The sequence below is a fragment of the Asterias rubens genome, chromosome 5, assembly GCF_902459465.1.
Source record: "Asterias rubens chromosome 5, eAstRub1.3, whole genome shotgun sequence".
NCBI classification, from domain to species: Eukaryota; Metazoa; Echinodermata; class Asteroidea; order Forcipulatida; family Asteriidae; genus Asterias; species Asterias rubens.
In genome coordinates this window covers 8,308,235-8,521,522 of record NC_047066.1, presented here as the reverse complement: position 1 = coordinate 8,521,522, position 213,288 = coordinate 8,308,235, and the positions used below count along the sequence as shown (strand labels likewise).

At 38.5% G+C, this 213,288-nt stretch overlaps 6 protein-coding genes across 12 annotated transcripts; 1 reads left to right on the top strand and 5 right to left on the bottom strand.

Moving 5' to 3' along the window:
- Positions 1-2,063: 2,063 nt before the first annotated feature.
- Positions 2,064-32,382, bottom strand: LOC117290443 (NADPH--cytochrome P450 reductase-like). The gene is made up of 15 exons (XM_033771855.1): positions 32,167-32,382; positions 21,223-21,403; positions 20,373-20,427; positions 17,685-17,813; positions 15,159-15,308; positions 13,467-13,591; positions 12,746-12,835; positions 11,032-11,130; positions 9,230-9,346; positions 8,893-9,014; positions 8,289-8,470; positions 5,829-5,978; positions 5,239-5,506; positions 3,479-3,707; positions 2,064-2,974 (listed from the first exon to the last, which is right to left on the bottom strand). The coding sequence occupies exons 2-15, from the start codon at positions 21,396-21,398 to the stop codon at positions 2,830-2,832; spliced, it is 2,037 nt and encodes a 678-aa protein (XP_033627746.1). The 5' UTR covers positions 21,399-21,403; positions 32,167-32,382; the 3' UTR covers positions 2,064-2,829.
- An 11,094-nt stretch (positions 32,383-43,476) lies between these two features.
- On the bottom strand, positions 43,477-122,706 carry LOC117290234 (membrane-associated phosphatidylinositol transfer protein 1-like). 7 transcript variants are annotated; one of them, XM_033771504.1, is made up of 24 exons: positions 122,638-122,706; positions 105,931-106,399; positions 100,494-100,714; positions 79,981-80,113; positions 78,212-78,415; positions 75,833-76,081; positions 75,197-75,595; positions 65,576-65,671; positions 62,447-62,524; positions 61,503-61,770; positions 60,473-60,674; positions 59,419-60,001; positions 58,739-58,909; positions 58,068-58,229; positions 57,255-57,415; positions 56,571-56,687; positions 55,677-55,796; positions 55,091-55,239; positions 53,610-53,759; positions 52,244-52,427; positions 50,715-50,843; positions 49,845-49,895; positions 48,307-48,366; positions 43,477-43,851 (listed from the first exon to the last, which is right to left on the bottom strand). In XM_033771504.1, exons 3-24 carry the CDS (start codon positions 100,569-100,571, stop codon positions 43,540-43,542), a joined length of 4,056 nt encoding a protein of 1,351 aa, XP_033627395.1. In that variant the 5' UTR covers positions 100,572-100,714; positions 105,931-106,399; positions 122,638-122,706; the 3' UTR covers positions 43,477-43,539. The 7 variants fall into 7 exon arrangements, with proteins under 7 accessions (XP_033627395.1, XP_033627394.1, XP_033627396.1 ...); XM_033771503.1 differs by lacking the exon at positions 122,638-122,706 and adding an exon at positions 110,883-111,231; XM_033771505.1 differs by lacking the exon at positions 122,638-122,706 and adding an exon at positions 111,083-111,231.
- Positions 122,707-124,233: 1,527 nt separating this feature from the next.
- Positions 124,234-136,539, bottom strand: LOC117290391 (T-complex protein 1 subunit zeta-like). Its single transcript, XM_033771767.1, has 12 exons — positions 136,331-136,539; positions 135,661-135,724; positions 135,186-135,320; positions 134,318-134,491; positions 133,329-133,543; positions 131,927-132,086; positions 131,282-131,364; positions 130,634-130,730; positions 129,319-129,466; positions 128,285-128,521; positions 127,066-127,138; positions 124,234-126,226 (listed from the first exon to the last, which is right to left on the bottom strand). The coding sequence occupies exons 1-12, from the start codon at positions 136,465-136,467 to the stop codon at positions 126,151-126,153; spliced, it is 1,599 nt and encodes a 532-aa protein (XP_033627658.1). The 5' UTR covers positions 136,468-136,539; the 3' UTR covers positions 124,234-126,150.
- Positions 136,540-137,426: 887 nt separating this feature from the next.
- LOC117289965 (pre-mRNA-processing-splicing factor 8) lies at positions 137,427-181,299 on the bottom strand. Its single transcript, XM_033771173.1, has 43 exons — positions 181,229-181,299; positions 179,139-179,275; positions 178,134-178,302; positions 176,942-177,106; positions 174,705-174,920; positions 174,044-174,256; positions 173,374-173,499; positions 172,801-172,906; positions 171,810-172,000; positions 171,224-171,343; positions 170,365-170,554; positions 169,691-169,810; positions 168,491-168,625; positions 167,734-167,943; positions 166,604-166,720; positions 166,020-166,226; positions 165,231-165,394; positions 164,300-164,426; positions 163,670-163,862; positions 162,685-162,872; positions 162,164-162,328; positions 161,641-161,714; positions 161,073-161,219; positions 159,849-160,059; positions 158,753-158,869; positions 157,979-158,226; positions 156,404-156,583; positions 155,945-156,080; positions 155,162-155,331; positions 154,456-154,585; positions 153,555-153,701; positions 152,993-153,153; positions 152,313-152,504; positions 150,081-150,318; positions 149,028-149,270; positions 148,330-148,503; positions 146,724-146,917; positions 145,505-145,668; positions 144,828-145,045; positions 142,788-142,928; positions 141,476-141,615; positions 140,389-140,591; positions 137,427-139,270 (listed from the first exon to the last, which is right to left on the bottom strand). The coding sequence occupies exons 2-43, from the start codon at positions 179,254-179,256 to the stop codon at positions 139,113-139,115; spliced, it is 7,026 nt and encodes a 2,341-aa protein (XP_033627064.1). The 5' UTR covers positions 179,257-179,275; positions 181,229-181,299; the 3' UTR covers positions 137,427-139,112.
- Positions 181,300-181,727: 428 nt separating this feature from the next.
- LOC117289903 (coiled-coil domain-containing protein 92-like) lies at positions 181,728-188,095 on the top strand. The gene is made up of 3 exons (XM_033771105.1): positions 181,728-181,870; positions 183,350-183,564; positions 186,300-188,095. Exons 2-3 carry the CDS (start codon positions 183,393-183,395, stop codon positions 187,109-187,111), a joined length of 984 nt encoding a protein of 327 aa, XP_033626996.1. The 5' UTR covers positions 181,728-181,870; positions 183,350-183,392; the 3' UTR covers positions 187,112-188,095.
- A 12,229-nt stretch (positions 188,096-200,324) lies between these two features.
- On the bottom strand, positions 200,325-206,259 carry LOC117290734 (fibrinogen-like protein 1). The gene is made up of 5 exons (XM_033772278.1): positions 206,088-206,259; positions 204,311-204,538; positions 202,741-202,874; positions 201,707-201,986; positions 200,325-201,175 (listed from the first exon to the last, which is right to left on the bottom strand). The coding sequence occupies exons 1-5, from the start codon at positions 206,128-206,130 to the stop codon at positions 200,880-200,882; spliced, it is 981 nt and encodes a 326-aa protein (XP_033628169.1). The 5' UTR covers positions 206,131-206,259; the 3' UTR covers positions 200,325-200,879.
- Between the last annotated feature and the right edge of the window lie 7,029 nt (positions 206,260-213,288).

Sequence of the window (213,288 nt, the reverse complement as noted above, 5' to 3'; positions counted from 1 at the left end):
ATTTATGGGAGTCAAATCTTTGACTCGCATAAATGGCCGACTGTGTTACATGTAGTTCCTAAAGTAAAAGGAAAACCACGCAATTTCGAGGCAAATTTGTGTGGATCATGGTATTCTACTTTTAAAACATCTTTCCAACCATATGCATTTCATAACAAACGGTTTCAAACGCTTTTTATAGACCAACTCGTCCGATCCAAGGCAATGTGTTCCTTTAATAACATTACCGTCACTAACACCCCCCCCCCTAATCAACGTCATTGATAGAGACTGACTGGTCTAGTCTCCAATCCCTCTGTTACTGTAGCACACACATAGAGTTATAAAACATAACCAGGGAGAAACACCTAACCTGCGCTGGCCCACCATGGGTTCAATTCCCTACAGGTTAAATAATAATACCTGGCTACTCATATAGCACTCAGGGCTGTGACGCTCATGGCACTTCAACATTTTTACTCCTGATCACTGGGCCTTAATTTATTCCTTAAACCATCTCAGCTCCCTGGGAGTATACAGCCTGTGCCGCCAAATATGTAGCGCACTAAGCTGATCAATCACAAGAACCAACTCTGCCCTCACAGGTACCCATTTACCCCTGGGTGGAGAGAAGCTTATGGTTAAGTGTCTTGCTCAATGACACAAGTGTCACGACCGGGATTCGAACCCACACTCTGCAAAACAGAAACACCACAGCTTGACTTCTGTCCTCGTATCCGCTCGACCACGACACCCCCATGTAAATTGCATATAAATTTCACCTTACAAAATCTTGTGTTACTCAATGGGTCTGCAGAATTTTCTCATTGGCCAAAAATAGACCTATTAGTTGTGTATCAAAATACCGCGCTGGTTGGCACGGCCGAATATTAGCAAAACATGAAACCCTGTTAAAAGATGTTGTGTCCATATTCAACATTTCTGCAAACTTTCAAAAAACAAAAAATAGGACCTATGATTGGTTGCTTCGTCTCCAACAAGATTAACACTAATTTTAAATATTTGTGTAACATTGTTACAAGTTGTTGTATCTGTTTTTGCTTTGCATTTACGGCTTCCCATAGTTTTCCAACCTTGGTAGACACAAAACTTGGGCTGTGATGTTAAAATAGAAAGGTATATGCTTCTTGTTCCATGTCACATGGTTTGGTGCGCCCTCTAGTTCTATTATATGTGTATAGCTTTATAATTTTCAGGGCCACACACTACACAAAAATACCTTTCTTTTGTCCAGTGACACTAACCTCCATATTGAGCGGTCCTTAGCAACACAAATGTAAAACTGGAACCACAAAAAAAATGCCAGTTAAAACAAAATTGGGGGGAAAAAAAACCTCTGAATTTTATGGAAAAAAAATGTGTACTTTTTGTTTCAGGTAGCAAAATTGATTAATCATTGTGTGGGTAATTTGACAACATTATTGTACTAAAACATTTTCCACCCATAAGATTGCAACTCAACCCAGGTATTACTCAAACTTTCAAGTATATTGGCTTAAAGAAAGAGATGATGTCAATTTTCTTGGTTTATATACATATTTAAAATGGCCATTAAAATTTACATCAATCAAAACCAGGCTGAGAGAGCAAGAACTTTTTTCCGCCAGTACAAAGTTGATAAATATTTTAGCCAAAGATAATTTTAAAAAACATTAACAAAGCCATTATCATAGTTATAGCATTTTGGATAGTCTTCCCTGTATACTTGTATGATCAATCATTGATATGATTACAAAGAACCAGACTAATGTATATCCCAGATTCCCAGTAAGCCTCAATTTCACCACATCCCAGTAGCCGGAAGGGGGGGGATACTTCTTGACCATCTTCAGACAGCAATTGGTGTAATTTATGCTACATGATATTGTGTTGAATTCCGTGCAATGTTTTTGCTGCGACTGAATCTACCACCAAACTAGACGACACTTTGATGGCCTGGAAAAGACTTGTTAAGTCCGGCCGTCGATTTCACCAAACTCTTCCTAACTAAGGATTAATCTTAGGACTTGGGACGGGTTCAGTTTCGTATCCAAAGACGTATGACGCATTGAACCCATCCTAAGTTAGGACGGGTTACTCGTTCTTACTCGAGTTAGGATTAATCCATAGCGTTTCGTGAAATCGGCTGCAGGATCACTGGTTCATTCCACGACCAAGCCCTTCGATTTACCGACATTGCTGTCCAAACTTTAGTTCAGTACTCAATCTCTCCCCCTAAAACAACTCGAGCAACTCTTCCATTCTTACCAACGCGGCGTTATTTTTTCATGAGAGATCGCCTAACATCACAAGGCTGGGAGGCCACTTCAAACTGAGAACTAGAATAAATTGATATGTGCTATCAACCCTATCAATCGCAATCAACTGTCACCAGGGGCACGTTGCTGACTACACCTTGGCAGGCTGAATCAGGGTTACCCCCTTCACACAGTCCGGAAAAGATGTATCCACTAGAAGCCTGGCTGATTAAGCAGAATGCAGTACCTTCCCAACTTGTTACGAAGCAATCATGGTCAAGTGCCTTGCTCAAGGGCACAAGTGTCATGACCGAGGATCGGGCCCACACTCTGCTACTGACAAGAATGGAGCTTGGGTTCGGTGACCTAGCCTGCTCAGCCATGACACGCCACAATGGGGTAAACATTGGCTCTCACTTCCCAGTAAATCAACACTAGGCCCACGTCAACACATAATGAAATGGCAACACATGGCGTCAAAACATTACCACTTTTCAACCCCCCTAGAAAAGAAACATGTTTTTAGTGGGAAGTATGAGCCGGCACCGATTACAACAAGCTACTCTCAAGGTCTAAAAAGGAGTCTATTCTTTTAACTCCAGACGTCACAAGCGTACCGTCCTTTGGACTGTAACTTCTTGATGTAGTCGTCAGCCTCTTGCTGGGTCTTGCCACCCTGCTCGCTGATTATCGTTCGGATGACCTTCTGAACGTCGGGTGCCATGTAGCGAGCGTCTCTGTCGAGAGAGAAAACGTGTAAAAGTTGAGGTCAGTTCAAATTATTTCCTGTTCTGGAAAGATTACCGGTGCAATTCAAGGTATTGATCAGTGCGGTCTTAATCATGACATCACTTTTTGGGGGAGGGGGCAGGTTGGGCTAGAGTAATAATTGTGGGGGGTGGAGCTTTATACTTTAAAAAGAGAGAAAAACATTTACAAAAAGTGCAAGATATAAATAAATACTTGTATATTTGTTAACATTCTTTCAGGTACGACTTTTCCAAACAGGTAAGATTTGCATGGTGGAAGTATTATAGCTTAGAGAGGTTTGCGAACACACTTGGAGAAAGACGATCAGAGCATACTGATTGAAAAGTCATTGACCATCAGTTCTTTTCAGAACCAACACTACCTTAAAACGAGATATTCACATGGTGTTACCGCAAACCTCTCTTAGTCTTCCGAACAGACACTCAAAAATGTTTTGGCAACATATCTCCCCAACAGGATTAGTTACTCACCCACACACGTATATATGTCCGCCCTCTTCCAGCAGCTTCCATATTCTCTCCTTCTCCCTGGACATGATATGTTGTACGTACTCCTTAGCCCCGGTCTCTCTGGAAAAGGCCGTGAAGACCGCTGCCAACGTCTTGTCCTCCAGATAGCCGTTGATCTCATTCTCGTAGATGTAGTCGTGGTTGCGATTGCGACAGCCGAAGAACAAAATGGTTTCCCCCAGAACTTTTCCTGTGCAAATGTAAATGAAGCAAGTTGTTTTACTAGAATGAATGCATTTCAATTTGAGACTTTGTTTCTAATACAAAGTGATGTTTAAATCAAGTATTAACTGTTTTACAAAAAAAAAAAAATACCTAACTTCAACTAACAGTAATCACCTTTGGTAATAAGACAGGTAAACAAGTATTAACAATTTAAGTAAAAACATATCCTATTCTACTTCAACAATACAAATCTTAATTTACAGGAAGCGCCTTTGGTAATTAGTCCGGTTACAAGTTAATGTTTAAGATATAAACAAATCATAGCCTTCTCTTATAGGTCAAATCTTACTTTTGGAACAGTTGGAACTTTCAGTAACTAGTCTGCCGTCGATTTCACCAAACTCTTCCTAACTTAGGATTAATCTTAGGACTTAGGACGAGTTCAGTTCCGTATCCGACGACGCTAGGACGCATTGAACCCATCCTAGGTTACTCGTCCTAACTCGAGATAGGATTAATCCTAGCGTTTCGTGAAATCGGCTGCTGGTAACATGTTTACCAGTATTAACTGAAAAGTTAACAAGTTAACCAGTATATTAATTAGGCCTAATATTAACCATTTTAGACAAAAACAACTTCCGATTCAGTTAGAACCCTAGGGAATGAATTTAGCCTAATCGCAGTTGATGCTGTGTTTTCAAAAGTTGAACTAAAGGTGAGCAAAGGTACACATATTATACCTGTCAAATTACAATAATTCAACAATTAAAACTCACATCAATTTTGTTTCAGACCATATTATTACAAAATCAAAATAAAATCATAATAATAACAGAACTGATAAAGCGCAATTCCAGAGATGATCATTGCGCTTTACAAACATAGTACGCAATAGATATGATAAACAACATCAAGTCAAATATTATAAATATAAGAACAACAACAACAACACAAGCAAAGTGACACAATAGAACATTATGGTTTGATATATAAAAGTAGGAATGACTGAACTGATACATTTTGCACATAAATTATTGTATCAACCTATAGGATTGATTTGGGTTGAACAAAGAAAAACTGACAAGAGCGGGATTTCAACCAATGTCCTCTGGGTTAACGTGCCGCTGCTCTACCAATTGCGCTACTTAGCCTTTTGTTGGCGGTCTCCCTATTTTGTCAATATCTTCGTTCGGGATGCCAGTCAGAAGCCATGCAACTTGTAACTGCCATGTAGCCCATGATCACACCCAAGATTGCAATACAAGCTGGGAAGCAGCAACCATAGGATCACCAAGGTTTGACTTCCAATAAAGAGGTCAAAGTAAATGTCACGTGGGGAAATAAAATTTTCCAATGTAGTATGTTATTACAGAGTATCCCAATTTCTTAACATAAGACTACATTTTCTGTTTCAAGTTATTTTTCTGTTCACACTTTTAATGTCAAAATTGATAACAAAAATGAGCTATAAAAGAAATAATTTTGTTTTGTTATGATTATACTGAAGTGAATGGTTAAGGGTCAAGGACGTAACAAATCAGGTTTCATTTCCCTACCTTCACTCTTGGCAAAATGTCTCTCTTGGATAAACCCACGGAATGGGGCGAATCCGGTCCCGGGCCCCACCATGATCACTGGGGTAGCCAGCTTGAACGGCAGACGGAACTGTGACTTTCTGACGTAGATGGGCACGGTCGGCGTGCTCTGAGGGCCGTTGGGTACCTTCAGCTTGAGCCAGGAGGTGGCCACGCCGTTGACCTGGCGACCGATGCGCGTTGAGTACTTGGTGAGAACTGCTGTGATATGGATACTCGTTGGGTATTCCTGTTGAGTAGTTGGGAAAATGAGTCGAGTGATAAACAATTTCTCTTGTCGAGCAAACTGCTACAAAAATTACTCAAACAATCAACTGCTACTCAGAACTCGCATTCAGTGTGCAAACTATAGTCTTTAATTTGTTGCTAAGCTGGGTGAAATAATGCAACGAATAAGGCGTAAAATGATTTAGAGAAGTAACCGTCAACGCATTTTTTACAATCTTTAAATCCTAAAAAATATGTGTTACATTTTTTTACTATTTAGCACTGGCTGATAAGAGGACCTTATGCAAAGATAAAATGCTATTGATATTCCAGTGGGGCCTTACCTTGGGTGATGAGGAGATGGAGTAGTAGCGTGCATGCAGGCGTGGTAAGAGCTCACAGAGATGATCTAGAGGAGGTTTGAGTGATGGAAGATCCTCTAGGATAGCTACGATGCTACGGTGATCTTGGATCACCCACTCGCTGTACTCTTTCTACAATAAAAAATCAACGCAAAATAATTATATATTTATTTATTTTATTTCTTGTATCAACCGAGTCCACTGGTCTCTGATTGGTCACAGCTTAAACAAAAATACGATAAGAATTTAACATACAATAAAGAATTAAGTACCGAGCATACAGTGCTAAAACACATTTGTGTATATGGGTAAAAACCAAAATTTATATTCTTTATCCCCGATGCAAATTTACCATCTACAAAAGAATGAAACAGAAAATAAGAGCACAAACAGCTTTACAAACTATAATCACAAACAAGAACAAGTAATAGTCCAGCCGAGAAACAGACTGGGTTAACTTTAATTTGATGTTTGGGGTGAACAATGAAGAAAAAGTAACTCTGTGAACATGGACAAATTGAAAACTTACGGGCTCGAAATCTAACGTGATGGAGCACATAGAGCTATATATATTGACTAGAGCGCTAACACCCCGTTATACACGCATAAGGTTTTGAAGCCGTGTGGGCGCATCCATGTTTATGTACAAACCAATACAAAAGCTTGAAATTTTGTACGGCAATTGTACGGCTATTTGCATGACAGTGCGTTTGTTCTTTTCTATGTGTCATCGAACCAAACAATGCAGCAAATGTGAACGCACAATCTGCTCATGAGCGTACAAACTGCGAGCGTCACGTGCGTCATGTTTAAACTGCGCGTATGCTTTTTTTAGTACATCAATCAAGTCGAACTTACGGTTTTCGTAGCGCGGCGTAGACGAATGAGCAGTCACGTACGTAAGCGCACACGCCGAATGTAAAAACAATCGCGGCAATGTGTGTTCTCTTAAACTTAAAATCGTTCCGTAGTCACGCACAACACATCAAACATGTCTGCGCCCAGGGTGGCTTCAAAACGCAGAGCAAGTTAGCGCTCTAGTCAATATATATAGCTCTATGGTGAAGCACCAGCATGTTAATCCAGATGTCCTAGTCACAAACCCTCCGCTAGTTCTAGTGTCCACCCCAAAATGAGGAACAAGTAATACAAATAGTAATACATTACAAACAGTTGTAATGGTAATAAAAATACAGAAGTTATAATGAGCAGGGGTTCTCCCCAGGTTTTTTGCAAAACTGTGGGGCATTGTGGACCAAAATATTTGGAGGTTTGGCCAAAGTTCGCTGAATTGAAATGAAGTTTTATAATTCTTACTATGCAATCTGGAGCATTCCATATAAATTTCACTTGATGTTTTTTTGTGAAATTATTATTATTTAAAGGATTCAAGTACTTTTTCAAAATGTCCACAGATTTACATTAAACTTACAGGGTTCGAAGATAATGATAGTGGAAAGCTTCCCTTCAAATATTACTGAGGTTGTGTAGTTTTTGAGAAATGAGTAAAACATGTCACAAAATAATTTTGTCTCAGAAAGACAAAAATTATTTTAGTAGTAAAATCCCATTAACCAGTTATGATATTATACCAATACGTTTCAATATGTTTTTTTACATGCTAAAACTGAGACAAAAATTCTTTGTTTTACTCATTTCTCACAAATTACAGCACCTCAGTAAGTGAAATTTCAAGGGACGCTTTCTACTATCATAATCTTCAAACTGTGTAAGTTTAATGTAAATCTGTTGACATTGGTTTTTTTGGTTAGGAAAAAGTACATAATATACCCTTTAAAAGAAATGTAACGGCCAAAAGTTGCACGTATCGCTAAGCATGCTAACCACCAGCATGCACATGGGTGAAAACCCTGATTTGCACATATCCACCCTTAGAGCGTTAAAGGTGACAACAAGCTTACAGTATGACCAAAAACTAATACAAATACATACATGCAAAATGCTAATGAAAATGCATTCAGGCATGCAACTGCCCGTTGAAAAAAAAAAAGAAGGAAAATCTTCAAAGGCTCAACGCAAGTGCGGAGCGAGGCAGCCGAAATGCCACGGGACATGATACCCACAATGGTACCCTAGAAATGATGAGGTTGTATGCTCTAAGGTGCAATGATAGCATGCGGAATCCCGCGGAAACGCGGTAGAGTTGCATGCCTGTGCATTACAATGAACATGAAAAGGCTTTCAATACTACATAAAACGATCATAAATGACATAAAGTAATAAGCAAAGACACAGAAGAAATTTGAACATTGGTACACATGTAAAGCATAAATAAATTCAATACTACTGTATCCTGTTTGTCAGTGGTGTAATTCCAACTGTAAAACACGACAACTTATACAAGTTTTTAAAACAATCATGACAATAGAAATAAGCAACAAACGGAATAACAGGAACTGCTCTTGCTTTGCGCAGATTTACCTTTCCTTCGGGTGTCGATGATGACAACAATAGGAGGAAGTCCTTATCCTTCTGGTCGGTAGCGTACTCAGCGATGTCTTTGATGACGTTGGTACGAGGTATTGAAGTGATGTCTAGGTAGTGAGAGAGGGCAGTGCGGTAGGTGCAGGGGCAGGGGAACGGGTGCTTCTTGCTGGCATCCTCTGTCAAGGGAAAAAAACCCAAGTAATTTCAGAATTTTAATGAGAAAGACTTTTGACTTTTCAATTGAATCTTTACTGTCCAAACAATGATAAATCCATACACACAACTTAAAAACACAATTTTGATTGAATAATGCAGCAATAACAAGACAATGCACATTAAAAGAAATACATATGATACACGTACAACATAAATATACTAATTTCTGAGACGAAAATTGTTTCTGAGACATTGTTTCCAAATTCTCAAAAACTACAGCACCTCAGGAAGTAATATTTTTAAGGGAAGTTTTCACCCATCTTTATCTTCAAACTGTGTAAGTTTAATGTAAATCTGTTGACATTGTGGGCATTGTGTCGTACCCAAGTACCAAAAAGTACCCAAACCTTCCAAGCAAGTAGAGTGTAAAGCTGTTTCTTACCATCTACATTGTTTAGACTCATGACTGTATCCATATCTTTTCCACCAAGCAGCTCTGCTATTCTGTCCACTAAGACAGGATCGTTAGTTGGGAATACAGCAACGTGGTCGCCAGCCTCATATCTACAAAGGGGGAAAAAAGGGGGGAAAAAGTTGGGCCTTACAATTTGGTGCATGAGGTGCATGCGTTAATTTGTACGTTTGGTACAATATATAATGCCAACATTTTTATGAACATTAATGAGATTGGGAAAACCGTAGGTCGACATTTTGTGTGCCGCCATCTTTTTCAAGTGTACGTAAGCTAGAGCAATGTTCACGCATGTGGCACTACTGACCTGATTTTGGAGTCGCTGATGTCAAACTCGATGTGCATGCATGACCTTTCACCTCCCTTGTGTAGTTCCCTGTTGACGATGACGGGCGACAAGTATGGATTCTTGGCATCGAACGGACTGGAAAAAGACAAAACATCAATTGTCAAATGATTTTAAAATCAGAAACACCAATATTTTGTTTTACTATGTAGGGTATGAAATGTGATACAGGCGTTCAGGATGGCTCAGTGGTTTCTTTCCACCTTTCACCTCTGTGGACCCCGGTTCAAATAATAATACAAGGTTCTTATTGACTCCTTGCATGCACGTCACACGCGATGACTGTGCCTTGCTCACCATTTTGGTGGTCAATAGGTTTACGCATGAACATCGTGTCACCTAAAATGCGCACTGAATAACGCACAGTGACATTGACCACCAAAATGGCGCATCAAAGATTATTCTGATGATGACGTTGAGTGAATTGGGTCAATATAGCGCTTTATCACACCCCTAGGGGTGTATCAAAGTGCTCAGTATTTTGTCCTGCAAGGTATGTGGAGCTACGTTTTGAAGTATGAGACCTATTCCTTTACAGCGCAAATAGTGGACACTACAGTGGACACTATTGGTAATTACTCAAAATAATTATTAGCATAAAACCTTCCTTGGCAATGAGTAATGGGGAGCTGTTGATAGTATTAAAAATTGTGAGAAACGGCTCCCTCTGAAGTTACATAGTTTTCGCGAAAGAAGTATTTTTTCACGAGTTTGATTTCGAGAACTCAGAATTAGATTTTGAAGTCTCGAGATCAAGCATCTGGAAGCACACAACTTCGTGTGACAAGGTGTTTTTTCTTTCATTATTATCACGCAACTTCGACGACCAATTGAAGTCAAATTTTCACAGGTTTGTTATTTTATACATAGGTTGAGATACACCAAGTGAGGAGACTGGTCTTTGACAATTACTAAAGGTGTCCAGTGTCTTTATCAGAGCCTTGCATAAGGATTAGGTTTAAGTCCCTACCAGATGGTTTAGGTTTTTCCCCCTTTGAGGTTTTCTTCCCACACCAAAAACTGAACATTTCTTCTTGCTTCCTATTCATCCTGTTATTGGCGCTAATTATTCTGTTGGATGTGTAATCAAATAACTAAAAACGTAAAAACTTGACACTTTACTGAGGGAATCAATGTGTGGTGAAGAGGTTTTCAACTAGTGGTTTAATCCAAACGAAGCCTGGTTCTTGATAACTTTACCGAGACGAAGTCGAGGTTAATTATCAAGAACCAGGCCTTGGCTGGTTTAAACCACTCGTTGAAAACTGATTCAACACACTTTGATTCGCATTCATAAATACCTTTTCGGTCAAAAACATCATCACTTTTTGGTCAAAAAGTAAAATAAATGCAAAAATTATAATTGTTAAATGACTTCTTTCAACACAACACCCCTCCAGCTATGAAATGGTAAAGCCCTCCGCCGCCCCCGGGTTAACAACTCCTTATAAGGGAATGCTGTGCGCGTCGCGCGTATCGCGTGATGTGGCACAACTGTTTCAGCCGTTGCTCTCGACCAATAGGAATGAAGAAACTGTCTTATAAGAACCGGTGCAAGGTCACGTGTCACGCCCATGAATTAACACTTTTTACCAGTCATAAACAAAGGTTTATACACACCCACGTGACGCACTCTCCACCAATAGGAATAGCGAAACTGTCCGAGGTATTTATGAATAAACAATTCAAAAGGAGCTCAAGGGCATGAGGACTACCTTAAAAAATGACAAAGTTTTTTTTGTTAATTGTTTATTATCACTCACCGTTTCTGTGTCCTGAACGATCCTAGCCTAGCCACTTCCCCGGAGAACACCTTCTCAGAAGGCAGCTCATCGTGTAACTGGAGGCTGTACTGACGGATACTGTGGATGTAACGTGGGTACAAGGTTGTCAATTTCTTTCATTTTCTAATCTACACAATAAATTTATGTCAAATGAAACAGGCTTTCGTTCGGAACAGTAATTTAGCTAGCTAAGCCTTTCAAGGCTTACTTTACTGTAAACAATTTTAAAATAGACCATGTCATTCAGGGGCGCAATTTCATAGAGCTGCTTATGCACAAAAAGTAGCTCTTCACAACAAAATTATATTTTGTTGATGCAATAATCAGTGTGCTGTTTTTCCAATTGTGACGCAAGAAAATTTGCCGTCAACAAAACATTCGCATGAAGTACGAACCGGGCTTTACAACAACTGCTATCCCTACACTAGGGGTCCTGTAAATAAACAGTAACTAACATATTATAATAGTTGAATACAGAGTATTAAGAAAAGCCGTGCATCAAAACAGAAAACGGAGTGTAAAAACAAGACAAAAATCTTATAAGGTTAGATGAGAAGTTACACAAATCAAAACCAAATATCACACAAGATGATAATAAAACCTGAACAAGTAAATTAAAACAATACATGCACTAAGGATTGCAGCATCGCACTGCAAATAAAGCAAACGAGAGGCTAATAAAGCTTAGATAACTTTCTAAACAAAACAGAAAATACAGAAGCCAGTAACCATCAAAACAGCAAGATTAAGGCTAACCAATACACACATTAAAAATTTGAACAACTTTTAATACATCTTCTAATTGCAGTAAATAACCAAGAAAGTAAAAAAAGTTAAACACATAAGAGACAAGAGATGTGCCCCCGATAAAAGAATCAAACAGTAAAACACCAATACCAGACAAGTCTGGGGGCATATGGTATTAATTCAACACAAATACATGGTCTCTGAAGGGTTAATCAGTGGCCTTAACCAACTTGAAAAACACTTTCTCAAAACGGATAACTGGATAATTGTGTTATTTCCAGAATATACATCAAGCCCAGCCACATAACCACAATCTGAGCCCAACAAAAACCTCAGAACCGACAAACCACAAATCGTGGTGATCAAAATGACTGGAAAAAACAGTCCCAAGGTGGGAAGAGGTCATTTCCTTAAAAACCTCGACAACAAGAGGGGAAAAATTACAGGTTCAGGAGAATACTGTCTTGCATTTGTTTTTACAAATTGATTCTGTAGAAATTGCTATACTAATTTAAAAACTGCATGCAATAACTAGTTGTACATTTTTCTCCACTGAACAAAATATTGGTTGCTATATATACATTATATGTACACTTATTCTCATTCAGTAAGTATCATTGTTATTATTTTACTGGTAAACTAAAGGGACCAGTGGTGAATTTCACAAAGAGTTAAGACTAGTCTTATCTCAGGTTAAGATGAGTTACTCATCCTAACTTAGGACAAGCCATAAGTTTTAAATATTTCCTAGGACTAGTCCTAAGTTAGGACTAGTCCTAACGCTTCGTGAAATCGACCCCCAGGGCCTGTATAAGCCTTGGATTTTTCCCTCCATGGTCACCATTTTGTACCAAATTCTTGTATTGACAGATTGTCTAGTTGCGATGTATGGCAATTAACAAAAAACAAAACAAACAATAAACAAACAAACAATCAACAAACAAACCTTGATTCGTCACCGGTGGCTTGAACGCCAAATCTTTGGCAGACTGCCGGCCAGAACTGCTCTCTCCATGTGACAAAGTCCTCTTCCATACTGCAAGACAGGATAAAAAAATAAGCTCGTAAAAACACCTCATCTAGCTTGCATTATTTATACAAAGTTCAGGGGTGAGATTCACTACTGATGAACAAGTTTTAAGCGGGGAAATGGTTCTTAAGAGCTACATTGAAATGATGACAGGTCCACCTTTTGATCCCAACTTAAGTTATCAGGTGTGGTTCACGCATTTACACTAGTCCAATTTGGGCACCCCATTAATCCGTGAACTAGGCTTATCTCACATTCTTATAGCTGTACATTATTGTTGCCAATCTTATATAAGACATGCAAAGCTTATATATAAGGGGAAAAAGCAAAAAAAAAATGAAAAAAATACACACAAAAACATAAAACATTTATAGAAAAAACTCAAAAAAACAAAACAATACAAATTGGCCTGATCAATAAAAAAATTGATATCTGCTTTAAAGGAACGTTACAGAATTGGTAAGAAACAAAAAAATTGGGATTTCACAAAAATCGAGATTTCACAGGCCTGAGTTATAGATTCAAGGAGCTTTTGAGTACAGTATGGTCAGCACTAGAGAAGAAATCTCTGGACATTGTGTTTTGTGTCGTACAAAAAGTACCCAAAACCCTTTAAAACCCTTTGAATGCTCCTTACTTTCCATCATCATCGCCGAGTCCGCACTCATAGATTCTCTCTCCCCCTAACTCCTCTAGTCGAGTGTCCACGTATGTACCCATGGCATTGTAGTGCTCATAGGTCTTGTTACCCAAACCAAATACCTGTAAAAAACAAACACAAATGAGTCTTTTATTCATCTTACCAATTAGATGTTTCATTTCATTTATTTTCATTTATTCTGGTTGTGAAGCCAAGTACTGTCAGAAAAGCGAACGTAATCACTGTACAAGGCAAGAACTCCATGGAGAGAAGACAAGGAACGAAGTTTATTTTGTTTTATTTTTTCAGCCACATCCAACCGCTTAAAGACCCTGGACACTATTGGTAATTGTCAAAGACCAGTCTTCTCACTTACTGTATTTCAATGTAATGCATAAAATAACAAACCTGTGAACATTTGAGCTGTATTGGTCGTCGGAGTTGCGAGATAATAATGAAAGAAAAAACACCCTTGTCACACGAAGTTGTGTGCTTTTAGATGCTTGATTTCAAGACCTCAAATTCTAAATCTGAGGTCTCAAAATCAAATTTGGTGAAAATTTCTTCTTTCTTGAAAACTATGTCACTTCAGAGGGAGCCATTTCTCACAATGTTTTAATACTACCAACCTCTCCCAATTGCTTGTTACCAAGTAAGTTTTTATGTTAAAGGATTCGGGTACTTTTTCAAAATGTCCACAGATTTACATTAAACTTACAGGGTTTGAAGATAATGATAGTGGAAAGCTTCCCTTCAAATATTACTAACTAAGGTTGTGTAGTTTTTGACAAATAAGTAAAACAAGTCACAAAATAGTTTTGGTCTCATGAGACCAAAACTATTTTAGCATGTAAAATGCCCTTAACCAGTTATGATATTATACCAAAACTATAGCATAACTGGTTAATACGTTTTTACATGCTAAAACTGAGACATTGAGTCATTTCTCAAAAACTTCAGCACCTCAGTAAGTAAAATTTCAAGGGAAGCTTTCTACTATCATAATCTTCAATTTGTGTAAGTTTAATGTATATCTGTTGACATTGTGTTTTTTGTTAGGAAAAAGTACATATACCCTTTAATAATTATTTTGAGTAACTACCGATAGTGTCCACTCCCTTCAGCGTCAATAACAGGATGGATAAAAACAGTTCCAGTTTCGTATGTGGGAGGAAAACCCCATAGAATTATTTCAGGGGAAAGCCATGTGCAGTCAGGTAGGGACTGAAAACCCAAACAACGTAGAGCCCCCGACCAGTTTTGAACCAGGGTCCTAGTGGTGGAAAGCTAAGAATGATACCACTAAACCAACGGCCCAATTTGATGTGGTAGGGTTGTGCCTGCTACTTGGAACTGTAGGATTTGAAACTTTGCATGGTGGAAATACGATATAGAAAGGTTTGCGGTAACACCATGTAATGACTATCTCTAATGAGTTGGGGGTGGTTCTGAAAAGAACCGTTGGTTTCAACTCGACGTTTCGATCAGTATGCTCTGATTGTCTTCTGGAGAAAGAAGAAGACGATCAGAGCATACTGATCGAAACGTCGAGTTGAAACCACTGGTTCTTTTCAGAACCATCCCAACTCATTAGAGATACATGTAGTCATTACATGGTGTTACCGCAAACCTTTCTATACTTTGAACTGGTTGAATGGAACTTGCGACTTCCGGTTAACTGGTACTTACTGCGTATCGGAGGCCACTCATGTCAACCGAGCCCTCATGTAGCCAGTCAAAGAATTCTTGAGCGTTGTCGGTGGGGTCACCTTCCCCGTACGTGGCTAAACAGAAAATAGCCATGGAGTTTTCAATTTCACTTAACCTCGGCAGGTCCTCCTACAGACAGAAGAGAGAAAAAATGTTTAGGAGTCGCTTTTTAAATTAACCAGTGTTTGAAAATTTACACTTAAAGGATTTGGGTACCTTTTCAAAATGTCCATAGATTTACATTAAACTTACAGGGTTTGAAGATAATGATAGTGGAAAGCTTCCCTTCAAATATTACTTACTGAGGTGCTGTAGTTTTTGAGGAATGAGCAAAACAATGTCATGAAAATACGTTTGTAAATGATTATAATAATTTTCGTCTCATGACGAAAATTATTTTCATGACATTGTTTTACTCATTTCCCAAAAACTACAGCACCTCAACACGTAATATTTTCAGGGAAGCTTTCTACTATCATTATCTTCAAACTGTGTAAGTTTAGTGTAAATCTGTGGACATTGTGTTTTTTGTCCTACAAAAGTTACAGAGACCCTTTAAAAAACAAAAATAATAATTGTTCGAATCACAAGGCCAGACAGCCACTTTAAGGTGAGGACTACACTAAACTGATTTAGGCTTTTTACCTAAGATTGTAAAAGCTTGCTAGAGTGAAAGCGTGCGGGTACGAAGCCTGCTTACATAGCTTATCGTTTTGAAAGCCCTATTCTGCAATCTTGGGTGTGCCATATGGTTAGTCTTCTCTTTCTTATGAATTTGATTTAAGTTTTAAAAATATGATTTAACAAAATGAGAAAATCTTTTTAATAAAATCTTCTTCTTTTTTTGGTATTTTTTTTTTTTTTTGCTTTTTTTTTGGGGGGGGGGGGGACTAAAAAAAAAAAGATTTCCGGTTTAAAATGGAAAAATCACATCCCTGTAACTACTTTAACATCTGCTTCATCTGCGCTGTACAGTGTAAATCACACATTAGTATGCAGGAACAATTAAAATTGATTCTAGGCACAGACATGCCCCCACAAAAAACAACTGAACTGTAACGCGATAGTTACTGGTACATGTTTCTTGATAAATGCTGGTAGAAGAATAGTCTGAAAAATACGTAACTATGATAGTGTGGTTAAAAAAACATCTCAGGTCAAACAACTTTGATTTGAGCAACACGTGTCGTCAGCATGATCAGGACTAAAACCAGCATGTTTCCTAATGTCTTTCATTCAGTTCATGTCATTTCATTTATAAATTCTGGTCGTGAAGCCAAGTACTATGAGGAAAGCGAACTTAATCACTGTACTAGCCAAGAACCCAAATGAGAGAAGACAAGGAAGGAAGTTTTATTTTTAGACGTAGGAGGAAATCCCAAGGGGAATTATTCCAGGGAAACCCACGCTGTGGAAGTATTGTGGCCAAGCGGTTGTTAAGAGCAACTAATTCAAACTCCTGATCGACAGAGTGTGGGTTTTTATCCCCCAGCCGTGACACTTGTGTCCTTAAAGCCATTGGACACTTCCGGTAAACAGTGTTGTCCAAAGGCCCACACTTTGTGTATCACAACTGATATAAAAAAATTACAAACCTGTGAAAATTTAGGCTCAATCGGTCATCGGAGTCGGGAGAAAATAACGAGGAAAACCAACACTTGTTTCCGCACGTTTCGCCGTGTCATGACGTGTGTTTAAAATAAAACCGTTGATAATTGTTTTAATTAATAATGTTTTCTCAAAAAGTAAAGCATTTCATTGAATAATATTTCAAGTCTTTCAGTTTTTTCATCATTACATTCTGTAAACCCTGTAAGTTATTTGTACATCTGTGAACCGTTTTTTTTTTTTTTTTCTGTGCCGAAAGTGTATAATGGCGTTAAGTAAGACACTTTACCTTTGCTTTGTCCTTCGGATGGGACGTAAAGCCGTTGGTCCCATATGTATGTTGTGTAACGCATGTGAAGGCCGGTTTATAGTTTGTCGTGCGATGGTCACACCATGGAAATCTTAACACACGACCATCAAAAACACAGTTTTCAGTCAGCCAAGAGGCTGTGTTTTTTACGATCATGCGTCAAGATTTACATCGCGCGATCGACTTTAAGCCGGCCTTGAAGGAGCCCAGTGCACTTATCGATAAGAGAAGGGGTTCGCCCCGGTGTTCCTGGCTGTGGCTGCTGAATGCGCTGTTGTAGCACCTTGTAAACCCTTATAAGATGCTTCATAAATGGGTCTCAGTATTCATCACTTCAACAACCTATCTCTCTGTATAAATGTAGACACTAAGCGCCTTGAGTACCTTGTTGGTAGATACGTTCGCTATATAAGACTTTGATATTATAATATTATTATTAAGTATTTGGGAAACTTTTGAAGGGGACACCTACATGTAGGCCAAGACCAGGGGCATCAAAGGCCATGGCCCTTTGTGGACTTTTTGTGATTCCAGGCCTGCGCTCTTTAAAGTTGTTGGACCATCAATTATACATAAATGAAACTCACCATTTCACATTCCTCTGGATCGGCAATCATCCCCTTCATGCCGTAACGCTGGGAATCTTTTGATAACCGCGTTGCAAATTCTTCTGCGGTGCCCGTCTGCGAACCGTAAAACACTACTACATTTTTCCCCTGTTCAAAAACAACAGATAATAGTTAGCTATCACGTTTCATTGGATTCTATTTTGAAAAGCTTAAAGGAGGGTCTCCATGGTCACATACAGTTTTGTAATGCACTCATTTTTCAAAAGAGAGTCCATAATGAAAGAAGGGGGAATATAACCTTACTTAAAATGGTGTTAAACGTCATTAGTTTGGGTCTGTATATGCTATCAAACGCAGAATTTTTGCATCAGCCAAAAGTAGAGACATCACTGTAGTAACAATGTGAAGATTGCACCAGTTTTCAAAACCGTCCGCTTGAGCTGCCATACTGCTCAAACAACGTCAGCAGCATGCTTTCTGGCTACAAAAATTAACAATCACGCGCACTCGGACAACAAAAAAGTTGCTGTAAGTTTTTCCAGTCTAGTAATAAATGGACGACCTGGAAAAAATGAAAGTTTTTTTTTAAATTTTGTTTAAGTGCCATCTCTGCAAAAGGGTCAGCGGTAAAGTACACACAGTACAATCAATTCATAGAGAGTCTACAAATGTACACTTTACCCTTAACATATAACCAAGTATGAATGAATGTACACGTATTACTTATTTGAGTTGGTTGTTTAAACAGCGGCTACAGAATGTTCACTAATATATAGTTGCTACATTTTTGTTATAGATGCAGTTCACGGGAAACAGAGAAAACAAATAACGAGTCTCGTACCCCACAAAGGAATTGTGATTTCATTGGGGGCTGTTTGATATGAAAAATAGCGCCCTCAGTTTGCCAAAGCTGGAGAACTGTGTTCAAACCCAATAAAGGGGAAAATCGCCACTGACGTCAAGGGGTCATTATAATAGATAAGCCTTTTTTGACTCTCGGCTGAAAAAGCCGCGCAGAGAGGTGCATTTTTGACTTGAATTATTTATTAAAAAATGCAAATTTTAAGCTAAATCTGTATCTACGATATGTCTGTTTGGCCAAAAAAGGGTATTAGTTAAAATATTGAGATTATCCTGTAGCCGCTGTTTAAGTACTGCCAAAATAAAAAAAGAAGAATAGTAAACATCAGGGCACACAGATCAATTTTTTCAACCATATATAGGGAAGTTCGAGTACTCTAGTTACTTATAAATAAAAGTTATCTTGTAAATCGGTTCAAAGTCAACTGAGTTGAAATATAATGCTGAGTCACTAAAAATAAGAGATTCTACCAGCAATTATTCACAGGCCTGTACACTTTGCTTTTGAAAGGGCAATGACAAAAAGGCATTTTCTCCATGTTAAAGGGCACCCTAAGGGAAAATTGTAAAAACTTTAACTGGAGCATTTCAAGGGGCATAGAGGAAATCGCCTCTGTGAAGTATCAGGTCTGAATTGACGAGAAGTGCAACCCCTCAAAAAGAGGTCAACAAAAAGTACTTTTTGTAGGACAAAAAAACACAAGTCCACAGATTCACAATAAACTTACACAGTTTGAATATAATGATAGTTAAAATCATTTTAATAATTTTATCAGTCGTGCCGCCGACTGAAATTTTACCACGAGTTGCCTATACTGGGGCGGTCAAACAAAACAAGGTTGAGCGGGCGAGACGGGCCATCAATCGTAATGTGGGTGGTTTGTTTAGGTCCTCGCCCGGTGGTTTGATTAACCACCCCCAAATAGTGTGGTCGAATCGTTAATTATTTATCCACGACGGCATCCACCTTTCTAACGCAGCTTGTCATTTCTTGATTGCTAATTTTAATGATGCGCTTCGCACTTTATTTCCATAAAAGTTATACCCAACTGAATTAATCTTGAGGCTATTTTATGGGGCGGTCATCGTGATGACCGTTTGGCGGTATTTCATTGTTTACACCTCAATAGTCCTCAGGTATATTCATTCAGCTGTTATAATTTGCTACTTTGGGGTCTTTGTTAAATGTATTCTCATTATTATAACTATGGTATTCTGCGTTGACGGGATGAACCATATTTTAGGCGCTTTGGCTTAGTTTGCCAACAACTGGGGAATATGTGCTGTTTATTTAACTGTGCTATATTTGCTTTAATTCCAAGTTCCTTTGTAAACCTTTTATTTTAACGCTTTTGGTTTCGCGGTACAGCCTCGTCCGGAAACCTGTATGCAGTAGTAGTTTTGGCAACCTCGCGAATTTAGCTACGGCCGGAGGTCAGTTTTGCTATTGGTTGATTTACTGTTGTTGATTTTGCGGATTTATGCAACTGCCGGAAATCAGTTTGGCTTTAATTGCTTTATTTATTACTTTTGATTTCGCGGGTGATGCGACTACCGGGAATCAGTTCAGCTTATTGGTTTGCATTAAACACATTTTAGACGATCTTGCGGATGGCAGGCAACTGCCGGAGATCTGGTTAAGTTTGATAAAATACAAGCATTTTGTTATGGCTTAGCTCATTGCAGCATAAACAAATAAAAGGCTGCTCAGGCCACTCTGTTGATCAAACCAAAGTGTTTCTGTGTCGTATGTGGCAATAAATACTCATTATTATTGTTATTATTATTACTATTATGATTATTATTATACAAAAAAGTATTGATGATTTTTTTAAAATAACTTACCGATGACTTCAATTTATCAATGAATCCCATATTACTTCCCCTTGTTAATGTTGGACTGTGAAACAATGAGAGAGAAAGAGAGTGAATGAGAAAATTTGTTATTGATGTCACATTAACATGTTACATGTTAGCCTGCAGTTTTGAATGGGCTCCAAGACCCAAACACGAAGTTGTGTTCTTTCAGATGCTTGATTCCAAGACCTCAAATTCTAAACTTGAGGTCTCGAAATCAAATTCCTGGAAAACTACTTCTTTCTCGAAAACTACGTCACTTCAGAGGAAGCTGTTTCTCACAAGGTTTTATTCTATCAACCTCTCCCCATTACTCGTTACCAAGTGAGGTTTTATGCTGATAATTATTTTGAGTAATTACCAATAGTGTCCACTTTCTTTAAGCAAAAAAAATAAGTCGAGCAAAACAAAATTTTGCTAACCAAAATAAGGTTACCAGCCGAACTACATGAACACTGTCCCATATCACCATTCAATTTGTGACTGGTATCCTGCTCATTTCTGCTTAGCAGTCAATTGTAACAGCAACATTTTTTAAACTTAAAAGCAACTGTTTAAAATTACGCCCTAGTCTGAAACAAATTTATGCTAAAATCGAACTCTTTCAATTTCTGGCTGTGCTCTGTGGTCATAATGGGTTGATGTGGCTTGCTGCCAAAGGCGTCCTTGCATGCTGCTTCTCGCACACGTTGTAGCCGCGTCCTTCGCAAATCAGCTCTTAACATGCGAATAAGGATCTTGATCTGGTTGTTACTGTACAATATCTTCCGGAGGGGCTATCACCTACGATTAGCCTCCCAAATTATTAATACTATTATTATTATTATAGTAGACTTACGCTACTGTAAGTTTCTTGATGGCGGTGAACTGTTGATCGGCTGGCTTCTTTCCCCTGAAGAAGAACCAGTAGACTCCTATTCCTAGACTGACTGTCATCAGAAGGATGTCGAGCATCCCAAACATTGGCTCCGACACTACCTTACTGGCAGCCTCTGCCATTTCTGGTGTTGCCATTCTACCTGGATAAAAAATAAATAAAAAAAATAAAAAATAATTTTGAGAAAGGAGTTCTGTTTTTGTGTCTTCAATTTGTCATTCAGCAACCATGTAACATTATCAGGATCATAGTTGATGATCATTGTGCATCTTAGTTAAAAACGAATAGATTTCATGTAGGTTCAAATCTCTAATTAAGATGACGTCGTGTGCACAGAAGAAGGGCGTTACACCCGCTTCAGACGGGCAAGCCAGAGTCACGCTGGAACCAAATAGATAAGGAGCAACTCTAGGTCGACCCAAATAACTTTTGGTTTCAGACAGGACAGGAGAAATCATACATGTAGGTTTGACTCGTGACAACAAGATCGATGTCTGATACAAAGGCGCTGTTTCGAACGATTGCAACAGTCAATCTTTCGACTTCTAGTGAGTCCAGTCACTCCTAACTGTTTCAATCAAGTACTTGAAATCGGAATTTGGTTTGGCGCGACTCTGGAGCGCCTGTCTGAAACGGGTGATACATGTTAACTCTCCCTCCTTCATACAAGCATACTAGTACTTTGTTTTCCAGCAAAAGAAGGCTGTAGTTAAAGCAACCAATGGCTCCCCAAAAAAATGTTAGAGTTACCCCCAAAGATTTGATTTCCTATTCCCATGCAGAATTTTTAAATTTCTAAAACCTTCCTATGATGACTATGTATGGCAGAAAACAGATCAAACTTTCACTTTCAGTTCTCTTGAAACACAATTTTGCATAGTAATTGATAAAGCTTTCTCTGGTAAGCTACAGTTCTGCAATGTCCGTCTTCCTCGCACACCAACGATGTATTGATTTGTTTGACAACTTGCATTAGTGAATAGTACCTGCAAATTTATACAAAGAGGAATGCTTTAAACTTCATACAAAAATAAACACTATAAATAGCATTTACATGTACATAATAGATTTTCAACCTCTCTTTTTTCCTTTCTTTTTCAGTTTTTGGTGGAATTTTGACTGTGTGTAGAAGACTGAAATACCTGTTTTTATCTTTTCTTGTCTTCTTGCTCTTGTTCATAAGACCATAAGGACCCGTCAGTGATGTGCAGTGATGTGCAGTAAAGTCTATTTTTATACTACTATTAAAGGGACACATTGCCTTGGATCTGGTGAGTTTGTCTCTGAAAAGTGTTTGAAACTTTTTCTTATAAAATGCAAATGGTTTGAAAGACGTATAATGATCCACACAAATATGCCTCAAAATTGTTGACTCTACAAAATGGCCGACAATGTTAGTTCCTATAGTCAAGTGAAAACCACACAATTTCAAGGCATATAGAGTATTAAAGCCAATCCCTTGATGTCAAGAAATATGTTCTCAATTTATGTAGGCAAACGAAGTTATCTTTCAAACATACGCATCTTATAACAAATGGTTGGAAACGCTTTTCATAGACCAACTCTCCCAATCCAAGGCAACGTGTCCCTTTAATTGCCATGTTTTGGAAGGCTTATTTAAATACAACCTTCCCAGACAAAGGTAAGGGCACCCCCCAGCGGAAGTGTTTCTAAGGGTAGTCAATGCCACACTACCAAACGTGTAGTACGTTATGAGATTAAATTTAAGAGCAATTTTTTTTGTTTTTCTTTCATTCATCATACAAAAATCAAAGCTGATCACTCAACTTTTTCACTAAGTCCATATTTTATATTATGGGAATGATTTCCTTTCACTAGAATGGTACCCTTGTGAACAGGTTTTTGTCTGGTCTATGGGGGTTTCAACTCATCAGCTATCCCTTTAACTCTAGTAGCCTGACGTAGTTGCTAATTCGAAACTGTTACACGGTCTAGTAGCAAGTACCACTTATAAACTTGCCATGTGGGCTACTAAAATCTGTGTCCTTTTCTGGTTCGTCATTGCTCTGATTTCTTCCCTTTCAGATGTGAGTAACTAATAAAAAATTAAAACATTAATTTTTTTTATGTGTGAATGTGGGTTGGAATCCCCAGCCGTGACACTTGTGTCCTTAAAGGGTCTACATAACTTTTGTAGGACAAAAAGCACAATGTCCACAGAATTACACTAAACTTACACAGTTTGAAGATAATGATAGTAGAAAGCTTCCCTGAAAATACTACGTGCTGAGGTGCTGTAGTTTGTGAGAAATGAGTAAACCAATGTCATGAAAATAATTTTCGTCTCAGTGATTAGGCCTATAAGACGAAAATTATTTTAGCATGTATGTAAAAACGTATTTTCATGACCCTGTTGCCTTTATGCCCATGAAATACCGAAGTAGAAATTTACACTTTATTAGCAAGAAGAAAATGCTTTCCAAAAATGAAGCAATTTTTACCTTGTAATGAATCCATACACTAGAAAGACACAACCCTACTATCAGTCCCCTACCAGCCACTGTAGTTTACAATCCCAAAGAGATCACGCAAAAGTACACAATCCCTAATAGCGAGCACACGATGGGTCATGACTCTAAATAGATAGAGTTTGAACCCTGTTGCCTTTGTGCCCATGAAATACCGAAGAAGAAATTTACAATTCTTTAGCAAGAAGAAAATGCTTTTCAAAAACGAAGCAATTTTTACCTTGTAATGAATCCATACACTAGAAAGACACGACCCTACTGTCAGTCCCCTACCAGCCACTGTAGTTTACAATCCAAAAGAGATCATGCAAAAGTACACAAGGGAGCACATGATAACCCATGAATCCAAATAGATAGAGTTTGAACCCTCACCTACATTTGTACCCTGACTCTGCATGAACTCTTCAACTCCGCTCTTGAAAGCACAAAATACCCACACAAAAATCTCTTTCTGAATAGCCGTCCGTGCAGGTCGTCTTTGCCTTTGTATTTTAAAGGCACTGGACTCTATTGGTAATTACTCAAAAATTATTAGCATAAAACTGACTCGGTAATTACGAGTAATAGAACGCTGTAGATGGTATAAAACATGGTGAACAAAAGTGAGAAATGGCTCCCTCTGAAGTAATCCAGTTTTTTGAGAAAGAGGTAAATTCTCACTCAAATGATAAAAGATTTCAGCTGAAGGCTTTGATTATGCATAAATCAAACAAGGTAATGCAACATGGGCAGTTTTTTCTTGCATTATTCTCTTGCAAATTCGATGACCAATTGAGTTCAAATTTTCACAGGTTTGATATTTTATGATTGAGATGACTGGTCTTTGAAACAGAAATTGTTAAAAAGTACAAATACTACAGGGGACAGGTGATTGTCCTTTTTTAGTGAGAGATGTACTTTTTCCACACAAAACGAATAACACCATGAGGGCCAACACCAAGAACAATACATTAACAAATTGAAAGAAAGATTTATACCCAAGTTTCCACACACTGTGTATAGCTAATGTACCTTGTTCAGACAAAAAATTGTAAGAAAAAGCTATTTGAAAGTTTTTTAACATGCACGTAAACTGTAAATAGAGACTACAGTGAAGTTTGAAAGGGCAAGGTCACCAAGGCATTTTCTATTTGGTAAAGCGCACCCTATGAGGACCAGGGGGCATGGAGGTAATTGCCTTTGTTGCCTGTGTGAAGTATCTACCCTGTGTCTCCTACAATGGTGTTTAAGTCGACACTTTTATTTGAAACCGTTGTGTCTTTTATGTATGTTTTGCAATAAACAGTCTGCTCAGAATGGACAACCACGCTTTGTATTTTTTACTTTGGCCCTAAAGTTTTGGGGCATCAAAGATGATATAAATAATTTTAATATCTATTGGTCATTCTAAGGCGTGATTCTTACTTGCTAGTACATCTGAGGGCATAATCATGATTTTTTTCTTCTGTGCCTCGAAGCAGTGACACATTACTCTGTGATTCCAAAATAAAATCTAACAGGGGTCAATGACAAGGGGTTCGTGACGAGAGGTATTTTCACTTACAGACTGCCTAAACATACTTTTGTCAACCACTGGTTTGAAAAGACTCATGCCCCTTACATCGCCATGGAGGTTTTAAATGGCAGAAATCCCACAATAATTCTTAGGTAGAACCTAAAAATATGTAAGATATTGTACAATTAACAAAAAAAACTAACTGTTTGATCTCCAAATGGTTAAAAGAAACAAGCATAAACAACTGCACACACCAATTATGTAGGTAAAAATGAACACACGTACATGTCTGTGTACACAAATGTAGTACTGTGTTCTATGGATATTTTTAATGTTAAAACTCACAGAGTTCAGTACAAATACAAATACTGGACATGTGGCCTTGTTCAAACTTACATAACCGTATACCAGACATTTGGTGGTTGCATAAACCTTGTTATGCACAAGGGCATTCAAAAATGGTAACTCATGCTCGCCCCACATACATGCAGTACATTGTATACACAACCATGGAGGTAGAAATATCGTATCAACTACGCATTTTCCATTGTTGCATCATCGTTACATGTACCTCTTAAAGTCTCGAACATGTTTGCCTGATGACGTCAATGCATTAAGGTCTATTATGGAAGCTATTTTCTCACACCAGATTTACAATACATTGTATCCTACATTGTGAACAACCTGTCACCATGGTAACTGTCCCATTGTACACAAAAACTAAAAACTAAATTTGTTGTTAATTTTTGTTTATACAAACTTGTTACCAATCAATGTACTTGTCTTTGTCATTGAAACCAAAGGGGCCATAATTACCCATAAGGCCACGACTAATTACCCCACGGCCACAACTGTAATTAACCCAGTCTCCCCAAAATTGCTCCACGGTCTCCTCAACATAAATATCCTGTTGGGATAAGTGCCCTCTTTTCCCCGTTAGGGAAAGTGGTCTGGCTTTTGTCAAAACTTAATCCCTGACCTGACAGAACTATTCGCCAAAGGTATGCACTTCATCAAAAATAGGTCAACTATGACATCCCATGCCAAAACCAGACAATTCCTGGCCCAAATGGGTTCATGAGCTTTTCAAGATTAGAATATAAAAGGGAGCTCTTTCAAATTAACACCTTGCCCTAGTTAAATAGGGATACAAAAGCAGCAAATATATGTATTTCTTTAAAACAAATTTCCGCTTACATACACATGACATACTGCAGCCTAGTACATGTGATGTAGCAAAAACTACACAATGTGTGGGCTTTATTTTTTCTACTATTTACACCATTTTTAGGTTATGCTGCAAGAGCAAGGAAATTATTTCAGTCAGATTTTGTTTATATTGTTGTTGTTGCTGTTGTTATTTTTTTTGCAGGGTTGATAATTTAAGTCAAAATAGTTTGATGAAGACGCAATGTTTCTTATCACGGTCGTGAAAACCATATTTTTGAGGTGGCAAGAGGAGGAGTAGATTGCAACAGCCCCCTGAAAAAAATTTAATGTAGCCCACACCATCAATCAATTGGCCTTCAGGCCTTGTGTGTATGGCCAACTGGCATAAAAATAAAAAAATTAAACTAAAACTCTTAAACTTGGTTACAACAGGTACACAAGGTGCAACCCACCATTATAAAAACAGTTACTGAGTGTCCTAGCCATAGCCGTAGTCGTAGCTGTAGCCGCCAATTCGGTTTTGGCTATACCTGACTACAGGTGAAAGGGAATCACAAATAATAGACAGGCACTTATGTTAATAACCGTACCCCAAAGCAAGCACTGACAAGCATTCTGCAAACAAAACTTAATAATTCTATTGGCACTTCTTGTAAGCATCCTAAAAAAAATCAAATAAACAATTTTTTCCCTCACAGAACTATGACCTCGTCCTCCCCTACTTTTTTAACAACCGACCCCCCAAAAAGATCTCACGTTTTCTCCGGAACATGGTGTGCAAGGTACACTCCTGTGCCCACACGTATTTTGGGATCAAAGGTACCCTTGAAGAGAGCCAACACACAACAGCACAAGGTCCAACAGTTTAGTTCACAACAATGAATTCTTACTGCCAAACGAACTCAGGGGTGACTATCGCTCCAGAGTTGTCACTGTGAACTTTTTTTTAAGTTCACTGGAGTGTCGTCATTCCTCACATCAGTTCAAAATACTTGTTTTCGAGCGAGAGAGAGCATGGACATTGTACTCCATGCTGTAGCTATGATGAGGTGTATCTTTCACTGTACAGCAACACCCACTGACTGATCAAACCTGAACACAGGCTAAGAACATTGCTGAACATGCCACGCATGTGAACAAGTACATTATGTAGATTGCACCAGCAAAGCTTCTATACATTTGTGTGGTGCATGTGTACACTGTCTAATCCATTTTTTCCATATTTAGAAACACTTGTTTGACATAGGATTAGCGGAAGATATTACAGATTGTGATGTGGTGTAATAGTGTGGTGAACATGGTGAACCGAGTTTTTTGTTGTTAACAGTGGCCTTTTGAGCTACATGTATTTGTGTTTGACCAAGGAGGAAGGAGCTATCGTAATTTCCTGCGGATAAGACGCATCTTATCTAACTTTAAGAGCCCAAAACATTATTGCGTCTTATTTTTCGGAGCGCCTTGTCTGAAGTCTTATGATTATAGAGTAAAGTAATACCTTTATTTCGTCCAGGGTAATTCTACTTGTTATAATTTTTCTTCAAATAAAACCTGCAGCGTACATGTTGTGTAGTTTTTAACAAAATACAATCCCTTTACGTTGTGGTAAGTGTTCTTACATGTATATCATCACAGTGACCCCCGTTAGTGTTGATGTACAAGCAGTGAATGGGATCCTTCTAGCCGACATTACAATTTGCGATACAGACAGATTTAGCATAACAAAATTATGCATAACAAAACTATGCTTGCCAAAATAAGATTACCAGCTAAGCTACAATGTCACATGTACAATTTGTGACTGGTAACCTGCTCATTTCTGCTTGAGCAGCTCTACAAAATTGGGCCAAGGTTACAGACAACAGATGGCTCATACTGGTATGTGAGCTTACTTCAAAAATCAGCAACTTCAACAGTACAGTCACTGGTAACATGGTCTTCCGATCTGATGAAAATGAACCTCGTTTAAAACAATGCACACACTGTTGCACAACTGGCTGAAAATTTGCAAAATTTGCATTTTAGGCCCATTACTATCAGTCAATGTTTTATTGTCACAGGATGTATACAGTGCACTGCATTTTGGTTTTGCGAGTCTAAAAACTAAAATTTACCATAAATGCCAAGTAAAAAAATATGTTTAAAAAAAACCAAGTTGATCTCCCAGGTTTTTCCAAAAGAGGAGGATGAATACATGTATGGCTTACTATAGCTAATATGCGCCCTGTAAGCAAATGAAGTGTACGCTTACGTGTAATGCCAAAATTTAAAAATTTGTCCTTTGACCAGGGCCCAATTTCATAGAGCTGCTAAGCACAAAAATTTGCTTAGCATGACATTTCTTCCTTGATGAAAAAAGGATTACCAACCAAGTTTCCATTTCTTGCATATAGGCCATTGCTTGTTAGTGGTATTTAGCTGTTGTTTGCTTTAATCCTGAAAATCACGTGGAAATTTGGTTGGTCCTCCTGTTTTTATCAAGGAAGAAATTTCATGCTGAGCAAATTTTTGTGCTTAGCTCAGCTCTATGAAATTGGGCCCAGCACTGCTCCTCATTTGGCTAAGCGCACAATAATGTATGCAAAGTTATCCATGAAGCTTTTACCCCTCCAGTATAAAGTTGACATAAGAATGTTACGCTTCAATACCAAAAAAAAATAGGCATTGTGTACACACTTTAATTTAAATCAAACCTGTGAGACCAGAGGGATCCAGTACTTTAAAGACACGTCACTGGACACTATTGGTAATATTGTCAAAGACCAGTCTTCTCACTTTGTGTATCTCAACATAATACATGTATATGCATAAAATAACAAACCTTTGAAAATTTGAACTCAATTGGTCGTCGAAGTTGCCTTCCCGGACGCTAAACATGTTTCCCGGACGCTAAACATGTTTCTTTTTTTACTTGGCCTAGCATTGTTTCATTGCAGACACAGTGGCATGACCCGACTAGTCTTTTTTTCAGTCACTGTAGGCTACAGTGACTGGAAAAAAGTCTAGCCGGGTCATGCTTTTGTTTCTGCAATGCAACAACAGTAATTGTTATACCTCTGTACCAATTGTGAAGTCTGATTGGTCGAGAACCAATCATGTGACGCGCAACAAAAACGCATGTTACATGGCTCGACGGGCCGGGTAACATTAAAAGTGATGTACACACCTTGATCGTTCCCAGCGTTGGTCGATTTCCAGCGCCATGTACGAAACAACCGCGGGTTCGAGGGACTTGTTTCTTGTTCGTCTGCTTATTAAACAATGAATAGTCCGTCGTAATAATGTTTGAAGATGACAACAGAACTTTGAGAAGAGGAATAACAATTTTACAAAGGTATAACAAAACAATTGTTGCACGCTGAGACTGGGGTCCATGGGTTTTGTACACTCTCGAGGGTAAATGGCACCCTCAGCTTCGCCTCGGGTTCCATTTCCCCCCCTCGGGTGTACAAAACGCCATGGACCCCGTCACAGCGTGCAACAATTGTATACTGTAGCTAAGCTTGGGCGAAATCGATTTATTTTATTCACGATATATCGCGATATTCGATATAATCACGATTAATAAATTTGACATCATCAGTCTTCAAACTCCAAATGAAAGTTGTAGAAGAGACAGTCATAGCATAAGATAGTTGTTCTAATGACCTATTCTTCTGGTTTTACTCCAAACCTATGGGGTGCAAGATGTCTCAGCTAGGAAATACATCGTGATATTGCGATATTTAATCAATATCGCGATATATCGTGATATATCGCGATATATCGCGATATATCGATATTTCGATTAAAACCAAATCGTTCCGATATCGAAATCGTTTCCAAATTAATATCGCGATATTCGATAATATCGTGATATCGCCCAAGCTTAACTGTAGCGCTTCATCCCGGGATGCCAGTAACTCTTTCCTTTAGAGCCTGACAAATTTTTTTAAGGAAAGGGGGTCACCCCCTTCCCCCTCTCACACCCCCTAAACAATAAAAAACGTAACAGCAATTTCTTTATAAAACATAATGAAAAAGAAAATTCTGACAGTCCTGTGTAAACTTTTTGCCCGACGGCCGATCAACAATCTGTGCTGGCTCGTTGGTTTGACTGCGCACGTGATGTTCAGGGCGTGCAATGTCTCGTTACGCCACATTAAACTTCAGATTTTGCTTGTAAACAATTTACCATGACTGAGTTACCATGTTTCGTTAGTGTATTTATACGTTATTTGTCATCACACCTTCATGTAGTTTTCTGGTAATAATTTTTTTTAAATAATTATTCATAATTTTTAATAGGCCTATTTCTAATAACTTGAAAAATCACCAACAACAGTCTGAAACGGCCTGTTTTTGATAAAGACAGTGAGGCAGAAGCATTTGTATTTAGGGCCTACGTGCTTTTTATATTATTGTAATGTGCCGAGCTTGTGGGTTCCGAATTTGTGGGTTCCGAATTTGTGGGTGGCGAGTTTGCAAGGTGCCGAAGTCATGAAGTGACCAGCAGGGTTGTCAGGGCATGGCATCCAAGGGTACCGGTCACTTCGGCACCTTGCAAACTCGGCACCTGCAAACCCGGCACCTCGCTAACTCGTTACCTAAAGACAAACTCGGCACCCACAAACTCGGCACATGTACAAATACAAACTTGGCACCAAGTTAAAAAAGTTCGATTTTCACAGTTGTATGGTAGGCTTCATTTTTATGTAAAAGTTCAGTGTCGAAGTGTCCCATTAAAAGCTTGATCCTGTTATAAAGTTATTAGTAATAATTACAAATATTATTGGAATATACTTATTGTAAAAATTACCAGAAAATCGAAGCGACGTTATATAGCACGGGACGGAAACAAAATAACACTGAAAGGAGTGTGAGTGTGCAAACGATCTTTGGTGTGTGCACGCCATGTGAGGTCACGCACAGGACTGTCGCGGAACTGACGGGAAGTTAGTCCCCTGATCATGGCCGGCGCCTTTCGGCAAATCACGCTCTGTTAAAAAGCAAAAATCCATTGAAAACCATCAAACTTAACAAACCCTTATTGAAATTGTTCAAAGCCCAAAACATAAAAAATGGCGCCGCACTTCACCGACATGGACGCATCAGCTAGCCTAAACAACATTTTAAAACTTGTTGACTACGGTGCGGGCGCGGGCCCAAATTTTCTCAAGAGTTCGTAATTCTTATCAACTCCCAAAACTAGTGATTTTGCCATTAACACTAACAGCGTTTACATTTACAAAGCTATACTAACTCTCAAACCATTTTTTATTGTGTAAGTAGGCTACACGTATGTTACTTCATTTTAACCACTTGACTCTTCAAGAATCAAAGTGATATTGCTTGGTACCGAGTTTGTTAGTCAGTGAGTAAAAGGCCGGTGCCGAGTTTGTATGGTGCTGACACACTTGTTGACGAGTGGGTGCCGAGTTTGGAAGGTGCCGAGTTTGCAAGGTGCCGAGTTTGCAGGAGGTGCCGAAGTGTCCGGCATTCGCATCCAACAACACCTCAAATCCAAAGCAAAGCAAGGATATGCAGACGTCAGTTCAGTACTAACTGCTCAATGGAAAAAAGAGAAATGCGAAATTAAATTGCCATCACTCCCCTCAGGGAGGAATGCTCCCATCATAAGTGTTTGACAATCAATGATTATCAGTCTCAGAACAGAACCCGTACACACTCATGACAAATAAAAGTCCTATACATTGGTACACCTTTTTAGTTCAGACTTCAGTCGTCTATAAAAATGAAATTCATAATACTTACTTATTACTTAGCGGACTACGTAGCTAGAGCCCTGCGCCAATTCCTCTGCCAGTACACGACAAAGACAGCTCGCCCAATAATCTTCTTTAGTCGCGAAGTTGTGTAAATTTTCAAAACCAATCCAGCACCAAGGACGAGGTGCTCCGTCGATCAGCTGTGTAGGTTGACTACGGTGCTGGCTGTTCGATCCGTTGATTGATTTATCATCAATCGATAAAGGTGGTGGTCGTGCCAGTTGTGTGTATAGAGCCCAAAACTACGCATGTAGCCCAAGCCACGCATCTCGGAGATACCTGTAGCGCCGTATTGGGCGGGTTTTGGGATGTGTATGATGACATTACGTCATTAACAAAATAAGTTTCATCATTGACCACCTCTCGCATGGTGGCGCAGAACACGTGGCAGGAGTATTCAGTCATAATTCAATTTCGGCCCAGCTTGGTCATGCTTGTCATTGTCCGTTTCTGGGAACTGAGGTTATGTCATCATTTGTGAACGAGCAGCAGACGATGAGATAATCTCTAGCGCTCTCTATAAATAACGATGCAGTATATATTATTATAAATAACTCCACTCGAATATAATTATAACTAAAAGCACTCGAAAATAATTTATAACTGTGTTCCACTAAATAAATCTCGAAAATAAAACAAAGATGGCATGATTATCGTAATAATAGATTTATATTAATAGAAAACCTGGCGTTCTCCCTTTATGGTAAACTTCGCTTCATTGGCCTACTTTGCTGTGAGACTATAATTTCAAAATGAAGGGGGAAATAAATTGTAGCACTTTACAAGGTGAGTTGTATTTGAAATACCTGCGTGATATTACAAAGTCATTTACATAGGTTTACAGTGGTAATAATTTTCTTCCTCCATGGTATGGCCTCCATTTTTTCGATTTAAATTTGAAATTTAATTGTTCAGTATTTATTTTTAAATTTTAAAACTACTTTGTCAAAAATCACAACCCATTGGATCCTTCCTTGCTCTATGCATTTAGTGTGTTCCCTGTAAAGCTGTTGCCGTTATTCATCTGTCAGCAGTGAAACCAATTGGGGACCAGTAACATATAAAGTTTCAACTAATTTTCTTTGTGACCACTGTATTTCCCTTAATTGCAAACAATAAATCACTTTACACACACTTTCTTCTTTTAAGCATACAATAATATCATTTATTCTTGCACTTTCAAAATAGTATATCCACAAAACACATTTTCATAAATTATAATGCAAATTGTAAAAAGACAGATGCAATAATATCAAGTATTTTCTTTCTATTTGAGAACAGTCAGACCCTATGCTGAAAGACCAAAAAATGAAAAACAAAAAAACACAAATTTCTTTATTATTTGAGATGTTAAAATATTAATAATGCTCGGTCTGGTGGTCTTTACAAACCACACCACCCTCCGAATCATCCTCCAATGTCTTGTCCACTTTTGTAATCCATTAATTTTCCATGAGAGTAGAATAGAGAAAATGGTGGAACAGCTTTTAGAAGTCTCCAAACTCATATTGAAGTTGTGTAAAATACCACTGTCTTTGATGCCCTTCAAATGGTTAGTGCAGTCCAAACACATTCTATACGTCACATTGTGGTCTGTTGTGCTGGTACATTTTTGTACAGAGAATTTTCCATTCCTTAAGATATTCAATCAAAACAGCATTGAATTTGACTTTTTCTGGCATAATTTTTTTTGTCTTTTTACAGACCATTTGTTTTTGGATTTTCGATGAAGTCAGATTTTGCTGTGAAAGAGTAGGCTAGCAACTAATGAGACACTTTTCACTGTTTAACAGTGAGGTTAGAGACTTTAAAAGACTATCTTTCACTAAACATCACATTACCAACATGGTGAACAAATTATGTGAAGTAAAAGCAGACATTGTTATGAAGCTTTATGAATTTTTTCCCTGACTGTTACATTGATATAGATCAATGAACACAAAATATCATTTGTCAATGACATCCCCTTCTCTTCATTCGAGTTGCTGATTTGAAAACACATGGTTTAGAAAAAAAGTTGCCGATAAATATTAGTTTAAAACTTTTTGGCAGTAGTGATTTACAGTTGTGCGATGAAGACAAACCCCCGCTGACACCTGTGAACAAGTTAAACTTTTACACAGTTGGACTTGACACCAAAACCCTTCAGTCTCTTAACTCTAAGTTAACTGTAAGTGTTAATGACATCAAAGCTTATGGATGGGTTGCTTACTTTGCATCAGAACTCACTTTAAACATGGCGGTGCATTGAGCTTGACCAAACAAGGTTATTGTGACTAGATTGTACACAATGGTAACTTTCATAAAGAAATATCAGAAATGTTGGTATCCAACGGGTCATGGTTAAACCTTGTCTTGCTCGCAAACCATAAATGCACCAGCCATAACAGTACTCATGCAGGTTCACTCTGAATCCACCAAGCAATAATCTTTTTTGTACAGACAATGATGGGAGCGACCCAAGCCCCAACAACTACTTGGTCCACTCCACGCTAAAGACTTTTAAAATTGGGCCTTAGAAATTTGAACGAACCACCAAGCGTTGAAAAGAAGATTGGAAAGCATCTGAATGAGTGTGATAAACTAATGCTGATAAAAACAGCGGAACAGTCAAGTTACAACAACACCATTGACATTCCCAGTTTGTGTGGACCTTTAAAAACAGCTTCAACAGACAAGGTGAGCATGGACATTTGTAATCTGTAAACACTTGTCTATAGACCATTATGCATTGATGTCACCTCCCCCCCCCATCTTAAAGGTATAACAATAATAAAACCATGGTATTGATTGGTCGATGGGCAACTTTCTTTTCACCTCTAATAACAGAGGGCGCCCTTCTCAAATGATGTCATGGGGCAAAATTCCTGTTCATGTATCTACAGTGAAAAAGACTAGGAGGTAATAATACTGGAAAGTAACTTATAACATTTTTGGTTTCAGTTTACACGAATTTTTGCTGAGATGAGTGAGTCATTTTGGAAAAGAGTGTATTTTTAACTACAAAATGTTGACTGAATTTAGTTGACTGAAATCAATGTTACTCATTTTAGATTTAAAAAGAGTGATAATTTCAAAAAGTTAAACATTTCAGAGATGGAATTGCAAACCATTAATTTAATGTGGGTTGAGGTCATGATTTTATTTTTTAAAGTTGTTGTAGTTTTTGTTAACGTTCCAATGGGAATACAGTATATTTTGACAAATATCTGAACCCAACAACTGGTGACCCGCATCATCAATTAGCATTTAACAATACAACACTTCCAGCTGGTCCCCTACATGTCTGCATAGCAAATAAATATTTCCTAAGTGATTGAAAATCTCATAATAGACGTATGATTAACACAGGATTGTTTGAGGACTGAATAAGCCATACTTTCTTTAGATATCAAGTTAATTAACATTACAGAAAGAAAATGAATGTTTAAAAAAACCTCACCTGGTCCTCACATCATTAGCATAATTGCAATAACCCATATTATTTTTGCAATGATAAATACATACTTCATGCAAGTGAAAAAAAAAAAAAAAAATTGGTGCCCAATGATGAATATCGGTGTATGCATAAAAATGATTACGTCCATGCATCATAATGTAGACATCATGCCCTTCTCACAGGAGTTTAACATGCAGAACCAATTTAGAGGTAAAACAATATTTAAACACCAACTGAGAAAAGCCTCAGTCTATGAAACCAAAGGATTAATTTCTTGGTCAAATTTCAATAACAATTTAATCCCGATGTGTGTTAGCACTGTCAGTACTTATCCAAGCTCTGTGAAAAAAAATCACAGGCATGTTACTGGGTTGGGATTCGAACCCACAATCTTTGCAATTCTATACGCCTTTCTGAATATTTATGCATGAGGTACGTCACAATGCTAATCCAAAACGAGGCGATGGGCGCAGCCACTGCAAGTGATGGGGGACGTGCGCCCATAGCCTCATTTTGGGTAAGAATTATGACGTCGTGCATAAATATTAAGAGAGGCGTATAGAGAAGTGTCTTACCAACTAGACCACCAAAATTTTTTTTGTTGACAGAGCTTGGGGAAGTACCAAGTTTACAGTGCTAGCACACATTGGCGTATATGGGTAAAAACCAAAATTAATACTCTTTATCCCTGATGCAAATTTTCATCTATTAAAAATGTATAATACAACACTGTGGAGATGTTGAACTAAGATATTTGAATTGTCCAGAGAGACTGCCGACGTACTTGTTGGAAAAAAGTTCTGATGTATAAGAACAGCTAATATAATATGTTTATGATCCAGCAGATAATTGATATAGCAGGTCAATTAACACCACTACAGTGACAACCCCTACCCCGAAAGAAAGAAAAAAGAAAAACATACATTGGCACAACATTTTTAAAAGCATCAACAACGATATCATCAAAGAAAATTACACACAAAAAAGAAATTAACCATACAAAAATAAAGTGCAAAATCTAGCCAAACATTAATATCTATAATAATAGTCAGAGATGAAATGAGGTGCACTGGATCAAGATGAGGTTTGACACCATGGTGGGTAACAAATAATTGCACATCAATTAAGAAAAGAAATCAACAAAGAAACTGGTTTCACTGAAGAAAGAAAAAAACAAGTTCCCTCAAATTTGTCTGATGATAAAATCAGTTATCTGTTTAGGTGAGGTCATTTGAATTCTTGCGCATGTCATTAATTTAATATTTACCATCTGTTAAGTAACAGCAAAACAGTGAAAGTATTTTTGTATTGAATCACACTAGGTTGAATATTGAAACCCTTGTGAAATTATCCACACTGAAACATTTCACCTGGTGGGAAATGGTTTGCATCATGGTACATCCCTGTAAAATATTTCACTCTGAAAGTTCACCTGGGTGAAAATTCACCCCTTGTGAAAATTTACACTCAAATTTTTCACCTGGTCAAACATCTGGTGAACTACTTTGAAAGTGTGAAATAGTTCCAACCAAAGTAAAAAATATTTTGTCGCCATACAGTTGATCAAAACAGTAATCCTGCCGTCGATTTCACCAAACTCTTCCTAACTTAGGATAGGACGGGTTCAGTTCCGTATTCAGTTCCGTAGGACGCATTGAACCCATCCTAGCTAACTCGAGTTGGGATTAATCCTAGAGTTTCCGTGAAATCGGCTGCAGAAGTGATATTTTCTTGCCAACTTAAAAACCAAAACAAAGGGGCAACATCAGAGGGTCATGAACCCAAGACCCCCTTACCTCCACTCAGATTTATAATTTCATGCCACAATTGTTTCTTTGAGGCCTAAATGTTCATGATCAAATTAAATCAATGTGGATTTAGAAACAAAACCTTTAATAACAACTTCAACACCACTTCACAAGTGGCGTACATTGCCATGTGTCTAAGGCAATCGGATACGACATTTCAGAATTTCCACTTCTTGAAACTTTAGTTATATTATTACCGCAAATTTGTTGAAAACCAAAATATACATAAACATATTCCAGCCAAAGAATCTCATCATCGAACCTAAAAGTAAAAAAAAAAAAAATACTCAACAAATATCTCATATTGAGTCGCATCTTCCATCAATGAGCAATCTCTTTGAGTGTACCTACTCGCCACTAAAAAAAAAGAAAGCAAAATAAAAATACAAAACACAAATCTGTTGCATGCAAAGGCGGACATACAACAATGACAATACCGTAGTATCATCACAAATATATGTAATAATAACACCAATGAATATTAATTAGTAGTACTATGGTAATATACTTTACATAAACACATAGAAACTTATATCAGAATAGTAGTTCATTTTTGCAATGCTTGAATATTTTTACAATTTGTTTTTTCTTCATCTTTTACAAGACATAACCTTTTGTATATTCATACGTTTTTTTTTAAATCACCTTCGATCATTTACATACTCAACTGCAATGTTGGAGGGGAAGGAGGGGGGGGGGGAGGTTAGGAAGAGGGTTAGGACAGGTATGGGTTGTTCCAAAATAGCAGTTTATTAAAAAGTTGTCATTTTTTTCTCTGTTTTGTTTTTGGTATCAGAGCGGTCATATTGGAATCACAGCCTCTTTCAGTTAGTGTCGGCAAGTTAAATCTTTCTCGTCACATCGTTAAAGCGTGATTTTGTTATTCTGGTCAAATCAGTTTATCATTTTTGTATACACTTTTCTTTTTTTTCAGTTTTAAGCACGTCACATGGTCACGGTATATATATATACATAGTCACAGTACTCATAAAACATGTACAATTGTCTATTTTTTTTTCATTTTGTATAATAAATACGTTAAAATACATTTAAAATTACATTAAAATACGTTTTTGCTGTCGAAGAGCACAAATGGCACTAAAGAACAAGTCAAATTACGATCAAATGTTAGTCTTACGTCAGTTAATAACAGGCAAAGACAAATTCAGTGAAAAAGAAAATGTTTCTCAAATATGGCTCGCCAATTCTTCAAAATGCACTTATTCTTTTAAGGTGCATGAAGTTTGTATTTTATTGTCTTCAAAGGTAACGTATGTTTGCACCCAAACATGTTTCAAAAAAATGTCATTTGATCTGAAAGTTTCATATCGTCGTCTTACAACTGGCCAGCCATTTTTTGTATGTATATATTTTTTTCTTTTGAGAAACATTTCTTGCATTTTTAAAAGACCTCTTCAAGTACATGCAAGCAGTGGCGTACCCAAGTTAAGAAGGAGTGCTAGGCAAGGCTTACAGGGCAGCTTCAGGTGCTTGGTGGCTCCTTCCCCAAAGACCTGGGGTCGATTTAACAAAGAACTTAGGACTAGTCCTACAACTTAGGACTAGTCCTAGGAGATATTAAAAACTTAAGGCTATTCCTAAGTTAGGACGAGCAACTTTTCTTAACTCAAGATAAGACTAGCCTTAACTCATTGTGAAATCCACCCATGAATTCTCAAGTCTGCATAGGCCTACACTTTCTTCAACTGTAGGAGTTAACTGTAGCAAGGATGAGAAGTTTCTGACTCTTATCTGCATTCAGACTTTTTTTATTTTCTGCGCAGCGAAAAAAGTTGCTGTTATTTTTTTAAAGCTATAATGGACTTATGCTCTCTGATCTACTTCTCTAGCCATGAGGATACCTTTCCAAGAAGATCCCTTAAATCGATAAACCCAGGATGTTATACGAAAAGGTGGGAGCACCATCCTTTCAACATTATAACATACCAATCAAAATATCTTTCTCAAATTTGGATCTGGTTTCAAATTTTGTTTCCAGCAATGACTCTCACCTCTGCCAAAGCCAACTTCCAGTAAAGGTCAAAGCTCAAAGGAACTTGACATTTATCACTGCAGAGTTCTCTCTTAACAGTGGTCTGATGCTGGCCAAATGCTACTAAAAACACCACTGGATCAGTCAGAATTCTGTTCAACTAGTCTGGCTGCCAAGTTTAGTGCTTCCAATAGCTACACATACACCACTGATCATTCATACTGCTCCAAATCACATAGTCCAGTGCTAAAGACAATGTTGAAAGGAAACAAAAAACATAAACCAGTGAAAGATATGGGGTACCAGTGAAATGACAAGCTAACTCAGGCCTGATACTTCACACAACAACGGGGGCGATTGCCTCCATGCCCCTGGTCAATTGCCTTGGTGCCCTTGAAATGATCAAGTAGAATTTACAATTTCCTCGTCGGGTGCCCTTTACTGAGAAGAAAATGTCTTGGTGCCATTGCCCTCTCAAAAACAAAGCATCTGGTCCTGCTGACTAGTGACTGATAAAGTAAAAGGGCAAACCCTGCATTGGTTGAGAGTTGTGCAAGGTGTGCAAGTGTTTTCACCAATTGACCTCAGCAATGGCGGCCAATGCAAGGGATCTATTGACCATATTGAATAACCCCTTTGTTTCTATGAAAGTCGCCATCTTGTAGGGGCAAACCATATGCGCACCTCATCATTTACATCAATGAAGCATGCAGCGTTCCCGATTTAATTTCTATGGCACACACCTCACAGACGCCATGTTGTAGGGCAGGTTTTTGAATGGTGATGTCATATTCAATCTGGTCTATAGGCAACTTGTGTTCCTGCACCCCTCTTTTATACACAGCAAAAGTATTCCAATATGCAAACGACCATCCACTGATTTGCAGCCATCTATTGCCAAGAAATTCCCATCCTCCATTCTTGATCAAAATCTTGTGTGCACCACTGAGTGAAAGTCAGAGAAAAACGATTTTTGCATACCACTGTAAGCACTATATATGGTCTATATACAAACGTACTTGTCACTCGATAAAATACTTCATTACAATAAAATATAAAGTTTGACTATCATGTTGGATAGTGTCTCAATATATTCAATGTGCGCACTTTGGTTATTGTGCTAATAATATATAATCAATAATTTGGTCTTCTTCTTTTTGTTTATACCCACATCAAGGTGTTTTGATTGAAATACTTAAAAACACAGTTTACATTCATCTCAATTTTTTTAGTTTTAGGGTTCATCAGTTTTGCTCTTAATTACTTTTTTTTTAAAGCCATTATACATAGTTGAATACTAATATTTATTAAAATATATTTTCATTTTGTTTTACTTAATCAATATTTTTTGCTGACTCTGAAGAGCAGGCCTGCAAGTTAAGTGTTGATGGATAGAGAAACATACATATTAGTTCGTGTACTCATCGGTTTTTGACCAGTTCTAACTGGTTTCCACTACCTTCTTGCTGTATCAAGCCTTCTATCAAAGAAAACCAGTTATGGCTAGTTATGACTGGTACTATAAGCCAATTCATTCAGAATGATGCTGGTAGGTGTTTTTCAGGCCTTTGATCAAACTGGTTTAGACTGGTTCAGTTTGGTTTAAGCTGGATTATCTGACTCAACTGCCACAAGCAGCTGGTCCCAACATAGACATCCTTTTGTTTTACTGTTGTCAACAATAAGTTCTAACTGGAGCCAAAATAGCTCCAACTGGTTTAAGCTAGTTGTAAGCACATATTAATGGCTGTGATTAGTTCTGTATTCATGACTGCTCTTTGGCACATTGATTAAAAACTTCTTCTCACTAGATCTAGCTAGCTGTTTTCACCTCTTCTGATTCTTTCACCACTGATGTCAACAATAAGCACATTTGACTGGTTGTCTTTTTTCGAAATACAAATATTGACAATTTTCAATCAATTTCTGTTTTACACACTTGGTTGGCAATTTAAGTTTTCTACATCGAGAGAAGAGTGTTTTTTCCCTTTTTTTTTTTTTTCAAAGTTTACTTTAATGAACTGAGCAACTGTCAACAAAGAAACGAAACGGTTGGGTGGTTTTTTTTAAAGATTATTTTCTCAACATTCCAAAACAGGGGCCTCAAAAATTCCCTCCAAACAAGGTTAGAATAGAAAACAGGACAGGTACAATCTTGATAATGAAAACAATAGGAGACTTTCCAACGCTAGGTGGCAGCAGACATACCGGGTAAATTTCCATTGTTTACGTAGTTCTTAACATGCGCATAATTCTGAGAACAATGGATTTACCCGGTAAGTCTGCTGCCCTCCATCGTCCCAGAAAGTCTCCCATTTGGTAAATCACCAAATTCAATAAAGTGCTTGCACAAAACATGTTCATGGAACCATCTCTAAAAATGTTATTTGAATTTGAATTTTATTTGAGGGACTCAGGGTGTAAGGTTCCGATTTCTTGCCAATTTGACCAAACAAATTTAGATTAAAAAAAAAATAATAATAATAAAAATAATTTATTATTGGAATGCGGACTTAATCTCACGTCCATCAACCATGAACAAACAATTTTGCATAAATTATAACATGTATTTTTGTGCATTGTCCGTGTCATATGCAAAATTTGATCAGAGGGGAAAAACAAATTCATAAAAACTGGGCGATACAACTTTAATGGGGACTTTGGAACTTTAAGTTTAATCATGCAGGTTCACCATGTAACGATTGCTAAGTTTTTTTTAACAATTGGTGACTCTGAAATAAGCTAGTTGGTTTATTCTCAATAGTTATTTTCCTCCATGGTTCGACCAGTGATTTTTCTGAGCATATTCCATCTACCGACAATGGCCATTGTCAGTAGATTGGGTACGCTAAGAATTAACACTGTCAAGTAATTCTTGGTTGAATGTTTAAGAGCTGAGAAAACCTGCTGTATTTCTCAGACTAATAAAAAATCCTTTTGACATAAGTGAACTTCTCTAGTAAACCAAGTATGACAGAGAATTCAAATGGATGTATAGATCTAAAGTTTTCTTTTTTTTATATAGGCTGATTTTAGCCTTCGAAAAAGACTCTGCTAGGGTCGAAACGTCAGGCCATTTTTTGCATTTTATACAATTGATCCTTTTGGTTTGCAATAACTTCTTCTGTTTTTTTTTGTTTTTTTTTTACATTTTACGAAAGTCTATGCAGTACATTCCCTTTCACATGGATGAAGTTTATGGGACAAAAATAAAACGCGAACAAACTTACAAAACAGGTATTTAGAATTCTTTCAGAGATCCTTTAGCCAAGTGTTTCAGTTGCTGACAGTTGAAAAGTTCTTAAAGAGCTCGGAGAAACTTTTTTTTAACTACACCATATTTTTTTATGGTTTTGGTTTATTTCCCAAGCCTAGGAAGCAATTAAATCTACCATGCTTTATAGTTATATTTATTTACATCAATACATCACTCTGAAAATGTTTCTATTTTTGAATCATTTTGTTTTTCTCTATCCGCCTGCTTCTCAGCATCAACAATACATCCGTTACTATGGCAACGTGATATGTGTATACACACCTGGGCTGTATAATAAATTCCCCAATCAGATTGAATCTTCGTATTGATCCCTTGCACCAAAAAACACGGTTACCATCTAATTAACTATTTAGCAATAATCACTGAACATCGACCTTAAAATTTTCATTCTTTGTTCGTCTGTCCCTGCGTCAAATGTTTTTAGGCGAAGTAAACTGAGACGCGATGTTTTTGTTTAGCCTTTGTTCATCCCTGTATAATGATGACCTATTTCTCTCTTTGGATTAGTGCTTCTTCTTCTTTTTCTTTTTCTTTTTTTACGGACATTCATCCAGAAAAATTTTCGCCTAGGATTTGACGAACATGTTATTGTCTTTCACCAATCTACTCAGAGAATAACAAATGTACGGTGAGTGCATAATGATGTGCAATGCTAACATCCGAGTTTGTCTTCGACGATTCCATGATTCGAAATTCACATATCAAGATTTTTTGTTTTCTGATCCTCAACTTCTCAGATCAAACCTACGGTTTCTCCGAAGCTGATTGTGAATGCTTCATTCCTGGAAAATACATGCGACTCTTGTCGAGCCGTGTTTCCATTAAAAAAAAAAAAACTTCCCTCATATCTCAAACTTGACGCTGGACTGAGGCTTGTTCATTTTGAAGCTGCCTCCCGAGAAGCATGGGTTGGCCGCCTTGGAGTTTCCCGACGTACTGCTGCTTCGGAAGCTTCCCCCAGTCACGCCCTGGCGTATCCCGCTGCCCCCGTACGACATGGTTCTCGACGCAGTCTGCTTGCCGCTGCGTTGGATACGGGACTGGCCCGGTAGACTAAAGCAACCTTTGCGCAGGATCAGACGGGAGTTTCCGACGGCCGGACGGGACTGCCTGGCGAGAGTGTCCAGATGCGCTGAGTAACCTCCGCTTAAGATCTACGAAAAAGATATAAAAATGCATTTGAAATAATAATACAAAAAATCAGGTTCATATCACACTAATCATCCAGATTTATACTTTTGGTTTTAAAAACCCTCTAGTTCCTCCAGCGTTACTAAAAGATTTAATCACACCTGCAAGTGAAAGAAACCAAGTTTGTTTAGTACCGAAAGAAAAGAAGTGGAAAAAATGGTTAATTCTTGAAAGAAGATTTGAAGTTAGAAGCCATGTTGCATGGTATGGTGGTGCATGACTGGGCATAGTGTAGCAGAGCATTGTGTTACCTTTAAACTCCTCTACATTAATTTATACCTTAGGGCCCTGTCACACGAGGCAACTTTTACAGGCAACTTGGAGGCAACCACATTCACTGCACCCTACAGGATCACTTTAGAAGCACATGAACAATTATTCAAACGGTGTCTTACCATATCCAAGAAAGATATGAGAATGCTCCTTCTCCTTGGAGATTGCCTGGAGCTGGTTGCCTGTAACTTGCCTTGTGTGACATGGGCCTTACACTTTACCATCAAACTCTTAAAAGTTAGTAGTAACTCAACTACCACTTAACCAGACTCTTTCTCTTTCTGGAATCAGTTATGCCATGTCCCATGCACAACCCCACTGGCTAAACTATGCACTGCACACCTAATTTAACAGGGATGTCAGAAAACTTGTCCATCGAAAAACGTGACCGTTTGGACAACTCGACAGTTAAGACAACTTGACGGTTCGGACAACTCACCAGATTGTCTATTCAACAGTCAGACAACTCGACGAGACCCAAGAGAACAAAAAACTTGTTTGAGGTTTGCAGAAGATATACAGAAATGCAGGATTTATACAGGAAATTTGTGTAAACATGTCCACAGCCGAAGGACGTGTTGTCTGGGAACACGTCCAACAGAATACCTCACAGCTGTGGTTTGGCTGTGGAGTAGTTTTAACCCATCAACCTGCTGTTGAATCGTGATAACTTTCCTGAAGAAAGGCAACAAGGGATTAGTCAACAACTACCCACTAAGTTCCCATAAAGTACCCAACAAACACCCACCAAGTACCTATCAAGTACCCAACTAGAACCCAACATGCCTCCTTTGAGTTTACCTCACTTATCCATTAACATCACCATCTACCTTCACATTATCACCACTTCCCCCATGCCAAGCTATTTTATCAAACTTTTCCTAGCCACAATAATGAGCCGCCAGTAGTTACTACAAACAGCCTTTGTTTGCAAAAGTATAACCGACATCTCGGACCAAAGCACAACTACATGACACTCCAGCGTGTTAAAGCTACTACCTACGCGCACATAGGCGTAAATATGTTCCAGTATAATGGTATATGACATATGACATTGACCTTAAATAGTGTACACCGTTAAGTACATTGAGCATTTTGAAAGTTTGAAACTGCTATGTTGTGCGATGTGTGCAATATAAAAAACAGCTGCAAAGAATTCCAAGAAAATCTTTTTGATTTTCTTTTGATACAGTCTAAAAAGTTTTGGGACGACTGCTTTGAGTAAAAGAAAATAAAGTGATGTACAGGCAGCTCTAATTCCTGATCTAGAAGTGTGAACAATACAGGGACACATTGCCTTGGATCGGACGAGTTTGTCTGTAAAAAAATGTTTGAAACTGTTTGTTATAAAAAGCATATGGTTAGAAAGATGTTGTAAAAGTAGAATACAATGATATGCACAAATATGCCTCAAACGTGCATGATCGTCGACTAAGACGGTCAGCCATTTATGAGTCAAATTTTTGACTCCCATAAATGGACGACCGTGTTAGTTCGCAAAGTAAAAGGAAAACCACACACTTCCGAGGCATATTTGTGTGTATCATTGTATTCTACTTCTACAACATCTTTCTAACAATATGCATTTTTTACAAACGCTTTTCAAAGACCAACTCGTCCGATCCAAGGCAATGTGTTCCTTTAATTGTAATCTTTGAATGATTATTTCATATTTGATTCTCAATTGCATTCTACCAAAAATGTATGGTGTGGGAGTTGTGTAAATGATGAAATGTTTGAAGAGAAAATGAAATGGAAAAACTATAAACTAAGTTTCATTTTAAATCTTTCTGCAGTCCCGAATAAAATTTTAAGAGATTGTAAGGTTTTTTCCTCTATAATTCTTTTCTCATTTGGCCTTTAGATATTAATTTTTCCAGAAATCATTTATTAAGACATGTAAAATATTGTGTGTAAAATATGAACTTCTCTTTTTTTCTTTTTTTGTAATATTTATGAATTATTATGACCTAACATTTACTTTGTTAAAGTACAGTTAGTTCTTTGAAAAGTTACACAAAAATGTTAATTGAGTGTCTACAAAAGGTTGCCTACATACTACATGAGCCCTTATCAAAACCAGAGAGCTTGAGCTCCAGCATTTATTTAGAAAATGTGTGCGTTCCTTACGGACCTTCAAATAGGAGGTTGAGCCCAGGCGAATCCCAGGGGAGCCCAGGTGGAGCCCAGGTGGATCCCAGGGGAGCCCAGGTGGAGCCCGGGGGAGCCCAGGTGGAACCCAGGGGTAGCCCAGGTGTAACCCAGGAAAAGCCCATTAGTTGCCAAGGAGGAACCCAGGTGGAGCCCAGGTGGAGCCCATGAGTAGCCCAGGCGGAGCCACTAGGAATCCAAGGTGGAACCCAGGGGGAGCCCAGGGGGAGCCCAGGTGGAGCCCAGGGGGAGCCAAGGTGGAACCCAGGGGGCCCAGGGGAGCCCAGGTGGATCCCAGGTGGAGCCCAGGTGGATCCCAGGTGGATCCCAGGTGGAGCCACTAGGAATCCAAGGTGGAACCCAGGGGGAGCCCAGGGGGAGCCCAGGGGGAGCCCAGGTGGAGCCCAGGTGGAGCCCAGGTCGAGCCCAGGTGGAGCCCAGGTGGAGCCCAGGGGGACGTTAGCTGGAGCCTTAGCCGAAGTCATGGTTTCAAAAAGGGCCCTAAGAATGACTTGATGAATAACGTTTATAATGAGCTTTTCTTAGGTTTGTGTCACTTTTTAAAATCAATTTGTTGTTGGTTTGCTGCAATACTCGATAACAAAGCTACCAATCAGTGAGGACAGAAGTAGGGTCCATTGGAAGATTTTTGAAAACAAAATTTAAATAATGAATTTATTCTGATGAAGCAAAGCGATGTTTTTAAATTTTGACATAGTAATAAAAACTAATGAATGTTGATAATTTGAACATAATGCGATATTGATGTTTTTTGGGCACATCGTGTGACTTCAAATCTTCTGATTATAAAGTGATTTTAAAGTCTGTATGATTATATCAGTTAAATTTCAATAGCAATGAAAAATGCTTCTTTGAACTCTACTAGCTACTAAAAAATGTGACCCACTCTGTGAAAATGATTCAGATGACGCCCATTGCATTATTATGTAATGGATTAAAAAAAACAAAAAAACATCAATTTACTTGTAATTCGTTTTTAACAAAAAATTATATATAGGCTAATTTCAAACTACAGCAGGTGTAAATCAGCAGCGCAATACACCCCAAAGCTTAAACATATACCAAATTACTGCTGCTGCTGTGTTCTTTCCAGCCATGCATATAACTCAATTCTTTAAATTGCCAACAACTGACTCATTTTCACAGAGCGGGTCACAATTGGTTCTTTCATGTAAGAGCAATCACTTCTTAGAAGTTACTAATTACACGATGCCCCACCTTGGAGTGGGGGGTAGGAGCAATGTGTCCAAAATAATTTAATACAGTTTCTGGTATGCTTGCTTTGATTTATTTAACATAAGGCATAGCAGTGAGAATGGCGACTAATCAGATGCTACAGATTTACCCTTTGAATCAAGATAAGGTACAGCATCGGTAGTGCCAAACCTCCGCTAGACAGTGTTAGTAATATGCATAGAGTTTTATATAAGAACTAGAGGGCGCACTGGCATATATACACAGCCCGGCATGCACAAAGGCGCTCATTTTCTAAGTATCACTCATCCTATCAACCAATGTCGCAGGTTGCACTTTTCTCATAGACCTTATGCATTGTTCGCGTGATGCGCAAGATGGGTCAATAAAGACCTTCTTTTAACCTCTAGGCCAGTGCGCTCTACATCATGTACATAAGGTCTATACACAAAAGTTTGACAATCTGTAAACCAATGCTGTGCCATATCTTGATTAACGATTCCTCTTTTATTAATTTTGGTTTTACCCATACACACCGATGTTTGTTAGCACCGGATACTCAGTACTCTCCCAAGCTCTGTGAACAAAAATCACAGGCATATTTTTTCTCAGAGCTCGGGGAAAGTACACAGTGTTAACACACAATGGTGTAAGGGAAAAACCAAAACTAATATTCTTCATCCCCGGTGGAAATTTCCATCTTTTAGATTCATATTTTATTTTATTTTTCGTTTATTAATTGTTAATTATTCCAAGCAATCCCAAATAATCTGTCTCACCATGCAGTCCACATCTCGGACATCACCGAGACCATACTGTTCACCGACATTCAAATAATTCTACAACAATGGAGGAGGGAGAGAAAAAGCCAATGGAGTGACAGTTACTAAAACATGATCGGTTCAGTGAGGTTAACGACATGGATTAACGACATTACAGTTTACATCACCTGCCTTGACCTACAAACCACAATTAAGGAATAACCAGCTAAGAAACCTGGGCTCAATTTCATGGCTCGGCTGATACTGTAAGCAAAGAATTGGTGCTTGCAGAAGCAGGGAATATTGCGCTTACATCAAGCGTGATTCCCGGATTAGCCGGGAATTTTGGCTTGTGCGCGAGTGTAGTCCATGCTACTAGGCATTCTATGCCTACACAGCTAGCGCAGAAGTTCGGCGCTTGCACGTAAGCGGAGAATGGCGATCGTAAGCGCATAATCTGGCAGTTAAGCAGAGCCATAAAATTGTGCCCTGATTGTTTGGTGTACTCTGGTCAAGAACTCACCACACATCCCTCAAAAAAGCGTGTTTACAAAAACATCTTTAGTTGTGATTTGACTACACACATCCACTGAGTGCAGAAGGTTTTTTTTTCTCTTGCGGAAACGGGTTACGACAGGTAACCAGCCAAAATGATATTTGCTTTTGTTTTTAGGTTGAAACTTAGTTCCCTTCACTTTTTTGTTAAATAGAAAGCAAGTCCAGTAAAATGTTTTACAGGCTAAATGCAGCAATGATTCCAAGGAAATTTGCTTTATGTTCTGTCTTTGTTCAAATAACTTCCTTCAGATCTTTAACCAGGTTGTAGAAGGAAGCAAAACTATGTAATTTATTTATTTTTTCCATCAACGTTTTCCGAACACAGATCCACATTTTATGTTAAGACCAACTTTAAAGGTATTCAAACACCAAGGTACTCAAATAACGATCCACACCCCCCTCTTAAAAATGGAAATAATAACACAAACCAGTCAGTGTTTAAAATGTTAGATTTCTCAATCCACAACCCTGCCCCCCCCCCCCCCCCCCGAAAAATATACATGCCGTTTAATGTTGTCCTCCCGCAACCCCTCCTAAACAGGGGCCTTTCTCAAACCTCGGCTAAGGCTCAGGCTCTGTCTGCTGATGTTCGAACCATCCCTTGCAAAACACACGCTGTCCAAAAATGTATGAGCCCGAAGCTTAGGGCAGTCCGTTCACGCTGCGATTCCACTGCGTAATGCACCGCGCGGAGCCCAAGCCAGAGCCCAAGCTGGAGACGGAGCCCGAGCCAAGATTTGAGAAAGGCCCAAGATATCTAGAAGAGTGTTATTACACAAAAACGGCACCCACGTTGCTCACAAAAACACTGCAGCATACGAGGAGATTACACCATCTAAGTGCATGAGGGACATCATATATAAGGAAGACAGAGGAGGTAGGTGAGCTAATGTGACAACTACCGTCTAATCTTGGAGAAAGAGAGAGAGGGGGATGGAGGTTAGGGGGTTAGGGGGGAGGGAAAGGGGGAGGGTTAAATCGTTTTGGGGGACGCTCACCGTTGCCTCCTTTTCTGCTATGTCACCTAGGCTGTGCCTTTGTCGTGTACTCTGAGAAATCAAAGATTTGAAATGGGATGTAAAGAGAACAAGACGCAAATGGGCTCCCTATAGGTTAACTTGGAAAATTCCATTCGGGGAAAGGTTGTGGAGACTGTTACGAGTTTCAACGACAACCGGGGCAACTGTTAAGAGCTGTTCAAAAATCAACAACAACAAAATTGTGCAGTAGTCAGAAAGTTTCCTCTAGAAAACATTTGGTCCCATCAACAAGTTGATCAGTAAGTTCATTATGTTCACCTGACCCCTTTACATGAAGAAGGTGCACTGTTCAAACTGGAGGACTGGACTTCCATACTCTAGCTATCTTGATAAATGTACATTGAGCTAAGACGATCATTTAACAAGCAGTTGTGCCCTGGGCCCAATTTCATAGCGCTGCTTAGCGGCCGATTTTGTGCTTACTGTGCAATTTCATAGCCCTGCTAACAGTAAGCACACGAAAAGGCATGCTAACCTTCCGGTACTTATCGCACAAAAATAAATGACGTCACAATGCAAATCCACGGTAAACACGCAATATGGCCGCCCAATTTTTCTGGTAACCTGTGAAATACGCTAAGGCTTAAGCAAATGTTTCTGCTACAGTAAGCACGCAAATTTGGTTATTGTAAAGCTGTGCTATAAAATTGGGCCCTGGTTACCAGCCAAAAAGTAATTTCTATTGTTGTCAGAAGAGTCATACAGTCTTATAACAGCTGAGCGACATTTTTATGCTTAACAGCTACATGAAAATTGGCCCTCAATCCTTCAATAGAAAAATGTAAGACGCAGACACACACACAAGAAGAATGTGATTCTTAGACCTACCTGGGCATGACTTTGGTATTTTTTGGAGACCTTCCCGACGATGTAGATCTGGGAGGGTTGTAAACCGACCGTGGAGTACACCCAGATGTCCTTACTGGAACCATACGCTGCATGGATTACCATCTTGGCCTGTTAGGGTCATAGAGGAAAGGATAAGTTAACTTCTCTCAGTACTTTGCAGTCCTCGGGGAGGCCTCGTGTGCGGGCCTTCCATAGCAAAACAGCCTCACTCCAAAAATGTTGTTTCTTAAAGGCAGTGGACACTATTGGTAATTACTCAAAGTAATTATTAGCATAAAACCTTACTTGGTAACGAGTAATGGTGAGCTGTTGATGGAACACAACATTGTGAGAAACGGCTCCCTCTGAAATAGCATAGTTTTCGAGAAAGAAGTAATTTTCCATGAATTTGATTTTGAGACCTCAGATTTAGAATTTGAGGTCTCAAAACACGCTTTTTTGAGGGGTGTGTGGTGAGTTGTTGACCAGAATTCTGAAAGCACACAACTTCGTGTGACAAGGGTGTTTTTTCTTTCATTATTATCTCGCAACTTCGAGATACACCAAGTGAGAAGACTGATCTTTGACAACTACCAATAGTGTCCAGTAACTTTAAAACTATCATCTCCTTTTTATAGCAAAACAACTTATCTCTGTACTTTCTTTTCTCAAAATGAAATTTGTCAAGTTGGGCTGTTTTTCCATCTCAAGCAAGGGTTGTGCTCTGGCCCTCCTGCCAACCCCACTGCCCCATGTCTGGCATGCCTACCCTGCCGGTCTCGTCACTTCATCAGTAACAGATTTCCGTCGGGTCCCACCAGGAGCAATGCTTATGACAAGGATCATGTTTATGATTTAGAAAATAATGACATCAACTACTTCAACAAGCGTCTAGAAAATCTCTCTGTGACCAGAGATCATAAATGCAAGGGGGTAGTATTTTTTAAGCTTAAAGTTCTGCCAAGTTTGCGAAATGCCAGTCACAGGTGGCCAACATTTTTCCCCAGGTTGAAACAGTTCTCCCAGACTATTTATCAAAATGAAAGAGATGGTGTCGTGGCCGAGTGGATAAGAGCACCGAACTCAAGCTCTGATGCTTCTGTTCAGCAGAGTGTGGGTTCGAATCCAGGTCGTGACACTTGTGTCCCTGAGCAAGACACTAAACTATAATTGCTTCTCTCCACCCAGGGGTAAATGGGTACATGTGAGGGCAGAGATGGTTCTTGTGATTGGTTTAGCCATGTAGCGCATACAATTGTCGCACAGGTTGTATACTCCCCAGGGAGCTGAGATGGTTTAAGGAATGATTTAAGGCCCAGTGACCAGGGGTAATAATGTCGGAAGCGCTTTGAGACACCCCGTGAAAAAGCGCTATATAAAAACCGTGTATTATTATTATTATTATTATTATTATTATTATTATTATTATTATTATTATTATTATTATTATTATTATTATTATTATTATTATTATTATTATTATTATTATTATTATTATTATTATTATTATTATTATTATTATTACAAACCTGTTCCGTCAAGCTCCTAAGATAGTTGGCCTTTTGTCTGAGTGGGTCCGTGGATAAACCATCGATGAAGTACACTATGCCGTGAGGGAAGTTATGCTGGGCCAGCCACGCTACTACCTTCTGTTTCTGCATGCTAGGCCGGGCTGTGATGTAGATGATTAGGTAGTTCAAATCTTGCCAATGTCTGGAAAATAATGAGAGATTCTGATTTATAGATCAGTCTGCAAACTAAATACAAAGTCCAACATTTGAAGGACAAGAACATCTGTGCATTATGGTTTTCTTTTAATTATGGCGCATTGTGGCATTAAAGAGAAAATAAATAATAATAACATGCATTTATATAGCGCTTAATACCAGTTTTTTCCCCGCTGAAACAAGAAGTGAAAGATAACAACAAAAATTACAATTTAAAGTGGGATGAAATAGCACAAACTGAACAGCTTAGATGGATTTAAATAAGTGTGTTTTGAGAGAGGTTTTAAATGAGTCCAGTGAAGTGGAGTCATGGATGTGGACAGGAAGATTGTTCCAGGTGCGTTTTCCATAGGAACACTCAAAGCCCTGGTGTTTCTGATTAGCAGAGTGTGGGTTCAAGTCCCGGTTGTGAGACTTGTGTCCTTTAGCAAGACACTTAACCTTTATTGCCGCGTCCTTTGGATGGGACCTAAAGAAGAAGGTCTGGAGTGTAGCTGTGTGAACTAGTCATGACCTGTGTTATATATATATTTAATGCCCTTTTAGTCATTAGGGAAGTGAAATTTTAAAATTAACAACCTTGTAGCACTGAACCAACAAAATAATGTGGGCCACAATTTTTGCTTCTAAAAAAGAAAATCTATTAAGGGGGATGCTTTTATTTATTTTTATTTCATGTTTTCTATTTTTTTTAATGTTGTTATTACTTATTGTTGTAAAAAACCTGCAGGCGATCCCAAATTTTGTTGATTGCCCGGCAGGTACTGATTTGGAGGGAAAAATCGAGGGAAACCCCTGTGTTTTCATTATTATTGTTGCTGTTGTTGTTGTTGTTGTTGTGGACGGGATGAGAGGGGTAATTACATGTAGTTATTATATAAGATTATAAGAACTACATGTAGAGGGCGCACTGGTGCCGCTTCTTGCACAATTGCGACGGGACTGCAAGGAGACACGTGCGCGCCGTTCTGTAAGCGCGTTGGAGTTTGTGTTTATTGAACACTACGCGATGTTGGTTTTTTTTTCAACTTACACAAGCTAAGCAATGCCTATTTGTCAACTTAGAAAATGGCCGCCTGCGCGCATACCAGGTCGCGTATATAGACCAGTGCGCCCTCTAGTTCTTTTGTATAACTCTATGGGTAATTATAACAATCTGCAGGCTCACCTGACTACATCCACAGCCCCTGCTCTGACCTTGGGATCCCTCCCCATGATGGACACACTGGCAGTAAAGGAACCATCAATGCTGAAGACTACACATTCACATTTAGGTGGCACTATGGCTAGATAGCCCTCGGCTGATGTGTGGTCCCCTCTAAACAAAGAACAAAACCACAGAGAGGAAGACAGTTTATAAATGATCAAGAACAAAAACACAGAGAGGAAGACAGTTTATAAATGATCACCTTGACTAGGACCAAATTTCATAGAGCTGCTAAGCACAAACATTTGCTTAGCATGAAATTTATTCCTTGATAAAAATCAGGATTACCAACCAATTTTCCATTTGTTGCATATTGCTTGTTACTAGTTAACAGCTGTTAACTGCTCATCTTGAAAATCATGTGGAAATTTGGTTGGTAATGCTGTTTTTATCAAGGACGAAATTGCATGCTAAGCAAATGTTTGTGCTTAGCAGCTCTATGAAATTGGGCACTGGTTACTGCTGTCTTTGTAATCAAATACAGCTTAGGTATATTGTGTCACATGTGTAGACTGTGTAATCTGTAACATTAAATGTTTGTAAAAGACCCACAGAGCCTGGAATTCCTGCAGTCACGGTTTGCACGCAGTTCAACAGAAAACAAAATAATAAAAATAACTTTCAATTTTGATTTATTTCTTTTTAAGATATTGCCAAACAATCACAAGGCCGGATGGCCACTTCAAGGTGAGAGCTACAGTTAGTTGATTTGGGCTGTAGACCAAAATTAACTGTCCTGAGGGGCATATTGCCACCTACTCCTGGGACTGAAACAGGAATAAAATCCGGTTCAAACTTCTTGCGAATGTGAAGGTGATACGAATTTTGTCCGTCCCAAATTCGCAACAGTTGAACTGTGATGTTCAACTCCTGCGAAACATTCACTGCGAAAACAGCCAAATGACGTAAAAATTTGCTTCGCATTTGCATTCGCAGGAAGTATGAACCGGCCTTTGCCCTTTCACAGTAAATGAAGCTATAAAGGATTATGTCTCATACTTAAAAAAAAAAAGAAGCTCCACATATAGTGCGGGACAAAGTATTGTAAGAGCGCTCTTCTCAAAATAATTATTAGCATAAAACCTTACTTGGTAACGAGTAATGGGGAGCTGTTGATAGTATAAAACATTGTGAGAAACAGATCCCTCTGAAGTAATGTAGTTTTCAAGAAAGAAGTAATTGTCCACGAATTTGATTTCGAGACCTCAAATTTAGAATTTGAGGTCTCGAAATCAAGCATCTGAAAGCACACAACTTCTTGTGACAAGGTTTTTTTTATTTTTCATTATTATCTCGCAACTTCGACGACCAATTGAACTCAAATTTTCACAGGTTTGTTATTTTATGCATATGTTGAGATACACCAAGTGAGAAGACTGGTCTTTGACAATTACCAATAGTGTCTAGTGTCTTTAAGAAATGGCTAAATGAAGGACACCTACCTGACAACCATCTTGACTGGGTAGATACCCTGGCTGAGTCTACGAGTCTCTGGAATGGTGTAAGTGAGACGGCCGTGGCCGTTGGTGATTTCAGTTGCAAAGTGAACCCACTCTCCAGACGGGGGCTGGGTGACAATGTGGATGTCCACCTAGTGCAGGAAAACAAATAATCACATCATACAAACTACACAAACAAGAGTGGGAAACTTTTGTAAAACGTCCTTTCTAGTGTAACATCACAGCCCAAGTTTTTGCCATTGAGGTTGGAAAACTAAAGATCTTAGAAAACTATAGATCTTAGAGCATGCACCTAATTCAACAGTTAGGACTTGTGCAATGGGTATATGCGAAAAAGGTCAGTGGAACACCATAAATGCGAAAAACCCAGAAAGCTACTGTTTCAAACAATGTTACACCAATATATATATAAAACATAGTGTTGGAAACATAACAACCAATCATGGGGGGTAATTTATTGTTGAAAAGTTTGCAGAAAATGTTGAAAATGTTGAATTTGGTTATACCATCTTTTAACTCGATTAAGAATTTGTTGTTTTTTTCTTCTTCATGACAAGATGTCTCTTACCTTTTCTCCTGTTAATGTCACCATGTCCAAGGAGCTGTACATGAATCTGCCCGGTATCATCTGGGGTGCTCCCTCTAGACAAACCGTGTCTGTACATCTGTGATTGGGATTCACATTTTGCTATGGGTAGAAATCATACATAGTAGCGTTTAAGACATAGTGTTTAAATAGGCAGGCCTCCCTGCTTTACCCCTCAATGGCTCTGTTTTGTCTGCATTTATTTTCTGAGAAAGCTAAATTGTGACCATCCACCACCAATGGGCTGTAAAGTTGACACTTTTACTGTTATGGGCTCAATGCATTTTTGGAGAGAGTGTGTAATCAGCTTCAAAATGATACCATCCACATTTAAATCAGACTTTTCTTGACGAAGTTATGATTTCTCAAAGCCACCTACTTTTTTGTTCAGATTTCTCAAAGATTTCTTGAAAACCCAAACAATTTAATAGGCTCTGCAATGTACAAGTGCGACTTTACAGCCTATTGGTGGTGGATGGTCACAATTTACATCAAACACAAAGAGGTTTCATTTAAGTGTATTTGTTCGTTCTAATTGAGATGCCAATGACTCGCAGAAAAGCGACCTAAATCTCTGTACCAAGAAACCAATAGAGAAAACACAAGGAAGGTAGAAAATTTCAGTTTTAGATGTGACAGGGAAACCTCAGAGAATTATTCCAGGGAAAACCCTTGCATTCAAGTAGGGACTGAAAACCCAATGTATAGTGTCCCCGGCGTGATTCGAACCAGGGTCCTAGAGGTGGAAGGTGAGGAAAGATATCTCTACACCAACCTGACCAATCTGGTATTCCATATAACAGAAATATCACTATTCTATGAGAAAACTCTTCCAGACAATCAAACAATTCAGAAGCTCAGTACAGAATCCTGTACCTTCATTTTGACACTCGTTCTCTTGCGCTGCCATTTCTCCCTGGGATTTGTAGGAACGAATGATGTAGTAGAAGTACCATCTCCTGTGTGTACACTAACGCAGTCATTCTTGAAAATCTGCAAGGGGGTGGGTTTGAAGAATCAATCAAAATGGATTTGTAAATCAGGTCTGGAAATTTGTAGAAGCCTATATCGGTATGAGCCTCAGTCAAAAATGTTGCAAAAGATTTTCTGGTGGGAAGGCTCTTTTGGGAAACTATCCTTCAAAGGTTACATTCAAACTCTTGTGATTTTCACCAAGATGTTGCACTTATCCCCGAGAGTAGGGGGTTTGTCCCAGTGATTCTGGCAGTAGCTGATGATTGCGCAGCACCTTTTTAAACCCTTATAAGGTGGTACATACACGTACATGTAAATGGGTCTCATAATTCAAAACATAAACGTCAAGATACCAATAACCTGCTGTTGCTATTGGTTAAGTACATCGGTTGCCATGGGATAGTACCTTGTTTGCTGCGTGTATAACGTGTCGCATTTGCGCAGCCTTCTAGTAAAAAAATAAGACATATCATGTGAGGCGCTGTCAACCATTTAAAAGGCAGAATCTTTGCAATGGGTGTTATAATAGAACCTTTAGCCGTGTAGTGCAATACATAATCTCTGAGCAATAAAGTCAAGTTTTACCTGTCGGAGAATAAACGCCACCACGTCGGTACTCTCCCAGTAGCTGGTGTGGAATAGATGGGGCAGGGCACCGGTTGGGAATGCCTGGAGTGCCTCGGGACAGTAGAGGGCGTAGTCAAGCCGACTGGCACCCCACCACTTAACACCGATGGACTGTACGACTGTAATGTAGAACAGGGGGGGTCGGGTAAATACAATGAACAGGGGTGACCAGTTTCATTCAAGTTCTTAACTGAGATCACTCATTTCTGTATGATCATTACCATATTCCCAGAAATTGCTACTGCTTGTTTTTACCCAATTTTTGTTGCAGTAAAAGTGGTACTGACACCCCTTACCCTAGCCCTTACCTTAACCCTGGGCGTAGCCCTAGCCCTAACTCTAGCATGTAGGTCACTGGGTGTTACCTGGGAAGATTCTTGGTATTCCATATGCCATGAATATTCATTGAAAAACTAGTTATTTGTGCCTTTGAATGAGGCACTTGACCATAATTGCTCCCAACATGTTGGGGTTCTGCTCTACCAACCAGGCTCCTGGATAGCCCTGCCTATATTCTTACGGACTATGAACGGGGGTAACCCTCATTCAGCCCCAGGAGTAGGTGACAACGTGCCCCTGGTGACAGTTGATTTGTATTGACAGCTGAAATCAGAGGCCGTCTCGCCTCGTGAGTTGGGCGGTACCTCATAAAAACACATACAAAAATAACTTCATTAATTAATCCGGAGGTCGTTGGTTCGAATCCCACTCTAGTCAATTCTTTGTTAAACCCCAAAAATCAAAAATAACTACATGAACACTTTGAAATACCATTTGTAAGAGCAGGGGACATCCCGCACGTCTCCTCGTCCACAATCTCGCTGCAAGTACTGGCGGAGCTCGGCAATCTCCGATGACTCGGGGTGAAGTTACTTGCCGCACAGGCTGACTGAGCCTCCAGGAATAAGATGGTATTGGAGGCTATGGTGTCGACTGTCAATGAAGAAAGGTACATTACAATTACCGATACTCAAAAATATGACAACAGGGTACAAAGTGTGGCAAATTTGATTTAAATGACACTTTTGGTAATTACTCAAAATATATATTAGCATAAAAAACATACTTGGAGCAAAGGAGAGCTGTTGACAGAATAAAACATTGCGAGAAACAATTACTCCCTCTGAAGTAACAAAGATTTTGAGAAAGATGTAATTTCTCATCCAAAATATTTGAATCTAAAAAAGACTCCAGGGTTACCCACTAGGAGCCTGGCTGGTAGAGCAGAATGCTTTATCTGCCTAACTTTTACAAAGCAATTTCAGTCAATAAACGGTCTTGCTCAGGGACATAAGTGTCACCAGCAGGACTCAAATCCACACTCTGCTGAACAGAAACACCAGAGCTTGAGTTGGGTGCTCTTGTCCGCTCGGCCATGACACCCTGATACAGAGAGGGTAACCCTAGGGGGGCGAAAAATAAAAAGTGACAAATCTACTTACCGAGGGCGTTAGAGTGGCCGTCACCGAGGGGGTACTTCTGGTACCTTTCTATGGCCGACGGTGGTAAGAGAGCAAACTTGTGGTTGAGAAGAGGCTCTATCCTCGATGCTGACGGGTCCGTCCGATGGAACAAGTTGAAGAACTGACGGCAGGCTGGTTTGGGCGGTGATACTGGACAAACAAAGAAAATATCTTAGTCAACTGATAAAGTAAAAAAATAATTTACTAACATCTATTAAAGTGTTGCAGTAACCGCTGCAAACACATAGGATTTCGAACTGCCTCTAGCCACTGGGCTAGCTTAATGGTTTAGCAATGCAAAGGTAGTGGGTTCCTATTCTACCAAGGGGATTTGCCTGTGGATTTTGTTCAAAGAACTCAGGAAAGTACAGTGCTAAATACACACCAGTGTAAGGGTAAAAAAATCAAATTGGTTTCTAATTCCCTAGTCAGTTTCCCCTTGTGGTCTATTTTCTTGATAAAAACAAAGTATCAACATAAAAATGCATCAATGTAGAGATGTGAGAACTTTCCACAAATCTAAAATTTACAAAAATTTAGTGCCACCAAATTCCTTACATATTGTATTCCGTTGAGTTGTGGAAACTAAGTGCACGCAGGAGGTCCAGTTGCTGTGAGTCTAAAGTAAAAAAAGGAAACCTGCATCGTACCCTACTTACCCGCTTTACCATCCAGTAAAAGTTTTCTGTGAGCAAGGACAATCCCAAGTGGCGATCCAAAAGTGAAAAACTGCATCACTTCAAAATCCAGCCGGCTAGCCGGGGCGTGTATATAGTCCGATATCATGCTGCTCGCCTGGCTACAAGAGCTTGTCCTTCGCCAGTCGTATCCAGACGCCTGACCCATGGCCGACATCGGCTCATTGGTCAGCGACACCTCCTTGTTGAAGAACACATGGCTGGAGAATTGTTTGAGTCGCTCCGCCTGGCTGGGCGACGGCGTGGTCTCACTGCGGCTGCGTACCACCACGTCATCCTGCATGGCCTGCAGGTCGCTGCTACTCAGGCTGAGACGCTTGGAGGAGGAGTCCAGGCTCTCAGAGCCGAGACGCTCCATGCACCTGGAGCTTGAGGCACATCTGTGTGGAGGCTGAGGGTGGTAGGTTTCCACAGAGCTTGACGGGGAGGAGAGGGCGTCGGAGAGGTTGGCGGGGCTGCTGGTGTTGCTGTTACAGACGGTGCCGCCGCGGCACAGTGCGTCGTAGCCGAGGATGGCTCCCATACAATCAGCAACAACACAAACCTGTGTCAGATACAAATAAAGGAGTTAAATAAAGTTGTGGTTTTAAAAATACAAATCCTGATAGACTCTGGTAGCAAACTTTGGAACTTCTAAAAGCCTGAACCTACTGTAAACCAAATTCAATAGATAAAACTCTTTGCACATCAAATGAAGAAAAACAATTAAAAGAAGATTTGAAACAATATGTTTTTTTTCTTGTAACCCAAAGATTAATAAAACGTATGGTTTTTTTTGGGGGGGTGGGGGGGGGGTAAAGGTGATTAATGGCAATAATGGTGAGAGGAGCTGTTTTTTACTGCGTGATTATGACCTTGGTTGGTGGATGGCCGCCATTGGCAAGGCCCTTTAGCACCAGCCAGCCACCAACCAAGATCATTACCATACACTGCTAGCTATTGTCTAAGAAAATTACCAAGGTTAAAAACAAAAACTCTGAGAACAAGCACTGTGTGAAAAATGATTACTACTGACCTGTCCATCAAAGCCGTGGCCAGCCTCTGACCTGAGAAACTCTGTGTACACCTTGTTCATGTTGTTGATAGTCATCGAAACCAGATCAGGATAATCTGGGGACGATGCTGCGAGTATTGGAAGCGCCCCCAGTGGTATGAATTCACCATTGCTGGAAGGCGGTTTGATTTCGGGGGAGATGTCGTTGCCGTACGGACTAAGGCTGTTGGTCGAATTTGTTTTAAGCAATGATTAATGATAAACACTTATCAAGCATGATATTTAGCCCTTTGAAATAAAAGTAGGAAAATTTACAAGGGCTGATCTACATGTAAACATGGTTTAGGCTTTAACATACTTTTTTACAATGACTGTATCAATGCGCTTTACACTAGTGCCCTGGTCATTGGGCCAGCACCATTCCTTTAATCTTTTTCAGCTTCCTGGGAGTATGCAACTCCGAGCAACCGAAGTCCTCCAGAGAGCTTTTTTATAAACAATATCAACCTCTACCCTCGCAGGTACCTATCCATACCCATGGTTGAACAGAAGCAACTATAGTAGATTATCTTGCTCAACTCGGACCTGAACACACGCTCCGATGACTTATAACCGCCAGAACTTGAATTCGATGCTCTAAACCCCTTGACCATGACACCCTATGGTTAAATACCATAAAGTTCCAATCCTTTAGACCACTGGACTGTACCGTCCCCCAAACTAATCTATAGCCTCTTTAAAGCAGTTCCCATTCCCTCAGATATCTGTAGGGATTTAATGGGTCATAGGTGGCTATAAGGACATAGAAACCAACCTCGTTCCCAGGGGAGATTGATCTCACCGCGCCATTTTTTCCCAGCATGCGTTGCTTGCTCATAACCCTGGGAATTAAAATGTGCTAGAATGAGGCCTGTGGACGATCCACACTACGTACACGCTTAAGTATGGTAACGCGTTGTCTCTCGTCTCAGTACATTCTTACCATGGGTTATTGACAAGAGGCATAGTGACAGTGCACTGCCCATCGCAGCGAGGCTACATAGAAACATACCTTGTCATAAGTGCCATGGCTTCAAAACACGTCGAGGGGCACGGCACCAGTCTAATCACTGTCCTCCCCAGCGCGATGGGGAAGTGCGCCCTCACCACAGCATCGAAGGCTATTTTGAAGGTATTAACGTCACTGGTCTTGGCCCCTAACTCCTGCATGCCATCCAGTATGTTACCACCATGCAGGATAAGAATGAGAACGCTGACGTCACTGATAAGAGGGGTTGTGGTTGCCGGGGCAGAGAGAGGCGGTTGAGGAATCGAGTCCCCTGAAAGAAAGATGTACAGTAGTGGAGACGTTCAGTTATTTGGTAATACGGTAACAAAAGTTTTGTTAGCGGATTATCTGCACGGCAATTGTAAGACAAGGTCCCAATTTCATAGAGCTGCACAAGCACAAAAAGTAGCTAAGCAAACCAAAATTATGCTTACCAGAATAAGGTTACCAGCCAAAATACCATGTCACATGTAACATTTGTGACTCGCAACCTGCACATTTTTACTGAGCAGAAAATCTTTAAGCAAAATTGTCTGCTATGAAGTTTTGCCTGGGTGTAATTTCTTAAAGCTGCTTAAGCACAAAACTTTGTCACAGAACTCGGGTAAGTACTGAGTATACAGTGCTAACACACAACGGTGTGGGTAAAAACCAAAATGGATATTCTTTATCCCCGATGCAAATTTAACATCTTGCTAATTAATTGCTAAGCACAGTTCAATTATGTTTACCAGTAAAGTGTTACCGGCCAAAATACAATGTCATATGAACTGTTTTGCGACTGGTATCCTGCTTAACATTGCTAAGCAGACACTTTTGAAGCATGATTGTCTGCTTTCAGCATCTCAAACGAAATTGGCAAATTCCCAATGGAGCTAATTTGCTAAGCACAGTGCTTAGTAATCATTTAGGCACGTCATGAGTTTTTATTATAAAAAAGCCCGTACCTTCTGCTAGTACTGCGTGGTTGAGGGCTTCTAATGAGCTCCATTGGGAGAGTGCCCTCGGCTCCTCTTCTGTCATATCTACAGGACAATCAAATAAAATCAGGGAAAAAAACAATGTTTGTCATCAACCAAATTCAAGAAACTCAGAAACACTACATTTTTTTTTAGGGCCAAATCCCCAGCATCTCCATCCTTATTCTGTTATAAACAAAATAAATGATTGACAAATGTTTGATGCCATGATGAGGAGTGTAGTTTGTTCACTGAATAATTAAGTTGTCACACTGGTGTACCAATTGTCCAAAATATATAAATTGTGGAAATTATTCCTTGTATTTGAATAATTTTTGAGTAAAATTAATTCAATTTCAATGTGCAATTCTCAATGTGTAAATTTAAGGGAGTGGCTTAACTATTCCACATACTTTTTATATTTCTTTTATTACCAATTTGCCTTCTATTTAATTTCACATTTTTAATTTATGTAAAATTGTTGTAATTCAGCCTTTGTGCTGCGCGGACAGTTTTTTAATAAACCATTTTATCTATCTATCTATCTATCTAATTCGGAATCGTTCGTTGCGAACTTGTGACTTCAAAATTCGCATTGCATTAGCAGGGAGTATGAACTGAACTTTGGACTATAGTTTCTGAAATTGACTGCTCACAAATTTAATGTTTTAAAGCAATGAGGTTTGTTTTCAGAGAGAAGTTACATTAATAATTAAAGCAAATTTGTATACAAATCTGACAAAGCGGCGAAGGTTTCAGCGGATGGTCGAAACCCACCAAAACACAAAGCGTATCTACCACTTCAAGATCGCTATTTGATAGGCAATTAGAAAATAATCTCGAGTAATATTGCTCCAGCAATCCCAAGCAATCTTCCACAAAGGTAATTATGTGCACTCACACGTAATAAATCTGAACAATAATTGTGTTCTATTAAAGGATTTGTGTACTTTTTGTAACACAAAAAAATGTCCACAGATTTACATTAAACTTACACCGTTTGTTAGATAAAGATAATGATAGTAGAAAGCATACCTTAAAATGTTAGTTGCTGAGGTGCTGTAGTTTTTGAGAAATGAGTAAAACGATGTCATGAAAAGACGTTTTCACATGCTAAAATAATTTTCGTCTCATGATCACTGAGACGAAAATTATTTTCATGACATTGTTTTACTCATTGCTCAAAAACTACAGCACCTCAGCAAGTAAAATTTTCAGGGAAGCTTTCTACTATCGTTATCTTCTACCCCTGTGTAAGTTTAGTGTAAATCTGTGGACATTTTGTTTTTTGTCCTACAAAAAGTACATAGACCCTTTAAAGCCATTGATATTGTCAGCCTAGCTGAGGACAGTCTGCAGCAATGTGTATTAATGGTTTTTAAACCATTAATACACATTACTGTATAAGCAGCACTCACACAGTATAGATTTTTTTTCTGTGAGCTTTAAAATTTCATTTTCATTATTTAGTAATAGTATCTTGTTGGTTTTGATTTTTTGAACAGAGTTGGAGGCTAAAAAAAAATAAACCTAAACGAATAAAACCCCAAACTGCAATAACATCACATTCTAAATATAATTTCTAATTGCTATATTTTGTTTCTAAACAACAATCTGAATGTTTAACTAACGCACTAATGGGAGTTTTGGACGGCCCTTTTTCACAGTTCTCGCCAGTAGTGCGCGTGCTCAGGGAGGCTTTTGGATGGTCCTTTTGGATGTTTGTGCGCATTCAGATCCAGTAGTGCAATACCGAGCATTTTTCCTGCTGCCATCATCTCAAAAGTCTCCCATCGCAGTTTCTCTGGTTTGAAATTTCCCCGCACAGTGCAGACGTTATAGTCAGTCAATACTTCACATTTTGTAAGACAAGGTCACTCCGTCGACGTATGAAAGATTGATCCAATGTTATTTAGAGCATTGTATTGATCTTAGGCCAGTCTCTCAGAGCTAAAATGTAACCACATTTCGCTTCCCCCCTCTATCAACAGCAAGCTTCTAGCTACAGATCTAGGCCCAATTTCATAAAGCCTTTTAGCACAAAAATTTGCTTAGCATGAAATTTCTTCCTTGATAAAAACAAGATTATCGACCAAATTTTTGTTTGTTGCATATTTCTTGTTACTGGCATTCAGCTATTGTTTGCTTATCCTGAAAATCACATGGAAATTTGGTTGGTAATCCTGTTTTTATTAAGGAAGAAATTTCATGCTAAGCAAATTTTTGTGCTTACAGGCTTTATGAAATTGAGCCCTAGTAGCCAATTATTGGTTTTCTTCTCTTGGTACAGTCTGTATTTGTCTACGAACTGCCTTCCTTTTTGTCAATGTTTCTCAGAAAATTCATTAAAAAAAATCTCAGCCAGTCTATCACTGCCGAAATGTAACCACATTCGGTTTGGGTTTTATCAACAGCAAGCTTTCAGCTACAGATTTATTTGCTAATTACTGTTTTTTTCTCTCTCTTGTTTTATGTTTTTATAGTTTGTATTTGTCTATAAAATGCAAGCTCTTTTTTCAATGTTTCTTAGAAATTACTGGGTGTTTTTTTTCTCTCTCTTGTTTTCTGTTTTTATAGTTTGTATTTGTCTATAAAATGCAAGCTCTTTTTCAATGTTTCTTAGAAATTACTAGGTTTTTTTTGTTTCTCTTGTTTTATGTTTTTATAGTTTGTATTTGTCTGTAAAATGCAAGCCTATTTTTTCCAAAGTTTCTTAGAAAATTCATAAAAACAATTGATCTCAACCAGTACCTCTCACTGCTAAAATGTTACCAAATTCATCTTGGGTTCTGTTAAAACAAGTTTCTAGCTACAGATTTATTATCCAATAACTGTTTTTTCTTCTCTTAAAAAAAAATGTTTTCTAGTCAAAGTTTCTCAGAAAGTGTTTTGTTTTTTTACATTGAGTAACCACGCGATAAGCTCCCGCGTCACGCATTTAAACTATGTTTAAACACTTTTTACTGTGTTTATATCAACCATGTTTATAACACCCAATCAGAATGGATAAACTGTCTGAGGTATCTATGAATGATCAATTAAACTCTGACCACATAAAATCTCCGTGCATTTGAGGGACACCTATTGGTAAAACTAAAATGTGAGATTTCTTCTTACCCTGGGCATCGAAGAATTCATCTTCGGAGCTATCGGAATCCTGCTGTATGCTGTTCATTCGCCACTGTGCAAACATCTCACTGTTATTATTTGATCCTGTGAACAGACAAGAAGACAGTTTAATAATAATAACAATAGTAACAAAAATAACAATAATAATAATTTAGTTATGATTCTGACCACTGTTGGGACAAGAGCACCGAATTCAAACTCGGTGTTGTTTCTGATCAGCAGAGTGTGGGTTCGAATCCCCCAGTCGTGACACTTGTGTCCATTGCTTTGTCCTTCGGATGGGACGTAAAGCCATTGGTCCTATGTGTTGTGTAACGCATGTAAAAGAACCCCAGTGCACTTATCGAAAAGAGAAAAGGTTCTCCCTGTTATCCTGGTTTGATCGGCAGCATATTGCACCACAGCACCTTGTAAACCATTAAGCTTTAAAGCCATTGGACACTTTCAGTAAACAGTATTGTCCAAGGCTGACACTTTGTGTATCACAACTTCTATATAAAATAACAAACCTGTGAAAGTTTAGGCTCAATCGGTCATCGGAGTCAGGAGAAAATAACGGGAAAACCCAACCTTGTTTCCGCACATTTCGCCGTGTCATGACATGTGTTTAAAATAAATCCGTAATTCTCGATATCGAGAATTGATATTGTTTTAATGTTTTCTCAAAAAGTACAGCATTTTATGGGATAAAATTTCAAGAGAAGTCTTTCACAATTACCTTCTGTAAACCCGGTAAGTTATTTGTAAATCTGTGAACTTTTAATTTTTTTTCTGTACTGAAAGTGTCCAATGGCTTTAAAGGAAAAAGTCTCATACTTCAAAAACATAGCCCACAAACATGTACCTTGCAGGAAAAAATACTGGGCGCTTTGATATGCCCCTAGGGGTGTGATGTTGCACGGTACAAGAACCTAGTATTATTATTATTATTATAACTTCATTTCACACTTTAGTAGACTTAAAGACACTGGACACCTTTGGAAATTACCAAAGACCCGTCTTGATCTCAACATACGCATAAAATAACAAACCTGTGAGAATTTGAACTCAATTGGTCGTTGAAGTTGCAAGATAATAATGGAAGAAAAAACACCCTTGTCACACAAAGTGCTTTCAGATGCTTGATTTTGGGACCTCAAAATCTAACTCTGAGATCTTGAAATTAAATTCAAATATTTTAGTGGAAAATTACTTCTTTCTCGAAAACTACATTACCTCAGAGGGAGCCGTTTCTCACAATGTTTTATAGTACCAACAGCTCTCCATTGCCTGTTACCAAGTAAGTTTTTAAGCTAACAATTATTTTGAGTAATTACCAAAAGTGTCCACTGCCTTTAACAAAAATGAAAATATCTACTGGCTATATAATTTAGATTCAGAAATAAACCTGCATGCTCCCTTTAAAGTGTCGGTATTAGTGGCATCTTTAAATTACTGATGAAGAGATTGCACCTGAAATGCCAGTGGCAGATTTGGCCAAACAACAACAGCCAATTCCAATGGTATCTGGAAATCTGCCACATTAACATCAGAAGGTTTTTGACCTTGAGTAAACAATCAAAGTATCAGGGGCCGATATTATAGCGTTATAGCGATATTATTGGACACTATTGGTCATTACTCAAAATAGTTATAGCATAAAACCTTTCTTGATTACGAGTAATGGAGAGAGGTTGATAGTATGAAACAGTGTGAGAAACAGCTCCCTCTGAAGTGATTCCACGAATTTGATTTCGAGACCTCAGATTTAGCAGTTGAGGTCCCGAAATCAAGCATCTGAAAGCACACAACTTCGTGTGACTATGGTGCGACAAGGGTGTTTTTTTTTCTTTCCTATATTAATATCTCGCAACTTCGAAGACCGATTGAGCTCAAATTTTCACAGGTTTGTTATTTTATGCATATGTTGAGATACACCAACTGTGAAGACTAGTCTTTGACAATTACCAATAGTTATATTGTCCAGTGTAACGGTAAGCACATTTTGAGCTTTCTATAGCAGAAAAATTCACGTATTTCACAGGTTAGCAAGAAAAATTAAGCGGCAGGCTTACGCATTCATCATAAAGTAAGCACCAAAAGGTTAGCATGCTTTTCGGTTAGCAGCGCTTAATGTAATAAAATAAAACAAAATAAAATAAATAAATAAATTAATTAATTATTGAATTAAAACAACTTAATTTTTTATTATTATTTTTTTATCAAAAAGAAAAACTTGATTTCAGAGAAAAAAAAATCACAGACGCCATAATGTAGGCACTCAAGGTGCTGGATTTGAATACTGAAGTCAAAACTACGTCTGCAAGTGTTCACTTATTTCTACCGAAAACTGAAACTAGGAATCAACGATGAAGCTTCACAGAACTTAACCACACAAATGAAAACAAAATGTTATAGGATCTGTGTATATTTTTGGTGGACTGGGGTAAGCTATCGCCAAGTAACCCGGCACCCTGATCACTTTCTTCCCTCTTCTATTTATCTCCCTCTCTCTCATATATACCTCTCGTCTGCTCTTTGCTTTCTCAGAAAAACCCACCCCGAGTTCCGAGTTGAAAAGTGTAATTAGATTGCAATGAAAAGATTGCCTGTAATTTACGATGAGCATGTCTAGGCATTCGTGTAGCTCTCTTTTCTGCTGTGTGTGTGTGTATCTCGATTGGTAGATGGGCACGTGCGGCTCGTGCATGCACAGTTGGTGCGAGAGAAATTGATAACAATGTAGTGAGACGAATATGAGGCTGACTTTGGAATTTCATTTGTCTCGTCTGCTTCTGCCAAGAAAATTTAATTAGGCATTGTGGGTAAATTGTCTGGTCGGAGGAACAGAGGACATCTCAGGCCCTTTTTCTAGGATTTCAGAAAACTTCCTGTGAAAATGTAAATGTCTGTGATAATAAGACATGCAAAATAAAATTACATGTATATGTATTTTTTATTATTATTTTTTTTGCGCAAAATATTTGTCTGTGAAAGCAGTCCTGATATTTCAATTCAAAGGTTATAATGGACAAAGTTCCTGTTACTTTTTGGGAGCCTTTTAAACATGGAATTTCATTAGACTTATTGTTGTCATTCATTTTTGTTATGAGAAAATTTTACACAAAGTGTTGATGATTATTAATGTCACCATAATAGCCAGTTATTAATTCATTTATTTATTAATCGATCGGCTGGGAGAATTATACTCAGTAACTTGGTAACGAGTAATGGAGAGAGAGGTTGATAGTATAAAACATTGTGAGAAACGTCTCTCTCTAAAGTAACATAGTTTTCGAGAAAGAAATAATTTTCCACAAATTTGATTTCGATACCTCAGATTTAGAACTTGAGGTCTCGAAATCAACCATCTAAACGCACACAACTTCATGTGACAAGGGTGTTTTTCTTTCATTATTATCTCGCAAGTTAGATGACCGAATGAGCTCAAATTTTCACAGGTTTGTTATTTTATGCATATGTTGAGATACACCAACTGTGAAGGCTAGTCTTTGACAATTACCAATAGTGTCCACTGCCTTTAATATTTGAATGCGAAATTACTTCTTTATAAAAAAGTATGTCACTTCAGGAGGGAGCCGTTTCTCACAATATTTTACACAATCAACAGCTCTCCATTGCTCGTTACCAGGTAAGTTTTTTTTGCTAACAATTATCTTGATCAATTGCCAATAGTGTCCATTGCCCTTAATGAAGTGACTGGACTGAATGATTGGTGACAGATTGTGTTAATTAAATTGGTGGGTCTCTGGACCATCCCAGTCAACAGAGATATCACACAGTTAAAAAGATCTCACACTAAGTATATATAGCATGGTTTGCTCTTGGCTTCCTCAGTGACTGGCCAGTTGAACCATTTAGCTTGTTTTTTTCAAAGGGGTTAAGTATAGACGATGTGACCTGTGACATCACATGTTTACAAAAGAGCCACCAAGCCTGGACTTCCTGCAGGCACTATTTGTACACAGCCTAATGGAAGAAAACATAAAATCTTAACTGGAGATTGCACTGTCCAATTCTTATCAACTTTTGATATGATGAAAGGGGGCATCTCAAAACTTGTCCAGCTTTTACTTTCATAACTCTTGGATTTAAGTGGAAATTATAACACAAAATGTAAACTTTCCCATAGGACCAGTGCAGTAGCTTGCCTGCCATAATAGTCAAAGCATGTACAAGGTCACACTTATTGTAAACAAAGTTCACATGGTCTATACCTTTGATTAATGCATAGAGCAAGGTCCTTATTCTTTGGTTTTATGGAACCATTCAATAACCAAGTCTGAACATTATCAATTTGATCCTTGACAAGTAACATATAGGTAGGGGACTTATCAGCAAAGTCACTTACATGTACACAAATATCAATATCTTTCAACTCCTTGATTATTGGGCCAATTATTGGAAAAATTAACCCTAAGGTTAAAATAAATGGGTGACACAAGGCCAATTAGTGATGCACTCCTGAGGCTGTTTCGATTAGACCTTCCTCAATGGATAGACCTTCCTCCATAGATAGACCTGGGCCCAATTTCATAGAGCTGCTAAGCACACAAATTATGCTTAGCATGACATTTTTGCCTTGATAAAAACATGATTACCAACCAAATTTCCTCGTGATTTTCAGGATAAGCAAACAACAGCTGAATATCAAAAACAACCAATAATGAAAAAAATGAAAATTTTGTTGAAAACCTGTTTTAATCAAGGCAGAAATGTCATGCTAAGCAAATTTTTGTGCTTAGCAGTTCTATGAAATTGGGCCCAGGACACACCATGCAGACCTGAAGAAACCAGTTCCATTTTTTCTTCAGAAACCACATTGGCGATTATTGTATTCATGATTGATTTTGTTTATGTTTTAACTTATTTATTTTTAATTTATTTACTTATTCATTTTTATTTAATTTTCAATGGGAAGCCTTGGGGCATCCGATTGTATTAACAATCGATTTCACAAAAATAAACCAGATTGCAGATTAGGGCTTAAAGCAAAGATGAACACCAAGTAGAAAATATTCGGAAAACTTCAGAAACATTTTGCCCCACAGTTTTGAAAAATCCTGGGGAGGGGACCTCTTTGACTGCTATGATTCAAACATATTTGAAGATTTCAGAGGGTTCGACGCCATATCTGCAGAGAGTTGGTGTCACCACACTGAGCGACAGACATTCATGATCCACTTTCCCATCACCGGTAGAAATTTATCACATTTTGTTAAAAAGACGACACCATTCCACACCTACTAATTGTTTTTGTTCTAAACACGTACATGTGTTGTACATACATGTATGAACATTATTTACTGTCCACTCATGCAATGCAATTTTCAAGCAGAAGTGAAATAGAAACCAGTTAAGCTGGTAGAGAAAAAAACACACAATATATTCATGGAGCTGCTTCAAAGCACAAAAAGTGGCTCACTAGAAAAAGGTTACCTGGCAAACTACCTTGTCATTAGCTACCATATTTGTGAATGTAAAAGATGTTAAATTCTCATCGGGGATAAAGAATACTAACTTTGGTTTTACCCTAACACCGATGTGTGAAAGCACTGTATACTAAGTCCCGAGTCCTGTGAACAAAATTTCACAAATATTACTCGGTTGGGATTCGAACCAACGACCCTTGCAATTCTAGAGCACTGCCTTACCAAACTATGTTTTGACAGCGAGATTTTATTTGCATTTATTTCTTTTGAACTGGTCACCCACAACTTTGAGGGGGAAAACAATTGCTATTTTTAACATTGACTTTTTATGAATTGCCCCTTCCCGGTAAATGAGATAAGTGAAACAAAAATAAATGTTGTTGAATTTAAAGACCGTACTCTTTCCATCAAAACCTAATGATGTACAAATGTAATAAGCGTTTAATATTTGTCTACCAGACTTTGATTGTCACACTTTTAACAGCCGGCAGACTGATCTATTGATCAAGTGTGCAAACAATCCATCAACAATAAAGCCAAAACTGAAATAATCATTGCGGGAGGACAGAAACTGAACACCAATTTGTGTACAGATTAGCGAAGGTATAATGGACTTTCACCGAAACACAAACTTCAACAGATCAAAAAGGCAGACAATTAGCACAACACGTCCACACTTGCTAGGTCACAGATGCACTGACACTGACAGACTGAACAACAGTGTCAACATGTCAGCTGAGAATGAGCTCCATTTTGAGATGCTACACTTTTACTCGGACTTGCAATTTTTTAATTGCTAACATTGAAGGAAAATTAAAGAATGGTTTGGACGAGCACAGAAATCTGTATGGCGATTTCTATGGCACAATTTAAAGGAACACGTTGCCTTGGATCGGTTGAGTTGGTCTTTGAAAAGCGTTCTGCAACCATTTGTTGTAAAATGTATATGGTTAGAAAGATATTGTAAAAGTAAAATACAATGATCTACACAAATATGCCTCGAAATTGTGTGGTTTTCTTTTTACCCTGTCGACTAACACGGTCGGCCATTTATGGGAGTCAAAATTTTGACTCCCATAAATGGCCGACCGTGATAGTTCGCGACGTAAAATGAAAATCATGCAGTTTTTAAGTGATACTTGTGTGGATGATTATATTCTACTTTTAAAACATCTTTCTAACCATATACATTTCATAACAAACGGTTACGAACGCTTTTAATAGACCAACTCGTCCGATCCAAGGCAACGTGTTCCTTTAAGACAATAACAAATTAAGTAGAAAGAATCAGCTGATCAGCTGAAGGGTTTCATGCCTATACAGGCATGATAGTTGGTCCGTGGAGAAAACATTTGGAATATTTTATCGAGTACAATGGCCGACCTATGGCTGACCATGTACACCTGGTGCAGGCTTTAATAGGCATTTCAGGCTATTTAATCACAATTTATTACATTTTGAAATCACATTAAAGCCATCGGACACTTTCGGTAAACAGTATTGTCCAAGGCCCACACTTCGTGTATCACAACTTCTATATAAAATAACAAACCTGTGAATATTTAGGCTCAATCGGTCATCGTAGTCGGGAGAAAATAACGGGAAAACCCACCCTTGTTTCCGCACGTTTGCCGTGTCATGACATGTACATGTGTTGTGTGTGTAGTGTTCAAAATAGATCCTGTTTCTCGATAACGCGAATTGATATTCTTTTAATGTTTTCTAAAAAAAATAAGGCATTTCATGGAATAATATTTTAAGGGAAGTCTTTCACAAATACCTTCTGTAAACCCTCTAAGTTATTTGTAAATCTTTGAACTTTTTTGTTTTCTGTACCTAGTGAAAGTGTCCAATGGCTTTAAAGTATGATGAATATCATGCCTGCCTATACTAGATACAATTGTGTAAATTGTTTTTGAGGGTCATTACCAATGGATGACCTTACCTTTAAGGAAACAAAATAAATAAAATCACTGATTTAGTTCTTCTCCGAAGAGGTACACAACTTTTTAAAGGCAGTGGACACTATCGGTAATTACTCAAAATAATTGCTAGCTTAAAAACTAACTTGGTAACGAGCCATGGAGAGCTGTTGATAGTATAAAACATTGTGAAAAACGGCTCCCTCTGAAGTAACATAGTTTAATTTTGAAAAAGAAGTACATGTAGTTTCTCACTCAACTATTAAAAGACAGTGTCTTTTTAGGCATCTGAAAGCACACTTGTGCAAAAAGGGTGGGTTTTTTTTCTTGCAGTATATTCTCTGGCAAATTCGATGACCAATTGAGTCAAAAATTTTCACAGGTTTGTTATTTTATGCAAATGATGGGATACACCAAGTGAGAATACTGGCCTTCCGCGATTACAAATCATGTCCAGTGCCTTGAAGGGGAAGACAGGCTCTCACTGTAGGTGTACAGCCCAAACCCATCAAACCCTTCAGGTCTTACTAAACCTGTTCATCAACGCGCTGTCATGTCAGGCCGGGCACGGATTCCAGGAATTTCCCAATCCCGATCATCCCCCAGCGGTAATCTAAGGGGGGTTGGCTCGCTCGGATAATAAACCTTGATGACTGACACATTGACATGTGCACGCTGTAATTTGTCACTGGCAGCTGACGGCGCTCAATTGATGTTATTATATAATTAAGAAGAGTCAAGCGATGCTAATCTTCAGGAACTCCCCCCACCCTCCCTACACTCATCTTAAAATTGATTGATAATTATACAGCTTTGTGGAATTAAGCATACAATGTCTGATTTCTTAACCAGGGTTACCCCTTTCACAACCTACATCCATATGTACTGTAAAAGGGGTAACCCTGTTTCAGTCCTAGGAGTAGGTGGCAACGGCCTCTGGAAAAAAATAATTGTAGCCCACACCTTGAAGTGGCCTTCAGGCCTTGTGTGTCTGGCGAATTGCATATTTTTTTTTTTTTTAAAGATAGGGAGAAGAAAAAAAACATGCAAACTCATTGTCATTTACAACTTTAAAAAAAAGAGATAATATTACACATGGTTGTACCCGCAAGTTGACTATTATACAAATATTGAGTGGCTCAGAGTGGAATGGGAGGAATATTATCGCAAGGTAAAATTTTGACTGTTCAATTTCACGAGGCGAAGCGATTATATTCCTTCTATTCCACGAATTAAAGCCACTCAATATTTGTTTTATATAACTGACATATAGATCCTTGTTATTTGATGTATTTTGAAATTTTACTATTATTAAAAAACCCACAAATAACTGACAACCAAAAATCATACAGCGCGGAGTAGCGGCAACAATGCACAACCCAGATCACAACCCTTTGCACAGGTGCTCCTTTGTTTTAGCAGCGGCGCGGCGGCGCTGTACTGCTCAAAAACATTGGGAACAAGGATGATCCTAACTGTTGAATGGGAAATGCTATTCCCCATGGGCGAATAGGTCTTTTTGATCGCCGGTGCGGATGGGAGTAATAGTGAATGTCACGTGAAGTAAGTTCCACCAATCAAATAACAAGGATCTGTATGTCAGTTATATAATTATTTATAGTTTCTTCCTAATAAAATTTCCATGATAATTGTTTTATTATGGGCAACATCTGTGAATCCTTCTAAGCTTTTCTATGGATGCAACAGATATTCAGATATTTAGACACATCAAATGAAAGGTATAGTTCAATGCATCATGTTTGGGTTAACATAGACTTTTTTTTAAAAGGTTTTTACCTAAGTTGAGGAATTTTTTTTTAAAATAAAATGGGTGTAACAAAAAAAGGAACTTTGATATCATGTTTTTGGGGTCATTATGTAACTCGCATACTTTTCTGCTGTAAGAGTAAGCCCAAAGTGTTGCCTACTTCCGGCTCAAAAACTGGCATAAATTTGTGATAAATTTTACAAGAAATCACCAACTTTGTTCATTAAAAAATAGTGTCAGAATTGTTGGAAACAAAGAAACCAATCATGGGAGGTATTTCTTTAATTTTTTTGCAGAAAAGGTTGAATTTGTTCACAACATATGTTAGCACAACTGAATGTTTTGGTAACGTTCGGCCATCCATGCCAACCAGCGCCGGTTTGTTTATTTTAAACAATGGAAAGGTCTGTAGGCCACCCCTTGCAATATTGCCACCATAGCTGACGAATCATTATTACAATGAGAAATAAAACAAACTCAGCCTCACCTCTGCTCTCGATGGATAGTTTCTTGGATAACCTCCGGTTGCTCAAATTCATCGTCCCCACAGCATTCTCTGTCTCTTCTAAACTACTCGGCACGTCTTCCGTCATGAAATCGCTGCACACCGAGTCCATCTGCGCTTCCCTGAGCCGGTTCCCGGCCATGGTCGAGGCCAGCGAACGCGACAGATTGGGCGTGTCCTGGTACTCCAGCCCCCGGATCTCGTTGTTCTTGGTCGTGGCAAAGTCGCGGTCCTCCTCCATGTGGGCGTCGGCCATTTTCTCCATGAGCTCCTTGGCCGCTTCCTTCTCTAGCTGTCGGATGTCGTCGATGGTCAGGTCTACCCACTCATCCTGCCAGCACCATGCCTGGCGGTGAGCGTGCAGCATAGTTTTGTTCAAGGCTGATGGAGAGAAAGGTTGGAGGTCTCGATGGTGAGTGTGCATTTATCATAAAGGTAGTATTCAGAGGTCATTATGCATGTTATGGTGTACTTATAATCAGAGAAATTTTCAAACTTGTTCATCAGAACGTTGAAAAATTGGTTTATTTTCAGGGAACCAACTTTTGACAGACTCAGGGAGAGTTGACAGCTCTGCTAGCATAGTATTATTTCACCATCTAACCCCAAAGAACTTACCTACATCGTGAATGAATTTTTCTATCCTACTTTGCATTCCCCAGTATCTAAACTCCACTCGGCACAGCTTGTAAGCGCACATTATGTTTGTGCAACCTCCGATGGGGACCAGTCGGCCGTCGGTGTCCATTGTAATCCAGTCGTTGGTCAGAGGGCCTCGGCCCGTCTTCTTAGAAATGTATATTTTGGGGTCCTCGTCCTTTTTGTAATCGCTGCTTGAAATAGGGTCTTTGACCATGTCGATAAATTCTGCCAGGGATAGAAAGGATTTTAAAAAGAAACAATTCATAATTTTACAGGAGGGGATGGTTAAAGGCAGTGGACACTATTAGTAATTACTCAAATTAATTATCAGCATAAAACCTCACTTGGTAATGCGTAATGGGGAGAGGTTGAAAGTATAAAACATTGTGAGAAACGGCTCCATCTGAAGTGACATACTTTTCGAGAAAGAAGTCATTTTCCACGAATTTGATTTCGAGACCTCAGATTTAGCCATGACTAACACTGTTTTGTTCCTTTTTTTTTACTTTCAGTAAAAATGTCTGGGGAAAATAATACAAACAAAATTAACTTTTGTCTTAGAAATTAATAAAGTATACACATGAGTGCTTGCCAGAGTAAGGTTTCAAGCTAAACTATCATGTTACATTTACAATTTGTGACTGGTATCCTGCTCATTTCTGCTTAGCAAACAATTGTCAAGCAATATTTTCTGCTTAAGCAGCTCTATGAAATTGGGCCCTGGTTTCAATACACATTGAGGCCGCTGTGGTCACTGAGGGCTCAAGTACATGTATACTGTGCATTTTTACCCAAGGTAATCAAACCCACTCCAGCTACATACATCACACCATGCGAGGCATAATCGTCGGATACGCAGACAGACTCAAATCTGACATTTAAGGCCGGGAAACATTAGCCCAATTTAATCAAATGAAATTGTTCCCTCCAAGTGTGAACAGTTATGGATCACTGACACTCCCGGAAACCATGGGGATCCGGAACAGTGATGGAAGACGAAGACATTCATCAAGGGAAGGGAAAAGAAGAATAAGAAACAAAAACCTTAGGAAAACGGGGTGATTTTTCCTCACCTACTTGTACTTAATTGGGGTCAAGCTAATTTCCTTTTGGCTTGTACGTCTACAATAATATAAAAAAAAAGCTAACCGGTTGGATAAATTTGTTCTAGCGCATCCCCTAAGGCTTTTCATGAAATTGACTCAACAACATTTTGTCACCTCGCTAGGGATTTTACCAGAGGATTTAAATAAGTTGTTAAGTTGTCTCCACCTCCTAATTTGCCAAATTTATTGTATGGGCCTATTTCCTTCTAATATAAAACCAAAGTGCCTGTCAATCTGAGAAGACAAGTGTTGCCTAACTCATGCATGATATTTGGTTGTTGCAACAAAAGTAGAAACGTTGTTCTGCGTACAAGGGCTGACCTAATATTGTGTATGTCTTTGTAGACTTTTCGGTTCATTTGGTTGATATTTTGCTGATTTTTTTAGGATTAAAAATAATTGGAAAACCACGAAAGTAGGAAAATTATCATACCTGCTAATTCTAAGAGAAAATGCATTACTGCATAATCACAAGCATCTCCCCATTTCTTATACTTCTTGTTGGAACAATTAAAGACACTGGACACCTTTGGAAATTGTCAAAGACAAGTCGTCTCACTTGGTGTATCTCAACATATGCACAAAATGACAAACCTGAGAAAATTTGAACTCAATTGAAAGAAGTTGCGAGATAATAATGGAAGAAAAAACACCCATGTCACACGAATTTGTGTGCTTTCAGATGCTTGATTTCGGGTCCTCAAAATCTAATTCTCAGGTCTCGAAATTAAATTCAAATATTTGAGTGGAAAATTACTTCTTTCTCGAAAACTCCGTTACTTTAGCGCGAACAATTTCTCACAATGTGTTTTTACTATCAACAGCTCTACATTGCTCCTTACCAAGTACGTTTTTATGCTAACAATTATTTTGAGTAATTACCAATAGTGTCCAGTGCCTTTAAACGCCTTAAAGAAATCCCTTTTGGGGGACTGTTGTATCAGAGTGATTCATTTGACTAATATTGCTGATATTTTCTGAAAAATAAGCCGGAGACCACTACTCAGGTTCACTCTTCGTATGTAATGCTTACCCGTTTTTTTTTTTTTTTTAAGTGTTCAAGAATAAGATTTTCCTAAAGTGTCAGAACAAAAGACTGTCCACATAGTGACTGCAAAACAGAGCTGTGTGTGTGTGCTTTGTTTAAAAAAGCAATGAAGCAATGATTTTAGAAACAAATCTTTAAAAGGAAAATTGAAAGTCAGACAAAGCGCTTTGCACAAATGAGATGATTATGATGCCAACTTACCTATTAATCTACTTTTAGACTCGGCTGACGGCAAGTTGAAGACGTTTTCCTGATGGCCAGCATCAGGGAAGTACTTTGTCTCAACTTCCACGGAGAACTTCTCCACGAAGGGGCAGGTGTAACGAGTCTTGGTGTAGGGGTAGGCGTTCCAAGATTCCTCCTCCACTCTCAGGGCGGTCTTAGGTAATATTGCACGGAACCATCCTAAAGATGGGTCACAAAGAGTTTTGGTCACTGTTTGGTTTAAGTTTAAAGCCATTATACACTTTCGGTACAGAAAAAAAAAAAAAAAAGTTCACAGATTTACAAATAATTTACAGGGTTTACAGAAGGTAATGGTGAAAGACTTCTTTTGAAATATTGTTCCATGAAATGCTTTACTTTTTGAGAAAACATTAAAAGAATATAAATTCTCGTTAGGGAGAATTATGGATTTATTTTAAACACATGTCATGACACGGCGAAATGCGCGGAAACAAGAGTGGGTTTTCCCGTTATTTTCTCCCGACTCCGATGACCGATTGAACCTAAATTTTCACAGGTTTGTTATTTTATATACAAGTTGTTGGACAATACTGTTTACCGAAAGTGTATAATGGCTTTTAATTTACTCAATATTGTAATTTGTTTGCTTAGAAATGCTTCTGGCTGGTCCGGGTTTTGGGGATGGTACATTTTTAGACTTTTTAGTGTGTTTTCAGAATTGTATTGCTGTTTTTGAATTTCTTAGGTTTGTTAATTAACTACCTAGTTTAGTGTTTTTTGGCTTTTGCTTTTTAAATTGTCTCTCTGTGATGCGCCTTGAGCGTCTTTTAGGCGAAACTTTGGCGCTATATATACTTTTTATTATTATTATTATAATTGATTTGCGGTAGCACCATGTGTGTATTATAATCATCTACTTGCCAGGTAGATTATTGTCTTTTGAGAACTTGTCTTGCTTTATATTCTACTATACCCGGAGTAGACTTTTCGGAATTCGGGAGACTTCTTAGTTCTGAAAAGAACTTTCCCCGCTTTTTAGCTACTACCAGGGCGGCAGGTAGAAAATCGGACAGGATTGCCACTTCTGCTTTAGTGGATCGAGGGGACTTCACTACCGTGTAGTGAGTTCTAAATTGGGCTCCAGTTGGCCTGTTACAAAAGAGTCCTCAATAGCAACTAGTGTGAAAGACTTAGTGGGTATACTGACCTGTTACAAAGGAGCAGATTAATGGCTTTTTAATGAAACACATTGTTTTGTGGTACATTGGCCATCACGAAAGGGGCATTATTGGCCTCCATTTTGATACACTGATGCGGCTTCCTTTGAGATGCATTTTGTGGGTATATTATGTTAGCCTGTTACATAAGGACCATTAGTGGTTTCACATGTAACACACTTTCTGGTTATATTGACCTGCTACAACAGGGCCATCAGTAGCTTCAAATGTAATACATTTTGTTTTGGGTATATTGACCTGTCCTTTGGGCCATTATTTACCTAGTATACAGTAAGTAGCTTCCAGTCTGATAAATTTTGTGGGTATATTATATTAGCCTGTTACAAAAGGGCAGTTAGTGGCTTCACATGTAATACATTTTGTTTGGTATAAACATATATTGACCTTTCCACATCAGGGCCATTATTTTACCTGGTAAGTGGCTTCCAATATGATACACTTTGTGGGTATATTGACTTGCTATAACAGGGCCGTTAGTGGCTTCAAATGTAATACATTTTGTTTTGGGCATATATTGACCTGTCCACATCAGGGCCATTATTTTACCTGGTAAGTGGCTTCCAATATGATACACTTTGTGGGTATATTGACCCGTTCCTCCAGGGCCATCTTCATACGGTCTGTTGATCAGAATCTCCACTCCACTCCCTGCACCACTGCTCTCTTGCCTGCTCTTTTTCTGCAGAGAGAAAGAACAAAATAATGTAGAACCATCATAAGTCAGGCATTCACAGTGACTTAGTAGAGTCCTGGCTGCCCATAGATATAGAACATAAAACCTAGATCGGCTGCGCGTACATACGCGCCATAAGCCGTACACAAACATTTCTATTTTTTTTCATGGACGCGCTAAAAAGTCAGGTGCTGGTGGTAACGCACGAAAAATGAACATGGGAGATAGGCCTTTAACCACTATGGACGCGCCGCTAAAAGTCAAGTGCTGGTAGAAGATGAACGTTAAAGATAGGCTAATGGCTGCCCCCATGCCAGAACCCGCGTATGTACGCGTGGCCGATCTAGGTGTTATATTCTAGATCTATGGGTCTTGCCCTGCTTTTCACCCTATTGGACCCTGATTTGATTCCTGCTTTGACTCCTGTGGAACACGTTTTTAGGCACGTTTTTAGGCACTAAAGGAATGTTACATAATTCATTGGTAAGAAAAAAAAATCATGAAGATCACAGATTTACATACAACATACACAGTCTAATGATGATGATAGTAGAAAACATCCCTTGAAATATTTCTCTCTGAAATTTCATATTTGATGAGAAAAAAATAATCAAATTTTGCGTTTGGAGTTTATCGCTCAGTGAGCGTTTCATTCATTTTTGTTTTGGCATCGATGCAATGCAAAATTTGTAATCCGTTTTCTACTATTCTCTCGTGACCAAGATGGCCGAACGATCTCGAACTTCTACAGGTTTGTCAGTTTATATGGTGGATTACATAAAGTGCTTACACTGCCAGCAACTATTTCGCTAGCAAAACCAATTCTGTAATGTTCCTGTAAGCATTTAGCAGAATTGTTCTGACCAGAATAATGTTCAAGCAGACTACCATGTCACGTGTACAATTTGTGACTGGTATCCTCCTCCTTTCTGCTTAGCAGAAAATTGTTAAGCAGCTTAAGAAATCAGGCCCTGGAGGTTGCTATACAAAGCATGCCCCAGTCCAGATGATGCAGCAACACTGTCTTTACTATGGGAATTCCAATTTGAGTGTTCCCTTTGACCGGTAAAAGTACCACACATCAAACTCTGAACTCACAAACCATGGCTTATTATAATAATATTAATAATATTAATAGCCCTGTTAACTTAAAGTTCAGGGCAAAACCTGATGATGATTCATTCCTAATTGTTATTGCTCTAGAATAATAATGTGCAGGTACCATGTTTCAGGTAGACAAAAACATCAATCGGACATTGTAACGTATGTATAATGTTACTACAACTTAAGGGCACTAGACACTTAAAGGCAGTGGACACTATTGGTAATTACTCAAAATAATTATTGGCATAAAACCTTTCTTGGTGACGAGTAATGGGGAGAGGTTGATGATATAAAACATTGAGAAACGGCTCCCTCTGAAGTGCAATAGTTTTCGAGAAAGAAGTAATTTTCCATGAATTTGATTTCGAGACCTCAAGTTAAGAACTTGAGGTCTCTAAATCAACCATCTAAACGCACACAACTTCGTGTTGCAAGGGTTGTTTTTCTTTCATTATTATCTCGCAACTTCGATGACCGATTGAGCTCAAATTTTCACAGGTTTGTTATTTTATGCATATGTTGAGATACACCAAGTGAGAAAACTGGTCTTTAACAATAGTATCCACTGCCTTTAAAGGGTGTATCCCAACATATGCATAAAATAACAAATCTATGAAACTTTGGACTCATTCAGTCATCGAAGTTGCAAGAGAATAATGCAAGAAAATTTGTGTGTGCTTTCAGATGTATAAATAAAAAGTGTCAGGCCTGAAGTATTCTAATATTTGATGACAAGTTAATACCTCTTTCTCAAAAACTTTTGTTACTTCACAGGGAGCCATTTCTCATAATGTTTTTTACTGTCAACAGCTCTCCATTGCTCGTTACCAAGTAAGTTTATATGCTAACAGATATTTTGAGTAATTACCAATAGTGTCCAGTGCCTTTAAAAGGAAGGATGATACTTTGGTAATGACCCAGAAAATGGTTTGTATTAATTTCTCTCCAAAAGCTTACTGGTAAACACAGATGGTTACAGCAGTATTGTCCTCAATTTTGGATGTACATACACAAACCAAAATCAGCTGTTTTTTTTTTTTTTTTCTTTTTCTTTCTTTAGGTTTTCAGATAAAAGTTTTCTTGATGCGATTTTATTTGTAAGGGAAATTGTTCACCGAAAAAAATAACTCCGTAGAATGAACTTCAAAATCAGTATGATTTCAGACTAAAATTAAACAAATTTTATGTATTGTTTTTTATCATTACCTATTCTGTACGAATACCTTTTACTAGGTACGTTTTCCGAAATAGATTAATGAAAAATTATGTCAAGCTTAGGCTAACATCATACAGCTGTTAAATTAATTATTAGCAAAGAAAATATCTTCCTGAAACCCCCACGCACTTGAAATTGTTGTGCTTGGTACTCTACTGGGTTTTTGGCAGGCATAAGGGTCTTTAGTTTTGTTTTTTAGTAATATATGCAGACCAGGTGCCAAGCTATTGTAATCCTACTACAAGTTATTATTAGTCTCCTGATGATGACTAGAGCAATAAGACCAATTTAAGAACTTATTTCGCGGCAGTGCAGCTAATAAAAATCCTAAAAGCTTAAGTAGTAGTCCCAGCCAATTTTCAATACCTAATAATAGTTAAAAAGCACGACAGTTCTTTTAAGAACTGAGAAGCGTCCCGGACAGTCCGATAAATCTTCTCCGCTACAGTAGAATAGTTCTCTAAAGACCAAACTCTACCCGGCAAGTAGATACACACTACCGCAAACCAAATATTTATTATTATTAGGGCCTAGTTATTTTTAATGTTTTATTGTCACATGTAAAATATACAGTGAAATGCATTTTGGTTTTGCGTGTCTAAAAACATGTTTTTACTTAAAGGGTCTAGGTTATTTTTGCAGGACACAAAACACTATGTCCACAAACTTACATTAAACTTACACAGTTTGAAGATAATGATGGTAGAAAGCTTCCCTTAAAATAGTACCTACTGATGAGGTGCTATAGTTTTTAAGAAATGAGTAAAAAAAGTCACACAAATTATTTTAGCATGAATGAATTTTCATGACAACGTTTTACTCATTTCTCAAAAACTACAGCACCTCAGCAAGAAATATTTTCATGGAAGCTTTCTACTATCATTATCTTCAAATGGTGTAAGTTTAATGTAAATTTGTGGACATAGTGTTTTGTGTTACAAAAAGTACCTCAAACCTTTAAATATACACTTCAAATTACACACTTTAATATGTCACCTAAACTTAAATTTTCTTAAGTTTTGGGTTGAACACAGACAAATTTAGTAAAGTGTGATTTGAACCTGCGCCCTCCCCTTTAGTGCCAGAGTCCTACCCACCAAGCTATCTACAAGTAGGCCTAATTTTGGCAGTCTCCCTTTTGTATCACACAAAGTTTTATTCTGAAGAACTATCCACAATTTTTTCTTTTTAATTGTGAAGTGTATGTAGGTCGTGAATGAACTTTACATGTGTCAGCTAAGTAAGCAAAGTTAAAAATGTGATTTTATTTGATATTTTCAACTGAAATATTTGGTTATGTTTGCCATAAATGTGATAATGGGAAGGGGGGGGAGGTGCATGTCAAATAATCAATGCTTATTTGATCATTAGCATGCATAACACTATGGAGGCAACAAGGCAATTGCCTCCATGCTTCATGCCCCTGGTCATTGCCTTGGTGCCCTGTGACATATTCAAGTAGAAATGTCTATTTTCGTCACAGGAGTGCCTTTTACCAAAAAGAAACTGCCTTTTGCTAACAAGAAATAAGAGTCTGGATTGAACAAGAGCCATTTCTTCAACATTACCCAACGACATTCAACACTCTGCATCAAATTGAAACATTCCTATCGCCTTCAAACTCGACCAAATAATCTTCAACATAACTCATCAGAATGAAACGCCTTTCTCGTTCAGTCAGGAATTTAAAGCGATTCCACAAACTTCTGAAAAATTCTGAAAACAACAGCGGCATAAATCATTTTCGCTGATAAAACGCACGATATGTATTTTTGTCACGGCCGCCATACAGAAATCCAATCAATCAGATTCTTTAACGTCTGGGGGAAAAAAATACACAATTCATAAACATCAACTCTGCATAGCTGAAAGTTTACACCAACTGTCACTTTTTAAAAGCAATATTTTTTGTTTTATTGCCTGGCGATTTCTATGAATATCGGATGTCCAACAAAGAGGGTAAATGATTTTAAATCATTTGCGTTTCTCGCATGCTCGCAACTGGATGTTGACTGGCTCGTCGGGTGTGTTGAAAGTCGAGGAAATGAGCATTCTTCCTGAAAAGGAGGTGCAACCTTTGGAAAAGACCTTCCAATCTATAGCCAAGTTCACATTGGACTTTTGTGGGGTAAACTGTTGAGCACATGGTTAAAGGAACACGTTGCCTTGGATCGGTCGAGTTGGTCTTTGAAAAGCGCGTGTAACCGTTTGTTATAAAATGCATATGGTGGTTAGAAAGATGTTTAAAAAGTAGAATACAATGATCCACACACATTTGCCTCGAAATTGCGTTGCGAACTACTTTGCGAACTACTTTGCGAACTAACACGGTCGGCCATTTATGAGAGTCAAAAATTTGACTCCCATAAATGGCCGACCGTGTTTGTCAACGAGGTAAAAGGAAAACCACGCAGTTTCGAGTGATACTTGTTTGGATCATTATATTCTACTTTTAAAATATCTTTCTAATCATATGCATTCTATAACAAACGGTTACATACGCTTTTCAAAGACCAACTCGACCGACCGAAGGCAACGTGTTCCTTTAAGAGTAGGAACATTTGTATCAGGCATGATACTTCAGAGGAAATTAAACCTCAATGCCCCCTGGTCATTGCCTTGGTGCACTTTAAATGCTACAGTAGAATTTTACAATTTCCCCGTAGGGTGTCCTTTACCAAGGAGAAAATGCCTTGGTGCCCTTGCCCTTCCAAAAACGAACCATACAGGGCTGCTACAGCAATTCCTCGGCAAGTAAGGGAAGCTTTCTACCATTATTATCTTTAAACCGTGTAAGTTTAATGTAAATTCGAAAAAGTACCCAAACCCTTTAAAAAACACTCAGGAGCATCATACAGGGGAAAGATGCCAACAACCGCCTTCCCAGTCAGCGCCACTGTGATGTGTTTTTTTCTCTCTGTGTGTTTGGTTAAAATTTGATTGATCGCAGGATGAATTTGTAAACAAAGGCACCTCAGAATCTGGGAACCTTAACCGGATTGCTTAATCATTTACAGACAACCATTTTAAAGAATCATTACAGAATTGTTGAGAATTTTTTTTTTTTTTTTTAAGAGCACAGCTTTACATAAAACTTACACGGTCTAATGATGATGATGATAGTAGAAAACATCCCTTGAAATATTTCTGTCTGAAATGTCATATTTTACGAGAATAAACAACACTAATTTCCCGTTTGGAGTTTATCGCTCAGTGAACAATTTACTTATTTTATTATTTTAAAATTGATCTGTCATGCAAAATGTGTATCGGTTTTTCACTTTTTTTTCTTGTGATCAAGATGGGCGCTCGATCTCAAACTTCTACAGGTTTGTCAGTTTATGCAAGCAACTGTTTTGTTATCAAAAACCAAATCCGTTAGGGTTCCTTTGAAACAGAAACATAGGGGTAGCTGGGTGGTTGGAGGAGGGAGGGGCAGGAAACGGGCACATTATGTACACTACTATTTAAAAATGTACACCAGCCCCTTACGGGTAGTACACTCTATGGTTATAATAATAACAATTGTGGCTTCTTATATAGCGCACATGTCCGTCACTCAGTGACGCTCCTGGCGCTGTAACACACAGTATTTCCAAGACGATATGGGACTTTGTTTGAATTACGAGACCTAATTCTGATAGCACCATGTCATGTTTTACAAGGTGCAGTTGGTGCAATTTGCTGCTGATTGGACCAGGAACACCGGGGCGAACCCCTTCTCTTTTTGATAAGTGCACTGGGTTATTTTATATGCGTTACATAACACATGGGACCAACGGCTTAACATCCCATCCGAAGGACGAAGCAATGGTGACAGTGTCTTACTTCGATGGACTCTACAGTGGATTTAAAGATGTTTAGTTTGCTCTTTTTACACAACGCTACAGAGATTATCACACGGTAGCAACCCCCTGATGCTCAAAGAATTTCTTGCATCTGACATGCTGTCACTTTGGTGAAAACATGAAATATTTAAATGGATCACATTCACTGATCTTTAAATCAAATCAACCCATATCTGTTCAACTACCACTATAGGATTTCCTGTTAAAAACATGAATGCTATATAAAATATGTAGTGTAATTTATAAACTGTACAATGTATGAACAACAGCCGATTTCACGAAATGCTATCTCAAGTAAGGACGAGTTATAGGACGAATAACTTGTCCTAACTTAGGATGGGTTCAATGCGTCCTAACTGCTATGGTTAAGGAACTTAACTTTTCCTAAGACCTAAGATTAATCCTAAGTTAGGAAGAGTTTGGTGAATTCGACGGCTGTCATACCAGTGGTTACCACTGCAGGGCCTGAATTTTACATTGGACTGCAGGCCATGGTCAGTGTTTTTAGCATCAGGCCAGTAAACTCACCACCAAACAAGTCAGACTGTCATGTGTTTTTCAACTGAATACAAAATACCTCACTGTTTAATAACATTTCTTTTTAATTTGCTCAAATATTGACTTTGGGTCTGATCTGTTCCTTGCTCTATGGTCGAAAAATACCTTTCATACTGTAGAGTTACTAGAATATACTTAAAGACCTGCTTGAATGAAAATGTCAAGTCATGAACTTTGCTGAATTCCATTTAAAATGTTTTCAATGAATAAGGAAATCGAGTCATATGATTATAAATAGATTTTGATTGTGTAACAAAACAATCATTTCGAATACCCTTATCCAGCGCTTTTCTGAGAGATTTGCGAAAAGCCCCGTTACGTAATCACTCTTAAAACGTCATAGTTGGGAGCTCCAATTTGTAAAGCCGCTTTGTTGCAGCGTGGAGTTATAACAAAGCAAACTCCCACAAATGACGTCAGCGGCATTGTCCTTTGGAGCGCGCTCTCAACGGCAGAAGTGTTTGTAGTTTTTCAAAACCTTTAGGTTGGTGCCTGATTTTTTAATCGATAATTACCAAAAACTCAGAAGTGTACACATATCAAAATTACATTAAAATGGTCAACAAGTTCATTATAAACAAGTCTAAATACCATTTCCGTTAAAAACATTCCGCTCAGGTAGCTGTTTAAAATATGAAATACAAAAGACAAATCGTCTCCTGACGATGACTAGAGCAAGTTAGTCGAAACGTTGTGACCAATTTCAAAAACTGACTCCGCAGTAGTACAGTTAATTACGATCCTAAAAGCTAAAGTTACCAGCTGTTCGTACTTGGATTTAATATCGGTAAGTTAACTTATTTAGGCAGTAAGTAAACCATTTTAAAGACACTGGACACCTTTGTTAAATGTTAAAGAACAGTATTCACACTTTGTGTATCTCAACATACGCACAAAATAACAAACCTGATGAATATTTGAACTCAATTGGTCGTCAAAGTTGTGAGATAATAATGGAAGAAAAAACACCCTTGTCACACAAAATGATTTCTTTTTAAAAAACTACGTTACTTCAGAGGGAGCCGTTTCTCAAACAGCTCTCCATTTTTTATGCTAACAGTTGTTTTGAGTAATTACTAATAGTGTCCATTCATTTAAAGGCAGTGGACACTATTGGTAATTACTCAAAATAATTATTGGCATAAAACCTTACTTTGTAACGAGTAATGGGGAGAGGTTGATGGTATAAAACTTTGTGAGAAACAGCTCCCTCTGAAGTAACCTAGTTTTGGAGAAAGGAGTAATTTTCCACGAGTTTGATTTTGAGACCTCAAGTTTAGAAGTTGAGGTCTCGAAATCAACCATCTTAACGCACACAACTTCGTGTGACAAGGGCGTTTTTTTTTCTTTCATAGTTATCTTGCCACTCCGACGACCGATCGAGCTCAAATTTTCACAGGTTTGATATTTTATGCATATGTTGAGAGAAGACTGGTCTTTGACAATTACCAATAGTGTACACTGTCTTTAAGTTTAATGGGAATGCAGCTTTATATAGATGACACATAAAATAATAGAGTTCACTTCACTTGAAAAAAAAACATAGCAATCAAAAATGCATTCTGGCTGAATAACAGCTAAATCAAGCTGGTTATCCAATCTAACAAGGTGATACAAATAACACTCAAACTGTCCACTTAAAGAGTTCAATCATTACCTTTCACACTTTAAGAAAAATCACTCATAGGGCCTAATATTGTTTGTGTTTTGCCCTTAGACCTATGTTAAAGGCACTGGACATCTTTGGTAATTGTCAAAGACTAGTATTGGGGTAAAATAAGACTAGTATTCTCATTTGGACAACATGTCCCTTTAAAAGTACCAGAACAATTCATGTTCATGGCGGCTTTATAGCTGTGATGCCAGAGCCAGTTTGATAAATTTCGAGACGGAAATCAGAAAAATAGAATTGATAATATTACATTATATAGTTGGATGGCCGGACGGAACAACAGAGCGGCAGAAGCAAAAGGCCGCTTCCGAAGGAAAACAAAGGAATTCAAAGGAAAGGACAGGGGGAAATATTACACAACAGAAGTTGTTTTTCAAAAGGAAATTTCTTGTTTTTCAAAAGTAATTACATTAGAGTGAAGTGCTCAGGTTGTAAGAAAAATCAAGATGAGAAAAAAAAAAGGGAAAATTATTCAAGCTCAAGTTGTCCAATCGTTTAAACAACAGCCACTCCAATAACTGTTCATACATACACTACATGTCAGTGAAAGATTATTTAATAATAATAATAATAATAATAATAATTACAAAAATTATGGAGCGTTAAAGGCAGTGGACACTATTGGTAATTACTCAAAATAATTATTAGCATAAAACCTTTCTTGGTGACAAGTAATGGGGAGAGGTTGATGGTATGAAACATTGTGGGAAACAGCTCCCTCTGAAGTGCCATAGTTTTCGAGAAAGAAGTAATTTTCCACGAATTTGATTTCGAGACCTCAGATTTAGAACTTGAGGTCTCAAAATCAACCATCTAATCGCACACAACTTCGTGTGACAAGGGTATTTTCTTTTCTTCATTATTATCTCGCAAGTTTGATGACCGATTGAGCTCAAATGTTCACAGGTTTGTTATTTTATGCATATGCTTAGATACACCAACTATGAAGGCTAGTCTTTGGCAATTACCAATAGTGTCCAGTGTCTTTAAATACAGATGTTTCTAAGCACTATAACCAGATTGACAAAACAGATGGGTTTTCAGTTGAGATTTAAAAAAGATGACCATTCATCAATCACTCCAAATTCCCCTCAGACAGTCCAAGCCAGCCCCCAACATTCCCTTAAAGGAACACGTTGCCTTTGATCGGTCGAGTTGGTCTTTGAAAAGCGTTTGTAATCATTCGTTATAAAATGCGTATAAAATTGTAATGTCCCCACAGCCTGTGCAAAATCTGGCTACTTTGCTAATGAGAAGGGAGGAATTTTAGAGGACTTTTCAAGCATTTCTTTTGTATTAACCCCCAAAATGTTGCTTAACAAACACAAGACACAATTTCATGTAACCGTACTGAATAAGCACAAAACATGCTTAGCACAAAAAAATCTTGCTAAGCAGAAACAGGTTTAGCATTTAAACATACCATGTGTATTGATTTACTGTGACTGGTTTCCAGCTAATATCCCCTTGACAGAAAAAATCTTCTAAGCACCATTTTTTTTTTTTTTTGCTTAACAGCTTCACGATATTGGATTCCTGGATCACTGGCCCAAATGACATGTGTTCAGTGAAGCACCTCAATGCACATAATATGAAATTGGACTCATGAGAGACATTTGTGCATACAAAAATAATTTTGGGTTGGCAATAAATCAGCAAGAAGACCTCCACTGAACCCGTGGCATTCTCTTCTCCTACTTATGTAGTTCCTTTTTGCTACAGAAAAAAAAAATAATTGCACAGCCCCTTTGGGACAAGAAGCCTGTGTCATCTGCTTTAACTATGCCCTCTTAACATGTTATAAACAAATGTTCTGATGAACAATTTGTTGATATTTTCAAATTTTCCTTCTTTTTTCATTTTTCAGGCATTTCAAAATAAACCTTTCTGGCTTCTGTAAATGCCCCCATATTGGTACTCTCCGTATTTTGTTGTCATTTCATTTTCATTAACTATTTTCTTGACCTATTTTTGACTGTCTTTGACTTAAATAATTGTACTTAATTTTTGTATTATTCTCCCTTTTTCACCACTATGGAAATAAATTGATTGAATTGAATTGATTGAATGGAAAGGTCATCGTTTCCTCAAGGAGAGAGACTTTATGCTTTTCTCCTGAAGACGAGCAGAGTAAACTGTTTGAAAAAGTCAAGACCAAACCAGCTCTTTTTAGAGCTAACTCTCCCTCAAAGAGATTCTAAACATGGTTGTACATGCTGTATGCTTTGTTTTAGAAGGGCAGTTGAAATTAAGGCAAGGCAATAACCAGTGGGCACAGGGGCAATCACAGGCAAGTATAAGGACTGTACATGGATATACCTGCAAATTTTTCTATTTCTTAAATTCTTATCTTTACACCACGCATTATTAATGTTATTGTGTACCCCAGATGTGGAGCAACAGATCTACGGATCATAGTATGTATTTGCTTTTGTTGTCCCTTGCCCATCTTGGGGTATAATGTTGTCAATGTATTTGTTTTGTACTGTTATGGCGAATAAAATAATAATAATAATAATAACCCTTCAAACACTTCATCCCTGTAGGTGTGAATTCACATCCAGGCACTGGACACTTTTGGTAATTTGTCAAAGACCAGTCGTCTCACTTGGTGTAACTCAACCAGCATAACATTACAAACCTGTAAAAATTTGAACTCAATTGGTCGTCGAAATTGCGAAAGAATAATGGAAGAAAAAAACACCCTTGTCGCACAAGTTGTGTGCTTTCAGATGCTTGATTTCGAGACCTTAGCAGAGGTCTTGAAATCCAATTCAAATATTTTAGTGCCAAAATTACTTCTTTCTCAAAACTACATTTTTTCAGAGGGAGCCGTTTCTCACAATGTTTTATACTATCAACAGCTATCCATTGCTCATTACCAAGTAAGTTTTTATGCTAACAATTGTTTTGAGTAATTACCAATAGTGTCCAGTGCCTTTAAACATACCCGAACCCACTCCTTCCCCACCGCACAACACACCTCTCCATCACAACATGTCAAAACCAAAGCGATAAATCAACCTCCTGATGAGCCAACATCTAGCATAATTGAAAATATGTAACTCATACACACTGTAATATTTCTGTCATACGTGCACGCTGTACAAAACCACTTCCCTTTCGGCTCATTTATAATGCCAACCCGTCCCCCCGTCCATTTCGGTTTCCCGAAAAGAGTATCGTGCAGTAAACCTCCGCTGCAACATCTGTAATAATCTGTCGTCCAAACTAAATTGCCATGAGAGGAACTGTTAATAATAACGCAGAGATTCCAGGGATTACTAACGGGCCTCGTGAGAAGGGGAAGGTAGACGAGGGAGGGGGGTGGGGGTGGGGGGGGGGGGGATAATGATCAAAATAGAGAGAAATGCTCCCATGAAAGATTCAAGAATATTCATAAAATATAAAACAAAACTGGACAGCACCGATTTGCTCCATGGAAAAATGCTAAACAAGGCTCCTACATCACAAATATTATGTATCTGTCCCTCTCTACACACAGTCTTCCTAATTTATTCAACCTTTACTAGCCAATGAGACAGACCCCGAGCATTTATGCTAGTGATACATAATGGGGTTTTTCTCCCCATCTCTCTTTCTCTCACTCGCTAGCTCTCACGATCTCGATGCTCCTGTATTTTTAAATTCCCTGAATACAAAAGTGTACACAGTGTGGAGGGACCGAGTGCATGACTTTTTTTTTTTTTTTTTTTTTTTTTTTTTTTTTTAAGAAGGTGTGTGTTCAGGGACCATGTAGGGGTTTTTCATTCCGCACGTTCTATAAATTATGTCTAATTTGGCTGAAACAGTATGGATATGGTTTTGTACACATGTGGTACCCACCCCCACACATTTTCTTTTTTGCCCTTTTTTCGGTAGAAGGTGTGTGTTCAGGGACCATGTTGGAAAGCAGTAGGGGTTTTCATGGCGCACGCTCGATAAATTATGTGTAATTTGGGCTAAAACAGTATAGAAACAGTTTCGTACACATGTGGTTTTTCCCCCACCCCACTTTTTTATGAAATGAAAATTACTCAACCACATGATATTACTGGCAACATTTTTTTAAATGACGCCGAGTATGCCCTGGGCTCAATCATAGAGCTGCTTAAGTAAAAAAAAGTAGCTTAGCACAAAATAACTATGATTACTAGAATAAGGTGGCAAGCCAAAATACCACATGTCACATGCACAATATATGACTGGTATTCCGCTCCTTTTTGCTAATTAATTTTCCAAAGGCTGGCAGGACTAGTGAGCAATGATCGTTTTATCTAGTCTCTTGCAGAAGGTAATGTTGTCATTTTTAAACAATTTTTCTGCCAATGACGTCTGTCTTTTTATCTACACTTATTTACTGATTTGAGCTGTTTTGGGATAATCACTGCACTTTATAGTTTTTTTTTATATAATTATTATTATTAAAGACACTGGACACTATTGGTAATAGTCAAAAACCAGTCTTTTCACTTGGTGAATCTCAACATATATGCATAAAGTAACAAACCTGTGAAAATTTGTGCTCAATTGGTCATCAAAGTTGCGAGATAACTATGAAAGAAAAACACCCTTGTCACACGAAGTTGTGTGCTTTCAGATGCTTGATTTCGAGACCTCAAAATATAATTCTGAGGTCTCTAAATAAAATTTGTGGAAAAATTACTTCTTTCTCCAAAACTACGTCACTTCAGCAGGCGCCGTTTCTCACAATGTTTTATACTATCAGCCTCTCCCCATTACTCATTACCAAGTAAGGTTCTATGCTAATAATTATTTTGAGTAATTACCAATAGTGTCCACTGCCTTTAACACAACACATGCTGTACATGTACATGTCAAGTACTGATTTCTCCTGCAAGTTGTTTCTCTTCATCTTAATGAATACAAAGAATATTTTGCTTTGTGTGTTTTTTTGGCCCTCTTTCTTAACTCCCCAGCGAGTATAAAATATCAGTGTTCATCTGCAAATCTTTTCACAAATAGAATATGGAATACATGTGATTTGGAAATTTGCATAATAGAGTAATTGATATGGCTTCAGTTTGCAGTTAGAGTACATGTAAGACCGGGGTACATTATCTACTTTCTCTATGTCGGCCTAATTCCCATCTCATGGTACATATGGTCATAATAACACACTACACATTATCAACATTTCCCAGCATGTGCAAACGCATTCAAGGTCTCGTCTATCAAACCAAACTATATATATAAAAAAAAGCGCTACACTGACGACAAACATGTGCCTCAACAAAGACGAGTCAAAGACATGCAGAAAACTCTACACGGTCTCCATATGGATTGCATGAGAGATCACACAAAAGCCAGCCCCTTATAGACCTAAATGAATGACTATAAAGAGATTCTCTCGTTCAGCAACACAATATACATGTAATATCATTACTGTACTCAAATAACAGTCCGTACGGTAAACGTTGAAAGCACGGCACACGGTAACTTAAGACCGCGTCCGTTTCGCGCAGAGTCGGTGGGTGACTCTGTGGAATATAATAACAGGGTTTTATGGGCATAGGACAATTTGATTTTGTGTGTGTGGTTTGTTCATTCGGATTGTTAACAACAAAAATGGTTGATATTCAAGAGTGTGTTGACTGCTGACTAAAGTACAAAAGGAGGAAGAATCTTCTTGCGGGGTTACTCTGTTACAAATCTAGCCTCTATACATGTATGTGTCTGATTTTTACAGAGCTCATGTTTATCGGGGCATGTGTCAATTTTTTTTATGGATGAAACATGCAGCACATCTGACAGAATTCACTGATAAATATTTTGATTATCACAATGCATCACTAAATTGATTTTGCACAATTGTACACATCATGTACATGATGCATTTAATTAAATTTTTAATGAGAAAATAGAATTAGCTGTTGCAAACAACTTACCAACCAAATGGACCGAGAGTATAAATGCAAAAAATAGTTAATGGCCTGACGTTCCGACCCTAGCAGAGTCTTTCTCGAAGGCTAAATGACAACATGTTCAGAAGACGATCAGAACGTCTTTCTCCAGAAGACAATCAGAGCATACTGATCGAAACGTCGAGTTGAAACCAACGGTTCTTTTCAGAACCACCCCCAACTCATTTCAATGTTTATTTTGAGAAACAACCTAATCTTCTGGGTTTGGATTCAATCACGAGTCATCAAGTTAAAGCCATTGGACACTTTCGTACATAAAAATAAAAGTTCACAGATTTACAAATAATTTACAGGGTTTAGAGAAGGTAATGGTGAAAGACTTCTCTTGAAATATTATTCCATGAAATGCTTTACTTTTTGAGAAAACATTAAAAACACACGTATGTCATGACACGGCGAAACGTGCGGAAACCAAGGGTGGGTTTTCCCGTTATTTTCTCCTGACTCCGAAGACCGATTGAGCATAAATTTTCATAGGTTTGTTATTTTATATATCAGTTGTGATACACGAGTGTGGGACTTGGACAATACTGTTTACCGAAAGGGTCCAATGGCTTTAAAAAGTACAGTACAAAGCAAAATTACAGCAATTAATGAGAAGAGGTAACTTCATAAAACTACTGACAAATTTAACATTATTTTAAAAGCACAGTACAATACTATCAAACTATCAGTTGCTGCGGTGCCCTCTGCAAGGTTCCAAAACAAACTTACATTTTTCTCATAGAAGTGCCCCCACCAGAGAATAATATACCTTTATCATGGTGCAGCCATCTTGAGTTTCTCCCATTGATATCAATGTAACCAAACCGAGGCTGAAAGACTTGGTGGGACTTGGACAATACTGTTTACCGAAAGTGTCCAATGGCTTTAAGGGGGCTATTCCAGGAAGTCCAAGGATGTACCGGGTATTAGGTGTGTAAAACAAAGGGGGTGTGGGGATAGTCTCTTTTACCAATGTGAATCAACATGATTGAGTATTAATGAAGTTATTAGAAGAATGGGCCAGGGACTGAGGCCAGGGTAATTCCAGGAATTTCTCCTCAAAATAGCTTTTAACGCTTGCTAAAGTGGAAACACACTAAAGCAGGGATTTAGACAACTGCAGACCGTGTTCACCTTATTGAGTAGATTGAAGCTTTTTATGCATGATGGGTCAGGAACCAAGCAGAGTTGTTCCAGGAATTTGTCACATTGTTTTTGTGAAAGAAAATGCCTTTAGGAGAGTTTAAATAGAAGCGTAAAAGCCTCAGTGTCAGCCGCTTGGAAAATGGGTCAAGGGCCTGGGCAGTTGTTCCAGGGCCGGGGCTAAAATTTAACACTGGACAATAGTAAACTCAAGACGGGACAAGCCCAGTGGTCCAGTGGTCCTGTGGTTTTTTTTTTTCAATTGAATAATAATATTCCACTGTGAGATATCTTTAACAGAAAGAAATGATTTTCAAATGTTGACTTCGAGTTGAGTCTGTTGAAAATGAAAGCATAAGTCATACCTACATTTAACACAAATGAGATAAATCTTCTCTATAGTGCTTGTTCAAACGAAAACCGTTTACAATACATGTAAAACTCTGCAAAACAAAGTTCTTTCTCGTTAAGTTTTTGGTCTGATAAAATATATATTTTGGTCCACAATTTTTTAAGCAAGCAGCCCTAAGGTCTTGATGTAATTTACACCAAATTCAAGCCCAGAGGACACTCCCCTCGCATTGATTTTAAAAGAGTTCCTGTAAAGATATAAAAAGCCAGGAACAATGCTCTGAAACTTACAGTAGATCAATGCTTTGACATGTTTGAATGCGTTGATGGATTCAGAAAGACTGGAGCTATTAAGCGTGGGTCAGAGGTGTCAGATAAAAGGGGAAGCACATGTAGTTCCAGGCATTTCACCCCTTGAAAATTACTCAGAAAGAGCTCAATTAGAAACATACAGAGCCAAAGTATGCTGCGTTGAGCACGCAATGAAACTCGGAATCATGTTCACAGATTCAGGTTGGCTTAAACGAGCAGTTCCAGGAATTCACCCTCAAGATGATTTTTACAAAAAAGTCAAACATTACAAGTCGCAGAAACACAAAGAGTAGAATGCTTTGACATGTTTGATTGCGTCAACGGATCTTCAGGAAGACTGGAGCAATTAAGCTTGGGTCAGAGGGTCAGAGGAAAAGCTCCCCCACATGAAATGACTCAAGTACAAATCAATCTTTTAAATATGGGTCACAGACAGGTGAAGCAGTTCCAGGAATTCACCCTAAAAATGACTTTTATAAAAGAGTTCATGTCGAAACATTACAAGCCACATAAAGAAGAGTAGATCAATGCTTTGACATGTTTGAATGGGTTGATGGATTCGGGAAGACTGGAGCTATTAAGTTTGGGTCAGAGGTGTCAGATAAAAGGGGAAGCACATGAAGTTCCAGGAATTCCCCCCCATGATATGACTCAGAAAGAGCTCAAGTAGAAACATACATACAGAGCCAGAGTATGCTGCATTAAACACAAAATACTTTGAGCTCAGTGTTCACAGATTCAGGTCGGGTCAAACTATGAAGCACGGGTTTAGGAAGAGGTGAAGCAGTTCCAGGAATTCACACTCAAAACAAATTCAACAAAAGAGTCTCCTGACGATGACTAAAGAGCAAGCTAGTCGAAGCGTTGAGACCAATTAAGAACTCACTCCGCAGTAATGATGTTTAAAAAAGAGAAGTCCCCTCGATCCACTAAAAGCAAGAGTAACAGTACCCGAGATTTTCTACGTTCCACCCAGATAGTAGCAAAAAAGCAGAACAGTTCTTTTCAGAACTGAGAAGTCTCCCGAAATTCAGAAAATCTACTCTGCGGTAGTATTATATGCAAGACAAGTTCTCAAAAGAACATGGTCTACCTCGCAAGTAGATACCAGATGGAGTTACCACAAATCAAATATATAAAAGAATTCAAACTGAAACATAACAAGCCACAGAAAGACAAGTTTGAGCATACATGTAGATCAATGCTTTTAACCGCATGGATTTGAGTAGACTGAAGCTATTAAGCACGGGTCATGGACAGGTGAAGTACCAGGAAATTCCAGGAATTTACTGTCAAAATCACTTCGAAAGAGTTCAAGTAGAAATATCAAATACTCAGGGAAAGATGGTCTGAACATAGATCAATGCTCTGAACCGTGTTCATAGATCCAGGTATGACTAGAGCTAATTAGGTGAGGTTTGCAGAATACCACGTGAAAATCTTATTTGAGTAGTATTTGTTCTGAAAAGAACCAGTGGTTGACAACCCAACATTTCGACCAATATATGCTCTGATCATTTCGACCAATATATGCTCTGATCATCTTCAGGAGAAAAACAAATTTTCACATGGTATTGCCGCAAACCTCAACTCATTATACTTCCACTATGCAAACTTTTAACTTAGACTGGAGCTGTTTAACTTGGGTCTTCAAGAAATGTACCCCAATTACTCAGAAAGACTAAGTAGAAAAAAAATAAATATTTGCTTCATGCGTAAAGCCATTCTGAGATTCAAATTATGAGGTGACAAACTTTCTGCCTCTCTAAAACTACATTAATTCAAAGGGTGTCGTTTCCAACAATGTTTTCATATATATCAACAGCTCTCCAGTGCTCTTTACCAAGCAATTTTGTATCCTGGTCATATTGTTGAGTAATTACCAAAAGTACACCCTGCCTTTAAAAAAAGACAAAACAAAACTTCACTGCACCATGTTCCATGATTGATTGGGTCTATTATGGATGGGCCGGGAAAGCTGACTGCTGACTGCAATAATTCTGTGAATTTCACTCTTGTGTTTTTTTTCTCCTCTTAGAAACTCTTTTAGAGACCATAGCAACTGCTGTGTTGAAAGCGATTTGGCGTCGATACACATTTGTCCGTAGCTCCACAAATAATGTTTGCCTCTGAGTTGGACCTTGTCCCACTCAGACGCATCAAGTCACGCCAAAACTAATGTCTTGAATTCTCCATATTTCACATGTATAGACGCCAATCCTGTATGCTTAGTTTTTGAAAGGGCAAGGGCACCAAGGCATTTTCTCCTTGGTAAAGGGCACCCTATGAGGAAATTGTAAATTTCTACTGGAGCATTTCAAGGGCACCATGAGGCAATTACCACCACATTGATTTCGGACATTCTTTTCTCTTACACTCTCTACGGTAGCTCTTGAAACACCTACATGTATTCTACATGTATCAAGCGTTTTTGAAAGGGCAAGGGCACCAAGGCATATTTTCCCCATTGATAATGGGCATCCTATGAGGATATTGTAAATTTCCTGAGGTTTAGACTTCACATAGCTTTTTAAAAACAGTGTCCTCAGCACTAGAGAAGTAGATTTCAAACCAACCAGCATTGAGTAATTAATCATTAACCAACGAAAGGGTACTTGTAAATATGTCCTCGTAGTTCTAGGAATTGAACCAGGATGTCCGGGGAAAAAATCACGACATTCGCCAAAATTAATCCACTCCCATTTAATTTGAAGTCATTTATTACACAACATTGGTAATTTTTTTCTTGACGGAAATTGTTGAAAGGAATTATTTGAAGTCAAGGGACAACGTTTTGGCTGACGTTGTCCAAGGGGGAATTTTGCCCCCTCAAAATGACCTAAAGCTAACGCTTGACACTACATAACAGTACCCGAATGTACTAGAGGGACAGGCACAGGTAGGTTTGCAAGGGACAACGCTTTGTCCTAAACTGGCTGACGTTGTCCAAGGGGGAAATCCTCTCAAAATGACCTAAAGCTAACGCTTGACACTACATAACAGTACCCGAATGTACTAGAGGGACAGGCACAGGTAGGTTTGCAAGGGACAACGCTTTGTCCTAAACTGGCTGACGTTGTCCAAGGGGAAATCCTCTCAAAATGACCTAAAGCTAACGCTTGACACTACATAACAGTACCCGAATGTACTAGAGGGACAGGCACAGGGAGGTTTGCAAGGATAGAGTGTAATTTTGCATTTCTTTGAAAATGTCTACAAAATGACCTAAAGCTGACGCAAGTCGAGGGAAATTGTCAAACCCTCTGCAGTGTACCCAGATGTACCAAGGAGTGGTACATGTATGGGGAGGTTTGCATCAACACAGTAGGTTTTTTTTTTCTTTCTAAAAACCACGATGGCCAGGAGCCAGCTACATGTACATTGCACGAGTCGAGGAAAACAGTAACACTTCTGAAGGAAATCGTTGAAAGATAATCTTTAAAGTCGACGTTAGAGGGACAACGCTTTGTCCTAAACTGGACAACGCTTTGTCCTAAACTGGCTGACGTTGTCCAAGGGGGAAATCCTCTCAAAATGACCTAAAGCTAACGCTTGACACTACATAACAGTACCCGAATGTACTAGAGGGACAGGCACAGGTAGGTTTGCAAGGGACAACGCTTTGTCCTAAACTGGCTGACGTTGTCCAAGGGGGAAATCCTCTCAAAATGACCTAAAGCTAACGCTTGACACTACATAACAGTACCCGAATGTACTAGAGGGACAGGCACAGGGAGGTTTGCAAGGATAGACTGTAATATTACATTTCTGCGAAATTGTCAGCAAAATGACCTAAAGCTAACACATAACGAGGGAAAGTGCTGAACCCTCTGCGTTGTACCCAGATGTAAAATTGCATTTCTGCGAACATGTCTACAAAATGACCTAAAGCTGACGCAAGTCGAGGGAAAATGCTGAACCCTCTGCACTGCACACAGATAAACTCAAATATGGCCAAGGAGGTTTGAATCACCACTAGACTTTAGTTTTCTATTTCTGAGAACTTTTCCACAATGACCTGAAGCCAGCTTTATTGCAAGAGTCAGGGGAAAATATCTTACCTTGATCCTCTGTATGAACAAGTTGAGAAGGACTCAAGATTGGATTTCAGAGGAATACACATCCATAGACGTAAAACTCAGTTGGTAGAGCACCGGTACGTTAATCCGGAGGTCGTTGGTTCGAATCCCACTCTAGTCAATATTCTTTGTTCAACCCCAAAAATAAAAATAATAAAACAACAAAAACTCACCTGAATCATGTAGAGCTGGGCTATCCTATATTCCTCCACGCTCAGTGGCAAGGGGATGCGATATTCCTTGGTCAACATGGCCGCCGGCTACCGAACGAACGGCACGCACTCTCGTTCTCTCTCTCTCTCTTTTGCTACCTTGATCCCCCCTCGGTATTTCAAATTCTGTCAATGCAACATCTACAACAGTGATGATGGTTGTTATGGACTGATGATCTACCCTGAGAAGAGAGAAGAAAAATGAGGCGAGGTTTTATGAAAGGAAGAATGAAACGGTTTAGGTATGCTAATTGCCAATAAATCCCGGTTGACCCTCACAACGGTAATTGGGTCGTGAAAAAATACAGTCTCTTAGATTTCATGGATTAGAGTGCTATCATTAGGCCCCTATGTATCTGTTAAGATGCTTCTGGTAGCACTGATCATGTAAAATACATAACAGGCCAGGGATCAATTTCATAAAGCCTGTAAGCACAAAATTGGCTTAGTATGAAATTTCTTCCTTAATAAAAACAGGATTACCAACCAAATTTCCACGTGATTTTCAGGATTTATCAAACAGAAGCTGAATACCAGTATAAAGCAATATGCAACAAATGGAAATTTGGTTGGTAATCCTGTTTTTATTAAGGAAGAAAAATTTCATGCTAAGCAAATGTTTGTGCTTACAGGCTTTATGAAATTGGGCCCTGATATTTTGGCAATTGCCTCCATGCCCCCTGGTCATTGCCCTGGTGCCCTTAAAAATTGATAAAATTAGGAATTTGTACTTAAAGGCAGTGGACACTATTGGTAATTACTCAACATAATTATTAGCATAAAACCTTACTTGGTGACATGTAATGGGGAGAGGTTGATGGTATAAAACATTGTGAGAAACGGCTCCTTCTGAAGTGACATAGTTTTCAAGAAAGAAGTTATTTTCCACGAATAAGATTTTGAGACATCGGATTTAGCATTTGCGAGGTCTCGAAATCAACCATCAAAACGCACACAACTTCGCGTGACAAGGGTGTTTTTTCTTTCATTATTATCTTGCAACTTCAACAACCAATTGAGCTCAAATTTTTCACAGGTTTGTTATTTTATGCATATGTTGAGATAAACCAAGTGAGAAGACTGGTCTTTGACAATAACCAATAGTGTCCAGTGTCTTTAAAACTCTCAAGTAGACATTAACAATTACCTCATAGGGTGCCCTTTACCAAGGAGAAAATGCCTTGGTGCCCTTGCCCCTTTCAAAAACGAAGCATACAGGCTTTGATATCAGTACTTTGTAAGTGAAGATGTATACAATGAAAAGAAAATGTAAAAATGCTTGCATTGTCGTTAATTTTAAGAGTGATTACCAAACACATCCCTTTAAATTTGTTATTGTCATTAATTTAAAGAGTGATTAACAACATACACCTACCCTTTGAAGCAGTTATTGTCATTAATTTAAAGGGTGATTACCAAACATACACCTACCCTTTAAAGCTGTTGTTGTCATTAATTTTAAGACTGATTACCAACACCCTTTAAAGCTGTTAATGTCATTAATTTGAAGAGTGATTACCAAACATCCCTTTAAAGTTATTATTGTCAATAATTTCAAGACTGATTACCAAACATACACCTACCTTTTAAAGTTGTTAATGTCATTAATTTGAAGAGTGATTACCAAACATCCCTTTAAAGTTATTATTGTCAATAATTTAAAGACTGATTACCAAACATACACCTACCCTTTAAAGGTGTTATTGTCAATAATTTTAAGAGTGATTACCAAACAAATACACCTTCCCTTTAACAGGCCTGCATGCTTCGTTTTTGAAAGGGTATGGGCACCAAAGCATTTTTTCCTTGGTAAAGGGCACCTTACATGTATGAGGAAATAAATAGGTGTTAAATTTGAGGAAATTGTAAATTAAAATTTCTACCGGAGCATTTCGAGGGCACCAGGAAATAAAAAGGGAGCATGGGGGCAATCATCTGTTGTCCTTTCTCTATGGTTGTACCAATGAAGTATTTTTTACCTGCTTTAAAGACAATGGACACTATTGGGAATTGTCAAAAACCAGTCTTCTCACTTGGTGTATCTCAACATATGCATACAATAACAAACCTGTGAAGATTTGAGCTCAATTGGTCATCAAAGTTGTGAGACAATAATGTTGCACAAGTTGTGTGCTCTCAGATGCCAAATATTTTACTGAGAAATTACTTCTTTCTCAAAAGCTAAGTTACTTCAGAGGAAGCCGTTTCTCACAATGTTTTATACTATCAACAGCTCCCCATTAACTCGTTACCAAGTAAGGTTTTATGCCAATAATTATGTTGAGTAATTACCAATAGTGTCCAGTGCCTTTAAAGATGCTATGTCAGATTTTTGGCCGATTTGACCCACAAATTTTGATTTAAAATTCAAGCGGTATTTTGATGGGTCGAGAAAGTTCCAAGCTTGCATTTGAGCCATTGCTCGAAAAAGTCTGCCAATAATGGGTAGCAGTGAAATAAAGTGCTCAAAATTAGTTTTTGTCGGATCCCGACAACACAATGTATCACGTGACCAATTCTTATGTGTTTCATAAGAAACGTTTTAAATTTTTGTCATGGTTCCTGACCATTAAAAGTAAAAGTTTAACTTTTTTTTTCGTTAGAGCTGGTGATACTCTTTGAAATACCCTTCACTCAAAAAAAATCAATTTTTTAATGTTTGGGGCCAAAAATCTGACATAGCATCTTTAAAGTACAATTAAAGGCAACTCATTATGTATATGTGGAACTGGATTGATAAGAAGACCATATAGGTCTCTCCTGCCCCTAGGCCATGTGGGCCCCATTTCATAGATCGGACACTGTACTTAGGAACACAAATTACCTCTCAGTACAAAAACAAATTTGATTACCAGAATAATGTTACCAGCCAAAGTGCCGCATGTCACACATGTGAACTGGTTTCCTGCTCATTTTAGCTAAGCAGAAATCTGTTATTTTAATTTAAAGGCAGTGGACACTATTATATGTTATTACTCAAAATAATTATTAGCATAAAAACTTACTTGGTAACGAGTAATGGGGAGAGGTTGATAGTATACAACATTGTGAGAAACGGCTCCCTCGGAAGTAACATAGTTTTTGAGAGAAGAAGTCATTTTCTACAAATTTGATTTTGAGACCTCAGAATTAGTGTTTGAGCTTGAAATCAAGCATCTGAAAGCACACAACTTCGTGTGACAAGGGTGTTTTTTCTTTCATTATTATCTCGCAACTTCAACGACCAATTGAGCTCAAATTTTCACAGGTTTGTTATTTTATGTTGAGATACACCAAGTGAGAAGACTGGTCTTTGACAATTACCAATCGTGTCCAGTGTCTTTAAGCAATACTTTTTGCTTGAGCAGCTATTTGAAATTAAGCCTTGATCTTGGTGTTGGTGCCAGAGATGTAAAGCACATAGTAGTAAAAAAGTATGACTTAAAATAATCAACAAACAATCTAATGATTCCACACCAACCATCCTAACAAATTTAAAATTATACTATAGATTTTTCTGGTAAAATCCCCCTTGAATCACTGATAATGTAGCATCTTTAAGTACCTAAAACTCAGTTCTGTATCAAGGCTATCGAGAGGATTACTTCTCATTTTCTGTTTCAGCCATTTTCCATTTGCAAACCAATCCTACATGTACCCCCAGCAGATACGCATTTTCCGAAGGTCGACTGACACAAATTAAAGTCCAAGGATTCAGTTATTAAATTTCTATGTCCAAGTCAAATTCTATGATTAAAAAAAAAAGAAAAAACCAAAAAGAAAAAAAAAATTACTGATGATGAATCCAAGGTATCAAGGACGGGAAAATTGGGTCATCGACTTCTAATTAGGCCAATCAATAATTGACCTAATTCATGTTCTGGAATTGGAGACAGACGTGTGTAGTGACGATGTCCAAATGACGCGCGTGTTGGAACTTACAATTTCACTTCAACAAAAAACTCTGAACAATAATATTCATAAGCATGCTAGATGAAGACTACTAGCCCGGGTTGTACTCGGACGGAAGCACTGCCACTGACGTCCTACCAGGGCTACATCAAGACCAATATTTCAGCATGGCAGCTGGTCCCCTGGCCAGATGCTAGTTCAAAGACCCGAGAACTAGTCAACAATTCTACCCAAGTGGTCCAGCTGGCTAGTTCAATGTTGAAAAGCATCCATATCTAAAATGAATCTGTGGAAAAGGTCGCAGGCCAGTGACATGAAAAGCTAAAAATGGTCTTTTGTTGGCTAGTAAGTGAAACAGCTACGGACAAACCATGAATGGCATTATGTCGTACACATTATAATGAGCTACAGTATGTAATAAACTTGGGAAAGCTACAAGTTTCAAGACCCGAGTGGAACATAATATTGCCGAAAATCTTCAGCAGTTGCTTAAAGCCATTGGACACTTTCGGTAAACAGTATTGTCCAAGGCCCACACTTTGTGTATCACAACTTCAATATAAAATAACAAACTTGTGAAAATTTAGGCTCAATCGGTCATCGGAGTCTGGAGAAAATAACGGAAAAACCCACCCTTGTTTACGCACGTTTCGCCGTGTCATGACATGTGTTTAAAATAAATCCGTAATTCTCGATATCGAGAATTGATATTGTTTTAATGTTTTCTCAAAAAGTAAAGCATTTCATGGAATAATATTTCAAGAGAAGTCTTTCACCATTACCTTCTGTAAACCCTGTAGGTTATTTGTAAATCTGTCAACTTTTTTTTCTGTGCTGAAAGCACGAAGAATGCAGGAAGAATGAACTGTAATTGGAATATACAATCTGAGAAACGATTCATCTCTAAGACATTATTCCTCGGAAGGAATCAGTTCTCACAGTTATATGTTATCAACAGCTACAGTGCTTCTTACCAATTAAGTTTTTTTATGATCATTATTTGTTCAGAGTAATTACCAAAGCAAAGATGTACCCTCCCTCTAATTAAGGTACATGAAACCAACCAAAACATGGTTGAACAGGTTCACAGAAAACACCCAATTAATGTTTTTGTTGTGCATTTGTGTTCAGAAAAAAAAGGTTTTGCTTTGTTTTATTTGAATAATAAAAAAGTAAATAGAATAATCAGTTTCCAGGTGGTGTGAATTTTTTTTTTTTTACAAGCTCGGCAAGTTCCAGACAAATATTTTGTTCAGACAAATATTTTTTTCAGACAAATTATGAGAAGTAGTCCTTAGTTTTCAAATTCAAAGTTGTCACTGTATGGTTTAAAATTCAACCAGTAGTATATTCCACAATTACAGTAACAATCTTAAACGATAAAATTATTCTAATTGAAAATACCAGACACACAAAAAAAAATAAACAACTACAAATGTTAATAGAAAATTAAAAAATACAACCGATGTAATTTTTGAGAAAACAAACAAAAACAAATTTCACTCACCAGCTTCTCAAATAAAAGCCACATCATGACCACCAGCAAGGCAGAAAACTAAAGATGCCACGATAAATGACAATCAAGCCAGAAACACAATTGTCACTCAACAGTAGCTTCCGTCATCGTCAAAACTAAACAAGATCCTCCATCCCGTCTTCCTTATATAGACAAAACTGCCAAGATGGTGGGACGTTTTTTTCTTTCTTCTTCTTTTCCTTCACCCCCTTTCTCTTTCTTTATTACACGAATACACTTGTGAGAAAGTCTGTCATCTGTGAAAGGTTCCTGCTTTTTTTTTCTTCTTCTTCTCTCCGTTATATTCTTGAGGCTTGCCAAATTTGGTAGTGCAGATTACAGAAACTACCTTGGGAGATCGCTCCTCCAGGAGGTTGGGTTGCTATGGCGATAACACACGTTTGAACGTCTCACCTGGCGACCACGAGAATTGTGATACTAACCGTGGCAGGACTGGGCTCTGGAAAAATTGAGGGCAAAAAGAGAGATAGTGAGAAAGAATTATCATTTATGAGACCGTTTGACATTTTGGATTTCTGGGAACATTTTTTGTGTTGTCGTTCGAATGGTTTAGGGATAGATTTCTGCCTTTTTTCCCCCTATCTCTGAACTGCAGAATAATTGCAAGTTTATTATAAACAGGTTCATGTACATGTACAATGTAAGGACTACTAGTTTTGAAATGCTCAGTGCATGGCTGTTCATTAGATGCACATGTATTCCAAGTAAGATGCACACACACAGTAAGAGACTAGTCTACTACTTAAAAATCATGATTGATTGATTGTTTCCCCCAATTACATTTAGGATACAATTCTTGTTCAAGTCTGAGACATTCAGTTTTGAGCTAATACATTAATGCACTGTACTTGTATATACAAGTACAGTGCATGGTTGTTCATAAGATGCACATACACATAGGGTATGTGTACATGTAGTGCACAGATCAGACTAGAACTTAAACATCATGATTGTTTGATTGAATTATTTAATGTTTCCCCAATTTACATTGTTACAATTCCTGTTCTCTATGTACATAAAGTTTTGAGCTAAATAATGTACAGTGCATGGTTGTTCAATAGATGCACATCCAATACACTATGGAAACAATGCACATGGTATACAGTGTACAGAAAACTACAACTTAAGATACAAATTACGATACAAATTTTGACGTCATAAATTCACAAACGAATAATTCGCAACGGTTGAACTGTGTTCAACTCCTGCGAAATATTGGCTGCAAACACAGCCATGTGACGAAGTATGAACCGGGCATGAAAAACCATGATTGTTTGATTGATTTATTTATTGTTTCCCCAATTATATTGTTACAATTCTTGTTGTCCAAGTACATCCAGTTTTAAGCTAAATACACGCCCAGGCAATCCATTCACCTGTTCGCCCACTGGGTAGTAATCTGTGCTTATTAAAGAGAAAGGTCAGGTTCAGATGTGAGATGCACCCATTTTCAAATAGAGTCCTTATAAAAAAATGGAAATCTCTAACCTCGCCCTAAAATGGTGTGACATGCCACTGTGTTTGATATCCTTTTAATCAAGTATACAAAGATATTGACAAAATAGGGAGACCGCAAACATAGGGCTACATGTATATAGCTCCGTTTAGTCCATTTTTATTTTGATCAACCCCAAACTATTGTAAACAATTTGTTAGTGGCCTGCATCAAAGGGCAAGAGAAAGACTCTGCTATCATCGAAACGTAAGGCCACTAACCAGCTAACAGATTTTACCATTTGTATCATTTAGGTCCCTTTGGTTGGTTAGCAATTTGCAAAAGCTAATTATTTGGGGTTTTTTCCACTGTAATAGTGTAAAAATACGCCACAAGGGAAATTAAATAACAGGGTAAATTTTAATCCAATTTTGGGGTGACAACAAGTTTTTGTCATATTGGGACAGATTTGACTGTATAAAGGCTGTGGATGTAAAATTCAACAGCATCTAGTATTGAATTTGTGCTGTTTTCAAGTTCCAGTCCACCCTGTTCGTGAACATTACATTTTATAATTTTCCCTAAAATAAAATGTTTCGTTTTCTGAATATTTTGTTTTCTTTTTTCCTTTTTTGGCAGGGTGGGGAGGGGTACAAAAGGAAACACTAACAATATTGGAAATTGGGGAAAAAAAATTCCCTGAGATGAAATATTGTGCCGTTGTCTAGATTGATTAAGTAGATATAGTTGAAACATTTATTACACACTAAAAACAACATGCAATATTAATTTTGTGGTACAGCGAAACTCAACATTATTCATACAATAAAGCAATAAGGAACTAAGCTCAGGGCATGTGTGCACATTAAAATATTAAAGGCAAGCATGTAGGAAAATGGTGATGCAAAAAGGTTTAGTACGTTTCCCTCCTGGGCAGACGAAAAACAAAGAATGATAAACAAGGGACAGGTTGGCAGCTTAGAATCACTCAATCAATGTGATCATTACTTACCGAACAAGTTGCTAATAAAAGATCATATTTAAAGGAATTGGTAAGAACAAAAATTGTGAAGATCGCAGATTCACATAAAACTTACACGGTCTAATGATGATGATAGTAGAAAACATCCCTTGAAATGTTTCTGTCTGAAATGTCATATTTGATGAGAAATAACTTATCTAATTTCGCATATGGAGTTTATCGCTCAGTGAGCGGGTTTTTTAAATTAATTTTTTTGCATCGATGTCCTGCAAAATGAGTGATCGGTTTTTCACGATTTTTTTGTGACAGATGGTCGATCGATTTCAAACTACTACAGGTTTGTCAGTTTATGTATGGTGGATTGAATAAAGTGACTACACTGCCAGCAACTGTTTTGTTACCAAAACCAATTTTGTAATGTTCCTTAGTTTTTTCCAAAAAAATTCAAATTTACCTCAGATCCATACGAAGGCTATTCCAATAAAAGCTAACAACACATTGAGTATCATTCCAATGCAATGCTATCACTTGTACCCATTAGTATAGACAGACCCATTAACATAGTTTATCAACTGACCTATATCTAAAGAAAGAATGAAACTGCGACTCCAATGGCCACTTGAGATCTTGAAGAATCGTATGAATATACAAATGTTATTATGAAACGTTTGATAATCGGCGTACTTTGTCCTCAAATTTAAAACTACCTGTATGAACTTTACACCCGTTACTATTTTACTACCTTTGCAACAAAGGTGATTGCCTCCATGCCACCTGGCACCTGGTCAATGCCTTTGTGCCCTTGAAATGCTCTACAGTAGATATTTACAATTTCCTCATAGGGTGCCCTTTACCAAGGAGAAAATGCCTTGGTGCCCTTGCCCTTTCAAAACCGAAGCATACAGGCCTGCTAAGAACATTAAAGTATTGCTTAGTAGAAACAGTTTAGTTTACCAGCCAAAATTAAGCCATTAAGTGTGCCTTGGGGTACTGATGCCCCACTCGATATTTGCTTAGAATAGAAAAGAAATTTGTCAAGCAGTATTTATTGTTTAACAGCTTTATGAAATTGAGTCCAGGACCTACAACAAGTGGACTTATGACATTCAAACACCATTGAATATTATAATGTACATCTTATTATGCATTACGTTATACAATGTAAATTGACGGTCTATTCAGTTACATGTATAACAGCAGCTTGTACCAAAATGATAAGGACGCAACATTTGCCAAACATTCGCTGCAACATTTGCCCAACCTCCATTTACATTTTAACCATCGAAGTAAATGGGTTTCCCTTTTTAATTAAAAATTTGTTGTTATGAATGCAAGTAACCCCCACCCCCGCCCAAAAAAAACATGGCTGAAAAGCCACTCTTCAAAAGGTTCTAAAGAAGAAACTAAATGTCCCTGCGCGGACATTTACAAATATTTAACAAAAATGTACTCTCTTCATTTCAGTACCAATATGATTTAAAGCCATTATACACTTTCGGTACAAAAAACAAAACAAAAGTTCACAGATTTACAAATAACTTACAGGGTTTACAGAAGGTAATGGTGAAAGACTTCTCTTGAAATATTATCCCATGAAATGCTTTACTTTTTGAGAAAACATTAAAACAATATCAATTCTCGATAGCGAGAATTACAATTTTATTTTGAACACATGTCATGACACGAGGAAACATGCGGAAACAAGGGTGGGTTTTCCCGTTATTTTCTCCCGACTCCGGTGGCCGATTGAGCCTAAATTTTCACAGGTTTGTTATTTTATATAGAAGTTGTGATACACGAAATGTGGGCCTTGGACAATACTGTTTACAGAAAGTGTCCAATGGCTTTAAAATTTGTTTTTCTTTTTTGGAAACATGTCAAAAAATATAAAGCCTTAACTGGGAAAATGGTGATAAATAATTACACAGAAATTAATTAAGTACGCTTAATTTTTGTTTTGTGATTTACTCTTTTTTTTTTTTTACAAAAGAGTCATTGTGAAAATGGAAAAAGAATCAGTGTCTTACCTCACATTAAAATGCTTTGTTTGACACTCTTTTTAGTGCAATTTTTTGCACAAAAAAACAAAAAAATCTGTGATGATGTAAATTTTCAAATACATGGTCTAAGTACATTTTGTACAAATAATTTTTAATTCATTCCTGAATTTGGATGACATTCAATTGAAACGGCATTAAATTTAAGCTTTTATGATTGATGCATTAATTCCTCATTGGAATGCACAGACCCATTTGTTTTTATAAAATGGCGAACGTTGTATTTTAAAATTCTGCACTGAAATAACATAAAATAAAATGACATTTTACACACGAGGTTTAGAGATATATAATTGTTCCCCACTTTCTCGAGGACTCAATCGTTTGGAAAGTGAATGCATCCCACAACAGAATTTAACCTTGTAAGCCTGCTTTAAACCGACAGTTTCCATCTACAAAATTCACCGACACAGATGTTACAAAAGACTTTCTATTTAGGAATACTCACTGTTTGGACAAACAGCCCCTCGCGTGTGCAGCGATAATAAATACATCCACGGGCATGCAACGTCACTTATATATATCCCACAGACAGACTAAGACATTAGACAAATTAAAAGACCAGAAGTGGTGAGATGCAGCGCTGGTGAGATGACATCGGTATCCAACACCACACTCGGACACACTGACATAAATGATTTCATTCACCAATTATTGTGTTTGAAAAAAAAAACCTGACCGGCCGCCACCACGATGGGATTCACACTGTTGTAATAAATAAAGAAATGTTCACGAGGAGAGTGAAGCAGCTTTTGTAATATACGGACCATATCCTGCTGGTGTTGTATACACGTTCATGTACGACGTATACACACACACACACACATCCCAGAACCCACACGTAACTCTGCCTTAATGTAATTTTGCACGCCAGTTATGCAGTCAATATACAACGTTGACCTCAAGAGGCGACCTCTGGCATTTAGGAGAGAATGAGACGGGGACGGGAGATGAAGAGCGAGAGAGACGGAGAGAGAGAGAAGAAGGGGAGACTGAGGAGCGAGTAAGAACGTGAAGACTTACAAAAGCTGTAAGCATCCTGTTATTATGGACACTCAACTTGACTAAGTCAGTTCGGCGTGCTACATCCCGCTATCTTATAAGATACAGTGAAGATGATTCCTTATGACAGAATTATTATATATTTTTAGAGAAAATTAGCTATAAAAATAAGTGAATTAAAAAGGCTTGACTTGTCAGTTTGGCGTGCTACATGCATCTCTGCCAGATGGAGTGTAGATGATTTCTTATGACAGAATGTTTATATTTAAGGAAATTAGCCATAAAAAAGGTGAATTGAAAAGACTTGACTTAGTCAGTTCGGCGTTCTACATCCCACTGCCAGATCTTATAAAATACAAGTGTACATGATTTCTAAAGACAGAATGTTTATGTTTTTACAGGAAATTGGCAATAAAAATGGGTTTATTAAAACAACTTGACTTGTTTTAGTCAGTTTGGCGTGCTACAATACATTCCGCTGCCAGATCTCATAAGATACATTGTACATGATTTCTTACAACAGAATGTTTAAGTTTTAAGGAAATTGGTAATAAAAATGGGTGGATTAAAATGACTTGACTTGATACAGTATACTTATACATGATTTCTTACAACAGAATGTTTAAGTTTTAAGGAAATTAGCCAGAAAAATAGGTGAATTAGAAAGACTTGACTTAGTCAGTTCGGCGTGCTACATCCCGCTGCCAGATCTTATAAGATAGAGTGTAGATGATTTCTTATGACAGAATTGTAGTAGATTTTTAAGGAAATTAGCCATAAAAATAAGTGAATTAAAAAGACCTGACCTAGTCAGTTCAGCATGCTACATGTACATCTCGCTGCCAGATCTGTTAAGATACGGTGTAGATTATGTTTCAGTGTACATTTGTACATGTAGATGATTTCTTTTGGGCAGAATAAACACTTTTAAGGAAATTATTAGCCATTAAAATATGTGAATAGAGAGACTTGACTTAGTCACTTCGCAGGCTACATCCCGCTGCCAGATCTGATAAGATACAGTGTACAGTGTAGATGATTTCTTACGACAGAATGTTTATATTTTCTAAGGAAATTAGTCATAAAAGTAGGTGAATTAAAAAGACTTGACTTAGTCAGTTTGGCGTGCTACATGTACATCCCGCTGCCAGAGCTTAAAGTATACAGTGTAGATAATTTCTGATAAAAACTTATAATTTATATTATAGGAAATTATCCAGAAAAAATGGATGCATTAAAGCCATTGGACACTTTCGGTAAAACAGTATTGTCCAAGGCCAACACTTCGTGTATCACAACTTATAAAATAACAAACCTGTGAAAATTTAGGCTCAATTCGTCATCGAAGTCGGGAGAAAATAACAGGAAAACCCACCCGTGTATCCGCACGTTTCGCCGTGTCATGACATAAATAAAAATAAATGTTAAAAATAAATCAGTAATTCTCGATATCGAGAATTTATATTGTTTTCTCGAAAAGTAAAGCATTTCATGGAATAATATTTCAAGAGAAGTCTTTCACCATTACCTTGTGTAAACCCTGTACATGTAAGTTATTTGTAAATCTGTGAACTTTTAATTTTTCTGTTCCGAAAGTGTCCAATGGCTTTTTAAAATGAGATCAGGGGTGCGTTCCACTCGCGCAAACGACTCGCAACTGTTCGCGCAAACGTTTTTTTATCGTTTGAACGATTGGTGCGTATATGCGATGTCAATATGGCGGCGCCCTGAAATGAAGATGGCGCGCACCATACGTAGGTTTTTTTTTAACTTCGTTTTTGCTGCAATAGTCCTCTTTTTGACATCATTACATCAACTAATTAACTTTGTTATTCCAAATCTGCATTATCATCCACCAAAAATACAATGTAATTATGTTTGTGACAAAGAAATAATACCGTATGCTTGTCCGCCATTTTAAAAATCACTCGCCAACACCTCCGAAGTACGTTCGCCTAAAGTTGCCAACGTTCGCGAACGGTGGCGGCAAACAACTCGTTCCACTTGAAATTGTTGACAACGTTTGCGCGAGTGGAACGCACCCCAGGGCTCAAAATTGACACAACATTTGGACTGCAGGCCCAAGGCCAGTGATTGTAGCATCAGGGACCAATTTCATAGAGCTGCTAAGCACAAAAATTTGCTTAGCATGAAATTTCTTCCTTAATAAAAACAGGATTACCAACCAAATTTCCATGTGATTAACAGGATATATATAAGCAAACAACAGCTGAATGCCAGTAACAAGCAATATATGCAACAATTTAAAATTTGGTTGGTAATCTTGTTTTTATCAAGGAAGAAATTTCATGCTAAGCAAATTGTTGTGCTTACAGGCATTATGAAATAGGGCCCTGGCAAGTAAACTCATGACTGTCATCTGTACTTGCTACAATGTACGGTGATCTGGTGTTTCTGCTCAAATGTTGATTTACAGTCAGCTATAAGGCCAAGTAAATTAAATAACATGTTGCTCGTCCAGACTTTTTGAAAAAGTTGGTGAGGGAGGTCCTTGTTATTTGTTATTTTTTAATTTTTTGTTATTTTTGTCAAGATGGCCACCATGTCTAAGATGGTCGCCATATCGTATTTGAAGATGGTTTTATGAGTATGTTCAGTATGTCCTCAAATTCTGTGTGTGTTTCTGTGTCTATTTTTGATACATTGTAATTATTTCTAAAGAGTCATTCTTGCTTCTGCTCAAAAGTTATTCTGTGTGCGTGGCAGCGCCCATTGTGCAAAGTACTGTGGCATGCAAACCTAAAAGAAAGGGCAAAACGTTTCAAAGTAAAGAGTTTCTCATTATGCGTTGCAATAGCTATTCTTGTAGGAATACATGTGAGAAAGATGATGAAACTGCTCAATAATTTTTTATTTTTTTTATTTTTTAATAACAAATAACACAAAAATTGGTGCGGCCGCCAAAACCGAGGCGGGCAGGGACGAGCAACATGTTATTTATTTTACTTGGCCTAATCTATTCTAGTTCTGTTGAGTATTGAAGAATTATTACCCGCATGACAAACGAGACCAATCTTCTCTGGTGCTCTTTGAAATTAAAACAGTTCACATGTTTAACGATTTAGTTGTTTTTTGACAAAACCAGAATTGAAAAACCCTAAATTGAATATCTTTTTTAAATGGTGTTTATGTGTCACTTAAGAAAAGCCTTCTGTGCAATCTGGAAGATTTTTAAAAGGTTTAAAGCGTAATGTAATTTAAACACATCATAAATCTACATATAAAACCAAATTTATAAAAATATTAAATTTAAATATCTAAATATAAAACATAAATCTAAATATATGTAGCTGAACTATAAAAAAAAATAAAATCAGGGGTCAATTTTACAAAGAGTTAGGTTAGGACTAGTCCTAGGAGATGTTAAATACGTATGGCTAGTCCTAAGTTAGGACAAAAACTCGCCCCAACTCGAGATAAGACTCGTCTTAACTCTTTGAGAAATCCATCCCAAGCACTTTCCCTAATGTGTAATTTACCTGAGACAGTCAGCCTGCTACAGATCAAAACAGTTGTAGTATTGTAACTTTGGTTTAACATTAAACAAGATAATTTAATATAGGATTTGAGGCATTGCATGGTGAGATATCAATGTATATTTGGTTTGCGGTAACACCATGTGTGTATCTACTTGCCGGGTAGAGTTTGTTCTTAGTGAACTGTCTTGCTTTATTCTACTGCCGCGGAGTAGATAATCGGAGGTTCGGGAGACTTCTCAGTTCTGAAAAGAACTGTCCTGCTTTTTGACGATGACTAGAGCAAGCTAGTCGAAACATTGAGACCAATTCAGAATTGACTCCGCGGCACTACAGTTAATTACGATCCTATAAGCTAAAGTAGTAGTCCAGTCTCTTTTCTATACCATCCGCTCTGGTAAATAGTTATAAAGCAGGACAGTTCTTTTCAGAACTGAGAAGTCTCCCGAACCTCCGATTATCTACTCCGCGGCAGTAGAATAAAGCAAGACAGTTCTCTAAGAACAAACTCTACCTGGCAAGTAGATACACACAAGATAATTTAGCAACCCTCCTCCCCCCTTTAAATGTTGTCACCTTTTAATCACATTGGCTAGAAACAGCTCAGAATATTTAGACATCAAAATGGGCTCAATACCTCTTTTAATGGTCAGCTGCGGTGGACACTAACTAAATTTTGTTCCCCCATGATATTCCCCCGCATCCCTCCTCCACAGATCATTGTTTATTCAAATTATCATCTTTCCCATGGACCAGCAGTAGACCCAATGGGTAGAGGAAACACAGAGTTATTAATTGAGTGATAATTTTCAGACGCGAGATGCCTTGCAATTGGGTGCATTACGGACGTCATCGTGCGGCATTCACAATGAATCAAGACACTTTTGTTTGGGTGGATAATGGACAGTGCAAGTAACAATCTGTAATTAAAGGTGGCTCTTGTTGTTTCTACATGTAATTTAATTGCCTTCGTTAATGCAGGAATTTTTCTAATTTCGGACAGATCAATGGAAATTTTTACATCTTGTTTTCTGTGCTGTGGCAGGTATGTGATACGGTCCAGCAAAATGTGGCTAGGAGTTTGTCAACCCATTTCATTTATAAAAAAAAAATACATTAGAAAAGAGCATTTTATATATTCTGATTTAAAGCTGTTAAAACTCCGTGTTAAAAGCACCTTTGGTTCAAAACTGGTTTGAATTTTAAATAAAAAAGCTGTTATCAAAGGAGATGGTGCAGCTTTATCTTTCAAAATTGTTTTTGCTTATTTAAACAATACATTGATATTTGTTACACCAATATTAAATTTTAATTCTTGGAGGATAAACATTTAAAATATGTACAAAATGTACAAATAACATAAACAGTTTTGTATGTACAACAACAATGAGATTAATGTGTGTATGCCTGGTACTTATAATTACATTTTTTACATGGCCTTGCGCAGTGACAAGTTTTTAATGTATTTGACGGTGCCATTTGTGTTTATAAGAAGCATTCCAGAGACTGTTGGTCGTTAACATTACTGATGTCAATAAATAATGACAAAACAAATCTGTCATCAATTTAGAAGCCTTGTACAGTGTTTTAATTAAAAACTTTGGGGTATTTTAATAATACATGTTGCAAAGAATTTCCAATGAATTTTTGGGCGAGTAACAAATTTACCACCAGGAATCTAACACTATTACTATGTCTTCTCATCTGGTGTCTTAACATAAATGCATACAATAAGTTGAAATTTTTAACTCAATTGGTCGTCGAAGTTGCGAGAGAATAATGAAAGAAAAAAGTTGCGTGCTTTTTCAGGCTCTCGAATTCAATTTTATTTCAGTGAGAAATTACTTCTTTCCCAAAACTACGTTTTTTCAGAGGGAGTCGTTTCTCACAATGTTTTATACTATCAGCAGCTCTCCATTGCTCGTTACCAAGTAAAGTAAGTTTTTATGCTAACAATTATTTTGAGTAATTACCAAGTGTCCAGAGTCTTTAAAAGGTGATCCCTGTCTAATAACTTCCTAGGCTGTATCATAGGCCCTTTTCAAAACCACGGCTTCGGCTTTAGATTCGGCTTCAGGCTCCATTCTCTTGTCTGAAGCACTGAGCACGTACGCAAAGCATGCACAATATTGTCAAAGCAATTGGAGGCCAAGCTAGCCTGAAAGCCGAATCCAAAGCCGAAGATTCGAAAAGGGCCATAGTTAAATGTGATCCCTGGCTATATATTATTGAATGGCTTCCGACTGGCAAGCACCTTGTGATTAGTACCTAAACCACCAACTAAATTTAAAGCCAGTTTCCTTTACACCAGCACATTTAAAACCAGTAGAATTTTTATGTTTCTAAAAACATTTAACGACTTCAACTTGAAGGTAATAAAATGACTCTACAATATATAGATACTTTTAAAGAGATGCTTGTGCTGTTGTGCATGAATGATTTCTCAATGCCAAATAGGAAGTCAAGAACACTTTTGTGTAATGTTGTAATTCCCTAAAGAACTGTATTTAAAGGCACACATTGCTTTGAATTGGGCACTTTCGGTTTTGTTCATTTCCTGTTCAGAGCTTTGATCTCCCTGTTGAAGCACTTTATTTACTAATTGGCAGAACAGGCTGTACATTTCTAAGGGAGCTGACATAGTGTTTTTTTAAATAAGTGCCAAGGAGTAATAATGTTGAAGAGCCATGAACGTCACTGAGTGACATATTTTGGAGTGACATATAAAGAAGCCACAGCTTTTATCATTATATGAATGGTTGAAAAGATGTTATTAAAGTAGAATACTTAGTGAAGAAATCCACACAAATAAACCTAAAAATTGTGTGGTTCTTCTTTTACTTCGTGTACTAACACACGGTCCGCCGTTTTTAGGAGTCAAACATTTGTTTTTACAAAGGGGCAGACTACATGTTCGTTCACAAAGTAAAAGGAAAACTACACAACTTCAAGGAATATTTGTGTAAATCATTATGTTCTACTTTTAGACCCTCTTACCAACCATTTCAATAAACGCTTAACAAGCCTAAAGTGCCAAATCCAAGGCAAAATATCCCTTCAAAATCTGTGATAAATTTGTGGTTCATGTATAATACACTGCATTTCTCTTCCTAACGTGACTACTTATATTGCAAATAATGTTGCAATATGGAGCGTCAAGACTGAGTGGTCTAGTGCGGCAGACTCAAAATAGTTAGATTGGTGTGTTGGGTTCCAACCCAGTAATGGAGCGTGTGTCCTTGAGCAAGACACAAAATGTAACTGTAGCCTAACTGCTTCATCCTTTGGATGGGATGGTAGACCTATGCTGAAGCATAGAGCAAGGAACAGGTTCCAATGTGTTTGTGTAATGCATGAAAAGAGCTCATTTTGTTACTTTAAGAAAAATGGTTTTCCAAGGTGTTCTGGCATGGTTGGATGCAGATTCTGCCAAATCACCTTGCAAACCACTTTAAAAGGTGCTACATAATTCCTTTTACTTTAAACACTACCAGTACTCAACTGCCTCTTACATTGAGATTATTTCTTTATTTTTAACGGGAAAATGTAGAACTATACCACTAGATCTGATTGCACAGAGCTACATTTTATTGGTTTCCTTGGAATGATGAATCTGTGTCGTCAAATTTGCATCGCGGGGCTTTACACTTAAATGAACAATATAGTACAACCATGGAGAAAGGCAACAACACGGTGTATTGTTGTTTTATAGTGTTATCCTATTTTTAACTTTTAAAGCCATTGGACACTTTCGGTAAACAGTATTGTCCAAAGGCCCACACTTCGTGTATCACAACTTCTATATAAAATAACAAACCTGTGAAAATTTAGGCTCAATCGGTCATCGGAGTCGGGAGAAAACAACGGGAAAACCCACTCTTGTTTTCGCACGTTTCGCCGTGTCATGACATGTGTTTACCATAAATCTGTAATTCTCGATGTCGAGAATTGATAATTGTTTCAATGTTTTTTCAAAAAGTAAAGCATTTCATGGAATAATATTTCAAGAGAAGTCTTTTACCATTACCTTCTTTAAACCCTGTAAGTTATTTGTAAATCTGTGAACTTTTTTTTTTTTTTCTGTTCCGAAAGTGCATAATGGCATTAAAAGACATTTTCAGCCGCCCTTATAAATATCTCTTGCTAAAAAAGCTGGTCTCTACATGTAGGTACATTTAAGGGTACAAGAACTAAGTTAGAAAGGAAATTGCTGAATTTTCCCTCTATGATGTGTTTATATTGTACCCATGGAATAATATACGTATGATAATTGTCTACACCTTCGAGGACTCTGCGATATTCAATCCTTTCACAACGTCAACTTCTCCAACGATGAAAAACCACAGACATTCTCTCTGTTTTGTCCTTTTGAGATCTTGACAATTCATACATTTTGATAAATTGTGTAGCCACAAGAAATGACACCACGTGGTACCCTGTACCACGGACAGAGAATTGGATTAAATGTCACTGCCAATATTACTCGTATACATTGATCTTTCTTTCTTTCTTTTTTTCTATGGTGAGAGTGGGTGGTATCCCCTGGTTGATATTTCATTTCCAAGGACAGGAAGTGCACAGCAGCCAAAGGCAGTTTAACCACAAGATCGCAGCCTGTCTGTGATTCAATGGTTCAAGTAGGCGGGAAAAGAGGATGTGACCCAAACTTGTTGACATGAGGGAACAATGTGAAGTGAAGGCCACGCATTGTTGTGGTTTGGCAAGGTGTGCCAAGTTAAACCCCTCTGGAGGAGGCAAGTTAGCGATGAGAGCATGAAGGAAAGATATATTTTGCTGACTAAATCAATGACGATGAAGAAGATGCAGAAGATGATAAATGATGCATGGCTCTGTTATTATGTGTAACATTGCAGTCCTTGAATTACCCCATGGCACCTACAGCAATACTATAGCCGTGGTGCCCTGTGCTTTTGCTGTGGTGCCCTCTGCAACATTCCAATACAAACTTACATTTCCCTGTATATAAGTGCACCTTACCAGAGGAAAACTGCCGTGGCGCTTCAAGAGCAAAGTTCAAGTCCTGTTAGTGTGAGATGTATGGAAAGATATTTTGCTGACTAAATTAATCGAAGATGAAGAAGATGAGAATGAGGCAACAGAATAGACCCCTTGCATGTGACGTCACACGCTCAAAAAGCCCCCTCACTGGGTTTGAAAAGCGCCCTCATTGGGGTCAAAGGAGGCAAATGATTGGACGGTAGCTGTTCTTTGTGCGTGAAAACGTGCGCGTCAGTGTAGCGTTTCGTGTTATGCAAAGAGTCTATTGAAAGATAGATTTATCATACTCAAAGTCAGCATTTGAACATCACTTTCATTTAATTTTAAAAAGATATAAGGCCCTTTGCACAGCAGAGTTATAATTTTTTGAAAAACACTTGTCTAGTACAGGTAGAGTCTTGTAGACCAGACTCGTAACTATTATTTCTATTTTTATTTAAAAAGAGTACATAGCAGCAGCAACTACCATCAATGTTTTACCCAATTGATTCAAGGGCAGTGAACATGGCAGCAGCAGTTGTTCATCACTGCCGGTGATGCACTGTACGGTACCTTGTAACTTGATTTAATAAGGTTTTGTACAGAATTGAAAAGCTGTTGACATCCGTACTTTTAATAAGGGAATAAAAGGGTGGCGACAAGTTCTTTAAAACGGCCGTTTAAAACCACCAGGGTCGATGCCATGTGATAAAGGCATGAGCCGAAGGCAAGGGGCTTTTATCGCACGGCACCGACCCTGCAAGGTTTTAAAGGGACGTTTAAGAACGAGTCAACTAACTCTTTTATTCCCATTCATAAATGCCCTTTTGTTAAAAAAACGTTAAACAAATACAATTATAGACACTTTGACAATTGAAAATTTGAGGTTTGAAATATTTTTTTAAATAACTTTTTGTAGAATCTGTTTGTTGCGCGTGGGTTGTGTGTACGAGCACGTGCTTAGAAATAGATTACGCGCTGTTACAAATAGCTATGAATTCCGTTCCGCGTGATAATCTTGCGTGCCCGACACGCAGAAGCCAGCCGATTATAAACAGCTCCAGCTGGTCATTATCATCCGTTTAAACACCCCCATGTGATGCGCTCAAAATCCACCAATAGGAGTAGCGAAACTGTCTGGGGTATTTATGAATGATCTTTTCACGACTCGAAGGCTGTTAATAATTACAGTTCAAGTTTGTCAATAAAACTGTACTGTACAACCTGGTTTTAAAACAGTAGGCCTACAGAAAGTGTAAATTTGTATGGACAAACATACAGCATAAAAGAAAGTCGTTGTTGTTTTGGTAAAATCAACTGACTTGAAATGTGTAAAATGCATTCTCTCTGTAAGGCCGCATTTGGAATATGTATTGCGTTCAATCCTGGAATCCTGGATTCAAAAATGACAAACAGGTTCTTGAAAATGTACAGAGAAGAGCTACCAAGTTGGTGCCACAACACAGTTGAAAAGCCACCCCTACACAAAAAGACTTCAAGCCCTGAACTTGTACACACAAGAACAAAGGCAACTATAGAAATGACCTGATCGAAACCTTTAAGCTGGTCAAGGGATTGGAAAAAGTTGACAGCAAGAAATTCTTCAAGACGGCCAGGAATATCAGTACGGGGGGCCATTCCCTTCAGCTGCATAATAAGCCTACTCTAAACAAGAACATTTGGTGTAGACGAAACTTAATAATAGAGAGGGAATGAAAAATTATGATATATTTAATAAATGCAAACAAGTTTATATGCCTCAAGTTTCGACCTTAGCCTAAGGCTAGCTAGAGCAGAGTTTTCTGTCAACCTAACAAAATACTTTAAGTGACAAAAGCAGGTATATGAAGTATATGTACATGGATAGAAGAAAGAGACAGGCAGAATGCAGTCAGAACTAACACTAAACAGAGCTAAGCAAGGTATGAACAATGAAAAAGGAGACAATGATTTTATTTTTACTGGTCTGAGTGTGTAAGTGACCTGGGGTCGATTTCACAAAGAGATAGGACTAGTTTCTTAGTCCTAACTTAGGATTAGTCCTACTCCTAGGAGATATACAATTGGATAGTCCTAAGTTAGGCCGAGTAACTGTTGACGAGTAACTGGTCCTAACTCAAGATAAGACTAGTCGGTAGTCCTAACTCTTTGTGAAATCCACCCCATATTTCCCAAAATTTTACCGGAAAAGTTTCCGTATGGCGCCACCACTTTTTCATTCGATATGAAATAATATAGTATCTTATTTACCTCAATGAGATATCCCTTTTTGTAAAAATGAGTGAAAAAGTGGTGGCGCCATACGGAAAGTTATCCATTTTATCACTTCCAAAAATCATAACACAAATTCTAACAAAAAGGGCCTTGATTGATCTGCGGTGCGATGTCGACAGTCGGGAGGATGGGAGGGTAACGATCATTGCAAACTACAACAAAAATTTTAATATGACCCTTCACTCAGTTTGTCGCTTTATTTTGTCCTGTTTTTACATCAACATTGTTGTGATTTGTGTGTTGACAACACCCTCTCCATCTGTCCATACGTCCACTGCACAGAATCATACTGAGTGACATGCAAAGAGCGCTCTATATACAGGAAAACACGTTTCGGCTTTTAAAACACCCAGCAGTCTACCACATCTTCTGTGTTGAAATGTATCAAGGACAGTGACTACGTAGAAAGTACAATTTTAATACATAACTTACCACTTTTTAAGACGAAATCATTACCCTCAAACGGCAGTATTTCAATCTGAGCACTTGACACAGAGACAGCCAAAACAAATCTGCAGAAATTTATCTGAAGTAAGTCTGGTAACTGTATCAATAGGAATTCAAACAGTTTCAATGAATACCTATGACACAAGGAACACGACCACGGGCTGAAAATTGATAACTTCCTAGAGAGTAGACTTGCAAAGGTCTCTTCAGTGTTTCAACGGACGGGTTTTAATTTTATGAACGCGCATGGGTCCTCCAAAAGTGTAACATTGGAGTGGATTTCACAAAGGTATTCCTAACTTAAAACTAGTCCTAAGCAATGCTAAGAGATAGGACTGGTCCTAAGTTAGGACCAGTAACTCATCCTAACTTAGGACTGGTCCTATCTCTTAGCATTGCCTAGGACTAGTCCTAAGTTAGTACTACCTTTGTGAAATCCACCCAGCTCGTGCATAATGTTCTGGACTTCCTTGTGGTGTGGCCAGCTGGTAGAAATTGGAACACGAGTGGTGACATTGACATGTCACAAGATCTTGACAGATTTAATTGTTGGTCTCGAGAAAAGTGTATGCTGGAAAAGTATAAATTGTAATGTGTATGCGCAAGTTTTAGTTAATGAATGGTCCAAAATGAAGGAGTACAAAACATCATTATTGGTTTGTTTTTAGTTGATATAAAAAACATTACAATATTATGTTCTAAAAATAAGAAGTTTGCAAAGCAATACTTATTTCAAAAGCGTGTAACTTAGGAACAATGTCCTTTATTAAAATCACAGATTCCAATTTATTTTAAAGAACTTGGCAGCTAGTACGTGTGTTTAAAAAAAAAAAAAAAAAGGTAAATGATTGAGAATCCAGGCTGAATTTCATCGATCCGCATGATAATTTACACAAACTAGTAGGAAACCAGTCTGAAACAATCACATAAATATTGCAACTGGTAACCCCTTTCTTCTCAAAAATGTCATTTTACTAAGCAGTTTCGCTATTAAGCATTAAAACAAAATTGTGTGTGCCATCCCTGTTTTTTTAATTTTTAACTAAGGTGTTTTGAAGTCAGCTCCGGCGACGGGCCTGCCCGGCTACATCTATGGCTGCTCTTTGAAAATAAAAGTGTAGACCAATCTGACCAAAAGGCCCAAGATGTTGAGTTTAGGGCTGCAATTGTACACTGGAATGCAGGTCTCAGGCCAGTGATTTTAGCTTTGGGCCACAACTGGACTAGTCTGGCCTTCTTCTATTTTTCATTTGAATAATACCACACTGTGTAATATAAAAATTTATAATTTGACCATCGACTCTAAAAACATTTTTCAATTCTTTTGGGTATCAAGGCCAACTTTCCTACAACAGAAGTGAGATAAATTGTCTCTTTTTCTCTTAACAATTTTCATATTTAACTGCAGAGAATTCTTTCTAGTTCAGATTCTCAGTCTGGTCTAGTAAAAGTCCCGCAATCTGGTGGAATTTTATCCCCCAATTTGAACCCTGTTTCTAAAAAATATTAAAACTTCATCTCATAGTATCTCCAAATGAATGAAAGGGAACAAAAACAAATCAGGCACAAACTACACTCAAAATTTGTTCACACATTTGTAAGTTTTTATTCATGCTTAAATCAGCCAGACAAACACATACAACATGAATTGCAAATCATGGGGGGGGGAGGGAGATTTTTCATTTATATTCAGAATTCAGAGAGTTTCATGCGTCACTATTCCTACACAGCTGCACATTAACCATAAACAACATGTCCGACATATGGAAAGACAAGTTGGTTTATGTAAATTGGCAAATGTATAGTTGCAGACAATTTTAAAACAGTGCACCAGTAGTTGGCGATATAAGATGGTTCAACAATTGTTGGTGACATTATTCTAAAATTGTCAGGCACGTTTCACAGGAGGCTCAAACCACAAGACTCATTATTTGAGCAAAATCTTTCTGTTTTTTTAACTGAACAAAAGACTGCTTAAACCAGGCTCATTTCAGCATATTAGAAACTGACATCATCAAGGTGACATACTAAAGATGAAAACAATGGTAACATTTATGGACAAGCGCAATCTTTTGCGCACAAGAGATGGACCAATGAGCTTCCTTCGTTTGGCCCCTAGCCAAGACGTTATGTGCATAAAGGTCTATAGCGGGTGGACAAAGGATGGGAGATGTAAGGCCTGGCATACAACAGCTAAACCGATCCTTCCCTGATGAATTCAGGAGAAGTAACAATAACACAAATCAACTCTCAGATTTGAATCATGAAAAAAATTCTCCTGCACAAGAATCCATTAATTTTCAATGGACCATCAACTTCACAAGAATTTGTAGCAAAAAATACAAAAAAATGAAAATAGTGCACTTTCTTAAAAAATGAATTTGCTGGACCGAACACCACATTATGCTACTGCTACATTCACATTGAGGGCGTCTCTTAACACTGTGACCTCCAAATATTTCCTGCACTTTTTACCGCTAACGAAGCCTCTGGGGAAATTATCGTTAGATTATTTCATGGCCGTGCGTGTCGATGGGCAACTTCAAGACACAAGAGGGCAGCAGACATACCAGGTACGTAGTTCTTAGCATGCGTACATTTCTGAGAACAATTCTGCAGCCAACTTAAGCTTGGTTCATACTTCCTGTGGATGCAAATGCAAAGCGAATTTGAACATCACAAGTTCGCAACGAACAATTTACAACAATTGAGCTGCGCTCTACTCCTGCAAAATATTCGCAGTGGCAACAGAGCTGTGACATCAAATTTACTTTGCCTGAAGCTTTTGCAGGAAGTATGAACTGGGCATAACGTGCCCCAAAACATCTCCTTTGGTTTTTAGTGAGAGTATTTAACTCCATTGTACTAAATAAATTTTGTTTAAAGGTGTTTGATTTGCCTTGTGTGTAGGGAGCGTCTCAAAAGTCTAATAATTGGACCAGTGACACGTTCAAAATAATAATGAACAAATTCACTCAAGTAGGACTACTCCCACAATGATGCGGTCTAGTAGTGGAATGTCCCAACAGTCCAGTCCATTGCAGACAGGAACCCACAGAAACATTCCTTTGTACCTAGCAAATGCCTGATTTTTGAGACGCTCCCTTAACCTAATTACTTCAGTGGATAAAGTTCTTAACTAATAAGAACTGCTCTAGAAATTAACAGTACAGAATTAAACTACGTGATGCCCCATCCTATAAAACTGTAGACATTCAGAACTTGGTTCTGAGTACAAGTCAATAAATGGTATCCAATCATGTCATGGGACAAACTAAAAGGTTTGAACGAGAGCTTCTTTAAGATGAGCATTTGCGTCCCAACAAGTCAAGGCCGGGTTATTACATACTGAAGTACAAGTCACATTTAATCTTTAAATACTGCCAAAGTTGAGAAGATATTTTTTTCCTGTTTTTCACTTGTTTTTTTTTAAGTTTGACAGGATTGCCATCTCGTTTATCAGTTGAGACTATTATCTACCCTAGAGATCTACAACAATCAGGATCCTTTGAGTGAAGACAGACCGGCTCTCATGATTTCATCGACTAGAAGAAGATTACCCGCAATCACGGTGCTGTAGGGGGAGGGGAAATAACAACCGTCTAAAATTAAAATTTGGGATTATTTAAATTGTTGATGAGCAAAAATGTTATCAGATATACTCAAGCCAATATTTTCATTTATGATTGATTCCAAACAGGCAAATAACAGCTGTGACTAATACATATCAGTTGTCAAAGAAGAAAAAAAATTATTGGGATTAAAAAAGCATTTAAAAAATGTTGTACAGCGCAACAACTACTTGTGGATAATTTAACAGCCAATAAGCACAATGCATTTACATGCTAAAAATTGTGCATGGTTTTTCAACATTTTCCCCAGACTCAAAAGCCAACCGACTAAGCTCAAATTTTCAAACAAAGCATGACTGCTGTCTGCGACTATCTTGCCAGCTCTACCAATCCTGTATTATACTCTTAAAGGCACTGGACTCTATTGGTAATTACTCAAAATAATTGTTGGCATAAAAACTTACAAGCAATGGAGAGCTGTTGATAGTATAAAACATTGTGAGAAACGGCTCCCTCTGAGGTTACATAGTTTTCCACAAAAAAAAGTGATTTTCCACTAAAATATTTGAATTTGATTTTGAGACCGCAGAATTAGATTTTGAGATGCTTTCAAGCATCTGAAAGCACACACCTGTCATGTGACAACGGTGTTTTTTCTTCCATTATTATCTTGCAACTTCGACGACCAATTGAGCTCAAATTTTCACAGGTTTGTTATTTTGTGCATATGTTGAGATACACCAAAAGAGAAGACTGGTCTTTGACAAGTACCAATAGTGTCGCTGTCCAGTGTCTTTAAATAGGTGAGAAGTAACTTTAATGGTTGTGAAATCACACTTACCACGAATGGAGTATCTGTTTCTTGACACAGTAGTTGTCCCAAATCCCTGCATCAGCCGCTACGATAGCTTCACCTGAACAGACAAAACAATTACCGGTGAGAAATTATTTGGAGACAGGGGAGAAAAAAAGTATAACAATCAGCATTAAAGAAACATTACAGAATTGGATTTGCTTGCAAAAATGTTGCTGGCAGTGTAAGCACTTTATGTAAATCCACCTTATATATACACTGACAAACCTGTAGAAGTTTAAGATCGAGCGGCCATCTGGGTCATGAGAGAATAGTGATAAACCGATTACAAATTTTGCATTGCATCGATGCCAAAACAAAAATGGATAAAACGCTCCCTGAGCGATAGACTCCAAACGCGAAATTAGACTATTTGTTTCCGTCAAATATGACATTTCAGACATAAATATTTCAAGGGATGTTTTCTACTATCATCATCATTAGACCGTGTAAGTATTATGTAAATCTATGATCTTCACAATTTTTGTTTCTTACAAATCCTGTAACATTCCTTTAAGGGGTTGAGGAGAGAAACGGATCAAATTTTGAAAAGCTGTTCTTTTTATTATGAGAGATCGCCTTAACATCACAGGACCAGAAGGCCACTTTAATGCGAGGGATACACAAAACTGATGTGGGCTGTTAACCACAATCAACTGCCACCAGGGGCATGTTGCCACCTCCCCCTTGGGCTGAAACGGGGTTACCCCCTTCATAGTCTGCAAGGTTGTAGGTATGGATATCAGCCTGGCTGGTAAAGCAGAATGTACTACCTTCCAAACGTCTTAAGAAGCAATTAAGGTCAGGTGCCTTGCTCTAGGGCACAAGTGTCATGAATGGGATTCCAACCCACACTCTGCTGCTGACAACACCAGGGCCCAATTTCATAGAGCTGCTAAGCACAAAAATTTGTTTAGCATGAGATTTCTTCCTTGATAAAAACAGGATTGCCAACCAAATTTCCACGCGATTTTCAAGACAAGCAAACAACAGCTGAATACCAGTAAAGAGCAACATGCAACAAATGGAAATTTGGTTGGTAATCCTGTTTTTATCAAGGAAGAAATTTCATGCTAAGCAAATTTTGTGCTAAGCAAATTTGTGTGCTTAGCAGCTCTATGAAATTGGGCCCAGAGCTTAGGTCCAGTGAACTTGACTGCTCAGCCACGACATGACATTAACTGTTCTCTGAGTAAACCCAACTTACCGGTTGATATATCCACACCAACAAGCTGCTTGCTTTCGGCAAACTCTTCCTGTAGCTTGACGATGGTCTCCTGGGGGTCCAGGCCAGAGTTCTGGGCCAGCACTTTGGGAATGATGAGAAGGGCATCAGCAAAGGCCTGGACACCAAGGCGAGCTCGCCCCTTGACTGTATCCTTGTATTTCATCAGGCCTGTGTGGATGGCGATCTCGAGGGCGCCTGCTCCTGGGACCACGGCAGCTGATTGGTGGAGAGAGAAAGAAAGGGCATCAAAGTCGTTCATATGGAACTTTGATTTTACAACTACACCCCGATTCTAACTAAAATGTTGTATCTAGTTTTAGAACATAAAGCAAATGCACCCTTTAGGATAGGATAGGGTTGGGGTGGGGTGGGGGGGGGGGGGGTAAACCGTTGAACTGTGAAAACAAATGATATTGACCCATTTTAATTGTTTCTCAGATTACTCAACGTAGGAACTTGATACTCAGCTCAGCAATGGGAAATAGTATAACTTTAAGGAAGTTCTAGTAACTTAGGTAGTTTTTACATCATTGTTAAAATGCAAGTCATTTTACTGCTAACAATTTCTACTGGGACAAATGCAGTGCAAGGCATGATAGTTGGTCCTTTGGGAAAAAAATCAGAATATTTTATCAAGTACAAGGGCCGACCTGCATGTACACAAGGTGTTAGGCTCTAACATACTTTTTTTAGGGCTTGTTAATAATCATAAAATGTTGATTTGCCTAACGGCCACAAAATCGGAAATCAGACTGAAGTCAGGTCTGGAATTTCATCTTTGAACATGTTGAAAGGGCAAGGCCACTTTCATTTTGCAAAGGGCACTTCCATTAGAAAGTCAATGGGAAACTTTTGAAGGGCACCAAGGCCAGAACCAGGGGCAACGGAGGCCATGGCCTGCATGTAATTCCAGACCTGTAAAGTAGGAAGCATATCATGCCCGAGTAAATGTATTCCCGGCAGAAAAGAAATGCTCAAATGCCGAGCTTCAGAATTTGTCCTACTACACCTACAATCATCAATGGCGTTCTTGACTGCACGTAGACCATCGTGGATGGCATCTTTAATCTGGGATAGTGTATGCTTGTTGGGTCCCTTGATCAAGATGGTGACAGAGCGTGGATTGGCGCACTCCTCAACAAACGTGAACTTCTCCTCTCCCTGACAAACAAAAAACAGAAGATAGTTTTAACCAGTTAACGCTGGAAGATGTGTATACAGGCCGATATTTGCAGTGCCAAAAATCGGATGAGGTGTGCACCTCCTTTTGTATCAACTCGGAACCGAAACGCTAACACACTCAGACAATACGTAGCAATGCTTTGTTTCCTCCAGACAAAAAGAGGGACAAAAGGTGTGGGAACTCATGCTCCAAATCTCCCTTTTTCTTTCTGGGGGTTATTGTGTAATCCCCATTTCCAGACCTCCGTCCTTTTGTTGTACTAACCAGGGGTGGATTTCACAAAGGTAGTCCTAACTTAGGACTAGTCCTAGGCAATGCTTAGAGATAGGACCAGTCCTAAGTTAGGATGGGTTACTGGTCCTAACTTAGGACCAGTCCTATCTCTTAGCATTGCCTAGTATTAACTAGTCCTAAGTTAGGACTACCTTTGTGAAATCCACCCCAGGATTATCAAAAATTGATAAGCTTCTACCATTGTTTATTGTTACATGCAGCTCAATAGCAGTGAATCCGAGTGGTCTGAAATTCCAACACACCACAGCTGATTATTGGCATTGGCTACGGCCAAGGTTTTGCCGTTCATGGTGAATGCATTTCATAGTTACTCATAAGAAAAAAGAACGTCAGTTTTATGAGGACCTTTTTTATCTTTTTTGTGTGCAGCGAGTGTTTCATTGTAATATTGATATTCTCAAAAACAAATTAGTCCGCTAGTTCTTTAAAAAATAATCCCATCCCATGGCACGGAAAATTATTCTAAACCCCAGCGCTAAGGCAATATAGACAAGGCAATAGCGCTAAGGCAATATAGACAAGGCAATAGCGCTAAGGCAATATAGACAAGGCAATAGCGCTAAGGCAATATAGACAAGGCAATAGCGCTAAGGCAATATAGACAAGGCAATAGCGCTAAGGCAATATAGACAAAGTATTGGACTTATACTTATCTAAGAATTAAACAAAAAGGTTTCAATGTGAAAGTTCACTGATTTATAAAGTTCACGCCACAACCAATCCTGCAGAAAAACACTTCAGTCTGAAATATCGTTCAAGTCAAGAAATAGCATTTGCAGACCCTCCAATCATTATTATTTCAATCACTTGCAATCAAACCACGATGATATCCTGAAGAGAATTCTACTCACCAGGACATGCTCGTAGACAAGTCCAGCGTATCCAAGGTTTTCAGGTGCCAGATCATCCACAGAGTTCATTGCTATACCACCACAAGCAAGACTCAATCTACAAAGCAAAATCAAATATTTCAAATTTACCCCTTCGACATGGGCCTGAAACCTTAACGGTGGAGGTATTATGAAGGTCAAATACAGCTTTTTTTTTCACACTGCCAGGGTTTGAAACAGCAGCTATGATTTATCTCTCATAACACTATGCCAGGATGTACAAACACACCAAATGAAGGGAGACACACTACATGGAGCCTTTCTTCCTTTTTATCTGTACAAAATTGAGTACTGTTTTAGCACTGACACAATGAACAAATCAGACGAGTAACTTTGTAATTGTCAAAGAATTGGTCAAGCACTCTAAACTTTTTTCTGAAAGCCTAAAAAATTGCATGCTTCAGCATTCTTCAAATATCTTCCCTGACGAATAAATAAATGTTAGGAAGTTGAACTTCGATTGCATGAATCACAATGATAGAGTTTATAACACTCAAACTGTGGTTAATAACATGTACTTCTCATTGTTTAACCAAAATGAATCAACAGAGCAAGGCCACGAGAGCAAAATTCTAAATCTGTACTGCTTCCAAACTTATCGAAATGTACCTTTCCATGTTTCTTCTCTTAGCTCTTCGTAGAGCAACGATTCCCTCCTTGGCCAGCATGTCCAGTGACAGGGGATCAATGCCCTGTACAAGAGAGAAAAAATTTAAACATCATTTAAAGGTTGGGACATAGATTGGTTTTTTGTCAATGTAATGCTGATTTATTGCAATTATCAAGAACGATGCAATAAAAGTGAACGTTTCTGCTGAATACAGGGTCTACCTTTTTGAGAAAACAGAGAAAAACAGTCACGGTATTTTCATAAGAATGTCCAATCCATCCTCGATAAGCGACGTGACAGAGGGATCTAACTCCAAGTAATGAGAATTATCTGAGTTGGCAATCAAAACCTCACTCACCAAGACATCACAACCATATGACTGTATTTTGTCTTTTCTTAATGTAGTAAAATCAATTCTACAATGAATGTTGTACCTCTTATTTGACAATTTGGAACTTCTAAGAAAAAGTCTCTGCAAATATTTGGCTGTACAATGCACTCAGACACGTAAATGAAATGGAACTAACTTTGTACCGTGTCTTTTTCAAGGTCTCCCAAAAAGGCTAGTAGATAAGTAAAGTCAGCATCTTGTAAACATTCTATTGTTAAGCAATCAACGTTTTCTGTAACAACAAACATCTGACCTTTTGGTTGATGACGATGAACCCTTTCTCGTTGCCCTCGCAGACCTTTCTCTTGAGTTCAATGACCCTCTTGACCTTCTCGTCTGTGAAGGCGCGCTCGGCCTGCACAAGTTTCTCCCGATCCTCGGCAGACTTGTAGAAGAATCCTGCATTGACCTCACTGGAGAAGAGAGAAATAAGGAAAATTAAGTCCAGTTTCAGCATCACGAGATGTTAAAAAAATCACACAAAATGCACTCCAGCAAAATTAGGGAAGTAACTAGACATAAATGAAAAACAAATTCTGGTAATTATAATTAAATTAGTTTACTTTTCTTTCGTACAAGGCATCCCGGCCTACAAGCTTTTGCTTGTATGTGTTATGCCTCTAACTTACAGGCATGTGAGCGAGTCATGGAAAAAACGCGGAAATTATTTGTTTGTTTATAGGCCAGTGCTACGAGTCTGAATAACAGGCTTTGTACTCCAGCGTAGACAAAACATTAACAGAAACATAGGCCACAATCGTACCTGGTAATAATGTGTTGTTCGTCCTCATTTTTAAGATGTTTTTTATGACAAGCGCGATGCGTCCTCGACTACATTATTCAGTTTCCAACTTGTCTTGGCTCAACGTGTTAGCTTTTTAATACAGTTTTTAGTAAAGCGCCCTCTCTTGGTGGAATGGGACAAGGACATGGGCAAAAGTATCCATCGTGCTTAACGAAAAACGAACAACGGCTTTAGTCAAAGACTATCGCGAAGATGACAGGTTCCCTTTCTCTGCTCTGTGTGAGTGTTGTGCAGTCAAATTACTTGCTGCTTGATGACAAAAAATGAAAAAATTAAAAACGCGGACCGGCCATTCATGGCAGAGTCGGGAAAAACGCGGAGCCCGCAAGAAAAACATGTGTAGAAATTGGCTACCTCCACATAGAAACTGTCAGATCAATTTAAGACACACCAACAAATATGACCCACCCAGATGTAAAACAGTTCGCTACAAACAAAGTGCAATTCCTCAAATCGTCAGTTTGTTAAATGCCTTTTAATATAATTTTGTGTGTATCGATAATAATTGTGCCAACTGGGTTTTGACCAATGTATTTTTGACAATGTATATATAGTAATAATTTCTTGTATAATATCCTTATTGTTAATTTCTATTTGATGTATTTTTTAAACATATTTGATGTTGACATGTGCAATTCAGTTTTTAACTGCGAGACATGTTTTAATAAACCATTTTTGAATTGAATTTAATTGAATTTGAGACTGGTACTCTGCTCATTTCTGCTAGGCAGGAAAAACCTTTTAAACAGTTAAAAGGTAACAGGAGATTTGTGATGACAAAATCAGGGACTCTGAACCCTGACAAATCACTGGCCAACCAAACTTTTCTCTCCAAGTCCGTAACTCTTACCTCTTCTCGTATTCCATGGATACGTTACAGGTCAGGATGTAGGCATCAGTGACGCGCTTCTTCATGTCAGGGTGGCGGGCTCCGTGGTCCATGACCAGCCCTCGGACCAGCTTGGTGTCCAGGTCGGTCTTGTGTTGCATCTGCATGATCTCTACCATGTGCAGATCAATCTGCTCGTTGGGCTGACGGATGGCTAGGACGGCATCAACGATGGCCTGGGATCAAGCACAACAAATCAGGAAGCAAAGTTACTGTAAAGCAAATCTGACTGATTAACCTTAACCCTTTCATTGTTCGGACGTAACCAACTGCTGGTGGCCGCATTGCTTGACCACTCTAAGTGTGAAGCACATATTCTTACACAACAAAAAGCTGTCGTTCAAAGGCCATTTTTACAAACTCCATTATCTCCTTGAAGATATTATTAATTAGTAGAAAAGTTCTATCTTATTTAGTTCTATTTAATACAATCCGAAATCCGAAGTTTATTGTCTTTCTTTTTTCATTGTGATCTGTAATCTGTATGAGTGCAGTCAACTTAAAGACACTGTACACTATTGGTAATTGTCAAAGACCAGTCTTCTCACTTGCTGTATCTCAACATATGCATAAAATAATAAACCTGTGAAAATTTGAGCTCAATTGGTCGTCGAAGTTGCCAAGATAATAATGAAAGAAAAAAACACCCTTGACACACGAAGTTGTGTGCTTTTAGATAGTTGATTTTGAGACCTCAAATTCTAAATCTGAGGTCTCAAAATCAAATTCGTGGAAAATTACTTCCTTCTCGAAAACTACTCCACTTCAGAGGGAGCCGTTTCTCACAATGTTTTATACTATCAACCTCTTCCCATTACTCGTTACCAATAAGTTTTTATGCTAATAAATATTTTGAGTAATTACCAATGGTGTCCACTGCCTTTAAAACGCCAATGGAAATAAGGAAAGGATCAACCTTCCCAACACTACCTTCCAAACGTCAAGCTTACCTCTGTCAATAAATCTGCCATTTCAGAGTGGACTTTGGTACGTAGAGAGGTGCGAGCGACACTGATGAGAAGCTCTCTGTCCATCTCTTGAGACACTTTTACCTCTTCCAGGATCTCAAGGGCCTTGGCCTTGGCGAGTTCAAACCCTTCTGTGACGATGCGGGGATGAAGGCCCTGTGCGATACAAAGTGCAAAGACTCAAGTGATTAGGTATTTCGGCAATGAAAAAAACTAATGTACAATATACAATACAACATGGACCACTGTGGTGATCAACCTCTGGGGAACAGCTAAGCAAATATGATAAGCAGCATTTAGAAACTGGTACTAGGAAGCTTTTATTAAATGTAATGTCTACAGTATCAGCGTTAAAAGAATCTGTAAGGAAAAACTTTTTACCAAAACTGGTAGTTCTGAGCTCATTCATAAAAAAATAATGCCACATTTAGATTCCTTATGACACAGACACGCACTTAAATCAAATTCAAGTAACTGGTTTGGTAGCAAGGTTACTTGAAAGCGAGTGTTCATGCTCATTTAGGCAAAAATCTACAAACAACATGACTGGCCATAGTTTTTATTTCGTCTTTTATCCTTAACTATCCTATCCACCAGATATGAGCAAATTCAAAGTGGGTTGGGTTTAACCCATTTGGTAATACAAGAGTGAATGACTTCTCCCTCTTTCTTATCAGACTGTAAGTCAACATTTGTAACAAAAACACAAGACAACTGTTTTTTTTTTTTCAATCCCAAGTTCATTGGGCTGCTGCTGACCTTAGGCCTGCAGTCCAGTATAAATTTTGATCCCAAACTCCTGACCATGATTTCTCTACAGTTTTAAAACTTTCTCTAGGAGATGCATTACCTCTGATATGTAGAGGTCCGCTTGTTTGAGGAGTTCTCCAATGATGAGCACGTTTGATGTTGTCCCATCGCCTGTGATGTCATCTTGGGCGGTGGCCACTTTAGCGATCATGGACGCCGTAGGATGTTGGATTTGCTGAACAGGTTACCAAAAATAAAACAAAACATGAATATGATAAAATTGCAAATTGTACTTAACCACTTTAAGTTGTTCCTTCAGGCGGATAACATCTTTATCTGCAGTCTTTAGGGGGACAGATTTACAGTAGATATTTGTTAACACTTGGAACTTTGGATTATCGTCTGACGTTTATATCCACCTCTGGACTTTCCAGTGTGTAGCATGTTGAGGCAGGCTCCTAATGCGATAGACTTGGTTTCACCATTAGGGGTTCATCCTTCAGCACACTATGAACTTGTAATTAAAAGAGTAACATTGGAGACGGTGCCTAAGATGTTGTTGGTAGATTTCTTACCATTTCATGAAGGAGAACATTACCGTCTTTGGTTAGTTTGATTTCTCCACTTCCAGACACCAACCTGAAGGGAAAGTTAAACAATAATGAATTTAGAATTCGAAAAAAAAAACTATTTAGGATTCAGACTACTTAAATATGGAGGTACGAATGTGTCAGATGTATGTCAAAAATATATAAATTTTCGACTAAATTGATATCCAAAATCCTCAACTCACAAATTCAGTTGAGTCCACAATTGTGAAGCCCATTCAATGGATTTGTTTCAGGAAATGGGACAAACTTGTGCGCAATCTACAGTTTGCGCTCTGCAGATGACAGCTGACTGAGTATGCTGAGTCTGCTGACCAAATAAATGAATGCGCAATCTGCAGATTTTTATTTTTAAAAAATATGAGATTGGGACGAATATATTTTTTCAATTTCGTTTTTTTTGGTTATAATTTCATATAAAAAGGGCCTAAACAAGTTGTTTTTTAAATCACACCTCGGTATAGGTATCAGAAAAATGTGTTGTTTCAAAACTTCCACTTCTAGATTTTCTAAATTCTTCTGAAATTAAATTCAACATTGGGCCTGCAAACAGCGCCCTCAACACAACTTCCATTGTAACCAACATGACACGAAAGGACATGACAAACAAAAATAAAGCAACGATGAGGAAACTTACATTTTGATGGTGCCTTTCGGTCCAAGATTTGTCCGTAATACATCTTGAAGTCCTTTAGCGGCGCTGGTGTTAATTGCGAGGGCTTGGGCTGCTCTCGCAATTTCAGCTTTTGGATTCAACGCCTTGATAGCTGCCATGTTTTTCTGTGGTGAATTTTCAGAGCATGGTTTCACGCTGGTAACCCAAGTAGCTGCTATATCGAAGTGGACGTTTAATTTATTTGCTGGGAACCAGTGACATTTGCGGCTTCGAGAAAGTTCTCAAGATTTGTACAGTAGAGGGCGGTAGACCGTTTCAGACTCCACACTTTGTGTACAAAAGATAAGCTTCCCCGCGCAGCTGGCAAAATTATTTAAATATACTCCAAAATATTTGCAAAAAACTTAAAAGCCTACCCTTCTCTTGACATTTATCAATTCCGACTTAACTTCAGATGTTAACATTTTTGGCAGGTTTGAAATTTTTCTAATTACCCCAGAAAGTAACACCTCTACAAATGTACCCTTTTCCCCCAAATGTTGCTTCACCGAATGTGAGGGGGGTGGGGGAGTTGAATGCTTTGAAAGAATGATTGTTTGTGGCAAGGAAGGGTGGATAGGGTGATTATTGACTGTGGGAGAGCATTGATATACAAATATGGTGTTGAAACAACTGGGGAATCCTTGTTATTATAGATGGTGAGGTTTTGCAGTGTAAAGGCAGCTGAATTATTATTTTTTTTCATTTTTGAGGGGTAAACGATCTCTACAACTCTGGAGAGGTAATAAGCTTTTGATAAAAGTATGAAATCAATCCCATTATACTACAGCCTGCACATATACATTATAATAACAGCAAATGGCATGGCATTAGAGTGTTGTATGTGTAGACCTAGCCCTGGGGCCTTACACTTTCGTATTACTGTGTGTACAGAGGAAGAGTCCTATATAGGGCTAGTGTAGACCAACCAATTTCACAAATTTTACACAACTGTGAAAAGTCCACTTAAATGCAACATTTGGGGTTCTCACGTTTAAGTTCTCACCACTTTCTTGAAATCAGCTGAAGTATTGAAAAAAAAAAAGGCAAAATGTATACAACATGATTTGGTGACAAATTGACTGTTTTATTCCAACCGACACCATGATGTCATCTACAACATATTTACAGAAAATACCTAAACTGTTGACAAAGAAACAAAAATAAGTAACACAAGTATGAACATAAATCACATACAAAAACAAAAAAGGACTTGTGTTTTTACCGGTGATAAGCGAAAAGATCAAAGTGAAATTAATAGTTTAACATCAACAAAATTTATAGCAAATTTCGGGAACATTTCATACCAAAGAAATCTGGTCAAAAAATAGTATAAGTGCAAATCAAAGAGTGTGAAACAATTAACCAGTCTTGTTAGATATTGAGCAATTTGAGAATAATTTTGTCTCACAAAACTTGAAACTAAATTCCCTCAATATTCCTTTTCTCTTCGGATTTAAATAACGACAAATGCTGGTAAACTTAATTCAAATGGAATTTTAAACCTACTAAAAAATCAACTGAATAAATCTAAGTAAAGATAATGCCTTACAAAATCGGCTATTTATAGTTCTTGTTTGTGGCGAATGTCTTAAAACATGATTTATAAAACTTGAAGTATCATACAATTTTCCCGGTGTTAAAGGTGCACATCTTGTTAACCACTGCATCGGAACAACACTGTTCGTAATTCTTGGGGCTTTAAGTTCAAAATAATTCCCACTGGTTTGTAGAACAGAAATTGGATAAGTCAAAAAGATAAAAGAAAAGTTGCTGCGAACTTGTCCTAAAGTATGCTAAAAATTTGAGGTATACTGAAATGGCATTTCCCCCTTTTGGTAACCCCCAAGGTTTAGATTCTAATGAGCTTTTAGGAACAGTATCCTCAGCACTTAATAATAGATCAAAGGGCAGGATTTCTTTTAATGGGAAAAATGCAACAATTGATTTTCTTCACCAAGCCGACTTCATAAAAGTCTGAAGTTCTCATCCCTGTTTGTCACTCTGTATTGGCTGAATCTTTGGGAATGTTGGAATCGAGAAGTTAACCAAATCGATTTGGCCTTACTTGCTCAAATTGTGTACAAATTCAGTACTCAGTCAGACCTGTGGCCAGGTGGGTATTTTGAGCCCTGCTTTCTCTTCTTTTTTTCCCTCCAGCTACCATTTTAAATGGCTGGCTTCTATGTACAAATTGTTTATTAAACCGTTTTGGGTAAGTTTTAATGTTTTTAAACTTCAAATGTTTGTTTTAAAAATGTGATTTAATAGCAATCTCCTTGCCATAATAACCAAAACAATTATCCACCAACCATCTATTTTTCGCAACAGAGTAATCTTGTATCTTGTCCCACAAGTTAAGTTTATTTCACCTAAAAAAGAAAGGCATTTTAACATCATATTTTCTCAAAGTTTCACAAAGTTCATTCAATACAACAATTATCTCCCACTGTCTTCAAACACAGATACTCAGCCCCCTTGAAAAATAGGGAGAGTCAAGAAAACATACCATCTGCCAACATACCCTAAATAATCTTCAACGGATAATTTGTATTCAGATAAAAAGAAAGCCTTCACTTGTTCCCCAAATAAGTTCAAAACTTGACAATTCATCCATTTTAACTTCTTCACCTCTTACTTGCACCCAATTAACAGCGCAACAAAAACCATCTCATAATTTAAAAAAACAAAAACCCTAACCCCTCCCCACCCTGTCCCATATAAAAAATTCCCCCTCCCTCCTCCTCGAAGTTGTTGCTCCTCTCTACTTGTACATGTCTTCCCTGTCACTCCCCATCAAGTCACTGGTTTCCTCCAAGGCGCTGAAGTTGAGGAAGTGAGACGGTCGATGGACCTCATGGTAGAACTCCTTGGGGTTAGCTAGCTGCAGGTCATAACGCATACCTGGATCATGACGAACACCTATCGAGAGAAAACAAAAACATAAAACAGTAACTTCCTGTCCCCGATGCAAATTTTCATCTATTAAATCACTGCTAAAACATAGGATTGGAACTGCCTATAGCTACCGGGCGATCTCGGTGGTCTAGTTGGTAAGACACTGCCCTAGAATGCAAAGGTTGTGGCAATTTTCATCTTTTAAATCATTGCGGTTCCCGCTACTAAAATATAGTATTCAAACTGCCTCTAGCCACCGGGCAGTCTAGGCTGAAATCTCGGTGGTCTAGTTGGTAAGACACTGCTCTAGAACTGCAAAGGTCGTGGGTAAAAATCCCACCCGAGTAATATATGCCTGTGAAATCATTCAGAAAGTTGATTCAGCTTTAGTTAAAATAAAACCTCAACGTTATTCCAAATTTGTCTTTTTGTGAAAACAGGTATTTGTAAACTCTTGTATCAGGTTTATTCCAGGGTGGCAAGTCACTATGAAACACACAGCCATCGAACGACCAAAGCCGCACTGATCAATTTACTGTAGCATTGATAAACGAACAGACAAGTCATAAAACATCTGCCTGCTGATACTATACAATGCATAATAAATTGCAAAAACATGCCTTCCAACACGTACAAAAAAAAATTCTGAATTCTGTATCAGGTTGATTCCAGGATGGCAAGTCACTGTGACAGACACAGCCATCCAACGATGCAAAGCACTGATCAATTACTGTAGCATTAATTACACGAACAGACAAGTCATGTACAAAACACCTGCCTGCAGATACCATACAATGCATAATATATTGGGGGGAAAAATAATAATAATCTTCCATCACACCAAAAACATTTTTTTTAGTTCTCTCATATTACTACAATCCCTACCAAAATGCTTGGGCCACCCATTCCTAACGTTACAAAAAACCATTCCCTCTACACTTCCAACTGACAATAATCATTGGGACTAACAAGGCTGATACTGCACGGAGACACAGAGGCGATTGCCTCGATGCCCCCTGGTCATTGCCTTTGTGTCTTTAAAATGCTCCAGTAGAAATTTCCTCATAGAATGCCTTTTACTGCCTTGGTGCCCTTTCAAAAACAAAGCATACAGGCCTGGGTTAAAATCCGAGATGACTCACCCATGAAGTTGTAGTTCCAGGAGCCCTGAGCCGGGACCATGAAGAATCCCAAGAAGCGATCGGAGAGCAACATCTGCACCCTCTCGTAGTGGGATGGCAGGTACCCCTTGGGGTTGTTACCCTTGTCCGTGTTGGATCGACCCCACTCAAACCCACTGGGCGTCAGCTTGTAGGCGGTTAGGGAACAGGAGCCTGGGGTGAAACTGGGTGGAAAGAGGGAGAAAGAGATCTGGGTTAATACTTGGCATTCATAAATTTAAAACTTCTGGACGTTCACGTATTGACTGAAATCCACTTGGCACCTTGTCGTTCATTTTGGGAGTCAATTGTGCACATTTTAGAGGATGTGGGATTATCACGATTACCATAATCTCAAATATTTGGTTTGCAGTAACACCATGTGTGTATCTAGTTGCCAGGTAGAGTTTGTTCTTAGAGAACTGTCTTTCTTTATTTTACTTCCGCGGAGTAGATTTATCGTATGTTTGGGAGACTTCGCAGTTCTGAAAAGAACTGTCCTGCTTGTTAACTACTACCTAGGTTAAAGGTAGAAAATTGGCTGGGACTACTACTTTAGCTTATAGGATAGCAATTAGCTGCACTATCGCAGAGTCAGTTCTTGAATTGGTCTCAACGTTTCGACTAGCTTGCTCTAGTCATCATCAGGAGCGAGACACTTTATGTGCAATTTGACTCCAAAAATAGCGAGCATGGACAGCAGTCTCCTGTTTGGTGAACCCTCTGCTGCCATTTCCCCGAGTTGTATCTCAAGTTGTATAGTTGCTAGCTATATAGCTATTCAAGGTTGTGAAGCTTCTTACTGGCACTCACAAGCAAAGATATTGACAAAATAGAAAGACCACCAATATAGTGCTTGATAGCGCAGTTGGTGGAGCGTCGGCATGCTAATCCGGAGGCTGTATATTGAAATCTTTCTCTAGCCAATTTATCTTTGTTCAAACCTAAGTTAAGTATGAGAAATTGCAAAATAATACTGATGATTCTTGTTCTGATAACTCATTTCTGCTTAGCATGAGTTTTCCGTGCTTAGCAAAGTTAATACCCGTCACTGATCCGCGTCTCTTACCTGCATGTGATGACGATGGTCTTCTCCCCATCCCATGAGGGGTTGTCAGCCATGACCTTAGCGTGGGTCGTTACGTCTTGAGGAGACAGCTGAGGCTGCTCATTGGGCTGTGTGTGAACCCATCCAAGGGGCTCCATCTCCTAAAGAAAGCAAAAAGTTCAACGACAATTAGAACAGTCATCATAGAGTGGGTTCGAATCTCAGTCCCGGCACTTGCCTCCTTGAGCAAGACACTTTACTTTAAGGGCAGTGGACACTATTGGTATTTACTCAAAATAATTATTAGCATAAAGCCTTTCTTGGTAACGAGTAATGGGGAGAGGTTGATAAAACATTGTGAAAAACAGCTCCTTCTGAAGTAATGTAGTTTTCGAGAAAGAAGTAACTTTCCACGAATTTGATTTTGAGACCTCAGATTTAGAATTTGAGGTCTCAAAATTAACAGGTGAGTTTTTCTTTCATTATTATCTCGCAATTGACGACCGATTGAGCTCAAATTTTCACAGGTTTGTTATTGTATGCATATGTTGATATACACCAAGTGAGAAGACTGGTCTTTGACAATTACCAATAGTGTCCGGTGTCTTTGAGTCAGGCATGATATTTGGCCCGAGGAACAAGTAGGAAACTTCATTGAGTATGCAAGGGCTGACCTACATGCACACATGGTAGAGGCTTTAATACATGCTCGGAATTCAGACTTAATAGGAAGAAAATCTGGCCCGTTCCTTGACGTTTATGTCCTTACTTGGATTGTTTTCTAAGAGCAAAGGAATTTTTTAACTGCGCTGTCCACTAAAGACACTGGACACTATTGGTAATTGTCAAAGACCAGTCTTCTCACTTGGTGTATCTCAACATATGCATAAAATAACAAACCTGTGAAAATTTGAGCTCAATTGGTTGTTGAAGTTGCGTGTTAATAATGACAGAAAAACACCCTTGTCACACAAAGTTGTGTGCTTTCAGATGCTTGATTTCGAGACCTAAAAATCAAATCCTGAGGTCTCCAAATCAAATTGTTTGAAAATTACTTCTTTCTCGTAAACTACATTAACTCAGAGGGAGCCGTTTCTCACTATGTTTTAAACTATCAACCTCTCCCCATTACTCATTACCAAGTAAGGTTTTATGCTAATATTATTTTGAGTAATTACCAATAGTGTCCACTGCCTTTAAACATTCAAATATGCAAGAGAATTGCAGAGTCTACTTTGATTTCAAACAAAAAAATCACACATCCACTCCAAATGTTCACAGCACAATTTGATTACATTCAACGAGTCGGCTTTCTGTGGGCCAATGACATTACCTTGAGGAACTCATGATCAGGAAGCTGATTGGGCAGATGAACAGTCTGGTGAGTACCCCATTGAGGGACCATAACAATACATCGGATCTCCTTGACTTGAGGGTTGTCTGGCGGACTGACACCATACAGGTAGCCAGAGATCTAAAACAAAGAGAGAGGAAAAAAGTTTCTTTATAATTGAATGCCGACAATTGTGGGTAAAATTCTTGTCAATGCTATCACAAGAATTCTTGTATCAGGTTGATTCCAGGATGGCAAGTCACTGTGACAGACACAGCCATCCAACGATGCAAAGCACTGATCAATTACTGTAGCATTGATTATACGAACAGACACGTCATGTACAAAACACCTGCCTGCAGATACCATACAATGCAGTTCAGATCCTAAACTTTAGCAGCTGTACAAAATGCAAAGCAAAACTGCCTTGTCTGGCTGGTCCTAAATATCCAAACAGCGGCCTTAAAGCCATTGGACACTTTTGGTAAGCAGTATTGTCCAAAGACCCACACTTCGTGTATCACAACGTATATATAAAATAACAAACCTGAGAAAATGTAGGCTCAATCGGTCATCGGAGTCTGGAGAAAATAATGGGAAAACCCACCCTTGTTTCCGCACGTTTCGCCATGTCATGACATGTGTTTTAAATAAATCCATAATTCTCGATATCGAGAATTGATAATTGTTTTAATGTTTTCTCAAAAAGTAAAGCATTTCATGGAATAATATTTCAAGAAAAGTCTTTCACCATCACCTTCTGTAAACCCTGTAAGTTATTTGTAAATCTGTGAACTTTCATTTTTTTTTTCTGTTCCGAAAGTGTATAATGGCTTTAAGCGCACAGCTTCACCATAAGAAGTGTCAAAAAAGTTGGAAAACGATTTTGATGTTTAAACGGTTAAGCGTCCTAACCATAGTGCAAAGAAAATTTTGTAAGAATCGTTTCCAATCACCGATCATCTGGTCACTGTGGTACAGTGGTTAGACTGCAGGACTTGCAATCACAGGGTTGGGGTTCGAATCCTACCAAGCTAACCGTGGTCTGGTGGTTAGACTGCAGGACTTGCAATCACAGGGTTGGGGTTCGAATCCTACCAAGCTAACCGTGGTCTGGTGGTTAGACTGCAGGACTTGCAATCACAGGGTTGGGGTTCGAATCCTACCAAGCTAACCGTGGTCTGGTGGTTAGACTGCAGGACTTGCAATCACAGGGTTGGGGTTCGAATCCTACCAAGCTAACCGTGGTCTGGTGGTTAGACTGCAGGACTTGCAATCACAGGGTTGGGGTTCGAATCCTACCAAGCTAACCGTGGTCTGGTGGTTAGACTGCAGGACTTGCAATCACAGGGTTGGGGTTCGAATCCTACCAAGCTAACCGTGGTCTGGTGGTTAGACTGCAGGACTTGCAATCACAGGGTTGGGGTTCGAATCCTACCAAGCTAACCGTGGTCTGGTGGTTAGACTGCAGGACTTGCAATCACAGGGTTGGGGTTCGAATCCTACCAAGCTAACCGTGGTCTGGTGGTTAGACTGCAGGACTTGCAATCACAGGGTTGGGGTTCGAATCCTACCAAGCTTTCCACCGATTTCACAATGACTAGAATAAGTATTTCTCGTCTAGATACTGAAAGACATCATCATCATCATCATCATCATCCTTCATCCTTAGACGGAATAGTAGAAGCAGCTTTGATGAAGGGTGCCAGGTTGAATGACAATTTCTTGATTTGTGCAATTCATTAAACCAATGTTTGTCTGAGAGAGATCGGATGTTGCCAGCTTGGTGTTTGAATACCCCCCTTGTGGGAGTTTGCAGAGTTCTCTTAATGGGAAGAGCATATTGTGCCACAACACCTTCTGGACCATTACACGGTGCTATATAAAAACGATTAGGTCTCATAATTCAAACATAGTTCCACATACCTTGCATGAATGTTACAGTGCCAGGAGCGTCACTGATTGACGGATTTGCACGCTATAAAAGAAGCCACTACTATTATTACTATTAAGATCATTTAAACAAACAAATAAACAAACCTGGGCTCTGAGATCGGAGATGGTGATGAACTTCTTGAGGACATTCTTGGGGAGGATGTAAGTGTACCCCGTCTCCTTGATGTCATCTGATGATACGTAGATGTGATTGGTCCTAAGATGGAGGTTGGTGGCTGAGATGGCCCGCACTCGCCACTCTGTCTTAGATGAGAAAGTCGCTGTCTCGTAGTTACTGGTGGTAGATGTGATGATCTCATCACCTGTGGGCGGGGACAAGAAGGAACGTGAGGAGCGTTTCTCAAAGTGACTAGAAAATGTACGCGCCCGTTGTAAGATCTCTCTGATTATAGTCAAAAGTTGCGCATTCAATTGTAATGTTTTAAAACAGAAATAAGCAGAGGATCACCAACTTCCACATAATCCACAAAAATAATTAGTTTTTAAGTTTTTTAAATCATGGCACTTGAAATCAAAAGGGTCCTGTGATGAAGGGGACAATTTCATAAAACAAATTATGAATCTTGACGACAACATTTTTAGGGAGAAATTACTTGAGGTTATGCCCCCCAAAAACGTTTTCTTTTCTTCAGTCTTAGATGTGGGAGGAAAAAAAGGCAAGGTGGAAGGCGAGGAAAGATGCCTCTACGCCGACCTGACCAAAGGTAAGATCACAATTCTGTTTGGACTGTTTGTGTGATGCGGATGCCTTGGACCCTCACCGTGTTTGTTGACTGTCTTGGTTGTCGTGGCCGTTAGCTGCGACTGCTCCTTGGTCTGTTTCTCAATCTCAGCGATCTGTTGACGTTGCTGAGACGGAGCGGAGATCTCCATACCGAGAATGATATCTCTGATCTCAGACTGAGTCAGGGAGGCTACGTTCACACTGAATAATAAAGAGAGAGAGAAGAAATATAACATGGAAGGCTGGAGAAACGTTAGCAGGATTTGAATCTTAGCTTGCTAGAAGTACAACATGTGGACATCTTTTTTTTTAGAAGTAGTTGTTTATATTTGTGTTTTTGTCTCTATTGTTTTAGATCAAATTCATTCATGATCCTCTTATTTTCGTGACATTGTTTTACTCCTTTCTCAAAAACTACAGCACCTCAGCAAGTAATATTTTAAAGTCACCTGGAAGTGGTATTTTTTCAAAATAAAGCTTTTGCAACCAATATGTGTTTTGATGAGTGGAATGTGAATAAACAGTTAAATAAGGTTTTAAAAATCAGTTCTTATGTTATTTACAAATTTAAGAGTAGACCCCGACCCGAGAGGGCGCTGTTCGTGACATCAATCGAGGCAGACTTTGCCTGTAATGCGTAGAGTAAACACAATTGCAAAGTACATGTACGGACCAAGTCGTGAGGTTTTTTTTGTTTTTTATCTGGCAATGCCGACCAGGTGTATTGCTGCTGAATGCAGAAAAACACTTTTTGAAATGTACCAACTCACGACTTGGACGTACATGTACTTTGCACGTGTGTTTACTATACGCATTGCAGGCAAAGTCTGCCTCGATTGACGTCACAAAAGGGGTAGGCGGAGTCAGCCCCCCCAAACAACTTTATATATTTTTTAAACATATAAATCGTGACAAACAATTACTAAAAAAATTGTTTTATTGTTCGTAAGCATATACTCTTATGTTTGAAAGAAAAACAATTCTACTTCCAGGTGACTTTAAAGGAAGCTTTCTACTATCATTATCTTCAAACTGTGTAAGTTTAATGTAAATCTGTGGACATTTGTGTTTTGTGTTACAAAAAGTACCCAGCTCCTTTAACTGGGAATTGATATCACATCGCAGGCTGGAAGAGTACATCTACTATTCAGAGGTTGATATTAAATGGTCAAACAGTGGGAGGGTTAAACAAGATTTTGACATTAAAAATTAACAAAATTAAATAAAATATCAGAAAGTTCCAGCCTGAGCCGTACTTGTTTTTCTTTCCATAGTCGCCAAGGATGAGATCTTTCATGGTCACTTCAACCTTGATCCATTCTTCGTCGGTCAGCGTGGGCCAGATGTGATGAGGCTCAGTGATTGTTGTCTTGTCTGGCTTGAGGATGACCTTAGTGCGGTCGTTGTTGACGTGGAGCGCCCTCAGGATGAGAATCAGACGCGAGAATGCCTAATAAAATGAAGACAAAGGTAGATTAAAATTAGGGTATTTATTTGAGCTACTAAATCATCTTGGCTGAAACAAATGGATGATGGAGCTTCAGAAAAAAATAATTGAACCAGGAGAATTTTGTTGCTGAATTTATTTATTAATTGAATAACTAAATCATCTTGGCTGATTTATTCGAGCTGCTAAAGTGTGTTCAAACCAGAAACATTTTGTTGTTAAATTTATTTATCGACACCCAGACAGATTTTGATTTCTGTAAAACCTTAGCAGTGGCCTCTGCTGTCTTAAGATTGTGTCTTGATGCTCCCTAAAAATGTCAACATTGAGTTTAAATTCTTGCCTGGCAGTATATATGCGGGAATTACAAGGTCACTATGATTGAATGACAAGAGGACCTTGCCTCTTTAATGCTAAAATTCAAAGAGCAGGCCTGATAATACAAAGAGGCAACAAAGGCGATGGCCTCCATGCCCCTGTTCATTGCCTTGGTGCCTTTAAAATGCTACAGTAAAAATTTAGTTTCATCATATGTCATAGGGTTCCTTTTACCAAGGAGAAAATGCTTTGTTGCCCCTGCCCTTTCAATAACGAAGCGTAAAGGCCCGAAAGAGTAATAATTTGTTGCCAAAGAATACAAATTATGATTTTTTGTTGTAATGTTTGATGTATTTCTTGTATCAGGTTGATTCCAGGATGGCAAGTCACTGTGACAGACACAGCCATCCAACGATGCAAAGCACTGATCAATTACTGTAGCATTGATTATACGAACAGACAAGTCATGTACAAAACACCTGCCTGCAGATACCATACAATGCATAATAAATGTACGGCTTTAACGTAAACCACTGGATCTTCTAATCAGGGAAAGTGGGGGGGGGGGGGGGGTTTGAAACTCCCAAAACGGGATATACCAAGCTTGCTACAGCAAATCTCTCACATAAAAAAATTGATTTTATGTCTGAGATTAAGAATTGCACAAATCAAGAAATATATTGAGTTCTCACAAGGTTCTGATTAGAACTTGTTCCACTGTTTATCTGCCAGCTGTGATTCAGTAACTAGACGACAATATCTACTCAATCAGCGGTTAGCTTGGTAAGAATAGAACAAGGCATGATATTTGGCCCTTGGAAAAAGGTAGGAAAGGGCTGACCTCCATGTATATTATCTTTCGTATACTTTTCAAAATATTTAGTGATTTTTCTGAGAACCCCCAAAATTGGTAAATAGACTTAGGTAGGAAGAATATCATCCCTGTTGAACGAGCCTTGTGATTGCAAGTCCCGCAGTCTAACAACTGAACTAAGGTGGGGGTTGAGGGGGGGGGGGGGATTGTACCAAAAGTCTGCATAGCATCAGTCCCCAACGATTTACCCCGAAAAGTGCGTGGATTCATAATCACTACTTACTGTGTAGGATGAGATGGTCTTGAGCCAGTCGTCATACAGATTGAATAATACCATCTGGGGCTCGGTAGCCTTCAAGATCAAATCCCCAAACTTCTCTACCTTCAGACAGGCCTGGAACGGCAGCTGCAACTCACTGCCCTTGATCACGATGTTAGGGAAATCCAACAAATGCACCTAGAGAAAACAGGGGTAGTCATTTTGGTTAGGGAAATCCAACAAATGCACCTAGAGAAAACAGGGGGAGTGATTTTGGTTAGGGAAATCCAACAAATGCACCCAGGGCAGCGAAGGGGAAGTGATTTTGATTGATAGGAAAACAGAACATTGCTTTATACATCTGGACTCCAATTGACTCATTATTCCAATGCGCTCAAGACATTTTTACACAAGTTTTTGAAATTTACGAACTTCCCAAAAATCACTTAAGGTTTTTGTCACAGATTGTCTATAATAGTGAAATTGTCAATTTTTTTTCACAAAACGGCATTTATAAATGGGGATGGGGTTAAATGAGTATTGACTCGATCTTAAATGACCGTTTAAAACCTTGCAGGGCCGTGGCCGTAAAATAAAGGCCCTCGTATTCGGCTTGGGCCTTTATTGCACGGCCACCACACTGCCAGTTTTAACGGCCGTTTAAGAACTCGCCCCTTACTCTTTTATTCCCTTATTAAAACAAATACATAATAAATAAATACCTCAAGTGGATCCAACATGCCCTTCCTTGTGACGATGATCTGCTTGGGTTGTTCCTCCACCGGGAGGGATCGAATCAAAGCAGCGACCTCCTCGGCTGTCTTCCACTTGGCCAGCTGACCGAGACGTTTCTGTCCGGCCCAGACGGAGGTGTGGATGATCTTCAAGAAGAGCTGACCGGTGCGAGGGTTGAAGATGAAGATGGCTCCGTTGATCGGCTTGGTGGTCAAGTTACCCTCAAAGGTCTGCATCAAAAAAAAAAATTGTTTATATTTAAAGGCACTGGACACTATTGGTAATTCCTCAAAATCATTTTTAGCATAACAGTTATTTTGGAGTAATGGAGAGCTGTTGATAGTATTAAACATTGTGAGAAACGGCTCCCTCTAAGGTAATGTAGTTTTTGAGAAAGAGGTAATTTCTCATCCAAATATTAAAAGACTCAGGCCTGAAGACTTTTGAATGAAAGCACACATAATTGTGCAACAAGAGTGTTTTTGCGTGCATTATTTTCTTGCAACTTCGATGACCAATTGAGTCAAAATTTTCACAGATTTGTTATTTTGTAATTTTAACAGCAGAAAGTTATGGAGACAGAGACCAAGCCTGTGGTCAAAGCATGTATCAGGTTGATTCCAGGACGGCAAGTCACTGTGACAGACACAGCCATCCAACGATGCAAAGCACTGATCAATTACTGTAGCATTGATTATACGAACAGACAAGTCATGTACAAAACACCTGCCTGCAGATACCATACAATGCATAAAAAACTTCCACTATGGTGACAAATTTTTTCTGAATTCTCTTTAAATGTTACTAAATACTTTTCTTGCATAAAACGTCAAAAGAAAACCTATGGGCTTCTGGTAAGCAGTGTGCATAGATTCCAAGGGTGTCGTCTTAATCTCAAGCTACTATTTTTGGAAACAGTATCCAATACGATATGCACAAAATCGCCATCTTCAAAGATATACAGTTCTTTTAAGCTCCTTCTTCAGTTATGTCCGCACCAGTTTGAATAACTCCCCAGCTAGGCTTCATGAAACACACACCTTATGGATGGTGACTCTGTAGACGTTGGTATCGTCCACAAACCAGATGATCTGATTGGAGAAGAGCTCTCCGTAGTTCTGAGATGACAGGTACGGCTCAGTGGGCTCAGAGGAGTACAGCTGGAGACCCTTGCGGATTCTCTCTCGGAGGACGTACAACGCCGGGTTGGCCTTCATGATCTTGGCCATGGCTTGCTGGATCAAGGGCTTGCATCCTGGGAACCAATTACCAAAGGCACTGAAAAAAAGAAAGAAACAGAATTGTTAGAGGCAAAGTGACCTTTGATTTTTGAAACCATTTCATTGTTGTAATCCTATGAAAATGTAAATATATATACAATAAAACTAGCCTGTGAAAATTTCATTTCTTAAGGTGTTTTCAATATATATTTGGTTTGTGGTAACACCATGTGTGTATCTACTTGCCAGGTAGAGTTTGTTCTTAGAGAACTGTCTTGCTTAATTCTACTACCGCGGAGTAGATTGTTTGGGTGTTCGGGAGACTTCTCCGTTCTGAAAAGAACTGTCCTGCTTGTTAACTATTACCTGGGTGGATGGTAAAGAAATAGGCTGGGACTACTACTTTAGGGACCATGGATAAATTATGTCACGGGAACGACCGCGTCGCGACGCGTTCCTTCGCGTGACAAAACGAACAAAAGAAAAACTACGAAGTGGAACGCGTTCTCCTCAACCACCGGGTCTCGAGGAAGAGCCACTGTATAACAAAGGAACAATGGTGTTGGCCGAAAACCACTGTGTAGTTATAATCGGCTTATCTGGGTAGATAAACCCAAGTTGTAGCCCTTTTCACACAATAAGTCAAAACACAACCGCAGATTAAAAAATAAAAAATACTACGTCTTTGCACGACCGCCATGCAAAATAATCCCCCAAAGTAAAACAAAGTCAATAGGAAAAACATCTAACATTAAACAGTCAAACTATACTCTTTTTTGTACATCCAAGGTGTCCAAAATGTTTCATGTTTGAACAATGAAGCCAACACGTTATGAAGTTTTTCTTAAACACGCTTAATATTTCCCAAGGAACTGCTGAAAATTCACCACGTTGCCCAAGGTACCAGCGACGGCGCCAATGTTGTATGAGTTTAGCTCGGGCACCAACGCTGGTTAGTATTGCAATTTTCGGACACCAGATTCTCCCGAAAGTCTTAATCTCAAGGCGGTTGAAACTAATTCCGTAAGCTGTTGCGCAATTTTTCCAACGGAGGGCGGCTCTCCCGCTATCACATTGTTTAGGAAAGCCCTCTAGCGTTCAATGTTTCTTGCATTTTAGTTTGTTGCACGCAAAATAACAAGACTACTAGGCCTGAATATTGAAAACACTGTGTGTGAGTGTGTAGCTAGATGGAGTGTGTGTGTACTACGATGTAATTTTGCGTTGTGTTTTGTGTGATTGCGAGCCGGTCAGCATGATTTCGCGGTACCTTTATGAACGAATCTTGTAAGTGTAATCATCTCTGTAAACACGGGTCCTAATGTTACAATTAGATGTAGATACAAAATAAGTTGGCGATGATTTCAAATTTAAGAATAATAGTCACCACTTCAACTTGTTATGGCAGTAGCATATTATTGTATTGACTTTGGCAAACTTGAGGGTTGGCTGTACATGGACATCTCCAACCCATTGTCTGGTGTATACCTGAGCTAGACCGCAAATACTAATCCTTCACCCCTTCCTGGCTTACTTGCAAGCTGCCTTGTCCATGTAATCTGAACAACAAAAGGCACCAACAATAGAGTTCGATAATGAGGGACCTTAAAAATCAGTGAAGCGCTTAATCAATCTTGGGACGGGCGCATGACAATTTTGGGACGGACTCGTTCTAGAACGAGTCTGACCGCGGGCGGCCACGTTCTTAATTTATCCATGGTCCCTTAGCTTATAGGATCATAAAGGTGTTTTCATTTCTAAAGGTGTTTTGGAGATATTGCTGAAAGTATGGAGCAGTCATGTCCATGCAGAAAGAAAACACCATCTGAGAAACGTTTCTCAGATTGAAATAAATTTGATTCACTCTCTGTAAAAACCACGTTCCTTTGAAGGGCATTGTTTCTCAAAATGTTATGCATTATCAACAGCTGCAGAATTTGTTTTTGCAGTTTTTTTTGCTTGAGGCAGAAATTCCTTTTGGCCACATTTTCTGCTTAAAGCACCTCTATGAAAATAGAAGCAGTGCAATCACCAAACAGTCAGAAATCTCACCTGTGTAGGTTATAAGCCAAGTCGATGGCCACCAATAGTCCAGTTGGTGATGGGTAGATACTCATGTTGTCTGTGGTGTAGTCCAGGAATTTAGCTCTGGAGTATCGTTCAATGTCGTGTGAGTCGTAGTCACCCCATCTGAGCTGGACATCCAGCCAGTACTTCTGGGTGGTGCTGCTGTCCATTGTATCTCTGCACGGGGAAACAAAGGAGTTTTTGTGAAGGCATATGTTGTTTTCCGTATTATTAATTTATTAAAGGTTTTATACAGGATTGTAATAGAGTGTCATGGCTGAATCGTAAGAGCATCAAATTCAAGTTCTGGTGGTTAATTCATCGGAATGTGGGTTTGGGTCCCAGTCATGACACTTGTGTCATTGAGCAAGATACTTTACTATAATTGCTCCTCTTCACCGAGGGGTAGGGTAGCGGTTGATATTGTGTGTGAAAAGCCCTTGAAGCATACGGTTGTCCAGGTTGTATACTCCCCAGGGAGCCGAGAAGGATTAAAGGAATGTCAAGCGCATTGAAACTGTGAAAATTTGGGCTATATCTGTTTTGTGAGCGAGGAGCAAATTGTGAAAACACATTGTCCTTAACTTTCGTTTTTAAAACCGAAATCAGATTTTGCGTCTGAATTCAGAAAACAGTATGGACATTCTGATCCTTGAGATACGTACTTGGAATCTGCGAGCAGCGACGGGCGAGACACGTTCCACTTGTAGGAGGCAAAGAGGAGGATGTCGGCGCAGGAGCTGTTCATCTTGTAAGACTTCCTGGGATGAATCGTCTCCTTCTGGACCGTCTCAATCTCTAGAGCATCAAGCTCTTGATCAAACACCTGGGGCGAGGAAGACGAGAGGATGCTTTAAAGGCACTGGACATAACTACTCAAAATAATTGTTGCCATAAAAACTTACTTGGTATTACTTGGTAAACGGCTCCCTCTGAGGTAACGTAGTTTTTGAGAAAGAAGTATTTTCTCCCTCAAATATTAAAAGACTTACCGTGCAAGCGCTTAACTCCAGCCCTAGCTGTGTAAGCGAAGATCACCTAGTAACATGGAATGCCTGGAATTCCCTTTCAGCACAAGTGCCGATTCTTTGCTTACAGTAAGCAGAATAATGAAATTGAGCCCAGGCCTCCCCGAACAGACTACCAGACATTCTGCATACTATAGCGGCACAAAATAACAGGGTTTACTTTTAATGTTGTGAAATATTTGATCTAGGTGTGCCTTACCTGACACAAGTCCATGACGATGCTCTCGTGAATCTTCTGCCATAAATGAGCTCGGAATATCTGGATGAGTGAGATCTTGAGGGTTGGGATCTTGCCGTGCATGAAGATACCGGTCAGATCAAGCTGCACCTGGAAACCAACGTATACCTGCAGGATACCAAAATCAATTTCAAAATCAATTTCAAAACTATTTATTTTCATGATTAGGGATGAGATTGAGCGGATGTGAACATTCCTGAGAAAGGCTTCTGGGGGTCTGGGTTTCCCCCTTGGTCTTAGACCCGGAACCACCCAGATGATACAATGGGAGACTTTCCAACGCTAGGTGGCAGCAGACATACCGGGTAAATTTCCATTGTTTACGTAGTTCTGAACATGCGCATAATTCTGAGAACAATGGATTTACCCGGTAAGTCTGCTGCCCTCTATCGTCCCAGAAAGTCTCCCATTCTGAAGGTTTACAGACTCTGTGCATCACTAGCAAGTTTGGACACAGACATCTTCTTTCTCCCTTTGGTGATTGCTTTACTTCTTACAAGAAATTTTGAATGCTCAAGGAGGTTTGAAGAAAATCATGAAATCAGGAAAACAAAACTTTAAAAACATACACCTGCTTATTTTCTATTTCCATATGTACATCAAATAAGATTTCACGGAATTCAAGAAAGTTCTAATTTTAATGTCCAAAATCAAAATTGTGGAAATGGAATGACAATACAATAATCCATGAGACATGTTTTTGAAAACCATTATGGATTTGAATTTAATTTAACACATAGCATGATCACTATTTAAACTGTGTAGACTCTCTTCTCTCTCTCTCATAAATAAAAAAAAATTCATCGAGTTTTAGCAATTCAGAATTGTTTGTTTTTGAATAACAGATTTGCCAAAAACTTACGTTGGCCCTGTTGATGGTTGGTGACCACCAGAGTGTGAAGCGTCGATTGGGGATCTGATTCAGACCGGACCGCTGGGCGTTGGTCAGCTTCTTGTACTTCATGGATTCCTCAAATCCACTCGCCTTCTCCCTGTAAAAATAAAACCAATCACGATGTCAACAAAGAAAAGAAAACAACAATAACCATACGATTGAATAACCCTGAGCAGTATAGACCATACCGGCTAAAATGTACCTTTTCATCCCTTTTTTCAGACTCCCCTGTGTCTCTATGAGATAACTCTGCAGTTTTTAACAGAGTGAATTCCTGGAGATTACATTTTTGAAAGTTCTCCACAAAAACGTCACTAAAAACTTGAGTAATTACAAGTAAAACTTGGAGTTTTTACGTAACAAAGTTGTCTTTCAACCACAATTCTCACCACATGTTGCGAGTGAAACATGCTGTATGAGAGTCCTTTTAACCAGGGGCAATTTCGAAGTAGCGATCTGCTGGATCTTAACTTCTGTCTGAAGTCATAGTTCTGTTCAAATTATTGAGAAGAATGTCCACAAACAGGTTTGCTAACTAACTGTAAGTTATGCATTTCTTTTTCTTGGGTGCAATTACTAAAGGTGTACTCTCCCTGTATATACCCTCCCTGAATTCATATAAAAGTTTCATCCCTGACTGACGCGACAAAATATTCTGTTTCCTAAACCTTACCAGAAGAGACCCTCCCATGTAGGGAAGTACGTCCCCTTGAATAGAGTATGCTCCAGGATACCCTCCACACCACCCAGGGCTTGGATCATGTCAGTACGGTAATTATTCAGATTCCATAGCTTGCCGTCATGACGCTGGTGAGTCCACCAGAAGGGATTCTGCTTCAGGACCTAGGATTTAAAAAAAAAAGTTGAGGATTGTTTGAACCTTCAGTAATACCCTCTAAATCTATGCACATGCTCACACCATCATGAAGATTTTTTTTGTTTAAAGTTTATTTCTTAAGAGAGATCACCTAACATCACAATGTTCAATGACCACTTCAAGGCGAGGGCTACACTTCATCAATTTGGGCCATTGACCCAAATCTATTATCACAAGGGCACACAGAGTTATCCCCTTCACAGCTGGTAAGTATGTATGGTAGAGCAGAATGCACTACCTTCCCCACGTTTTTACAAAGCAATTATGTTTAAGAACCTTGCTCAAGGGCACAAGTGTCATGAACTGGTAAGCGAACAAACACTATGCTGCTGACAACACCAGAGCTTGGATCTGGTGAACTAGACTGTCCAAATTTCATACTATTGCTTAAAATGGAACATTGCTTAGCAAATTCTTAGTTTGCTAAATACAATTTTGCAGGGGACAGGTCTGTTAAAAAACTATATAATATCCTCAGGCTTTTCGGTCAGTTGTTCCTTATTAAAATCCTTAACTTGTGGACAAATAAGATGGGAGTACAACTACATCCCAAAGAGTTGAAGCAGTTTAGAAACTTACCTGGTACTGTTTGAAGTCTGTGCGCACCCTCCAGCCCTTGTCATAGGCCAGGGTGTGTCTGTCCTTCTGGAAGAGGGTGTTGATGCGAGGGATACCACGATCCCACGAATCCTCAAGATCTTCTAGGGTCAACCGTCTGAAGGTGAAGAAAGTAAACAAGAATGAGAATAAGAAAAGTGAACGTCTGTTTGTCTGTCTCTTCAGAGTGAACTCTGCCCATACAATTTTGAATTCAATCTACAATGTATGTTTGTTCACTCAAAGGTTGTGTTTGTCTGTCTTCTCTTATCTATTATGTGCATTTGCCTCTTGTCTCTTCAGTGCCCATACAATCTGTGAGTCCATCAATTCAATATGCAATGTCTGTTTGTCCACTCACATATTGTTTGTGTGTTTGTCTATCTTCTCTTACCTATTCTGTGCATTTGTCTGTCTGTTTGTATGTCTTTCTTCTCTTACCTATTCTGTGCATTTGCCTCTTGTCTCTTCAGTGCGTACTCTGCCCACACTCTCTGCGAATCGATAAACTCACTCTCCCACGGCTGGATGTAACGATACAAGTTTGGAATCAGCTGGTCCTCGTCGTGGCTCATGCCGGAACGGAAATGAGTGATGCCGACGTCTGTCTGCTTAGACCACCTAGTCAAGAATACAAATTTACGATTTAGTTTCTAAGTGTACAAAGTCAAGACCCCAACATTATCAATTCCGGTTCTTCTCAGAACCAATATTTCTTACAAGAAACTCATGTGCATGATTTGTACCTGGTTGTTATTCCTACACGGAATTTAGGTTTGGTCTTGTATCAGGTTGATTCCAGGATGGCAAGTCACTGTGACAGACACAGCCATCCAACGATGCAAAGCACTGATCAATTACTGTAGCATTGATTATACGAACAGACAAGTCATGAACAAAACACCTGCCTGCAGATACCATAAAATGCATAATGAACTATCTATGTCCATCATTAAAATACACATCGAGAAATTAAAACATACACAAGGCCTTCAGCAGCTGGACCCAGATGCTGGAACTCCCTACCTCGCACACTCGTGCTTGCAACCCCATTCATCAATTTAACTGAAACTCAAGACAAACCTAAATTTATTTTCATCTTAAGGTTCCTGTCCACAACAATGTTCCTCTCAAAATAAATTTGACTATGGAGCCCCTCTTTAAAGACACTGGACACTATTGGTAATTGTCAAAGACCAGTCTTCTCACTTGGTGTATCTCAACGCATGCTTAAAATAACAAACCTGTGAAAATTTGAACTCAATTGGTCATCAAAGTTGCGAGATAATAATGGGAAGAAAAAAAAACTCTGTCACACAAAGTTGTGTGCTTTCAGATGCTTGATTTCGAGATCTCAAAATCTAATTCTGAGGTCTCGAAATCAAATTAAAATATTTTACCGGAAAATTACTTCTCTCTCGAAACCTATGTTTACTTCAAACGGAGCAGTTTCATACAATGTTTTATACTATCAACAGCTCTCCATTGCTCGTTACCAAGTAAGTTTTTATGCTAACAATTATTATGAGTAATTGCCAATAGAGTCTAGTGCCTTTAAAAGGTAAAGTATACACCTTTGGCTTTTGGAAATGTTCAATTGTTTAAATCCTATATTCCATTTCAAAAGGTGGTCTCGTTTTGTTTTGAGATATTGCTGAAAATCCAGAGAGGTAAAGTCCACGCAAGAAGGATATTCCCCAATAGGAATACACAATTTGAGAAAACGTTACGTGGCAACGCTTCTCAGATTCAAATTTCGGGGCATAAAAACTTAAAACCTGTTGACATGACCACATTACCTCAAAGTGAAATGTTTCTCAAAATGCTTTAAACTATCAAAAGCTGCTGTAGGCTTCTAACAAAGTAAGTTTTCATTTGCCATTAATATTTAGAGCGATTACCAAACGTATACCTTCCCTTAGAACATTCATTGTGAATGTCATCACTCTTAAAAACATTCTTTGTGAATTCTAAAACTTAACACTCTGGCGGGAAAAGAAGCTAATTGCCAATTACCTGAGATCTGACTGAGGAATGAGGACGTGTCCCATCGACAGCATACCCAGTCCACCCAGCTCCTTAGGGGTGTAGAAGACGACCGGCGGGAACCGACTGGGCATCTTGGAGTTCAACCCAATCTTGATTCTAGTCTGGATCTTATTTTCACACTTGACCAGGAGATCCAAGAGCTCCTGGGTGTTGACGACCGCCTCGCGGTAGTACGTCATCAGGCCAATGAGGGCAGTGTTCCACTTGTTGACGATCTGGAAAGTGTTACAACAAATGTTGGATTTCATTTGCTTTGGCATTACTCTTCGTATGATTAATGAAGTAATTTGGGTTGAGCAAAGAAAGATAACTAGAGTAGGATTTGAACCAACTTTCTCCAGATTAACGTGCCGGTGTCATAGGGAAATCTGTTCCCCTGAGATTCTGTCACTATCTTTATACCACGCGTGCGTGGAATTTATGCTGCCAGATGTGACAAAAGTAAGCAGAAATATCAAAATACAGCTGTTTCAAATAATATATTCTTTTTTATTCCACTTTTTATCAACACATTAAATTTGAAATCAATTAAAAAAATTAAAAATGGAACTCATATTTCTTTAAATAAGACAGGTAAAAAGACGGAAAGTCGGAAGGTCGGAACTGGAAAAAAAATTAAAAGGTCGGAGTTCCGACAAAGGTCGGAAGAATCTCATCCCTGGGGGTCTTAAGTTTGGATAGATCAGTTTAAGACTTTTTATTTCTTATCAGGGATCTGCATAAACCCTGCTAACTGCTTACCTTTGTGAAGGTGGTAGAGCCCGATGCCATTAGGATCTGTCTGACTCTGTTATGGAATCTCTGCATGGATTCCTCATCTACCCTCAAGAAGCACTGGGCAGTACGCTCCTTGGTCACCTGGAGGTTACAAAGGACAAAGGTTAAAACACAGAACACTAACCTAGCCATATTTATCAACTGGGCCTAGTTTCACAGCTCTGCTTAATGAAGAATTCTGGGCTCTACTTAATTTCGCAGTAAACAGATTCGAAACACTAGGCCCCGATCTCTTGCATACACAGCCTGAGCAAAAAATGGCAAGAAACCAGCAAAGATGATACCAAGTGGCATGGTATTCTGGCTGGCAATTTTATTCTGGTAAGCATATTTTGTTGTTGTGCTTAATAGCTAATATTCATTCTTTTAAAGCAGCTTCATGAAACTCATAGCTGGGAGCTGAACCTTAATTGATTAAATTCTTGTATCAGGTTGATTCCAGGATGGCAAGTCACTGTGATAGACACAGCCATCCAACGATGCAAAGCACTGATCAATTACTGTAGCATTGATTATACGAACAGACAAGTCATGTACAAAACACTAGCCTGCAGATACCATACAATGCATAATAAACCATTCACGTCGATCATTACTGTTTTTGTTTTTTAAATAACAAGATTTACTTCAATTAAGTGAGGAGTTGTTTAAGGTTTGAAAACGAAAATTCCTCAAGGAAAAAGATTTTGCACATAAGGTCAAATAGCCAGTACTTTAACCAACAAAGTCATGGAAAATCAAACTGGCTTTTCTCTTCCAGAGCTTCACCTCTGTGAATCCCAAGCCCCAAGGTCTTGCAAACGGGTTTGGTTTCCACAGTTTTTAAACATTTTCTTGATCATACAAAGGGTATGTTGGGGAGGGGGTCACAGACCACGAATGACTTTAAAAGGTTTGTAAAATGTTGATATGTACATTAATTTTGAAATGAAAAATGTTGATAAATTCCACTTTGTGAGAAGGGTCCTCAAAAGTAGTACTCTCTTTTTTACGACATGAAAAATCATGAAAACTTTAGAGAGTCCTGAATAAATAAACAACACTTTCGCTTCTCCCTCACCTCATTCTGCAAGTTCCAGATCCCATCCTTGTGGGTGAATTCCTCCGATGTGGTTCGACACTTGGGGAGGATGCGACACTCAAATCCAGACATATTGAAGAGGAGGTTGGGGTTGTCCTTGCTGTAGACAGAGACGAAGCTCTGCTCCCACTGGAAGGTGGTGATCGAACGAGGCAGACGGTTCTTCATGTCCCAGAAGACTGCTCGGCCACTGGGAAGATGAAGAAATCGAGAAAATATGAAGGTTAGGAATATTTTCAGAGAAGAGGAAGGTGCAGACTTGATAACAAATATTGTTATATTCGGTTTGGTCTTGTATCAGGTTGATTCCAGGATGGCAAGTCACTGTGACAGACACAGCCATCCAACGATGCAAAGCACTGATCAATTACTGTAGCATTGATTATACGAACAGACAAGTCATGTACAAAACACCTGCCTGCAGATACCATACAATGCACTAAACATTTCTTTCATTATGTTGGAAAAATTCCTGAATTCTCTGAATGTCGCAATTTTTCACTTACTATTGAGTCACTGTGTACATAACCGGAAGATATACTCAGAAAAGTGAAGTTATCACTATCAAAATAAGAAAGTTTTCCGTTTTAGATGCGTGTGGAAAAACCTCAGAGAATTATTCTAGAAAAAATCTATGCAGTCAGGTAGAGACTGAAAACCCAAGCCACATAGTGCCCCCAGTGGGATTTGAACCTGGGTCCAAGAGGTGGAAGGGCAAGGAAAGATACCACTACACGCCAACCTGACAGCCCAAGTTAAAACTTCCCTAAAGACGATCAGAGCATACGACATTGAGTCGTTAACCAGTGGTTCTTTTCAGAACCAACAGACCAGGTCTAAGGTCTATTAACAATACCCTCCAAGTTCCTCGAACTCGCCTGGCCAGTTCTGGGGACAGGGCTTACTCCAACATCAGTACTCCAACATAGCACCTAGACTCTGGAACTCACTTCCGGAACACCTCAGACAAAAACACAACATCACTCTCTTCCAGCAGAAATTTAAAACACACATGTTCTTGCTTGCTTGCCAACATCTTGACAAAACTTGACCAGCGCCTTTGAATGTTTTTTTTTTCAGTAAAGTGCGCCTCATAAATGCTGTAGTTTATTATTATATTCACATGGTGTTACCGCAAACCTTCCTTAGTTAAAATTGTCCCTGTGTGCCAAGGCCCTTTAAGTACCACGGTTAACTACTCACAGATTGACATCGTGTTTCATGAGTCTCATGCGTGCATCTCTCGGCCAGCATTTCTTGTTGTTATAACCCACGATGTTCTCATTGTTGGGGTCGGGGTGCTCTGTCAGGTAACGCTGGATCAGATCACGAGCCTCTTCAGCTGTGAACCTATTCAAAAAAACATCATCAAGTTATAAGAATCCAGTGTAACTGAATGAGTGAATTTAAAATAACTTAGGGTCAAACAGGAGTTCACAGAGGTTGAAGACAAGGGAAGAAATCACTGAGCCAACCTCTCTTTATTTAGGGGGGGGGAGGGTAAATTTGATGAAGTTTGTCTAGGATCGATTGTCAGAAAGTTTTTGTTGCTTATGGAATGATCGAGGGGTTGAAACAGATTTCAGCGCTTCTGACAATATTGGTGCCCCACTGGAATTTTGCCACAGACCATAGTCCATGGAATACATTGCATTAAAAGACAAAACTTGAAGAACTGGTCAACTAAAATTCAAATTCTTTCATTTAGGAAAAACTAAAAACAAGATAAGAATTGTCAATTTCGAATTGATGAGATGATGCCATTACTTACCTGAAGAATATGTGAACTCTGTCAATGTATCTGGAATACAGTCTGATTGGATGGCTGGTTTCCGTGGCAACATCCTATAGACACAAGCCAACATCAATTACAAGTTTAGTTGGAACAAAGCTAAAAGCTTTTATAAATAAAATGTGGGATTATTCATTTGAAGAAGAAATATTACAGACAATCACAAATAATGAATGCTTTTGTTTAAACTAAATAAAACTTTTCAAAACAGAGGCCAAATTGTGGCCGAAATTACAAAAGCTTAATACAAAAATAATTTATAAAACTAAAAGAACAACCAACCTTTGTTTTTGTTTCATTTGTTGCTTCATAATATATTTTTGTTGTAAATGAACTTTAAAAAGCTTTAAAGACTATCATCTGTTGCTTGAAAATTGTTGCTCACTGTTGAAGTTTTATTTATTTATTTATTATTATTATTTTGTATTATTATTTTTTATTTCATTTTTTTTTTGAGGGAAAGGGGTTGTGATTCTTTATAAAAAAAAAAGTTTCATCTCACCTGGAATTGCAAGAAGTCATTTGGCATCTGTGGGGCACCGACCATCTCACTGGCTCTATGCAGACCCAATCCTAAGAGGTCAAGTACCAGACCGTAGTACTGTACAATGAAGGAAGCAAACTGCAGTCCTCTGATGATGCCATAGGAGTTGGTGTGATTCATGTCCTATAGAGTAGGGGGGAAGACAAAAATGTATTAAACAAAAATTAACACAAACCTTCAAAACAGATGAAACAATAGGGCCACGTTCCTAGGAAATAATGTCCCTCAAATCTTAGCCATCCGTCAGTGGTTTCTTTCCCTGCCCTCTACCTCCTGCTTTCTACATACCCCCCCCCAAAAAAAAAAAAACCACCTTGGCACAGAACCTTGCATGTGGACTTGGTTTTCAGTCCCTACTTTACTGTTTGGGTTTTCCCTATTCAGGTTCTCCTCTCACATCTAAAACTAAACAGATCTTGTTTCATAAAAATTCATCCTCTAAAAAAATTTTCCAAAAATTTGGACATTCCAATATGTACCTTGTAGTTGATGACGACGTTGTTCTTTGCCGTCATGTAATCAGCAATGTTATGATCAACGATAAGACGCAAGAGTCGATTGAGCAACGTCAGATCAATCTTCTCGTACATCTTCTCAAAGCGTGATTCCATCATGACGTTACATTCTCCTTCGGATGTGTCCCATACGTCCTGCAGATTGTTGATGCCTAAAGACAAAAGTTTGACGATGTTTGAATCAGAAAACAATTGCTGAATTTGCCAAACGAAAATAAAAGCCAATGGTCCATTCCAAAATCCTCAACAATTATAATCATTCGGGTGGGATTCGAACCTATGACCTTTTACATTGCTAGAGTTTGATCTAATTCTTGTATCAGGTTGATTCCAGGATGACAAGTCATTATGACAGACACAGCCATCCAACGATGCAAAGCACTGATCAATTACTGTAGCATTGATTATACGAACAGACGAGTCATGTACAAAACACCTGCCTGCAGATACCATACAATGCATTTATAGTAAAATCTTTAAAAAAACTAAGTATTTTGAAGTTCTGAGATTCAGTAAAAATGTCTTTTCAACTTTATAGATCTTCTGTTTAGGCTTGTTAATCCGTTCTTTTCGTTCAGATATCTTCGGCCATCAAATGAAGACTATTAATTTTGCACAATATATCAAACAACAGCCTTGGGGCTGAGGGTGGGCTCTCCATTTTTTGGTAAAATATTTACGGAAGTTTGGCAACAGATTTCAGTGCTTATTTACAGTTTAACTGATAACCGGTTAAACGTCCTGCCGTCGATTCCACCAAACTCTTCCTTAGGACTCGGAACAAGTAAAGTACCATATCCGTAGACGTTAGGACGCATTGAACCCATCTTAAGTTAGGACGAGTGCCTTGCCGTAACTCGAGACTGGATTTATCCTAGAGTTTGTTGAAATAGGCTGCTGACCCTTTAGGAAGGTCCCCTAACTTTGACTAACAATCTTAATGACCCACCTTGACACCACTTGTAGACCAGCAGAGGAGGGGGCTCGGTATCGGCTGGCTTGATCCATGGAGGGAACAGCCTCCTCTTGTCTGCCTCATACCACAGGTACTGATCCAGGTAAGCATCAGTGATCTTCTCTAGAGGTTCCACATCGTACACTGGGATGAGGTGACTGTAGAGGTCCATGAACTCAATGCCGACCTGTTGGGATCAAGGGTAGGAATTGTTTAAAATATTACCAGGGTGTGATCATTGCTGGCCAGAAAGTATGAAACTAGGACCAACATTTAAGAAAGGGTGTGATGAAATCATGGCAAAAGATTACAGGAATGTTGTTGGCCCAATGACCAGGGCACTAAAATGTAAAGCACATTGGGCTATATAAGTCTATATAATTTTTGTTATAATGCATGATATTTGGTCCTTGGCAAAAGCGGGAACATTTTTATCAAGTTTAAGGACTGACCTACATGTACGCATAGTGTAGGCTCTTATAGACATTTCAGGCTATTCAATCATAATTTTCCAGATTGTTGTAAGGGCAAAAAAACAAAACGGAAAACAGACTAGGAAGGAAGAATATCATGCCTGTATTATATTATTATGAGGGAAACGGGGAGGTGAGGGAGTAAGTTTACCTCTTTGAAGGCTCTCTGTGTGAGTAGATGACGCTTGATACGACTGAGTGCCTCATGAGGGTTATCATACGCCTGTTCAATCAAGCCTAACTCCTCCCTCTGGGACTGGTTCAACCGACTCTTCACACTGTTAAGAATAAAAGAAAACCCCTTAGAAAGTCTTCAGTTTAAAATGGATACATGCAGAAAACGTAGTTAAGTCAGAGTGCCTTGTGAAGGTTTGTATATAAATGTCTGTTCAATCAAACCAAACTACTCCCTCTGGGACTGGTTCAACCGACTCTTTACACTGTTAAGAATAAAAACACAACTCATAAGTCCTCATTAAAAAAAAAAATTCATGCAGAAATACAGTTAAGTCCAGGTGGCTTATAAAGGTTTTTATACAAAAGGCTGTTCAATCAAACCGAACTACTCCCTCTGGGACTGGTTCAACCGACTCTCAACACTGTCAACAATAAAAACACAATTCAAAATTGCTTAAATTCTTGTATCAGGTTGATTCCAGGATGGCAAGTCACTGTGACAGACACAGCCATCCAACGATGCAAAGCACTGATCAATTACTCTAGCATTGATTACACGAACAGACAAGTCATGTACAAAACACCTGCCTGCAGATACCATACAATGCATAATAAACTCTTTAAGATATAAACCTACATAATTTGAGTACACATTTCTTTTCCACTTTTAGATGTTCGGTTCAGAGGTCGTTGGTTCAAATCCCTCTCTAGCAAACGTTTCTTTGTTCAACCCCAATTTTTTTTAAATATACCGAGTCAGTTTCCTCTATAGTTTATTGATATTTGAAATAATGACTGCTGCTACCCAGGTTGAATCGCAAACTGAGGTGTGAGAACCAACAAACTTCCCCGAGAATGTATCCTACACAAATTTTGGGTTGAAGAGATTTTTGTTTTCTTCTGACCTGTATGCCTCCTTGAGTCTCTCCAGAGCCAGGATGAGCAGCTTGGTGTCGTGCTTGTAAGACAGAGGCGGGAACGGGATCGGGGAGAAACGACGACTCTCCAACCAATGGACAGTGGTAGTGTAGATGGCGACGGCCTCCTCTGCTGTGATGTACGGACCATCCTGTGGGCATGAAATACAAGTTATTTATTTGAGTTTGCAGGTTCTTCAAGTAATGTCAGGAAAGTCAGTGTTGTGATAGTTCCAAATGGATTTTCTTTTGAAACTGAAGAGCTACATCTGGCCACTGGTTCGGTAATTAAACCTACGGGCAGTATACCTTGAGTTTTTTTAACCACGACTTTGTCTCAGTCAAATTAGAACACAGCGTGTTTAAACAACTAGTTTAAAACCTTGTCACCGAACTTTGATTCTCTTATTCAAAACCATGTTGATGATAATTGTAGGGTGTCATGGCCTAGTGGTTAAGAGTGGGTTTTTATCCTGATCATGACACTTGTGTCCTTGAGCAAGATGCTCTACTATAATTGCTTCTCTTCACCCAGGGGAGTAATAGTTACTGTAAGGTATGAGGTTGATATTGTGTATGAAACGGAGCGGCACAGCAGGTCAGGGTTGTACACTACCAATGGAGCTGAGAAAGATTAAAGGGATGTTATTGGCCCAATGACCATGGCATTACTGTCAAGCGCATTGATATGTAATTGAGTAATGTGCTATATAAGAACTATTTTTTTTTAGTATTATTATATTGAATTGGTCAACGAGATGGCAGAATCAACATTACCTTCAAGTAGTTATGCTGTCTCTCCTGTTCTGCCTTGAGGTACAGACGAGTCAGCCTACCAAGATTCTTCTTACAAACCGTCTTGTCGACGGTGGCACCTCGTCGGATACGCTCTCTGTTGTAGTGGGCAGTGTTGGTCCACCAATCGGCTTTGGACTTGACGTAGCGAAGGATCATGTTCTCGATGGGCGTGGGCAGACCGGGTACCTGCGGAGGTCAGTTTGGACGAGTCATTTTGGGGCTTTGGAAATTTGGGTGATTAACTTTAGGTTAGATGGTAAATCTGATAAATGTTGAACCCACTGATTATTCAATTTAACATGTTTTATAAATCATGTCATCAAGAAAAATGTAATAAATTTAAGCATGAACAGATTCCATTTTAATAAAGAGCTTAGTTATACTTTTTCCTCATTTTTTATTTAACAGTACAATTTTTTTTTTAAAGCAACTCTTTCTTTTCAAAACTATTCACTAGTAAAAAAAAAAAAAAAAAAAAGGACTCGAAGCTCAGAATTTTTAGGTCTGAAAACGTCTGAAATTTCTCATCCCTGTATCAATCTTAGTTTTCGGAGCTAACTTACCTTCCATGGAATGTTGGCCTTCCAGCAGCGCCATGCTTCACTAAGATGCTGTAGGATGGTACGAGCCTTGTTCTGTTTGATTCCCTCAGGCATCATGTCCAGGATGTCGTGCATCACCTTGACAACAAAAATAAACAATTCAATATCTCAAGAATTGGCTGTTCTTCCACTGACCAAATTGTTTTCTTTATGGTGAACCCAAACAAAGATATAGAAATAGGGAGACCACTAATATAGGGCTAGATAGATAGCTCACTTGGTAAGAGCGCTGGCATGTTAATCTTCAGGCTGCAGGTTCAAATACTCTATAGTAAATTTGTCTTTGATCAACCCAAAGATATTAATTTTGTTAGTACATATCTTACAGTGCAATAGATTTAAATAATAGAAAGAATAGGAAACAAAAAAGGAATGGCCTCGGTTTTGTTACATCGATTTGAATGGAAGAAAACCGAGATAGCCACACCAAAATAAAGGTCTAATATGACACAAAGTTACTTTAGCGAATGGATCCAATTGCATTATGCAGAGGGTTACGCTATTAATTTGGATTTTTAATTTGATTATGAACAGGGAAAGACAACAAACCTAAGTTTCTGAATGAACCTCGCTTCATACTTCATGGAAATTGCGAAAGTGAATCTAAAGAAAATAGCCCGCCAAGATCAGTTGTCACATAATAAACTTTGCATTCGCTTTCGTGTTAAGTATGAACCGGGCTTAGAGCATGTATCAGGTTGATTCCAGGATGGCAAGTCACTGTGATAGACACAGCCATCCAACGATGCAAAGCACTGATCAATTACTGTAGCATTGATTATACGAACAGACAAGTCATGTACAAAACACCTGCCTGCAGATACCATACAATGCACAAAATTAATTCAAAGCTGTTAAGCATAAAATACCGCTTGACAAATTTCTTTGCTTATCAAAAATTATGTGGAAAACCAGTCACAACGATGTCAAATTAGTTTAATTTTTTTGGCTAGTAAACAGTTTCAGCAATGCAATATTTTTCTGGGCTTAGCAAGTTTTTTTTTTGCTTACAGGCTTTATAAAATTGGGCCCATGCGGCAGATGCATGCTGTTTGTAAGGCACCACCCTTCAGGATCCTGCGCAAACTTACCGAAGCCCTGAGTTCAAGATCGTAGTGACTCTCCACACGCTGTTTGGTGACCGTCTTAGTGACGCCCTTGGAGTGTCGACCTTCAAACTGTCTGGACAGTAGATTGCCCAACCATCTCTCCAGGAGAGGGGTGATCCCACGCAGGAAGAACACCCAGACGCGCCACCCTGGAGCCCAGAACCCACAGCCCGGCCCCTTGCCCACTGGACCCTGGAAGGTTAGAGAGAGAGAAGTTACGACTTGCAGTTGTATGTAAACATGGGGTTTCAAAATTGGCTATTTTATGGGGCCCGAAGGCAATAGGAGCCAAAGGTCTCCACAGGGGAAATTCAAAAGAGAGGAAAGTTCCACTACGCATTTTGCATACAAAGTCTGTGGGGATGTTCAGGGAGAAAAAGCAAAATTCAACAACTGCCACAATAACTGCAACTGCTTTCAAAAAAATATGTCTATCAAAAAATAAACCACACATTTTCATTTTCTTATATGCAAACTGTAGGGTTTAAGCTTGAGGTTCACTGCTCCATTTGTTGGGGTTTGGGTCTGGGTGAATACTATGAATAATGACCCTATGACCTTATGACCCTATACAACCATGGACAGTCATTTCATGAATATTTACACCAAGTTAAAAAGAACTTCAACATCTAAAGGAAAGGAATGAATATTCATATTATAGTCATGCGTTTCCGAGTGGTGAGAACGACCTCCTTTACCCCAACCCGAACATCGGTCAAGCCCCGACATCACCACTCACCGTGTTGAAGCGATAATAAATGATGTGCTTGATGTCTTTACACATCCTGATCTGTCTCATCAGCTTGTATTTGTAGCGGTACATACCGGTCAGCTGACCCACGTGGGCAAAGATGTACTGCAGACCGTCAGACAGCTAGGAGAGTAACAACAAGCAAACATTATACCAGAGTTGAAAGTAACCAAGCCAAAATGGCTGTCTAATAATTACAAATTATTCCCACCTTTCATTTATTGTACACAAAAAATGCTAATATTGATGAAATATTCTTAGGATTTGTGTACTTTCAAATATTTTCCCAAAATATTGATGTTGAGACACGGTTTTTACATTTTTTAATGTTACACCTATAAAGGTTTACAAGGTGCTGTGGCATTCAGCAGCCACTGCCAGAAACACAAGCCCCTTCTCTTAGCGCAACCGGATTCTTTTACGTGCACTAAACAACGAAAAGGACCAATGGTTTCATTTCCCATCCGTTATGAAGCAATAATGGTTAAAGTGTCACGACCTGGACTCAAACCCACACTCTGACGACCGGAAACACAAGGGCACAGTTTCATAGAGCTGCTTCAGCAAAAAAAAGTAGCTAAGTACAACAAAATTATGCTTACCAAAATAAGGTTACCAGCCAAACTACCCAGTCACACCATGTACAATTTGTGATTGGTATCCTGCTCATTTCTGCTTAGCAGACAATTTTTAAGAAATATATTTTCTGCTTAAGCACCTCTATGAAATTGGGCCCAGAGCTTGAGTTTAGTGCTCTTAACCTCTCAGCCACGACCACCACAAGGGTTTAAAGGATTTGGGTACTTTTTCAAAATGTCCATAGATCTATATTAAACTTACAGGGTTTGAAGATAATGATAGTGGAAAGCTTCCCTTCAAATATTACTAACTGAGGTGCAGTAGTTTTTGAGAAATGAGTAAAATACGTTTGTAAATGCTTAAAATAATTTTGGTCTCATGAGACGAAAATTATTTTCATGACATTGTTTTACTCATCACCCAAAAACTACAGCACCTCAGCACGTAATATTTTCAGGGAAGCTTTCTCCTATCATTATCTTCAAACTGTGTAAGTTTAGTGTAAATCTGTGGACATTGTGTTTTTTGTCCTACAAAAAGTACATACACCCTTTAAAGTGTAGAAGAGTTTATAAAGTGTAACATACAAGTGTGTCATTGAGGACCTACCTGGAATGCGTCTACATTGCCCAGTCTGTATTGTACATGGCTATCAATGATGAGCTTGGTTAGACGTAGGATCTCACGACACAGATGGAACGCATTGCCGAAACGCGATTTCTTACGCTCCTACAGGTCAAACAAAAAACACAATATCAAACCAAATACCATATTGAAACAATTGACAGTCATTATATATATTTTATTGGCATTACACAACAGTGGTTATCTTAATCCAGTGATGCCCCAAAATAAATTAACAGAGAAGAAAAGAAAAAGCTTTTGGCTGACTTTGGAAAACTGTATCAGAGAGTTTGTTGGGATGCAGAGCTACAATACCAGCTATATCTCATTGGGCCCTCGCACCAAAACAATTTTTGTATTTCCTTTGTTACACCCAACTCTGTAAGCAATGAATGTCAATTGTGTGGACACATTATTATCTTGTTAAAAGCCTTCTTTTTTTATGTTATATTATTTTTATACATTTTTTCATGCTCATTTCAGACAATCCCAGCCCTATCTCATTTCGCCCCCCCCCCGACCTGCGTTCAATGTTGGCTCTCAATGCACGGTCTCCCTCCAGCTGAGGTTTACAACATTGAGCAAGGACGAGGGAGGGTTTGTTTAATTTCACATGACCCAAGCTATTTCGCCAGGAAGGTAGCCTGTGGTAACCGTACCTTTGTTGTGAGTGTCTTGACTGGCTTGAGGTTGAAGTTGTAGTCCAGATGGAGATAGTTGAGATTCTTACGATGAATCAAGAGATTGAGCATGTTGTAGCCCTGACGGCAGACCTGAAGACCAACCTCCACCCAGTCAAGGGTTGTCGACTGGAAGAACTTAGTGGACTTGAAGGAACGGAATAAGTATCTTGGGAGAGCGAAGGTTAAGATTGAGTTAGGAACAGGAAGACAATTGAAAATATGGTATAGTCTACGAAGGTGGTATCATAAACTTGGGTGTGATTCCTGCCTGGCTAAATGGCAGCTACGGTTATATGGCTTATGACTGGCACCTTTGATCAAAGGTATTGACAAAATAAGGAGACCGCCAACATAGGACTGGAAAGCTCAGTTGGTAGAGCATCGGTACATTAACATTACATTATTATGGTTTATTTATTAACTGCACTGGCGGCCAAGTACATTTACAAGTAAAAATAGTTCCTTTAAATATGTAATTGTTTTAAAAAATAATTGCAAGAACAACCAAAAAGCACATTTAAAAGCTTGAATTAACACTGGTGGTCAGGCAGTCCAAAAAGAACGTACTATATGGAGGTCATTGGTTCAAGTCCTGCTCTGGTCACTTTTTTTTCCTTCAAACCCAAACCATTTAAAAATTACCCAGTCAGTTTTCCTTAAGGTTTATTACTTGTTACAAAAATAAAATCTGAACAAAAGTTATCTAACGATTTCCTAAGTACAGTAGTATATCATGTCACTTTCCATGCCGCATTCCAGGAGTCCATTACTTATGCATGAGTGGTAAGCAAATAATGAAAACAAATCATCTTAAAAGTTAACAGAAAGTCCTCACCTCTTTTTCTGTGACTTTGGTGGTCTGTGTTTGAGGGCGTTGAGGACGTAGATCTTGAGCAGCTTCTGGTATGATACGCGTACCTTAACAGGCTGACCGCTAGGACAGTGTTCACGGTACCTGGAACAAATGGGACACAAGAAAATCACGTTAGAAAAATAATCAAACAAGGAATCTGCTTGAGAAGTTATCAACTTTGTGATTCATTGAGCTCATGTGAAAGCTGCCTGCCATATTGGAAACCTGTAACCATGTCATACAGCCTCTAAGCACAAAACTTGCTCAAGCACAGAACAATCTTGCTTTACCAGCCAAAATTTCATAGAGTTTACATTATCACCACTGGTTCCGAACTTGTTTTTTGCTCAGCCAAGAAATTTGCTAGGCATATGTTCTGCTTTACAGCTTTATAAAATTTAGCCATGATAATAATAATATTTAACATTTCTAGTGCGCTATGTCCGTCAATGACGGCACTCCTGATGCAGTGATAACTCACTAAGTATTGTTTCTGGTTATAAAACTAACAAAAAAACTGCAAAATACAAATGACCTTGCTCTAAAACGAAATTCCATCTACCCTCACCATGTTTTAGTAAGTGGTATGTCCACTGCCCGTCTGTGCCTGCCAGAGCGAAGATGGAATGGCCTTGGTGCCCACAGTAGGGCAATACCGTTAGCTGTGTTATCAGTGTACAGGGGTCTGTCTTGTAGGAATGGCTGTACGTAGTCTGGTAGCTCAAACTCTTCATCGTCATCAGGCAGTGGCTCTGTAACCTGGAGATTCATTGAGGGTATTAAACAATATTAATAACAAGATTACTAGGTTCTTATATAGCACTTTATCACAAATAAATCTTTACAGCACCACAATTCATGGAAGTTATTATACAGAATTGGCGAGGATACAAAATAAAATTTGTTTAACTTTAGCAGCAGGTACCGCAACAATTTAATGATTGTTAAATTTGTATCTGGGATAAAGAACATCGTTTGGTTTTACCCTTAAACCAATGTGCACTGTAAACCCTTGAAAAGTGTGTTGACATCTGCTCCTTTTACAGATGGGCTCATAGTTTTTATTGGAATCAGTGGAAACATTTAAGGGATTAAACGAAAGTCACAAGTTCTGTTTAAAGGCAGTGGACATTATTGATATTTACTCAAAATAATTATTGGCATAAAACCTTACTTGGTAAAGAGTAATGGGGAGAGGTTGATAGTATAAAACATTGTGAGAAAAGGCTCCCTCTGAAGTGACGTAGTTTTGGAGAAAGAAGTAATTTTCCACGAATTTGATTTTGAGACCTCAAGTTTAGAACTTGAGGTCTCGAAATCAAGCATCTGAAAGCACACAACTTCATGTGACAAGGGTGTTTTTTTGTCTTTCTTTAATATCTCGCAACTTCGACGACCAATCGGGCTCAAATTTTCACAGGTTTGTTATTTTATGCATATGTTGAGATACACCAAGTGAGAAAACTGGTCTTTGACAATTACCAATAGTGTCCACTACCTTCAACCATTTTGGAAAATAAACTGTAGACGCCTTTGCCTAACCAACCATGTGTTCTTACCTTGCCGCTGTGTCTGTGTGAGATTGGGTTGATAAGAGGATCAAAGTAGAACGCTGGGAGATCTGGATCTTCAGTCTTTATGAACACTACGCTGGGAGTGTGATACCTTAACACACAAAACAGATATTGTATAAGTAACATCAGATTTGCGGTTGAACAAACAAAATATGACTAGAAACTGAACAAACATGGTGTTTATAAAGCAGACCAATTCACACCGATGTGTATAAAGCACTGTATACTTTCCCCCGAGTTCAGTGAAAAAGGACTCAGGAAAGTACAGTGCACATCAGTGTTAGGGTATAAACCAAATTAATTTCTTTATCTCTGATGCCAAAATGTACTCTAAAAGCTAAATATACAGTGCTACCTCACCATGCAATGCCTCATCACCTATACATCATATAGTTGTGTAACGAACCCAGTGCACTTACGGGAAAAGAGAAGAGGTCCGCCCGGTGTCAACGTAGTCGCACATACCTTTCAGGAAATACTGCATGTTAAGTGACAGATATGTGAGCTATATAAGAAGCCACTATTTTTATCATTTAGCTTTACACCTGTGGCACTTACCATGTGAGCTGTACGAAGTACGGCAGGTTGTTGTACAGATAGGGAAAGGCAATCTTGTACTCTGTGCGAATCTGTTGCCTGATGATGATCTTGTTCACATCGTTAAACTCATTCCAGTCTTCATCTCTGTCAAATCAAAAAACAATTTTCAAACCAAAAATATGAAAACCAAACAGTAAAGTAAGTATTCTTTGAAGCTTTGCATGGTTTGGACAGGAAGAAACTATAAATAAATCAGCTTGCGGGTACAACCATGTGTAAATTTCTTTTGTGGGAGTGTTGGCTCTAAAAAGAGCCGGTGTGGTCACAACATTTCTAACAGTATACTCTGCTTGTCTTCCGGAGAATGCTAGACTACTAGTGGTGTAAAGTGGTGTAACAGCAAAGTATTTCTAAAACTCAGGCCCCAAAATCGTGGAGCTGCTTAAGCAGAAAAAGTAGCCAAGCACAATTCATCACAATAAGGTTACCTGCAACAATACCATTTCCCATGCACTTTTTCTTACTGGTAATCTGCTAATTTTGTTCGCAAAATTAGCTGCTTAAGAAGCTCTATGAAATTGGGCCCAGCTCCAAATCCTTTCTGTACGACCATATAAAATGATGAAAATTTTGAACGAGCCCTGACAAGGAATGAGACATATAGCAACAACAAAATGGTTCGACTTACAGGAGGGTTGCATCCCGCACCAAAGGCTCAAACTTTGGCCCTCCCGGGATGGCCATGTTGAGGGCCTTGGAGGTAAAGAATGACTTGAGATCAAAGAGATAAAAGTAGTTCTCATCGACAAGGTCTGTAAGAAGCTGGTTGGCAAGACGATACACTGTGGACATCATGGGAAGGGTCAGACGCCAGCTCTTGTAACTGGTCCCGTTGACGTTCCTGAAATCAAATAGAACCAAAAATAGGTGGTTTAGATTTGAAATGTAAACGGTGAAAAAAAAAAAAACCCAAAAACGGACTGATAATAAGAAATGCATTTCTGCTGTCTGACTGTTTAATGTCATCCACTCTGGTTTTGAATGATAGACAAGCTCCTGCAGACATTTATAATCGTATTAGACCTGTTTGAATGTTGAACTAATTTGGGGTTGAACAAAGAAAAAAACAAAAATCAACAAAATAGGGATAGAAAGTATAGTTGGTAGTGCACTAGCACATTCAACCGGAGGTTATTGGTTCAAATCTCGCTCTAGTAAATTTGTCATGGTTCACCCCAAACTATTTAAAATTCACACAATTTAGCCCTTATGGTTTATAACTTGATATTTGAATATTAAACTGTTGAAAAGCGCCAAACCACCCAAGCCTAGCATCCCCTGTTACTTACACTGAGTCAATCAGTGGCTTGTGATCGTAGAACCATTCATACACCGGTCCGTCTTCCTCAGGGTCAAGCTCCATGTTGATTGGCTCAAGCGGCTCAACGTCCAGGATGTTGTCAGCGTAATCCAGAGGGGGCTCTTCATCATCAAAGGGAGGGAAGCGCATACGCTTGAAGTGACGACGGTCACGCTTCTCACGTCTCATCATAATCCACATGGTTCTAGGGTAAACAAGATAAATGAAATTGAAAATAAATTAAAACAGCAGCCACAGCAAGTGTGACTCAAAATAAAAAGTAAAGAAATGTAGCCTCTTTAGGCAAAAGCACTATTTGCCAAGCAAGATTCACGGTAGATATTTACCAAGTAGTTTATTTTCTCCACATAATAGAAATTGGGACAATTGTTTTTATGTCTTTATGTCACAGCTTTTTTGTTTATATCCTATTGATCCAAAATTCACCTGGAACCATCATCACAAGAGTCTTGGTTGCGCCATTTTGGCAGTCAATGTCCTGATGTTCCAAACGGTGTAGTGAAAATTCTAGACGACATGACGTTGACACGCTTGGTGTTGACTCCAAAGATACTTGGTTTTGGCAGCAGTAGCAGCGTGTGATGCTGGCTCAATTTATACCAATGTGATCAAACTAAGACCATATTGAAATATAGTTTGGTTCCTCTTTTACAGAATTAGACAAGGATATACAGTCGACTCCCGTTATTACGAGCTCGCATGTAACGAGGTTCCGGTTATAACGAGGTTTTTTGCCGGTCCCGAACTGCCCCGTGCGTGTTTCAATGCATTAAAATATGGATAATACGAGCACGGAAGTAGCGAGAACACGGTTATAACGAGGTAATTTTGCGGTCCCTTGGAGACAAAATGTATTGTTTTCAGACGTTTGTAGCGAGGGCCTGGAATAAGTGTGTAAAAAAAGCTTACCTTCGTCAAGGTTGAGAAATGACATGAAGCCCTTAAACCCCATGATCAATACAATAGAGGTGATAATTGCATGGTGCTCGTAGAGTGCCACCAGTCTATTCAACGGACTGGTTTACCCAAGCAGACAATAGAATGGCTTAAATCACGCGCGTGGCTCAAAACCACCAACGGTTTAGTCACTGACGACAATCCTTCTCAATTTCAAAAACATGCCGCTTACTTAATAAATTCATGTCGGCGAACGCACTCGGCAGTATTTGGGGGTTCTAATGATTATTCCTTGCTCGTATCATCCATGCAAAACTTCAAAAACGTCACCGCTGTTCGAGTTTTTTTTTTTAGTAGAGCCCCTTTTTCAATTAAAAATATTATTATTAATTCAATAATAACAATTCAATGAATGAAGATTCCCCCGTTTCCAAAAATGTTTTTTTTTAAGAAAAGAAAGAAAAAAACAAAGGTTGCCCGTCCGGAATATTTAATTCAATCACATCAAAAGATAGAGATGGTTTAAAAGACACAGATACGCAAAGATTTTATTAAATCAATAATATAAATCAAATAGAAAATTATTTTAAAAGACACAGATACACAAAGATTTAATGAATTAAATACTGTTATAAGAATTAAAAGGAGAAATTGAAAAATGAAACAAAACAACTGGATCGGAACAGCCAAAAAAGGAAACGGCAAACAACTGAAACAAGCTCCTTTATACAATCATCACTCCCTTCAGTCCATGTGCAACGGAACTCCAGAAACATCTCGCTGGTGTCCCACGCTTGACATGCTGTTATCATGATACTCCATGTCGATCACCAACGAAAATGAACGTTCAGTGCATGCATCATGTTCATACCATGCGCTACGCGGCAGAATCCACTCGCTCTGAACGGCAAGTTGACATCTCTTTGCTATATTGTTATCATAAATTGTACAAAATATTACATTTCCCTGATTAATCACTCAATAAAAGACATTTAGCAATGATATTCTTGTGTACAAGATGCTCGTAATAGCTGTTCTGATAAGCAAACAGCTCCGTGCAGGCTAACACAAGTGTATATGCACGTACACGTGTTGTGTACAATGTGTATGCACGTACACGTGTTGTGTGCATGCACAATGATGACGTGTGTATCTATATTTAGCGCGCTGCGTTTATAACGAGGTTCGGATAATACGAGGAAAATGGGCCAGTCCGGCGGACCTCGTTATAACGGGAGTCGACTGTAGTATCATCAGCTAGTGTACAGAGAATACGACAACGGTGGCAATGCAAGTCTTACTACTCACCCCCACTGTGCTATGTAGACGGGTTCGATGACCCTCGCGACCTCGTTGACAAAAGAGATGGCACCGGTGATGTGATATAGAACGTTGACGTCACGAATCTGCTCCCAGGGCATGGGCATGTTCTCAATGAGCTTCAGCACGGCATGGGGCATGTACTTAAGCGCTCTGAACAAAATAAAACAAAATGCACACATTTTGAAAACTTGAAAAGGCCAGTGATTCCAGTGTTGGGCCAGTAAACTCAAGATAAGACGAGTCTGGCGGTCTTGGGTTCCTTTACAATTCAACATCTTTGCCTCAAAAGAATGATGTTCAAATGTTGAAGTCGAGTCTCACAAATATCTTTCAATCCTGCTGAGTATCGACCATAAAACAGAAGAGTTGGTGTTTTGTTTGAACAAAACAGTTCAGATGATAAAACCTTTTTCTCATTTTGATTTGTAGTCTCTTCACATTTTTATTTAGGTCCGGTAAATAAAAACCCAATTCAGTATTGATTCTGAGCTCCAAGTCTTGAGACCTTTTGGATTTTCCCCAAAAATTTAAGCTCTGGATGATGGGTGTTTGTTGTCGAGGTACCACAGTGTGGAGTATTGTTCAGAAAGCAGGACCCAATTTCATAAAGCTATTTAGCAGAAAATACTGCTTGACAAATTTCTTTGCTAATAAAGTTTGTGTGGGGCACCAGTCACGACAATGAAACTTAAGGTTGTTAACCTGTTTCTGTTAAGCAATGTTTTTCTTTGCTTGGTAAGTTTTTGTGACTTCAGGCTTTATGAATTTGGGCCCAGGAGGGTTTCTAGCCAATAGACCATGTGATCTTTGTTTACATTAAGTGTGACCTTGTACATTCTTTAAGTATTCTGGCAGGCACTGTACTACACTGGTTCTATGGGAAAGTTGACATTTTGTGTCATAATTTCCACATCAAACCAAGAGTTATGAAAGTAAAAGCTGGACAAGTTTTGAGATGTGTGCCCCCTTTCATCATATCAAAAGTTGATAAGAATTAGACAGTGCAATCTCCATAAAATATAAGATTTTATATTTTCTTCCATTGAGCTGTGTACAAATCATGCCTGCAGGAAGTCCAGGCTCTGTGGCTCTTTTGTAAACATGTGATGTCACAGGTCACATCGTCTAAGGGGTTAAGGGTGCTGTTAAACATAATATCTATCAAAAGTTGACTCACCCAAGATACACTCTCTTGTCGTGTCTGAATTTCCTGTTGGTCATGTCTCCATGGTCGCGGATGATCTTGCGGACATGCTCAGGGGGCATGTCCTCCTTCTGAGCATCCACGAAGCCAAACTTCCGCTTCTCGGCGTAACGTTTGGACTGTAGCTGCTGCCATTTTCGAGCTGGTGGAGAAAAAAAATAATGTTTTGAATCTGAAAGAAATGCTTTCATAAAAAAAAGTATTCTAAAAAGCAAGAAGGACCTACGCCCTTTTTCTCAAAAATGCTTTATATAAATTTAGAAATGAAGTAACCAATCCTTAATCAATTTTGTGCAACTGAATTCATTGCTAACAGCACCCTCTAAGGCACATAAGTCTATGGGGAGTAAGTGCCCAATTCTGGAACTCTCTACCACTTAACCTTAGATCTTGTCTTTGTACCACAAAATTCAAATCTCTTCTCAAAACTTATCTTATGTCACAGGTTTTCAAGGACTAATTTTGTTGTGACTATTTTTCTTTGTTTTTATTTTGTTTTTGGTTGTACTGCGCCGTGAACACCCACCCAGCAGGGTGGATATGTGCGCATTACAAGTCTCATCATTATTATTAATTCCGAATGAAGTAGGTCCATGAAATTAGGCCTAGTCCTTTTCCACTGTTCAAAGTGACTAGAGCAATAGAAAAGAAGTGGTGAGTGGGACGCCCTCTATCGTCAAAAAGTATCCCGTTGATTTAGTTTGTCACTACCCAAAACAGCATCACTGAAGCTTTTGATCTCATCTATGGAGGAGCAACAAATGGTTCCACAAACTTTGCATTGAGACAATGTGCAGGCCTGATACTTCATGGAGCATCAATGGGGATTGCCTCTATGCCCCACGATCATTGCCTTGGTACCCTTTAAATGCTACAGTAGAAATTTAAGATTTCCTCGTATATTGCCCTTTACCAAGGAGAAAATGCCTTGGTGGTCTTGTCCTTTAAAAAACGAAGCTAACAGACATGAAAGTGTACCTTTTTCTTGTAATTTTTCCTCCGTCATATAGCTTGGAATCTGCTGAGGAGGCACATTTGGCTGGACGTAGGTACCTGGTGGAGGGGGTATGCCGTAGCCCCCAAGCAGGGCCGCCATCTCTGAGTCTGGCAGTTAGCTAATAAGTACAAACAAATAAATACATCCAAAAATAGAAGTATTTACTCTGATTGAATCATAAGCGTTTATCTCTCTTTTTTTACAGACAAACATCCTTAAAACTCCTCCCTCCTCCCGACGGCAAAGCCGGAGGGTTACAAGGTGTGGCAGTCATATGCGCTGTCCGTTTACAATGCCCGCCGTTCACCCATATAACGCGCACGCACTGCCTTGTAACACCCCTTTCACAGAATGGTTCCGTCCAACTCGGCCGCGGCTTGGCAGTTCGTCAATCCAATAGGCTCAGTGCTTGGTGACAGAAAAATAAAGCATTTGCAAAAAACGTGAGATGCGACAGGCTCAAAATATGAACCTGGAAATTCGCTCCGGGATCTGGTTTTTGTCCTTTTTCTTCAAACTATTTTGTCAATGGTGTTTTGAATGGAGCAAATCTATTGACTAGCTGTCGAAATTGTATGTGTTGGACCAAATTCCCGTTTTTCGTTCAAGAATACCTCATGACCCTCCGGCTTCGCCCTCGTGAAGGAGGGTTACATTATCGCAACTAGCCATCTTATTGAAATTTGTTCACTCTTTTTGAAAAGAATGTCAGACAACTCGTCCGCTCGGACAACTCGACGGTTCAGACAACTCGACTTTGAGACAACTCGACGGATGGCCAAGACAAGTCGACGGTTGAGCCGCCGATCTCCGTTACTGTCATGTTTACACATACTCTCCTGTATAATTCCTGCGATTCTATAGTTATTGATCATTTCTATTTATCAATAATATTTGATAGAAGTGTGGTGTTCCAGTGAAGCCATACCTGCAGAAACATCTGTTAGTGACTATCTCGAGACTATGTGTAAAAAACAAACTATATGAGTACGACTCTATGTGCAGCCAGCTAGCAGTTGTCTTCAATTTATTCAAAATAAAAGGTTAAAAAAAAACAATTAAAACATTAAATAATTAAAACATTATACAGATCTATTATTAGAAGATTTTCTTTTATTTACTTTATTACCAACAACAAGAAAAACTTGATCATTGCTCTATGGTACAACAATGGAAATGCCGCGGCTGTGTGCAAAAAGTGTACATACTGGTACCCTGTACGAGCTTCATGGTTCCGTGTATGTTTTGTACACAAATCACGGATCGTACCGGTCCTCTCGTGACGCACTCTCGCAAAATGAGGTCGGGTAATTTTCAATTATTGTTGGCAGAGGAATATAAACACGTACAGTAGATAGGGAATCCGAAAATTACGGTAAGAATTTATCATTTTTAACAATTTTTGAGATTGCGGGGTGGATTCTCTGGTCGCCACCGCGCACATTGATATATCAAAGGACATATAGAGCCTAATTTTGACAAGATTAAAAAAAAAAAATAGGGAGATTTCTGATTCCAAAATTCATTTAACCATGGGTCGTTAAGCGCGTGAGAGATGTTCGTCTATGAGGTTAAGGGAGACGATAGCCGGACGAAACAGAAATAGTTCTAGGAGTAAAGTAAACCCACCCACCATGATATACCCCCTCGCCCCAGGGAACGCCCTTGCATCATTGCCAAGTCGCTATAGTCAGTACATCCCCAACCCCAGGCCACTAGTACCCCTCCCGCCTCCCGCCCCTGCTTGCTTCTCCATTATCTTTTTTGAGTTGCAAGGTATTCTGAATTTAGGCTGCAACTGCAGAAAAAGCAAGGCCAACTGCCATGCAACCTTCACTGTCGGAAATACACGACTTGTCCATACACTTTTGTTGAAAAGTTTGAACATTTTTGTCGTCTTGTGATAAAACGAAGAGGGAACGTCAGAACATTAAGTACGTTCATTGTTTTTAAACATGCAAAAAATACCTCATATGTAAAACATGATTAATTATCAATGCAGGTTATCATAACATTTTTGAAAATGCCATTTGTATTTTGAAGAAAAAATCCTTTAAAAACTTGGATTTACCTGTTCTGTGGTTGTGCGTGCAGCTTCCCCACGTTTGATAACTTACGTCTGATTTCCGCCGCCTACTTGCGCATTACTTTAAATGCGATGCTAGCTGCGGAACACAATGAACAAAATATACACGCTTCATCTGAAGCCAGACTATTGTGTCACGTGACTTTTCAAGCACTAGTCTCTTTTCAAGATTCCATGCAGCGAGGAAAGCAAACAGTAATGCTGTTTAGCTAAAGAACGTTACACTATCCTTTTCCCCTTTCCCTCAAAAAAATAGAAATTCAAAATTAAGAAATAATGCTTTATACATCAAAATCACCAAGAACTTACGTTTTTTCGTCCCTGCCCAACATGCCACAGGAAAATGTGCACGAAGAAAGACTAGCAGCCTTTATTTACTCAGACGTGTTGTTGTGTTGGAGATGAGCACTGGTTCCATGCTCACACTTTACCTCAATACATTATTGGCAGAGTACCAGTTGTTACATTATAAATACATTTTTGCTACATAACTACATATACTGGAGGACAGGGGGCATTATTGTATTAATGTCTGCTACGATGTGAATGTGCCAGCCATTTCAAGGATCATACTGTAATTTGGAATGGGAAATTAATCACGAATTCACCCAAATCAAGATGATACCGGTTTGTTGATTTATTTAATATTTCATTTGTGTGCAATGTTTTTTTGTAAAGATATTTATTAAAAACATGATTTGTTTGTGTTGATAAATTTTCATAATAATTTCAATTCAACCATCCAATCCAATTCCAATCTGCCTGCATGATTCGTCTCATAAAATTATGTCTACCATGGAAAGGAAAGGCGGTAGCTAGCTATATTGTTTTAAATTTGAAAATTGTTTCAGTGGTGGTGTCATTGTTTTCAATATTTTACTAGTATAGTATTGTCATCACATAAATGATAAACAAATTTTTCGAATATTGTTGAATTGTAAAGTTTTGTAGTGGTAAATATTTTTTGACATGCTTGCCTTGACAATTATTTTTAATCTAAACTAAACAAATGATTTTGGCTTACATTCCAATTTCCGAGAACTAAATTTTAATGTTAAAAAAACAATTTTCCTAACCACGTAATATTATACTGTATACATGGAAGCTGCTTTTTTTTTGAGGGTCTCAATAGCAATATTATGTAAAATGCTGGTTTCAGCTTCTCTTGCTCGAAAATGTTTTTCTTTGTCAAATTGCTATGATTTTTTGGTGTGATTGCCTTCATAATTTACCTTTATTAAAAATTATTTTTCGATGAAGGGGGTTATTTGTCACTGCCATAAATTCAAGGTAATTTGTTTTTAATCAAAACATTTATGAGACAGTTAGACAAGCCTGGATTAAAACGGAGGCCATGGCCTCAGCCCTCTGTTATTGCTCTGTTTTTTTTTCCTTGGGTTTTTGCCTCGGTGACTCTTCATTATTACCCACAAAATGAAAATGGCCTTGCGCTCTAAAAGATAAAATTTGAGGCCTGAAGTTGTTGGTAGACATAGCCTTGAGCACTTTTTAGTTTTGTTTTTGAAGAGGCCTTGTATTTGTCAGCATAAAGGAAGAACACCTAAATCTCCAGTTAAAGTCCCACTGTCATCGTGACCATTTCTAGTTGCGATACTTGTAACCCTCCATTCTCCTGATGGCGATTATTGCAACTAGACCATTTTCAGGCCTTTGGCTTTACACGATACATATACTTGACTCTAGCCCAGCTACTGCACATGTACGCGCTGGTCATCTCATCACAATAGAATAACACTGTGAATTGTTTGGATGTGAATTCTGTAAAAAAATTGTGGATATACATGTATGATATTAGTAGGGATGTCCCTAAGCCTACCATTATCAAATTCAAGTGAGCCACCTTACCATTTTTGTAGAGAAATCACATCCAGGCGCCTCCCTTTGTGCTGTGGCGGCCAGCACGCATCATGCAGTAACTGGGTCAGAGTTCATAATTACAAGTACAGCCACACGCCTGTTACAATCATGACGTCCGTGCCCCTTTAACGCTTCATGTTTATTGTTTTATGTTTTGGAAATAGCATCAAATTTTTTGTTTGACTTTATAGAAAAATAATAAGTGCCCTCTGTGTTTTTTGCCAACAGATATGAGCCAGCGAGAGTGACGGAAAAAAAACACTTTTCCAAGATGGCCGCACCTCTCACCGTGCAGCTGCGCAATGCGGAGAGCTCGGTCCTGTTTATGCAACAGGAGCACGCCAAGACGCTGCAGGGACTGCACCAGGAGCTGCAGAAACTGCAGAAGAAATGCGCAGAGTTGACCTTTGAACTTGCCATGAAGAGTGGCTCACCTGATGAAGGTCAGTAGTATGAATATTCTTTTTTTTTTTTTTGGGGGGGGGGGGATTGGATGGGGTAGGGGGAGTTCTGATAACTCCTCGCAACCCCCAACTCAATAAGTCATTTACAAGTTACAAGGATTTGAATAATGTCAGGTAGAATTACTTGCTTAGTCACAATGTACTACTTAAATTTGTATTCCTTAGACCATTGCTATTTCGAAAGGTTCGGGGCAAGGTTTTGCATAGAGCAACCTCTGGATGAGCAAACCCAGGTACCTTTGTGTCATACGCATCCATTCAGAATTGTGTCCTTATGTTAACTATGTGAAAGCTTGCTCCTAATCATAAATGACAAAGCAACTGTCTCAATAGTCTGAGAAATTCAAATTTAACTTGTGATCAAGCATATCATTGTACCAGACAATTTCTAAATCAAACATGCAAATGGCTTTGTAAAAAATGCACACATTGTGTTCTGCATAATTTTGTGCATAATTTGTAATAATATATCAGATAACATTTATTTAGATAACATTTATTTAGGGGTCTGTACTCTGTTGTCATCCTAGGTATAGTCTATTGTTTTCTGCGTCCTGAGTAGTATTGGTTTCAAGACCATGGTGTTTGTGAACAAAAGTGAGAAAAAGTTAAGACCCATCTTTACAAAATGTCCCTGGGTCACAAAAGTACACAGCGCCCTCTATGTTTATTCACTGCCAGTTTGTACAGTGTGCAGGGTACTTGCATGTTAACCTTAATGTCATATTTGTGTGCAACATGGTCTTGGATCCAAGACTACGTCCTGAGGGAAATTAATTCCACAGGCCACATGAGTGGGATTCAAACCCAACACTCCTGATTTCGAGATCAGAAATCTCAAGCTGTGTCTCAACATCTTTTGGTACCTGTCAAAATCACAATTTAATTTTTGCCTGTTGAAAGTTGTGTGTACTGCTAAATAATTTGCAAAATTTGAATAAATGCAATCCTCAAAATTAACAAAATACAAAATCACTAGATGATTTTTCATCTCTCATCTTCTTGGTCTTCATTTATTCACCCCAACCCCTTAAAAAGTGAGTACACCCAGCATCGTGCTTAATGCCCCCCCCCCCCCTTCCAGCCAGCCACACACACATCTCTGTGTTGCAGCTATGAATAATTAATTTTCCACCTCAAGATGCGCAAGCAAGAAAATGTTCAGCAGGCCTGGAATTACATGCCTTTATGCCCCTTCAGAAGCCCCCCCCCAAACCCTAGTAGATTATCTAAGTGCCTTTTGCAATATAAAAATGGCAATGGCCCTCAGATGAAATTCCAGGATTGGGCCTATTTTCATAAAGCTGTCCCTGTTAATATAAAAATACTGCTTAGCAAATTTGTATGCTAAGCAACAAAAATATGGGAGTGGCAACAATCACAACAACAACCTTTATGGACTTTTGGCTGGTAAGCAGTTTCTGCTAAGCAATATTTTTCTGTGCTAAGCAAGTTTTTGTGCTTACAGGCTGGTTGAAATTGAGCCCTGGAGCTGGCTCCATATGATGCATATTGAGACAAGTGCCTGTTGTTTTAGGTTGTCAAGCACCATCCAAGTTGCGTCATTGCATGCGTCATCTTTTTGGATGATCAGTTTATTGGACCACATTTCACCCGTCCCCTGACAAATGTAAATGACTGTCACTAATTAGTTTGACAATACAACAACCTCATATTACAAGGGAGGCTGAGTAAACAATAAACTCTCTGTCAAACGTTGCCATGGCAATCACAACGCAGGTTTCCACATCACGGGTTATTACAATGAAGTCAATAAGATTAACATTACTGTCAGGATGCAGCACAAATACATCTTGTTGAGCCATTGTTCATTAATTGACAAAGAACTAAAACCTCATGGACATTTTTTATGACCTTTCTTTCAAACTGTGGGCAACAAATGCTCAAATGAAGTGTTTTGGGAAAAAAAAAAAATTCTATCAAACAATCCAAGCAGATGAATGTTTCTGACTTCACATAGATTTTGTGTAAACACTTCTCAACTAAATTTTTATGTTTTTTGGTTTCATGAGAATTTTAACCTGGAGTTTTATAGAAAGGGGGCTGATAAAGGCTTCATGTGCACTAAAAAATTTCGGCGTACAGAGAAATACGACTCATTAAAGATTTCGCTTTTACTTATTTTATTTTATTACAAACTTGAGATTTCTGGCGGACAGTTCCCTTTTTGGGGATAAAATACGGCTTTGTCTGAACTAGCACCTGTGTGTCTTCTCACTTGATGTATCTCAACATATGCATAAATCAACAAACCTGTGAAAATTTGAGCTCAATTGGTAGTTGGAGTTGGGAGATAATAATGAAAGAAAAAACACCCTTGTCAAACAAAGTTGTGTGCTTGCAGATGCTTGATTTGGGGACCTCAAAATCTAAATCTGAGGTCTCAAAATCAAATTCGTGGAAAATTACTTCTTTCTCAAAAACTACGTTAATTCAGAGGGAGCCGTTTCTCACAATGTTTTACACCATCAACTTCTCCCCATTACTCGTTACAAAGTAAGGTTTTATGCTACTGAACACCATAGCTGACAGCCGCCAATGTGGACACTATCCAGATATTTTTGAAGTGATTGGTGGATGTCATTTAAGTCAATGCTATTATATTCACCTTCATTGTACTAATAAATTTATAAAGATAAAAGTCTACCAAACAGTCACCCTGAAATTAAGATGTTTTTGTTTTAATTCCACAGAATTTTATGAGAAACAGCAAAAACTTTTGGAGGCTCAGCTGCGAGAAAAGACCAAAGACTATTTAGAGGCGGAGATGCAAGTCCAGAAACGTGATTCCAAGATCATCATCCTTGAGCAGCAGGCTAAGATACAGGATCGACGACACCAGGATGAAATCAAACAGTACCAGAGCAAAATATCAGGGATGACCAGTGAGCTTGAGCAGCGCTCCAACAGTTTAGCTTACATGACAACCCAGTTACATCAACTGAAGCTAAGACATCAGGCAAGGGACGATACCAGTCCGGCTGAAAGAATTGGAAGTCCCGTACCACCGAAAGATAAACCGCATCATGTCCGCCGACATAAAGTGCGATCCAGCTCCATCGGGTTGCTACCCGGGGAGAACTTAAGGGGACACTTGCGCGCCGTCCACCCAGCGAGTATTGAGAACGCAGACGTACTGGAGTGTACGGCCGACGCCGCGACAAAACAGTTCATTGTCACGACGAGACACTCGGGTTCGGCCAGTCCCCACCGACCGATCGCACGCTCACGGACGGAAATCATGGACCTTCGACCGTTTCTCGCCAATGCAGCTGGCCGCGATCAAGACATTAACGCCAAACCGGCTCCACCCATCTTGCCACCTATCGCTCCGCACCTCGAGGACGGGAGACACAGACCAGAGAAACATCCGATGTTTGCTAAGAGGACCCTTCACAGGTCCAGCTCTGAGTTTGAGATTTCCTCGAAGGAGACCCTTGCCGTGGAGAAAGTATGTTCAGTTGAGAATGACTTGCGACAGATTGAACAGTCCAAAACTGACTGATACACCGCTATTTATCCAAAAAAGTATATATATTTAAGTGTGTGCCTTTTAATGCATCTGTGGATTTTTTTTAAATTATGTCACATGTTACATTTTTAGCACATGTTGCAGTTTTGTTGATTTTAATAATATTGCAAAATTTTAACAAATTATCAAATATCATAAATTAAAACCCAGCGATTAGAGTTGTCACTCACCCAAGATGGTTAGGAAAACAAATGCACTAATGGAGACTTTAGAATATTACAAATAATAATATGTGTTTTGTTGATCGCAAAGTGCTTGATTAAAAAAACAGTGTGTCATGTAAAGCAATGTAAGCTTTTCCCATTGTGTTATTCTCACTGGTGCTCAATCATGCTCTAGTAATTCTATCACTAATCATAATTTGTAGGAGAAGTGTTCCCCGCCCATTGATATCATAGAAGATGACGTATTACCTTCAATTTTGAAAGGACATCAGTCATGCGCAACTTTGCATAATTTAGTGACTCTATTGATATGGTGTGCTACACCAAAACCTGCTACTGGGAGCGGGAGACAAATTGGTTACTTATCATATAGTGGAATTGGTAATAATAATATCGCATAAAAAAGCAATTTTTTTTGCTTTTAACACAGACTCTCAAAACACAAATTCTTGTTACGAAACAAACTGGAAAGTCAAATGTGCCACAAACATTATAGGAGCTTTAATAGAGGTTTTTAAAAAAAAACAGCCTAAATTATGAAAAATCATTGGTTTTTAGTTAATACACCATACAATCAATCATGAACATTGTATGTTTGTTTTCTTCAACGATTTCATACACAATGATTTACTTATTTCAGTTTTGCAAGGCACATTAAAAGAAACTGTTATAGAACAACTTTAATGCTTCAGCTGTTTTTTCAACTATTTCTAAGGTATTGGCAAAAAAAAAAACGGACCATTGCCAAGACCTTGGCCCAATCTCATAAGCTGTTAAGAAAAGAAAATAGTGGGGCAGTAGTTGGATCGATGTAATTTTGGCTGGTAACCAGTTTCTGTTGGGCAAGATTTGTCTATTTTAATAGCAAGTTTTTATGCTTACAGGCTTTATGAAATTGGGCACATGGCAGCATGGCTTCCATGTAATTCCAAACACGAGTTTGATATATTTTGTGGTTAGGACAAACTCTGACACTGTCGGGCCTGGAATTTTATTTTGTATTGAGAGGGACAGTCCACACTGCTTAAAATGATGTTCTTAAAATAATAGAAATATTTATTTCAGCACGAATTCTAAGAAATAAATTATTGTGTTACTCCCTAAAAATATATTTATTTCTTATTTAAGAATTCCTTTTTGAAAATGTGCACACTTGCCATGGAAGACTTTCAAAAAGTAAATGAAAAGATATCGAAGGATCATTACATAATAGACTAACAATACTGGGTTCTTAAAGGCTCTGGACACTATTGGTAACTACCCAAAATAATTTTTAGCGTACAAACGTTCTTGGTAACGAGCAACAGAGAGCTGTTGATGGTATAAAACATTGTGTGAAATGGCTCCTCTATAAGTAACGTAGTGTTTGAGAAAAACAAATAATTTCTTACTAAAATGTTAAAGGCACTGAAAGCAATTGGCAACTACTCAAAACATTTGTTAGAATACAAAACTACATGGTAACGATCGAGCAATGGAGAGCCGTTGATAGTATAAAACATTGTGAGAAACGGCTCCCTCTATATAAGTAACGTAGTTTTTGAGAGAAAAAAAGATAATTTCTCACTCAAATGTTAAAGGCACTGAAAATTACTCAATTATGCATCTGAAAGCACTTAGACCATTCCTTAAACTTTCTCAACCCCCTTCACCGCGTTTACACTTGATCCTCCTACAAGGATCCAAGGAGGATCAGATCCCGAAAGCGAGATCAAGCACTTCTGTGCCGCGTTCACACTTGATTTCGATCTCGCATCGATCTCGCATCGATCTCGCATAGTTAAACGGAAAGTTCAGTTCAGCTGACGGCAAACGTCATTGAATGTGGCCGGCCACGGACGATGACTGGTAGGCAAAGCATTGTTTACATCTTCTTGATTTGCGGGTATTTGTTTATGATAATGAATCATGTTTGTATAGTGCATATCACAATCACAGAAAAGTCTCTATGCGCTTTGAGATGAAAACAAAAGAGAAGTAAAAGTTAATAGAGATGTGAAGTAAATACAAAAGCAAAATTTAGTTGATACAGAGAGAAGTACTGAAGGCAATTGCAAAAATAAATGTGTTTTTAACTTAGTCTTAAATAAATTCACCGTTTGAGCTTGTTTTTGACCTGACACAATGTGCGCAGCTTAAATTGCAAGATCTGATCTCGATCTGATTCACACTTGTTTTTTTGATCGCCTTTGCGGGTTCTGATCTCCCTTTGATCTCGCAATAAGGGAGGTCCGAAAGTAGGATCTGATCCTGTTCCTGATCGCGTTCACACTAGCCGGTGATCTCCATTTGATCGCCCTTTCGAGATCAGATCCTCCTTTGATCCTCCTATAGCAGGATCAAGTGTGAACGCGGTGCTTGTGAGTACAATCTAAGGCCGCTTCATTTGGCGCAATGTCTCAATAAGTAAAGAGCATTAATTATGGGTATAAGTGCCTTGTTCAATAACGTCACAGTGCAAACGGCAACATGTTACGGCCTTGTGTTTTACCAGCACTCGCTATTAATGTCATTAAAAGGGAATGTAAGCGTTAGGTAAGTACTCTTGCAATTAAAGGCAGTGGACACTATTGGTAATTGTCAAAGACCAGTACTCTCACTTGGTGTATCTCAACATATGCATAAAATAACAAACCTTTGAAAATTTGAGCTCAATCGGCCAGCGAACTTGCGAGATAATAATGAAAGACAAAACACCCTTGTCACACGAAGTTGTGTGCGTTTAGATGGTTGATTTCGAGACCTCAAGTTCTAAATCTGAGGTCTCGACATCAAATTCGTGGAAAATTACTTCTTTCTCAAAAACTATGGCACTTCAGAGGGAGCCGTTTCTCACAATGTTTTATACCATCAACCTCTCCCTATTACTCGTCACCAAGAAGAGTTTTATGCTAATAAATATTTTGAGTTGTTACCAATAGTGTCCACTGCCTTTAAAAGGGAATGTAAGCACTCTTGCAATTAATGGCAATATTATAATCTTTTGTTTAGAAGCCTACAGCAGCTTTCGATAGCATTTTGAGAAAACGTTCTCTTCGAAGTACTGCGGTTATGAAAACATATATTTTTTCTTTTATCCCCTAAAAATTTGAATCTGAGAAGCGGTTACGTTTCTCAAGACCGTTATCATGGTACAGCCATCTTGACTTTCTCCCGTTGGTAACAATGTTACCAAACCGAGGCTGGGAGAACGAAATAGTCTGGTTCCAATTTTCAAAATGATTCTAGCATTCATTATTGTTATTCGATACGAGGAACATGACCAAGATGGAGGCAGCATGATAAATGTCTATAGATTATTCTTCCTGCGTGGCCATAACCGCTAAAGATTTCCGGCTATATCTCAAAAACGCTACCTCCTTTTTAAAGGGAAGGTACACTTTTGGTAATTGTCAAAGACCAGCCCTCTCACTTGGTGTATCTCAACATATGCATAAAATAACAAACCCCTGTGAAAATTTGAGCTCAATTGGTCGTCGAAGTTGGGAGAAAATGATGAAAGAAAAAACACCCTTGTTGGACGAATTTGTGTGCTTTCAGATAGGAATAGAATACTTCTAGCTAGAAGTCTTTTATTATTTTAGTGAGAAATTACCTCTATTTCAAAATCTTTGACACTCCATCATGTTTTCAATAAAGAAGTGAACACCGAATCTGATGAAATCGCCATTGCGTATTTCAATTGTCATAACTGAACTGTACACGGTTTCTGAACATAAACGTGCACCCTGATAAAACCAGCACCGTTATATCCATCACTAAAAACGTTTTTTTTTTTTTTTTTACACACATGTATAACAATTATACAACATAAAAACAAAGAGGGGAAAAAACAGACAATCCGGTAACCTGGCATCTTATTTAAAAAAGGTCATTTCTAAGAGCAGTCCACTAAAAACATTTGTTATTTAGGTATAGCCTCCATGGGTATAGAGAATGGGTTCGAAATGAACAAAATCCAATGATGTGGGCCTATTTTTCCTTTAGCATCACATCTTACATCGAAGAGATGATATTTTGGAACCAGTAGATAGGCCCTAGGCCAAATAATGAAATTTTGTTTATGTGGTAAATTTAAAATCTTGAATTCGCCTATGGCATACCCGCCTTTAATGTCCACTCTATACCGCTTGCATCGGGTAGAGCTTTTAGGACCAACCCTGATTAAATATTGAAAAGATACTAAGTGCTGATAACATTTATAATTCCGCTTCTCACCATCGGTTGTATACACGGGTTTACGGGAGTGTTAACTCTACCATGTTCACCTTTACCGTCCATGTTGCCCCCTCCTCCTACCCGCTACAAAAACCTGTATAGTCTGCCCATGGAGGAAGACAATTCCACCATGGTCTGCTCATCCATACTGTGTTAGGGTATAAAATATCTCCATCATGTTTTTTTGTGTTTTATGTTGAGAATGGAAATGATAGGGTTTTTCTTTCGTTAATGAGGCCCTCAGTGGTTTCTTCCTCCACTTTTCACCTCTGGACTCAGGTTCGAATCCCACCTCAGACCGAAGCCTTGCACGTGGATTTGATTTTTAGTTCGTAATACTCGATTGCCTGGGTTTTCCCCAACAGGGTTGGTTTCTCTTCAAAACAATTGTTCTTCATATTATTTCCTTTTTATTCTGTTATCAAAGCTAATTGAACTGCTGGATGCAAAACTAAACAAGATCAAACGATGAGAGTATTTAACAGGTGCATACTGTTCGGACTGCTTTTTACACAAGACATGTAGCTGGGACATTTGATGGGGGAGCTTTTCAGCGGGGGGGGGGGGGTTAAGTACTCGTAGTGGGGGTCAACTACAATCGAATATTCTTTTTTAACCTGTACCACACAAGCTTAACAAGGATAGGCATTTTTCTATTTAAAAAAAAATCAAAGAGAAACACTACCATACACGGTGAATGAGAAGCACAAAGTAAAAGAGAAACAATGACAAGTGAGAAAGAAAAATTTCCATGTGAAACAGAAGCGCAAGGTGGCACTAATGGGCTTCCGTATATCTACAAGCAGTTTATAATTGAGACAATGTTGATTGTATTGACTCTAAAAAAAATAATAAAAAAAATAATAAAAATAAAAGTACAATGACATAGTCCCTCTGCTGAGCCGATCACCAAAAAAACAAACAAAACAAAAGTGACATTGCAAACCTGACCTACATTCGTTCATATACACAGCAATTAGTCATTCTTTATAACAATGGCAACCAATTCTTGTAAAACTCTTTGCTGGAGGTAGAAAACAAACTCAATTAAGTCTTTGATCAATTAATTTATCAGATGAAATTTTATTCAAGCAAGCATGAATTTTAGACAAAGGGGAGTGCTGTACCGGTAGCAGGGACCCAGGTTTAAAAACTTAAGTTGGATATAAACTATAACTCTACTCAATGCACGCTGACGCTTTACCAACCAAAATTACCTTCGATTAAAGGCAGTGGACACTGTTGGTAATATGTAACTAAAAATAATTGTAAGCATAAAAACTTACTTGGTATCGAGCAACGGAGAGGTGTCGATAGTACAAAACGTTGTGAGAAACAGCTCGCTCTCTCTGAAGTAACGCACTTTTTGAGACAAGGGTCATTTCTAACTCAAAATATAATACAATACTTCAGTTGAAGCCTTTTATTATATGCATCTGAAAGCACACACAGTTCTGAAACAATTTGGTTTTTCTTTCATAATCTCTTGCAACTTCAATGCCCAATTTGTGAGGATATGTTGGGATACACCAAGTGAAAATGTTGACAACATTATCAAACGTGTCCAGTCCCTTTACGTGCCGAAAAAGCTAATTTAGATTGCCTGCGTTCCCAACCTATATATCCGGAGGATAGAGGGGTTGCACACGGTAAGCACAGCTTTTGGCAACAAGTTTCTCCACATTTTCCCGCCATTTCGTTCTCGATCACTTTTCATTTTGTACAATAAAATGCAAAATAGTTTACGTCAATAAACAAAGAGCACAAGAGAGCTGTTGATATTATAAAACATTGTTTGAAACCTTTGAAGTCATGTAACTTTAGAGAAATATATTATTTTAGTCACCCAATTGCATATGAGAAAGGCTTCAGGCATGAAGCATTTCTTATCTCTATGCAAAAATGTGCGGGTTTTTTTCGTGTTTTTTTTTCGTGAAACTTCGAAAACTAATAGAGCCCAAAATGTACACAGGCTTATTGTTTTTTTGTTTTTTTTTTGCATATTATAATATAATGTTGGGTACACCAAGTGAGCATACTGGTATACGCATGCCATTAAGACTAATAATAACAACTTGCAGATAAAAGTGCATGGTTTAAAATAATGCTTCGTACCTTTAATTTATAGTAAGCGGTTTCCAATAGCAAAGAAAGCAATAAGACCACTTCAAATAACTATATATATTGTTTTGATCATTGACTAGTGAAAATTTTAGTTTTGAATAGTGTGTCCGTGCATTTAAAACATTCCAAAAAACTGCCATTATAATTCACAAATTTAAACGTGAAGTCAAAGTGAAAATATTTATGAATTGTAACAGTATATATATAAGCTATAAGCATAAAACAATGTTAAAAGTCCTAATCTTAAACTGTGTGGCTGTTTCATGTTAATAACACCGGGGCCGGTTGGGGTGGATGGGCGGGGGGTACACACTCATAAAAGCACGAGGTCTGAATTTTTGACTCGTTTCTAGGTAATCTTTTACAGATTCCGGAACACATTGACCGAGAAGTTCAGAGCTGAGTCAGGTCGGGCCCGGAACCGGGTCAATTCGGACCATGTGTTTTAAGGGCTTTCACACCGAAAAGACAAATATGAGTGCGTATAAGTAGAATTATTTGGTTTTTATAAACTACGATATTTAAAGGAACATTACAGAATTGCTATAACAAAATGCTCATTTGTACCGTATGCATGACTCAGGATTATATGAAAGATGGTAAAAAATTACATAAGCAAAATAGCATATAGTCCTTGGCAAAAAGGGTTTAGACAATAGTATGAGTGCTTTTAAGCACTTAAGTAGAATTTAGGGGTTTTAAACTATATTTAAAACCCAAACATATATAAGGCAATATATAACAGGCAAAATCGGTTTTAATAAAAATAATAAAAATGTTGTTGTTGTTGTTGCTGTTGTTGCTGTTGTTGTTTATAGGTGGTTTTATTTAGATGTGAAAATTGCATAGGGGATAAGGAATATTATTTTTGTTGCTACCCAGGTATGATATACGTCACTACGTTATTCTATGAATCCTCTATGGGCAAAATCTACAGGCATTATTCGTGCGGGATTCGAACCCACGACCTCGCCAGTCCCACTAGACCACTGGGAGTGGGCATACATAAAGGCCGTAACAATTTTGTTGTGTCATTCAGACTCTTAAATTTATCAAACCAAATAAAAAAGGTCTCGATGAAGAGGAGGGCAGGCAGTGCACGTGCAATACTCACACCACGCAAACACTTCGTAAACGGAAAATATATCACCCAAAGTAGAATTATAACTAAACAGTGAAAACCTCGTGTGAAATAAACGATACAAGGAAAATAGGGGGGTCAGGGAATGGGCGTGGAAGATGCCAAATCAACCACCACATGTTCACTCATTATGACAAAGTATAACAAAAGAAAATAGAGGGATCTGGAACATACCTTGAGGGCCACACCTCTACCTTCTTTCTGTAACGAGAAGTGGATGTGGCATGGTAGCCCAGACGTCAGTAGTAGGCCTCCCAGCCGCGTTATATGCAACGGACGGAGGAGTCCATCAAACCTGGGCTAGCGGCATGGTTGTTAGCCCACACTCAGAACCAAGTTGCGTGGACTCAGCTAAAAAGCATGCAGGGGAATATGGGGGATGATGACACTCTCTGATAAGTTTCAGCTCCCCATAGCTCTTTTACACATTTGAGTAGCAATTGAATCTCAAGTCAACCTGAAACTGTCTCACGACTCTCTTAAAACATTTGTCCCGATTGGGTTCATCCAATTTGTACTGGCTCTTGCAGTCCAATGGCCCAATATGCACCTTGCACACACAGCCGTGTCGGAACTGTTGGGCAAAAGGCTACGGCTGTTGTTAAGGCTGTTGATATGGACCTCAACACATGTTGGCGTTGCGGTCGAGCCTTAGCCACTAGTTCAGACACGGTCTAAATCACTATACAAAAGAAACTATTTGGCCTTTTGTGAACCAACTTTTAAAACGACACCAAAGTAGACAAGAAGCTATGTGGGCTCTTTAGAAGACTGCACAACCAGGGAGCACGTGCGGTTTACTTGTATAGTTTCCATTTTGTTTGTCTGATATAATGTTTTTCGAGGCATATCCACCACATTCCCCCTGGCCGAGACTAACTACCCCTCGTAGTCCAGCCGATTCGCCGGGTAACGGAGCTCCACCGGGCCCCACAAGAGTCCGCCTTCTACTGCCCTCCAACTCCGAACTTTGCCTCGCTAGGCCAGAGTCCATACGGGGCCCTCGAAGTGCTTTTCATTAAGGACATTATTTTTTCTAAATCGATTTAAAAAAGGGAAGCCTTCAAAACAAAAGAAGGACAATTTTGAGGATGGACACCAAACTCATTTTTTAGACACACTGCATTATAGCGACACCTACTTGTTCTGTTTTGTCCATACAATCTAAAACACGACCCCAGTTATAAATGAAACGGAGAAGACAACAGAATTTCATTGGTAAAAAAATAATTAAATATTTTGATTTTAAGATGGGATGTTGACAAATAGAATGGCATTCCCAGAGCTCTGTATATAAGCAGTAGTAAAACATTATTTCTGCTGTTTTTAAATTATAGATTGGGTTCTGGCTAGTTTAGACGCGAGATTTTGGTTCAGCTGTAAACCTAAAGCTTTTATGAGGCACATTCTATAATATCACTGATGTTTTTCTGAGAAATTTGTTTAGAAATGACAAGTTTAACAAACATTAACGGTTACGTGACCATTTAATATTAATAAATTCAGAATAAATCTTCTTATTTCAGAATTGTCAAAGACAAGTATCCTCATTTGGTTTATCCCAACAATGCATAAAATAACGAATCTGTATAAATTTGCACTCAACTGTCATCAAAGTTGTACGATAGAAGAACACCTTTGATGCACAATTAATGTGTGTGCTTTCAGACGCATAACAAACAAACCTCAGCTGAGGTATTGAGTTAGAAATTACTTCTTTCTCAAAATCTACGCTACTTCAGAGGGAGCCGTTTCTCACAATGTTTATACTATCAAAAGCTTTCCATTGCTTGTTACCAGTTAAGGTTTTATGCTAATAATTATTTTGAGCAATTACCAATAGTGTCCACTGCCTTTAAAGAAACGATGAAAGAGAAACACTACTATAAGCACGGTGAATGAGAAGCACCACTTAAAAAAAAAGAGAACTAATTCCACGTGAAAAAGGGAAAACTTCCAAGAGAAACAGAAGCACAACGTGGCACTAATGGGCTTCCGTATATCTACAAGCAGTTTATAATTAACACCATGTTGTATTGACTCTAAAAAAGTACACTGGCATAAGCGCCCCTGGTCATCTGAGCCGATCACAAAAAACACAAACCTGACCTACATTCGTTCATGCATACACAGCAATTAGTCATTCTGGGGTTAGAAAACAAACTCAATTAAGTCTTTGATCAATTAATTTATCAGATGAAATTTTTATTCAGCAAGTATGCATTTTATACAAAGGGGAGCGCTGTACCGGTAGCGGGTACCAAGTTAAAAATTGAAGTTGGATATAAACTATTTTTCTACTCAATGCACACTGACGCTTTACCAACCCAAATTACCTTTGATTAAAGGCAGTGGCCACTATTGGTATTTACTCAAAATAACGGTAACACAACAACTTACGTAGTTTTTGAGAAAGAGGTAATTTCTCACTCAAATTCGTGGAAAATTACTTCTTTCCCGAATACTATGGCACTTCAGAGGGAGCCGTTTCTCACAATGTTTTACACCATCAACCTCTCCCCATTACTCGTCACCAAGAAAGGTTTAATGCTCATAATTATTTTGAGTAATTACCAATAGTGTCCACTGCCTTTAAGACTAAAATTAACAACAACTTGCAGATAAAAGTACATGATTTAAAATATTGCTTCGTACAATAGCAAGCGGTTTGCAATAGCAAAGATAGCAAAAAGACCACTTCAAATAATGACATAGGCCTAGATTGCTATGGCCTATGGTTAAAAATTACATGAGCAAATTGTCCTAGACAACAATGGATAAGACAAGTATGCGTGCGCAAGTAAAACTAATGGGTTTTAAACTACGATATTCAAAGGAACATTACAGAATTGTTTTTTTGCTATAACAAAATGCTCTTCAATGCTCCACTCATGATTTTAAAAAAGATTGTCACAAAACACACTAGCAATTAAGACAAGTATGAGTGCGGAAGTAAATTTAATGGGTTTTAAACTACTATATTATTCAAAACCATTAAGGCAATAGAATCAACATAAAAATGTTGTGTTTGTTGCCGCTGCTCGGTTGATGGTTTTGTTGTTGTTTTAAGTCTTTTTTGTTGGGGTGGGTTAATGTGAAAATTTCATACAACAGTGTAGGGGATATAAGGAATATGATTTTAAAGGCAGTAGACACTATTGGTAATTACTCAAAATACGTATTAGCATAAATCTTTCTTGGTGACGAGTTATGGGGAGAGCTTGATGGTTTAAAACATTGTGAGAAACGGCTTCCTCTGAAGTGCCATAGTTTTCGAGAAAGAAGTAATGTTCCACGAATTTGATTTCGAGACCTCAGATTTAGAACTTAAGGTCTCGAAATCAACCATCTAAACGCACACAACTTTGTGTGACAAGGGTGTTTTTTTTTTTCTTTCATTATTATCTCGCAACTTCGATGACCGATTGAGCTCAAATTTTCACAGGTTATTTATTTTATGCATATGTTGAGATACACCAACTGTGAAGGCTAGTCTTTGACAATTACCAATAGTGTCCACTGCTTTAAACAAAAAACAAGGGGAAAAAATGGTGCAACAAACGTGAAAAACCAATCGATTCCAAATGTTTTCATGCCACTGTTGGGACGAGTACCAAGAGAAAAAACCGGTCTCTGATAACTGCCAAAGGTGTCTAAAGTGCCTTTAATACCTTCACTTGAACAAAAACGTCAACATGCGATCTTTGCTCAAGTCATTTTAAATGTTTTAATAATCAGTAAGGAAACTGACTTCACATTGGAGATGGATTGAGATTAATTAAATTGATTTGGTTGTGCAAAGAACACAAATCACTTTGAATACCCTTTTCATGTGCTTTTAAGAAAGATTCGCGTAAAGCCCCAGGGCCAATTTCATAGAGCTGCTCAAGCACAAAATGTGCTTAAGCATGAAAATAGTTTGTTTATTTTAGACGTGTATACATTGTTTGTGACTGGTTTTCAGCTGCTGTTTACTTGGCATAACAATGTGTGGAGTCTTGGCCGGTAATCTGCTTTTACTAAGCAAGAATTTTTTTTGCTTAAGCGAGATTTTGTGCTTAAGCAGCTATGAAATTGGCCCCTGTTACTTCACCAGTCATGTTACTACATGGGGAGCTTCATTTAGCACAGAGGCATTTAGCAAAGTATGCATCCCACACATGACGTCAAAATACATTTACATGTTTTGTCATTTTGACGCATGCCGTCAACGACAGAAGTTTTTCTAGTCTCCCCCCCCCCCCCACCCATACCAAAAATAAATAAACTAAACTAAAAATTAAATACAAAAATATAAGTTTGGACTTATCGTGTACGTACACGATAAAATAATTTTTTGTATTGATGTGGCGGCAAAACGCTTCTGTAAAAATAAATGAACTAAACTAAAAATTAAATACAAAAATATAAGTTTGGACTTATCGTGTACGTACACGATAAAAGAGAATTTTTTTTATTGATCTGGCGGCAAAACGCTTCTGTAAAAATAATACAAAACTAAAGCAAACATTATTATTATAATTATTCCATTTCTACGCTACGGTCCCGGATCTGATTAACATTTATGGTTTTATATCACGTGACCAAACATGAAGGCATTAGTAGCTTAATTATTTAAATCCAAAACAAACAAGCTGCCACAGGACTAAATTATTTTAGACAGGCGCGTGAGATCTTTTTAACATTCAGAATTTGGAAAAAGTAACATCGACTGTTCGTTAAATGCTACAATTTGAAGGCAATGTACGCTATTACTAAAAAACTTACATGGTAAAGAGAGAGCTATTGATAGTATAAAACATTGTGAGAAACAGCTCCCTCTGAAGTAACGTACAGTTTTTGAGAAAGAAGTAATGTCTCGCTCAAAATGATAAAAGATTCACATGAAGCCTTTTGTTATGCATCTGAAAGCACACTTAAGTACAACGCAACAGGGGTTGTTTTTTCTTTCATTATTCTCTTGCAACTTCGATGACCAATTGAGCCCAAATTTTCATAGGTTTGTTATTTTATGCATATGTTGGGATACACAAAGTGAGAATACTGGTTTTTGACAATTACCCCAAACGTGTCCAGTGCCTTTAAACAGCTACCTGAGCGGAATGTTTTCAACAGAAATGGTATTGTTACTTGTTTATAATGCACTTGTTCACCATTTTAATGTAATTTTGATATGTGTACACTTCTGAACTTTTAGTAATTATCGATTAAAAAATCAGGCCCCTACCTAGAGGTTTTTAGAAAAACTAAAAGCACTTCTGCCGTTGAGAGCGGGCGTCAAAGGACAATGCCGCTGATGTCATATGTGGGAGTTTGCTTTGTTATACATCCACGCTGCAACAAAGCGGCTTTATCTACTTATGACGTTTTGAGAGTGATTACGTAACGGGGCTTTTCGCAAATCTCGCACAAAAGCTCTGGATAAGGGCATACAAAATGATTGTTTTTTTACACAATTGAAACCTATTTATGATCATATGAATCGATTTCCTTATTCATCGAAAACATTTTAAGTGGAATTCAGCAAAGTTCACGACTTGACATTTTCGTTCAAGCAGGTCTTTAAACGATAAATATTTTGTTACGTCGCATTTTCATTTTAGTGCGCGTTATTTGCTGGTAGATGAGGCTCCACACGATGCCGCGGTCGTACTCATCTTCGGGAGGTATCTGGGAAGATAACTAGAGTCCAATATTTGATCAAAATAACTATATTCGATTTATTTTCAATATTGTATCCTGGTTTTTTTCTTCTGCTGGGTGAGAATGAGATAATGAAATTGCAAGACGGGCAATCTGGAGTCCAGAAACCTACTCTTATAAAGATTCATTGTAAATTATAAATTTAAGTATAATTTTAGTTAAAAAGTCCAACATCGATTTTTATTCTTGTAGAGTCCAATATTCGATCAAAATAACTATTCGAGTTATTTTCTGAATCGTATCTTGTTTTTCTTTTGATGAGTGAGGATGATATAATGAGATTTTAAGGCGAGTCCAGAAACGTCTTTTTTATAAGATTTCTTTGATTTAATAGATTAAAATATAGTTTGATTTTTAAATCTGGGTAATATTCCAAAATTTGTATTTCCTTTCAACCATCACGACGACGTATTTTCATTACAGTGCGCGTTATTTGATGGTAGATGGTGCTCCACACGATGCCGCGGCCGTACTTATCGGCTGGGGGTATCTGAGAATACTCGCCGTTCAGGTTACTGTGCCGCCCGACACCCCAGCCTGTCTCTGTGCATCGATTGAACCACCAACCTCCCTTCAACTCATCGGCGCAGTTCAGATCGGGTTCGGCATCGTTGTCCTGATCGTACGTCGTGAAGGGCTGTCCGTTGGATGGTGGTTCACCGCCGGGAGGAGGGGACAGACAGTCAGCTGGTGGCAGATATAAAGAAACAAAGTTAACATTATTTTACCTGTAGGCCCCTTTGTTGCAGTATGTGCTGTTGATTCTCTGTTCTCTTTTGTTGCCCATAGCCGCAGTGTCTTTAATAAGCACGTTGCCTTATTCGGACGAGTTGGTATTTGAAAACCGTTTGAAACTGTTTGTTATGAAATGCATATGGTTAGAAAGATGTTTTTAAAGTATAAAAAAAAATGATCCACACAAGTATCACTCGAAATTGCACTGTTTTCCTTTTACGTCTCGAACTAAACGGTCGGCCATTTTATAGAGTCAAAATTTTGACTACACAAAATGGCCGACCGTGTTTCTTCGCGACGTAACAGGAAAAAACGAGCAATTTCGAGGCATGTTTGTGTGGATCATTATATTATACTTTTAAATCATCTATCTAACCATTTGCATTTCGTAACAAACGGTTTCAAACTCTTTTCAAAGACCAACTCGACCGATGAAGGGCAACGTGTTCCTTTTGGGTGTTGCTTTTCTGACACCACACTTACCCAAAGGGTTATCGGGATCAGCTTGAAATTCACCAACATGAAGAGTGTAGTTCTCTCCATCGACACGAAAATCATTATACACCCCATACTGTTGGCGTCCATCATTGGTTGTTAGCCTCACACTCATCTGCCATCCCTGCTCCCCAGCTACAGGTTCAGTGAGACGACGGAGGATCTCGTTCCCCAGCCAGAACGACCCTTCCTTGTCACCGAAACCATCCCTATACTCGGCCCAGCTGCGGGTGAAACTCACCGTTCCGTCCACGCGTCTCTGGAAAACCTGTTTAAAGGAAATTGAGGGTTAAAACCATGTTTCAGATGATTTGTTTGTACTCAAACCTAGACGAATAGTGCGTTCAATCACGTCGAACGTTCTCATCGCGTCCCAACACTCGTTCCGTCCAAACTTGACAACCACACCAACTTTAACACGGGTTAGGTGATGGGACTGAAAATAAAAGGACTCTCACGGGATTGGGACTTGAAACAAGTCTAAAAGGCCTGCTCTATGGGCCTGCTTAGATCATGACGATAATGGCCCTTTGTTTTGCAATATTTATGTTTAAAGACACTGGACACTATTGATAATTGTCAAAGACAAGTCTTCTCACTTTAGTGTACAAACATGCACAAAATAACAAACGTGTGAAAATTTGAGCATAATTGGTCGTCGGGGTTGCGAGATAATAATGAAAGAAAAAAAACACCCTCGACACACGAAGTTGATTGCTATCATTCAGATGCTTGATTTCGAAACTTTAAAATCTAATTCTGAGGTCTTGAAATCAAATTAGTGGAAAATTAATTCTCGAAAAGTACGTTACTTCAGATGGAGCTGTTTCTCACAATGTTTTATACTTTCCATTGCTCGTTACCAAGTATGTTTTTATGCTAATCAATATTTTGAGTAATTACCAATACAGGGTGTTTAAAAAAAAGTATACATTTAGGAAAGTGTATCCCAATTGGATTTTTCAAAATGTATACTTTTTTTTTAAACACCCTGTAGTGTCCGAAAACAGCCATCAACTTACCATCCATCCATTGTTGCAATAAACATCGATACCATTTGAATACTGGCTTGGATAGATGGTGTACATGTCACTCATGCCTTGACCACTTTCCTTTATGGCCTGACAGTCAGCGGGGTTGGTCGGTTGTGTAACGTCTGCATGGAAGTCAGTGAAAAGAAGAAAAACATATGAGTTGTTGTAAATATGCCTCTGATATCAACAAAACACATTGGTGATGTGCTCCAATTTTATGAGTCGTTTTTTGAAAATATCTGCATGGAGAAACAAACCTAAACGGGCAAACAGTGGCGATTCTCCCCCCCCCCCCCCCATTAAATGCCAAAGTGTAGGCCGAGTTATAGTCGGTCGCGCGATGGTCGGGCGATGGAAATCTTGACGCGCGATCATAAAAAGACACGGTTTCTAGGCCTCAGTCTTAGGATTGCGTGCAAGATTTCCATCGCGCGACCATCGCGCGACCGACTATAAACCGGCCTTTAGTAGGATCCAGTTTGGTAGGATCCAGTTTGCCCATCCATGCATCACCGAGCTCCAGTTCCCACCTTCGTCACCAAGCTAAGCCGCATCATCAGTATTAAGTAGCAGGGGCTACAGGAAAATGTCAATATTTTAACTTTTGTCATGAACATACCGTCACGAGTCCTTTGTCGCGCGGGTTTGCTTGACCTCGCGTTTTTACAGAATTTTGGCTGGGAGTGTTTACAAAAACCATTTTTACCAAAATATCAAATATTTTAGTGAGAAATTACCTCTTTCTCAAAAACTATTTTACTTCAGAGGGAGCTGTTACTCACAATGTGTTATACTATCAACAGCTCTCCATTGCTCGTTACCAAGTAAGATTTTATGCTAACAATTGTTTAGATTATTACCAATAGTGTCCAGTAACTCTGTATGAAAGCACATTCATGGGAATCGTTTCACAACATCTTACACATTCTCAAATGCAATTAAAAAAAAAAAAAAAATGATACATCGAAGTAAAATGTTTCTCAAAGTGGTCTCTACCATCGAAAGCTACTGTACTTGTGTTGTTGTTGTCATTAGTTTAAGGGGTGGTTATACCGGAAGACATCCTTTTAACAAGAAACGATTTTTAAAATGCCATTTAGCTTTTGTTTCAAAGAGCCAAATCCCAAGTTAAATTGTCAAATTTAAACAAATTTGAATTCTGAAACTTCGGTTTACCTTTGCTTTTATTGTGTAAATAATATTTTTAAAAAAATCATTCCTGTAAAGAACCGGCTTCCAACACAAAGACCCCAAAATAATGCGCTTTACTAGCATGCATTAATTAAAAGAACATAAACAATTCTAAAACACACATTAGTTAATACAAAAATGATGAATAGAATTTTACAAGATGAAGTGAAACCACTGGCAAGAGAAATGTTTGAAAGGCCACATGTTTGGCAGGTTTGAAGTGAACTATTGAACGGATGGTGTATTCGCATGTGTTGGAAGCCGGTTCCAGAGTTCCAGCGTTACATGTAAAGATAAGAGTCCTACATTGGTTTTATTACGTATTTTTCAAAGTCTTCCCCAAATATCGCCCCTTTTTGTAACTTACCGCTACAGTTGAACTTCTTGCGTATTTCAGTAACATCCTTGGTGGTGAAAGGTTGATCCTCGTACTTTGGTTGAAACGCTCGTTTCGGAGTCACCGAGTTCATTCCACCGATGCGGATGACGGTGCATCGGCAGGGGTCGCGGACCGGCAGCACCCATCGGAGTTTGTTGCCGTGGCTGGGGTCGGGCTCGTTCCCGTAGTAACACACCTCACTCGAGACCAGGGGAACTTTCGTGAGAGATCAAGAAAGAGGAAAACATAACAATTTCCTAATTTTTCCAACGGTGATTCGAACGAGGAATGCTCTCTTATTGTCAACTGAATGTTGTGTGTCTTTGTTGTCCCGGTCTTTGTTAGTCTTGTGCTTTGTGCCTTGTCTGCTCTGTTCTATTGTATGTGTATTGGATCTTTTCTTTATATGGGCACTCCCTAATACCAAGCTGTGCTTGGTTGTTGCCCCAAATTTCCTGCATTTCTGTGTATCACTTTGTAGACATTGCATTTATATTGATTGAGGAATTGGAAATAAATGTTGTACTGAACTGGACTGAACTGAACTGCTATACAGGCCTGTAATTAAACAAAGGCAACGGAAGCCATGGCCTCTGTTGCAGTTTGGCAAGACGTTCCCAATATACTTTAAGATTTTCAAAAGGAAGTGCCCTTTGAAAAAATGATGAAATCCCAGGCCTGGTTATAGTTGACAAATATTGATTAACTGTATAGGCAAAGTATACCATTTTTTTTGTTTGTAATTAATCCTATATACATGTAAATGTATAGAATACTAACATGTGAAAATGTCATTTCGAAAGGTGGTCTTGTTTTTAATTTAAGATATCGCCGAAAAACCGGAGATAATAATAGGCCTATATTATGTCCACGAAGGAAGAATAATCACACTCAATCGGAGACGTTAGGGCATAAAAAAAAAATCAATATCTTTTTAACATAACCGATCGAAATTAAATGTTTGTTTAAACGCTTTAAACTATATCGAAAGCTGCTGTGGTTTCTAAAAACAAAATGAATTGCAATCAATTTTAACAGTGATTATGTAATCTGAGTATAGACTCAACTAAATATAGGCCTTGCTTATTTCGAACAATGTATTGATTAGATTTGCAATAATTCAACTCGTGAAGGAAATTATGCGGTATGCAAAACAAAACGCATTATGCGATGATTTTGTGACAATTTTGATTTTTCATCTTATGGAATAAATCCGTCATTTAAACTAGTCATTGAAACTAAGTCATATAAACTCTCCAATTCCTTTCAGATAGCATTCTCTGAAAGGTTTATTTAACCCAGTCGAAAACAATTCATGGCAGAGAAGCCAGCGTCCAAAGGCAAACGTATGTTGTTTTCCCCCACACAAACATTAGTATACTTCATAATTATATGCAATTATTTCAACAAGTTTTGTCATGTTTGGTACAAAATGTAAGATGATCGAGATGTCTTCTCTTAATAAAAAAAAGGTACTGAACACTATTGGTAATTACTCAAAATAATTGTTAACAATGAGCAAAGGAGAGCTGCTGATTTTTTTGATTTTTTTAGAAACGGCTCCCTCCTGAAATTTTTTTTTTTAGCTGAGAAATATGTAAATTTTCACTCAAAATGTCAAAAGACTTCGTGCCTGAAGCCGACCAAGTCAAAATATGTTTGTTATTTTTTGCACAATGTTTGGGATACACCAAGTGAGAATACTGGTCTGTGAAAATTACCAAAGGTGTCCAGTGCCTTTAAAGGGATATTTAAGTCAACTTACCGACCACGAGGGCCACCAATCCAAGAATCGTCTCTACTGCCATTGAAGCAACATACACAAAAACAAGACACAAAATGCGCTCCCAGAAAAGGGTACCAAACAATTGGTACTTCAAACGTATGCTAAATTAACGACACGTATCCACTGCGAGCCTTAAACGTTAAACACGAAGTGCGTGCATGCCGACGCGTTGTGGTATACATAAATAAAATAGAAAATACATCAAAATTGAGTGCTGTGTCAGAATTTCAGAGAGCACAAAAGTGGTGCTTTTACTTGCTGCATTATTCAACAGATATATATATCCATGGTTACAGGTATGGTTCACATTCACTTATTGGAGGGAAAAGTCATTCAAAAGCCATCAGTTTCCATTAGACACGCTTTGCAGACGACATGAAATTTGTATTTTCAGTTAAAGGGCCGGTCTATGTAACTTTTGTAGGACATAAAACACAATGTCCACGGATTTACACTAAACTTACACAGTTTGAAGATAATGAGAGCAGAAAGCTCCCTGAAAATATTACGTGCTGAGGTGCTGTAGTTTTGGGGAAATGAGTAAAACAATGTCATGAAAATAATTTGCGTCTCATGAGACAAACATTATTTTAATCATTTACAAACGTATTTTAATGACATTGTTTTACTCATTTCGCAAAAACTACAGCACCCCAGTAAGTAATATTTAAAGGGAAGCTTTCCACTATCATTATATTCAAACCCTGTAAGTTTAATGTAAATCTAGGGACACTTTGAAAAGGTACCCAAATCCTTTAAGGCGCGGTTAACTTTGTGTGGATGAGAAACAACGAATATGTTTTCATGTTTCCATAATGTTACGACTGTAGTTTGTCATAACAAACATGATATGTATGTCATTGTGTAATTAAACAACCATCAGTGATTGAGTTTTTGAAAATGTTTTTTTATGATTTTGTAAGTTATATACAAACATTTTTATTAAATTTACACCCCCCGGAAAATGATACGGCATTATAAGAGAGCAATGAGATATTAAAGTAATAGCGTATGGATCATCATCATCCTTCGTCCTTGGGCGGAATTGTAGAGGCAGCTTCGATGAAATGGTGTCAGGTTGCTTTATCCCCCATGAGTTGTTGGGTCTCGTTTAGATTAAGGTTTGTGTTAAGGTAACGCATGTAAAATAACCCAGTGCACTTTTCGAAAAGAGAAGGGGTTCGCCCCGATGTTCCTGGCTGTGGCTGCTGTATGCGCCGTAGCACCTTGTAAACCCTTATAAGATGCTAAAAAATTGGGTCTCAAAATTCATCACTGCAATTACCTATCTTTCTGAAAGATTGTATATACTCAGCGCCTTGAGTACCTTGTTTGGTAGATACGTGCGCTATATAAGACTTCGATATTATTATGTTATTGTTATTATTTGGTGACCTGGGTACCACATCTACCTCTGTCGTTTTTTGCAGCGGTGAGATATCGTGGATACGGCCGGGGAGACATGTAAGATGGCATTATTGCTGCGTCCTTCGGATGGGACGCAAAGCCGCTGGTCCCGTATACTGCACGTAAAACCCAATTGCGCCTATTGAGAAGACAAGGGTTTGCCCCGGTGTTTCTTGCAGTGGCTGCTGACGGCACCTTGTAAATCATTAAAACTTAGGTGCTACATACATGGGTCTCATAATTAAACAATCATAGCTCTCGTTAGCGAGAATTACGGATTTGTTATAAACACATGTCATGACACGGCAAAACGCGCGAAAACAGGAGTGGGTTTTCCCGTTATTTTATCCCGACTCCGATGTCCGATTGAGCCTGCATTTCCACAGGATTGTTATTTTATGTATAAGTTGTGATACACGAAGTGTGGGACTTGGACAATACTGTTTTTCCGAAAGTGTATAATGGCTTTAAAGTCATCGGTGGATTCGAATCTCGTTCATGACGATTGTGTCCTTGGGCAATATGGTTGACTAAAATTAATCTCTTCCCCGGGGATATAAATGGGTACCTGCGAGGGTGGGTTGATATTGAACAGCCACTGGAGCGCCACTGCAGCTCAGGGCTGCCAACAATAGGTGAATACGGCCTTAGTTTAAGGCTTTCATTTCAGAACACGTGATCCCATCCCTGGTTCGTTTGTCACCGCCATCTTTTATCCTAACACTGGATGTATTGTGCGTTGCGTAGCAACCCTTGAAGCGTCACTGATCTACGTTCAGATGTATCGATTCGAGTGAAATATCAAACAGGTTGGGGATTCAAGAGTTAAATAGAATAATAGTTTCCTTGTCTAAATGAACAGAATTTAATTTACGCAAAAAATACACTCCACCCTTTGTGATGAGCGCTGAGCAATGATTACTCCAATTTAAGAACATGGGCACCTTTGGTAATAATTGTCATAGACCAGTCTTCTCACTTGGTGTTTCTCAACTTATGCATAAAAAAACAACCCTGTGAAAATTTGAGCTCAATTGGTCGTCGAAGTTGCGAGATAATAATGAAAGAAAAATACCATTGTCACACGAAGTTGTGTGCTTTCAGATGCTTGATTTCGAGACCTCAAAATCTAATGTTGAGGTGTCGAAATAAAATTCGTGGAAAATTACTTCTTTCTCAAAAACAAAGTCATTTCAGAGGGAGCCGTTTCTCACAATGTTTTATACTATCAACCTCTCCCCATTAGTCATTACCGAATAAGGTTTTATGCTAATAATTATTTTAAGTAATTTGCATAGTGTCCACTGCCTTTAACTGACTGTCAATTATTATGCCCAAGTATTTGTAATTTTGCACAATGTCATTATCCTGTCCAATGAGGTTAACATTATTAGCCGAAGGGTAACCTCTTTTAATCAGTGTTATATAGGTCTCGAGGAAGAGGGGGGGGGGAGGAGACGTTTAATTACTCACACCACGCAAACACTGCGTTTACATTAGCCCTGGCGGCCTTATACTTTCGTATTATACTACAGTGACAATTTCGAGGCATTTTTGTGTGGATCATTATATTTTACCTTTACAACATCTTTCTAACCACATGCATTTTATTAAAAAAACTGTTTTCAAACGCTTTTCATAGATCAACTCGCCCGATCAAAGGCAGGGTACGTGTCCAGCCACTGGACACCTTTGTCAATTGTCAAAGACCAGTCTTCTCACTTGGTGTACCCACCTAGCTCAACATATGCAAACATGTCAATCACCTGCTTATTTATCTGAACTTGTTCATCATTATTCCCCTACTCGGACTTTACGATCATCTCAACAGTCATTGCTTTCTGCTACTAGAGCTTCTTCCATTTTTTATGGCCGCTGATCTTTTTCTTATACGCCGCACCGTTTATTTGGAATAGTCCCTGTGCATATTCGCCAAGCTAATTCTTTACAATGTTTTAAGTCCCTGTTGAAAACTGATTTGTTTAAAGCTGCTTTTCTTGTAATTTTCTTATTTGTATCTGTATCTTTCTCTCATTGTTTATTTTATTGTTTTTCTTTATGCGCTTAGAGGCATTAGGCGCTTTACAAATGTATTTTTATTATTATTATTATTATTATAAAGAAGAAGAAACAACTTGTGAAAATTTGGGCTTAATTGGTCACCGAAGTTGCGAGAGAAGAAAAAACACCCTTGTTGCACAAGTTGTGTGCGTTCTGGTGCTTGATTTCGAGACCTCAAAATCAAAATCTGAGGTCTCTAAATTCAAATATTTTAGTGAGAAATTACTTCTTTCTCGAACACGACGTTCAGAGGGAGCCGTTTCTCACAATGTTTTATACCATCAACAGCTCTTCATTACTCGTTATCAAGTAAGGCTTTATGCTAAATTATTTTGAGTAATTACCAATAGTGTCCAGTGCCTTTAATAGGCGCAACAACAATAGCTGACCCATAATTATTTACATGCATTGATATCCATACACAAAAAGACGCGCTTTAGACTCCACGATGAGCCCATGTGTGACGTAAGCTTGATGAATGATAAATAATGCATTGTAATTCGGGACAACCTTTTGATGAATATGAACATCGCCTTATTAGGCATAAATGACGATTTTTATAATATTATTACAAGATGTGTAATATGAAAAATGATAATGTTAAAAAAGAACCTATTTTACAGAATTCAATCAATTGAAGTAGATTATGGGCTATTTTTGGTATAGTTCTGAAAATGGGAAAATAATGCACCCAAAGTAGAATTATAACTAAATATTGAAAACCTCGTGTGAAATAAACGATACAGGGAAAATAGGGGGGTCGGGGAATGGGCGTGGAAGATGCCAAATCCACAGCCACATGTTCACTCATTATGGCAAAGTATAACCAGTGAAAAATAGAGGGATCTTGAACATACCTTAAAGGCCACACCTCTACCTTCTTTCTGTGGTGACGAGAAGTGCCATTGGCATGGTAGCCGTAGCGTCCGTAGGCCCACGTCCGAGTTGTCCGAACGGTCGAGCTGTCTTAACCGTCGAGTTGTCCGAACGGTCGAGTTGTCCGAACGGTCGAGTTATCCGACGGACGAGTTCTGTGAAATTCCTCTGAACACATATATGCAACAAACGGATGGGTCCAACCTGGGCTAGCGGCAGGGTTGCTTGCCCACACTCAGAACCAAAGGCATCGACTCAGCTAAAAAGCAGGGGAGTGTGAAGGATTGATTGACACTCTCTGGTAATTTCCAGCTTCCCATAACTCGTTTACACATTTGAGTAGCGATTGAATCTCAAGTCATTTTTAAACCATGGAGGTAGAAATACTCCATGTCGAAACTGTCCCTCGACTCTCTCAAAACACGTGTTCCGGATAAGTTTGTATTGGCTCGTACAGTGCAATTGCCAGACACAAGATGGCCCGACACGTGCTTGGAAACGTACTACGGCCGTGTCTGAACTGTTGGCTATGGCTACTGCTGTTGTTAAGGCTGTTGCTATGGGCCTTCAATGTTTAACACATGTTGACTTTGCGGTCAAGCCGTAGCCACTAGGTCAGACACGGTCTAAATCACTATACAAAAGAAACTATTTGGCCTTTTGTGAAACCATTTTGGACCTTTGAGTCAAGTTTTAAAACGACACCAAGTAGACAAGAAACTATGTTGGCTCTTGAGCAACTGGGAATGTCTTATTTTCTTTTTAATGGGCTGATGTAATGTTTTTCGAGGCTCACCCTCCACATTACCCCGGCCGGGACTGACCCCTCCACTTCGCGGGTAACGGAGCTCTTCCGGGCCCCATAAGAGTCCGCCTGCTACTGCCCTCCAACTCCGTGCTCAAAATTGCCAATGTAGTGGTGCTTTTCAAGGGGGAAATTATTTTTTCTAAATCGATTTAAAAGAGGGAGTCCTAAAAAAAAAATTAAGGACAATTTTGAGGGTTGCAATTCTATACCACAGAATACGAAATAATTTTAAATTTTAAATTTCCAAAACTCATTTTTGAGACACACTGCATTCAAGCGACATCTACTTGTTCTGTTTTGCCCTTACAATCTAACCCGAGTTATAATTGGAACGGAGAAGACAATAGAGTTTGATCGGTAAACAAATATATTAAACATCTTGATTTTAAGATGGGATGTTGACAAATAGAATGGCATTTCCAGAGCTCCGTAGATAAGGAGTAGGTAACATTATTTCTGCTGTTTTTAAATTATAGATTGGGTTCTGGCTAGGGTTAGACGCGATATTTCGGTTCGGCTGTAAATCTATATCTTCGATGAGGCACATACTATAATATCACTGATACTTTTCGGAGAAATCTGTTTAGAAATGACAAGTTTAACAAACACTAACAGTTGCGTGACCATTTATTATTAATAAATTCAAATTGCAATCTTCATATTTCAGAAACAATAACTTAGTCACGCTACATTTTTTGATAAAGGGTGAGTATACGTTTGGTAATCACTCTTACCAATTAATGGCTATACAAACTTAGTTGGTACAACCGCTTTCAATATCATTTTGAGAATAATTTCACCTCTAATTATAAAGGGTTATGAAAAAACATCTAAGTTTTAATCCCAAACATTTTGAAACTGAGAAACGTTACTGTCGGATACGTTTATCACATTATGTATTCCAATTACGGTTTATTCTTCATGTGTGATCATAACCGCTCTGGATTTTTGGCGTTATGTCAAATATTATCTACATTTGTATAGGATTAAAACAACCAAACGGTTCCTTTACAACCAAATGTATACTTTCCCTTTAAAATACACGTTGCGTTTGGATTGGGTGCTTAAATAATCGATTGCACTGAAATGATGGTTGGGAAGAAGTTTTAGAGGTAGAGCCTCACAAATAAACCTCATTGTATACAGTTTTCCTTTTACCTCGTGAATGTATACATGGCCCACCATTGTGAACTTTGGAAAACCACACCCTTTCGAGCCACTTTTGTGTCTATCATTAAATTTTATTTTTGAATCATCTTTTTAGCCAAAATATTTTGTTTACAACAAACGCTCTTTTGTAGCCCAAAGTGCCTGATCCAAAAGCAACATGTTTATTATAGAATGAACAATAAACTCTGTGTATATTACAATTTTGCAATTTTATGTAGTGTCATACTTCGGTAATTATCTCTGTTTTTCTTCTGTTTTTTTTTTTTTTTTTTTTTTTTTTGGGGGGGGGATTTCCATCCGATTCTTTCTAAGTCGTACTTATTTGAATCCTCGTTGAGCAAAATTGATTGCCTCTTTACGAAATTGAAAATGATTAAATCAGCAAAAAATCTAGTCGAACGAGCTTTGCTAAATTGAATGATAATTGTGTGTCATGAAAAGAATGAGTGTGGTAGTAACTTGAATGCCTCAAAACGAAGTTGAATGATCGAATTCTGAATTTGAAACGCAGTAAAAACCGGAGAGGCAAAATAGTTTTAATTCGAACGCATAAAATTAAATTTGCTGCTCATTTTCCAAAATTTACCGAGAAAACCTATATATTTGTTTATATACAGCACAAATCCTCTAGATTATTCAAGGCACTTTGTTCCATTTTTTATCCCTGTTCATTGGGTATATTTCTGGAGCATTCCTCTTAAACTTTATCAACACCCTGGCGAACAATAGCGTTAGGGGTTTATTATACACGTAGCATAAAACACAATGTCCACAGATTTACATTAAACTTACACTGTTTGAAGATAATGATAGTAGAAAGCGTACCTCAAAGTATTAGTTGCTGAGGTGTAGTTTTTG

Bases quoted from the DNA above. Each gene is read 5' to 3' on its own strand.
- LOC117290734 (XM_033772278.1), bottom strand. From the start codon at position 206,130: ATGGCAGTAGAGACGATTCTTGGATTGGTGGCCCTCGTGGTCG. The intron at 204,539-206,087 runs GTAAGTTGACTT...CTCTCACGAAAG, and splicing joins ATTGGTGGCCCTCGTGGTCG to TTCCCCTGGTCTCGAGTGAG. The intron at 201,176-201,706 runs GTAAGTGTGGTG...ATCTGCCACCAG, and splicing joins TGATCCCGATAACCCTTTGG to CTGACTGTCTGTCCCCTCCT.
- LOC117290391 (XM_033771767.1), bottom strand. From the start codon at position 136,467: ATGGCAGCTATCAAGGCGTTGAATCCAAAAGCTGAAATTGCGAGAGCA. The intron at 131,365-131,926 runs GTCAGATGTTTG...TCTCTTGTACAG, and splicing joins TCATCGTCATCAACCAAAAG to GGCATTGATCCCCTGTCACT. The intron at 129,467-130,633 runs GTGAGTAGAATT...TTTGTTTGTCAG, and splicing joins TTGTCTACGAGCATGTCCTG to GGAGAGGAGAAGTTCACGTT.
- LOC117289903 (XM_033771105.1), top strand. From the start codon at position 183,393: ATGGCCGCACCTCTCACCGTGCAGCTGCGCAATGCGGAGAGCTCGGTC. The intron at 183,565-186,299 runs GTCAGTAGTATG...TTAATTCCACAG, and splicing joins GAGTGGCTCACCTGATGAAG to AATTTTATGAGAAACAGCAA.
- LOC117289965 (XM_033771173.1), bottom strand. From the start codon at position 179,256: ATGGCGGCCCTGCTTGGGGGCTACGGCATACCCCCTCCACCAGGTACC. The intron at 171,344-171,809 runs GTGAGGGTAGAT...CATTTGTTCCAG, and splicing joins ATACCACTTACTAAAACATG to GTACCGTGAACACTGTCCTA. The intron at 156,584-157,978 runs GTAATTGGCAAT...ATTCTTGACTAG, and splicing joins ATTCCTCAGTCAGATCTCAG to GTGGTCTAAGCAGACAGACG.
- LOC117290443 (XM_033771855.1), bottom strand. From the start codon at position 21,398: ATGGCAACACCAGAAATGGCAGAGGCTGCCAGTAAGGTAGTGTCGGAG. The intron at 9,015-9,229 runs GTCAGTAGTGCC...CCCCCTTTGTAG, and splicing joins ATCAGCGACTCCAAAATCAG to ATATGAGGCTGGCGACCACG. The intron at 3,708-5,238 runs GTAGGGAAATGA...ACATTTGCACAG, and splicing joins ACATTTTGCCAAGAGTGAAG to GAAAAGTTCTGGGGGAAACC.
- LOC117290234 (XM_033771504.1), bottom strand. From the start codon at position 100,571: ATGTTGACCAAGGAATATCGCATCCCCTTGCCACTGAGCGTGGAGGAA. The intron at 78,416-79,980 runs GTAAAATAATGG...ACCCATCTTTAG, and splicing joins TATTGGAAGCCACTTACCAG to GATGGTTCCGTGCAATATTA. The intron at 52,428-53,609 runs GTGAGCCTGCAG...ATTATTTTCCAG, and splicing joins GGGGCTGTGGATGTAGTCAG to ACATTGGCAAGATTTGAACT.